General features: G+C 43.8%; 7 protein-coding genes and 2 long non-coding RNA genes across 21 annotated transcripts; 7 read left to right on the forward strand and 2 right to left on the reverse strand.

The window, feature by feature from the left end:
* Positions 1-24263: 24263 nt before the first annotated feature.
* CRB1 (crumbs cell polarity complex component 1) lies at positions 24264-163265 on the reverse strand. The gene is made up of 12 exons (XM_081914974.1): positions 162930-163265; positions 134252-134839; positions 112531-112726; positions 108186-108325; positions 104216-104398; positions 66669-67625; positions 54043-54596; positions 49628-49797; positions 47601-48503; positions 46425-46553; positions 45346-45472; positions 24264-25128 (listed from the first exon to the last, which is right to left on the reverse strand). Exons 1-12 carry the CDS (start codon positions 162997-162999, stop codon positions 24913-24915), a joined length of 4233 nt encoding a protein of 1410 aa, XP_081771100.1. The 5' UTR covers positions 163000-163265; the 3' UTR covers positions 24264-24912.
* LOC309371908 lies at positions 29751-41309 on the forward strand. Its single transcript, XR_014169341.1, has 3 exons — positions 29751-31430; positions 38642-38791; positions 41044-41309. It is a non-coding gene; the product is annotated as an uncharacterized lncRNA (long non-coding RNA).
* A 20397-nt stretch (positions 163266-183662) lies between the features above and the next one.
* On the forward strand, positions 183663-198959 carry ZBTB41 (zinc finger and BTB domain containing 41). 3 transcript variants are annotated; one of them, XM_081914832.1, is made up of 11 exons: positions 183663-183769; positions 186274-187502; positions 189508-189715; positions 191046-191112; positions 192113-192260; positions 192588-192717; positions 192981-193076; positions 194068-194174; positions 194458-194563; positions 195123-195211; positions 196068-198959. In XM_081914832.1, exons 2-11 carry the CDS (start codon positions 186365-186367, stop codon positions 196721-196723), a joined length of 2745 nt encoding a protein of 914 aa, XP_081770958.1. In that variant the 5' UTR covers positions 183663-183769; positions 186274-186364; the 3' UTR covers positions 196724-198959. The 3 variants fall into 3 exon arrangements, with proteins under 3 accessions (XP_081770958.1, XP_081770957.1, XP_081770959.1); XM_081914831.1 differs by lacking the exon at positions 183663-183769 and adding an exon at positions 183777-184010; XM_081914833.1 differs by lacking the exon at positions 183663-183769 and adding an exon at positions 183778-184010 and having other exon boundaries at positions 186274-187382.
* A 6467-nt stretch (positions 198960-205426) lies between these two features.
* Positions 205427-228629, forward strand: ASPM (assembly factor for spindle microtubules). 2 transcript variants are annotated; one of them, XM_081914791.1, is made up of 25 exons: positions 205427-205757; positions 207356-207499; positions 208749-210045; positions 211367-211462; positions 211814-211960; positions 213515-213757; positions 213969-214036; positions 214429-214570; positions 214656-214786; positions 215318-215493; positions 215588-215733; positions 215821-215906; positions 217210-217425; positions 218703-218907; positions 219011-219156; positions 219266-219388; positions 219505-219639; positions 219934-223284; positions 224407-224541; positions 224994-225164; positions 225903-226095; positions 226987-227141; positions 227435-227611; positions 228035-228207; positions 228299-228629. In XM_081914791.1, exons 1-25 carry the CDS (start codon positions 205443-205445, stop codon positions 228402-228404), a joined length of 8277 nt encoding a protein of 2758 aa, XP_081770917.1. In that variant the 5' UTR covers positions 205427-205442; the 3' UTR covers positions 228405-228629. The 2 variants fall into 2 exon arrangements, 1 of the variants encoding a protein (XP_081770917.1); XR_014169290.1 differs by lacking the exons at positions 226987-227141; positions 227435-227611; positions 228035-228207; positions 228299-228629 and having other exon boundaries at positions 219934-223292; positions 225903-226041.
* A 775-nt stretch (positions 228630-229404) lies between these two features.
* On the forward strand, positions 229405-243633 carry F13B (coagulation factor XIII B chain). Of its 3 annotated transcripts, none has more exons than XM_081914885.1 (11): positions 229405-229530; positions 231269-231469; positions 233289-233474; positions 235316-235492; positions 235646-235822; positions 236470-236649; positions 238117-238350; positions 240500-240706; positions 241715-241897; positions 242631-242841; positions 243357-243633. In XM_081914885.1, the coding sequence occupies exons 1-11, from the start codon at positions 229467-229469 to the stop codon at positions 243358-243360; spliced, it is 1824 nt and encodes a 607-aa protein (XP_081771011.1). In that variant the 5' UTR covers positions 229405-229466; the 3' UTR covers positions 243361-243633. The 3 variants fall into 3 exon arrangements, with proteins under 3 accessions (XP_081771011.1, XP_081771013.1, XP_081771012.1); XM_081914886.1 differs by having other exon boundaries at positions 229440-229530; positions 231273-231469; XM_081914887.1 differs by lacking the exon at positions 231269-231469 and having other exon boundaries at positions 229431-229530.
* Positions 243634-247002: 3369 nt separating this feature from the next.
* LOC309371867 (complement factor H-related protein 2-like) lies at positions 247003-256884 on the forward strand. Its single transcript, XM_081914964.1, has 5 exons — positions 247003-247183; positions 250904-250963; positions 253102-253284; positions 254737-254937; positions 256733-256884. The coding sequence occupies exons 1-4, from the start codon at positions 247006-247008 to the stop codon at positions 254931-254933; spliced, it is 618 nt and encodes a 205-aa protein (XP_081771090.1). The 5' UTR covers positions 247003-247005; the 3' UTR covers positions 254934-254937; positions 256733-256884.
* On the reverse strand, positions 255029-260744 carry LOC309371906. Its single transcript, XR_014169339.1, has 2 exons — positions 260114-260744; positions 255029-255352 (listed from the first exon to the last, which is right to left on the reverse strand). It is a non-coding gene; the product is annotated as an uncharacterized lncRNA (long non-coding RNA).
* A 296-nt stretch (positions 260745-261040) lies between these two features.
* LOC309372584 (complement factor H-like) lies at positions 261041-272148 on the forward strand. 8 transcript variants are annotated; one of them, XM_081916261.1, is made up of 9 exons: positions 261041-261076; positions 261619-261718; positions 263017-263181; positions 265232-265423; positions 267398-267493; positions 267954-268124; positions 269130-269330; positions 270164-270343; positions 271945-272148. In XM_081916261.1, exons 2-9 carry the CDS (start codon positions 261655-261657, stop codon positions 271974-271976), a joined length of 1101 nt encoding a protein of 366 aa, XP_081772387.1. In that variant the 5' UTR covers positions 261041-261076; positions 261619-261654; the 3' UTR covers positions 271977-272148. The 8 variants fall into 8 exon arrangements, with proteins under 8 accessions (XP_081772387.1, XP_081772392.1, XP_081772385.1 ...); XM_081916266.1 differs by lacking the exon at positions 261619-261718 and having other exon boundaries at positions 261054-261076; XM_081916259.1 differs by lacking the exon at positions 261041-261076 and having other exon boundaries at positions 261338-261718; positions 262973-263181.
* Positions 272149-276055: 3907 nt separating this feature from the next.
* On the forward strand, positions 276056-283227 carry LOC309371341 (coagulation factor XIII B chain-like). Its single transcript, XM_081913887.1, has 5 exons — positions 276056-276170; positions 277916-278092; positions 279217-279405; positions 280634-280810; positions 282933-283227. The coding sequence occupies exons 1-5, from the start codon at positions 276110-276112 to the stop codon at positions 283124-283126; spliced, it is 798 nt and encodes a 265-aa protein (XP_081770013.1). The 5' UTR covers positions 276056-276109; the 3' UTR covers positions 283127-283227.
* Positions 283228-287711: the final 4484 nt, after the last annotated feature.

Consider the following 287711-nt stretch of genomic DNA (forward strand, 5'->3'; position numbering starts at 1 on the left):
ATTTTTGCTCATAATAGGACAAGACTGGAGCTGAAGTTATTGCTAACAATACCATCTACTTCTTAATGTAATGCAAGGAGGATAGGTACAAGAGAAAGTCACCTCTCTCCCTAATCTGTGTGGCCAGAGGGGAAAGATTAAATTCCTGCATAGGATATCAGCTGCCTTTGACGCCTACATCTTTTAACTTCTTAAAAGAAAGATCACAGGTAGAGATGTAAGAAGGCATTATTTTATATTCCGCAGTATATTCACATGCAGAACTGTTTCCATTCTGCTGCAATTCATCTTCACCCAAAACCATGTTATTCATTTTGCTGTCTGCTGCAGTGAAATTACATAATTTACATAATTACATAAATTAAGTTGTTGTAGCATTATTCCATCCCATTCATTTCAATGCAAAAGAAACGTAATAGAAAAGGGAGGTGGGGGTGGAACATAATTATGTACTGTTTGTGGATTGAGAGCAACATCAACAGTGAATACTTAAATTCACTGGATTGATTTCTATTCTGGACATGGGAAAAATCAACAAAAATGGCCATTTCCATTGGTATTCTCCAACATGCCTAGTCACAGGATGACTGCAAGCTCTGCTGATTTTAGCTCTGAAGACCATTGACATCACTCATAAACCAAACTCCTTACTCACAGGAAGGCAGCAAACCATCCTAGATTTATTTATATATTTTCCCCCAGATCCGAGGCAGGAAGAGGGTGCTTAGGGACCCTGTTTACTTTTAGTTTAACTTGCCTAGGGGCTGCTTTAATAGCTTCCAGGCAGTTAGGACTGGTTCTTTTTCCACTTCAAGGACACCACGATACTCTGTGTGCCATTCCGGACGTTATGACTTATGAGATGCATTGGATCTTAGACGAGTGTAAGATGTTTGCCACCTGCGGTGGAAAATCCAAATGGTGTCTCTCACATTAAAATGGGTCATATAGAGTTGTGCAGTGTGCTGTTTCGTAGATCCCATGTGTTTCAGTTGTGTTTGTGTAGGGAGACTTGTGTCTTGGGCCCCCTTTAGTCAGATCTGCCTTTCTCCTCCTTGCCATTCTCGGTGGCACCCAAAGGCTGCCTTGATATGAGGGAGCCAAACAAGGAATCCTCCATTATGAAGTCCTCTGAGTTCTAAGCATTAAAAAAAGGAACTCATTGTTGCATTATGTCCCACCAGCTTTTCCACACACAGCAATCACCTCTCTCCTCAGATACACTGTACTGGGGGTTCTCCTGACCCCTTCGCCCCACGAATTTTGGGGGTGCCCTCTTGTGCAGATGGGCATCCTTTCACAGGTCTTCCTCTGATGGGGTCCGCCAGGTAAATCCCACTAAAAGAGTTTGTGGACAGCAGACCCATCTCTCACCCCCCCACCTGCAACTCTTCTTTGACAAAAAGGTGTTTATAGACTAGTTTGGATGGATTCAGTACACTTCTGAGTGCTTCCCTAACATCAGACATAAATAATATTGTATGTATATTAATAAGCTTTTTAATTTAGATTCTAGGATCAGTATTAATATGGGTGGGTTGAGGAGGAAAGGGACAAGAAAAAAACCAAGATTCTTGGTGAACCTTCTGAGAGCCGGTGTGGTGTAGTGGTTAAGAGCAGTGGACTCGTAATCTGGTGAACCGGGTTCGATTCCCCTCTCCTCCACATGCAGCTGCTGGGTGACCTTGGGCTAGTCACACTTCTTTGAAGTCTCTCAGCCCCACTCACCTCACAGAGTGTTTGTTGTGGGGGAGGAAGGGAAAGGACAATGTTAGCCGCTTTGAGACTCCTTAGGGTAGTGATAAAGCGGGATATCAAATCCAAACTCTTCTTCTTCTTCTTCTTCTTCTTCTCTCCCCTTCGCCAATCCCAGATATCATGATAACAGCTGCAATCCTATACACATCTACCTGGAAATAAGTCTCATTGAACTCAATGGTACTTAACTTCAGAGTAGATCTGTATTGAATTGCACTGCAAGGGAGATTCCGGGATGTGAGGGAAAGTACTAGATTACAACAAAAGATGGATTTTGTGCAATATCTTTGCTTGCTTTTATTGTGTGTATATGTGTTTTAAAAAGAATTTATTTTGACAACTAAAAACATCTGCTTCCCCAGTAGATCTTTGAGATTAATTTTTTCTGGGGTGTTCGTTTTGCTTTGCTTTGTTTCAGGATCGTGTAGAGTTACATGTAGCATTTAATTACAGTTGTCTTGTGGATGAAAGTACTGTACATTGTCAGTAGACAAATGGCATTTCTGTTGACTGAAGATGACTAGGGACGCCACATTGTTGTGCTATAATGATAAACAGAAGTGTTGCCAATTGCATAGTAGACAACAAACTCGCAGCTAATGATGTCTATATTCCACACAGTACTTTGTAAGTACACAGCAGGGTAGTTTTTGTGTTTAATTCACCTGGAAATTCTGCTGCTAACTTCCTCTGTCCTTTGAGCAAGCAAAATAATGTTTGTTCCATATGATGGATGGTAGGTGGCAACTTATGGTAGACATTTGCAGCTTCATAATCCAGCATGTGGCATCCTTAATTGATATAAATGATTGCTCAGATCAATAGATGTTGCAAGTATCTTTTAAATTGTTTGTTAATGATGTTAATCCATGTATTTGATGTACATTTTTCTTCTCATGGCCAAGCGTTTTATCAGGAGCTATTTTAAATTAACTTACTTGAATGAGTTAACTGAAGCACTGTGTAATTTATCTAGCTCTAGACGCAACTTACAAACAAGGTTTGTGGTAAATTTCTTTTTCTGTACATACCCATGCTACCCATGAAGCTATTTCATGGAGGTAGTGAAAATCTAGCATATTTCAATTTATGTCTCAGAGAAGAGAGGGGAAAATGTCTCTTTCTGTGAACAGAAGAACCTACCTTTGTAACGGGCCTTATCTCTAAACAGTTTCATAGCCGCCTTTTACCCAGTTTTGAAGAAATCATTTGATACAGGCATTGTGGGATAAATAATCGTTTGCATGGAAACGCATTTCTTGATCTCTTCTGACAATGCAAAGCTATGTAAATGAATCGAAACTGTGTTACAAATAAAGCCAACAAGGGTTGTTCCTTTTTAAAAAAAAAAACACACCAATTAGGGCTTTGATCTGTAGTGTTGCACAGCTTAGCTTAGATAACAGGAGATTTTCCTCTAGAGCACCAGTTTCAGCTGAAGGCACCAGGACCCACAGGTGGGACATACGCTTATGAAAGCAGTGTTATGCCAGCACCATTTACAACAGTAATTTGAGAGAGAGAAGGAGAAGAAGGAGAAGGAGACCATGTAATGGAGTTTGAAGCTCCTTGAACATTAATGAAGCTGTGAAGAGGAGAAATTCAGCATGTGCAGCTTCTCAGTTAGTTCTCGTTTCCCTAGCATCTGCCAACATCTCTTTTTGTACAGGAGTCGTATCCTCCTTGCACTTCAAGGAGACGAATGGGGAGAAGATGTGGAGGGAAGGACCCTGGCTCAAAGGTAGGACCATCTCCAGGGATGGTTGGGAAGGCTCCTTTCTTGGAACCCAGGAGAACACACTGCCAGTCAGTCTACTGAGCTAGCGGAATCAACAGCCTAATTCAGCTTGGGGAAGCTTCTTGCATTCCTATGAATGCAGGGGATTAAAAGCCAGTCCCTCGTTTTAGGTTGGGATTAGGGATGGGTCATGGGCCTGAAAGTGTTGGGACTACTGCCCTAGAGTTTAAAGACTGTGGAACTCAAACGTCTGTCATATGTCAAACTCCTCTATATGCACTTTAAATTGACCGTTTTTGCTAATGTTGGTACAAAGTATTTGGTAAACACGTTGCCATAAAGTGCCCCACGGTGTAATATAAAATAAAAATTACTGAACTCAGAAATATATATTGGGTCTTGTTTTTGGCTTGATTGTTCATTTGGATTACATTTGGCTAAAAGCTACATTTGAGAATCAAAGTGTTAGGCTATACCAAGGAGCTTTGGAAGTGGGACCGTTTCTCTGCAACATTTGGTTGTTTTGGACATATTTCACAGCTTTCCAGAAGTTAGGGAAGTGGGGAGCCTTTAAAGCTGGACATGGAACCATAGAATAATAGAATTGTAGAATCGGAAGGGACCCTAAGGGTCTTCTACTCCAATCTCCCGCAATGCAGGAATCTCAGCTAAAGCATCCATGACAGATGGCCATCCAACCTCTACTTATAGACCTCCAAGGAAGGAGAGTCCACAGTCACCCAAGGAAGACGGTTCCATGGTCAAACAGCTCTTACTGTCCTGATGTTTGGTCGGAATCTCCTTCCTTGTAACTTGAAGCCATTGGTTTGAGTCCCACCCTCCAGAGCCGGAGAAAACAAGCTTGTTCTCCCTTCAATATGTTGGCCCTTGAGATATTTGAAGATGGCTATCCTATCTCAGTTGCCTTTTTCCCAGGCTTAATGCACACTTTTCACAGGTAAACTGTCCTAATTTGTTGGTTTCTTTGAGCATTGCAGGGAATTGATCTCCTCTCTCTCTGATTTTCATTCAGCTCCAACTCTGACCTGAGGTTTTAGCAAGCATTGCCAACCATTTCCAAGCATGTCTTTGCAGTCATAAATGGTGCACCCAGGGTAACATTCTATGCTTTTTTCTGTGCTCCCGTGATATAATGACCTGGTTAACACAGCATGCTAAGCCAAATCATGGCTAGCAGATGCTTCATGCATCCTTGGATGTTTTGCAGCTGTGCTGCAGTGAGCCCAAGCCATAGTTTAGCATAGTTTGCTGTAGGAACCTGTGCTCTTCAAACTCATGACAAGCAGTAACCAAGATTTGCCCTATGATTTTATTACTGTTTTTCATTAATTTTTTAAAGAATGGTTTAACTGTACAAAATAAAATCAAAAAGGAGGGAGACAAAAAGAGAAACGGTATACTATATCATTATAAGAGTTAATTACAATTTAATATATGCTTATCTAATGTACAGGTATTATTTTTATCCAAATACATATATGTTTATTTTTAACCTACTATATTTTGAATAAATGTGTTCCAGATGTCATTATGCTTGGCCATGCAAAGTCTCCATCTATAAGCAATCCGTTCATCAGTTGCAAGTGTAGTTGTATCTTCAATTCATTGATTAAATGGAGCCGTACGCTTACCTTTCCAATGCATCGGTATCAGTCTTTTGGCCGTATCAAGGAATCCATTTACATTGTCCCGTTGTCAAATTCTATAAAGTAGGTATGTAGTTCTAAATAATATTTTCTTCTGAAAACTTTTAACTCCCCCTCCCACAGTTATATAATCCACTGCTTTCTCCCAAGACGTAATAAGTGTAAGGCATTGTAAAAACATGTGTTTTAAAGAAGCATTATCCCTACTACATCTCCAGCCTTTCCACATGGTGGTCCATCCTCAAGTCCTATTGTTACTATTGCCGCTTCCTCTTTTGGTTCCGGTTTGTGGCATGATTTGGTAGAGGGGGCTGCTACTCGCCAACTCCTGCGTTAGCACCAACTATGCACATGGAAGAATGCAAAGGAAGATAAATCCGCTAGCATAATCTTGGCCTCACTTAGGACGGAAGCATCTCATGGTTGGCATTTTTCACTTTGGGGCCCTGATGTATCACTTCTGGAGAAACATGCCTTGCGCTTTCTTGAAACATGTTCTTTTGTGCATTACATGAGAACATGAGATTCCGAGGAGCTGGAAAGCCAGCACTCGCAGGCATGTCAGTAAGACGGACACAGCATCTCGGTGGTTGAAGAAAAATGGCCGTCCAGCCTGAAAAATGACATCTACAAACTGACTTTGACATGAGGTGGGCACGGCACACAATCTGGCTGGCACGGAATTAAAGCCATTCCTTAAAAACAAATGGCAGGTGCGGTTAGCTGCCCTCTATGAACAACGGCATCTTGGCTGCCAGATCGATGTTGGCAGCTTTGATCCCCAGTCAATCTTTTAAGAAAAAAAGAGAGAGGATCCCATCTACTGAGTCATCTCTCAAGCCTGACAGCTACAATAGCAAGCAAGCTTGTCGCATGTCCAGCTAACAAAACAACGGGATGCTGCAAAGATGGAAACCCCTTTGAGTTATTCCTGACAGAATCACAGTAATATTGTCATCCCTGAGCAGACCATCCCTCCTTGGATGCGCTGTGAATTCTTCTCACGGTTCTACACAGTCCTCTAAACATACTTCATTTGTTTAACATTTAGCATCTGTCCCATCCTTCCAAGCTTGGAGTTGTGTGGAAATATTCACAAAGGGTTCAAATGCAATAAAAAAAGTCTAAAATTTCCTTCTTGCAACCACTTGATTCCTGGCCACTGAATGCTGGAGTGCCACAATTTTACTGAAAAAATAATAATGGTTCAGGGAGTACTTGTGGGCACAAATAAGGGGTGGAAATATTGTGCTGAATTTCTTCAGGATGTTGTGAAATTCTCCAAACAGTTTATCAGGGGCGCAACTTGCCACTAGCAGTAGGTCCATCACCTTGCCAAGATTTTGTCTTGCAGTTGCTGCAAATGGCAGCTTCTTGCTTGCCTGGATCCAAGGAGTGAGAGTATCTCTCTGTACTCTACTGTACAAAAGTCCAGTTTACATTTCCTGCCCCATCCACATTTGCCTCTGGCCCCATTCACCCTTGGCATATGGCCTCCTGGAGCTTGCCTAGAGGCAATGTGGCCCTGAAAAAGCTTCCCCATCCCTGATTTGGAGGGACCTGACATGATCATTCAGGACAACACTTCAACAAAGGCTAGTAGAATAGTGTCCAATCCTGACAAAGCTGCTTTGATTTCAGAGGGACAGATTTACAGACACCCTTAACTTTCCCATTGAAATCCCTTTGGCCTTTGCTTAGCCTGGGACATGCCCATGGCAGTGTATGCTTAACAGTAAGGTAAAGGGACCCCTGACCATTAGGCCCAGTCGTGACAGACTCTGGGGTTGCGGCGCTCCTCTCGCTTTATTGGCCGAGGGAGCTGGCGTACAGCTTCTGGGTCATGTGGTCAGCACGACTAAGCAGCTTCTGGTGAACCAGAGCAGCACACGGAAATGCCGTTTACTTTCCGGCTGGAGCGGTTCCTATTTATCTACTTGCACTTTGACGTGCTTTTGAACTGCTAGGCTGGCAGGAGCAGGGACCGAGGAACGGAAGCTCACCCCGTCGCGGGGATTTGAATCGCTGACCTTCTGATCATCAAGCCCTAGGCTCTGTGGTTTTACCCACAGCGCTACCCGCGCCCCTTGCTTAACAGTCAATTTCGTTCAATGATATTTCAAAAAGTAAGACTGGCGTGGGAAATGTGTTACAGCATAAGTCTATATATGTCTAATCAGAAGTAAGCCCCAGTGAGGCTTACATGCAGGTAAGCATGCACAGGATTGCAGCCTTTGTGATTTTTTGCGTGGCTGTTTCTCAGGCTGCCTGCAATTCTGCATTCTGCTCTTGCCAGGTATTTTTGTGTGGCTCCCCAAAGGAAGACGGAAGAATTCCAACTCCCTCTCGGGGATTCCCCCTGCTTTTATCGCCGCGATGATCATCACAGGGAAAGTAACGATATCAGATCCAGGGACTTGGATTTTTATCAAGTCTGACAAGGAACAACAACAAAAAAAAAACTTCAGCGATGCCTCCAGTTATGATGTGGGTTTGCTGGTATGCAGCTAAAGCAGAGACTTTGTGGTTTTCCATCAGCCATGGAGGGGGGGGGGAATGGCTGGCAGCAGCTTTAAATCCCTGGAGGTTGTCAGTCTGGTTGCAAATTCCGCATGAAATCCATCAAGGAGGATGAGGTTTGTGCCTTTAAAAATGCCTGCACGGAGCTCGAAGTTTGTGCTAATTTCTGCAGCCCTGTTTCTTTTCCAAGCCACCTTCTGTGCTTCTGAGCTGACGGATGGATTTGAGGATGGTTCACAAGTGCGTAAAGAACTCAGCTCTCAACAATCCCAAAGCCCAAGGTGTGGGTGGATAGGTATGGTGTGGCTTGTCAGGTGATGGGCCGTGGCAGGAAAGCTCTGCCTCAGGTTTGGATCTGGGATGGCTCATCCACACATGCAAGTTGAGTCAGCCTGGAGTGAACATGCACGTGTGAATCAGGCCACACATGCATGCAATTTATTTATGAGCAACTGACTTGGAATGTGATCAGTGGAAGTGTTTGCTTTTAAAGCAATAAAACAGTGAAGCAGAATCTATGGCCCTTTGGATGTTCTTGGACTATTGGCCCCTACCATGCCTGGCTATATTGGTCCTGCTTGCAGGGGCTGCCCATCCCTGTGGCAACAGTGAAGTTTAGGCTGCTGTGTGCATAGTCTCTTTAAACTTGCTCAGCGTTTATATACAGTCACACCTTGGAAGCCGAACACCTTGGCTCCCGAACAAATCGACTCCTGAATGATTGAAACCCAGAAGTGAGTGTTCCGGTTTTCAAATGATTTTTCAGAAGCCAAATGGTGTGGCTTCCCCTGCTTCTGCAGCCAATCAGAAGCTGCGCTTTGGTTTTCTAATGGTTCTGGGAGTCGAACGGCCTCCCAGAATGCATTCTGTTTTGAAACCAAGGTACCACTGCATTAGGGGTGCGGGTGGCACTGTGGGTTAAACCACAGAGCCTAGGACTTGATGATCCAAAGGTCAGTGGTTCAAATCCCCGTGATGGGGTGAGCTCCCGTTGCTCGGTCCCTGTTCCTGCCAACCTAGCAGTTTGAAAGCATGTCAAAGTGCAAGTAGATAAATAGGTACCACTCCAGTGGGAAGGTAAACGGCGTTTCCATGCGCTGCTCTGGTTCGTCAGAAGCGGCTTAGTCATGCTGGCCACATGACCCGGAAGCTGTACTCCGGCTCCCTCGGCCAATAAAGCAAGATGAGCACCGCAACCCCAGAGTCAGCGATGACTGGACCTAATGGTCAGGGGTCCCTTTACCTTTACCACTACATTGGGCACGTGATCTTACAGGAACACATTTTACATGTTTGCTGAGCTAAATTTGGCTTTAGCCTGCAAACATTTATGCCCCAATAAACTCTGTTAGCCTTTTGCGATGCTACAGAGCGCTCTGCTTATTTTGCCATGTGGCAAAAGGCCAACATGGTTAGCCCTCTGAAAAATGGGAACGTGGTAGCCACGGAAAGAGACTGTGAACTCGTCTCCTGCCTTCCAGCAGCTCATCTCCTTCTGAACCTATGTGGTGGCATGCCCAAAAGCTGGCTCCTTCCTGTGATGAATGAGGAGGATAGAGGGTGCACACACTTAGTTTGCTGCAGGGTAGGAGGGCTGCCACATGCAAGATTTTGTCATGGGTTGCATGAGTAAGCCACTATTCTGTGCATGAATCGCTCTGCATTCTTAAAGTTTTGCATGTGCAATTCCAACATGGTGCAGGGATCAACATTCCCATTCCATGCAATGTGTTGAAGGATGCCTATGATTGTAAGCAGGGGAAATATGGAGAGAATGTAGATTCCTGTATGCTTGGATCCTTTGGCTATCACTCGTAGCTGAGTAAGATTGTCTTCCATAAACACGGTTTTAAAAGTGAGTCCATAAGTGACTGTGGAGGCCAATTCTGGATCCACACGTCCTTCCACGTTGGGGACATAGGTTACCAGGTGGGAGTTGATCATGGTGAGGGTTTGCCAAGCATGCCTCCCTCTTAGCACGTTTCTCCCTTTTATCCTGAGTTCGAGTGTCTTCAAAGTCCATGATATCTTTGGTAAAGGCTGTTCTCCAGCTGGAGTGTTTGCAGGCCAGTGTTTCCCAGTTGTCGGAATTTATACTACATTTTTTTAGATTTGCCTTAAGAGAGTCTTTAAACCTCTTTGGTTGACCACCAGCATTGTGCTTTCTATTTTTAAGTTCGGAATAGAGTAGTTGCTTTGGAAGACGATAAACAACATGACCAGTCCAACAAAGTTGATGTTGAAGAATCATTGCTTCGACACTGGTGATCTTTGCTTCTTCCAGCACCCTGGTATTAGTTCACTTGTCTTCCCAGGTAATGTGTAATTTTTTTCAGAGACACCATTGGTGGAATCTTTCGAGGAGTTGGAGATGGTGTTTATAAGTGCTCCATGTTTCACAAGCACACAGTAAGGTTGGTAGTACAGTAGCTTTGTAAACAAGCATTTTGGTTTCCCAGCAAATGTCCCTGTCCTCAAATGCTCTGCACTTCAATTGGGAGAAGATATATGCTTGGATATATACCTTTCAAACCAGAGCCTGAAAATCCCATTTATTTCCAGTATCTGGTGCTCTCTTGCCTTATATAGAACTTCACTAGTACAGTCAGCCAGAGAACCACCTCTGTGAATCATTACTTTCCTTCCTGCTCTTCACATCTGGTGGGCATTGATGGTTGTGTGTGAAAAGGTGAGAGGAAGCCTTCCTGGTGTTTTGCTTTTTTAAAAGAAATGCAATACCAGATTAGTGTTCCTGCATCGGTCTGGCAAAAAAGAGAGAGAAAAGAATAGCGTATCAACTGCACATAATTTTCTTTGAAAACAAGCTTAGCAACTAACGACAATTCAAAATAAAAGATCACATGATCATGCCAGAGTTTGCTGAAGGAAGGACAACTTTTTCCTAGTGGCAAACTATTGCAGCCTTGATTGTCGGGGGCGAAATAAGCTTACCCCACTGCAGAAATAATGTGGTTAGAGAATGTGTTTGCATCTGAAACAAAAGGTAGGTGAAAAGAGTGCATTGACTGTGTAAAAAAGCAAGAAACACTACCACCCTGCTTGCATGGTGATCTCCCTTGAGAGAAAGGCCACAATCTAAATTACTTTTCTACATATGTAACCTTTTATTGTAGAAAAGTAATTTAGATTGTGGCCTTTCTCTCAAGGGAGATCACCATGCAAGCAGGGTGGTAGTGTTTCTTGCTTTTTTTCTACATATGTAACCTTTTATTTAGGGACGCAGGTGGCACTGTGGGTTAAAGCCTCAGCGCCTAGGACTTGCCGATCGAAAGGTCGGCGGTTCGAATCCCTGCGGCGGGGTGCGCTCCCGCTGCTGGGTCCCAGCGCCTGCCAACCTAGCAGTTCGAAAGCACCTCTGGGTGCAAGTAGATAAATAGGGACCGCTTACCAGCGGGAAGGTAAACGGCGTTTCCGTGTGCGGCTCTGGCTCGCCAGAGCAGCGATGTCACGCTGGCCACGTGACCCGGAAGTGTCTCCGGACAACGCTGGCCCCTGGCCTCTTAAGTGAGATGGGCGCACAACCCCAGAGTCTGTCAAGACTGGCCCGTACGGGCAGGGGTACCTTTACCTTTTAACCTTTTATTAAATCAGGTCATTGATGAATCTAGACCAATATGGTCCACTTTAACTTGCAGAACTCTCCAAAACCTCAGCAGAAGTTTCTGCTCTAATATCTTTCTCCACTCCAAATATTCAGTGGAATTTGCTTTTCTGTCAGGGTTCAACATAGGGCCAAACCATATGTGATTCCCCCTTCCCCTTTTAAACTTTAAAACATTTCACATGCTATTGGAGCCGGGAGAGGGGTGCCTAATCATTTGCCGCATGATGCTTCCCCTGTTGACTGCAGTCCTGCATGCAAGATGATATTTGTGTATGTTTCCCCCAGAGATCTGAGATGGGGTGTGACTTAAATTGGGGAGTGGCCAATTGTCCTCTAAGCCTTGCTCCTGTAAGGACTTTGGGGGGCTTGCCCCTGGCTAGCCTCTGTGAGCGAGATATGCTATCTTTTTTCTCTCCATTTGATATTCCAAGACTCCACCAGAACCTGTGCACCGACAAGGAAGGTAAAATGCTATGCATGTATCATTAAGTTACACACATAAAACATCTGACATTTTGATCTATTCCAAGGCTAGATGATATTTGAAATATATATTAAAGCAGCTTGCTGGGAATTAAAATGTCATTTACAAATATTTGTATTTGACTTCTTGAGTCAGTGCTTGCTCCAGATCCCCCTGGCATATTTAAACCTCAGGGTCAGGATTAGCACTGACAGTTAGGATACTTTGAACAGTGTTGGCATTTCAGCCTAATTAGTTAGGATTTATTTTATTTTATTTTTTTACTTTTGGACCTTTTGGTTACTGGCCAGAGGTTTCCCCGCCCCTCGCCTTTCCCGTCTTAGTGTGCTTGTCTCATTTGTTGCTTTTTAAAATGTCAAACAGCCTGTCTTTGTTTATTCCACCCCACTGTGTATCTCCTTCCCATAAAAAATATGACTTAGCGTTTTCCTGATGCAGATCGGCTAGGACTGTGCCGAATATTCTCCCATTTCATTATTCACTTCAAATTCATTTACCAATGCCCACCACAACCACCTGCTCCAACACTGCTCTGTGCTCATTGCTCTAGCTGCTCTTTCCCAACCTGCATCTATCCTTTGCCCAAACCACCACTGAACATTATTGGCAGAGCAACCCACCTGACCTCGTCAGTGAGCAAACATGGCATCATTGCATTGTTGGCATTTGTCTCGAGAGACAATGGAGTGTGCCTCTGGGGGTGAAGTCAAACTGCTGCATTAGCAGCACTGAAGTGACTTCCCTGGGTTGCAAGCCTGGACAGCGTGTACAGAGGTCCTGAGCTGCCCAGACACAAGACCCCACTCTTGTCATCGCTGATGTGGTCCAGAGTGTTTGTGTTTGGCACCAGCTGGGCTGCAGGAGGCATACAAGGTACCATCCAACCACCTTAGATACTCCATTCTTGATTTTTGTAGGATTTACTCCAAGTGTCAGCAAACATTTTCAGCAGGGGGCCGTTCCACTGTCCCTCAGACCTTGTGGGGGGCCGGACTATATTTGGGGGGTGGGGAAATGAACGAATTCCTATGGCCCACAAATAACCCAGAGATGCATTTTAAATAAAGGCACGCATTGTACTCAAGTAAAAACACCAGGCAGGCCCCACAAATAACCCAGAGATGAATTTTAAATAAAAGGACACATTCTACTCATGTAAAAACACACTGATTCCTAGACTGTCCGCAAGCCGGATTTAGAAGGTGATTGGGCCGGATCTGGCCCCTGGGCCATAGTTTGCCTACCCATGATTTACTCCTCAGCTTTTTCTTCTCCTGATGATATCCCACAAGGATCAGAGTTTTCCTTCTCCTAGATAGCTGCTTGGCTGGCCAGGTGGGGCTCGCTAGCTCTGGCAGGTGTGTGATTCTTCAGCTGGAACAGGTGAGGGTCCCTTGCCTCATCAAGCCCAGGTGCTGCAATCAGCAGGCATAGTGTAAAAGGGCAGCAGAGCTGAGAGGCTGTGGCTTGGATGCTCCAGAATCTCTGCTTTGGTTTGGGCTTCGGACATGAGGCTTGATCCTGTACTGGGGATTTGACATGCTGACTTGCTGCCAGGTAGGCCAGGGGTTTTGGACAACTGTTTTGGTACTTCCAGATTTCACAGATCCAAATTCAGAGCTCTTCTTCTGTTCTGTTTGTGCTTTAGATCTGCATCCAAAGTATTTCATGGGAGTTTTATTTATTTTTTGGAGGGGGGAGGGTTGTGGCCCTAGGGGCAGTCATCCCCCCGCCACCACCAAATGCCTATGGGCATCATGCTTTAGATTCCACAGCAGGTTCCAATCAAATAGAATATTTTTTTTTGCACCAAATTCAGTTTTGCACAGATCTTGGAAGTGCATGGAAAGAAATCTACAAATAACTCATTTGTAAAGTTTCTGCTCTTAAAGACTGCATTTTCTCTTTGTGTCTGACAGTGTAAGTTTTGCCTTTGTATAGCAAAGGAGAAACAAAATCAGCACAGGTGTGAAGGGAGCTGAAGGGGCTTTAGACAAGAACCCCAGACTTCTGCTAATCTGTATTTTATAGCTATACATGCCAATGTAAATTACACTTGTGAGGAACTACAGGTGACATCTGAAAGGTCGCCCACAATATTGAGGAAAGGAAAATGATGGACTTTGACTTCTACCACCAAGAGCATAAAAACCAGATGAAGGCTCAGGTAGATTTGGTATGATCAAAAGGATGATTTAAAGTCACAATTTTGGACCCGTCAGCCTTGCTGCCATTTGACAATATTGGATGAATTAGTGGCGTGTGGAATTGCTTTGCCAAACAAGTTGAAGATGGGGATGGAAATTACAGTCTTAATAAAACCATAAAGGAAGAAACAACAGTGGTGGCAGAAAGTCAAAGTGGTGCCCCAACCTTTCCAACGATGATTGCTTTACAGTATTTGGTTTGCAATCCTAAGCGTAGTAGTTTTGAAGTAAATCCCCCTGGAATAAAAAGAGCTTATGAGAAAACGTTGCCTGAGAGCAAGAAGGGTTTGGTCAGCTGACATTACTGAAAAGCAGTGAGATGATGTGGAAGTGCTGGTCATCCCTTGAAGTTGTAGCCAGGGGGTGAGCATCTGCATGTGTGAACCAGCCCTTAATTTTATCCCATTCATAAAAGGAGTGACGGGATGCATTGCAGTAGAAATGGTACTCTCTCCCATAGAAGCAAGACTTCTCAAAGCAGAAGTAAGGGATTCTAGAATATTTTCATGACAGCTTTCATTCTGAAATTTGCCTAGTGCTTTCTGCCCCCCCCCCCACCTTTCAGTGTCTACAAAGCATGAACAGTTTGCAATATGCACTGAGGGGGATGGTAAGGCATACTTTTATTTCAGGACAAGGGTTATTTCTGCCTAGGGGCTAGGGGCTTCCTGCAGCCAATCAGAAGCCGCACTTTGGAAGTTGAACGGACTTCCAGAACGGATACCATTCGACTTCCAAGGTACGACTGTACTGTGGACTGCAAGCCTATGTAGGGGAGGGGAGCCCCACATAGGGTGGGGTGCATTGCAGTAATCCTGTCTTGATGTCACCAATGCCTCAACTACTGTGGTTAACCTCCTCTGGTCCAAGAATGGTCAAAGCTGCTGTATCAAGTGCAGCTGGTAGAAAGTGCTTTTAGCCATTTGAGGCTACTTGGCCTCTGTTGACAAAGCTGGATCCAGAAGCATCTTCAGATTGAATGTCTGCTCCTTTGGGGGAATGCAGGCAATTGATCAGTTTTCTCAGCATACTTGGTGTACCAAGAGGAAAGTCAACAGAGTTTTATGTGACTTAAGGCCTAGCGAATGTGTTTAAGATCGCAGTTAGCATGCTTATATTAAAAAGGGAAATGCTCTTAACATCTGAAAGACGGTAGACTTTCATTCTATGTAATTAACAAAAGAAAACTGCCTTTCAGATTGCAAATCCCCTTCCTTCCAAGATGACCAACGGCTCCAAACACATTTTAATAGCCTTAAAGAGTTATCTACTAGCACTAAAGTTAATGGGACAGTGGCACCAGCCACCAGTCTGGGATAAGAGCCTAATGTTTGTCCTTCGTGGAATGGATGGGAGCTCAGTTTTATTGAAAGATGAATCGTCTTGCTCTGGGCCAATGTTTTTCATTAGTTCTTTAAGACTGCAATATATACACTTTCCCGGATACAAGTTCAACTGAACTGGACTTTCCCCCCCTCAGTGGACTTGCACTGTAAAGTGGTTGGGGACGGGCGGTGGCAGGGACTGCAAAATGGAAGTGCATTGCCTAAAAACACAGAGGCTAGGGCATTGTTTTAACATTTTACCATATATACTCGAGTATAAGCCGACCCGAATATAAGCCGAGGCACTTAATTTTAGCACAAAATAATTGGGAAAACTTATTGACTCGAGTATAAGCCGGTTCACCACACCACAAACCTGGTGATGGCGGCAGCGGCAGAGGAAGAACAAGCAGCCCAAAAGGGCTGCTTTTGGGCTGCTCGTCCCTCTAGCGCCGCCTGCGTCACTTGAGTATAAGCCGAGGGGGGCATTTCAGCATAAAAATGTGCTGAAAAAGTTGGCTTATACTCGAGTATATACGGTATAAGGTTAGTCTTTTCTGGCATCCTTGGATGGAAAGGGTTAGGCTAAAATAAACATGAGCAATCCTATACATACCAGCATGCCTAGCCTTTCCTGGCCTGAGTCCTTCATCCACAGTGGTCAACCCTCTGGAGAATCACATGCCACACAGTTGCACACACCAGAACACTGTCTCCATTTTTTTTCCTGTTTGCCATGGCTGCCAAAATCAGTGAGGTCTTGAGGGGGACAACAGAAAAATTGGTTGTGAAAGGGATTCAACCCCCCCCCCCCAAGGCTACAAGTCTATGCACACACACCTGGCCACACTTACCTGGGAGTAAATCAGATGTGACTCTTAACTAGCCATCTGCAGGATTGTTACACTGCTATTATATCCCCCCTTTTTTTCGGGAACGTTGAGCTGATTAGACAATCTATGGTCTTTAAATGTGTTTGTGGGGGCTATTGGTTTATTTTGTTTAATTACATATTTTGTAATATGGAACGAGGAGGAGGAACTAGGAGGAGGAGGAGGAGGAGGAACAGGAGGAGGAGGAGGAGGAACAGGAGGAGGAGGAGGGACTAGGAGGAGGAACTAGGAGGAGGAACTAGGAGGAGGAGGAGGGACTAGGAGGAGGGACTAGGAGGAACTAGGAGGAGGAAGTAGGAACTAGGTGGAACTTGGAGGAGGAACTAGGAGGAGGAGAAGGAGGAACTAGCAGGAGGGACTAGGAGGGACTAGTTACAGATAGGTAGCCGTGTTGGTCTGCCATAGTCAAAACAAAAAAAATTCCTTCCAGTAGCACCTTAAAGACCAACTAAGTTAGTTCTTGGTATGAGCTTTCGTGTGCATGCACACTTCTTCAGATACACTGAAACAGAAGTTTCCAGACCCTTCTATATAGTGAGAAGGTGGGGAGGGGTATTACTCAGAAGGGTGGTGGGAATGGGTGATTGGCAGATAGCTGTGATGAGCCTGTTGACGACTCTTAACGACTGCAATAGGTCTTACAAGAAAAAGCAAGGGGTGAGAAGGTGAAAAGTGGCTTTGTCATGTATAATGAGATAAGAATCCAATGTCTTTGTTCAGGCCAGGTTTCTCCATGGTTTTAAGTTTGGTGATAAGTTGCAATTCAGCAGCTTCTCTTTCCAGTCTATTTCTGAAATTCCTTTGTAGTAAAACAGCTACTTTGAGATCTTGTATAGAATGTCCTGGGAGATTGAAGTGTTCTCCTACTGGTTTCTCTGTTTTGTGATTCCTGATGTCTGATTTATGTCCGTTTATTCTTTGGCGTAAGGTCTGGCCTGTTCAATATAGAGAGCTGAAGGACACTGTTGGCATTTGATGGCATATACAATGTTAGACGATGAGCAATTAAATAGTCCTGAGATGGTATGTGTGATGTTGTTGGGGCCAGTAATGGTGTTGTCTGGGTGTATGTGGCAGCAAAGTTGGCATCTGGGTTTATTGCAGGCTCTGGTGCCAGTGTCCGTGTTAGGTCTGGTTGTAGTATTATTGTGGGTTAGGAGTTGTTTGAGATTGGGTGGCTGTCTGTAGGCAATGAAAGGTCTTCCTCCCAGAGCTTGAGAAAGAGAACTGTCATTGTCCAGGAGAGGTTGTAGATCTCTGATGATGCGTTGTACTGTTTTAACTTGTGAGCTGTATGTGATGACTAGAGGTGTTCTGTTATTTTCTTTTTTGGGTCTGTCTTGTAGCAAGTTCTTGTAGGAGGGACTAGGTGGAGGAGGAGAAGTAACTAGGAGGAGGAGGAACTAGGTGGAGGAACTAGGAGGAGGAGGACCTAGGAGGAACCAGGAGAGGAGGAACTAGGAGGGACTAGGTGGAGGAACTAGAAGGGATTAGGAGGAGGGACTAGAAGGAACGAGGAGGAACTAGGTGAAGGAACTGGGTGGAACTAGGTGGAGGAACCAGGGGGAACTAGGAGGAACTAGTGGATGAACTGAGAGGACTAAGAGGTCAAGGAGGAGGAACTAGGAGAGGAACTAGGAGGAACTAGGAGAACTTGGATGGGGGGACTAGGAGGGACTTGGGGAACTAGGTGGAGGAACCGGGGGAACTAGGAGAGGAGCTAGTAGGAACTAGGTGGAGGAACTAGTAGGAATGGGAGGAGGAACTAGGAGGAACTAGGTGGAGGAACTAGGAGGAACAAGGACGGACTAGGAGGGAATTGGAGGGACCAGGAAGAACTAGTCTTGTACATGATTGTTCTGCTTTGTTTTTTGCAGTGATGGTGAATGCTAGATGCAGATGCACAGGGAATGAAACAAAATATGTGGCTTCAGTTGCATCTGAAATGCAGGCACTTAACAAGTATCCTAGAGTCATTGCAGTCTTTATAGCCTACAGGCGATTCGACTAAGGCTAAAATTTCCAGTGCAATAAATAAGAATTTCCAGAAAGTGGGAAATGGCACCCATAAACTCCAATCATTAATGCTTTCTGGAGCTGAGATCTGTGCCCCCCATAGTATTTCCAGGTACGTGTGTCTGAGTGCTCAGTTCCCTTTCCGACTGCAGTCCCTCACATCTCATGAAGGCTTCCATGAATATCAGAAGAATCGGAGGCTACTGGTGAAAGGGGCAAGCGGAAAAGCCTCCAGGTACACCTGGGATAATGTGCATGGTGCTTTGGATAGTGACCAGGGAGTTGAGTTAAATGGCAGAGGTCATCATGGTCTAGAGGAGTCATTTCCCTGGTATCCAGAACAACCCATTGTAGCCGGAGGCCTCCATATACGTAAGAGGTACAGCAGGCGTTCAAGCTAGATCAACCTTTCCATTGGGGGAGGTTGTACCATGTTCCACATTTCGACTCGGGACCCCTCTTTCTCCTGGCGGCTGGGGCTGTAGGTTCCTTGGGTAGCCCGTTTGTTGGAAGTTATGACGGAAGCTATGGCCACAAGAAGGATGATCAGTAACAAGGCCAGTGTCACTGAGCCAATGGCGGTGAAAATATTGGAGGCCAGGTCAGTTGTTAGCTGGAAGGGTGGAAACAACACAGAATGTGGTTGGTGTAGAAAGAGAGAAGGAACGTGCATAGGAGTTACCATGAAGGGAAACCATGTGACATGAACAATTTCCATTCAAAGGTATACCTACCAAGTTAAGTCCATCTGGAGGAGGGACTAGGAGAGGAACTAAGTGGAGGAACTGGGTGCAGGAACTAGGAGGGACTAGAAGGAACTACGTGGAGGAATTGGTGCAGGAACTAGGTGGAGGAAGTAGGAGGAGGGACTAGGAGGGACTAGGAGGAGGAACTAGGAGGAGGAGCTAGGATGAACTAGTAGGAGGGACTAGAAGGAACTAGGAGGAGGAAGTAGGTGGGACTAGGTGGAGGGACTGGCAGGGAGGGAAGCACCATTTTGTGGTTCGCCTCAAGTGCCAAAGCGTCCTGTGCAGGACCTGGTTTCTGAGAACTGACACTCTGGCTTGCATTAGGTGGCCATTCAAGGAGCTCAGATAGAGAAGAATGATGATGCCCTTCACCCAAAGATGATATCTTTCACCCAGGCTCTTAAACCCTTTCCTTCCAGTTAACAAAAGGGGCACTTCATCAGACACCAACTAGATGCATTTCTTAGAAATGTGACATGGTGCCGGCATTTTTACGTGTGTCAGTAGGCAACAGAACATATCCATTCAGTGAACTGTGGTGTTTGCAATACAGAAGGGGGTGGTGAGTGCTGCCAAATATTATGTTTGTCATACACAATTGCCCTGTAGTCTTCTCTTCTGGATGCTAGCTTTGACTTGCGTACAAAGAGTTATTAGAGCAGTCCAGAGGAGCGTCACTTACCTGGACTTGTTACTCCTGGATTGTAATGTCTGTTAGGGAACGTTGAGCTCTTACAAGGCATGCCTCTGTTTCCACTGAGGGGTGTGTTGGGATCTCTAGGAAGGGGACAGGGGGCTTGCAGGTTACCTAAGATGCTTTCTTTGGGACGCAAGTGGCGCTGTGGGTTAAACCACAGAGCCTAGGACTTGCCGATCAGAAGGTCGGCGGTTCGAATCCCCGCGACGGGGTGAGCTCCCGTTGCTCGGTCCCTTCTTCTGCCAACCTAGCAGTTCGAAAGCACGTCAAAGTGCAAGTAGAAAAATAGGTACCGCTCCGGCGGGAAGGGAAACGGCGTTTCCGTGCGCTCCTCTGGTTCACCAGAAGTGGCTTAGTCTTGCTGGCCAAGAAAGCGAGATGAGTGCCGCAACCCCAGAGTCGGTCACGACTGGACCTAATGGTCAGGGGTCCCTTTACCTTTAAGATGCTTTCTGTTTCCTTTATATTCACATCAACTAAAACAGCAGAAGCAGAAGCCTCTGTGACCCCAGCTGCCGCTCAACGGTTCACAGCTCTGCCCATGCAAGGCTTTACATACAAAGCCTTGCATGGGCAGGGCTGTCTGTCACTTTGCCCCAAACCACAATGTGCTTTGTATAGCGACTGGCACACAGTTTTCTGTTTTGTTCTGGCGAGAAGGTCAAATTTGCCCATCAGTTTATTAACAAGCGCTTGAGGATGTCTTTCACCAGATCTTAAATTTGTCCAGTGGGAGGAACTGTCCATTTAGGTATGTGGTACATAGGCATTTGTTAGAATTGCTCTAAAGTTGTGTGGAGTTGAAACTAGGCTTAACCTCTGGGTTGTTTTCCATCTCTGATAAGCCTGTTAACTTGGGGGACATGAGGCTTGTTTTTGAAACTTAAGGATGGGGGGGGGGACCTGGTTACCCACCCCACCCCCAATATATTGCTGGACTGCAACTCCCATAATCTCCAGTCATTAGCCATGTTAGCTGGAGATGATGAGCAGTAGAGTCTTATGACATTTGAAGGCCACAGATTCTCTCATTGCTGCCCCACATTCGTCTCCGAATAAGGGAGGCTCTAATCAATGGATAGGCAAACTAAGGCCTGGGGGCCGGATCTGGCCTAATCGCCTTCTAAATCTGGCCCGTGGACAGTCCAGGAACCAGTGTGTTTTTACATAAGTAGAATGTGTTGTTTTATTTAAAATGCATCTCTGGGTTATTTGTGGGGCATAGGAATTCATTCACCCCCCCCCAAAAAAATATAGTCCGGATCCCACAAGGTCTGAGGGACAGAGGACCGGCCCCCTGCTGAAAAAGTTTGCTGACCCCTGTCTGCTGTATGAATTCTGCACGGGGACTAATCACATCTATTGGAATAAAGAGTGAGACACTGTGTATGTGTGCATTTAGAACCCTGATCCCGGTAACTCTCACCCAACTGTATTAGACTTCAGAAATAAAGTTATGACTTCTGGAAGCTTTCCACATTTTGTTTAACACAGGGATGATTTTCCTTTTCACTGAGCCAATGGCTGTTAAAATATTGGAGGCCAGGTCAGTTGTTAGCTGGAAGGGTGGAAACAACACACAATGTGGTTGGTGTAGAAAGAGAAAAGGAACATGCATAGGAGTTACCATGAAGGGAAACCATGTGACATGAACAATTTCCGTTCAAAGGTATACCTACCAAGTTAAGTCCATCTGGAGGAGGGACTAGGAGGAGGAGGAACAGGAGGAGGAGGGACTAGGAGGAGGGACTAGGAGGAGAGACTAGGAGGAGGAACTAGGAGGAGGGACTAGGAGGAGGGACTAGGAGGAGGAACTAGCGGGAACTAGGGGAAACGGGGGAACTAGGAGGAGGAACTAGGAGGATGAACTAGGATGAACTAGGAGGAGGGACTAGGAGGAAGTAGATGGAGGAACTAGGGTGGCACTAGGGGGGACTAGGAGGAGGGACTGGGAGGAACTAGGAGGAGGGACTAGGAGTGGGAACTAGGAGGAACTGGGTGGAGGAACTAGAAGGGATAGGAGGAACTGGGTAGAGGAACTAGGAGGAACCAGGTGAGGAACTAGGAAGAACTAGGTGGAACTAGGTGAGGAACTAGGTGGAGGTGGAGGAAGGTAAACGGCGTTTCCGTGCGCTCCTCTGGTTCACCAGAAGCGGCTTAGTCGTGCTGGCCACATGACCCGGAAGCTGTACGCCGGCTCCCTCGGCCAAGAATGCAAGATGAGCACCGCAACCCCAGAGTCGGTCACGACTGGACCTAATGGTCAGGGGTCCCTTTACCTTTAAGATGCTTTCTGTTTCCTTTATATTCACATCAACTAAAACAGCAGAAGCAGAAGCCTCTGTGACCCTTGCCTTGCTTGGGCAGGGCTGTCTGTCACTTTGCCCCAAACCACAATGTGCTTTGTATAGCGACTGGCGCACAGTTTTCTGTTTTGTCCTGGCGGGAAGGTCAAATTTGCCGATCAGGTTATTAACAAGCGCTTGAGGATGTCTCTCACCAGATCTTAAATTTGTCCAGTGGGGGGAACTGTCCATTTAGGTATGTGGTACATAGGCATTTGTTAGAATTGCTCTAAAGTTGTGTGGAGTTGAAACTAGGCTTAACCTCTGGGTTGTTTTCCATCTCTGATAAGCCTGTTAACTTGGGAGATATGAGGCTTGTTTTTGAAACTTAAGGATGGGGGGGGACCTGGTTACCCACCCCACCCCCAATATATTGCTGGACTGCAACCCCCATAATCTCCAGTCATTAGCCATGTTAGCTGGAGATGATGAGCAGTAGAGTCTTATGACATCTGAAAGGCCACAGATTATTGCTGCCCCACATTCCTCTCCGAATAAGGGAGGCTCTACTCCATGGGGAGGCAAACTAAGGCCCAGGAGCAGGATCGGGCCCAATCACCTTCTAAATCCAGCCCAGGGACAGTCCAAGCATCGTCCTGTTTTTACATGAGTAAAATGTGTCCTTTTATTTAAAATTAATCTCTGGGTTATTTGTAGGGCATAGGAATTTGCCCCCCCCCAAAAAAAATATAGTCCGGACCCCACAAGGTCTGAGGGACAGAGGACTGGCCCCCTGCTGAAAAAGTTTGCTGACCCTTGCTCTACTCTATGAATTCTGCACGGAGTCTAATCACATCTATTGGAATGAAGAGTGAGACACTGTTTTGTGTGTGTGTGTTTAGAACCCTGATCCCAGTAACTCTCACCCAACTGTATTAGACTTCAGAAATAAAGTTATGACACCCCCACCCACAATTCCGGAAGCTTTCCACATTTCATTTAACACAGGGATGATTTTCCCTTTAAACCTAAGACTTGTTCAATGCTGTATGAGGGTTGGCCCTGCCAGGAGACACACCCTGCTGGGCTGGATATAGTGGCTGCTTAGGCCTCTGGTTATGTTAAGGTAACTAAGCATCATGACCTTATAACGTTTCTCCAACTCTTGGATAAGAGAAGAAGGGTGAGTTGACTAGATGGCTGGAACTGCAACACCACTCCCTTCTCCCAAGAATCATTGGCTCTGCCCCCTTCTCTCACTGCAGACCACAGTATATCCCAGCTCTGAGTCATTTCCACAGCTGTCCTGACTTTCACGGCTGCTTCTTACAGACCAGAACCTGTCTCCCTCCAGATATTGTGGGATTGCACTTCCACCAGCCTCAGCCAGCATGGCCCATGGTTTGGGGTGTTGGGAGTTGGGGTGATGGGAGTCGTAGTCCAACAATATCTGGAAGGCTGGAAATTCTTTGTCCCTGAGATATATATATATATATATTAAAACCCCTGCACTGATGAGGGCCAGACCATCACTGGTTAACGAGCTGCAGGATATAGTATCTGGTAGGTCATTGCACAGTGTTGGTTTCTTATTTTACAATTCTGACAGCTTTGAATTTCATTAGAAAAGTAGGTCATTCAGGGGTGAGTAACCTGTGGCCCTCCAGATGTTGGGAGTTTAAGCTCAATATCATGATCAATAGTCCAAAATTATGGGGGGGTCCAGCAAGCTGTAGGTTCACCACTTGATGTAAATTAAGGAACTACATTTTTTTTAAAAAAAACACCAGTTTATTCTCCAGTGTGGTGTAGTGGTTACGAGCGACAGACTCGTAATCTGGGGAACCAGGTTCGCGTCTCCGCTCCTCCACATATAGCTGCTGGGTGACCTTGGGCCAGGCACACTTCTTTGAAGTCTCTCAGCCCAACTTGCCTCACAGAGTGTTTGTTGTGGGGGAGGAAGGGAAAGGAGAATGTTAGCCGCTTCGCGACTCCTTCGGGTAGTGATAAAGCGGGATATCAAATCCAAACTCCTCTTCTTCTTCCATGAAAGAAACTATAGCTTCCTCTAGATCTGTAGCAGGTGCAGAGAATATTTGTCCTCCAGATGTTGCTCCCATCATTCCTGGTTATTGGCCATGTTTACATGGGGCTGATGGGAGTTGTAGTTCAGCAACATCTGGAGGGCCAAAGGTTCCCCAAACGTGAACTAGAACAACCTGGTGGAAAAAAAGGTGAAATGAACACACCAAGCAGTGATGATTTGAAATGTTTATTTTGCTGCATGAAGAGCTTTCCCCGGAGTATTAATTTAGTCCCTGATTAAAGAGTTAAGATAGCTGTACTGCTGAGAAAGACCTCTACTCCTAAAACTTCTTGAGATGCACCGTGATGATTGAATGGCAGACAGATTATCTGGGGTTACATGATTGTTCTGCTTTTTTTTTTGCAGTGATGGTGAATGCTAGATGCAGATGCACAGGGAATGAAACAAAATATGTGGCTTCAGTTGTATCTGAAATGCAGGCACTTAACAAGTATCCTAGAGTCATTGCAGTCTTTATAGCCTACAGGCGATTCGACTAAAGCTAAAATTTCCAGTGCAATAAATAAGAATTTCCAGAAAGTGGGAAATGAGATCTGTGCCCCCATAGTATTTCCAGGTACGTGTGTCTGAGTGCTCAGTTCCCTTTCCAACTGCAGTCCCTCACATCTCATGAAGGCTTCCATGAATATCAGAAGAATCGGAGGCTACTGGTGAAAGGGGCAGGCGGAAAAGCCCCCAGGTACACCTGGGATAATGTGCATGGTGCTTTGGATAATGACCAAGGTGTTGAGTTAAATGGCAGAGGTCATCATGGTCTAGAGGAGTCATTTCCCTGGTATCCAGAACAACCCATTGTAGCTGGAGGCCTCCATATACGTAAGAGGTACAGCAGGCGTTCAAGCTAGATCAACCTTTCCATTGGGGGAGGTTGTACCATGTTCCACATTTCGACTCGGGACCCCTCTTTCTCCTGGCGGCTGGGGCTGTAGGTTCCTTGGGTAGCCCGTTTGTTGGAAGTTATGACGGAAGCTGTGGCCGCAAGAAGGAAGATCAGTAACAAGGCCAGTGTCACTGAGCCAATGGCGGTGAAAATATTGGAGGCCAGGTCAGTTGTTAGCTGGAAGGGTGGAAACAACACAGAATGTGGTTGGTGTAGAAAGAGAAAAGGAACGTGCATAGGAGTTACCATGAAGGGAAACCATGTGACGTGAACAATTTCCGTTTAAAGGAATACCTACCAAGGAAAGTCCATCTGGTTAGTCTGCAAGTGATGGGGGTATGCAGTTCTGTATTTGCTGAGGAATGAATTCATTTTTTGCTGTGCAAAAAAACTGTTTTGTATACTGAAAGTCATAGTTTGGCTGCTATATTTTCTGAATTGCTAAAATTGCATATTAAGAAAGATGGCAAGTTTCTGGGCTATAGCCAACATGGCAGCTCCACTGGTGCAAGGGACTTCCATGTGCACAACCGAACTTCCTCTCCTTTCCCACACCAGAGACGGATTTAGGGGAGCACAACCAGTCCGCACTGGGTGTGGAGCCTTGGGGATGAAGCAACTACAGTAGTACCTCGGTTTTCGAGCGTCTCTGAAGCCAAATGTTTTGGTTTTCAATTGCTGAAAACCCAGAAGTAATTGCTTCTGTTTTTGAACACTCCTTGGAAGTTGAACGGCTTTTGCTACGTGTTTTTCAGTTTTTCCAATTGAACTTGTAGCCAGCCCTCAGTTTTCAAACGTTTCGGAAGTCGAATGGTATTCCGGAAGAGATTATGTCCGAGAACCAAGGTGCCACTGTATTATGTGGAATGGAAGGTGAGAGGCAGTGGGAGACACAGAAATTTGAGACCACAAGGTCTGGCACTGCCCACTTCCCCATAATCATCTCTGGGCAGTTGGGGGGCACCCTCCAGTGAAGATTAGAGTGGGGCAGGGAGAGGAGAGTAAACAGAAGTCCACTTGTTCCAGTGAGATTACTCACATGGAACATTTGATACAAACCTGTTTCTTTAGATTATTTCTACCCCCCTTTTCAAACTATTTTCCCCCAAAGTAGCTTATTTTATCAAAACAGTTTACATGTGCCAAGGCAATCTGCATGTTGAAATTTGTTATATATGATTAATGATGCAAATGACTTCAAATATCTCTCCCAACCAGACTCCTACATTTCCCTGTAGTCTTCAGTCATGCCCCCTGTCTGCAGCTGCTTTAGTGGCAAAAAAAAAAGTCTCCCAGTTGCTTCCTCCACATAATCACAATCATTCTGATCTCCTCCCTGTTTTGTTTTTAAGGGAAAAAACGTGTAGGATGGATGGCTCTATTATGCTCTTTGATGCACAGGTTTTATAAATGCAAGGACCTTTTCATGAAATCATTGCCCATAAAGCCAGTATAATCAAACATTCTTCCAATCAGCTGTTGGAAGAAGCTAGAATTTTGAGAGAGGAGGAAACTGTTTTAATGTGATCTCTCTGTTTCTAGTCCAATTTGCACTGGAAACCTCTGAAACAGCAGGAAGTACTATAGGAAAAACATGGTCATTGTGGACAACATCAGCCTGGGAGGATTTTGATCGTCCAGGCAGATTTTGCTTTGGGTTTTGTTGATATGTATCCCTAGTGACAATTGAACTGTCAGAGATGGAACATGTGCTTGGGGCAGAACTTTCAAATCCAAAATGTTTTTTTTAAAACAAACGAAAGAACTTGAGAGGTCAAAAGTCTCAAAAGCACTTACTGGAGACGAGGGAACCCGATTTGGCTACCTGCATGGAGGAATCTTTCTGACGTTGATTCCTACCGATAATGCTTTGAGTAAAAGCTCATCACTGTTTGGGGTTACTCTCTATATAGAAATGGCCTGTAGAGTAGCATTTACTTTGCAATGTAAGGAGGTGACAGCATGCCAGGAGAAACATTAAGAGATCCTTGAAGTGGGTGAGGGGAGGTTAAGTAAATCCATGTAGCATTCAAGAAATGTAAACTTGGCTCAGGGCTCATGATCAGCAGATATTACAGCCTCCTTCTGCCCTCATGATTGCCCTCTGTCTGAGGAAATAAAATCAATTATGATTATATTTAGAAAACGTGTTAATTATTATCTACAACACTCATGCCTCTTTTAGGCAAATCTTACAGGACGCTGGTGGCACTGTGGGTTAAACCACAGAGCCTAGGACTTGCTGATCAGAAGGTCGGTGGTTCGGATCCCCACGACGGGGTGAGCTCCCGTTCAGTCCCAGCTCCTGCGCACCTAGCAGTTTGAAGGCACATCAAAGTACAAGTAGATAAATAGGTACTGCTCTGGCGGGAAGGTAAACGGCGTTTCCGTGTGCTGCTCTGGTTCACCAGATGCGGCTGAGTCATGCTGGCCACATGACCCAGAAGCTGCACGCCGGCTCCCTCGGCCAATAAAGCGAGATGAGTGCCGCAACCCCAGAGTCGGTCACGACTGAACCTAATGGTCAGAGGTCCCTTTACCGTTACCTTTACCTAGGATTAGAAACCACATTTCCTTAAAAGTTATTTTTAAAAAATAATAAAGTCACTCTTAATTCCACCCCAGAGAGATGTGGCATTGATTGGGAAACACTTTCCCATGACCACAACCATTGAGGGCAGGCCAGCACAACTTGAGTGCTCCCCATGCACTGCCCCGTAGTTTTTGCCTTAAGATCTCAGCCCAAACTAATATCCTTGCATTTTGTGATGTGGTGTTTGATACAAAAGCGGTATGTATTGATTGGTAGGCTCGTTGAGGGAACGTGGCATCTCTCCAAAATGTAAACCCATGAATATAGCTTGGGAAAATATGAAATAACAAATTGCTTTAGGGGACCTATTCTGTGCAAAATTTATATTGTATAGTGGTAAGGTAAAGGTAAAGGGACCCCTGACCATTAGGTCCAGTCGTGACCGACTCTGGGGTTGTTGCGCTCCTCTCGCTTTATTGGCTGAGGGAGCTGGCGTACAGCTTCCAGGTCATGTGGCCAGCATGACTAAGCTGCTTCTGGCAAACCAGAGCAGCGCACGGAAACGCCGTTTACCTTCCAGCAGGAGCAGTATCTATTTATCTACTTGCACTTTGACGTGCTTTCGAACTGCTAGGTTGGCAGGAGCAGGGACCAAGCAACGGGAGCTCACCCCATTGCGGGGATTTGAACTGCCGACCTTCTGATTGGCAAGTCCTAGGCTCTGTGGTTTAACCCACAGCGCCACCTGCGTCCCCTATTGTATAGTGGTACCTCAGGTTAAGTACTTGATTCGTTCCGGAGGTCCGTACTTAACCTGAAACTGTTCTTAATCTGAAGCACCACTTTAGCTAATGGGGCCTCCTACTGTTGCCACTCCGCCAGAGCACAATTTCTGTTCTCATCCTGAAGCAAAGTTCTTAACCTGAGGTAATATTTATGGGTTAGCAGAGTCTGTAACCTGAAGCGTATGTAACCCGAGGTACCACTATACTCTGAAGTAAACCCCCTCCTCCAAGAAGTGGAAATTCTTCGAAGGTATTGAACTCACTCTTGATAGCAATGAAATCCTAATTAAAAACTTACTTTTTAAAAGAGTTGAACCCTTGGCAGACCAGCATGCATGATTGTCGGGCTGATGAATCATAAACTGAACTTTTGTGTTCCTGATATAAGGGATTGTTTCTTCATTCCTAAAGTATAATGGATTCAGGCCCCACCCCCTACACCTTGTTACAGGTGCTAAACAGCTATGGTTTCCTTGCAGAGCCTGGTTTTAATGGTCATTCTGGTAAAATATTGGTTGGTTAGCCAATTCAGATACTAGCCCTGGCACGACACACAGCTTTCAGCAGGCTTACAATCTGCCACTTTCATTTTAAAGTAAATTACGCACAGCTTGATGGAGTAATCCTTTGCAACAGTTCAGTTCTCTCATCCAATTTCACAGCTATCCCCGCTGCCGCCTTCCCTTTCTCATTGCACTAGATAGCAGCATAAACTCCTGGTTATGCACTTCCATACCAATTGGCTGGTTCCCACGGCAAGGTCCTGGTCTTCTGGGCAGGTTGCCTTGCTAGCTGTGGACTGACTTTAAAATTGCCAGCAGGCTCGCCAGTCGAGTCCCATCAGGATCAAGTATATATTGCTTGGCCAGCTGATAGCTGGGTGATTAATTAACATAAAAGAGCTTGGCTTAGTGGAGAGAAATGCTTTATTATGTTTTGTGTTTGTTTTTGAAATGATGACGACAGAAGAGGTTTTGTCTGATCCTAAATATTAGGGTCTGCTAGCCACCATATTTCAATGCCTAGGAACACAGAGATGAGCATTGGCTGGTCTCTGAATTTTACAATGAGGCCCCGAACCATATCTTAGGACACAAAATAGACTGGCTAATCAGAAAGAGAAGTTGGTGTTGTAAAATGGAAGGGTGGACGAAAATGTGGATGAATACCTTCATCAAGGGCCAGGTTATTTTGGCCACCTTTAATTATGTGAGCCTGCCCAAGTTATATATCATCGCAGGAGGTCCTGCTTCCATTGGCAGAGAGTGGAGAGAGGGGTTTCTCAGTGGTGGCACTGTGACTACAGAAATCTCTAAGGAGATTGAGCAAAATCCCTCTCCTCTTTTTAGACTAGGGGTCTAAACCTGTGATCCTCCGGGTGTTGTTTGACTTGAAGCCCCATATGCTGGAAGCTGCCCAGAGTGGCAACCCAGTCATATGAGCGGGGTACAATTAAGTCCCATCAGCCCCAGCACCTGGGCAATAGTCAAGCATGATGGGAGTTGTAGTCCAACAAACTCTGGAGGGATATAGGTTCCCCATCCCTATTTATAAAGATTGTTTCCCCCCTACAAGTTTATAAGGCTCCTGTGCTTTTGAGATGATTTGGGCTCTTTTTATTTTTACAATTTAAGGTGCTTTGGGGAATGGATATTTTTTAAAAAAGTGGAAAGTAAGTAACTTAAAATAAATGAAATACATATCAAATGAGATTTTCTAGGCTCACAACACGATTATGTGAAACTACTTCAGACTTAGTCAGACTGTTTTGTCCAGTACTGTCTGATTTAATTGGGAAACATTTTCTAAGATTTGGGGGCAAAGCTCTTTAACTGGAGAGACTGAATCAGCCATTTATTTTTTGACCACAGAACTATATGCCAGCTGTGTTTTAGAATCATAGAATTGTAGAGGTGGAAGGGACCCTGAGGGTCATCTAGTCCAACCCCCTGCAATGCAGGGATCTCAACATACTGTCTCCCATCCAAGTTGAAACCATAGCGGGCCCTGCTTAGCTTTTCAAATGTGCTAGCAGTTTTATTGCTACACCACTTGTATTTTTAAAGCTTAAAAGGGCTTCAACCTGGTCATTATCTGGGTAGGGAAGATGGGAGGTTGTTCGGAAAACTTCTCAGATGGAAGAGATGGATGATTTAAGGGCAATAAATAAATAGTCCGCCTTGTAGCTCTACCTTTTGCATATCATGCCACAAGCAGCCAGATGGCAAATTCCTCACTTGGATTGACATCGGCCACAAACTCCAATTATGTGAGTAATTGTTCACCAACGGGAGCCTGGTGTTCACAACAGGGCATGTGATAACTGTTGGAATAGCCGGTCTTTAGACACTACGGCTATGCTGAGGCACCAGATGGTTAGCAATATGGGCCCAAGCCAAACACTCCTCAGATTACAAGAGGCCCTCGGAGGTCTTCGGATGTAGGCCTTTATGCCGATTACCACTTTATAGAATGGAAATATAGAACTCATAGCCTTGCTTGACAGCCTGGCATGGCACCTTTCCCACTTTTATTGAGACACTTCTGTCACTCACTTTATGAGTGTTAAATAGGGTTTCCACCAAATTTCACATGAAGTTAAATATAAAGTGAATTTGAAGGTTCTCCTGTAAGGAAAATATCTAGGCTTATGAGAGAAGGCAAAAGAACTTTGCCTTAAGTTCTGCATAAATTCATCCCCAACGATTTTGTGAACAGAAGAGATTTGTCTCTCAAAGATTTTGCCGAAAGAGAAATTTGGAGATTTCCTCCTCAGTGAAAATGTATTAAATATTTCAAAGGAAGCCAGTAGATCAGGGATGGGGAACATGTGACTTCTATTCTCTTTAATTTCCAGCCACCATAGACAGTGGTCAGAGATGATGGGGATTGGTAGTCCATCAACAGCTAAGGGGCTGCAGGATCACCATCACTGTGTTAGACAAACAGAATTCGTTGGCACTAAGGTTTTGATCAAGACAGCTACTCTGGTGGTGATATTGAAAGGAACTATTGTGGGAAAACAATTTAAAAGGCAAGGAAATGTTTTTGTTTCAAGGTACGTGGCATCCTGGTATTTCAGAAGACTAGCCGAATAATAACAACGTTGTGTGACAGCATGCCAGAAAGTTCTGAAACCACCTCCCTCAGCAACTAAGCTGGTAAGTGCAAAAATTTCTAAATTTGTAAAATATTGTGTGAGGTCTTGCTATAGCCCAGTTTGCATATACATGTCTCAGTTTGATACATCTAGAGTTATTATGTTTTCAACCTGTATGTTCCACCCATGCGTTGTCCCTTCCCTCTTTCCTTCTCAGTGTACTGACAATTCAACATTTTCTGGGTTATGGAATCAAAGAATTGAAAAGGACCTTCCTGCAATGCAGGAAGCTCAATGACAGATGGCCATCCAACCTTTGCTTTAAAACCTCAAATGAAGTCTGCCACCTCCCGAGGGAGCCCGTTCCACTGTAGAACAACTCTTACCATCAGAAGGTTCTCACTGATGTTTAGTCGGAATCTGCTTTAATTCATTGTTAATTAATCCATTGTTTCCCATTTCAGCCAAACTTTGAAACGATGGTTGCTTGGATTGGCATAAAACAGAATCTCCAACCACAGTTCATTTGGGTTTAAGATCCTGGCTTGGTCTGATCTTGGGAACCACAGTTTCCCTGTTCAGACATTGAAATAATAATTAACTTGGGAAGTGTTGAAGCATTGCAAAAGAGGAGAGAAGGAGCAGCGCAAGGATGTCCGAATTGGGCCTGTGTCAGGAGCGCAGAATGGCTGGATGATGAGATTAACCAGATGCAAGCCCTAGCATTCAGCGATTTTGCATATGCTTCCCACATTGCTTTCCTAACGCCTTACAATATGCATAGAAAAGTGTTGCGATGTCCCCCATCCCTGACCATCTCCCTGGACATCTAATGTATACCATACACATAACTTCCCAGCCGTTCCAAATTCCTTGGATCTTGCACAGTCAGATATATAAGAAATAACTCTGAGAACTGCCCTCTCCAGTCAGTGCTAGGATTCTGCAAAACAATCCTGGCAGGTTAGCGAATATTTAGCACGAATCACTGGTTAGCAAAATAGCTCTTTGGGTGGTTCATGCTGTCAGACAGCAAGATAGCAAGCCAACCACTCTTCTGTCTGGGTGCAACACTTAAATTGCAGCCATCTTCTGCTTCCAGCTCTAAATATTGACTGTCAGAAGCCAGGGCCCTATCGGCCTCACATATTACACAGAGCTGCTATGTTTTTGCTCACTGCTAAGTAGACGATTGTGACCTGTGTGAGCAAGTCTGTCTGTGTATTATCCCTGTGAATAGTTCCTTGAAAGAAAGTTAATCGAGGCTCAGGGATCGCAGAGCAAGCACAACGGATTTGGGTTTGAAAGAAACATGGAAATCATTTTTTAAAGAATTGAAATACAGTGGTACCTCAGGTTACAGACACTTCAGGTTACAGATGCTTCAGGTTACAGACTCCGCTAACTCAGAAATAGTACCTCGGGTTAAGAACTTTGCTTCAGGATGAGAACAGAAATTGCGCCATTAGCTAAAGTGGTACCTCAGGTTAAGAACAGTTTCATGTTAAGAACGGACCTCCAGAACGAATTAAGTTCTTAACCCGAGGTACCACTGTATTTGCTTTTCTTTTTGATGAGATGGTTATCCATGGCTGGATCATTTATCTTGCATCTCAGATCTAAGCCTCTGGATGGTGATTGTCCAGTTGTGGCAATAGTGTCTGATTAGCACCCTGTATATTTCTTTTTACAGACTTCTGTCAATTAAAGTGAACTTAGTAAATTGGTCAGTTTCCTGCTGAGACTGTTTTTCAGTAAGTTAGATATCTAACTAACTGTTTTTCAGGATTTAAATGTGTTTGAAGGGACTGTGTTCCAACTGCGGATGGGGGAGGGAATTCAATTCAGTTCACATGTAAAAATCCAAACCTATCTGGTTCACACTTTTCGAAACACAGCCATCCTTGGAAACGCACCCTTTTGTAAATTTTACAATTCAGTTCCCCACCAAGTAATGTGTACTAAATTGCATATACTAGGATAAAATGTAAAATGCCCTACACTGTGCATATGAAAAGGTACATATTAGGGGAAGTTATATATAGACAGGGATGCGGTTGGCGCTGTGGGTTAAACCACAGAGCCTAGGGCTTGCTGATTGGAAGGTCGGTGGTTCAAATCCCCGCAACGGGATGAGCTCCTGTTGCTCGGTCCCAGCTCCTGCCAACCTAGCAGTTCGAAAGCACGTCAAAGTGCAAGTAGATAAATAGGTACCGCTCCAGCGGGAAGGTAAACGGCGTTTCCGTGCACTGCTCTGGTTTCTCCAGAAGCGCCTTAGTCATGCTGGCCGCATGACCTGGAAAAACTGTGGACAAACGTCGGCTCCCTCGGCCAGTAAAGCGAGATGAGCGCCGCAACCCCAGAGTCATTCGCGACTGGACTTAATTGTCAGGCATCCTTTACCTTTACCTTTACCTTTTAGATATAGACATCTGTGCATTAAGAGAAATTTGCATTAAATGCTGATAAAAGTGCATGGGGACTTTTTTAAAAATAAAAATAATTACAAACTGATCTTCCCCCGTGCATGGCCTGCATCCCCTCCATATCTACTCTAAAGAGTTGGGAAAACGCCTAGAACAGATTTAAGGGGCACACGGGATTTCAGATTCTTTTACTGTCTCACTTTCCTAGTCTTAAGTTCAGTTTTCCTCATAAAAATTTATCAGTGTTTTAGTAAGCAATTTTACCTAAGACAATTTAATTTTCTATGTTATTTTCACTCACATGCATTTAATGTACACTGTCCAGTAATAAGCACATTTTTGTGTTCATTATTTGGTTTGGGAATTCCAATTACAAAATTCGGAGATGTGCACATTTCAAAAGATTGCTGTGGTTTTTGGAGGAAGTGTGAACCAAATGCCCTGCCCCTGCATGTTGTTGTTGTTTAGTCGTTTAGTCGTGTCCGACTCTTCGTGACCCAAGGACCAGAGCATGCCAGGCACTCTTGTCTTCCACTGCCTCCCGCAGTATGCCCCTGCATACTATATATATATATTGTTAAAGCATACTTGATTTCTGCCTTTAAAAAGCAAGATAGTCACTTTCCTATAAGAGAAAGGGACTGTCCCTGGAAAGTTGGAACAATTGGATTGTTATGTGCAAGAAGCGGAAACCTTTACTGAAAACAACAGCAGTTATTTGTATTTTTGCTAGTTGAAACCACTTCCATTTCGAGATGGAATTCACCACTTTAACCTGCGTGGACCTGATCAATCCTCGCACGTCAAGGGGTATAATGAAGATGGGTATTTGAATTGCCATTGGAATCTCTTCCTCAGTCATTGCCTCCCTCTAATAAAGGTAAAGGTAAAGGTACCCCTGCCCGTACGGGCCAGTCTTGACAGACTCTAGGGTTGTGAGCCCATCTCACTAAATAGGCTGGCTGGCCAGCGCTGTCCGGAGACACTTCCGGGTCACGTGGCCAGCGTGACGAAGCTGCATCTGGCGAGCCAGCGCAGCACACGGAAACGCCGTTTACCTTCCCGCCAGTAACTGGTCCCTATTTATCTACTTGCACCCAGGGGTGCTTTCAAACTGCTAGGTTGGCAGGCGCTGGGACCGAGCAATGGGAGCACACCCCGCCACGGGGATTCGAACCACCGACCTTTCAATCAGCAAGCCCTAGGCGCTGAGGCTTTTACCCACAGCGCCACCCGCGTCCTGCCTCCCTCTAATAGATGATGCTTATAAGTTTAAGTGCATTTCAAGTTGCGCTGGACATCAGGCTCTGACCAGGGTGTGAACATTTGGGGCAGATCTAGAGATCCTTAACCTGAAATCAGGTTCGCAGATTTTAAAAATGTGGCCTTATAGTAGCAGACTGTGCCATATACTCCCCCCCTTCCCTGTGTAGCTTGTACTCCCAAGTGAACCCTCCTTTCTAATGTAAATAAAGCTTAGAAGATCCCCAGTAGCTTCTCTTGGTGCCTGAGCTTCATATTCCTGTGGGAATGTTGCATGAAGACAGAAGGGGAGAAAACGAAACCGGAGAGACTTGATTTCAGCTAAAATATTCCAAGACATTGAAATGATCTATTCCCATCCATCTCATTATCTGTAATTGCCCCCAAACCAATGAAGCCCTGTTTCTTTTTTAACTAGCAGTATGTGCTCCCCCCCCCGCCTGCTCTATCAACAGAAACACGGGAGTTGCCACATCCATTTTGGCGCCTTTCTGAAATCCCCTTGTGGATTTTACTTCTTACAAGGTGGAAGTTTGACTAGGCACAAATCCCAAAGGGAGGGATGCCAGCCCTTCAGGTAACGTGGGAAACCAAACGAAGAGCCACACACTTAAGCCCACACTGTACCTGACGCTGGGTGTGTTCCCATGCAGTTTCTCTTCTGGTTTTGCAAGATTTAAAAGAGGGTAAGGTAGGACCTGCCTGTTTTCATCAGGGAAATATTGAAGAGTATGGAGTTATGTGTACCCTGAGCCAAGGAGATAAGTAACTATACAGTGGTACCTCAGGTTAAGTACTTAATTCGTTCTGGAGGTCCGTTCTTAACCTGAAACTGTTCTTAACCTGAAGCCCCACTTTGGCTAATGGGGCCTCTTGCCACGCCGCCAGAGCCCAATTTCTGTTCTCATCCTGAAGCAAAGTTCTTAACCTGAAGCACTATTTCTGGGTTAGCGGAGTCTATAACCTGAAGCGTATGTAACCTGAAGCGTATGTAATGAGATACCACTGTATATCCTTGAGAATACATCTGAAGACAGCCCTGTATAGTTTTATTATAATCTTAGATATATATTGGAAACTGCCCAGAGTGGCTGGGACAACCCAGTCAGATGGGTGGGTTATATAACATCATCATCATCATCATCATCATCATCATCATTATTATTAAACAAGACAATCCCTATTTTCACTGGAGAAATGTTGGAGGGTATGTAGTCCTCCTCACAGAACCATAGTTCCCAGGATTCCCTTGGATATGGGGAGGGATTAAGAGGTTTGTAGTGTAGATTAGTGTTGGTTCCAGTTTTTCTTTGGACAGGGGTCATAACAATGTCCTTGGATAGGTAAAAAAGGTAAAGGACCCCTGGATGGTTAAGTCCAGTCAAAGGCAACTATGGGGTTGTGGCGCTTTCAGGCCAAGGGAGCCAGTGTTTGTCTACAGACAGCTTTCCAGGTCATGTGGCCAGCATGACTAAACCACTTCTGGCGTAACGGGACACTGTGGTGGAAGCCAGAGCTCACAGAAACAGTTTACCTTCCCACCACTGTGGTGCCTATTTATCTACTTGCACTGGCGTGCTTTCAAACTGCTAGGTTGGCAGGAGCTGGGACAGAACGACGAGCTCACTCGGTCACGGGGATTCGAACCACCGACCTTCTGGTTGGCAAGCCCAAGAGGCTCAGGGATTTAGACCACAGTGCCACCCATGTAACTTGGATAAGATGCCCTGAGTGGGCCCTTCTTATGATTCTCACCAGGCCTGTTATTCAAGACAAATAGTGTTGCATGATCCTTTCTTTCCATGGCCAGGAAACCTAGCAATAAGCATCCACTGAATGAACAGTCAGCATTCATGCCAACAAATTATTCAACAAGTTCTTGAACAAATTTGTTTAACCCTCCCTAAAATGCCTCTGCGAGCAAAATAAATTGGAATGCCTAGATTAAGAACAAAGCCCAATGTATTCTAAATTAGGTGTACAGTTTAAATTAATTAAAAGGACTGGAAGAGTCTTGCAGTTCTTGTTTTAAAACGGGTCACCTTGGAGCTGAATAAATCATTGGCAAGGCATGGAAAGAAGCAACAGAATAGGTGCTTATATAGGTAGATGTTAGGACCATCCTTATTTTCGAGGGAAAGTCCCGACCAATTTTATTTATTTACTTTTTTATTGTTATTTAACAAAATTTATAAACTGCTTGATTATAAGAAAACCTCGATGTGGTTTATAAAACACGAAAACTGTGGGCCAGCCACCTTCTTTTCTGTATAATGTCCTTGTCTGTGGGAAAACACCAGCTCCCTCGGCCTGAAGCGAGATGAGCGTCACACCCCATTTTCAAGTTTCACTGGACTTAACCGTCCAGGGGTCCTTTACCTTATACGTAAGAGCAGGAGCCAAGAACTTGCTTTCTTGTCACTCCTAAAATTTAACTGTTATTCATGTAGAATGCAGATTCTCTTTAAAGTGAAAAACAAACTGATAGGCTATGGAGCTTCCTGTTATATATGGAAGGACAGAGGAAACCTATTCCATTATAAGTAGTTATCATTTTTAAATGATTAAGCTAGACATAGGCTTTGCATGGGTTGCGGGTGGCACTGTGGGTTAAACCACAGAGCCTAGGACTTGCTGACCAGAAGGTCGGTGGTTCGAATCCCCATGACGGGGTGAGCTCCCGTTGCTCAGTCCCTGCTCCTGCCAACTTAGCAGTTTGAAAGCACGTCAAAGTGCAAGTAGATAAATAGGTAAACCTTCTCCAGCGGGAAGGTAAACGGTGTTTCTGTGCACTGCTCTGGTTCGCCAGAAGCAGCTTAGTCATGCTGGCCACATGACGCAGAAACTGTATGCTGGACCTAATGGTCAGGGGTCCCTTTATCATTACCTTAGGCTTTGCATGTCTCTTTTGAATTGTTACAATATTATGATATGAAGTAACAAAACCCTGGGTCTGCATTGTAGTCCGCCAAATCTGGAGACTGCCGGGGTTTAAATGCACACAAAATACATTGAATAATAATAACTAATTAATAATAATTACATTAATCACAAAAAATGCTCTTATCATGCACTACTTTTTCACGCCACCTACAAGTTCTGGTGGACCTTGTTGAATCTTGCTCCCCCTTTTAACTATTGAAATTTGAAGTGGTGCCTCTGGACTAGAGGGCGTTTTGCTCTTTGCCTGTTTTTGAACAGAGATGGCATGGGGTAAGGGCAGAATTACAAAAGAAAGATGCACATGGCCAATGGAGGGAGAAGATGAGGAACGTAGTTATTCAGTCCTTGACACCTTTTTAAGTCAGTATGATAATTACTCAGGAATAACTGCATAAGGATGACTATGCAAATGGGGAATAAATTATTCATGAGGCAGCGGGCATTTATTATTGTAATTTAAGTGTCATTAGGACATGTTCACATAACTAACACTTGCGGTTAATGAATATATTAAGTAATCTCTGAAAGGCAAATTCGGCGAGAATCCCAAACTCCTTCACTTAGTGTTTTAGTTGCGCTGAATTTGATATTGCTGCTGTCTGCCACACTCATTCATGTTTTCTGTTGTTGTTGCTGGTAGGTGTGTAACGTTGTGAGGAACAGTTGAGAGAGTTGGGCATGTCTAGCCTGGGAAAGAGGCAACTGAGAGGAGATACAATAGCCATCTTCAAATATCTCAAGGGCTGTCACATAGAATATGGAGCAAGCTGGTTTTCTCCTGCTCTGAAGGGTAGGAGCCAAACCAATGGATTCAAGTTACAAGAAAAGAGATTCTGGCTAATACCAGGAATAACTTTCTGACGGTAAGAGCTGTTTGACAATGGAATAGATGCCCCTGTGAGGTGGTTGAACTTCCCTCCTCTGAAGGTTTTTAAAGCAGAGGTTGGATGGCCATCTGTCATGGATGCTTTAGTTGGTCCCTTCCAACTCTACGATTCTATAATTCTAACTTGCCCCCAAGACTAAAATAATATTATCCAACAGACCTTGCAAATGTAGTGTGTGGGCTAGCTACCAAGAGAGTAAGGAAGAAGAGGATCCATAACATTTTAAGTCTGTGCCATATAGACCATTCCTGTGTGCCACACTTTTCAAGCAGGCTTGTTGGAGCAGGTATAGGAGCACCTACTCAAAAGTGCAGTCCATAGTAGCTCTGCACAGTGACTAAACCAAGTGCATGATGGGAATGGGAACTTGTGGAACATCACCTCTTCCAGTAGCGTGGGGTGTGATACTCTTCCACGTGGTCTAGTGTGTGCTTGCAGAGTCACGCTTACCTCCAGTCTAAATTTATTGGGTGTGTTGTCACCTCTCCAGTTTGGAGAGATCCTGTTCTGTTGGATTCTACCACCCCTGACCATGTTGCTGTCACCTGAACCTCAAGGTATAAATAATAAGTTGTTGTGATGGTGATGACGACTGGGGGAGACAGCATGCACAAGAAATCCATGTGAACATCCAAGCACAAGTCCCTAAGTAAACCCCTAGGCCAGCCTAGTAGGGTATGTTGAATTTTTCAACTTCCAAATTCCCAAAATGAGGATTGCAAAAAAAAAAAAAAAAAGCTATAACATGACTTGTGAGTTCAAAATATACTTTGGTAAAATAAATATAATATAGTTTTGCTTGGTAAGTAGAATGTCTGTAAAATTGCACAGCAATCATTTAAACTGATTGCCAAGTACCTGCAGTTATAGTTTATATTAATATTTTTACTACTACCCAAATTGGTGGCCATCACTATATTTTGTGGGACCAGGTTAGTTGAGAGACCGCCTTATCCCTTACATGCGTAGTAAATCTCTGTGGTCTGTGGAAGAGTTTCTCATGCAAGTTCCAAAGATCTCAGACGTCTGCTCTGCAGTAACTTGGAGCAGGGTTTTTGTGTGTGGCTGCCCCTGTTCTGTGGAACAGCATTCCTCTCATGGTACGACAGGTGCCCATCACCTGCACTTTCTGTAAACAATTGAAGACGTTTTTGTTTCAAAAGCTTTCCCAGATAGATAAATGGGTCTTTACCATGGGTGTCTACTTCGGAAATTTTGTTTCAAATGCATTTGCTATTTCTTTTTCATTCTCTTGAGTTCACATTGCCTTGAGATGGTTGTTTTAAAGGTGATTAGTCAATCAATCATAATTATAATAACTATGTTCTGTGTGAAGAATTATTTCCTTCCCTTTATCTGCCTGCATCTCCCACAATTGAGCGTTGTTTGATTAAACAGGTTCTCATATCACGAGAGAGGGAGCAGCTTTTCTCCCTACATACCATGTATCACACGGGAAACGGTGAACCTGGCATGTGAACCCCTTCCTATAATTTTGAAGGAAAATGTCACCAGTCCACTTTAAATTCTTAAATGGCAATGCTTCAGCAGCCAGCCATTTTTTAGGAAATGCGTGGAGTGTTTATTCCTTTATTGTAAATGGAGCCTTAAACTGCAAGCCTTCAGAAGTAAGTCCCACTGTATTTAATGGAGCTTACTCCCAGGTAACTGGGTAAACGTTGTGCAGCCTTACACTACAACCCTAAGCATTTTTACTCAGAACCAAGTCCCACTGAGTTCAATAGGATTTACTCAGGTATGTTCCCGATCAGTCTCACAGTTGTTTCTTCTTCTTCTTCTTATTATTAGTAGTACAGTGGTACCTCGGGTTACTTATGCTTCAGGTTACACACTCCGCTAACCCAGAAATACTACCTTGGGTTAAGAACTTTGCTTCAGGATGAGAACAGAAATCGTGCTCCGGCGGCGCGGCAGCAGTGAGAGGCCCCATTAGCTAAAGTGGTGCTTCAGGTTAAGAATAGTTTCAGGTTAAAAACGGACCTCCAGAACAAATTAAGTACGTAACCAGAGGTACCACTGTATTTATTCTTGTTGTTGTTAGCCGCTCTGAGTCCAACTTTGGCTGGGGATGGCAGGATATAAATAACATATTATTATATTATTATTAATTATATCTCATCTTTTCCCCCGGCAGAGACTCAAGGCAGCCTACAGCTAAAATTCCATTCCATTCATCTGTTGAAGGCATCGTACACGATCCCTTTCCTCGCACATTTTTTCTTTCCAACAATCTTGTGAGGTAGGTTGGGCGGAAAGGTTGTAATTTGCTCAAGGTGAGCAATGTATATTTTTGTGCGGGCCATCAAATGCCAGAGAAACCTCTTGATGTAGAATAGAATGTTCCTATTTTCATTGGAGAAATGTTGGAGGGCATGTGTAACACATTGCAGTAATCTAACCTAGAGGCCACCAACCGAAATTTATGGAAGGCACTGTGGCCACCTGAGTCTCGAGCAACTGCAAAGGATTCAGAGGTATGGGAGAACTAAATTATTTACTCAATTGGGCAAAGTATACAACCTCAACCGTTATGATATTGTTGCTGACTCAGGATAGTAATTGGTGGGTGACTGGGGGGAGGGAACTGAGGAAGAAAGAGAAATTAAAATTTAAGCAGATAAAAATCCCAAGTGGTTTCTCTTTTTCTGATGACATTTGGTGAAATCAAAATAGCAGGCACCAAATGTATTCTGGAAATGAAGGCTTTCTGTCCCCAGGGAGGGTGGATGATAGTCTCCTTACTTGGAAGACACAGGTCTCGGGAGATGTTTAAGCAATCGCACACCTCAGGGGTTGGGCGGAAGGCGGCGTTGGGGGGAGTGAACTTCGGCTTTCTGGGTAGCAGATTCCCGACGCACATGAAGCAAATGAGAACACAGGCAACAGCACAAACAAAAAGGGAGATGTAACATGACAAAGGCAGAAGGTTTATTGTTATGTACAAAGACAGGAGAGCTAAGTGCATGCAGATGCCCACACAGACACAAAATGTAGCTGAAAAATACACATTCACAAAGAGAAGGACAAACAAACATGTGTGAAGACAGAAGATGCTCTTGATGACGAGGTGGTTAAAGAAAGCGACAGTCTGCAGGGTTGCATTGAGAACACCAGTATTAACAGCAAGTATACAGTTCAATAAGACTAGAATGCGGTTTTTCAGTATTGTGTTAGTGATCACATAAGACACATTATACGTATACAGTTTCCCTCCGATATCAGGCTCCTAGCTCTGCACAAATATTCAGAGGGTTATTTATATGCTCCGTGTCTATCTTATATGGTTTTTGTGCTTGATCTATTTTTCATCTCCTGAAATAGCAGCACAGTATGCAAGGGAAATGCCCCTGAGAGTTCAAAGTTTCCAAATTCCATGTTTCCTTATACCAACCTAAAATGCACCTTGCTTTTTGTAGATCCCTTTGTGGTGCTTAGCTCTCATTCAAGTTTCTATTCTTTTCCTTATGTGCCTATAAAGATATCTTATCTATTGCAATCAGCTCTGAGCTCTTTTGCAATGGATTTTAAAAATAGTGTGCTTCAGCTATGACAATCTCTAAGGCAACCTTCTCCAACCGTGTGGGATGCCCTTCCCGCACAAATCCCAATGGGTTTCCGGCACCAGTGAAAAATGTATGTGTTCACCATGGCCTTTGGTTACACCTGCCCCTGCTGGTCTTATTTAACGTAATGTGGCGTTATTTAATTTGTGACAGTCCTTTTTTTTTTTTTTTTTTTTTTTTTAGAAAAAGAGGCGCCAGAACTCGCCATGAATGCTTTGCAAATTTTCTCTTAAATGCCAATGGTGTCTACCTGAGAGGTGCCGGAACTGAGTTCCTGCTGCAAAAAAAAAGGCCCTGGTTTTACACGGATTGTTTATTTTATACAGATTTATTTAATAAATCTGTAACCCTACGCTTCCTCCCAAAGAAGTCCAGCACAGCAAGCAACAAGTGATAAAACTACAAAAAACAGCTTTTGAAACTATTCCAATAAAGATACAGGCCGGGAAAGATCTCAACTTAGAAGGCTTATGGGAAATATCTAATGACTAATATTCAAGAGGAGTGCATTCCAAAGGTCAGGTGCCACAGCACTAAAGATCCAATTTCTACATTACAGTGGTGCCTCGCAAGACGAAATTAATTCGTTCCGCAAGTTTTTTCGTCTTGCGAGTTTTTCGTCTTGCGAAGCACGGTTTCCCATAGGAATGCATTGAAAATCAATCAATGCGTTCCTATGGAAACCGCCTTCAGACCAGGTCCGGGGACAGTCTGTCCCCCGACCTCTTCTGAAGGCTGGGGGGGGGGGACAAGGGCTTTTCTTCCCAGCCCCAGCATTTTAAAAAACCCTGGGACAGCAGAGGACTTCTCCGCTGTCCCGGGGGTTTTTTAAAATGCTGGCGGGCGGCAGGGAAGGCTTCGCTGCCACCCGCCAGCATTTTAAAATCGCCCTGGAACAGCGGACTTCTCCGCTGTCCCGGGGCGATTTTAAAGCCCCCGGGAAGGCAGGCGGGGGGAGCAAAGACTTTCGCCCCCCACCCGCCTTCAGAAGAGGTCCAGGACCTCTTCTGAAGGCCGGCGGGGGGCGAAAGTCTTTGCTCCCCCCCGCCTGCCTTCAAAAGCCGTCCGGGATAGCGGGAAGCGCTTCCCTGCTATCCCAGACCGCTTTTAACATGCTGGCGGTGGGGAGCAAAGCCTTTCGGCCCCCGCCGGCCTTCCTGGACCTCTTCTGAAGGCCGGAGGGGGGGGGGAAGGCTTTGCTCCCCACCACCAGCATTTAAAAGAGGTCCCCGGAGATTTCCGTATGGGCTTTCTTCTTGCGAAGCAAGCCCATAGGGAAATTCGTCTTACGAAGCAACTCGCAAACGGAAAACCCTTTCGTCTTGCGAGGCACCACTGTATGTGGAAAGGACTTCTTGATAGGATGGGGGTCTTCAGGAGACTTGCATTGGCATAACACAGTGATTGATTGGCTGGAAATTTAAGGGGCGGAGTCTTTTAGGAACGAGGCAAAGAGGGCTGTGTAGTCTGAACAGTGGTATACAAATAAATAAAAACCAAATCCTGGACTGCAACTCCCATCAGCCTCTGCCAGCAAAGGGAGATGTATTCCAAAATATCTGGATTACACCTGTTTACCTCTTACAGCCCAGTAATTAGTTTATATTAACAGTGGTGGCTGAGAGAACGTGTTTTACTCAATTGCACGATACACGACTTTTTCCATTCATAAGAACTTCAGAGCATTGGTGGTACATTTGTTCTTTGGTACCAAAGCCAAATTGTGGTTTGGGGTGGGAAGAGGAAGGGGGGATTTATGATTTAATTAAAGGATTAATTCAATTAATAAACAAATTAGTTTACCTCCTGTTTTTGCTCCTGCACTAGCAGACATTATTATTATTGATTAAATTTATATACTTCCCTTCATCTGAAGATCGCAGGGTGGTTTTTAAAGTTTCATAGGATTATTAAATTGATTGCTTAAGTCCTTTTGGGTACAAAGCAATTTGCAACCAAAGTAAATAATAATAATAAAATCACAAACATCATTAAAACAGATTTAACAGTATAATGTATAAGAAAGCTATAATAATTGATTATTTATATGCCACCGATCTGACCTCTTCAATGTTTGGTCTTTGGATGTTACTGGACTACAACTTCCATTATTCCTTTACCATAGACTAAGCTGGCTGGGGATGATGGGAATTGTAGTCCAACAACGCCCAGCGAACCAAGGTGGAAGAACTCTGGCCTCCAAATTTCTTCTCAACTCTTAATGTTCTATGACTCTATTATGAGGCTAGCTTATTTACATTGTTTTCACACAATATTTTATGGATTGATTTTTAAACATTTTCTGTATTTACTGATACTATGATTGCAACCATACCTAACATGTTTCGAATAGTTATGTTGTGAGCCACTTCAGCCACAATTTTGTGGGAAAGCGCTATACAAACGGGAAGTATTTCAAATCCAAACTGCTAAGCAGTTCCAGAGCAAAAAGAAGATGCAGATATTCTTTTGAAATATCAAAAACTTGCTTTAGGGATGTTTTGCTTTCATCTCACATTCAAAGCTGAACTGCACCAAGAAGCGTGAATCTGCTTCACAGCCTCTCCATCGGAATCAGGGCACCAAATAATGCACATTTTAAATATGCTCAAAATGTTAGAGAAACGGAATCGGCGTGTGATTATGGTTACCCTCGCTGTTCTGATTCCCAGCCTAGCTGTACTTGTTTGGCCAACCTTCCATTGTGCTCTGACGGCTTTAAAAACAACGCCCCCCAATGTGACTGCTTAGTAGTCGTCCTGTTCCCCCCACTCCACTGCTGGGTCGTCATCCATGCGCAGAATGAGGTAGGAGAGAAGTTGAAAGAGGTTCTGCCACAACAAGAGAGAGACAAAGAAGGAGAGGTCGCTTACGTCTATCTCGCAGCGATCGCCAGCGTAGTTCAAGTCACAGATGCAGTTGAATTTGTTGAGCAGGTTCTGGCAGAGGCCCCCGTTCAGGCACGGGTCAGAGGTGCACTCGTTGATGTCCACTTCACATCTGCAATATATATATATTTTTAAAGGTAAATACATGGACCACCTACTCACTAATGTGAATGGAAAAGGTGAGACGGTGATATAAATTAACTTTATTATTTATACCCCGCCCATCTGGCTGGGTTGCCCCTCCAACACATATGAAAACATTAACAATGTCCCTATACAGGGCTGCCTTCAGATGTCTTCTAAAAGTTGTGTAGTTCTTTATCTCCTTGACATCTGATGGGAGGGCGGTCCAAAGGGAGAAGACCCTCTGCCTGTAACTTCACTTCTCTCAGTAAGGGAACCGCCAGAAGGCCCTCGCACATGGACCTCAGTGTCTGGGCTGAACGATGGGGGTGGAGACACTCCTTCAGGTATACAGGACTGAGGCCACTTTCAATGGCTCACTGAAATCCTTGGCTCTGCTAGATGGCTTAACTAGGGCAGGGGTTGCAGAGGCCTTGCCTGTGGGGTCCCCCCTTCCCCAAACCCCACCCACTGCCTAAATTAGATTTGATATAAACTGTCTAATGCAGCCATTAGACAGTAGCCATTAGGACGCGGGTGGCGCTGTGAGTTAAACCACAGAGCCTAGAACTTGCTGATCAGAATGTCGGCAGTTCGAATCCCCGCGACGGGGTGAGCTCCCACTGCTCGGTTACAAATGAAATAAGAGAAAGGTTATTTAGTGGTGAATAGAACCTACTGTTTCTTTTTAGAACCCAATGTTTTCCGGGATTGACTGGAGATACAGTGCTGGTTTTTTTAAGAAAAATAAATGCAGGGACTCGCCATGAACAACTCCCTTGTTTTCTTAAAATGGCAATGGTGCTATCCTGAGAAGTGCCGGAACTGTGTTCCGGTGAGTTCCAGCTGAAAAAAGCCCTGCTCCTGTTCCTACTGAGTCAAATTACCGCATGAAAAAAATTATGATATGAAAAAACTTATGATTATTATAATAATCTCACCGCCGTCCTGTAAAGCCTGGGAGGCACATGCATTCCAAGAGTCCTTGGAGCTCAGAACAGTTGCCATAGTTGTAACAGGTAATATTTTTGATCTCATTCCCGCACACTGTAGACGGTAGCCGTATATATCTAAAGCGAAACAACAGTGGTAAGCCTACAAAATCACTTTCCCCTATTATTTTGCCCTTCAATCTCGGTGACTTTTGTCTTCTGGGTTTCTGGGGGTTTTCCTGTTGTTATTCTGTCTGTTGTTATTCAGCTACAATAAACCTACCATGAAAATTATGGACTGGTCATTTCTTCGTCAGAGAGCAAACGTGCAAATTTAGCAGGGGATCAAATACTTTGCCCCCTCACTGTACATGTTTGCTTGTAGCAGGGATGGAGAAGAAATCAGGTTTGGTTAGGACAGTGTTTCTCAAACGTGGGCCCCTGGCTGTTGGACAAACAACTCTCATCGTCATCCCTAGCTGGCAGGACCAGTGGTCAGGGATGATGTAGTCAAACAGCAGGTTTGAGAAACACTGGGGTACGATTTTAACGTCAACTCACCTAATTCCCAATTTCGAAAGCAATATGTGAGCTGAAACACAGCTATCCTTTGAAATTCACACCTCCAAATTTTGCTATGCACTTCTCTCTAGGCATGAGTCTGCATGGCTTTGCCTTTGCCCTGCCACTTTCCCCTGGAAAACCCACAAATTTAGCACTAAATTTGAACAAACAACAATCCACAGAAAACCTGATCACCATTAGTTCTGATTCAGTGCTAAATCTCTGTTTAGACAAAGTTTCCCAAACTTAGGTCTCCAGCTGATTTTTTTGGGACTACAATTCCCACCATCCCTGACCACCGGTCCTGCTAGCTAGGGATGATGGGAGTTGTAGTCCAAAAACAACTGGAGACCTAAATTTGGGAAAGCCTGCTTTAAACGCTATTAGAAAAGAACCAGTCCTATGTACACTTATCTGGGAGCAAAGCACCATTCACAATGATGGACAGATATAAGACTGAGGGTGCCCACGACGTTACCTGATTTCCTCACCATGCAACGCTTAGTAGTGCAATTGCTAACCCAGGGGTTTGTTCAGCTTTTAATCCCTGCCTCATTTAAGAGATCGGAAGCAACTGATACTGTAGCGGGTGAATTTCTTCATCAGGCTTCAGGACAGTACCTGCAAAACCTTCCGGTGAAATTCCCGGCACATAGGCAGGAATAGCCGTTAATCTCATCAACACAGGTGGCTCCATTTGCACACAGATGTCCCCGGCAGTCATCAATGTCTTCTTCGCACCTCGACCCCGTGTACCCCAGATCACATATGCACTTGTACATTGCGACTCTGTCGCTGCAGTTTCCGTGCACACAGGGATTTGATGCACACTCATCGATGTTGGTTTCGCAGTGGGTTCCAGTCCAACCCTTGGCGCACGCGCAACTATAATAAGAGTAGAAGTCTTCGCATATCCCGTTGTGCATGCAAGGGTTTGAGCTGCAAGCGTCCAGTGGAAGGCAGCCAGTGACGACGGGCTTGGCAGATATCTTGAGGAACTGCTCTTCCTGTGGTTTCTTCATATAGCCATCAATGGTTTCAAAGTAGGAGAGGTGGATGCCACCAATTTCCACAGTGCTCATGCACCCTCTGAGCCCGTCCAGGTTATCAAAAGCTTTGTCAGCAAGGTAGATATCTGTCTCTTCTCTCAAGAAGTTGAGGTTTCCTGTGGCAACCGTGCTTGTTGTGATGTCTTCCTTGTCATTTATATCCATGAGCCATCTCGAGGACTGAGATAAGGGCTCCATCATTGAGAAGGTCACCTGGTGCAGGATCCCATCATTCACTGGCCGCGAGCTAGCCAGGCTCAGCGTATACAAGCTGTTGCCACTTTGCAACTGGAACACCAATTTGGCATTCTGAATGCGGATGGTGACAAACTCTGGCTCCTTTTCTGCATAAAGCAGGATTACGTCGGAGTCCCGAGTCCGAAAGCCAAAGGTTATGTTGGTGAGGTCCCTGCTGATGTTCCCATTGCTTCTGTAAAATATTGCACTGCTCCTGCCGCTAAAAATTGCATTGGCAATACCTGTGTAGAGATAGCAAAAGGCATTAAGCATCTAGTAGTGGTGTACTTAGTCATGCACATTACATTTTATTTAACTTTTTGTTTTTTGCCTTTATATACTGGCAAGATAGCTTAGTGTCCTGGATTGCTTTTCTAGCCATTAAAAATGCAAACAAACAAACACCTTCCCTTTTGGTATATGGATGGAAGATTGAGATCAAATGGTGATAGAGGGATATATATCAAGAGAGAGAGAGTTCTGCTCAATTCATTATGTCATAGTTTCAGCACCCGCAAAAAAGGTAAAGGACCCTTGGATGGTTAAGTCCAGTCAAAGGCGACTATGGGGTCATGGCGCTCATCTCACCTTCAGGCAGAGGAAGTCGGCTTTTGTCCACAGACAGCTTTCCAGGTCATGTGGCCAGCAGGACTTAAACTGCTTCTGGCGCAATGGGACACCGTGACGGAAACCAGAGCTCACGGAAACGCCGTTTACCTTCCCGCTGCAGCGGTACCTATTTATCTACTTGAACTGGTGTGCTTTCAAACTGCTAGGTTGGCAGAAACTGGGACAGAGCAATGGGAGCTGACTCCATTGCGAGGATTCAAACTGCCGACTTTCTGATCGGCAATCCCAAGAGACTCTGTGGTTTAGACCACAGCGTCACCCGCATCCTGCAGAACCCTGCAGTGCCCTCTAGCCTCAGTGCCCAGTGTGGTGGAATGAGTCATGCGGCCCTAAATCCACCTCTGGTCTAGCGGGTGCTGAAAAGGCGACCGAGATGCCTAGATAAATGACTGGATTTTTATCCAGTGTTCTTATAAGGGACCTTAACAGTGTTTTTCTAGTGTAGTGGCTGCACAGTGCCTCAGTTTCCCTATTGCCTAGCTGTTTTGCACCAGGTAACGCTACCACTTAGCAAATTCTCTCCTGCGGTATAAGGCGAATGAAGTTGCTAAGAAACACTCAACTTTAGAGTGGTGCTATGTACAGTAACAAATGCCCCAATAAATACATCACAAGGATTGGGAAAGCCTGAAACACTTGTGAAAAAATTAACACTGTGCTGCCTTATCCCTCAAAGTTAAGGAGATGGGGGCTGGACGCTATGGTTTTTCAGGGGTGGGGAGAGGGGAATACTTGCATTCAAATCCTTGGTGCACGAGCTGGCATTGGGCTTCATGGGGGCACGGACTGAGTTCGCACCATTTTACTCCCTCGCAGGCTTTCCCAGCTGTATTTGGTGGGCAGGTGCAAGTGAAGTCATCCCAGATGGAATAGCAAACGCCACCGTTTTGGCAGGGGTTCGGCTAAAGAGGAGAGAGGGGAGTCAAATGTAAGCAAGTATCCGAGACCAAGGTGAAGAGTTGGTGGAAGAAGATTGGAGAAAATTTAAAGTTTATCTACAGAAACATTGTAAAATTCAGGAATGTTAGAAGGGTGTTGGAATGAAGTAATGTGGTATTAGCAGAAGTGATACAAAAGATTAGGTAAAAATTGATTTTTTAACTGTTGAAAGACGAGAATAAACTATTAGGATAAAAACCAAGCTGGAAAGGATTTGCTAGAATATTTAATTGAATTAGAATACAAAAAGGGAGGTCTGAGGAGGTCAGGGAAATAAGTAAATGAAAGATAAGATATGATAAGACATGGAAAGAGGGAAATGTTTTTAATTGCTTTTATTTTTCTGTATTTTGTATTCTTTGTTTCTTTTTTTTTCTTTTCCCCCCTCATTTTTTCTTTCTTATTTTTGTAACTTTTCTGAAACTTTAATAAATATTATTATAAAAAAACAAACACAAATGTAAGCAAGTATCTCTAGCAAGGCAATCGAGGAAATCGGCTGTGGGAGAAAGAAAGAAGCTGAATTATTTCCTATGCCCACTGCTCTGTCATGTTTCCTCATTTTCCTCATTTAAAAAGTGACATGAAAACACGCTCTGCTCCTGTAAATGACTACAGTGGTACCTTGGGTTACATACGCTTCAGGTTACATACGCTTCAGGTTACACACTCCGCTAACCCAGAAATAGTGCTTCAGGTTAAGAACTTTGCTTCAGGATGAGAACAGAAATTGTGCTCCGGTGGCGCGGCAGCAGGGGGAGGCCCCATTAGCTAAAGTGGTGCTTCAGGTTAAGAACAGTTTCAGGTTAAGAACGGACCTTCGGAACGAATTAAGTACTTAACCTGAGGTACTACTGTACTGGAAAAGTGCCCAAATACAATTGTGGGCACTTTAGATAAGGAAAACAGGAGAGATGGGTGTGGGGTTAAATATCCCCTCCCCAGAGCTCCCCAGAGCTGCTCTAGTCAAAACTAGAGTCCCCAACTGGTAACGGTACAGATGTATCAATGGTCTTAGCATAAGGCAGCTGTCTGTATTCTACAGGATTAATGGTCTCCATTAATCATAGCTAGCGGTTGTATCCAATGCTAGCCCTACTCAGAGTAAATCCACTGAAAATCAATGGACATGGCTAACTCAGTTTCGTTAATTTCAATGGGTCTACTCCAGGGTTTCCCAAACTTGGGTCTCGTTGTTTTTGGACACTAGTCCTACTAGCTAGGGATGATGGGAGTTGTCGTCCAAAAACACACACAAAAAAACAGTTGGAGACCCTGCTCCAGAAACAGTTTGGGAAACCCTTGTCTACTCTCACTAGAACAATTGGGACACAACCCTAAAGCTATGAGACTAGTCAGTTATTCATGACTAGGTTTCCCCCATTGATTTTAATGGATTGGGGCCAATCATTTCAGGCTGTCTGGGATATTTCGTGAGGAACCAGGAAAATGGGATGGCATCATACAGCATACTGAATTCCTTTTGTGATAATTGTGGGTGTCATAGGCCTCCTTTACCATTTTAAGGTACTGTTACAATCCAATTGCTTTCTGTAGTGGTCTGTATTGAAAAAGCACATTTCCGACATACCAAAAGGAAAATTTTCCTGCCTGGCAGAATTGACTTTTAATTTTTTCCCAGATCTATGATTCTATAAGATTATCACAGGTGTATTACCTTATATCAGACAAGCTTAGATAAGATATATTTCTTTTGTCCCAAAAACCACTTAAACAGACCATTTGACTTAGTCCTGGGAGAAAGGATATCAAAAGAAGAAGAAGAGATGATTGAAGGCGAAAGTGGTCAAAGGGAGGAAAGGACTTTGCCAAATAAGAATGTAAAAGTAAAGCCTTTGCCAAATAAGAATGGGAAATGTTTTTGCAAACAACTCTTGGCGAAATCCGCTGGTGCCCTGAAACCTTCCTCTTTATAGAGCCTTTGTAGAGAATGCACAATACAAAGAAGGCCTTTCTGGCTAGAGAGCGTTGAGCATGCATAGGTTTGCTGCATATCAAGGCCTGACCTTTAGCAAAAGGCCATCACACATGATTTCAGTGCAAAAGATTCCAGGTTCAATCCCTTGTGACTCCAGACAAGCCTGGAACAGATTCCTGGTCTGAAACAATGGAGAATCGCCCCCAGCTAATATAGACAACTGATGCTCTTGCATATTCCTGCCTTCTTCCTTGCTGGACCACAGGCTGGTTGCGTCGGCTTTTTGGTGAGCCCACAAAAGAGCTCTCTAGGTTTGGTCTTAGGACAGCCGGCAGTAAAAGAAAAGTTAGAGGTATGTTTGGGAGTAGAGATTTCAGACCTTCCAAGTGTTCCTGTTTTCCAGGGGCACAGAAGCCACCCCAGTTTCTGATTTGATCCCGGAATGTCCCACTTTTTCTTAGGACATCCCTATTTTCATTGGATAAATGTTGGCGGGCATGGAGTCATGCAACTCCCAAGCCTAGGAGATAAGTAGCTATACAACCTTTAGAAGACATCTAAAGATACAGGGAAGGTTTTTATTTTATGTTTAATATTTTATTATGTGTTTATATATGTTAGAAGCTGCCCAGAGTTCCTGAGGCAACCCAGTCAGATGGGCTCGTAATAACAACAACAACAACAACAACAACAACAACAACAATAATAATAATAATATTGGATGGCCCCATTTTCATTGGAGAAATGTTGAAGGGTATGCACAAAATAGCTCTCTAGGTTTGGTCTTAGGATAGCCAGCAGGAAAAATGAATGTTTGGGAGTAGAGATTGAGTAGAAGGGGAAGGGAGACTTTCAGTGGGAAGCGGTAGTATTGTAACTTATGAACTGAAGCCAGGATAATGTGATATTGCCTACTTTATCACCAAGGTCTGGTTCAAGCTGATTGTGTGGTGACTGCAGTGTCAAATGGCAATTTACACGTGTGAATGAGTTATCACAGATCAATCCTCACAAAGAGGTCTGGGGATCCCTTGCCGCTCAACTGAGCCTATTCATAGATTCTGGGGCAAGTTGACATAATCAATTTGTGAGAAATCAAATGATATCTGTGCATGTGTGAACCAGTTTTCAGAGCAGCATTGGGCTATAAATGGAAGAGAACAGAGGAGAAGGGCCTAGGCAGTTGGTGCCTCTCTCTGTATGTCTCTTTGTATGTCTAGGAGATGTGAAAGTAAATTATGGAAAATGTGTGATTCTTGAAGTCTTTTCTGAAGGGATGATGGTACGTTCTATGGAATAGCATGCCTGCCAAGATATAACAGGACCCCATCATCTGCACTTTTCTGGGGGGGGAAATTAAAAACCTTTTTGTTTCAAGCTTTCCCAACTGGGTGAATGGCCTGTGCCATGGATGTCCAGTTTTTTGCTAAATTAGTTTGTCTTAAACCTATTTGCTTTTTTGTGTTTTTAACTGCTTTTAACTGTTTTTATTGTACATCACCTTGAGGCGCTTGCATGAAAGGCAAATAATATATTAATAATGATAATAAGTTGAAAGAAGGGTAAGCACAGGAAAAAGTGCTCAGCATGATTGTAAGCGATTTAAAAAATATAAATAAATCATGAAATGCTTGAGACATTAAGAAAAAAAAGTTGTTTCATATGAAACATACTGTACAGGAACACACAACTGACATTAGAACACATTCCGTCAGCCCCCTTGTATTTGCACATATGTAAGAGATGGCGTTTGTTTATAAATCCATTACTTTTTATGCAATGTTAAATGAGGACCGTGTGATTTCTGGTAGATCCAACCCACATAGGGGCTGCCTTTGTATTTGTGTGGTGATACAACATTCCTCTCTTCTTTAATATTTTTACAGGCTTCATTGCCAGGCCCAAATGCCCGTAACATACCATGTGATTAGCCTGCTTCGAAAGTCTGGTTTTACAGTAATTATGAGAATATTTTGGTTTGAAAAACTACAGTGAGTTCAAGTTGCCCTTAATGAATAGCAGGCTTGCTAACTGGTTATCATTACCTTGCCATTCAAGCGCCGGGCCTTCCAGCCTCCCAGATGTTTCTGCGGTCTCGGCGCCCGCAAAGTGTGGGGCTGTTTGACAAAAACCTGATCTTACCTGCCTGTTTCGGATATCGTGTTCAGATATTCTTACTGTCACATGCTGTTTTCGGAGCACTGATAGTTCAAAAGAGAATTCCTCGCTGCAAACATGGAAACGGCACTTTGAGAAACAGCATCCTTACCTGGCAGAGGTTGTCTCCGATGCAGCCTGGGGCAATGTTGATCAGCGTGCTCTTTCTGATGACAGAATCTGATGAAGTCGTGACAGGGAAGAATTCCAGTGGTTGGTTGCCCAGTCTTAAATCTTGGATGCAGCCTTTGAAATAGCCACCATTTACATGGGTTTCTTGGTCGTTGGGTAATCCTCCGATGTACATAATATCACCGCTCTGGATTTTTATTACAGGGATAGAAATGTAGCCCAGGTTCTGCGAAGACTGAAATAGCTCGGTCTTGTTTGGCTTGATTTTTAAGGATATCAAATAGAAATTTCCATCATTCACAGGCTGTGTTCCAAGGAGTTTGTCAGAGCTTAGGCCTGATGCCAGGAGTTTCCCACCTTCCAACCAGACCTTAAGAAATAGGATTGCGCCTTTTTTCAGAGACAGCAACAAGCCAGAAGGCTTGCGTGTTCGGACAAACATTGAGATTGTCACACTTTCGTCGTCGCTGCCTTCTAAAGGAAAAGCAGCAAACCCTTTGGATTCCTCATGTCCAAATCTTCCTGGAATGTATTCTTGAGTTCACATGGCAAAAAAGAGAGAGAAAAAGAATATTACAACTTTAAGACAGGAATACTGATGGAAAAATGGACATATTGCGAAACAGGCCGGGAATGCTATGCTCTGGCATTCTAAACTAAATTACCTGATGGCACTTTCAGTGGCAAACTACTATGGTTTGTACCACTCCTTTGAAAGATGCATTACGAATCCTGCAAAGCAAGTGCAGCCTTTTAAAGATTGAGATATATAATTCTACCTTCTGTCTGAGATGATATGATATAACTGGCCCCAATTCAAAGCTAGGAGACCAGCAATGGCTGGTTCTGATGCTTCAGTTTCAGTCCTTTTGGGAAGGTAAGGGTTGTGACCCACATGTCTTACATTCCTCATTTCCAATCTCACCAGGGATCGCCCAACATTCTGTTCAGTAGTTTTGTTTTTCTCCTGATGGCCCATCTCTAATGTGCGAGGCAAAGACAGATAACATATTGAGTGTCTTGAACACGGGGGCCCCAACGTTGTTTCCCTTTTTGTTGGATGACTCCGTGAATTTTGCTCATGCTCAGGGACTATTGGTTGTCAAACCTGAATTGGGAAGGATTTCCTCCTGAACTCAAAATTACTCCTGAATTTTAGAGGGCAAGGGAACTGTCGGCCTCCCCATTCAACATACATTTTGGATCTTATCTGCCAATCACAGGGGCCAACGTTGGACATTTCTGTCTCCCTAATGAGTCTGGTGAAAGTTCTGAGGAACAAGTATGAGAATAGCAAGCTTGAGTCCCATGGAAACACACACAAGAAAGAACACTTCCTTAGTCCCTGCAAGCTGATTCTAGAAATCTGTCACAATGTAGAAACCACAACTATTTGATTTAGGAAACAATCCAGGTTAATTCCCCCATTTCCATGTTGTTTTCAACTCAGCCTGACTCCTACCATGCAAAAAGAGAGGTCAGTGTTGACTGAACCGGGGATGATGCAGAGTGGGCCCTATGAAAGGAAACATTTTCTCTGATGCTTACAACAGAGCAGGGCCTCTGGTATGAGTGGATCCCAGCTCTGTAGCATATGCGGTCTGCTTGTTGATTAAGCCATACAGCAGACTTTTCGTCTTGGGACATCAGGCAGCAATGTTGCTTCCTCTTTCTCCTTCTGCTGTGTTCAGCTCTAGGTAAGCTTCTAATAAGGTGTAGGCTGGCAATTGGATATGTGCCTCTTTGTGTCTATTTTGGGTGTTTTGCCATCAGCTCTGAGGGATGTGAGACCCAATATGCTGTAACAATCTTTAAAAAAATAAATTGGGATTTGCTTTGGCAGTTCCTGTTGTACAGATTTCCTTCTGGTTATAGCCAATCTACTGATGTGCTATATTCTCCTCGTTAGACTAAACTGAAAATTTAGATGACCAGGTATGATGGCTGATCATCCTTTTTCTTGATCTGAAATCAAGTATGGCACAAATGCCAATCTCTCAGACAACAACAAACCCCAATAAGTAAAAATCTTAAAACATTCAAGTGAAAGAAAATGGTCAAACTTAAATCTTATTTTTCTTCTTGTACCTTCAAATCTTAGAATTGTAGAGTTGGAAGGGACCACAGGGGTCATCTAGTCCAACCCTCTGCAATGCAGGAATCTTTTGCCCAACATTAAGATTGGCCTAGTACAGAGTACACAGATTGAGAACCCAGGATATTGTCTGAAGGTAACATGAGGCTTGCTAAAGTTAGCAGATCTTGGTCTAGACCAGCCTTTCTCAACCTGTGGGTCCCCAGGTGTTGTTGAACAACTCCCATCACCCCTAGCTAGCAGGGCCAGAGCTCAGGGATGATGGGAGTTGTAGTCCAACAACATCTGGGGACCCACAGGTTGAGAACCGCTGGTCTAGACAGAGCCTAGATGGATGACCACCTAGAAACCACATTTATGCCACCTTGAATTCCATGATGGGTGATCAGCACATGTAAGAAAATAGATGAAGCAACTATACTGCTAACACAAGCACGTGCCCTAAAGGACCAACTGGCTTACTAAATCTCAGAGAAGATCACGCCTAGGATTGGACAAATGATGTTGGCTTCTTCTTAAGCTCCCTTCACTCTTCATTGAGGCATGGCAACAACGTGGCAAAGTTCAGGAAAGAAATCAAATAAAGAATAATAATAAAGTGGGATGGAGTCTCATCATTTACTCAAACAGTGTGGTGACCTAGGGAGGCTCTCTTAGTGCCTTCATTATATATATTTTAGGTGCCAGACAGAAATGTTCCTCTTCAATTGGGCCTTTGGCTGATTCATATTCTACAGTCTTTAAAATGTGTCTGTGGGAAGGGGGGGATTATTGTTTTGCTGTTTTGTTTTACTTATTTTCTTGTTTTTTTATCCTGTACTTTATTCTGTGTTCTGCCCCGAAATCTTATGGTGATAAATCTAAGAAATAAATACAGGTGCTAATTAGTGTGGATCACATGGAATGGGAAGCGACTCCCTGAACACCACAACAGTTCAGGGCAGCTGGTCCAAAATATTCTGGAAATTATTTGGAGATACACTATCATGTGGAAATGGCTTCCCCTGTAGGTCAACTTTACCATATGGCAGGGTGAAGTGGCTTGTTTCTGGGCACCATTCAAAGTACTGGTACTTTTACCTTTTAAATTCTAAATTGCATTGGGACTGGATTACTTAAAAGGGTCACTTTTCACCACACGAGCCTGCCTGAATATTCATGTTTGACGTCTGGGACTCTCTTCCAGGTGCCCCACAGCAAAGTTAGAAGAAGAAGAAGAAGAAGAAGAAGAAGAAGAAGAAGAAGAAGAAGAAGAAGAGTTTGGATTTGATATCCCGCTTTATCACTACCCGAAGGCGTCTCAAAGCGGCTAACATTCTCCTTTCCCTTCTTCCCCCACAACAAACACTCTGTGAGGTGAGTGAGGCTGAGAGACTTCAGAGAAGTGTGACTAGCCCAAGGTCACCCAGCAGCTGCATGTGGAGGAGCGGGAAAGCGAACCCGGTTCACCAGATTACGAGTCTACCGCTCTTAACCACTACGCCACACTGGCTCTCTAATGTTCAGGCACAGGAACATTAAAAAACTTATTGACGCCTAGTCAGATGATCATTTCCTCTAGTTCAGTATTGTCTATATAGACCAGCATCAGTTCTTCAGGGTTTTAGGTAGAGGTCTCACAGAGCCCTACCTGGAAATGCCAGGGATTGTACCTGTATGCAAATCAAATGCATTGAACTATGGTCCTTCCACCAATTTAGCAGGATTTAAGTGGGAAGCGGGGAGATGAAGGCAAGAGCTGATGTCTAAACAGCCCAGGGAAGCTTTCTGAAGTTAAAGTGTTGGCCCTTGCGTGGCAAAGGGAGGGCTGAGGAGGTGTATCTTTTGGTCCTCTGCTTCAGGCAGCAAAATATCTTAAGCCAGGATGGCTTCCAGAAGAAGAAGAAGGTGAGTTTGGATTTGATATCCCGCCTTTCACTCCCTTTAAGGAGTCTCAAAGCGGCTAACATTCTCCTTTCCCTTCCTCCCCCACAACAAACACTCTGTGAGGTGAGTGGGGCTGAGAGACTTCAAAGAAGTGTGACTAGCCCAAGATCACCCAGCAGCTGCATGTGGAGGAGCAGGGAAGCGAACCCAATTCCCCAGATTACGAGACTACCGCTCTTAACCACTACACCACACTGGCTCTCCACAGTGCTATATTAATAGATGAAACGGCCCCAAATCAATAATCACAATTGGCTAATCTGAACTAAAACCTTTAATGTGTGGTTTCACAGACCAAACAACACCAACAGCATTAACTGGAGTTAAACAAAACAAACCCTAGCTGATCAAAAACTTATAATCAGACTTTTTGTTCATAGGGCGGGAAAGCTGCTTTGGTGCTGACCTCTCTCTCTCTCTCTCTCTCTCTCTCTCTCTCTCTCTCTCTCTCACACACACACACACACACACACACACACACATATTGCCCGCAGTGTTTTATTTTAATGACATGATTATAAGACTCATGAAAACAGGGGTGATCATTGTGGAAACCTGCCTTCTAAGTGTTACAGGATTCATATCTGGCTCAGTTTATTTAGTTTGGGGAAATAAACCCCCGACTTATTTCTGAATAGACAATTTCATAAATAACATGTGATAAATGTTTTAATTTTGTGAATGAGATGATATTAAACTTCTTTCTTTATGTGCTTGTTAAAAACAAGGCATATGTCCATAAATCTTTCCCCTAGGTGTTGAAATGGTCATTTTTAAGCATGAAAGGTTAGTTTATTAAAACAAAAAAAAAAAAAAACAAAAAACACCACCTCTCTCTATTAAGGGAGAGTACTGGAAAGACATTTTTCTTGTTGGAGAGAGATTGCTTATGATGCAGCAAAGCCAGCGAGTGGCAGACGCGCAACGTTACAAAGAAGGCAAAGGAAGCAAGGTTAGTCTTTAAAAAGGTAGCACAGCGAGCTTGCAGTTTTCAATTACTCTGCTTCAAAAGAAATATTGGATCTGGTATGTGGTTTGATGGGCATTTAGCATAACCTTGGTCAATATTAACCTCTTGAGCCATTATGTCTGGATGCTGATGGAAATAAATCAACTTTGTTGCTTGCCTGCTACTGCTGAGAGAGTGCAGTCTGCAGTGGAAATCCTTCCCAGCACTTACTGTTTGTCAACTTCTCTTTAACAAAGATGCAAGTAATTTCTGTACCACAAAGCATACAGCAGCAGCAATTTGAAGAGCTCTTCCATTATCTATAAATTCCAAAGCGAGTGTGCCGTTGTATATTAGGAATTTAAACTTTAATGGATAGTTTAACCTAGTAAAGCTATAATCCTGTGCACAATTGCTGTCAATTAAATTTATGCCCTGCCCTTCCTTCCAAAGGAGCCTAGGGAGGGAAACGCACAAGCAATAAAATGTTTAAAAACATCCAAAAGCAATTCCTATACAGATGCTAACTGGGAAAGATCTCTACTTTTTGGAAGAAACCTCCATGCGGCTGACTTGGGAGTAAGCTCCATTCAATCCACTGGGACTCATTTCTGAATAACCATGAATAGGATTGGCTGAAAAGCTTTAATAGACTGATTGTATTCAATTGTATTCAGTGAGGTTGCAGTTTAAAGGGATACTTCCTGTTATGTTTGATTCTTTTTTTTATGTTGGTTGTGGTAAACAACAACTTGGCCTTTCGCTTCTGTCCAACTCTATGAGTGATTGCAAATCCTGTTGCATTCAGTGGTTCTCACTCCCGAGTAAATGTGTTTGGGGTTCTAGTCTTTGTTTCTTAAGTTGCAAGTTGCATTTGCTTCCTCCAACACACCCAAAAGTCACCTACTAGGGCTTTAGTGATATGCAAATGTGGTTATATTTAATTAATTATTCAGTTAAAAGACAATTTCTTAACCAACAGGCTATTCAATATAATTGGTGGGCAACCCTAATATGTGTGCATTTGGTGCACATAGTGTAGACTAAGCCAGTGCCTGAAAACCTGGACATGGTATGGGGTGGAAGGTTCGCAGGCTATAAAGGACTTGTTCACAAATTTATTGACACCTGCACAAATTATGATAGCTAGGAAGTGGAAGGGGCAAGCAGAGTATCAAATGGAAGAATGGTATATAGAGAGGTGTGGGATAGAGCTATGAATGATAAATTAACACGTGCCATTAAGGCAAGATGGAGAACATGCAGGGGAAATGTTTTCCAAGGGCTATGGAAGGTTTTTGTGGAATTTGTACTGTTAAAACGAAAAGAGGTCAAGCCATCGCAAGAGGTGTTGAAATTTTGGGAGGCTGGATAGTTACAATGGAATGGTCTTGGTGGTTGGGTCACATTTTTATTCATATATATATATATATATATATATATATATATATATATATATATATCGATAATGTTTTTTAAAAACAAAACCTGGACGTGGTAAGTCAGCAGAGCCGTTATGTCAAGGAGATGTGGCAAAATGCAGCACAAGCTCTAGCAGCCTATGCAAGGCCTCAAATCACCTCAGTTCTTGTTTGAAATAACACCTCCCATAGTTCATTCAGCAGGGGGCACTGGAAACTGTCCAGGGTTTTGACTTTAAGCAAGTGACCTAGTGACCTGCCTTGACTTTGCCTGGATTGGGCTTGGCCCACTTTGGAAGAGCTCCTGTTTATTTCTCCCACTTTCCCCCAAGCCACAATCCCAGTAAGCTGAACATTTATAGGAAATGGGGACGGGCGGGGCTCTTTTACACTCATTCAGACGTATGTCTGGAAAATTCTATAGTCCAGGACACCCCAATTACTAGAAATGTCTGAAAATGTGGCAGCTGTGTGTCTCTAGGGCATCCCTGTATGATAAATATATTTCTGGACCATGCAAACAGTTGTTTGCTTTCTCCCCCTAGAAATGGGGGGCACAAGGTAAATACTAGTATGCCACCCAGAAAGCTGAAATTTGCTACACTCATAGCCCAAGGTACACTGATTATGACAGAAGTTGGAAACATGAACTTGGAGCATGTAGTTGATCTCATAAAAGAGACCAGTGTTTCAGCACAGAGCAAATGATCCTGTGCATTAGGCTGAATTTTGGTGTGTTGGAATTCAGCATCCTTGTTTAATATGGATTTGTGGGAGGGTAATACTCCCTTCAGGAACATGTATCTACAGATATTATTTATGTGTATTTTTAGGATTATATGTGTATGGCAGTTCACTTATTTATGAACACACACACATACACACACAGAGAGAGAGAGAGAGGGAGAGGGAGAGGGAGAGGGAGAGAGAGAGAGAGAGAGAGAGAGAGAGAGAGAGAGAGAGAGAGACTCCTAAACGACAAATGCTGTATTCAGTGTATCTTATGAAGTGCTGGCCTGAGACACTTTCCTGCCTGAAGCGAAGCCCCAATGGCACTCTCCCCTTCTGCTACGACCCATGCTTTTAAAAGGCTTGTTGTGCCAGATCTTGTTCCTGCCTTCATTGACTCAGCTGTCCTCATTGTGCCCCTTGAAGCTAGCCCTGCAAAAGCAGAGGTCATCACAGAAATATGACCAATGTTCCTAATATTTTCCCCATCCTTCTCATTCTTACAGCTAGGTAAAAGGTAAAGAACCCCTGGTAGGTTAAGTCCAGTCAAAGGTGACTATGGGGTTGTGGTGCTCATCTCACTTTCAGGCCGAGGGAGCTGGCGTTTGTCCACAGACAGCTTTCCGGGTCATGTGGACAGCAGGACTAAACCGCTTCTAGTGCAATGGAACACCATGACGGAAACCAGAGAGGACCGTTATGAGTGCCAGAGCACACAGAAATGCTGTTTACCTTCCTGCCCCAGCGGTATCTATTTATCTACTTGCACTGGTGTGCTTTTGAACTGCTAGGTTGGCAGGAGCTGGGACAGAGGAAAGGGAGCTCACCCCGTCGTGGGGATTGGACCCCCAACCTTCTGACCAGCAAGCCCAAGAGGCTCAGTGGTTTAGACCACAGCGCCACCCGCATCTTAGAACTAGCACTGTGATGCCCAGTGTTGAACTCCAAAGGACATCTGCGATCAAATCTCCCATTTCTTTGATTTCTTTCTTTTGATAAAATCGAGCTGTGGATTATCTTGAGTCATCTCAGGACCCCAGTGCTGGAGCCCAGTTAACCCTTTCCCCTGTGCCAGTTCCCCCATCAAACATACCCCTGCACCAGTAGGTTTCCCCCAGGAAGGCAAATAGCAATGAGGGGTGGGTCATTTTCATTGAGAAAACTGTAGGGGGGAAGGGTTAATGGAGCCAGCGTGGTGTAGTGGTTAAGACTGGTGGACTCATAATCTGGTGAACTGGGTTCGATTCCCTGCTCCTCCACATGCAGCTGCTGAGTGACCTTGGGCTCTGAAGTCTCTCAGCCTCACTCACCTCACAGATTGTTTGTTGTGGGGGGCGAAGGGAAAGGAGATTGTTAGCCGCTTTGAGACTCCTCCAGTGGAGTAAAAAGCGGGATATCAAATCCAAACTCTTCCTCTGTTGTACCAGCCCCAGTCCAAATCCTCTCCCTGCAGCTACTTTTTGTGTGTGTGTGTGTTTTGGGGGGGAGGAGAATTAAAGAGCTGGAAGATATTATTACAGCTCTCCAACGTTTCATCTACTCTGACTATCAGTTTATTGAAAGAAGGTAAGCTGATCTTCATTTTGCCAGTTACTTAAATCAACACACATATGTGTGCACAGACATGTGTGTTATTTCTTTGCCGACAGGCAGATGTTCTTGGCGCGTATAGGAAATCGACTTGGGTTTCTTTATACCTCTGCCATGAGCCAAACCTATGCATGAGGTAAACATGTGTGAGAAACTGTTGCAAAGTTTCAACTAACTAGGCAATATGAGTATACCTTAACCATTTCAGAATACAGTGGTACCTTGGGTTACAAACGCTTCAGGTTGCAGACTCTGCTAACCCAGAAATAGTACCTCAGGTTAAGAACTTTGCTTCAGGATGAGAACAGAAATTGTGCTCTGGCAGCGTGGCAGCAGCAGGAGGCCCCATTACCTAAAGTGGTGCTTCAGGTTAAGAACGGTTTCAGGGTAAGAATGGAACTCCGGAACGAGGTACCACTGTATGCTTGATGTTCCCTGTTTTCAGAAGAGATGTACTGCATGTTTGGATTTTTCTAAAATTTTGAATGCCTTGGACCATCTTTTCAAAGGAATACTCTACAATTTGGATACACTAATGGGGGTCACTTCCCTTCCCCACCTCCCCCACCTCTCTCTCTCTCTCTCTCTAACACACACACACGAACACACACCTTTAATCAAAATGGTAGGATGCTGTGAATTGAGAAGAATATTGTGGCTAGGGAGAAGTGGGCAGGGGGAGTTTCAAATACTTTCTAATCATTCACAACAGTCCTAATGGAAGTATAAGCTTCTCTTGGAGCTGCATGGTTTTAATTTTGCTTCATATAAAGAGGCAAACATATTTACCAGATGGAGCCCCCTTATCCCAAAGTTGATTTTCAAACCTTTGGATAAATTACTGCTCAACTTCAAAGCCGTCTGCTACAATTACGGCTCCGGCAATGTCATTTTTTCAATAATAAAAAAAGAGGTAGGTGCACACACAGGGTAGCATGTGAAATGATATAGTACTTAAAAAATATCGGAATGCATTTTGAAGCTGAAGCTTTCTGAACAAATGGATCTAGTAAGCCCCCGCTCCACGAACAGACCAGATATCAGCTGGTGTAAATCCATATAACTCCACTAAATTCGGTGCAACTGTGCCATTTAACATCTGCAATAGATACGGCGCTTTGGATTGAACCAGAGATCTGCAACGTTGCCTTTCATGTTTCTCCCCTCCCCCACACTTTCTATCTGATTTTGCTGTGTTTTTTGGTGAGGGTTAATAAAAAAAAATCTACCTTTTCTCACAGATAAAAATAGCTGAATGCAAACAGTGGATGCAGTTTGGTCAAAGTTAAATACGTTCAAATATAAGACAAACTCTCAGAGCTAACTGCTTGGCTGTATATGTTCAAGTAGCTCACTGTCTACTGAGTTCAGTGGGCCTTAAGTAAATAGGAATAGAACTGCAGCCTTATATTTTTCTTCTCTCTGGCCTGCAGTGGCTAGTTTTACATGATTTTATACTTTGCAATTTCAGGATGAAAGCAGGGATGCCAGACCCATCTCTCATAATTGGATTGCTGCCCATTGTTCTGGCTACTGACCAAAATATATAACTTTTTATGGATTTAGAGGGCCCTCATAATTTCTGGCTTTACACGGCTGTTACCTTAGCATGTGCATAAGTCTGACACTACTAGGGACCCCTGACCATTAGGTCCAGTCGTGGCCGACTCTCGGGTTGCAGCGCTCATCTCGCTTTATTGGCCGAGGGAGCCGGCGTACAGCTTCCGGGTCATGTGGCCAGCATGACTAAGCCGCTTCTGGCGAACCAGAGCAGCACATGGAAACGCCGTTTGCCTTCCCACCAGAGTGGTACCTATTTATCTACCTGCACTTTGGTGTGCTTTCGAACTGCTAGGTTGGCAGGAGCAGGGACCGAGCAACGGGAGCTCACCCCATCGCGGGGATTCGAACCACTGACCTTCTGATTGGCAAGTCCTAGGCTCTGTGGTTTAAGCCACAGTGCTACCTGCGTCCTGTCTACTAAGGAGGAGGCAAATGACAGGCGGTGCCATTCCCTGGACTGGTGGTAAGTAAGAAGGCAGAGGCTGGAAAAGAGCAGGGTGAGGTTGGCAGGACAGTAAAGAAAATGCCCAGAATAAGGTTTAAAAGTCACCTGCTGAAATCTTTGGGGTTTAAGACTTTAACTAAATTGTACCCTGGGTTTGTATATTCTGGAGACAGTGAATTAACTAGTTGATTGCAGAGGAAAAGTGGGAAGGAATCCCATGTATCACTGTTGCTATTTCTCATAGCAAAGCAAATAATGAAGGACTGTGATATGCATGTGTGAATTGGCTCCCATACATTTTTTGAAAGGATATCTTTGGCCACTGTCAAGAAGTTGAGATGTTAGCTACATCGCCTCACCAGACAACTCATTATCACCCCGTGGCCACATGTCTCGGAAGAAATCAAAACAACAGCACGGAATGGAAATAATACAACATTAGAAAAGTCTATTTTGACTAGTTTGGTGGAAAAGTCAAGATGCCGTGACCCACCTCACATGTGTCGCATCATGAAAGACAATTGCACCAGTGCCTTTCTGCCCTGGGAGCTGTTTTTGCATTTCCCCCCTGATCTGGATCAATATTAACAACACCAGTAAAATCCCTAGAAACTATATAGGGGAATAATTAATTCCTTCTCTCTGCCTCTCTCCTCACTGCCTTAGGGAGCCATTGCAACAATCCCCATCCTCACTTCAGATCTATTTGAATAATTAACAGCCAACATGTTTCACATTAAAGAGAAGGGTAGAGACTGCCATGATTAAGAGGCCTGGGAACAAAAGACCAGAAATGAATGTGGCATATTGATGCCAGCCAGAACAAGTATCAAATATGCCTGCCTGCTATTGGAGAGGCATTTAGCTAGCTTGAAACTACCTGGACTTTTCTACCTGGCTTGAAATGAGTTGTCTAGAGAGAGACAAAACAAGAAAACACTGAACTGGTGTTGTGAGCAATTCCTCGTTCCTTAATGGCCATGGGATGTCAATTTGTATAGTGAGACAAGTTGCTTCCTTGTATATTTATAGTAAAGCCTCACTTATCTAGAAGCTATGTAGTCTAATTCATCTCTTGTTCCATAAATGCCTTTCTCTGGTCCATGCTTTGTGCACTGTATAAAAATTCATCGAATTTTGGAAGATAACTTTCAATGGAATTCAAGTCAGCGTTCCAAAATGGGAGCAAATTAAGTGATCTTCCAAATCGTGTACAAATCGAAATGGATTGATTTTTAGCTGTGTGGATATCTCCTTTGAGCGTGTCAGTGGTCTATCTGTGGCAATAAGCTTTGAGTTTCAGCCCAAAAATGAGCTGGGCGATCTGCATACCTGGGTCTGAATTTTCAAAATGTGGACTAAAATTCTGCAAACCTTCCAGTATCTGGGCATCTGTGATCACTTTACAGAGTTTGTAACCGGTACATATGTGTGTGTATTTATGCTCTACAACAGAGATGGGTAGGGGTTCACTCAAGTTCCCCAGTGGATCTTGGGCCAGTTTTGGTGGGCTGACATTGTTTACAATTGTAGCGGCATGGATGGCTCAACCGACCAGGTAGTAGTAAGCAGAAAACCCTTGAACAGAACACAATGCCCCCTCCATCTGCATTAATTCTCCCCTAGCATAGCCTGAGTTATGACTGTTGGCATATTCTTCAACATGGCAGCATTGACACCATCTTTGTATATGCATAGGTTATACTTATGCAAAGATGGCGGTGAAGCTGTAAATTTGTTGCCACCATTGTAGCTGAGGAATATTACAGCAGCAGATGACGGACAATAGCAAAGCTTGGAGTATAGGGCACTGCAGTCTGATAAGACCTGTTGTACAAAATGATTTCAGGTGGCAATTAAGGTTCTGGGGTTGAGGGCATTACCTTACCTGTAGCACAGTTTGGCTCAGCATAGGGCCTGTAGCAATCGCACTGATAGCTCAGCCACAAGTTGATGCAGCGCCCCTTGTTTTGACAAGGGTGGTGTTCGCACCAATCCTTTTTGGTGCAGCCTGCCTTGACATTTAAAGATGAATCAGATGACATGTTCTCTGGGATTATAATGTTCAAGTCTATTTCAATATCCTGAAGACAGCCTACAAACGAAGGTGCAGAATGCATATTATAGATGTTTAGTAGAGAGTCATCGCTCCTGTTCCCCACTGGCAAACCACCCAAAAAAGTGCTCTGAAAAGTAAACATTGGCTGATCGCTATCTATGGTGGCAGTAGCTTTACTGAGACATGGCTCTATACAAGAGCTGTCGAGTAACTTAAGAGTAACTGCTCTTGCTATGGTTACCTCCACTGAATGCCATTCGCCATCACTGACATTCTGTGCTATATGCAAAAAGGCCTTTGACTGGTTATTATTGACTTGCATGGATAAGTGTAAGTAGCCATTCAGTAACTCCAACTTCACAAATGTGCTTTTGTCCCCTCGGTGGAATAGAAAAGTTGTTGGCTGAATAGTCAGAAACCTAAGGTTTATGTTATAGAAACCATCCTGGACAGGCGTTGTGATACTGTTAACCCGAAGGAACCCATTTCCCTGAAAAGACAATGTGGTCATTGTTTCACAGTGTACTCCGGTATATCCATTTGAACATATGCAGCTAAATCTGTGTTGTCCGTCCGTAAAGTGAGGAACACACAGCCCCCCATTTTGGCATTTATGTTGAACACATCCGAGGAGGACTTCTGTGCAGTTCCAGCCGCCATAATATATGCCCTCCTCCTCTTCGGTTAGGCAATGACAAGTATAATTCCCAAGATAATTCTCACAGGTCCCTCCATTTTGGCAAGGGTTCATGTGACATTCATCAATGTCTTCTTCACAGTGGATGCCTGCGAGAAAGCAGAAAGGAAAAATGAAGGCCTTGATCCTATAGAGCAGGTTAGGCTTAAAGTTGGGGTACTTCCAGGTAGAGACTTAAGACTTTAAATTGGTCACTGAGATCTCTCAAATGAGTCATTGCCAAGTTTATTTTTTTTAACTTACTGGAGTAAAATACAGGCTGGCACTTTGACTATGGCATCTGGTGATTGCTGCAAAAAAACCCTGAATGCACAAGGAGCACTCATCCCACAATATACACCTGTCTGGAAGCATCCTTTTATCTCTCAAAAACAGAAACATAATGAACCATGTGGCACAAAATATACGTTTTTGTCCCCCAAGTATGGCTGAATTTGTTGATGGCTGGAGGGCAGGAAGAAGATACCTAAACTGTCCTTGCTGTATCTATCTGTCTACTCCCATTTGGACTTCTTAGATCCAATTTAAACAAGATGGTGTACATATAGAGAAAACACTGCCCACGTGTTCAGTCACATTTTATATCAGTGCTTATGTGCATATTAAATACCCTAGGGATCTGTGGCTGGCATACTCACACTGCAACTTTTGTAGCTGAGGGTCTGATTAAAATGTGAAGCCAACCACATGGAATACTGGCAAATCAGTTTCAGCAGTTGGACTGTAGTAAGTCAAGATCCCACTTTGGAAAACTCTCTCATAGTTGGTGTGAACTGGCTAAAGTCTCTGGCTATAGCTTTCGAGGCAGGTGCATTCTGGGGCTGATTTCCCACTTTCCTGCCTCTTGTCTAGTCCCTTGCCCTGGAGGACAGCAGTGCAAAACAGCTGCAAAGTATTTCTAAGTCATGAAGGAAACATTATTTCCCCCAATTTGTATTCATTTCCCACAGGTGCAAATGACTTGCTTGAGCTGCAAGGTAGCAATGAATGGTGCCGGCTAGGTTAAAAATATTAACATCATGTGTTTTATATATAGAGAGGGGGGGGGGAGAGAGAGATGGAAAATAGTTCCAGGAAAACATTTGTTTGTAAATCCAATACATTTCCACCTTTAAATTAAGCGACACACTTTATAATTAGTAGAAGCAACAAAATGTGCTATAGAGCGAAATGCAGTTGTTAATGCAAAGTGAATCTAAAGTAACAATGAGGTGAGATTTGTTTGCTATTTCTAAACAGCCTGAATGTAGGGAAATGCTTTAGAAACAAAAACAAAGTACGACCACCAAACAGTAGATTCAATATCAACAGTATTGTCCTATTGCAATACAGAACACATTATTAACTTTTTTAAAAAACAAAACCCAATTGAGGAAGAATTCAGAACTTTTCTCATGATTCTGAGTTGGCCTCTTTCCAAATCATCTCCCCTGATTATCTACCTTTCAGGTCTGCCAGGTTTCAAGGTGGCTTACAGAAGGTAGGCCACTCTATCCTACAGCAGATGAACTCTATGGTGCCATCCCTGTATGGAGTTATGTGTCAGGCCCTATAAGACCAAACTCAGGTGGTCGAGCGTCTTATCGGTTTGGAAGCAAAATGAAGAACACCTCAAATAAGGATCTAGTTTCTCAAGCGGCTCCTGAGGTAAAGACAAGCGTGTCAGTTAAAAGAAAAGTGAAAAAGGCAGCCAAGATGTCATGGCAAGGGATGGCATCAGTCCATGCCTTGCAGCTCACACGAATTACTTGCACCTGTGGGAAATCGGGACAAAGTGGGTAAAATAATGACTTACTTAACTGATTTCAATGGATCTTCTCGGAAAATGAATTGGTTAGATACCACACATGCATAAGACACAAGACCCTGTGAGCTTCCAGTATTTATTGAATATTGTGGGCATAGAAGTGAGAAGACAATAGTTGTTTTATCTAGGCGTTTCCATAGTTCAGGTATGGCCAAACTTAGCCCTCCAGCTGTTTGGGGACTACAGTCCCCATCATCCCTGACCACTGGTCCTGTCAGCTAGGGATGATGGGAGTTGTAGTCCCAAAACAGCTGGAGGGCCAAGTTTGGCCATGCCTGCCCTAGTTGTTTTGTTTAGGTGGGGAATTCCTCTCTTTGCTACTACCTTCTTGATGTTATTACTTACTTACTTACTTACTTACTTAATTAATTAACAATCAATAACTTAATTATTACTTAATTATTTGGCATGTAGAGGATTTGCAAATAGTGCCCCAAGAGATATCATCATCATCCCTGCTGTGACATAAGTGGCAGTGCCTCATCCCTAGCTTGGTCCTAGCTCCTCTACAATGTTTCTTGAAACATTCCTGCTCTTATACTACATATCACTGCCTGAACACTCTTGAAAGCTCATTACAGATTGCCAAAACAGGGGTTCCAACTTGATCCCTGAACAGTGCTCCCTGTATGTCTCCTGATGTCCCTTTAAATAGATATCAATACCGCTACATGATAAAAATGGGTTCAAGGTATAGAGGAAAACATTCCAGCAGACATCTGGGAGAAGTTACAGAACACAGCACACAAATTCTCTTTAAAGATGGCCATAATAGTTTTCCCAGTAGTGATGTATGGAAGTCAGAGCTGGACCATAAAGAAGGCTGATCGCCAAAGAATTGATGCTTTTGAATTCTGGTGCTGGAGGAGACTCTTGAGAGTCCCATGGACTGCAAGAAGATCAAACCTATCCATTCTTAAGGAAATCAGCCCTTAGTGTTCACTGGAAGGACAGATCCTGAAGCTGAGGCTCCAATACTTTGGCCACCTCATGAGAAGAGAAGACCCTGATGTTGGGAAAGATGGAGGGCACAAGGAGAAGGGGACGACAGAGGACGAGATGGTTGGACAGTGTTCTCGAAGCTACCAGCATGAGTTTGACCAAATTGTGGGAGGCAGTGGAAGACAGGAGTGCCTGACGTGCTCTGGTCCATGGGGTCACGAAGAGTTGGACATGACTAAACGACTAAACAACAACTATAATAATAGACAATGATATACCGTATTTTTCTGTGTATGACTAGTTCCCCCCCCAAAAAAAATGGTGTCAACAATTTGGGGGCGCCTTATTTACGGGGTCATCTCCCCCATTTTCTTAAATTTGAGTCCCCCCACGAAAATAGCTGTTTATTTGACCGTCTTCCTATGTCGTGAAGGCTGAAATTTCAATTCAGTGGAGCAGGGTCAATATATTAACTGATATGCATGAAATTTCAGATATAGCTATATAAGCCCTAGTTTAGGGAGATAAGACCTATGGAGCAGGCTTTTTTAAAAAAAGAAAAGTTTTTTATGAACCGCCCTACTGCCCTACCCTCCACTGAGCTTCCCAGGTCCTGGAAAGTCAGCCTATGTGAAGAAAATGAGACCAGGCTGAGTAGATTAGATAATACAGAGCATGGTGAAATCATAATAAATAAAACCTCCCCTTCAGTTTCAAGCACTACTACAGGTTCCACATAATATCTATACTGCATCGTTTACTGTGACAGCACCTGCACTTTGGAGCGCCCCGCCTATTGCGACAAAGCACGTGCCTTTGCTAGACTCTTTTCGGGCACCTGCTAAAAGCATTCTTCTTTCGGCAAGCATACCTAGATGCTGAGGAAGTTGAAGTAATTTTAATCTTAATATTTTAGGTTTTGTATGTTTCAAAGTAGGATTGTTATTTTTTCTTGATTTTACTGCTGTGGTTTTTTTTTTTTTTGGGTAAACCACTTTGCAGGTTTTTTAAAAATAAATTTTATTAAATAAATAAACAATAAATATAAATAAAAGAACACAAACCAAAAGACAATCCATCCTGTAGATTTAAGTATCTGTCCATACTTGTTATCAGAGGCCCAGAATCCACATTCCTTTGTAAGAAAATATGAAATACTGTGAAACCATTTTTGCAGTCAAAAAAACACACAAAACAATGTGTGTGTGGGGGGGGGTGACAAGAAATTTTCCGCACTGGGTACCACCTGACCTTCCTACGCATCTGGGGGCACCTGGAGGGTCTGCTATACTTATCTATTTACACCACTGTCCACTCAGATATTTAACTTCTAAAACCAGGCTGAGGAGTCTAAACCTCAATTGAAATAGATTTCTCTTCAGTGTCCAAATTCAAGCAAAAAATTAAATTAAATTAAATGGCACCCTTCAGCTATCCCTTCAGACTAAATATAGCAGCAAAACAGTTGCCGTGCTTAATCAAGGTCAGGAATCAGAAAGTGGGGAGTGTCCTTAATACATTTGAACCATTTTGCAGGGTATGTGCATTTTTAAACTTTAGATTTTTCTTCTGAAAGTAGCTTGTAGAGCTAATGAAGGGAATCTGTCTTACGTTCTCGAGCCAGTGCCACCCAACCCTTTCTGTAATTAGCAGCTAATATTGCTTATTGTTGGCCTTCTGGGAAGCAAGGCCACTGTCACCCACGTCAGCTGGGTTAGGGAACATTTATAGAACTTCAGAGCCAGCCACTCAGAGAGGCCCATATTTCAGTGGACTGAAAATTATTTGCATGCCAGCGAAGTGTGAGATGCGTCAAAAGTTAGGTGTGGAAAGGGAAGGGTTTCTCAGGCATTAATTGTTTTCAGCCAGAACAGGCATCTGCTAAACCAAATGTTCTGCATTTTGTTATTGTGGGGAGTGGGGGATCAAACCATCCCAGCTTTTATTGATGTTTATAGCAAGCACAAGTTTCTGATTAAGTAAGTCTATGTCAGATGTTCTACTCCCTGTCTACAGAATTCAGTAGCTCTCATTCCTGTCCACTGTCATGGATTGTACTTGAAAATGATGCCAGGTATATCTATAGCTGTCAACTTTCCCCTTTTCTTGTGAGGAATCCTATTCAGAATAAGGGAATTTCCCATTAAAAAAGGGAAACGTTGACGGCTATGGGAATATCAAATTCCTATTTTCAGACCCTTTCCCTTTGAAACTCCCTTCATATACTTAATTCTATGTTTTCGTATTGCCCAGCTGCAGCTAACTGGTGTTCATGAAAAATAACTGAGTATGCAATTCTGTGCCCACTTACCTGGGGGTAAACCTCATTGAACTCAGTGAGACTTGCTTCCAAGTAGGTAAGCATAAGATTGCACTGTAAGCCTCCTTAAATGTGGCTCTGAATAGATTCATGGGCTTACAAAAGCAGTTAATCAGGCTGAACGCTATTCTGTGAACACTACTTTTTATGACTTCGCCAAACATGAAGCAACTGCTTGATATCGTTACTGACAGCAAACTTGGTTTAGGAAAAAAAACACCAAAACATTTCTTCCTTCCAGTAGCACCTTAGAGACCAACTAAGTTTGTTATTGGTATGAGTTTTCAGGTATCTGAAGAATTGTGCATGCACACGAAAGCTCATACCAACAACAAACTTAGTTGGTCTCTTAAGGTGCTACTGGAAGGATTTTTTTATGATATTTAGGTGGCGAGAGATGTAACAGCTAGATTTGAGTTGAGACAGAAAGAAAATAATAACCTGTGACCGCTACCATAGATAAGCAACACAAGTCATTTGGTTTAGAAAAATATATACGTGAACAACATTTTCTTCCAACCCTGCTCAAAATATATTCTAATTATATTTTATTAGAAGCAACGCGATATTCAAATTGTAAGCTTCACATCTAGGTCTGAGGAAAGACATTAGCTTAGAGGCTGAAAACAACCAATGCCACGACCAAAATTACCTGCGACCATTGTGATTAAAAGAGCCCAAGCTTGTATTGTAGCTGCAACCATTTTGCCCAACGGCAGACGTGGTCCTTATAGCTGCATTGCATATTCCACGAGATAAGTTTGGGGTCTGAAGAGGAAGACCTGAGCAGGTGAATCTGCAAATGCAGTGCGCTTGTCAGTTTAGCTTGGTAGTGTTTTTCCTCAACAAGCCAGATCAGCAGGGCTTAACCCTAAGGCTCATTACGTGCTGACGCAATTGTTGCACACTATATATACTCTCTTAAGGAAATCAGCCCTGAGTGCTCACTGGAAGGACAGAGCCTGAAGCTGAGGCTCCAATACTTTGGCCACCTCATGAGAAGAGAAGACTCCCTGGAGAAGACCCTGATGTTGGGAAAGATGGAGGGCACAAGGAGAAGGGGACGACAGAGGACAAGATGGCTGGACAGTGTTCTCAAAGCTACCAGCATGAGTTTGACCAAACTGCGGGAGGCAGTGGAAGACAGGAGTGCCTGGCGTGCTCTGGTCCATGGGGTCACGAAGAGTCGGACACGACTAAACGCCTAAACAACAACAAATATATACTTAGGCTGCAATCCCAGACACACTAACCTGGAATTACATTCTGACAGAATTCAATAAATTCTAGGTTAATGTGTTTTTGATGGTGGTATTTCTGTGGTGCTTTCCCCTGCCCACCGAACTGCTCACAACATCCAATACAATTCAGCTACAACGAAGTTTGACCTATTTAATTGCATACCCTCCAATATTTCCCTGATGAAAACAAGGACCTCCTATTCAATAATAATAATAATCATTTTATTATGGGTTGCCCTAGAGTGGGTTGCCCTAGCCACTCTGGGCAGCTTCTAACATATTTAAAAACATAAGAAAGCATTAAACATTAAAAAACATCCCTATACAGGGCTCATCTAAAGGTGTCTTCTAAAGGTTGTACAGTGGTAGCTCTGAAGTCGAACGGAATCCATTATGGAAGTCTGTTTGACTTCCAAAATGTTCAGAAACCAAGGCACGGCTTCCGATTGGCTGCAGGTACCACTGTATATAAATTATACAACTAAAGAAACTGTTCTGTTTCAAAGGTGGCAACTATAGTTTGGAGAAAGGGATTGGTGAGTATGGCTTGAGCGTTTTGATTCTCAACCCCCCCGTTTTAACACTGACTGCCTCATGCTTAAAAGAAATAAATAAATGAGCTGCAGCAATTCTTTACCGCTCGGTATTTTCAAAAGGCTTCTTCATCCTGAGGCGCCACTCCATACCTTAATGAATAATCATGAAAATTCAAATTTTGCCACATCTGTGCTGCTAATTGTCAAGTGATAATTGCTCTTTGCTGAAAGGAGGAAATGCACCTTCATGAGAGAGGCTGAGAGGAAGCGGGTGAGCAAGGAAGTGGAGGCAGCCAGGCTAAAGTAATGGTAATTAACCCTCATGCTTCAGGGCATAAATCCATTGTCTGCTGAAAGGGTTGGAAAGGAATGTTCCGTCCACCCGAATGATCATCCCTTCCCCTTTTACTTCAGCTGGCGAATGGAAGGATCATCCAAGCTTTTTCCTTTCTTCTGTTCATTCCGAGGGCTGCTAGATTCTAAATTGAATAATCTAATCTGGTCCAGCAAACCTCATGATTGTATTAGTGCGGCTAAGGCATGACTCTGCCCTGCCTGCTAGAGGCAGCTACATTATTTTATTGTGCTCGCTGTAGCTGTTCCCTGCTTGTAGCCAACAGATCAACTTGCCTCATCACCACCACAAAGTAAACCTACAATTCAGAATTCCACAGCTCAGCTCGCACTGTTTTGTTCTGCTGCTAGTGCAATAGTCTCGTTTTATTCCCCGGTCCCCATGTATGATAATCTTTCTCCCTCTCTGTTTCCCCCTTCTTGTTCTCTGTCTTTCCCTCTCACACACTTTCTTGTCCTCCTCATAGTAATACTGCCTTACACAACTGACGTGGTGCTGGTCTCCCCGGTGGAAGAAGAAGAAGAGTTTGGATCTGATATCCCGCTTTATCACTACCCTAAGGAGTCTCAAAGCGGCTAACCTTCTCCTTTCCCTTCCTCCCCCACAACAAACACTCTGTGAGGTGAGTGGGGCTGAGAGACTTCAAAGAAGTGTGACTAGCCCGAGGTCACCCTGCAGCTGCATGTGGAGGAGCGGGGAAGCAAACCCGGTTCCCCAGATTACGAGACTACCACTCTTAACCACTACGCCACACTGGCTCTCAACCAGTGGTGGAGCATATGCCCACGCTGCCCTGGGTGGGTGCGCTCCCAAGGGGGGCGTGGCATGGAGGGTGGCCTACCAGGCACAGGATAGCTGCCCAGGGGCCCGGAGTAGGGTGTGCGCCCTGCAGCTGGGGGCAGAGCGAACCACCCATTGCAGACATTTGGCACGCTGCCTGCCCATGACTCCCAAGCCTCCCCCAAGCTGTGAAAATGAAGGGGGAAGGGGGGGACGCCACTGGCAAAGTAGTGCAACTCCCTCCCTTACCCCAACGGCTTGGGGTAGGCTTGAGAGTTGTGGGTGGGTGGTGCGCCGAATGTCACCCCTCTCAGTGAGGGCGCCTGGGGGTGAACCTGCCCTATTTAGAAAGTTTCGATTCCAACCTTCTTTTGTCACTAAGCTCAGGGTGGTTATGTCATATATAGGAAATCGAAACAATGCAATGAAATTAGAGCAGATAACAATACAGTTAAAACACCATTTTAAAAAATCATTAGAAAGTCCAGATGATACAGTGGTACCTAGGGTTACATACGCTTCAGGTTACAGACTCTGCTAACCCAGAAATAGTACCTCAGGTTAAGAACTTTGCTTCAGGATAAGAACAGAAATCGTGCTCTGGTGGCGTGGCAGCAGCAGAAGGCCCCATTAGCTAAAGTGGTGCTTCAGGTTAAGAACTGTTTCATGTTAAGAACGGACCTCCAGAATGAATTAAGTACTTAACCCGAGGTACCACTGTACTGCAAAAATAAAAATAAATCTCATAGGCTCATTGCATATAAATGCTTGAGAGAACAGGTACATTTTAAGCTGACACCAGAAATCAAATATTGTTGACACCAACTGTACCTCCAAAAGAAAGATATTCCCCAACTGAGCCCTATTCCGTGTTCCTGCTAACTACCATTCTTGGCAGAAGAACATTGAGAAGAACATTGTAGCACATGGGCTGTCTGGATCCCAAGTTGTTTAGGCTTTATATATCACCCATAACACACTGGTTGCTAGAGCAGAGACAATCCCTTCTACCCCAATTGCACAGTGCTGCTCCAACAACCACAGGTTCTGGTGCGCTGTAGGCACGTTCATCCTCTTAACCCCTTTCAGAAATCATCAAAAGAGCGGGCAGCTTGACAGGACGAAGTTCCACTTTCAGCCCAGAATACTGCTCACAGCCCCCGCCTATCATCTGATGAAACCCCTGTGGGGACGTTCAGAATATTCATCCCCTCCTTCCCACTGTTCCTGCACAAATCAATGAACCAGTGCTATTTTTCTAGAAAAAGAGGCGCCATAACTCACCACGAACACCTCTCTTGTTCTCTTACAATGGCACCCACCTGAAAGGTGCCGGAATTGAGTTATAGCAAGTTCCAGCTGAAAAAACAAAGCCCTGCTAGAAACATCTCTAGAACATTGCCTGGCACCCTGAGTTCCTTCAACCAGAGCCACATTTCTGATGTGGATGGACAACTGGTCACTGCAAAAGAAAGACCCTCTGGGAGACAAAGGCGGCGGCGGGGGGGGGGGGTTCCTTAGAAAGATGGAGAACATCTGGGATCCCAGACTTGCATGGCCAGGCAGGTGCCACGAGAACTTATGTGCGCTCTCATCAGTCAGATCCTTTGCAAGACCTTGGGTGGGAATGCATACAGCAGGCCTGGAGGCCAGATCTCCATTGGGCCGTCTACTCCAAAGTCCTTTACCTCCACTGACTAAGCTAGCAGGGAGGGTGGGAGAACAGAAAGAAAGGAAAGGGCCACAGAAAGCGCAGAAAGGAGAACACAGGTAAGGAGGAAAGAATTCACAATTGAAAGTGGAGACTCGACTATCCGCAGGGGAAGGGCCTGTCGTGGGGAGTGGGATCACTGATTTGGACCCTGCCATTGGGAGGGGCAGTTCTAGTCTCCTGTCCTCAAGGATCCCGGGGGAATAAACCTTGTTCTTCAAGCCTTTGTGGTGTTTCAAGCCTCACTATGGCTTAGGAGCCCCACCACCTGTGCGGCAGAAACACTTTCTTGCCATCTGCACGTTCGGACGTCTATCTGATTCTGTATTCCTGAGGATATAGTCTGTATTACAAGCTGTACAAAGGTGTGACGGTAAGTGCTATTACCTTTCATCTGTTTTGAAAAGACTGGCCAAGGTCAAAATGTGTTGCTTTCCAAATGGTTGAGAGCACTGGATTAAATAAAATAAAATAAAAATATTGCAGTGGACTTGGCAAGCAAATTTGCTTCCCCTCCTTGACAACACTTAAGGGGCTTAAAAGCATGTTTGCTTCTTAGATGAATTCCATTACATAGAGGGCTTGGGCAACGTCCAATCTGCTATGAAAGGGGATTGTGCATCTTGTCGCTTGTTGGCTGCTTCTTGTTCATCCTAATTGAGATGGGCATGTACAGCCATTGTGCTGTCTAGTGTGAAACTGCTCCTGCCTTTAACTCTTGCCCAGGGAGATAGCAGCTGCGGGAAACAGTTCAGTGGCTTGCGAGAATTCCCTGTATCGCTAAAACGCAAACGCGTCTGTATAATATGTAAAAGTGACTGAGTTTGCATAGCCTCGTTGTCAGACCATGTTAAAACAGAGTCTCGGAGCCAGCAAGGTAGAAAGTGATAGTTTTAATAGGATGGGGCTAGTTGGAAGAGGAACACAGTCCTAAGAGGAGCACAGAAGAAAAGAAAGCCTGTGCGGCGTCTATCTGTAAGGCACCAATATCCAATCTAGAATAGCGCTTATGTCTAGTAGCTGTGTGCATAACATTTGCCTTTGCCTTTGTGTTTGTTTGTTTTCAAATTGGGTTGGGGTAGAGAAGGCTGGGGGACTGTCACCGTGCCCCATTTCTGAGAGACCTCCCAAAAAAATCATTCATCAATACTGGAACCGGATGAATGGTGAGAAGTGAACTTGGTGAGGCAGTGAAGGGGTTCAATTTGTTGTTATTTAAACAAGAGGGTGGCGCTGTGGGTTAAACCGCAGAGCCTAGGACTTGCCGATCAGAAGGTCGGCGGTTCGAATCCCCGCGACGGGGTGAGCTCCTGTTGCTCGGTTCCTGCTCCTGCCAACCTAGCAGTTCGAAAGCACACCAGTGCAAGTAGATAAATAGGTACCGCTCCGGCGGGAAGGTAAACGGCGTTTCCTCGCACTGCTCTGGTACGCCAGCAGCAGCTTAGTCATGCTGGCCACATGACCCAGAAGCTGTACGCCGGCTCCCTCGGCCAATAAAGCAAGATGAGCGCCACAACCCCAGAGTTGGCCACAACTGGACTTCATGTTCAGGGGTCCCTTTACCTTTAAACAAGAGGGACACAGGTGGTGCTGTGGTCTAAGCCACTGAGCCTCTTGGGCTTGCCAACTGGAAGGTTGGCTGTTTGAATCCCCGCGACGGAGTGAGCTCCCGTTGCTCTGTTCCAGCTCCTGCCAACCTAGCAAGCTTGAAAGCATGCCAACGCAAGTAGATAAATAGGGACCACTGTGGTGGGAAGTTAAACGGCATTTCTGTGTGCTCTGTTTTCTGTCACAGTGTTCCATTGTGCCAGAAGTGGTGTAGTCATGCTGTCCACATGACCCAGAAAGCTGTCTGCAGACAAATGCCAGCTCCCTCAGAATGAAAGCGAGATGAGCGGCACAACACCATAATCACAAAAATACATAAAAACAAAAAAAATTTCTTTTCTCCCCACCGTTCTCCCTTCCAAAGGTACTGTGGACATTTAATGCAGTCGTACAGTTATTAGCATCTAACTGAATTCAATCTAGTGAGAGAGAAGCATAGAACTGCAGAGTTGGAAGGGGTCGTGGGGGTCCTCTAGTTCAACCCTCTTCAATGCAGGAATCTTCTGCCCAGTGTGGGGCTCAAACCCACAAAGTTCATGCTGTACCAACTGAGTTATTCGTAGGTTAGGCCACAGTAGGCTAGGCTGCTTCCCTCTCCTCTTCCTGCACACCCCCAAAATCTGAGGGTTCCCAGATGCCTTCATGACATGGCACAAGCCCTAAGTCACTTGATGGATTTTGAGGGACTTGTCTGGTTGGCTAGTGCTACTGATCAGGCAAAAGGACATAAAAGAAGGAATGGAAGAGCAAAGGAGTTCTGCAGCTCTACTTAAAACTTTTGCCACATGTATGTGGGAATTGCTGCTTTTCTTTTTTTTAATGCCACGTCCCTCAGCCCCTTCGCTGGGAATTGGAAATGCTCTCATAGTGATATTTTGTGACCGGCTGTGATGCACAGGTAGCCGACTGGCTGCAACAAGGGATGGACAGAAAAAACTCCAGAAAGCCTCTCAGAACAGACGTAATTGAAGAATAATAAAATGATAGCCATTAGGGGGCAGCAAGAATTCCTCTTCTGCAGAGTTCTTTTTGGCGATCACTCATAGCCACGTAAGATTGTCTTCCATAAACACGGTTTTAACAATTTGTCCATAAGTGACTATGGAGGCCAATTCTGGATCCACAGGTCCTTCCACAGTGGGGACATTGGTTTCTGGGCGGGAGCTGATCATGGTGAGGATTTGCCAAGCATGCCTTCCTCTTAGCACTTTTTTTTTAAAGCATTATTACAACTTCTAAAGTTATAATAATGGTGTTAACATATAGGGTGGCCATATGCCTGGAATTTCCTGGACACAGTCAGAAGCAGATTTGGCTGCAAATCGCTGAAATGTCCACGAAAATTTGGATGTATGGCAATCCATGTTGGAAGTCTAGATTTTGCTGAATTTCCTTTAAAATAGCTTCAAAACATTTTTTTGCTCAACAAAGAAAGCTCAACAACTTTCATGTCCGGAAAGGTTAGCTAGGGATGTGTGAGAGTTATCTTTAAAACTTAAAACGGGTAATGCGTCTTCATAATCAAGCTCAGCATCTGTTTCTGACAGTGCGGTAGGAGTCGGTATAAATATGCATTATCATTCACGTTCTTACTTACCTGTAAACACCCTGCAATTAGGAGCTGAGATGCTATGGGGGATCATTTAGGTAAAAAGATAATTTATGTGACACACCACCTAAAATGCACCTTCTCCAGTATTTGTTAGCACACTTTATTTTGGCGGTTTGCATCACAACAAGCTTTTGCATTGCTTGTTGTGAGCTTATTCATGAGGCTCACCTACAATAATTAGCCACGCTAATGCAAGGAACCCCTGTAGTTCCTAGTGTAGGGAGAACTCCCAAGCCTTTGCTGCTGAGTCTGCTGGAGGAAATGCATACAGGTATTATGAGTTGCATAATACCATATCATCAATACTTCAAAGACCAATGTGGTGTAGTGGTTACACAAATAGGTTAAGACTGTGGAGACGGGGGTTCAAAACTCCCTCTCAGGCTGTGGTGTTGTTGTTTAGTCGTTTAGTCATGTCCGACTCTTCGTGACCCCATGGACCAGAGCACGCCAGGCACTTCTGTCCTCCACTGCCTCCCGCAGTTTGGTCAGACTCATGTTACTGGCTTCGAGAACACTGTCCAACCATCTCGTCCTCTGTCGTCCCCTTCTCCTTGTGCCCTCCATCTTTCCCAACATCAGGGTCTTCTCTTCTCATGAGGTGGCCAAAGTATTGGAGCCTCAGCTTCACGATCTGTTCTTCCAGTGAGCACTCAGGGCTGATTTCCTTCAGAATGGAGAGGTTTGTTCTTCTTGCAGTCCATGGGACTCTCAAGAGTCTCCTCCAGCACCATAATTCAAAAGCATCAATTCTTCGGCGATCAACCTTCTTTATGGTCCAGCTTTCACTTCCATACATCACTACTGGGAAAACCATAGCTTTTACAATACGGACCTTTGTTGGCAAGGTGATCACCCTCTCAGGCAACAATTCTTTATCTACCTACCAGGAGTAAGTCCTACTGAATTCATCTGGGATTCCGTCACCAGGAAGAAACCACAGCCTCGTTCATTCTGCCCCTTCTGCTATAATTAAAAATAATTCTCTAGAACTTGGATTGGTTCCCATCCATGGTGGGCACCCACATTGTTAAATAACCCAGAATATAATGCCCTGGCCCACAGATCTATGAAATTTATTCATAGATCTATGGCCTGAGACATTACAACTTAAAATGGTGGGCGACCACCATGGATGGAAGCAGAGCTAACAATCATCCACCACTGAAATGTATATTTTTTGGGGGGGAGGCAATGGGCAGCACAGTGAATGGTGTGCAGCTGAGTCAGGAGGGTGAGGGGTCCTGGGATCCTCAGCCAGTGCACAAAATGGCTGACTGCATACAGCAAGCCTGGCGCTACCACCGAGTTAGTAAAACAGAAACAAATACTCCTCTCCAGATATGCCCTCAATATTGTGGCAGGTGAAGTAGCCTTTAGATTCATTACCATCTGCTAAACCCAGAAATGGAATGTTATTTTATTTCTTTTGTGGGGGTGGGGGTGGAAAGAGGGAGGGAGGGAGAGATTAATCGTTAAATTTAGAAAACAGATACTGTCTGTACTTGACTTCTTTAAAACTGCATTCATTTGTGGAAACTGAAGGACTTCGCATTAAATAACTACAAAACGGCTGTGAAGGAAAAAGGGGTGGAGATGGTGAGAATGGAAATATATTTACATCCCAGTGCTTTCGAGATGAAGCTGAACACCATTTTGCAGCTGAGAGCATTATGCACAGCGTTCAAGCTGCCCTTGGCGGTGCTGGTATAATTAAGTGTGTGTGTGTGTGTGTGTGTGTGAAACAGACTGGAGGGTGTTTAACCTCTTCTCAGCCTTTCCCTCATTTTCCACCAATCTGCGGAACGACCTGCAATGACCCATGAACACTAATCTGGTTTCTCTGTGGAGGATGACATTGTTTTCTCTTTCGCAGACTGGACAGTTTGGGACTTGTCAGTGTTCGCTGCTCTTCCCCCGCATCCGATCTCTGTATGGTGCTTCCACCGCGTTCCCCACCTGTTCTGACCCCTTAACTTGAGAGGTCGCATTCTGGAAGCCTCTTGTATGGCAGAGCTGAATTCTACCTCGGGCCAGCCTGCTCAGTCAAGCCACTTAATTTATACGCCAGGCCGCGGCCCGGCATGCAGTTCCTGGATTCCAGGTGCAATTATGTTTAAAGGAAAACACGAGCCATTTTGTGCACCCCAGAAACTCGGGAGAGTTCAAAGGGGCGAAGACGTGTTTCACACCATCCATAAAGAGTCTGAAATAGATTTGAGAGCCAAGTTTGTAATTGTTACGGACATTTCTGAGCCTCCTAACTGCGACGGCTACAACAGGGTTGTTTTTCTAAGGTGACATCATCCCTGCCACAGGCATTATGGAATCCTTATGTAAGTGGCTACAGACTGGCTTCTAATCTGCATTACTGCAGCTTTAGCAAACATAAAGGAGAACATATAGAATAGCTAAACTCGAGATCTGTTTTCCTGGGATTGTGCAACACACTGTGGGTACAGCTAATTAGGAAATGACTCCCCCCTCTCCCCCGCCCTACAGCCGTCTTTTTTACTCCTATAATTTTCCTGTTAAAGATACAACGGCAAAATGTGCTAGGTTTGTTTTTTATGGGACTTGGGGAAATGTATGTTACATTGCACAGCAAACCAATTTTGCACACGCGAAAGTATGTTTCTTGAAAAAAAGGGAAAGTTGTCATCGTTCTGAGAAGGGCAGCTGGCTTGAAATTGTTATAGACCTGGCCCTTTTGATAACGGACTCTTCTAATAATTTCCAGGGTTCCAAAACTACTATTTCGCCCTTTCAGCTTCCGCAAGTTGGAAGATGATAAAAAAGAGACGTGCTGGGCAGGGTGTGTGTGTGACCTAGTGAGATCATATCCACTGCCCTCTCTCACATGGCAACTTTCTTGTATGGCTAGAGTATGAAGGGGGCTTGGAGCAAGGGTTCCCAAAGTGGTTTTCCGGGGGGGGGGATTACCTAGAGGGCCCTAAGTGGCAGGTGAGGCAGCAGGGGGGCTTTCAGACTCTGACTTTCAGACTCTGACTTTCAGACTCTGAAAATCTGGTTTCACTGCATGAAGGGCACAAATTTTGTTGAATTAATAAAGCTAAATGGCTTTACTTGGACTTTGATTGTATGTGCAATTAATGGTTACTGTTTTGAATGTTATTGATTATCAGGTTCTTTAGTGGATTGTGCAAAGTGCTATTCTGAATCATGCTTCAGGGGCACCGGGGATGTGTTTATTGAATCAAGGAGGCAGTGGCCCAAAAGAGTTTGGGGACCACTGGCTTAGAGATGTTGTTCAAGATGTTGTTGGATCAGATGTTTTCAGTGGGCAGGGCTAGATTTGCAAGATTTGTATGCCGCATAATTGTAGAAGCCCCCAAGCCAGGCATAGGGAAACTCTGGCCCTCCAGATGTTTTGCGACTACAATTCCCATCATGCCTAGCTAACAGGACCAGTGGTTAGGGATGATGGGAATTGTAGTCCCAAACATCTGAAAGGCCAGAGTTTGTCTATGCTCTAAGCAATGTACACGAAAGATAAAACATACATTAAAGGTACCAATAAAAGTAAGTGAAAGTTAAAAACAAGTTGAATTTTAAAAAATTAAAGTAGAAATAAAACCAGCAGTTGAAATGTGTGTGTGTGTGCGTGCGCACATGCCATATCTACATAATAAGCAACTATCTTACTTTTAAAATACATCTGAAGGCAGCCCTATTTAGAGAAGTTTTAAATGTTTAATGCTGTATTGTGTTTTTAATATTCGGTTGGGAGCTGCCCAGAGTGGCTGGGGAAACCCAGTCAGATGGGTGGAATAAATTGTTGTTGTTGTTGCTGTTGTTGTTGTTGTTGTTGTTGTTGTTGTTGTTATTATTATTATTATTACTACTACAACATATCAGGGTAGGTTTGCCTATACAACATATTTTTTTAAGCAGCAAAGGTACCTGCCTAATGTCAGAGGGCAGATGTTCCAGAATATAGAAGTTGCCACACTGAAAGATCAATTCTTTGCTTACTTATTTAACTTACAAACATTGTCCTGTGCTTGCAGAAGTTCTAGTTCTGCAGATCAAAACGGGCACCTCTGGGGTAAGGCAAACTAGTCCTAAGCTTTTGAAGGCTTGCTCATGTGGGGAAAATGTGGGCATTGGCTCATATGTAAAGAAAAAGGGAAAAAAGGCACCCATTTAACATTACACACATAAGAGTGCAGAAGCAGAAGCATCCTTCATTTACCAGAACAAAAAACTGAGAGATGGGCTTTTTGAATTAGTCGATTTAGTAACAGATAATGCAGAACACTTGCTGCGCTTTATGCCTGACTCAACGAAAGCTGTTGAGGAACTGAGGCCTTTTTGAAGGAGACCATTAACATAACCACTGGAGCAGCTGTTCTGAAGCTCAGCAGATTAAAAGAAGAATAAACTGGCTTAAAAATGCCTTCATGGCAATCCAGCCAGGGAGGTGTTTGTATGTACCCAATGTGGGTATCTGTGTCTAGATGCAGGAACACAGCGCCCAAAATCCTCACCAATGAACTTCATAGTTGTAGATGAGGAAACCCATTTAATTGGATGGGCACATCTAATATGAAGATAGTATCAGCTACTAACCCAGCGATGTTAAAAAAGAGGGGAGGGAGAAAGCCACTGGATCTGGGCCACTGTCTATAATCCTCAGAACATTTATTTCTAAATTATATTAAATCCCTGCTGGAGTGACTACAAGCACCCTACAATGCAGTGTTGAAATCTGATTAATTTTTCACACCCAAAACTCTTATATTTAATTCAATTATTGGAAAAGAAAATGTTCTCGGATTCTTGGAAATTCTATTTTTGTGTGTGAAACTCTCTTCTGGAAGCGACTTCAAACCTTAGACCTCTCCCGCATTTCTGTGTCTGTGCATAATTACGTGCATGGAAGCTCGGATCAAGATGCAGCCCCAAACACATTTCTCAGGCTGCAAATCCTACTCAGTGGCACTTAAGAGATTTGCACTCTCAGTGATTTTTACGAGTTTTTAAAAGGCATCCCCTTGTCTGCCGCCAAAGCAAAATATGGAACGTGCTTTATCAGGGACTGCTAGATGAAGATAGGTTGTCCTTCTAGGGGTGACTGGCATGTAGGCACACCCCCTCACCTATAATTTCAGGAAAATCAGAGGCTTATGTTCCCAAAGGTTTCTGTGAATCAATGTCAAACACAGAGAGATGTGCCAGGTTCCAAAGATCTACTGCTTGAAGGCTTTGTCAATCACGTCCAGTTGTATTATGCAGCAGAGCTCTGCAACAAGACAGGATGGATTACAGGGGGGACGGGGGACAGGTCCTCAGTGCTATGCCAGGGCACAAAAGTGCCTCACCTCCGGAGAGTAAAATGCCAGTGTGTGGTTGGAACTGAGTACTTATAAACTTCTGTAGTACAGTGGTACCTCGGGTTAAGAACTTAATTTGTTCTGGAGGTCTGTTCTTAACCTGAAGCACCACTTTAGCTAATGGGGCCTCCCGCTGCTGCCATGCCGCTGCTATGCGATTTCTGTTCTCATCCTGAAGCAAAGTTCTTAACCTGAGGTACTATTTTGGGTTAGCGGAGTCTGTAACCCGAAGCATCTGTAACCTGAAGTGTATGTAACCCGAGGTACCATTATACTTTAAATAGCATTTGGATATTTCTGCATGGGGGATGCAGGTGGCGCTGTGGGTTAAACCACAGAGGCTAGAACTTGCCGATCAGAAAGTCAGTGGTTTGAATCCCCACGACGGGGTGAGCTCCTGTTGCTCAGTCCGTGCTCCTGCCAACTTAGCAGTTCGAAAGCACGTCAAAGTGCAAGTAGATAAATAGGGACCACCCTGGCGGGAAGGTAAACGGCGTTTCCGTGCACTGCTCTGGTTCGCCAGAAGCAGCTTAGTCATGCTGGCTACATGGCCCGGAAGCTCCCTCGGCCAATAAAGTGAGATGAGCGCCGCAACCCCAGAGTCGGTCACAACTGAACCTAATGGTCAGGGGCCCCTTTACCTTTGCCTTTATTTCAGCATGGCACGGCAGAGTTTCCATTTGGAAAGCACACATTACAGGAGCTTGTCCCAACTCAGCGTTTGGAGAAGCCACCTTCCTTGGCTGAAATAAGGGAAATCTTTAATCCTACAGTCCAAGTTGTATTTGTTTATGGGGGGGGGAGGGACTTCCGCTTTTCTGGTGCCTATATATCTTATTACTTAAGAGTATCTACCGTATTGGCCCGAATATAAGCCACACTTTCCTCCCAAATTCTCACCGTGAAAAGTGAAAGTGCGGCTTAAATTCGCGACCTTACAGAAATGGGCTTTTACGATATCGTTGCTTAAGCAGACATACAGTAAAACGGCATGGTTGTGAGTGCCTGTGGAATTTTAAGGGAGTGGCTTATATTCAGGTATTATCTTTTTCTCTCTCTCCCCCCCCCCTTGAATTTTGAAGGTGCGGCCTATATTTGGGCCAATACGGTATTACTTAAAACTAACCGTAAAATACAGAGATAAGAACCACATGGTCTTCATCTTTTTTCTGAGGCTGGTGCAACACTCACTGGAATTTCTGACCCTGTCAGTTCTCCCTCCAACACCTTTGGTGGCACAGAAATATTAGAACAGATGTTTTGCTTCCAAACAGCATGGGTACATCTTGTAAAGTATCTCATAGGTCTTACAATGTCTTAAAATCCACCTACATTACGCTTTTGATTATATTTTCAAAAATCATTCAAATTTAATTGGCTGAGTCAGTAAAAAGGCAAATCAGCTGAAAATGTCTTTACCCAGCTGTAGCTATGAATGGGGGAATCTGTCAATTCTTATTTCTCTCAGTTTCTAATTTTTACAGTCTGTTGTCATTTTGTGGCCTTATGAAAATTCATCGGTATTTTAGTAAGGATTTTTCTGAGTATGTACATTTTCCCCAATATAATGCATTTTTAAATGTTATTTTCACCCAGTGTGTGCATTCTTGTAACACATTACTTGGCTGAAGGACTGCATTGCAAAATACAGAGAAGCACCCATTTTGACTATTTGGTGCAACCTGTATCAAATTGTCTTGACCTAAATCTTTATAGCCAAAGCTGTGTGCAGTTTGTACTCACCCTTCCCCATTCTCCAGAAAGTTATGTGCTGCCAAAAGCTGTGCCACGTATTCTTTTAGCTGACATAATTCTGCCATTTTTGCTACTTTTGTGTGACTTGTTAGCCATTGGAATGGACAAGGAGCTGAAAAGATCCACTCATAGCAGTGAAAACCTTATTTAGCCAACCCTCTGATTTGTGAAACTTTACTAGGCGCTGTCCACGTTCAAGTAGATCTTCACATCCATATGGACTGGAGGCTCGTTCTGTTTTTTTAAAAAACCGAAAGCATAACCCCAAATTCTCAGGAAGCCAAATTCTCAAGCCAATAACACGTCCTGCACCCCCCCCCGTGTTCCTGTGAAATCACAGAAAGACACAGTCCTGGCATGCAGGGGCGCCGACTTATAAAAAATATTGGGGGGGCCCATACCGGGGTCCTGCCCCGGGAAGTTTTCTAAATTTTAGATGAAAATTAGTGAGTTTTAAAGTTTTTAAAAAGTATTTTAGAGTCATATGATCAACATTAGAACCCTGAAAACTCGACTCTCTATAACTCCACACTCCGGGAAACTCGACAAGCCTGAAACACTTTTTGGCTTTGAAAAAAGAAACAAAACATAAACACGCACGGTATTTTCGTAAAAAGCTAATTTAATTTACAGTAACAATTATACTTATAGACTATTACAGAGCAGTGAATTTATAGCTCTGAAAAGACTGAAATGATATTTAAATAAATCCTAAACTATCATTAAAAGAATAAAACATAAAATATTGCTGTCGCACAGTAATAGCGCTTTGATTAATAAGTGAAATAGCTAATTTAAGCTTACTTTGAATAAGGCTGAGGGTTCATTAAATAAAAATAATATCTCAAAGTTAATGCTTTAATACAGTTAATAAAGTTAATACAGTATGCCTAATACTGTATGTAAATACTGTAATACTGTATGTAAATAACAGGCTTTAATTGGGTCTTACACCCTAAAAATATTTAAGTATTTGAAAATAACTAATACAGTACTATAGTAATATAGAAATACAGTACTAAACTAGTACTAATATTTTGAAACTGAAAATTTAACATTCTGTATGTATTTAATTCTCTATTTTATAAAGATTTTTAATATCTGACAGTGAGTTTGGAGTAGCCCAATGCAAAAATCCTGAGGATCCATGTGGATCCATGCTTTGTAACCACGTTTTTGCACCACTGTGACCCTAGGCAACAGTGGGTGCGTGATTTTTTTGGTGCAGGCTGTAGCCATGGACATGCTATGTTATCTGATGGTGAATTTGGGGTGACCCAATGCAAAAATCCTGAGGATCCACGTGGATCCGTGCTTTGTAACCACGTGTTTGCACCATTGCAGCCCCAGGCAACAGTGGGTGCGTGGTTTTTTTGGTACAGACTGTAGCCATGGACATGTAATGTGATCTGATGGTGAATTTGGGGTGACCCAATGCAAAAATCCTGAGGATCCATGTGGATCCGTGCTTTGTCACCACGTTTTAAATGGGGAGGGAAGGAAAAACACAGAAGGGACAAGAAGCACAAGAGGGGTGTGCGGAGAAGCAGCTGGCTAAGAATGCAGGGGTGGAGTTTAACGGGGTGGGGGGGAGGAAGGGAAGGCAAAAGTCCCCCCCAGCCAGCCCTCTCTCTCTCCCACCTGCATGTTTGAGGTGGTGGTGGGCTGGAGCCTGCACGCAGTGTGACTAGGAAAGAATTAGGAGTCGATTCTTTCCTTAACCGTCTGCTTGCCAGGAGGACAGGGGATTCCCTGCTCTTTGTTGAGTTTGAGCAAACGCAGCAAGAGAAGCGGGTGGGCAGTAAGACCCTGAGGCAGAATGCTTCTGCCTTCCCTCGACCGACCGACCAACCGCCCGATCTTATTTTTCCCTGATTTTTGCCGCTGCGCTCCGGCTCCAGGGACCACACATTCGCTCAATAATTTTCTTAAATTATTGGGGGGGCGGAGCCCCCCCAAATGAATTTTTGAGGGGGCTCGGGCCCCCTCAGGCCCCATGGAGTCGGCACCTATGCTGGCATGTAAGAAGAGCTGAGGGGAACCAGAATTTAGCAGCATGAGCTGCTTATATGCAAAACTCCAGTCCCCTTCCTCTTACAAGCATTCCCCTCTCGTGACTGAGGTTAAGTGATGCTTATGTGTAATTCAAAGAGAACACTTTGTCAGGATTTCTCCTAAACTAAACAAGCCCCATGAAAGTCAACAGCAGAAGGGGTGTGGGATAGGCCGTTGTGTGTGCAGTTGTTGACAGGGCGAACAGCTTTTCACATTAGGGATGCGATGGATTAAAGAAAGGTTAAAAAAATGACGGCAAAAAGAAAAACTCTAAGATCTATTTTGAGCTTGTCCAAATGCTCTTTCAAGATCAGAAGGTTTCTGAAAAAGGGAAAAGTGCTTTAAAATGCTAATTGTCTCTCTCTTTTTCATTTTTTTTTTTAATTGCAGATGGCACGTACTCACTAGTCCTGAGGGAGTCCTGTGATGCTAGGCTGAGGGCATTATCTTACAGTGCAACTGTAGACATGCCTACTCAAAAGTAAGTCCCACTGAACTGAATAGGATTTACCCGCAGGGACGCGGGTGGCGCTGTGGGTTAAACCACAGAGCTTAGGACTTGCTGATCAGAAAGTCGGCGGTTCGAATCCCCGCGGTGGGGTGAGCTCCCGTTGCTCGGTCCCTGCTCCTGCCAACCCAGCAGTTCGAAAGCACATCAAAGTGCAAGTAGATAAATAGGGACTGCTCCAGCGGGAAGGTAAATGGCATTTCCGTGTGCTGCTTTGGTTTGCCAGAAGCGGCTTAGTCATGCTGGTCACATGACCTGGAAGCTGTACACCGGCTCCCTCGGCCAATTAAGTGAGATGAGTGCCGCAACCCCAGAGTCAGTCACGACTTGACCTAATGGTCAGGCGTCCCTTTACCTTTATGCAAATATAGGCCTGCAGAAACAGTTCATTCCATTCTCCTCTAAATGTGAAGCTGAAATAGGAGTGGAGAACCTGTTTTATTGGACTCCAGCCCCCATCAGTTCCATCCAGAATGATCAGGATTCATGGGAGTTGTAGTTCAACATCTGGAGGGGTGCAGGATCCCTACTGCTGCACTGAAGCATGGGTCATAGGAGCCAACTCCTAGGGGCCATGGGGGCTTTGGCCCCCAAAATAAAATATTTGTGGGGGCTGGGCCCCCACAAAGTCGGTGGACATTCCCATTCCAATGATGTGTGTGCACTGCATCATGTGACTGATTATGGGGTGGGTGGGGCTTATCTGGGCCCCCACAATATTTTATTCAAGTTGGCACCCCTGCATGGAGCAGAGGCTTTTTGGTGGTGGCACTTATCTTATGCGATTACCTTCTCTGTAGTCATGCTTTGGAACTGAATTACCTGGCTAAATGTATTATGGAAGACTGCTTCAGAAGAGGGTGGCGCAACTGGGCGAAGTTTGCCCCCCTCCCCAGTGATTTCAGTGTTGGACTGAAAACAGAGATGGGAAGCTATGAATAGAGAAACAATATATCTCAAGATTTGATAGGACAAGGAAACAAACTCTGGAGTCCAGTGGCATAGCGTGGGGGGTGCAGGGGGGGCCGGCCGCACCGGGCGCAACATCTGGGGGTTAGGGTTAGGGAGCGCAAATCCATGGGTTAGGGGGCGCAAATTCACGGGTTAGGGGGCACAAATTACTTGCCTTGCCCCGGGTGCTGACAACCCACGCTACGCCACTGCTGGAGTCTTCTTGTTCTGCTGGGGGACAATTTCAATTCAGTTCACATTTAAAAGGGAGCCTACCTAATTTACAATTACTACAGTCCTTCAAAATTCACACTTCTCTGAATTTTGCAATACAGTTCTCCAGCCAAGTAATTCGTGCAAAAATCCATATAACAGGGGGAACTGCACGTGCATATGCTAATGAAAATAACATACAAAAATGCACTATATTAGGGGAAATTACTTTGCGAAAATGTGTATATAAGGTAGAACTGCATACAAAAATGTGTATACGATGAAAAGATCGCATTAACATGCTGATGAATTTTTATAAAGACTACTAAAAAATTGAAAACCAGTTTGGAAATGTGGAGAACTGAATCTGAATGTAGAGACTGGAAAAAGGAGGAATGGAGAGGAAACCAGAATGGACAGATCTGTCCATTCCTGTAAGGGGTTTGGCTGCCTTTATTCCTCCCCTCCGAGCTAAACCAGGCAGCTGATGCAGAACTGATATCGAGAATGCCTACAGCTTTCAGAACAGCAGGCTTTGGAAAGCAACAATCACCACCAGCCATCAATATCAGTCCGCTGGATTCCCTCCAGCATGAACCTCCAGGGATCTTGGTAGCTTCGGTGGATGAAAGAAGATGGCAGTAGGAAGCAGTGAATCACTTTGCCCTTTCCCCCAGCGCTCATAGCCCCTAAGTTAGAATTGTGTCCTTATTAAATCCAAGAACTGTAGAGTTAGAAGGGATCCCAAGGGTCATCTAGCCCAACCCCAAGCAATGCGGGAACCTCAACTAAAGAATCCATTGCAGATGGCCACTCAACCTCTGCTTAAAAACCTCCAAGGAAGGCAAGTCTACTACCTCCCAAGGGAGTGTGTTCCACTGTTAATACCTCTGTTGTCCAAAATCATTGTTGCTTATTATTCAATGGTACTGAGAGGCACATGGGAATAAGAGATAAGGAGCTGCCCAGAGTTATCCAGTGGGCTTTGTGTATGAGAGAGTACTCAAAGGGCTTGGTAGCAGTTAGGGATGCAGGGCTATTTTAATGTAAACCTGCCTAATTTACAATTCCTCAAATGATTCATGGATTGTAGTACATCTGTCCTTTTCCAAATTTGTGCAATGCAATTCCCCAATCGAAAATGAAGAGCAAAAATGTGTTAGGGAATCATTCTGCAAAGAAACAAAAGTAGAAGGTTTCTAGAAGGTTCCAGAGTTTTTCCTTTATGTATGGGAGCGGCATTCTGAGCTTAATTGGCATCAGCTGGAAGGGCCAATAGGACGACGACCACTATTTGCAGAAGCCTTATAGCAAACGTCTGTCTGAAGAGTTGTTGTTGTTGTTTAGTCATTTAGTTGTGTCCGACTCTTCATGACCCTATGGACCAGAGCACCCCAGGCACTTCTGTCTTCCACTGCCTTCTGCAGTATGGTCAAACTCATGCTGGTAGCTTCAAGAACACTGTCCAACCATCTCATCCTCTGTCGTTCCCTTCTCCTTGTGCCCTCCATCTTTCCCAGCATCAGGGTCTTTTCCAGGGAGTCTTCTCTTCTCATGAGATGGCCAAAGTATTGGAGCCTCAGCTTCAGGACCTGTCCTTCCAGTGAGCACTCAGGGCTGGTTTCCTTAAGAACAGAAAGTTTGATCTTCTTGCAGTCCATGGGTCTCTCAAGAGTCTCCTCCAGCACCATAATTCAAAAGCATCAATTCTTCGGCGATCAGCCTTCTTTATGGTCCAGCTCTCACTTCCATACATCACTACTGGGAAAACCATAGCTTTAACTATACGGACCTTTGTTGTCAAGGTGATGTCTCTGCTTTTTAAGATGCTCTCTAGGTTTGTCATTGCTTTTCTCCCAAGAAGCAGGTGTCTTTTAATTTCATGACTGCTGTTGCCATCTGCAGTGATCATGGAGCCCAAGAAAGTAACATCTCTCACTGCCTCCATTTCTTCCCCTTCTATTTGCCAGGAGGTGATGGGACCAGTGGCCATGATCTTCGGCAAGCCACTCCAGTATCCCTGCCAAGAAAACTCCATGGACAAAGTCCGAACAGTATTGCCTGTGAATTTTGCTGAAGGACTGTTGCTGTAATTGATGACGTGTGGGAGATAAGAAAGACTTTTGTTTGAAAGTGTACTGTTAATTGCTGTTTATTTTAACAGTCGAAAATATCTTCGCTACTGTAATGCTTGTACCCGGACTGGGAATAAAATTTCTTGACCGAAACTTCACAGAGTTTGTGAGTCATCTTTATAATAACTTTGTCATTGTACACCACTTCCGCGAGAGAAAGAAGATCAACTCTGCTAAACAGTTTAAGAGGTATTACCTAACCACCAGTATCTGCGCAGTGAAAGTATGTGGACGATAACCTCTAATAAAATGTGTCTTTTCGAGAAAGGTGCATAAAAATGTATATTCCTGATTGTAAAATGTGGTGCATGGAAATAACATCCAAGATGCATTTTATCTGCATCTTGTGAATGCTAGGAGACACATGCACCAAAATACTTATGTATTTTCATGAGGACTTAAAAATCAAAACAAAACCTAATGCAAACTTAGGCTGTACTAACAGAGCATAGTGTCAAGCTCAGGTGAAGGCAGAGTTCCATTGTATATTATGCTGGTATGATGGGATAATGAGCTGCTTGCGCGTAAAAGCTGGATCCCGCTGGGGTTTGGCTGGTCATCCAAACCCAGGCACTAACGGAGCTCCCCCAAAGCATGACTCCGCTAGTCGCTGGTAGAATCTGACAGTGGGCGGCTACGGAACTTACGCCAACATAAAAGTTGTTTGACAGACATGCGCCTTCGTGACTCTCTGCGTGACAGTTTCCGGCGAAGGGATGGAGTTCCTAAGGGAGGTCTAGTAACCTCTTCACTGTTTCCACTGGAAGTGTCCCAGAGCCCTTCCTCCGCAGTGACTCTGGCACTCCCCCTGCTGGTTCCCTCCGCTGCTGCAGAGTCTCTCCTATTCTGCTGGAGCCTGTCCACCACTTTTTCCTCGGATGACAGTTCCCTGACATCCACCTCCCCCCCCCAGGGCCCCCTTCACACCCCCCCACCTCCTCTCCCACTGGCGGTGAGGGCGGAAAGCCCCTGAAGGAGCTCTCCTCGTCATCCGAGGATTCAAACACTTCTAACCAAGGCGTACCGTCTCTCTCCCCGTCTTCCTCTTCTTCGTCGGAGTCGGCTTCCTCACCCACCCCTGACTCTGGGAACCCTTCAAACTCTCCTTCCTCAGTTCTCCATCTGGTATGTACAGTGCCCCTTTGTAATATAACGCCCCGTTCTTTTCTTCAAACCCCCCTGTGTTCTCTTCTGTCCTCCTGAGTTCTCTGAGTTTCTCTTGGGCGTATGCATCGTTCTCCGTCCCCTCCATCAGTTCCCTTTGCCCCACCAATGCCGCCCCACACACCCAGCGGTCTTCAGATATTACATGCCTTGCCTCAGGCGCTCCCTCCCCCTCTAAGTACTCAGGTTTCCTGGAAAGGGCATCCGCTCTCACGTTCTCTGAGCCTGGCACGTAACGAATCTCAAAGTGGAACTTGGAGAACTCCTGAGCCCATCGCACTTGTCTCTGGTTCAGCACTCGAGCTGTTCTCCAATATTCCAGATTTTTGTGGTCAGTTCGGACTTGAACCTTGTGTTGCGCCCCAATCAGCAAGTGCCGCCATTTCCGGAATGCTTCATGAATGGCGAGCAGTTCTCTGTCGTACACCGTGTAGTTCCTCTCGGATTTGTTCAATTTTCGCGAAAAGAATGCACACGGTCTCCATTCAGACGTATCCTTTCCCGGCTGGAGAAGCACGGCCCCCACCGCTCGGTCTGACGCATCAGTCTCCACTCTCATTGGTTTTTGTAGATCCACGTGCAGAAGCTGCTCTTCCGACGCAAACGCCTGCTTTAGGCGTTCGAACGCCTGCTGCGCTTCTTCCGTCCAAACAAATTTTTTTTTGCTACTAAGACAATCCGTGATGGGCGCAGTCAAATGGGCAAAGTTTTTGATGAACTTCCTATAGAAGTTCCGAAGCCCAGGAACCTTTGCACGTCCTTCTTGGTCTTTGGTGTTTTCCATTCCAGTACCGCTTGAACCTTGCTGGGATCCATGGCCAATCCCTTGTCAGACAACCGGTACCCCAGGAATTCCACCTCCCTGGTATGAAACTGACACTTCTCCAGTTTCACCCACAGCCGGTTTTCTCGAAGTTTGCTCAGTACCTCTCTTACATCTCGCACATGCTGCTCCTCATTCTCTGAGTACACCAGGACGTCATCTAAGAACGCTACGCAGTTCTTGTAGAGCAATGGCCCCAGGACGTGATTCATGAATGATTGAAAACAGGCGGAGCCTCCTTGTAATCCGAAGGGCATAACGAGGTACTCAAAGGCCCCCAAGGGGGTGAACATAGTGGTCTTCCACTCATCCCCCTTCCTCACACGTATCAAGTTATATGCCCCCCTAAGGTCCAGCTTGGTAAAATTTTTCCCTTTTCTCACCTGTGTCAGAATGTCATCAATTCTAGGCATAGGGAAAGTCACTGGTTCTGACACTGCATTCAGGGACCTGAAATCACACACAAGTCTGGGCTTGCCCGTGTGTTTCTTGTCCACAAAGAACACTGGACTGCCCCCCACCGCTCGTGACTCTCTGATGAAACCTCGCTTAAGATTCTTGTCAATGAACTCCCTTAACTCCTGCATCTCACTGTCTGACATTGCATACAGCTTGCCCACTGGCAATTGTGCTCCTGGGAGTAAGGTGATTTGACAGTCAAAGGGTCTGTGCGGGGGCAGTTTATCTGCTTCTTTTTCGCTGAATACGTCAATTAAATCAGTGTATTGCGGTGGCACCTTCCCCTTGTCCATCACTTCCACCCCTGCTAGAGTGGCCCTGGCACCTGCCTGCGCCTCTCCCTCCTTGCAGTGTTCTAGGCAATGTGCTGATCCAAAGGAAACCACTCTCTGATGCCAGCCTACTAGCGGATCGTGTAGTGCCAGCCAGCTCATTCCCAAGATAATAGGGGCTCCTCCCAAGGTGGCTACGTTAAACGCAATCAGTTCTGTGTGCCGTGCCACCCTCATTATCATAGGTACAGTCTGTTGGCTCACTTCTCCTCCCAACAGCTCCCTCCCATCAATTGTGGTAACCTGCAAAGGCTTACTTAATGGGATAGTCTGTATCTGATGTTCCGCTGCAAACTCCTTACTCATGAAATTACATGAGCTACCTGAGTCTAATAGCGCTTTTATCTTTAGTGGGTGTCCGTTTGCCAGTTCCAGCAACACCTCTATCACAAGCGCTGGTCTTGGAGGTTCCGGCGTGGGCACGTTCACTACTCCCTGGCCTGGCTGCTGTGCCCTGATGTTGGCAACCAGGCGTTGGCTTTTACTTGTTCCTTCATTTCTCCCTCCTCCTTCCCCCCAACAGTTCCTGCCATCCCTTGCCATTCCTTCCTTTGCGGACAGACTCTGGCAAAGTGACCTGGCTGTTGGCAGAGATAGCATCTCTTGCCGCTCTTTCCCTCCTTCTTCCGCTCTTCCCTGGTGTTTGAAACTGCGCGCGCGCGCGCTGTTCCCAGTTCCATCGGCTCTGCTGGCGGGAAAGGCTGCTCCGGAATCTCTGGAATGCGGAAATCCTTCCAACGTTCCCCCTTTTCTTCCCGCTTTTCCATAGCTCTAGCTTCCTGGCGTGATCCTATGGACAGCGCTGCTTTAGTCAGCTGATCCATAGACTCCGCCCTAGGTGCCCGGGAAAGTTCATCCTTCACTGACGGAGACAGACCTTCTTCAAACATCATCTGAATAGGTTCACTAGCAAGGTCCCACCCCAGTCTGTGAATCAGCATGGTGAACTCAGTCCAGTACTCACGTACAGATCGGCTCCCTTGTTTACATGCCATTAACTTCCTGCGCACCACCCCCTGCTCAATCTCGCTGGAAAACATCAAGTCCATGGCGCGAAAAAACTTCATTGTGTCCTTTAAGATTTCGTTATTGGCTGCCATCAGGGGCCGAACCCAGTCCCTCGCCCCTCCCTCTAGATGGCCAATCACGTACGCCACTCTAGAGTTCTCATCGGGGAAGTCATCAAACAGTAGATTGAGAGCATATTGCATCTCTGTCCTAAAGGCTTGATAGTTCCTGGGATCCCCCCCAAATTTCTGCACCAATCCAGGCACCCTTCTGGCAAGTGGGGTGGTTTTCCCCTTATCTGCATCTTGAGCCCTCCTCTCCTCTAGCCTCGCCGTTTGCAGTGCGAGCTGGACCTCCAACGCCCTATACCTTTCTTCCAGGCTTGGACCTGCTCCCGCTCCTCCTCCTGCTCCGGCTGGTTCGCTCATGATGCCCTCTGCTTGCACAAGCTGCTTTCGGAGACTGTCAGATTGCTATGATGGGATAATGAGCTGCTTGCGCGTAAAAGCTGGATCCCGCTGGGGTTTGGCTGGTCATCCAAACCCAGGCACTAACGGAGCTCCCCCAAAGCATGACTCCGCTAGTCGCTGGTAGAATCTGACAGTGGGCGGCTACGGAACTTACGCCAACATAAAAGTTGTTTGACGGACATGCGCCTTCGTGACTCTCTGCGTGACAGTTTCCGGCGAAGGGATGGAGTTCCTAAGGGAGGTCTAGTAACCTCTTCACTGTTTCCACTGGAAGTGTCCCAGAGCCCTTCCTCCGCAGTGACTCTGGCACTCCCCCTGCTGGTTCCCTCCGCTGCTGCAGAGTCTCTCCTATTCTGCTGGAGCCTGTCCACCACTTTTTCCTCGGATGACAGTTCCCTGACAGCTGGTCAGCACACATCTGGAATATTGTGCCCAATTCTGGGTGCCACATTTTAAGAAGGACATCAATCTACTGGGGAGCAAGACCAGAGGAGGGTGACCAGGAAGGTGAGGGGTCAAGAAACCAAGTCCTATGAGGAACAGTTGAAAGAGGCAGGTACATTTAACCTGGAGGAGAGAAAAAATAAGAGGACATATGATTGCGGTCTTCAAATATCTGAAGGTCCATCCTGCAGAACATGGAGGAGACTTGTTCTGTTTTGCTCCAGAAGGCAGGACTAAGACGAATTGGTGGAAATGACAGGTCAGCAGATGTTAGCTAGTCATTAAGAGAGACCTCCTAACAGGAAGAGCTGTTTGGCAATGGTGCAGTGTGCCGAGAAAGAGAGAGAGAGAGAGAGAGAGAGAGAGAGAGAGAGAGAGAGAGAGAGAGAGAGAGAGAGAGAGAGATATATGGTGGCTGGAGGTATCTAAGCAGAGGATGGATAGCCATCCAACAGAGTTGCTGTCGTCACAGATCCTGCACTGAGCAGAAGGCTGGACTCCAAGGTCTTTTCCAAATCTGTGATTCTTGTGCCAAGAAATTAATGCACATACGTTTCCAGTACTGTGACATTCTTCTCTTTCGCGTTGGCTCGACGCAGCAGGAAAGGACTAAAGATGTTGAGAGAGTCCCCCTGGGGATTTAAGATGCCAAGATGAATAGTGGTGCTGGAAGAGAGGCAGCTAGCAGAGTCCTTTATGAAAAGCCCTCCCCAAATGGTACCTGCAGGCAAGGAGGGCCTAGACTGTGAACAGTATAATGAAGGCCGACATTTCCCCTCTCACAGTAGCTTGCAAAGCACGTCCAAGAGATTTCACAGCCAAAAAGACTCAGTTCTGGCCTACCATTTCCTTCCTTGTCTTTACTGAAGGCTGCCCAGCAGCTGATGTTAGATCTCTTTCCCAGCCCAAGACAGAGTTCACAGCAAAAACTCCCTCTGCATGCAAAGTCTGTTGGCAGAGAAGGGCTAAATCTCCCTAGTTAAGGAGTGGAGAGACGGTGTTGGTCTTGGTCCTGGTGAGAGAGGGGATGCAAATGATTGGAATTTGTTGCATCTGTACAATGAGTATTGGTTGATGAACGTTTTGAGTGTTTTACGGAAGTCAGAAATCAGGACAGTCGTACCTTGGAAGTCGAATGGAATCCGTTCCGGAAGTACGTTTGACTTCCAAAGTGTTCGACTTCCAAATCACGGTTTCTGATTGGCTGCAGGAAGCTCCTGCAGCCAATTGGAAGCCACAGAAGCTCTGTCGGACGTTTGGCTTCCAAAAGAAGGTTAGAAAACTGGAACAGTTACTTCCGGGTTTTGGGAGCCAAAATGTCTGAGTTCCAGGGCGTTCGACAGCTAAGGTACACTGTATACGGTATGGTGGGTGCATGGAGTGTGATTGTTGAGTGACTGGGCTTGACAGCAGGAAAAGGGTTTGAACTATTAAGTAAATGCAATACCGTATTGGCCTGAATATAAGAATCACTTTCCTCCAAAATTCTGACCATGAAAAGTTAAAGTGTGGCTTATATTCGCTACCTTACAGTATGCAGCCAGCAGCACGGGGCAAACAGCGCCAGGAGCATGGTGAAGCCCACGCACAGTCCCCCGTCCTCTCTCCCAAAGCTGAGAAGGGGGAGAGAGAGAGAGAGAGAGAGAGAGGGGAAGGGGAAAGGCCATCAGCAACGCAGCGTGCCCCCCCCCCCCAGTATGCAGCCAGGAGCAGTGAGGAACGGAGCGGCTTATATTCAGGTATTTCCCCCCCTCTCTAATTTTTAAGGTGCATCTTCTATTTGGGTGTGGCTTATATTTGGGGCAATACAGTAGATTTGAAGTGGTTGGATAACAAGGAGAAAGGAGCAGTTATTTTTAGTGACATATATGTGGTATATCACCCCATGTGTTAGTATGTCATGTGGGATAGTAATAACAGGAATGTAAATTTCAGACAACGTGGGATTACAGTGAGAGCAGTCTTAATCTGCGACATTTTGTTGGCAGTGGTGCGGGATAATAGAGAATCCTTGACAATGCATGTGTTTCTAAAAATGACCTTTGTAGCTCCAAGACCAACTGGATGTGTCCTGAGGTTCACGAGCAAGGGACTGGTCCAGATGCTCAAAGTTTTATACAGTAACCTTTTAGAGAGACCAATTCACAAGAATAAATTGGTATAGTTAGAATATGGGCTGAGCCCATCCGTGGTGAGTCACAGTCATGATAAGGTTATGAGATTGTTGGGGTGTGTGTGTGTGGAGATTATGACACACCCAGCTCCACCACAACTCAGCCAGCTCACAACCCAAAAACAACTCATTGGCTATGCTCTCTCTCGAACCCCTTTTCTAAGGTGTCAATCAGCCCCGAGACTGCTCTGTCTAGGAGGGCAACTCTCAGGGCTGGTTCAGCTGCAGGTCAGCACAGAGATTCAGAGATGAGCAGTAAAGTTGATTCTTTATTCAAGAAAGCAGAATCCAAACACAGAAGCCTATGAGCAAGACTGGCTCCAGTAAACCAATTTCCAGACCTGACAATCTGTGACTCCTTTAAGTCTCCTCCCTGTCCAGCTCCTTCCCCGTCAGTCTTAAACTCTGTCGGGGACGGACTCTCTGTGCTCTCTGAGCTCTTTGCTCTTCTACATGAAAAGCCCTCCATGCATTTAGAGACAAGGGAGGAAGGGAGCTGAATACAGTAGGACTGGCTGGCTCCTTTGAATCCGTTGCAGCCTCAGCCCTCACCTCCTCCTCAGCTGCCTGGCCTACATCTGCAGTGCTTTCTGCCTCTTCTTCCTCTCTCTCACCGAAGCCTGTTGCTTGTTCAGCATCCAACCATTCTGCCCACCCTTCTCAATCCTCTGACCTATCTTCAGGATCCCACCACCACTCCCTTGGCTTTTCTAGGGTGTTCTCCTACTGGAGCCTCCCACCACTCCTCCTCGTCCAGCCAGGCCCTGACAGCAACTGACCTTCAAAAAGATCATGTGTGCTGACCAATTTATTGAACAAACAGTGTGTTTGTGCGTCCCACTCACTGACCCTGGAAGAATCGTTAGGAAATATGCTCATGAATCCCATGTCATTGCTGGAGGTGACTGCTGGACATTCAGGAACCCATGGGCCCATGTTCTCAGTTAACTGTCAAACGAATTACAGCAATCTCTAATCAGCCAAGGGCTTCATTAATCTGATGATGGTGCAACATGAAATGGAGCCTGCACATTTCCCTGCAAATGGAAAGAATGACTGTTCCCATCACGGTGGTGTTCTGTCTGTCCTTTTTGATGATCAGCAACTGAGAAGGACTTTGCTCATATTCACTGCCAATAATATTGTTTTAAAACTGTATTTTTAAAGTTACAAAAGATGCAGGCACCCACTTATACTCTTGAGCAAATCCACATTGCAACTAAAAAACAATTGGAATCAAAGCTAAACAGAAGAATCTGGAAAGGAAAGGAATTGGGGAAGGGGTGGTGAAGAAGGTCAGTGGATGAAGGGGGACATACATTTTTGAGTTCTGAATACAGTAAGGTTTTAGTCTGTTTCGTGTTTGTTCTTAAACTCAATAAAATTATATATATATATTTTAAAGAGAGTAAAGGTAAAGGTAAAGGGGACCCCTGACCATTAGGTCCAGTTGCAGACGACTCTGGGGTTGCAGCGCTCATCTCGCTTTACTGGCCGAGGGAGCCGGCGTACAGCTTCCAGGTCATGTGGCCAGCATGACTAAGCCGCTTCTGGCGAACCAGAGCAGCACATGGAAACGCCGTTTGCCTTCCCACCAGAGAGGTACCCATTTATCTACTTGCATTTTTTAATGTGCTTTCAAACTGCTAGGTTGGCAGGAGCAGGGACCGAGCAACGGGAGATCACCCCGTCACGGGGATTCGAACTGCCAACCTTCTGATCAGCAAGCCCTGGGCTCTGTGGTTTAGGCCATAGCATATAGCAGCAGACATATTCAAAATACCCCACTTTGAAATTAGACTCAAAGGGCAGTGGTTTTCAAAACGTGTTCTAGGATCAGACCTAGCATCTGTACTCAAGAGTTGCTAGGGTCACTGGCATTGACACTTGCTCTGCCCCCAGCAACTGGTGGCGAATGCCAATTTTATTTTATCACAATGCAATGGAATGATGAGGCAGCAGGAAAATTGTTGGAAATTTAAATGGTGTCACATAATATTTTCTGAAATGAACGTATAGCCTGCACGAGCACCCAAAGTATATTATGGGGCTCAACCTTGCAAAACTCTGGCTGAAACTGAACACTCAATGCTAGTTTTAGCATTATTGTATGTTGAAATGTAAGAAAAGCTGAAAGTCAACTTATAAACGAGGCAGAGGGTATTCTGTATTTTTTGTAATAATTAGCCAGTGCCTGGAAAGGATACTAAATGAGAAGAACTATTTAATTAATAAGGTAAAAAGGCAATGGTAAAGGACCCCTGGAAGGTTAAGTCCAGACAAAGGCGACTATGGGGTTGCAGCGCTAATCTCGCTTTCAGGCCAAGGGACCCGGCTTTTGTCCACAGACAGGTTTCTGGCTCATGCAGCCAGCATGACTAAACAGTTTCTGGTTCAACGGGACACCGTGACGGAAGCCAGGGCACACAGTAACACCATTTACCTTCCCGCCGCAGCGGTACCTATTTATCTACCTGCAGTGGTGTGCTTTTGAACTGCTAGGTTGGCAGGAGCTGGAGTAGAGCAATGGGATCTCACTCCGTTGCGGGGATTCGAACCACCAACCTAGTGATCAGCAAGCCCAAGAAACTGAGTGGTTTAGACCACAGTGCCACCCGCATCCTTTATTTAATATCCCAAAATGCACACAACTTGATGGAAATAACATATAACATTTCCCAGAATGAAGCCAGATGAGTTGCAGGAACCTCGTTCCCGAAGCAAATCACTGATATATTTTATTATGTGTTTAGGACTGAGCAACAATCTGAGGTGGATTCACCCCACCGTACCCCAAGAAACTATCTATCTGTCTGTCTGTCTATCTATCTATCTATCTATCTATCTATCTATCTATCTATCTATTCCATTTCTAAAAGCGTATTTGTTTTATAAAAAGAGTTGTTACTAATGCAACCAATGGAAACGCCACCAGGCAAACAAGATACTCTCAAAATTGTAATTAACTTTTTATCCAGGCATGGAGAAGAGCCAGGATCATAGCTGTTGGCCTCTGTGCATAGGCTGGCTCTGCACTTCTCTGCTTTTCAAGGGAAGGTGAAAATGGACTACAGTTTGTACACCATTTATATGCTTAGCAAGAGAGAGAGAGGGAAGCAAATGCATCTTCATCACACAGGATACTGCACCTATAATCTACTCCTGGTTTCTTCCATACAGGAGCATAGCTATGTATGAAATCATTTGCTTACAAACAAGGATCACAGGATCATAAACGGTATAAATAAAAAGACCAAGCCTTCTAATGTCATTTGTATAGCATACTAAATTTGCAATGGTATCTACAACATTTGATTCATTATTAGCGGTCAGTGTACATGTACCTGGTTTAAATAAACCAAGTGGAGTGGATTAAATAAAAACAGCAAGTGGAAACAGGACAGAACTGCTTGGCTCTGTTTGTTTAAAGAGGTTGGAAAGAGGGGGGAATGGTAAGCAGGGTGGGGTAGGGTGGTTATGCTTCTATTCTTCTACTTAGTGTATGTGTGTGGTTTTGTGTCAGCGTTACTTGTATGGGTTCTCTTACTAATCTCTTGTTGTATTTCCTTGGTGGCGAGAGATGTTGAGAGGTGGCTTAGGGTGTGGTTGGTTGTCTTTGGCTGGCTGTAGAGAGATTTTGTGTGTGTGTGTTTTTGGGATCAGGTTAGCCAGATTGATTCATATGTTGTCACTGGGTTCTTGTTGTCTTGTTGGGCTATGTATGTGATAAAGGGGAACCACACCGGGGTGAAGGTGTCTTCTTCTATTTGTCCCCGTGTCTGTCTCAGTTTTCTAAGAAGGCAAATCGTTTGCTTACAAAACAGCCCTAAGCCTCTATTGCAGCGTAAGTCCACCAGAGGGACCCTTCAGACTGTGACACTTAAAAAAAACCAAGGCTACAAATCTGGAGGTTGCATTACCTGTGAATCCTGCACGGCAGCTGCACACATAACCCGATGCTCTCTGGTAGCTGAACTCCGAGGGTAGCTCTGGTATTCTTCCATACCAGCTCGACCATGATAGTTCCACACACTCACTTCCGTGGAGGCAGGGATTACTGCTACACTCGTTTATGTCCGTTTCACAGTGAGGCCCTGCATAGCCTGCAGAATTGAGAAGGGGTTGTAACTTGAGGTAGTTGAGGACAGCGATCTCATTGTTCATTATTTGGGCTTGTGCTATATTCGCTGTGGAAGCAGCAAAGATAATATTGCAGAACATCTGAGGGGCCTGAAAGGATGAAGCTGGGGAGAGTGAGGAAAGCCGTAGGAGAACTAAACCCACTTCTATATCCATCTTTTTATATTATTATTAATTGAATTTATACAGTCATACTTCATGTTGCTTAAGGTTTATGTTGCATCTTTTTGGCTTGCGAACACAGCAAACCTGGAAGTGTATCCTTCCGGGTTTTGTCATGTGTGCGCGCGCAGAAGCGTTCTGTGCACTTTGCACATCCGCAGAAGCGCTGTATTGCACCGCACGCATGCGCAGGAGCGACGCTCTAGTTTCAGACTTTTCAGGGTGCAAATAGCACCCTGGAATGGATAGAGTCCGTAACTACCACTGTACTGCCCTATACCTGGGGGTCTCAGGGCGGTTCACAGAATCAAATCAAGATATAAAACCACAAAATACACAATAGAAATAAATTAAAAAAAACAATAGTCACCCCCCCCAAAATACCCCACATTTTAAAAGGTCACGGATCAACCAAAGGCCTGGTTAAAAAGGAATGTTTTTGCCTGGCGCCTAAAGGTGTATAATGAAGGCGCCAGGCAAACTTCCCTGGGGAGACCATTCCAGAGATGGGGAGCCACTGCATGTATTTGGCACGAAAGCCATGGAAAGAGGAGTTGGGTTAGGGTTAGGGTTGACGTGATCGGTGTAATGGCGGATTCCCTCCGAGCTCCGGAGGGAATCGGCTCCACTGAGGACGGGTCTTGCCGCGCCGGCGACGCGGGGACCCTCAGAAACCACAGGTGCTGATACCTGTGGACTTGGTGACTCAGCGGGCACCTTAAGCGCCCCCCTCGACAGTCGAAGAGCCTTTTTAAAGGCTGCGGAGAAGGTACGGGGGGTGGCGTGGTGCTGAGAGTAGACCGCTACCTCAGTGGAGTGAAGCCGCAAGCCATTCACCGGAGAACGTCAACTTTCTACCTGAAAATTGGATTGGAAACAAACACCCCGTGAGTAGAAGAAAATTTGGACTCTAAAAAATTTTTTATTTTTAATTGGGCGAACGGGGGGGGATGTGCTAAAGGGAAGTCCGCACCCCCCCTTCATACAGGCAATTGGAAGCAAGGAGCAAAAACCTAAGATCGGAAAAAAAAGATCCTGTGTCTATCGAGACTGTTAAGAGATTCCATTAATTTTTGAGAACAAGCCTTTATCTTTTTAAGTTGTGCTGGAGGGAAGAGGTGAATTTTGGAAACTTTTGTGACCCCCCCCCCTTGGACCTGGGAGCGTCCTGCATCAACTTAGCCTGCAGGAATTGGAGTTTGACAGCTGTCAATTGAGCTGTCAGACAGTTGAATAAAGGACAAAATTGTATTACTATATATCTCTTTGGTTTAAAAGTGTTACATATAAGCAGATGTGATTTGAAACAAAGTAAATAAACAACAGGGTAAAGGACTGCTGGCGTAGAACTTTGAACAATGGCAACCCCCCTAGGGGAAACCAGTGACATTACAATGGCTGCAGAAGGAAAATTACTAGCAGAAATAGAGAGAGCTTTTTTTCTCGTGGGAATTCTGCAAGAGCAAGCCACGGAAATGGACAAACAACTTATGTCCTTGAGTTCTAAAACAAGTAACCCTGTTGACGGAACTAAAGACTTGTTTTTGAAAGTCTCCGCAGCTGAACCAGAAATGATATCCTCGGAGTTGGTGGAAAAGGAAGTCAGAGGAGGGAAAGTGTGGACAAAAATTTTTGAACAGAAATCTATGCTGCCAGGAAACAAAGAAACCCTTTGGATTACAAAACATGAACAGACGAGACTGAGGAGAAAAGTTAAGGAAGAAGTCCCCGGAAACCATGGAATTTTGAAATTTAAAGGAGTAAAGAAACACAACTGGGACTTCCTCCTCTTTTCTGGCCTTGACCATCTGGAATTTGGGGGACTTTTGGTAGAATCCTGGCAACAAGTTTCTTCAATTAGGTTTGAACTGGGAGAAGACGAAGTAATCGTGACAGATATCCTTCGAGACCTTCGAGACCTGAAGACCAGCAAAGAGGACTATCGGCAGAAAAGCCAGAGAGAGACTGAAATAGATTTGAGAGCGGTGGACGTGAGGAATCCTGGCTAGGAGTTTTATGGGAGGAGAGTTATTTGGGAAGGGACAGATACCCGGGCAGGGAGGGAGGGGAAAACAGATTCTTAAAAATTTTAGGACTTTTGGTTATTGTAAATTTGATTCATACTTTAATATAAAAAAGGGGAAATTTATGGTATTAAAATCTCGATTGATCTTAGAAAAAGGATCTACCGCATATAAGAGAATAGGATAATAATATTGGGCCTAATAGGGAGAATTAAGTTGGAAAATAATGAGAATAAATTTAGAGAGAGGAATAAGAACTTGCTGAATTAAATAGGGGAAGTGGGATGTATGTGGGGGGGTGGGGGGAAGTCATATGTGTTGTTTGTCTTTATAAAATGTGAAAACCCAATAAAAATTTATATAAAAAAAAAAAGGAAAGAGGAGTTGGATAGAGTTTCAGCCAGGCAAGACACATGGACTCAATCAGTGGCTTGTAGGGAAGTCACAGTCGCTCGGCCTATCATCACTAACTAAGAGCTGGAAGAGCCAGTGGCGTAGCATGGGTTGTCAGCACCCGGGGCAAGGCAAGTAATTTGACCCCCTAACCCGTGGATTTGCGCCCCCTAACCCTAACCCCCCCCAGATGTTGCGCCCGGTGCAGCCGGCCCCCCCTGCACCCCCCACACTACGCCACTGGGAAGAGCCACCCATTGAATAGGTGCACACTGCTGTTCCCTATTGCACCAGTTTAAAAAATAAAAAGCAAATCAGAAGAAGTGCAGGCAGAGTGATCTTCAGCAACTCCATGCAAGTACATAAAAGCTGCTGGATTTGGTAGCCAGTGCGGACCGTGCCATTCAGAGAATCTAAACATATTTGTGTTTTTAAAAGCCATGGCAATGTGTTCTGGCAACGCCTTGTGAAATTGCCATAGCAGGATTAAGAAGGGCTTCCAGACCTGGACCATTAGGGCCTTGGATATATCGCACTGCATCACTCTGCAGTTAAAAGGAATGGAAGAAATAATGCATACTAAATCCGTATATGATAAACTTGCTTCATTGCCTAATAATATTTTGCTGACATCCAGCATATTTTGGTACAGGCAGGCTCACCCAAACCCCCATTTATGCACATTCAACATGTGCACAACTGTGTTTACAAACATCATCATCATCATTAGAATTTATATACTGCCCTATACCTGGAGGTCTCAGGGTGGTTCACAGAACAAAATCAAAACACAAAACCACAAAATATACAATCCAAATTAAAACAACAACCCAATAACCCCCCCCCAAAAAAACCCACCCACGTTTTGAAAGGGCATAGGATGGCACATTGCACCGAACCCGGAAGTGACCCAGAGGATGTCATTGAAACCTCACCAAAAGGGCAGAACGGGATGTTTGCATGCTTTTTCAATGGGTTTCAATAATATACAATTTCACTGACACGTGTGGTGCCTCAGAATGTAACCCCCCAGTAAACCGTGGGGGGCTGCCTGCATAGAATTCAGGCTGCTATGGTGCATAATTTAATTTATTTTTATTGTTTGCTTACACAGAGAGCTCACAGCAGTTAAAGAGAGGGGAGCTTGTATGAGAGAGAAAACAGAGTTTACCTGGCCAGCAGTGGCATATGTAACTGTCCACTGCATCCTCACAGGTAGCATTGTTGAGGCACGGGTGGAACCAGCAGAAAGGAATTAACGTTTCGCAGTGAAGGCCCATATATCCGCTGCCTGTACAGTTGCAGCTATACCTGCATTGCAATAAAATTGATTAAATCAATGCCATCCTAGGTCTGTGGGCTCGTCTTTGAAAACTCACCACTCGTGCAAAGATTTTCAGACCCTCATTTGCTTCCACCCTTCTTTTTCAGCTGTTGCATCAAGGCCCCTCCCCGGCATGTTTCTTTAATTTTTTATATTGAATCAGATTCCGAAGGTGCCATTTCATACTTGACTGCCTCTTCTACACTCTTGCAGTGGTCCATAGCCCCTTGGATGTCCCATATCCATAAAGAATGAGCATGTGTACCAGAGGTGCCTAGAGAGGGAGAGTCCACTCTAACCATAGATGTGTTTATTACAGAGATGGGAGACCTGTAGCCCTTCAGTTGTTGTTGAGCTCCAGCTGAAGATGGGAATTTATTATTATTATTATTATTATTATTATTATTATTATTATTATTCGGTTTGCCTTTAAAGGCAAGCCTATCAAATTCACACTTTTCTAAACAACGTGCAAACCAAGACACAGCTATGCTTTGAAATTTGCACTTCTCCGCATTTCGCAATAAGGTTTTCCGGCCAAGTACTGCGTGCAAAAGATGCATATACTAGCGGAACATATTAGTGCAAACAGCACACAAAAATGCATTAGGGAAAATCGCTTGCAAAATGTACATATTCGTCAAAGCAGCATACAGAAACATGTTTCCTAGGAGAACTTTGCCCTAAAATGTGGGTGAATTTTCATGAGGATTTTCTTTTTTAAAATGCGAATTGTTGTAGGAATGTGGAGAGCGGACTGAATTTAAGATTGGAAAAAATGAGAAACTTACAGAACTGAAAGGAATAGATTTGTCCATCTTTAGCTCCAGCTTCCATCTGACCCAACTAGCTGAGTCAATGAATGATGGGAATCAGAGTCCAGTCTCCTCTAGAGAATGACAGTTTTCCCAGCCTTGATTCATCAGAGCATCTTATAGCTATACACCTAGTTACACTTTTTGATTTCCTGTCTAAGTTCCCTCTTCATTTTCTGCCTATCTCACTTACTTCTCCATTCCATTTCAGCAGCCTCCACTTCTCTTTTTCACAATTTACCTATCACCCACTGCTTCATATACCCAATGAGTCGTACTTCTTAAGAATCTATCTATAATACACATTTCTTTTTCTCAGTATTAAATCAGAAAACATAATACCAGTGTACGGTGGGTGTTCCTGAATACGAAAGTTTCTAGATAAGAGGTTCACATAAAAGGCAAACCATTCCCCCCGTAATCCCTAGATCTGACATGAAATTTTGCTTCTTGTTTGGTGAAAACCTTAAATTTGAAATGGGCAGATTTATACTTCCAATTGTCAAAAGGTGAACTTTCAATTTTCACAGTTCATGTTCATATGCATGCTCCTGAATTTGAACTCACCTGTCTTCAAATTTTATCATTCCCCAAAACCAAGTGGTCTAGTTAAAAACAACCATCGCAGTTCAATACAAAACTGTCTTGAGAGTCACCTTTGCAAAGTGTGCATGGATAGTGTCATTAAATAGTTTAGTGAGTGGGTGGCACTAGCCTTTGTAGTATCTGGCAAGAGCCTGGAGTCTCCTGTTATTGTTCTGTTCCTTTTTTAAGAGAGATAATAAACGTTTGTCTAGCTCCCTGGGCTGGTGTGTCCTCTAAGCCTTTCATGACATTCATAGCACTCATTTGCATTTCAGTTTATCTAATGAGAGCAGAAAACCTGTGTCTTTATTGGAAAGATTAGTTCAGTGGACAGCTTTATTGGCATACACCGACTGCATAGTGGCATAAATAATTGCTATTGTTCAATTCAAGCAGAACAGGGAATTCTCCCTCTGTGTGACATCTGTTCTGCCGCGACAGGAGAATGCAACGCTTTATGCGTTCAATGTTTAATTCCAAAGTCTGCTTTTGAGACTGCTCAGCTATTGATCAGAAACCATTTCAATCTGAACAGGTCTCTCTTTTTTAAAAACCCACCACCACCGCAATTCATTGGATGCAGATATTGCGGTTATCTTGAAATGGATTCGTATCCAGTCATTGGGAAACTATGGCTCAGCTGTCACTGAGGTGGCAAACCTCTCTTTATCTGGGACTTTGGGCTGTTTCACTTCAGCCTACTTGTTGGGTGTCTTCCATGAATAAATTCACCCCCATACAAAAATGTTTCCAGTGCAAAACAAAGTGGGTGTCAGTGAGGAAGGTTCCAGCCTAGCCTTCCTCTTGAGATGCTGGTTTTGTGTTTTAGTCAGGAAGAAGATTCAGTCAGCGGCTTGAAGTTGTGTAACCCAGCCATAGGTTTGTCAGCTCCGTGAGAACCAGGCAATATTTAACTGGTTTTAATTTGGTAGTCTGTATTTTGTTTCTCTCACACACAAATTCAAAGTTTTGATACTTTGGTGGGTTTTGTTTTTTCAGGGCTTGCCTGGCAGTTGTTGCTAAGTATTTTTAGCTCCATAGGACGCATTTTTCCCTCTTAAAAACTAAGGGGGAAAGTCTGTGCATCCTATGGAGCGAATGCAGGGGGGAGGCAGACAGGGAAAGCCCCCAAGAGCCGCACACAAGTTTCGTGCGGCTGTTGCGGGCTTTTCCCCAGGAGGGAGAAGGGACTGAAGCGGCCAGTCAGTCCCTTCTCCCTCCTTGTAGAAAAGCCCACAGGAGCCGCATGCTCCTTAAAGGGTGTGCGGCTCTTGTGGGCTTTTACGGGAGGTGGGGGAATTGTCATAGCCACACGCAGCCTCTCCAGCCGGGAGAGGCTGCACAAGGCTAAAGAGGAAGCCAAGGCATGGATGGCTAAATCTGTGCCGTCCAGATGTTGCTGAACTACAATTACCATCAGGCTTGGTCATCATAGCCAAAGGATTATGCGGTCAGCAACATCTGGAGGGGACAGGTGAGCCACCTTTGTTCTGAAATGTAAGTGGAGCTTAGTACCTGAACCCATGGGTGTTCATTGAAGCAGGTATTTTAAAAGAGGCTGGATGTCCATGTTGCAGCTGTCTACCAGCTCCATCTGGTACACAGGCTGAGACCCTACCTGCCCGCAGACTGTATCACCAGAGTGGTGCATGCTCTAGTTATCTCCCGCTTGGACTACTGCAACGCAGTCTACGTAAGGGGCTACCTTTGAAGCTGACCCGTAAACTACAACTAATCCAGAATGCTGCAGCCAGACTGGTGACTGGGAGTGGCCGCCGTGACCATATAACACTGGTCCAGAAAGACCTACATTGGCTCCCAGTACGTTTCTGAGCACAATTCAAAGTGTTGGTCTGACCTTTAAAGCCCTAAATGGCCTCAGCCCAGTATACCTCAAGCAGTGTCTCTACCCTCATCATTCAGCCTAGACACTGAGGTCCAGCTCCAAGGGCCTTCTGGCGGTTCCCTCCCTGCGAGAAGTGAGGTTACAGGGAACCAGGCAGAGGGCCTTCTTGGTTGTGGCGCCTACCCTATAGAATGCCTTTACATCAGATGTCAAGGAAATAAACAACTATCTGACTTTTAGAAGACATCCGAAGCCAGCCCTGTTTAGGGAAGTTTTTAATGTTTGATGTTTTATCGTGTTTTTAATATTCTGTTGGGAGCCGCCCCGAGTGGCTGGGGAAACCCAGCCAGATGGGCGGGGTATAAATAATAAATTATTATCATTATTATGACAATGTAAATTTCAGCACTAAGCAAGAGGGTGAACTAGATGACCTGTATAGTGGCATAAACAACAGCTACTGTTCAATTCCAAGTCCAAATCTAAAGCTCTATTATTTTATTATTCATTACCCCCAGTTTTGAATGCCTAAAATATATTCCTAAGGAAAGCCGTCTCCATTGCACACCATAAATGGAAGGATCATATTTTAGAGAAAAATAACAATTTTTCCATTTTGGCTGGGTTGAGGTCTCTGCTATATTTCTAAATATACCCAGGTTCTAGCTGGAATCAGTAAAAGCTCAAATTTTCATCATCATCATCATCATCATCAATTAGGTTATTGTATTTTAGTGTTTTGTTGGAAGCCGCCCAGAGTGGCTGGGGAAACCCAGCCAGATGGGCGGGGTATAAATGATAAATTATTATTATTATTATTATTATTATTATTATTATTCACATTCTCAGCCTACCTGGTCTAGAGGTGATTCCAGTCTATTAGGATAAAGGAAACAAGTGCTTGTCATCTGTTCTAAGCACATTTCCCAACACTGAGATTACGTACCCGTTGATATCATCAATACACTGCCCCCCATTGAGGCATGGCTGACTTGCACACTCATCAATGTTGACGGCACAGAGATCACCCAGGAAGCCAAGTGGACAGGAACAGTAATAGCCACCCAGTCTATCATGACAGGTTCCGCCATTCAGGCAAGGCTGTGACAAGCACTCGTCAATTTCCAGCTCACAGTTGATACCTGTGGAAAAAGATAGATAAAGGGGGAAGTTTGAAGGGTGCGCATCAAAAGCACCTGTTCTGGAAAGTGATTTTGATAAGAGATGGTCGCTTGGCGAGACGTCAGAACCTTTTGGTTCTCAGATCTTACAATGTTTATTTTTATTCCTGTTCTTCTTGTTCCTATAAATCTTAAGCGCCCAGTAGCCATTGGTGATTTGGAAAAAGGATCAGGTAACCACAATGACAGAAAGTAGATCTCTTCAGTCAGTAGAGCATGAGAATCTTAATCTGATGGGTTCGAGTCTCATGTTGGGCAAAAGATTCCTGCATGAAAGAGGGCTGGATGAGGTGATGCTTGTGGTCCCATTGTAATAAGAATTTTAAGGTCTTAGATATATAATAAAGGTTCATAAATGTACCAAGCAAACACGTGCATAAATATATAAACCACATGTCTGAAGCAGCACAGGAAGACAGTCCTGAAACCATTTTGACTCCCAAGCTGATCAATTGTTTCTCTGCAAGGAGGGAGGAGGTGAAAAAAACCTTCCTTGTTACAGGAATTTAGTAATCACCATTTCAAAGGGTGACAAGACTACCAGGAAAAGACTACCAGGAAAGGCAATCAGGTAAGGCATTATCAGATAACCTGGCAGAAAGGAAAAACAACAACATTCAAATTTCTGTTGTAGACCACCTTTTCTGTGATGTAGGTATGATGTTTGGGGGGGTGGTCTTGGGCTACACCCCTTCTGTGATGTATGTATGATATATGGAGGGGTGGTCTTGAGCTCCAGAGGAGGGAATTTAAAATGTCTATCTAAGGCCTTGCACGCTATTGTTCGAGGTCCTCCTCCTTTCCTGCATGTGAGGGGAGCACCTTGTTGCAACAGACCAATAAAGATCAGGCTTACTAGCTGCTTTGCTTCTCAATATTCTCTGGTTGGCTTCTGTTATTTTCTCCTACCAATAGGGAAGCCACGTAAGGACTCTATAAGGGCTCTTGGATACCCCATAAGGGGGAAAGGGCAGATTTTTATTGTTTACAACACCTTCTAGGATTCTCCTTCTCTACTATTCTATGACTGAAGCTCTGTAGGTAAGGCAGCCCTGGGGGATGCCTGGCTCGCTGTCATTTTGCTGTTACGGCACCAAACAATATTTAATGTTTAGTTGCCTCTGTTAAGCGGTATTAAAATGCTGTTAAGCTTTCATCTGTTTTTTTCATCATCGTGACCGTTGTGATAGCACAGGCTCCCTCTGGGGCCGCCTCACCCAAAATGCATTGCTCTGAAGGATTACATCAGAACATGGAAGTGAGAAGTGAAATGTCCCTGAAAATCTTGGGAGTCTTAGTGCTGCTACCACTGGGGCAACAGCAGGTAAATGTAAAAAAGGATAAAGGACACCTGGACCGTTAAGTCCAGTCGAAGGTGATTATGGGGTTGCGGCGCTCATCTCGTTTTCAGGCCGAGGGAGCTGGTGTTTATCCACAGACAGCTTTCTGGGTCATGTGGCCAGCAGGACTAAACCACTTCTAGTGCAACGGAACACCATGACGGAAACGAGAGCACACAGAAATGCCGTTTACCTTCCCACCACAGCGGTACCTATTTATCTATTTGCACTGGTGTGCTTTCGCATTGCTAGGTTTCGAATCTGCTGAGGAATTTAAGTCTATTGATTTCACTGAATATAAGTATAGCTAACTCTATGCTAATCTATGGTAATTTGCAGGCAGAGCAAGCCTAAGCATAAGAAACTGGCAGAATTATTATTTTCTCTGACAAATATTGTTTATTGATTTTCAAATTTTTCAAACTGATCGCTAATTGAAACAAATTAAATTAAATTAAAACAATGACCGCTCCCCGCTTAAAACGGGGGGCGCCCTTTGCGTGGACGCGTGTAGCCCCTAGATGTGGAGCGGCTCCAACAGCATAGGCTTGGCCTTGCCTTCCCTCAGGTGGGATACCTGGAGGTCTCCGCCTACCTCAGTCATTTGCCCAATCCCACCTGGGGGAAGCATTGCCAAGGAGACCAGGCCAGGTAGGGGAGGGATTACCTGCCCACACAATAGAGGGAGGATCTTACCTGGGAATCCTCACTTGGCTCCAGAGCTTCTCCCACCCTACCCACCCTCAGTTAATGTCTTATTTTGCAGGTTAACTTTTCTTCACAGGTTTCGCAGGTTAACTTTTCTTCACAGGTATGCGGGCGCTGCTACGTAAGGTCACTGTTAAAGGGCCGGAAAGGAATTTCCCTGCATTGGCAGGTTTCGCCTTTCCTGTAGCAAAATGTCACAACTTTGGCGGTATCAGGCCTTGGGCGGAATCCTTTAGTCCACCTTCCTCTTTGCGACGGCGATACCAGGGTTCCCCGTTAAAGGGGTTTCTGAAGGGAGGCTTTGGCCGTGCGCCGAAAGGTTGTCATTGCTCTCCCCTGCGGCGGCGGCGTAACGGGGGCGGCTATCTCTGCTTGAACATATGTTCTCCAGAGCCGGCCCATCCCCCCCCCACACACACTGGATAACCCTGATGCTCCCTAGGTCCCCAGCTGGGGACTGTGGAGGGAGAACGCCCAATGCCTGAGCCAAGGTCTACCCACATTTGAAATTTAATAAAGTTGTGGCCAATTTAATCCCATAGCACGTTGTCTCGAGTCGGTATTCCGCATGACGGGGGGACCGCAGGGGATCTGGGGACTCCGCCTGTCCACGCAAATTTGACATTTCCCCAAATCTGAACAAAGCTGGGAGAATTAATTTAAACTGGCATAAATTACTTCTAATCCAGACACTGTTTCAGAAGTGGGCTACTACCGGTTGAGGCAGCCTTAGAGTGGCTGAGGAAAAGCAAGCACTTTTCACCACCCATTTTGCCAGAGTAAGCTCTGCCAAATTGCCAGGTCATGGGACCAAAACAAACTGAATTAGGATCCAGTTTAAGCCTAGTCTCACCCCTGCTACGGAAGGCCCATTTTTCAGGGTTTATATTGCTGGTCTTGACTCAACTGGCTAAGACAAAATTAGGAATGATGCCAGTGTATCTCTGGCTGAGCCAGGATGTAAAAAGGTAAGGTAAAGGACCCCTGGATGGTTAAGTCCAGTCAAAGGCGACTATGGGGTTGCGGGGCTCATTTCGCTTTCAGGCCGAGGGAGCTGGTGTTCATCCACAGACAGCTTTCTGGGTCATGTGGCCAGCAGGACTAAACTGCTTCTAGTGGAATGGAACACCATGACGGAAACCAGAGCACACAGAAATGCCGTTTACCTTCCCACCGCGGCAGTACCTATTTATCTACTTGCACTGGTGTGCTTTCAAACTGCTAGGTTGGCAGGAGCTGGGACAGAGCAATGTGAGCTTACGCCGCTGTGGGGATTCAAACTGCCGACCTTCTGATTGTCCAAGTCCAAGAGGCTCAGTAGTTTAGTCCACAGTGCCACCTGCGCTCCTGCAACATAGGACATAGGAAATGGCCATGTAGCTACAGCTCTTTCCTCTCAAAAACTGTGCAGAGGGGGGAAGGTGATAACTGTCTGCCTTTTGTGCTTTAGTGCCTTGCATTGGTGTTTTCTACAAACTAACTAAACATTAGAACTACAGAGTTGGACCATTGATTTTTCTAGCTCCATAAAATCTACATTAGCAGCAGGTCTCCAGGGTTTCAGGTAGGAATTTTAATCCCAGCCATACCTGGTTAAATCTGGGACCTCTTCCTTACAAGGCGTGGGGTCTGTCACAGACCTACAGCCTTTCTGAAGTTTGGACCTTAAGCTGATATTTATTCTCTTCTATTTTGCATCGTGCAGATTTTTTTTAAATAATAAAATAATTATACAGTGGTACTTTGGGTTACATACGCTTCAGGTTACAGACTCTGCTAACACAGAAATAGTACCTCGGGTTAAGAACTTTGCTTCAGGATGAGAAGAGAAATCGTGCTCCAGCAGCGTGGTGGCAGCAGGAGGCCCCATTAGCTAAAGTGGTGCTTCAGGTTAAGAACAGTTTCAGGTTAAGAACAGACCTCCGGAACGAATTAAGTACTTAACCCGAGGTACCACTGTATTAAGGTTCATGGAAGAAACAACAAAGCTTAATATCTTTTCCCTTTTTTTAACCACACCAAGACTTTTATCTAAATACAATAAAAACACAAAAAGGGAGGGGGGAAGACACAGAGAAAGAAAAAGGGTAGAAAAGAGATTAAAAGTGAAAGACAGAAAAATAAGATTCAGAAAATAATTTTCAGTTTTTAAAACTGAACTCATGAAATGCGCATGATGAAATTCTTCTTTCATTTGGCACCTTTCGTCTTGATTTCTTCTTCTTCTGATAATGATAAAACAGTGCAAGTTGATGCCTTGATTTTGACTCTTATTCGCCCTCATAAATTGCTGCAGTTTGAGTTGCTGGCAGATTAATTCTGGGCTTGTTCTGTTCGCTGCCCTGATGTGCAGTGCCCTTGGCTGTGCTGAGTTTGTTGGGCATATCTCACATGCTTGTTCTAGTATTGGCGCGGCTCAGCTGGTGCAAACGTAGCAGGGGAAGAGGGTCCCGGTTGCCCACTGGTATTTGGCTGCCATGCCATCGAGATTTACTGTGAGCATGGCAATTACTACAGAACAGCTGTTGGTTACTGAAGGCTGTGTTGCTCTAGTCCTATCTACATGTTGTATCATGCCCAGCTCCATATGGATGGCTTTGTATTTACAAGTTCAAGAGAACGTCATTCCCCTCCCCAATGATTGTGCTGGTGTTCCTCGTGAAGCAGCTTTCTGCTATCCCTACACCATACCACTCAACAACACAGCAATTCTTGAGCAAAGGTGAAAACTATCCTCATTTTTTTAAAGGAGTCAGTGAACTGCCAGTGACTCTAAAAAAGGGGGTAAAGAGGTAAAGGACTACTGAATGGTTAAGTCCAGTCAAAGGCAACTATGGGGTTGCAGCAGTGGCGAAGCTGCATGCTCTGCTACTGGGGGGTGGAGAGCAGGTGGGGGTGTGGCTGGTGCCCCCTGGGGGCATGGCATGCATCCTGGGGGCATGACATGCATCCCAGGGGCGTGGTATGCTGCCCACAGGGTCATGCCAAGCGTTCTGGGGGTGTGACACCCGGTGTGTGTGGGGGGGTGCATAGTGCATGTCCAGGGGGACCGCTGCGATGGCACCTTACTGGAATAGTGGTGCCAGAGGTGGTCCGCTTCCTCCGCACCCCATTCCTCCGCCAGTGGGTTGTGGCGCTCATCTCGCTTTTCAGGCCGAGGGAGCCGGTGTTTGTCCGCAGACAGCTTTCCGTGTCTTGTGGCCAGCATGCCTAAGCCACTTCTGGCTCAACGGGACACTGTGACGGAAACCAGAGCACATGGAAATGCCATTTACCTTCCCGCTGCAGCGGTACCTGAATGATATGTATTGTTTGTGCATTTTAAATTCCTTGTTTGTGTTTTCTGGGCTTTACACTACAAGAGAATGTCTAGAATGCATCATGTGGAGTTCTGAAATGTTCTGAGTTTGCTTGTTTTTTGTTGTTAAAGCAGAGCAAAATAAGGATATTTTAAAAACTTAAATGAATCTTTAACAGAAAAAAGAGAATCCAGAGCTCTCACTTCTTGCAAAGCCTATGGCTGTAGAGAAACATAGACATATAGAAAAGTATATGTTTCAGAAAAAGAAAAACAAGAGAGCGGCATGACGCTTTGTGGGGGCCCTGATCCAACTCGAGAGTGGGGACTGACACCACCGTTGAAGCACGCCCCCTTATCATGTTATTTTGCCACACACAGGGAACCATCGCATACCCTTAATGTATGATTTTGCCTATTTGGTGCTTCTACAATAGATTTCACTGGCATAGATAGGCAGTGACTTGCACAGACTATGTTGGGGCAATATTACTGCATCATCATCATACGTTTACTTGGCTCCTTTCTAAGTCTTGGCCAGCAAGGACTGCACTAAACCACAGCAGGGAACAGTTAAGTGATGTGGGCATAGACAATGGGCACTCAACAACATGTTGCCTTACTCCGACTAGAAACAATCCAGAGTTGCACATCTCCAGTGCTCTATGAATGGTACAAGTGTTGTACTTTAAGAACTGGTTCACATACAAACCCTGGGAGTAAATATTGTACATGCTGTGAGACACAGGAGTGAAACTTTGGCTCATGAAATCCGTCCCCCCAGCACAGAGAATGTGTTGTGGGGCACCTGGATATCAGATCACACATCTATATGAATGTATACTCTTCCACCACCCCATACATTCAGTGTACATCTTTTTTATCCTGCCTGGATCACTGGGTGCACAGGAAACACCTTTCAACCCAAGAATTGTTGCTATGTCCCACAGTCTGTTAACTCTACCTGCGGAACCACTGTGTGAGCCAATTTTAAGACTAAAAAGGCACCATCATAGGGTTGCCGTATTTCAAAAAGTGAACTTCCGTACATAGAAGTTGTTGAGTTTTTCTTGGCAAAGTTGTTGAACTTCATTTGGTGAGGGGGGCCAAAGTTGTTGAGGTTTTGAGCTACTTTTAAGGGAATTCTATGCTTCCGACATTGGTTGCCTTATGTCCAGATTTTCCTGGACATTTAAGTCATTTCTGCCCAGATACTGTTTCCAAAGGCCAAATCCCGGCTACATCCGGGAAATTCTGGACGTATGCAATCGTTACACCATCGTTACATGAAGCAAGTCTCTGTTTTGTTATGTTTTATTTGCTCTATGAATTCATCATAAGTATTTTTTATTTTTTTTAGTGTGCATTTGCCAAACTATGTCTAGTGACCGTAAATCTGTCAGGGCTTGTTAACAGCAGCTCCCTGCGAACATTTGAAAACACAGTGACAAAAATAAACGCAGTGTGTATCGAGAGTCTCAGCATAGCCAGATTCAAAACTACGGGCCGAAAAACAGCCTGATTATTAACATGAAACCACGGGATTTGCTATGTTGGATCAGGCCATTGGTCTGTCAAATCAAGTAACCGGCCTTAGGCAACTGAGCGAAAAGTCCTTTCCATCTATAAAATGTCTAGCCAATGTGATGGATTGTATATGGGAGGGATTCCCCCCCGGTCTCTACTGCTACAGTCAACTTGTAAAAACACGGGATTTTAAGAGACATGGAAGAGGAGGAGGAGGAGGGAAAATGGATATAGAATTGTTTTGGCATTTGCATGCAATGCCCTGCCATAAAAGCTATTCTACGAAACAAATTAGGTATACTGTATTTACATTCCTCAAAATTAAAAAACAAAACCAGAAGACTCCAGTCCGGTGAATTTTAAACTTAAGTATTTTCAATTAAAGAAAAGGACACGTGTTAGAGCTTGGTGACAGACATATTTAGCAGACAAATGATTCAGATGGCTATCACCTGGAATTTGGAAGGTGATGATAGAGGGAAATGGCTCTCTTCCCCCAACTGGGCAGCATGTCACTTCCTAGCCTTGGGCAAATCATTCTCTCTCTGCCCCAATTCCCCATCTGTAAACAAAATAATAGCCTACCTAACAGTCAACCAATATGGGCCATGTAAGGAGGCAATAAAGGAAACATTGTGGCCCACACAAACTTTTGTGGCTATGGCAGCTTGTGTCTCTAGTGATTCAAATAAAAGTACAGTGGACCTGGAAGGGTATGATAACAATTTTGGCTGGCACGCATATTTATGGTATGACAAGGTTAAGGTCCATAGAGGCTTTAAAAACCATATTGTTAGGAAAGCATTGTATAACGTATGGAATCGGTACAAAGATTTGTTGGAAAGTAAAACCCCTAGGTGGTTGTCACCAATGGAAGCCAGGGCGGTAAAAAAACTCAATATGGATTCAGATTGGCCCAAATATTGTGAAATTATAGAATATGACGGTGAAAAGCTTAAATTACGGAGTTTTGAGAAACTAAAATCTAAAGTTCGAGACTGGTTACATTATCATCAGATTAATGAGACTTTTAAGCAGGACAGGAAATTAGGATTTCAGAAGGAGAGGTCAAAGTTAGAAACAGAATTGTTAGAGCCCAATACTAAGAACTTGTCTAGAATGTATAATCTGCTGCTGAAATGGAACACACAGGATGAAACGGTGAAATCAGCTATGATCAAGTGGGCACAAGACATCGGTCATGATATTATGTTTGCAGACTGGGAACAGTTATGGACCACAGGTATTAAATTTACGGCATGCAGTGCCTTAAAAGAGAACATAATGAAAATGATCTATAGGTGGTACATGACCCCAGTCAAGCTTGCAAAGATATATCATTTGCCCAATAATAATTGCTGGAAATGTAATGAATGTGAAGGAACCTTTTACATCTTTGGTGGACCTGCCCAAGGATCAAGGCCTACTGGGAAATGATCTATAATGAAATTAAGAAAATCCTTAAGTGGACATTCGCAAAGAAACCGGAGGCCTTTCTCCTGGGCATGGTCGGCCAAACGATTCCAAAGAAAGATAGAACATTCTTTATGTACGCAACCTCAGCAGCAAGAATTCTTCTGGCAAAGTATCGGAAGACTCAAGAACTACCTACTCTGGAAGAATGGCAGACCAAGGTGATTGAATTTATGGGACTAGCAGAGATGACCGGCAGAATCCGTGACCAGAGGAGAGAGACAGTGGAAGAGGACTGGAAAAAATTTAAAGTTTATCTTAAGAACTGTTGTAAAATTTCGGAATGCTAAAAGATGTCAAGGGGTATGAAATAGAGAATTACAGCTGTTAAAGTTTAAGCTTAATTTTTTTTTAAAGAAAGTTAAATATAAAAATGGATGAAGGATTGCTAAAAAGGAAAATTTTAAAACAAGGATGCAGGGAAGGGGAGGCTTGGGGAAGTCGTTTTGTGTTTGTTTGTATGTTGTTGTCTTTGTTTTTTATGTTGTAAAAACCAATAAAATTTTTTATAAAAAAAAAACAAATAAAAGTACAGTGGACGCTCGGGTTGTGAACATGATCCATGCGGGATGCAGGTTTGCAACCCGCATCTGTGGGTGCGCAGGTTGCGATTCAGCTCTTCTGCGCATGTACGACTGCCGAAACCTGGAAGTAACCCGTTCCGGTACTTCCGGGTTTCGGCGGTCCGCAACCCGAAAAAACGCAACCTGAAGCGTATGTAACCTGAGGTATGACTGTACTTGACAAGATGCAGCAAAGTGTGGGATATTTATCCCAGTGAAATCAACAATTCATATTGTTGATTTGACTGGGATAAGCACATAATAGGGGCTGAAGCTCATAGTGTTTTCCTGTGGTACTTCCTAGAGACGATTCGGCGAGATCCACTGGCGGAGGAAGTGGGGTGCAGTGGGTGTGGTCCACCCCGGGTGTCATCCCTGAGGGGGGGGTGCCATCGCCATGCCACCCCCTTGGGGTGCTAGCCCCACCCCCGCAGCATGTGCGCCACCCTGGGTGCCAGACCAGCTAGCTCTGCCTCTGGCAAGATCACGTCCCTTTTTTGCCCAAACAGGAAGGAGCGTAACTTAATATGCTCCTCCCTGCATCGGCACACACTTCTCCCCATCATGTCTGCAATGTGAGAGCATCTGTGTGTCTAGTTCAGACTCCATTTTTAAGCTAGACTTTAGTATCCGTTAGTGACTTAATCAGCATTTTTAGCCTGCCTACACTGTGCTGCTATATTTGCTATTCTTGAGTGAGTAAAACTTAATTTCACCTTTTCACTAAATTTTTTTTGTGTGTGGTTATTTTCAGGGGGAGAAAAGGGGGGGTTAATACCAGGAACATCCAGTCTGCCTTAAAGCATCCTGGATTATCAATACTAAAAGGCTAAAACTATCCAAGCTTCTTTTTAATCTGCAAAGGAATGGCACTCTGCTGAACTCACTAACATGAGGAAGGAAGGATAGATCCTCTCCTAGCAGCTAATCAAATCCCAGTGAAAGCTGACCAAACTGTGGGAGAGGTAAGCATTCTGACGATCAGAGCTGATGGCATGGAATAAAGTGGGAAGGGGATCGTGCAAGGTTAAGCAATCTGCTGACAGCTCACTCTGTCAAAGTGGCCGGAGAGCCAGACCAGAGCAAGCCACTTTATAGACTTACGATGGCCCCTGGCGTCAGCTGAACCCTGATGGGCTGGCAGAAGCAATGCTACCCCCAGGTCAACTAGAGAGCAACATAGCAGATGTTCTTCCTGCTCCAAGCAGATAGAGAGCAAGGTTTATAAGCCTTGCCTTTGGAGATTCCAGGTACTTAGGAATGGAGGAGAATTTTGTTCGTTCCACATTTTAAAGTGAACCTATTTAATTTCTAGTTTGTGGATTTGTATGCACTTCTTTGTGGAGGAAGCCGTGGAAGTGAAATGGATATAAAACTGTCGTAGAATCAGAGCGTTACAAGTTGGCTTTAATAGCTATGTCATGAAAAAGATAGGACCAATAAACTTTATCAGGAACCTCAGAAATAGCCGGAGCTGAGGCTCAGTGTTTTATAAGGCCAACATAGGCTGGAAAGTTTAATATCTCCTCCGGCGAACCAACACACACACACACAAAACCAAGTCTTTGTTTGATCTTTCTTATCAGAGTGCCCTTGGCTTTCAATATAAAACATAGGATGGACAGCATGCTAAACTTGGGGAGCTCTGGAATACTCGCTAGGATCAGGTAATGGATCTACCATGAGAGGTACATGGTAGACCCCCCACAATTCAGATGTGAGAGATGCTTTAGCTTTGTGTGGCTTGGCCTGGTCTCTGCATGGAGACCATCTACACTGTCAATCCCCTACGCTCAGCCGTGCCTTACAATGTGAAATCAGGAGCCTGAGAAGCCACTGTCTGGACTAGATTTCCAAATTCTGCGGTCTTTGGATTAAAGAGCATTAAAAGTAATGGCGAGATGCTACGTTTGATCGCCAGCCTATCCCGGCAGCAGTTGCGTTCCATTATTTAACAGCTGTGCAGCACATGCGCCGTCGACAGAGCGCACATGTGCGGTGCATTATCGTAATAAAAATGCAGATTCCTCTTGCAGCCCCCCACTCCCTCCTCCTCCTCTGGCTGCCTTAAATGTTCCGCCCTCCCGTTATCCCTGCACAATAACCTCTTCCATTTGTGTGAGAATTATGTGAGACATTTCTCAGCTCTTTGAGGGAAGAAGCCCAAGACATACCAGCCGCGTAAGAGCAGCCTGCAGAGCTGCGGAGCAAGTAGCAACCCGGACCCCAGTAACGAGAGCATTTGGTTAGCATTACCGCTGTCGATTTATTGCAAGTCCTCGGCATGCACATCAAAAGTTATAAGCTTTTTAACATCCTGGGGAAATGAGATGAGGCTGGATGATTCCCCACTGTGATTCATGGTGTCAGGCTGGGATAATAGCAATAGGCAAGCTCCCTCTGACAGACTAAATGAGGATTTTTATTACCAGCAGGGACACCTTGGGGGTTTCATCCAAGAATCCCTCCGGCTCGTGCATTTAACACATCTCACGGCGAGGTGCAGAAAAGCAAACAACAACCAGAACAACAACAACAGCCACCACACAAAAATAAATAAATAAAAGGCTTCTGATAAATCACTCCATTAAGCAGACTTTAAAATCCCATATTTTACTGCGGCAGAAACAGCAAACTACCCCTTTATGGAATTTTTACCCTTATTATTTTAGCCATTGCTGCTGGAAGCTGTTTTCAAGCCATATGTCAACGTATGTAGTCTCTTTGGGCTTGTGTTTTATGCCCCACTTTCTTTCCTCTGTTGCCTCTACTTTCAACCTCTCTCATGCTCCTGACAATTCAGCTGTTGCTAGTGACTCTTGGGTTTCCCTGACTGAAGTGACTGGAGCAGAGGGAGGGAGAGGACAAACACGTATTAAATGTGTTGCCTCCAAAATCTGGGAGAGGACTGTCAAGAGAGGAGTCCTGCAGGCTGCTTCTGCAGGCATATCTTCCATGTGCCTAAAGTTGGTTTTGTGGTTTCTAAGTGGGGAAGCCTTTTTCAGAGTCAGAATGGGCTGCTCTGCAAAGAAGAGATGGGGTGGGTGGAACAGGAACCAGACTCAACTCTGCAGATCACTGAAAAATTAAGGGGTCTGGAAGGAACCAAAGCATAGATGTCAACCTACAGATTTGAAAATAAGGGACCAGCAGCCTTGAAAATAAGGGACCAGCAGCCTCGAAAATAAGTGATCAGCAGCCAAAATAAAGGATTTTCAGGGCACAGGTATGTTCAACTTCTGAGCCCCTCCAAGCCAAAGACAGAAAGCCCAGCCAGCAGCCAAACAAAGCCTCAAGCGGTGGTTCCCACAGTGCAGCAACCCAGCAAAGGGAATGCAGCAAGGAAAACCACCATCACCTCTCCACTGGGAGCAAAGGCGAGTCCCCAGGCAATGCGGCTGATTTGTTTGGCACAAGGCATGCAAGCTCCACCCCCCCAGTCATTCTTAGACTCCTTATTGGGTGAGCAACGCAGCCAAGCAACACAGTTGGAGCCTCCCTCCTCCCTGGCCAGCAGGGAGGGAGGGAGAGGAGCTGCTTCCTTTGAAACCTGGGAAATTTAAAGGACATCATCAATCAGGGACAGCAGCGGGACACGGCACTGGGATAAGGGAGTTTTCCGCCAAAAAAGGGACGGTTGACAGCTATGAACCAAAGCAACGAAGGTCTTAGTAGGCATGAAACTTGGTCCAAGTTCCAGACTGGCTTAGGGTCATTTCACAGGCTACAGCTGCTGCCTCCAACCACGAGCTCCACAATTACTAGAACTCATGCTGCACAAGTAATGTAACAATATTTAATTAAAATAGGCAGGCTGGATAATAATAATAATTATTATTATTTATTATTTGTACCCCGCCTATCTGGTTGGGTTTCCCCAGCCACTCTGGGCGGCTTCCAACAAAGATAAAAGATACACTGAAATGTCACATATTAAAAACTTCCCTGAACAGGGCTGCCTTCAGATGTCTTCTGAATGTCAGGTAGATGTTTATCGCTTTGACATCTGATGGGAGGGCATTCCACAGGGCGGGCGCCACTACCGAGAAAGCCCTCTGCCTGGTTCCCTGTAACTTGGCCTCTCGCAGTGAGGGAACCGCCAGAAGGCCCTCGGAGCTGGACCTCAGTGTCCGGGCAGAACGATGGGGGAGGAGACGCTCCTTCAGATATACTGGACCAAGGCCGTTTAGGGCTTTGGATCCCAAATTAGCAACCCCTTTGTACTCACATAATATGACCTACACTTATGATATGACACTTTGATGACTACCAACAGGGAGGAAAAATGTTACGCTGGTAACTTTTATGAAGGGGCATCCACTCAGTGCCTAGGGAAGCTGTTTATGCAGAGGCCGTCCTGTACTGTAATTAGGGATGGATGGATCTGTCCATTTCCGTTTGCTCCGTTTCCCATTTTTCCAGCTCTCCACATTTTGCAGCAATTGGTTGCCTGCTCCTGATAGACCCTGGACAATGCTGCCTTTGGGGGTGATATTTGAAATTGCCTGTAAACATTTTGTTAGCTCGCTTCTTGCACTCTTCCTCTCCTCTCCCCGACCCAGACTTTCCCCTTGGTTTGCAGAGGTTAAAGCTCTTGACGCAGCAATCCTAAATCCACCTGCCTCTGAGTAAACTCAGTTGAAAGCTGCGGCATTTTCATCTGAGAAAGCACGCATATGACCATGCTATAAAAAGAAAACAATCTTGCTTGACTCCAGTGAATGTAAATGCATATGAACACAATATATGCCAGCACACTCCTTCCTTTCTTCCCAGGCATGCACATGCACATGCGCGCGCACACACACACACAAACACACACACACCACACAGATAGATAGATAGAGAGAGAGAGGTGGGGAGTCACCTATCCAGATAATAAATGGTGCTGAGTAAATTTGAGTCGCAGCTTTTTCACAATGTATCCAACCACTTCCTTGGCAAGATTAAATCGTCTGTTTTTAAATTTTCAAGAGGGGAAATGTTAAGCTCAATTTACAAACTAGTAAATGGGCAGGCAGTGTGTGTGTGTGTGTGTGTGTGTGTGTGTCCAGCAGTGTTCCTTAGTGTGAGGACAGAGGTTACAAGTACACAGGACTATCCCTTTTTCAGCTCTGACATGTTCGAAGGTAAGCAATCAGTGCCAAAGCATTGGGATGACCAGTGGAAATAAACTGGTAAAAGTTAAAATAAAACAGAGAGGAAGGGAGGCAGGGAACCAGTTACTGTTTGTGAATTGGCTGCCCAGTGTCTCTTCACCAGGCCTGCTGGGCAACCCCAGTCCTATCTAAGCTCTGGTTCTTCCCTAACTTGAACGTTGTCCTCTCTCTCATGGTCCCTGGAGGTGAGGGGATTATGTCCCCCTGTCCATCAAGGAGTCCGTCCCTGTGCTGCAACCTTAGGCTTGACTGAGAGTCGCAAGTTACAAATACAGCTTCCTCCGTACGACAGGAGGTCCGGGTCGAATGTGATCATTTCAGAGCAGCCATGCTGGCAGTTAATGGGCTTTTCCTTCCTTCCCCTCTCCAGCTTTTCCTGTGGTTCGGTAGTTTCTCTCATCACTTGGCCTGAACTGAGACACCTACTGGTAACAGCAGGGCGGCAGGAAGGCAACACACTTCTTGTTTGAAATAACACTCAGTGTGCGCACGATGGATCTTAACTGAAGGCAGGCTCCCAAATGAAACCGATGTCAGTCAACAGAGGAGATCTGTTTTTGCCTTTCTACATACCCCTGCACTCGTGGCGGGGGAGGGGGCAGTGGCTTAAGTCTATTTTTAATCCACATTCTCCAAAAATGCTTGCAGCCATCATAATGTCTTTGTATACTGTGCAGTGTCTGCTGTTTTCGTCTCGTTAGCTCACTAGAAATTGCCTAATAAACCTTGTTTGTTTAGGAGTGGGTTTTGTGTGTGTTTGCGTCCATTTGTTTTTAGATAGTGCTGCACAAAATATTCACCACATTTTACTTCCCGGTTGGAAACTATCAGTTTCTTCAGGAAAACGCTAACTTACTTTTCTTTTTTAAAACTGACACGGCATAGCCTCAAACATTTCTCCAATGAAAATAGGGACATCCTATTCCACCATCATCATTTTATTATTTATACCCTGCCCATCTGACTAGGTTGCCGCAGGTACTCTGTGTCAGGAGTGCATGCAGGAGCCAGGCCATCTGACCAGTAGGGCTTTGCAGGACTGGGGCCTTCCTAAGTTTGTTCTGGATAGGCAAGGCGCGGCCGCACAGGTGAGGCTGCTTGATAACTCATTGCACCTGGTGGCAAGAGCAGGGAGGGGATATAAGGTCAACATTTCCCTTTGGCTCTTTGTCACAGCAACTCGTTTCCTGCCTTGCTGTGTTTGGCTTCTTGCTTCCTGATCCTCAGACCTCGGCTTTGTGACTCCTTGCTTCTCAACCCTTGGACCCTTGACTTTGTGACTCCCTGCTTCCTGACCCTTGGACCCTTGGACTCTCATTCCTGCTCCCAACCCACTGTCTTGCCCCCGGTCCCGACGTCCTCAGCCAGGACTTCGGTCACCCGTAGACCAGACTGTGACACTCTGGGTAGCTTCCAACTAATAATAATAATAATAATAATAATAATAATAATAATAATAGAACATTTTAAAAACTTCCATATGCAGGGCTGTTTTCTAAAGGTTGTATAGGTACTTATCTCCATTGCTCAGGGGTTACATAACCCCATACCCTCCAACATTTCTCCAATGAAAATAGGGACATCCTAAGGAAAAGCGGGACATTCTGGGATCTAATCGGAAACCAGGATGGCTTCTGTAAATCTGGGACTGTCCCTGGAAAACAGGGGCACTTGGAGGGTGTGGTGTGGTATTCTTGTCCGTGTCGTTGCTTTTCCTGTGCTATTTTCCCCCTTGGAAGCTGGTCTTTCCTTCCCAGATCAATCACATGGGTGATTTTACTTAATCAGTGACATTGCAATCCAATTTTGCTGCAAGATACTATTGGTGAGGGTGAGTGAGAGATAGTGCAGGGAGGGCACAGTTTAAATGAATAAGCAAATATTTTCACAATGAGTGGTGAAAAAATACGCCCCCCTCAAAAAAGGCACTGCCAAATTGTTCAAAAGAAACTCCAAGTGGTTGCAGTCCTGTGTTTTTAGTCTGTATAATGCCATTTAAACATTGTTACCGTCAAAAGAATCTGACAAGTTTCTGTCATGTTATTGAACGAAACAAAAATGGAAATATCCTAGCAGTGCTCTACTTTGAGACATACTGGCCCACATCAAACTCTGCTGAGGAATTCAAGGCTATTGATTTCACTGAATATAAGTATAGCTAACTCTATGCTAAGGGACGTGGGTGGCGCTGTGGGTTAAACCACAGAGCCTAGGGCTTGCTGATCAGAAGGTCAGCGGTTCAAATCCCTGCGACAGGCTGAGCTCCCATCGCTCGGTCCCTGCTCCTGCCAACCTAGCAGTTCAAAAGCACACAGTACAAGTAGATAAATAGGTACCGCTCCGGCAGGAAGGTAAACAGCGTTTCCCTGCACTGCTCTGGAGGGTTAAGTCCAGTCAAAGGCGACTATGGGGTTGCGGCACTCATCTCGCTTTCAGGCTGAAGGATCCGGCATTTGTCCACAGACAGCTTTCCGTGTCATGTGGCCAGCAGGACTAAACCGCTTCTGGTGCAACTGTGATGGAAACCAAAGTGCACAGAAATGCTGTTTACCTTCCCGCCGCAGCAGTACCTATTTATCTACTTGCACTGGTGTGCTTTCGAACTGCTAGGTTAGCAGGAGCTGGGACAGAGCAACAGGAGCTCACTCTGTTGCGGGGATTCGTACTGCCAAACTTCTGATTAGCAAGCCCAAGATGCTCAGTGGTTTAGACCAGTGTTTCCCAACCTTGAGCCTCCAGATGTTTTTGAACTACAATTCCCATCATCCCTGACCACTGGTCTTGCTAGCTAGGGATGATGGGAGTTGTAGTCCAAAAACAGCTGGAGGCCCAAGGTTGCGAAACACTTTAGACCACAGCACCACCCACATCCTATTGAGCCAGGATGTGGGGCTTACATCAGTCAGATGGGCAGAGTATAAATAATAAAATTATGGTGATTGTTATTGTGAAACAAGAGCCTGGAATTTCAGTTTCATACAGTAGTCTCAGTCTCCCAATTAAATGGTTAGAGGTAATTTTACGTAATGAAATTGCGTGTCCAGAGGTTGCAACAGAATAATGAAGCTACTGGTTACATTATGTAGGAGTAGTAGGAAGCACAGCTGAGAATGACCCTGGTAGTCATGAATATGAGAGAGAAAGTTGTATACAATACTGTAGGTCAAGAAGATTGCTAGAACAACTTAGTGGGCACGGAGAGCCGGGAAGGCAAAGATGACTGACAGTTGTGGAAGATACAGAAGGGCTTTTGGAAAAAAAGAGACAGAATCTAGTACGTAGCATGGCTTGCTCAATAAACCCTCTCCATAGAAAAGAAAAGAATGGACTGTGGGTGAATGGAAACGAGACCTCAAAGGTGAACAGGAAATTGTCTGAACATGACTACTCCACAGACAGGCTTTTGGGGTCAGGAGGCATTGTCTGGGCAGGTGCCAATTGATCTGCAAAGGCACGGTTTAGCAGCATATAGGAAGCGCTCACTGGCATGAAGTCAGCAGAGCAAGGGTTCAAAACAGTGCCTTTGAAGGCAAACAGGAGCCAGGGCATGGGGTTCTGTGGGGAACTGGATGGAACACCTAAATTTGGAGCACTATCCAGTTCAGGGCTCTGTGCAGCTGCTTCTCCTTCAAAACAAAAACAGGCTGCTTAAGCATCTATTATTTTTTTAAGCATGTAGTTTGGCCCTCTAACAGACTGCATTTTGCGCTACATGCTATGCTCTCTTCCATTTCCTCTTTTTTGTTGTTGTTGTTGTTTAGTCGTTTAGTTGTGTCCGACTCTTCATGACCCCATGGACAAGAGCACACCAGGCACTTCTGTCCTCCACTGCCTCCCGCAGTTTGGTCAAACTCATGCTGGTAGCTTCGAGAACACTGTCCAACCATCTCGTCCTCTGTCGTCCCCTTCTCCTTGTGCCCTCCATCTTTCCCAACATCAGGGTCTTTTCCAGGGAGTCTTCTCTTCTCATGAGGTGGCCAAAGTATTGGAGCCTCAGCTTCAGGATCTGTCCTTCCAGTGAGCACTCAGGGCTGATTTCCTTCAGAATGGAGAGGTTTGATCTTCTTGCAGTCCATGGGACTCTCAAGAGTCTCCTCCAGCCCCATAATTCAAAAGCATCAATTATTTGGCGATCAGCCTTTTTTATGGTCCAGCTCTCACTTCCATACATCACTACTGGGAAAACCATAGCTTTAACTATACGGACCTTTGTTGGCAAGGTCCTCTTTTTGAGTTGCATCAGATCTGAGATAATGCAAAAGCTTGCATGCCAAATGAATTGTTTTCCTATTCTTTTACCTTTCCCTCTGCTGTTTTTCGAACATATAATCTTGCTGGTTTCATTTGTGTGTTAGCTGTAGGCTAGGGTTGGGAAACATGTGATTCCCCCCCCCCCCCAAGAAGCTGCTGAACTCATCTCCCAGCGGTTCCTGCTTGCATGGCTAATTGTCAGGGATGATGGGAGTCGTAGTCCAGGAACATCTAGACGGCTGCAGATTTCCTCCTGCTGCTGTAGGCATTCACCACTTAACCATTCTTTTCAACTTAAGAGTTGTATATAAAAAAAGAAAATGCTACTCTTTAATAGCTGCAGTATAGGAATGCTACTTTTTAATAAATATGATTCAGGAGTAAGGAGAGCAACTGACTTGTTTATACAGTTGGGAAACTGAATGTATCCTGCAGAGACACTTCCCTGCCTCTGCACAATTCCAGCATAGTGCTAAATGCAGCTAGTGATAGGAACTGGGGCAAAGACACCAAGAGGCAGAGATCAGGCAGGTTACTGTAGAAGCCAGGGGCACCCCACCTCCTTCTGTGACCGGCTTCCCTCTCCTCTGGTCTCTCAGCACCAGAAGAGGTATGAAGATAGTGGAGCGAAGGCAGACAAGGCATCAGAGTCTCAGATTACTTGGGAAGGACCAAGGGAGGAGGAGCCTTAGCGAGGACCTCCATTCAGTCTTCACAACTGCCTTGGGGCAAGATCTACTGGGAAGACTTGCTGCTCTTACTAGGTCTGGCCTCTAATAATAATAATAATAATAATAATAATAATAATAATAATAATAATAAATAATGTATTATTTATACCCCGCCCATCTGGCTGGGTCCCCCCAGCCACTCTGGGTGGCTTCCAGCAAAACACTAAAATACAATAACCTCTTAAACATTAAAAGCTTCCCTAAACAGGGCTGCCTTTAGATGTCTTCTAAAAGTTTGGTAGTTATTTTTCTCTTTGACATCTGGTGGAAGGGCGTTCCACAGGGCGGGCGCCACTACCGAGAAGGCCCTCTGCCTGGTTCCCTGTAACTTGGCTTCTCACAGTGAGGGAACCACCAGAAGGCCCTCGGCGCTTTACCTTAGTATCCGGGCAGAACGATGGAGGTGGAGACGCTCCTTCAGGTATACTGGACCGAGGCCATTTAGGGCTTTAAAGGTCAGCACCAACACTTTGAATTGTGCTCGGAAACGTACTGGGAACCAGTGTAGGTCTTTCAAGACTGCTTCTTTGAATAAAGAGTTAGCTTTGCTGGCACCGTGCGACTTATTGCTGACCTGCTCCCGATACCACGAACCTGGATCAGCCTTGGGTTTGGCAAGAAAAGGGAGTTCCACCTGGTCACAGGCAGGAAAATGCATCGATGCTTGCAAAGTACAAGCTGTTTATATGAGCAGGAATCAGAAGCTTGAGCTGGTGCAGAATTCACCACCCAGGTTGCTCATCTGAGCAAGACAGTTTGAGCATATTACACTAATGCTGGCCTGACTGCACTGGCTGCCAGTTAGTTTCCGGGCCTAATTCAAAAAGCTGTTTTTGACCTACAAAGCCTTTGAGGACTGCAATGCCTCAAAGACTGCCTTTCCATATAAACCGACCCGGACTCTGCGCTCATCATCTGAGGCCCTTCTTCATGTGCCTCCTCCATTTAAAGTCCGGAGGGTGGCAACACGTGACTGGGCCTTCTCTGCAGTGGCCCCTTGTTTGTAGAATATTCTCCCCAGGGAGGCTTGCCTGGTGCCTTCATCACATATTTTTAGGCGCCAGGTGAAAACATTCCTCTTCAGCCAGGCCTTTGACTGATTAATATTCTACAGCCTTTTAGATGTGTCTGTGGGAAGGGGGTTGATTGTTTTGCTGTTTTGATGAAGCACAAGAAAGTATGTGCTTACTCGCTGACTGACATGGGTTTAACACACAGGAGAGTAAGTGGTTCACCACCCCTGCTGACTGCCATCAGAAGTGGATTCCATGCTACAGAAGAATGGTGAGAAGAACCATGTACAAACTATACAGCAGAAAATCCAGAGAAGTATGAAATCTGAAGGATAATTATGTTTCAATCTGCACATTACTCTTGGAGCTGCAGATCAGAGTTTTAAGGAGTCTGATCAGCCAGTGTGGTGTAGTGGTTAAGAGCGGTAGTCTCGTAATCTGGGGAACCGGGTTCGCATCTCCGCTCCTCCACATGCAGCTGCTGGGTGACCTTGGGTTGGTCACACTTCTTTGAAGTCTCTCAGCCCCACTCACCTCACAGAGTGTTTGTTGTGAGGGAGGAAGGGAAAGGAGAATGTTAGCCGCTTTGAGACTCCTTAAAGGGAGTGAAAGGCAGGATATCAAATCCAAACTCCTCCTCCTCCTTCTTCAGAAGCAGCTTTCAGGCACTTCCGAAGAAAAGACTTTGAGGTGCCACGTTAATTAGGAAATTACGGTAGTAATCTTGTTGGTCATTCATTGGACATTGTACACTGTGTCACCCAACCACTGTGATGGGTGTGATGGTTCTACAAATGTATAGAGATATTCCAAAAGAAACAAAAACAGAGTGCTCTACCAACACCTCTCTGTGAGAAGGATTCCAATGGAGAGAGAGAGGGAGTGTCAAGCTCCTCAACACTCACCATCTCTGGGTGCTCTACAATCAACTGAGGGGGGCAATTGGGTTGTTGTTTTTTATTTTTATTATGTATTTTGTGATTTTATATCTTGATTTTTTTCTGTGAACCGCCCTGAGACCCCCGGATATTGGGTGGTATATAAATTCAATTTACAGTGGTACCTCGGGTTACATACGCTTCAGGTTACAGACTCCGCTAACCCAGAAATATTACCTCAGGTTAAGAACTTTGCTTCAGGATGAGAACAGAAATCGTGCTCCGGCGGCGCAACAGCAGCAAGAGGCCCCATTAGCTAAAGTGGTGCTTCAGGTTAAGAACAGTTTCAGGTTAAGTACAGACCTCCTGAACGAATTAAGTACTTAACCTGAGGTACCACTGTATTAATTGTTGTTGTTGTTTCCATGTTTTTATCCTGTATTTTATTCTATGAACTGCCCTGGGATCTTATGTTGAAGGGCGGTATATGAATCTAATATAATGAATGAATGAATGAATGAATGAATGAATGAATGAGCTCTTACCTGTGTACTCAAGAGGGCAAACACACTCATAATTCTCTATCAGGTTGAGGCATGTGGCACCATTCAGGCAAGGATCTGAAGCACATTCATCCACTTCCAGGTTACAGTGCCTCCCTTGGTACCCTGGCACACAGTAGCAGGCGTACCCACGGACCTGGTCCCTGCACACTGCTCCGTTGAGGCAAGGGCTGGAAAGGCATTCATCAATGTCAGCTTCGCAGGATGGACCTGTGTACCCTTCTGTACAGAGGCAAGAGGGGCCACCGGGCTCCTCCAAGCACGTGCCTCCGTGGCCACAGAAATGCGAGCCGCAGGTGCTGGCAGCGGTTTTGCAGGTAGGTCCGGCGTACCCCGCAGGGCAGGTGCAAGTAAAGCTGAGGTTCCCTGCAGTGCTTGAGCAGGTAGCGTTGTGAAGACACGGGCTGGAGGAGCAAGGGTCGTAGGGTTGCTTGGCACACCTTTTGGCCGGGGTGACACCTGGCAAGTCCGGACAGCCGCAGCCACCCTCTGCGGCAGCACCGCCACATTCCGGATCCTTTTGGCAAGAGCTCGACAGGCACCTGGGACCATCTTTGAGGCAAAGTGACTCTAAAAAAGGAAAGGCAAGCGGTTAATGGGCAACTCTGGGAATGATTAAAATGTATAGCAAGAAGTGGGGTGGCTGCAACAAAATGTTGTCGTCTGTCCTAAAGATTGGGGTTGGGGGAGAGAAAGTCTGTTCAGGTTGCAGTTTTTAAGGAGAACCTTACAAACTCACCTTTCCCAAAACAATACATGAGTCAAAACACAGCATTCCTTCAATTTATTTTCTTAATTTTGCAATGCACTTCTCCAGCCAAGCAATGTGCACCCCCCAAAAATGCATATATTGGGGTGAAGTGTGCACAGAAATGCATCTACCGGTGAACCATGACATTCAAAAGTGCAATTTATTATGGAAAATAAGTGTCAGGTAGTTTAAGAATTCCAATTTTCCCTCTGCCTTCTGTTTACATTCTCATTTTCTCTGCTGACACTGCATACAGGGTCAGGGACCTGCAAAGCCAGGGAAACAGTCCTAAATGCCTTTCAACCTGAAGTGAAGACCCCCTTCAAGTCCCGCCCCAGGCCACATTCCTCACATCTGTTATTTTATCTGCACATTACTGTATTCTCCTCCTTCCCTCTTGCCATTATAATCATTTAGACTGCAGGATTTGTGTGTAGAGACTGTAGAGGTTATATCTGTGTTCTGTGCAAAATTTATCATAGCTTTAGGTAAAGGTAAAGGGACCCCTGACCATTAGGTCCAGTTGCAGACGACTCTGGAGTTGCGGTGCTCATCTCGCTTTACTGGCCAAGGGAGCCAGTGTTTGTCCGCAGACAGCTTCCAGGTCATATGGCCAGCATGACTAAGCCGCTTCTGGTGAATCAGAGCAGTGCACGGAAACGCCGTTTACCTTCCCGCCGGAGTGGTACCTATTCATCTACTTGCACTTTGAGGTGCTTTCAAAATGCTAGGTTGGCAGGAGCAGGGACCGAAGAACGGGAGCTCACCCTGCCACGGGAATTCAAACCACCAACCTTCTGATCGGCAAGCCCAAGAGGCTCAGTGGTTTAGATTAGGCCAAATGTGAATAATGGGTTTTGCAGTTTTCCATAGCTTAGAATGGCCACTTAGACTTTGCCCAAACTAAAACGAAACCAAAACCAAAAACCAACTCTCTTAATAAAACCTCTTGCTTTCAAAATTTGTGTTCTAACTTTGGAACCATAATGCGTTTTATCTTTCTGCTGTATTTTTTATTCTTACAGTTTTATGCCCCATTTTGCCATTTGCAGAGGGGTTTTTTACTTATTAATCATAAGCTTCCTTAGAGATGTTATGAGGCTGCATGCAAATGTAATTAATAAAATAATGAAAATGCATCATCACAAAAAAGGTACTGTTTTGCATAAAATGTACACATGCTAATTCAAGTGTATAGGCACAACTTTAGAAAGGATTGCTGTGATATAAGAAAAAATGCAATACATCTTGCTATAATAAGGAAAAATGTGACCAGGTGACCTGTTGTCTGGGTTTCTTTTGCAGCTTATTATCTTCAAACCAGACTTGGACCAGACAGCCTTTCAAATAGAGGACTGCCGTCCGATAGCCCTGCGAACAGAGGACTGCTCTCTATAAAGCAGGGCACAGAGCCACCCTACCATAACATCCTTCTCCAGACGCAGGCTGAACTGGATTGCGTGCAGGAAAATGGGAAGTCAAAGACAGGAGAGCTTCTTGACTTCTGAACTTTCCGTGGAGGAAAGCAAGTATCTGCTTCCACGAGAGCCGCTTTTCCTGTGTGCTGCGACCTGCCGTTTGAGTAACCCCTGCTAGGGGGTATCAGCCTGCTGCGCCTAGGCACATGGGCTTCCTCATGCTCGAGGTGCAAACATCTGTTCTTCGATCAAGAATATTGTCCCAATTAACAGTGTCAGAAAGGAGTGTAAAAAGGGGTTGAGGGAGGAGGGTGGGATTGAAACCTTCCGTGAGGTTTGGGAGCAAGCTCTTTCTTTGAATGCAGAATAGGAATCACACAAGTCACCCCCCCCCCCAATTCTCAACCAATTAAGATCACTTAGCAGTGACCTGGTTTGACAGAGATTTCTTTAAAAATTAATATTTAACATCCAAAAAAATTAAAATAAACTGCCGATCACTTTGGATTTAGACTGACTGACACATGAAGTAATTCTCCAAGTCTCTTTAAAAGGCATCACGGCGTTAACCTAATTACTGGAGGAATTAGTGCCAAACATTTTACCCCATCGTTAAGGCCTTTTGATGTAACTGAGATGCTTGGCAAGAGGATCCCCCCCCTCCTCGGAAAATGGAATATATTAGAATCTGAAGTCAAGAAGAGTTTTCTCAAGATGTTTGCTTACAGTAAAGAGTGACATCTGCTGGTTGGCATCAGTACTAATAAAACATTACAGAAATCCAGTTTAAAAACCCCAAAACCTATGTGAACTAAACTGTTGGGAGTGGTCAGCATTTGCCTTTACAGCAAAATTGATATACAGTAAAGGGAGGTAAGTGAGCTGGGAAAAGCAAAGCAAATATCTGCAGCTGTCCTTACACTCACTTCTCCCAGTCTCTGCACTTAGGTACATGAGCAGAACCAAGTCCACAATAAATGTTTCTGTGCAAGGGCTTTTACCTATGGACAAAATCCAGCATCAGCAGACTTCAGCTCATGAGTTCCTGCTCACTAGTCTTGCCAGTGTCAGAGCATAACGCAATACCCAGGAACAGCTGGCATGGTGGAGACGGTGCTTCAGAGCTGTCATCCCGACACTGGTGCCACAGCTGCTTACATGGCCAGGGCAGTGCAGCATGCAAGGTCCATGGGCAAACTGGCAACATCAATGTGGTGCTCCAACCAGTGTGCCAGCACACCCTCAAACTCACTGTCTGGCACCCGCTCCATTCAGATATGTGGCAGCGAAACTAGTGTCAGGTAAGTAAAGGACTCCTGGATGGTTAAGTCCAGTCAAAGGCAGCTATGGGGTGGTGGTGCTCATCTTGCTTTCAGGCCGAGGGAGCCGATGTTTGTCCACAGACAGCTTTCCAGGTCATGTGGCCAGCAGGACTAAACCGCTTCTGGTGCAACGGAACACCATGACGGAAACCAGAGTGCATGGAAATGCTGTTTACCTTCCCGCCGCAGTGGTACCTATTTATCTACTTGCACTGGCGTGCTTTCGAACTGCTAGGTTGGCAGGAGCTGGGACAGAGCAACGGGAACTCACTCTGTCATGGGGAATCGAACAGTTGACCTTCTGATTGGCAAGTCCAAGAGGCTCAGTGGTTTAGACCACAGTGCCACCCGCTGTGGTGTAAAGTCACATGAGCTGGTGCTTATCCCGAGTGATGACAGGGGTGGCTGTAAGGGCTGCAATCCTGCTGCCTCTCCATGACTGCCACTGCTGGCCTCCTCTCTTAGGCAGCTCGTAGCAGCTCCTGGAGAGTGGGAGAACAGGAGGAGAGGCCGCCACACTGAGGCTGAGCCCCACAGGATGTGCTGGCTCTGAGGGGCAGGCAGAGAGCAGGGCTGCCCTGGGCAAGAAGAAAGGGAATTGAGGGCAAGGAGTCATAATTACACACACAGACAGACACACACACACACACACACACACACACAGTGGTACCTCGGGTTACATACGCTTCAGGTTACAGACTCCGCTCACCCAGAAATAGTGCTTCAGGTTAAGAACTTTGCTTCAGGATGAGAACAGAAATCGTGCTCCAGCGGCGCAGCGGCAGCGGGAGGCCCCATTAGCTAAAGTGGTGCTTCAGGTTAAGAACAGTTTCAGGTTAAGATCGGACCTCCAGAACGAATTAAGTACTTAACCCGAGGTACCACTGTATTGCTTTGTGTATCCTTGCCTAAATTTGCTCTTTTAAAAAAATTATTGGTGTCTGTTTTTCTTTTTTGTAAATCTGCCAAATAATAAAATAGAATAAAATCGGGTTTAAGGGGCTTTCTCAGGACAGTGGAGGGTGTATGTGCTGTGTCCCCACTGAAGGCACTCACCCTTCTCCTGGTAGGAAATGCTCGGTGGGGGAGGGGGGGGACAAAAAATGTGGGGGGGGGGTCGAGGTGGGTCAGTTGCAGGAGGAGTGAGAAATGTCCCTGTTTTCATCTGAGGAATGTTGGAGGGTATGTTACAGCTTCTTGATGCCTTGATTTACCTCCCTAGATTGGAAGGAATCCCACCAAAACGTGGAGTGTAGGGATAGCCCTTCAGATGTGGGCCACTCCCACCATCCCCGAGCATTGGATAGGATGGCTGGAGCTGATGGGAGTTGTATCCAAAACATCTGAGGACAGCGTATTGGTTAAACCTGATGCACTGCTAGAAAGTTTCAAGTAATAGCGACCATCAGTTTGTAGGTGCTGTGGTTGGTTAGGAGGCAAGCACAGGTGCCGTCTGGCTCCCTTCCAACTCTCTGGGTCCCTTCCAACTCTATGATTCTACAGTGGTACCTCGGGTTACATACGCTTCAGGTTACATACGCTTCAGGTTACAGACTCCGCTAACCCAGAAATAGTGCTTCAGGTTAAGAACTTTGCTTCAGGATGAGAACAGAAATTGTGCTTTGGCGGCACAGCAGCAGCAGGAGGCCCCATTAGCTAAAGTGGTGCTTCAGCTTAAGAACAGTTTCAGGTTAAGTACGGACCTCTGGAACGAATTAAGTGCTTAACCCGAGGTACCACTGTATGCCATTTTGTCAGAGTGTTGTTTGCCTGAGAAACGCACTACAATTACTGAAGAAAACTGGTGTCAAGAAACACCCTTACGTGGCATCACTTGACCTTCGGGATAGTCTCTAAAACTAGATTGGGCCATTGGCCATGTGCTACTACAACCTCTTCCTAAACATCAGCTATGTCTTTCCCCCCTGAGGTCATGACTCAGAACTGTGCATGGATATCCCTAGCGTTCACCAGTTACTTACAGAAGCCAAACCTGTCACTGAGATTTTAACACAGCAGTGTTCAACTTGCGCTGCCAATGAAATATCTTCAGGTCCTTTGGCCCTATGAAGGATTTTGAAATAACTGATTCCACTGGAAGTGTATTCATTGCCCAAGGTGCATGGTATCGGAGAGTTCTTTGCAGTGGTACACCTAGGCCTGTCACAGTATGTTTGGCATGGGCTCTGACGGATAGCAAAAAAGACAGCCCCATAAATCTGCCAACTCCCCAGCAAATAGAACCCCAGAAGGCTGTGCGTGTTATCTTGTGTTTCTGGATGATACATGACGGCACTTGAGGAAGTGCCAAAGAGAATGAGAACACAGGCACATAATCTTAAGAAGAGTCAAAGAGACGAGAATGGGTTTTTCTCAGACATCTCCAGCATGAAAGGAGAGAGAGAGAGATGCTATGTTTGGAGAGCAGATAGCTTGGCAGGTAAAAAAAAATAAAGTGTGTCTGAGGACAAAGAAACAGACTGGTAGAGGAGACAACAATCCCAACTACTATTTGCAGCTCTTAACCCAGGAGCTAGAGTAGGGTGCTCCAATGTGTGGACCGAAGACCGTGGGCCTTTTTGGCAGCCCTCAGAAAGATTTGAGGAATCCCCCACCAGTGATGGAGCAAGCCGATTGGGCGCCTGGGGCGGCGCGCGTTCCCTGTGCACAGGGGCGGGGCCAGCTGCCCGTGGGGTGGGGTGAGTTGGGGCAGGACGCTCTGTGGGGCCTCTGAGTCTGCCTGCCTCCTCCCACTCAGCTACCCTACAGCTGAGGGGGAGGCAACAGGCGGACTGTTTGGGGAATTGTGGAGCCTGTGGGCGCTCAAGCCACCGCGTCACTCCCAGGAGAGACGCATGGCTCGGGAATGCTGCCCCACGGTGAGTGCCACCCACCATTTTGTCACTCCACCTCGGTGGGGACACCCGGGGTGGTCCGCACCTACCGTGCCCCCCTTGCTACATCCCTGCCCCCCACAGCCTTCACACTGCCTTCCCAAAACTAGGTGAGTGAGGGGCTAGGCTTTGGGCGGGAGGTAGGAGTGCTCTAGGACCCTGCCAGAGCCTTGTTCCTCCTTCCCAAAGAAGAAGAGGAGGAGTCTGGATTTGATATCCCGCTTTATCACTACCTGAAGGAGTCTCAAAGCGGTTAACATTCTCCTTTCCCTTCCTCCCCAACAACAAACACTTTGTGTGGTGAGTGGGGCTGAGAGACTTCAAAGAAGTGTGACTGGCCCAAGGTCACCCAGCAGCTGCATGTGGAGGAGCGGGGAAGCAAACCTGGTTCACCAGATTACGAGTCTACCACTGTTAACCACTACACCACACTGGCTCCCAGAACCTCACTTACCTGGCTTGGGGAAGGCAGTGTGAGGACTGCAGTGTGTTTCTAATTTTGGCCTTGCTCCCCACCCCTGCACAACAAGGCACTGTGCAGCCTGTAGGTTCCATATCAAAGTACTCTTGAGGTCCACTTGGTATGAAAAGTTGGGCTGCCCTGAGGTTTGAGTTAAAATTCTGAACCAGGTGAAAGAGATTACTTATACCAATGGTATTGTTAGAGATCCCCCTAAACCCAAGATGTTAATAAATGGTGGGATTTTGATTATTTGCAGTATTGAGGGTGGGAGAGATTGCAGGCCAGTGGAAAAAATACAGGTTAGATTTCCCTTCCAAGCCAGGGCCTTACCTGGGATACGGGCATTACGAAGACAAAAGGTGTTGATGGCGCGTCTAAGAGGAATCTTGCGCCTGGGCAGACAGAAGGTTGCCAGGGTAACTGGGTGTGAAATAAAGAGTGTCTTTAGCAAGGTGTGCTGGGAAGAGGAAGGGAGGAGGTCCATCTTTGGCACTCTGGATGCAGGCCGACTAGGAGAGATGCCCTTGAGCGCTGCACAGCTTTGGGGAACAAGCCCTGCTTGAAATGAGCATGCTGTAAGATCTGGACTGAAAGTGTAAATATGTGAATCAATCATTTTTCTTAAAGCTGCCACAGTATTCAATTCTCCAACAGAGCACAAACCCCAGGGGAATGCCTGGAACCCCCTGGAATTTTGCAGAGAGTGGGGGAGGAACACAACTTCTGTAAAAGTATTATCAAGAGTGGCCAATGTGGTACCACAGAGCCATCTACATGGGTGGTGCTGTGGTCTAAACCACTGAGACTCTTGGGCTTGCTGATTGGAAGGCTGATGGTTCAAATCCCCACTGTGGGGTAATCTCCAGTTGCTCTGTCCCAGCTCCTGCCAACCTAGCAGTTCGAAAGCAAAGAAATGGGAGAATTGATCGCAGATTTCATTTGGAGTTCAACACTGGACATCACAGTGCTAGTTCTAAGATGTGGGTGGCGCTGTGGTCTAAACCACTCAGCCTCTTGGGCTTGCCAATCAGAAGATTGGCAGTTTGAATCCTGACGATGGGGTGAGGTCCCTTTCCTCTGTCCCAGCTCCTGGCAACCTAGCAGTTCGAAAGCACACCAATGCAATTAGATAAATAGGTACCGCTGGGGTAGGAAGGTAAACAGTGTTTCTGTGTGCTCTGGCACTTGTAACGGCCTCTCTGGTTTCCATCATGGTCTTCCATTGCACCAGAAGCGGTTTAGTCATGCTGGCCACATGACCCAGAAAGCTGTCTGTGGACAAACGCCGACTCCCTCGGCCTGAAAGCAAGATGAGCGCCACAACCCCATAGTCACCTTTGACTGGACTTAACCGTCCAAGGGTCCTTTACCTTTACCTACCCAACACTAGTTTCACTGCCACTTATCTGGATGGCGCGGGTGCCAGGCAGTGAGTTCGAGGGTGTGCCGGCACACTGGTTTGAGCACCAGATTGATGTTGCCAGTTTGCCTATGGACCTTGTTTGCTGCACTGCACTGGCCGTGTAAGCAGCTGTGGTACCAGTGTCGGGATGACAGCTCTGCAGCACAGTCTCCACCATGCCAGCTGTTCCTGGGTATTACGTTTTGCTCTGCCACAGGCAAGACTAGTGAGCAGGAACTCACAAGCAGCCTAGTCTGTACCTGAGCAAAGAGCAGCTCAGGCTGAAGAGACAGCAGCTTTATAGGATCAGGTGAAGAATCCTGCTATTGGCTTGCATCACTTGACGGCAGCTGATAATTTTAGATAATTTCTCCTGCATGGGTGTGAACACATCCTTGAGGCCTTTTCTCTCACCCTGTACACAATCATTCTTTATTCAGTATGGGATGTTGTTGGTTCTTGGTGTATGCAGACCCTCCAAGTGTCCCCGTTTTTCAGAGGAAGTCCAGGATTAACAGAAGCTGTCCCGGTGTCTGGTTAGATTCCAGAATGGCCCATTTTTCTTTAGGACATTCCTATTTTCATCAGAGAAATGTTGAAGGGTAAGGAGTTATGTGACCACCAAGCCAAGGAGATAAGTAGCTATGCAACTTTTAGAAGACATCCAAAGACAGCCTTGTACGGGGAAGTTTTAAAATGTTTTATTATGTTTTTATATATGTTGGAAGCCACCCAGAGTGGCTGGGGCAACCCAGTCAGATGGACGGGGTATCACTGATAAAATAATAATAATAATAATAATAATAATAATAATAATAATAATTATTATTATTATTATTATTATTATATAGGACGTCCCTATTTTCAGAGAAATGTTGAAGGGTATGCTATTGTGCTTTATACAAGCTGTTAGCTATTCTGAAGACTCTAGCCGAAAACAGATATAAAGCTACCAAATTAATAATCCCATTTCCCTTCCTTAATGCTGAAAATGCACATTTTCATCAAGTCACCGCAATCCAGCGCCTCCAACCTTACACAAGCACAGCCACTGAATCCCAGAGACTGAACTCCTTTCCCTTTGCACTCCATACAAGTTATTAGCGTATGCATGTTTGCGAGATGGCTGGTGGCTCAACTGTCTTTGCCTATACTGTAAAGGTAAAGGTAAAGGGACCCCTGACCATTAGGTCCAATCATGACCGACTGGGGTTGCGGCGCTCATCTTGCTTTATTGGCCGAGGAAGCCGGCGTACAGCTTCTGGGTCATGTGGCCAGCATGACTAAGCCGCTTCTGGTGAACCAGAGCAGCGTATGGAAACACCATTTACCTTCCCGCCAGAGCGGTACCTATTTATCTACTTGCACTTTGACGTGCTTTCGAACTGCTAGGTTGGCAGGAGCAGGGACCGAGCAGCTGGAGCTCACCCTGTTGCAGGGATTTGAACCACCGACCTTCCGATCGGCAAGTCCTAGGCTCTGTGGTTCAACCCACAGTGCCACCTGCATCACTGCCTATACTGAGCATCTGTTAAGTTTCTGACCCAAAGAAAAATCTAGGTAACTGAGAAGGACTGAAATTGAGGGGCGGGGGGAAATACAAACAAATCCATGTCAGAAAGGCAAAAAGTAGTAGTAGTAGTTATGCCTTCTGTTTCTCAAAAGGCTAATGACAAAGTGGACCACAAAATGAAAACAAACAAGCCTTTTGGTTATGCCCTGCGATGATCCACAAACGGCACAGCCATAAAAACGCCAAGACCCTGAACATGGAATGTATTTACTCCAGGCCTGTTTTCGAAGCATGCTAGCATGTTTCCAGGGAAACCATGTGTGTGGCTTATTGCCTTGAATGGAGACGGTTGCCGTGGAAACCAACAAAAACAACAGCAATCGCAACCAAAGGAAGAAGCCGCTCCAGTTTCCAAAAGAGAGAGCCAATTACTATTACTATTATTTTTCTAACGCACCCAACTCGGCAAAGACAAAGAAGCAACACATTTGTGCGGACGCAAACAAAAACAAAGCAAAACAAACACCCTATAGCTACTGTAGATATTAGGAGCAAGTGAAAAAGACATTTTGCCAATGTCTAGGAAGCTGTTTAACAGATGAAAGAGAGCTGGGACCCAATTTCAGAGCCGATTATCAAAGCGGTTTCCCTTTTGCTATTCTGCTCCTATATTAAACTGCTGCACTGCTTAAACAGGACGAGCATTAAGGCTTGTTTTCGGTCGCAGCTACTCTGTGGGCATCCACACACCTTACAGGTACGTCGGCACCAGTAACAGACAGGTGACAGCACACACAGCGACAGCATGACAGGTGTCACCACAACACAGCCACACATTTGATCCTCCTTGGTTTGCAACATCTCCATGTGCTTGTTCAGAAGCACCTGCATGGAAGGATGCTTCCCTAACTCTCAGCAGCGGAACTGAAGGCAAGCAGGGAGCAACAGCAGAACGTCTTGAAAGTTGGCGGTGATTATTGCCGGGGAGGTGGGGTGTCCAGTAGAAATTTGTAACATGGGCCCCCTGCCACTTCCATCCCACAATCCCATCCCGCCCAAAAAAACCCCCTGAAGTTACATTTTCTACATTTATGAATGGGGGTGGCACTGTGGGTTAAACCACAGAGCCTGGGACTTGCCGATCAGAAGGTCAGCGGTTCGAATCCCCACGACGGTGTGAGCTCCCGTTGCTCGGTCCCTGCTCCTGCCAACCTAGCAGTTCGAAAGCACGTCATAGTGCAAGTAGATAAATAGGTACCGCTCCTTTGGGAAGGTAAACGGCGTTTCCGTGCGCTGCTCTGGTTCGCCAGAAGCGGCTTAGTCCTGCTGGCCACATGACCTGGAAGCTGTACGCCGGCTCCCTCGGCCAATAAATCAAGATGAGTGCCGCAACCCCAGAGTCGGCCATGACTGGACCTAATGTTCAGGGGTCCCTTTACCTTTATACAAAGCAACTCTGTGTTTAAGCACCAAAAGGGGGGTTGATATTGACCCCCAAAATGGACAGTAAAATGCTTCAGATCAGGCACATGAAATCTGATGCTCTAAAGACCAGTGCTTGCCAAACTTCAGATAGTTGAGTCACTGTCAACACCCCCTATTTTAAAAAAAAGGAAAGAAAAAGAAAATTGATTTAAGAGTCTATCAGAATTTCTGCAAAGAGCCTTTTATGGCGATTGAGATAACTCAGTCAGGTAATATGAAATCACAGCTTATCAGTGTCTTCGTCTCTACAAGATCGTAAGGGCAAGACCTGGGAAAACTCCCAATCTCTAATGATGAAGATGTGATTATAATGACAAGTTTAGAGATGTGGCTGAAATGAACAGATTAACAAAGGACCAAAAAAAAAAAATCCATAGCAATGAGGGTTTGCAATGGTCAATGCAGCAGACAACCCCTTATTTGTTGTTTAGTTTTAAATTTTACAAAAGAATAAAAATCCCCTGAGATGAGTTTCTCCCTGTGTTGCTATCCTGGGGTATACATTTTGATCTGGAGGAAACAGTGAATTTTGCAGAGGTGCAGCAGGGAATTTACTCTACAAATGGGTACTTTGAGACTACGAGAACTTTTAAGTATTTAATTTATTTACTTATCACTGAATACCAACTCTCGTAGCACACAGTTTAGGGAGTTGCTGCTTTATGATTAAGAAGCCTTGAGCATCCAGTCCAAAAATCCACCACAGGTTTTCCTTTTGCTTGTTGCAGGTGGAATGGGTGAAGAAATGAAGTTAATGCTAGTATAATGTAATTAGATGCATCCTCTAATTAATCTCATTATCTCATTAAGAGCATTCAGTTAGCTACCTTGGATTTTCACTGCTGCAGGGCTAACCCTAGGTAAATCCCAGATTATGTATCCTAACAGGTGTTATCTTAGAAATGAGTATCACTGTCTTGTAGTAAGGTTAAGGCTTACTGGGAAATGACATACAATGAAATGAAAAGGATGTGTAAAATAACGTGTGTGGGTTTTCTTTTCTAAAAAAGGCCAGAAGCCTTTCTCTTGGGATCTATAGGGATAGAACTACCTAAATTGTATAGAAATTTTTTCATGTATGCAACTACAGCGGCAAGAATGTTACTTGCCCCAAAATGGAAAGAAGTAGCAGTCCCAGCAAAGGAAGAATAGATACAAAAACTTATGGAACATGCAGAAATGGCGAAACTTACTGGAAGAATAAGAAACCAAGACAACAAACTTTTAATAAAAGAATGGAAATGGTTTACTGAATATTTACAGACAAATTGTAAACAGATAAAAACACTGGCAGGGTTATTGTAATAACCTGCAGCAACGTAAGAGTATATAGTTAAAGAAGTTAAATAAATGAGTAAATTAAGTTAATCTGGATATGCTGAAGATATTAAAAATAAATTTAAGGAACTGCAGAAAGTGGGGGAAGGAAGTCAAGTTTTAAAATGTTATAATGACTGTAAAAATCAGTGAAATGTATATATCTGAAAAGTACAAATAAAATTTAAGAAAGAAATGAATATCACCATTATGTCTGTGCAAGTGCTTCTCATGCACCATTTGCCAAGGCATGTCACAACAAACTGCAAACTGGAAGCATAGTTCACCACCAGTAAGTGGCCCAATAGCCTAATTAAATACAGGGTGGTCCAACTTTTCATACCAAGTGGGTTGAAAGAGCACTGTCCCGAACCCCTGGCCTCCCTGGCAGCAAGTCAGTATGTCAAGTCCCCAGTCCAGGGTCAATCCATGTGTCCAAAGTCCATAAATCCTGGAGCATCCAAGGTCCATCAACATGGGCAGTTGAGCAGACCCAGCCCCTCAGCTCTGCTGCCCTTTTATACTTTGCATGCTGATGGCAGCATCTGGGCTGGATGAGGCAGGTGACCATCACCTGCTCCAAGTCTACTCCAGCTATCACATCCTTCCTCCCAGAGCTAGCAAGCTCCACCTGGCCAGCTAGGAAGCTGGGCTGTGGGCCCTTGACTGCCTCAGCCTCCTAATGTGCCACTCCCGCTGCTCCCTATGCCTGCCATGTTCGTGGGGATAGGGACATCTCTGGTGATGAGTCCTGTTGCTTTGGCTCCTGTGCACTGACCCCGTCCCCTCATCATCTTCCATCACCCCATGAGGAAGGTTTGCATGAAAATGCATATATTAGCATAATAAACAACATTAAAATTCATATTAGGGGAAATTGCTTGCAAAAATGTGTATACATTTATATCCGGACCCTGAGATCATCTTCTGAGGCCCTCCTTCGTGTGCCTTCTCCCCGAGAGGTCCAGAGGGTGGCAACACGACAATGGGCCTTCGCTGCAGTGGCTCCCCCTCTGTGGAATGCTCTCCCCAGGGAAGTTCGCCTGGCACCTTCGTTATACACCTTTAGGCGCCAGGCAAAAACGTTTATTTTTAACCAGGCCTTTGGTTGATCTTATTGACATCCTATACCCTTTTAAAATGTGGCTCTTTTCGGGGAGGGGCTGTTATTGGGTTGTTGTTTTTATTCTGATTATATATGTTGTGATCTTTTCTCTGATCTGCCCTGAGACCTCTGGGTATAGGACGGTATATAACCTCCATAAATAATAACAATATAATAATAGGCAAAATTGCATATAGAACTGTATGAGGAGAAATGTGACAAAAATGCTGGTGAATTTTCAAGGGGACTTCTTTTAGACGCGAGCTGATGCAGAAACATGGTGGCCAGAATTTAAGATGGGAAGAATGAATAACTTTGCAGCTGGCAGCCAGCCCCAAACCAATCCCTCCATCTCTTAGCACTATGTAGAAACTTCAGACAAAGCCCTGAGAGTACAGTGGTGCCTCGGGTTACAGACGCTTCAGGTTACAGACTCTGCTAACCCAGAAATAAGAAATTAATTATTATTATTAATATTACCTTGGGTTAAGAACTTTGCTTCAGGATGAGAACAGAAGTCGTGCAATGGCAGCAGGAAGCCCCATTAGCTAAAGTGGTACCTCAGGTTAAAAACAGTTTCAGGTTAAGAACGGACCTCTGGAAAGAATTAAGTTCTTAACCAGAGGTACCACTGTATGTGAATTAAGGATTGCCTAGCCATCAAATTAGCCTTCTGCCATACAGCACACTATGGCAGATGAATGACTTGACTTTCCCCGACTATGTACACTTGTCCTGAGGAGGAAGGAAAAATTATTGACTGGTCCCGCCAGAGAGCTGCAATCCCACACAATTAAGACTGAAATCTACTTAGTGAAATCAATACATTTAACTGCTCTTGTTGGTTTGCCGCTTAGGTCATAGTACATAGCACTGAACAAGCTTTGGTCTTCCATTTTCTTCTTTTTGACAAATAACGTGAATTTGAAGCCACCTCACCCACTCGCTGCACCTGAGGATTTCTTTCCACAGAAGCTGTGAAGCCAACTGGCTCCTGCAGTCCATTGCGAGCTCTCTAGAAATTGTTACCACTGACCAGCCATCACAAATATGGGCCCTCTATCAACAGCACAACCGGGAGCTGTGAAGCTGAACTGAGGTGATAATAAGATTGGGCAAAAGGTGGGGAGGTTGGGGTGGGCAGATCTAGACATTTTTGCTGCCTGGGGCACAGCAGCACATTGCACTTCCACCTCACCTCAAGTCATGGTTCTTGGTATTCAACACTGTTCAAGTTATTTTGGCACCTGAGGCAAAAAAATTCCACATGGGCCTCTTTGGTTTCCAATAAAACAATAATTAATAAATAACTTTTTTCTGCCATTTCATTACACTAGGGTAGTTGGCTGCATGAAGCAGCTGCCTAATTGTAGAGACTGCATGACGCTAGTGAGATTAAAGGTTTATGATATGAATTTGTGTGTAGTTGTGAGGGAGATGGAAACATGCCACAGTTGCAGCCAATCATCATAGCGATATGTGCAAGCATCAGTAGGTTTATTTTTTAAAAAGATTGTCCTACCCACTTGTGCATCTACTGCTACTGTGTGCCTTTCAAAAAAGCAGCTGGCATGAAAATTCACACAGCCGCTGCTCTGAATTATTGTACAAGGTGTGAGCAGAAAGTTCAGTGAGTGGTCACAGAAATTGGACAGCGAGAAATATTCAAACATACCACCTTACGGGCCTTCAAAGCAGGTCACCTCTGATACAATGCACTGTTGACAACGTTCGTAGAACTATTGGAAACTTCTGGAGAAGTCCTCTTTTTGTACTGCTTTCAGTTCCCTCGTCACAGCAGCTTGGATGTGTGAAATGTTGGGAATTCAGTGCCCTTTCAGTGCAGATTTCAGTTTTGGAAAAAGAAAGAAATCCGGTGGGGCCTGATGGGGCGAATATGGAGGGTGGGACAATGCAGAAACCTCAGTAACGATTTCACACAGAATATGCAATTCTTCCGCCATCATTCAGACGGACAAACGCCAATCAATAAGAAGAGGATTTGGATTTGATATCCCGCTTTATCACTACCCGAAGGAGTCTCAAAGCGGCTAACATTCTCCTTTCCCTTCCTCCCCCACAACAAACACTCTGTGTTGTGAGTGGGGCTGAGAGACTTCAGAGAAGTGTGACTAGCCCAAGGTCACCCAGCAGCTGCATGTGGAGGAGCGGAGACGCGAACCCGGTTCCCCAGATTACGAGTCTACCGCTCTTAACCACTACACCACACTGGCTCTCTATAACTCACAATCTCTGTTGACATTTGCCGCCATTCTGCTTGTCGGTGGTCTGCCAGACGGAGGGTCATCTTCAATGGTTTGCCGCACTTCACGGAAACGCTTAAACCACTCACACACTGTCTTTCGAGTTACAGCTTCATCTCCACACACAATTGTGAGCATTTCGTGGGTTTCCGACACCGATTTACCCAAATTGAAACAGAATTTCATATTGACTCTCTGCTCCATCTTCTATCACAACCCACGGCACTATTAACAGCTACTAAATGCTACTGCATGAACAAATCTATCAACAAATGCCTATTAACAAATGCTAAGACATGTGCACATATGCTAGCTGAGATACGGACAAACGCCTCCGGTGAATCCGGCAGTTCCCATTATCACATACAGGGATGATTCACCCTACTTTCCAGTCACACCTTGTATGTATCTGTATGAATGAGAACATAAAATAGCCCCCATGTCAATGCCTTTTGCACTGGGGTCCTCATCCCGTCACAAGAGACATTAAACTGTCTGCCCTGTGATCAGGAAAGGAAGAAGAACCAAACTGTCAGCATCACAACCCTTTTAAATAGTCTTCAAAAAAACCTGCTTCAATAATACTTTGCTGTTAACCATTTTAAGCCACTCTGGCAGCCTTGTCAGCTTAAGAGCAGGGTAAGAATGCTTAAAATAAATAACTCTGCTCTGTTCCAGCGGAATGGTATATTAAGCAGCAGGTATTAAGCTTCGAGAATGGATTTTTCATTAAAGTGCCCTATTAAAGTAAATTATTTTAAATTATTATTTTTTTCCAGCCAGTGCAGGAAAAATGAATATGGCCATAACAGAGCCTCTTCTCTGGTAACTGTTACTTTCCTTGAGCACAGACAAACCTCCACAGCTGGTTCACTTTTTAAAAACAGCAGCAACAGACTGCCGTGCTAGATGGCAGATGCCACTGGATTTCATTGGCACAAAAATATGCCCATATTTATTTATCTGATGGATGGATGAATTAAATAGCATTTATATACCGCTTAATAGTTTGGAATTCTCCAAGGAGTGTGAAGATGGAAGCTTCTGAGTTCCATATGCTCTTCTGCTCTCTATATTTTGAAGGTGACCCAGAAACTGTAACTAAACCAGAATGCAGCAGCTAGACTGGTGACTGGGAGTGGCCACCAAGACCATATAACACCGGCCCTGAAAGACCAACACTGGCTCCCAGTACAGTGGTATCTCAGGTTAAGTACTTAATTTGTACCGGAGGTCCGTACTTAACCTGAAACAGTTCTTAACCTGAAGCACCACTTTAGCTAATGGGGCCTCCTGCTGCTGTCACACCACCGGAGCCCGATTTCTGTTCTCATCCTGAAGCAAAGTTCTTAACCTGAAGCACTATTTCTGGGTTAGCGGAGTCTTTAACCTGAAGCGTATGTAACCTGAGGCACCACTATACGTTTCTTACAAAAATAGGAGCAGTGGAAAGATATTTAGAATGTTGCACAATATCAGGAGTGCCCAATGCAGCCTCACTCCAGGGCACTGTGGGAAATTTAAATGGCAGCTCACACTAGGACCCTTCCATTTGAGTTTCCCATAATGACCTGACTGTGACACCATATTGGGTGTTCTAGGAATGTTTAAAATTGCAACCTGTAGCCCACTGTGTGCGGGGCAGGCATTATCACTGGTTCACAGATTGAATAATGACCCTTGCTTTGGAAACATCTTGTTAGCTCCAGAAAACACCGGGCCTCAGCAGCTTACTTGGCCGAGCGGCTTCTTGGCATCTGTTGAACCCACCTCCTCTATAGTTTCCTTCTTTCTTTTCAAAAGAGCACTGTGTTCCGAATCATAGCAGAAGCAAGGTAGGCAACTGGAGCCTTTGCTAAAGCTGTGCTTGACTTTTTCACTGCCCTCTGTTTTAATTAAGTACGATTAGCAAAATGTCATGTGGAAGTCTAGCCGGGGAACTGGAAATAAAATTCATCACCGGGAGCGCCGAGTGAAAAATGGGTTCTGCGAGGCAGCATGGCAATCAGAGCCCTGAGCCTGCCAGCCCCAAACCTTAGCAAGGGGAAACGTTTGCTTTCTAAAAAGAGTTCACCTAAGAAGCAGAACTAATTAGAAAAGATTAGCAGAAATGAAGCATGTAATGGCTGGAATGCAGCGGGAGTGGAGAACCAAAAGGCTGATGAGTGACCCTGACATTTGGGGAAACTTCTTAGAAAACTTGTGTGCTGCTTTCTGTACAACGAATGACTGACCGAATGCTCCTGTGCAAATCTGACCGGATACATATAGAATCATAGAGTTGGAAGGGACCCAGAGAGTCATCGGGTCCAACCCGCCTGCAATGCAACACCCAGTGCTTAGCAATCCACCTGAATCTAAGAGGATAAGGGACATTTATTTGACCTGCACCAGAACCAGGGGTGACCCCCAAACAGCTAGGGAGATGGTTGCCGTGGTTTTTAGCACCTCCACGGGCAGCGAACATGGCTGCTGTCAATCCAGCCTCAGGTTCAGGGCTGCCTCAGGTCACCCAGTGAAGAGGAGGAGGAAGAAGAAGAGGAGTTTGGATCGGATATCCCGCTTTATCACTACCCGAAGGCATCTCAAAGCGGCTAACAATCTCATTTTCCCTTCCTCCCCCACAACAAACACTCTGTGAGGTGAGTGAGGCTGAGAGACTTCAGAGAAGTGTGACTAGCCCAGGGTCACCCAGCAGCTGCATGTGGAGGAGCAGGGAAGCGAACCCGGTTCCCCAGATTACGAGTCTATCGCTCTTAACCACTACACCACACTGGCTGTAACAACTACATGGTGAGTTCCAGCACCTATTTTTCTTGGGGGGGAAAGCACTGGGAAGAATCTATTCATTTACAGGTGGTTCCCCTCTATGCACTCTGCCCCCCACCTCAGCAGGGCTCACAGTGGCAGAGCTAAGGTTGTGTGGTCTTCTCACTTTGAAACAGACTTATCTGTGTCTGCATTTGTGTTCCTGATTCATTTGTCTCCGTCTCCTGCCATAGCCAGATGGCAAACTCCTTGGGATATGACTTGCCTTTTGTTTGTGCTACTCTGTACAATACCATTTCCACGGTTGTTAATGCAGTGCTAAAAGTAGTAACATTCAAGGCACCAGGCATCTTTCAGATGTGACTTGAGTAATAGCGTACAGTGGTACCTCGGCTTACAGACACTTCAGGTTACAGACTTCGCTAACCCAGAAATAGTACCTCAGTTTAAGAACTTTGCTTCAGGATGAGAACAGAAATTGTGTGGCGGTGGAGCGGCGGCAGCGGGAGGCCCCGTTAGCTAAAGTGGCACCTCAGGTTAAGAACAGTTTCAGGTTAAGAACAGACCTCCAGGACGAATTAAGTTCTTAACCCGAGGTAAGGTAAAGTAAAGGTAAAGGGACCCTTGACCATTAGGTCCAGTTGTGACTGACTCTGGGGTTGTGACGCTCATCTCACTTTACTGGCTGAGGGAGCCAGCATACAGCTTCCGGGTCATGTGGCCAGCATGAATAAGCCACTTCTGGCGAACCAGAGCAGCACACGGAAACGCCCTTTACCTTCCCACTGGAGCGGTACCTATTTATCTACTTGCACTTTGACGTGCTTTCGAAGTGCTAGGTTGGCAGGAGCAGGGACCGAGCAACGGGAGCTCACCCCGTCGTGGTGATTCGAACTGCCGACCTGCTGATCGGCAAGTCCTAGGCTCTGTGGTTTAGCCCACAGCGCCACCAGCGTCCCTAACCCAAGGTACCACTGTATAAAACTGTAGCTTAGGGAATCTCCATTCTTTCCACTTGGAGCCATGGGAGGAAATGCACTGTGGTATTTTCTTGGAATTCATAGCCAGGCATGAGAGGAGTCTGTGCTATGCTCCTTCCCATTTTACCCCAGCTTTTAAAAACTACGTTTTATTTTTAAAAACACACACACCATAAATAGTAAGGCTAATGGATGAAAACAGCAATCTCATTAAATATCTGCCTGCCAGAGTCTGATTCTTTATCATCATCCACATATTGGGAACGCTGAAATAAACTGTACTGGGAGAATATCATTATTATTTTTTGTAAGCACATGAAAGTTCAATAATTTCCTTGAGAATCTGTTCTCTAAATCCACCTTAGCTCTACTCCATTCTGCCCAATTATCAAGTTTTTCTTAATTACTCAAAGTTTTGTGTATATCTACACATTCTACACTAAGGAAAACTGGTCAAATAAAATGAACCACATCTTTTTTCATAGCTCCCAGGTTAGTAAGAGAAGCTCTTCTGTTAAACAGACCGAGACCCAGGATATAAGCTACTGTCACAGTAATGGGTTTGGTTTAAGCAAGAATAAATGTCGTTACCTTGTCTGTTTTGTGTCAATTCTCCTAACTGTTGTCTCAGATGATTGTGTGTGTGTGCGCGCGAGCTTGCGCTTTTCCTGATTGGTTTTCCAGAAGGCAGACCTATTGTAAGTGCATAATGTATGCCTGTAGCAACCTCTGAGAATACAATGGAAGAAGAGTAGATTACAGAAGGAAAACAGCCAACCCCCTGTGAAGGCACAGGATAAAATTTATCACTTCAAGCTAATTCACCCCCGGAGAAGAAAAGATGTCCAAGGCTGAAAACACAGCAGGCAAATCAGTCTCCTGGATGTCCAATAAGGATAAGTGTGTGTCTTTGTCTGTGTGTAATTGCATGGGTTTGAGGACCTGGCCGGATCCAGCTGGTCCCTTACACGAACACTTATCCTGGGAGTGCAATTCAATATGCATAACAAGGGTGCCAAGGAAGAGGAGAGATATTGGCAGAAAATATGCACAGGAGGGGATGGAGGACTGGGTCAGATTCATAATGTGTGTATGTGTGTGTACACACACACACACAATCTGTAGATACACGGCTTAGAGCTGTCCATTGATTAGAGATTTTTTTAGTTCATTCAACATTTCCCTTTTAATCAGTTAAATGGTTAATGTATTATATTTAAATAAGCATGCCTATGACCATCTGTGCCTCTTTGACACACTGAGGCGTGAGAGATCTTGCAATTTAACAAAAGAAACATTGCAAGAAATGACCATCCTTCATATTTCTCTCTCTCCCGACATCTAAGACAGTACCAAATCGGAATCAGAAGAGCTACAAAGCATGAAACATGTGGGACTGTAATAGCCTCAACATTTAAATTTTATTCCCAGCAATTAAAATTTGCCCCCACAGACTAATTAACCAAGATTTCACTTGTTTGATCTGCTGATTGAGCCTGTTAAAGTTTGCAGCTGCAACAGATCTCTAAATGATGGAACGTCGGTTGCAACTACCTGTTACCTGGCTGACATGGCGCCACGCCATGGACGAATATGAAGCAAGGCAGGAGGGCTGTGCCCATTGGCCATGCCCCAGCCATTGTTTTGCCACTGCCATCCCAATGGCCAAACATTGGAGAAATATCTTACCTGGGGTGCCTGTTCAATGCATGCAGAGTGTCCATGTGATTTAGAACCCAATGTGATCAGTGTTTCTCATCACAGGGAGAACCCACACTGTTATGTACTGAGTTGAATAGGATCCAAAATGCAGCAGTCTGATTGGTCCTAGAACAATAGGATCCAAAATGCAGCAGTCTGATTGGTCCTAGAACAATGCAGCAGTATGATTGGTCTGCAGGAGCCACCCAATCCGGCTCCAGATGGAAGTGAATCCCCAACCTGATTGGCCTACAGGAGAATTCCGTAATTAGCCAATCACGTGCAGCCCATTGTGTAAATAATGTATATAAAGCAGATACTTTGAGGGGACTTTCATTCCTCCTCACCACTATGCGCTGAATAAAGAGCATGAAATCCACTCTCGACTCTGAGTATATTTCACACACTCATACAGCAAGCTGGTTATTGGGGATGCAGCAGTGGGCCCAACCATTCTCTCTTGCAGTGTCCGATTTGTTGTGTGAGCTGAATAGGGCTCATGTTTCCTTTCAACCTCCTGTGTAGCTGCTTGAAACAAAACACACACATGTATGTGCGCACACACGTCTATCCATCTGTCTGCCTATCTGATGTGCAAAAAAGAAACCTATATTATCAACCCTCCAGCACACATCAAACTCCCCCAATACTATCCTGTCTCTGTAGTTGTACAAGGCACACTGTCCTACTTCAAATAATGGAGCAAAAGGAGAATGATAAAAGCATTAGAATTTCTCCAAGCGCTTGATGAAACTGAATGCATTTGGGAAAGCTGCTTTTAAAATGCAAACTGGGGGTTGGTGCTGGCTCCCTGCTGCTCCTGCACTCTGGAACAGCCCCGTCTTGCCTACATGTTCCATGAAATTGAAGCAGACACATGAAATGTTAGGAGACGCGCAGTCCTTGTTCTATCAAACAGAAGTAGTTTTAAGCACACACAAAGAGTTGAAAAACACACAGGATTGTTAACAGTGACAAGCACAGAATCTGAATTTCTTTTTTGGTGTGTGTGTGTGGGGGGGGGTGTTGACCAGCGAAAGCCAACCTCATAAACACAATGGGATAATGGAATTGTCTTTGGGGAAAGAACTGATCTGCGTTGGGTCTTCTTCACACAATTGCTGTCCTGGGATAGCAACATCTAGAATCTGCCCAGCCTCTTATTTCTTTGTGTGTTCAAGAGATGGCCAAGAGTCAAAAGCCAACAGCCAGAAGATCAGCCGCACTTAATTCTCTAATTTTTCCAAAATGCTAGGGTTAAAATGTTGCCATGTGGAATACTCCTGTTCAGAGTTACAGCCACCTACACCCTTTCCCAGGATACTCAGTTGCATGTCATGTGACCCATACCACCCCCAAAAGCTCTAGCCTGAGAGTGTGGCACCCAAAATGGCAGCAGAGATCTTGCGTGAAAAAAACAAGATGTCTCGTTTTCTGCCCAGGGCAAGTATGTTGATGTTGTGATAAACTAGGGCTGCCCTCTGTTTATCACCCTTAGCTTCTTGGAGCGACAGCGAGAGTCCATTGAGTCAGATGGAAATATTATTTTATTTGTTCATTTAAGCTGTTTATATAGCACTTGCTTACTGAACACATGGAGATATGGGCTGCATATGGATATTTTAGAGACCTGGGGAGGACACAGATTGTGAAAACAGGAGTTACTGAGGGACAACAGTAAGCCGAGTGCCAGTGTGCAAAGGAGAGGGGAGGGCTGTTGCATTGGTGGTTAGACTGGTCTCAACTAGGGCCCAGGGCCTTTTCAGTACTGGCCCCAACTTGGTGGAATGCTCTGTCACAAGAGACTAGGTTCCTGTGGGAATTGACATATTTCCGCAGGGCCTGCAAGACAGAGCTATTCCACCAGGCCTTTGGTTTGGACTCAGTCTAACCCTTATGTTTTCCCTCCCCTTATGGTTTTGATCCATGGGCTACTTTTAAAATGAGGCTGCATTTTGAATTGCATTTTAACCTGTATTTTAAATTGTCCCCCCCATTATGTTTTTATTGTAATTTTACTGGTGTTAACCACCCTGAGGGAAGGGGAGGGTATAAATAAAATTTATTATTATTATTATTATTATTATTATTAAGTTAACGCAGGAATAGCTAACATGGTTACCAACAGGTGTCACTGGACTATAGCTCCCCTAATCCTTGACCCATGCTGGCTGTGGCTTATGGGAGTTGCAGTCCAACAACTTCAGGAAGATACCACCATGTTGGCTAACTCTGGTTAATGGCTGAAGAAATAGCGAAAGCTGGTGGGCAGCATTTGAACTCCCATTTTAAGACAAGTAGTTCATTCCCCCCGCCGCCGCCCCTATAAGGCAGGCAAGATGCTTTAGAGCCAAGAAAAGAGGGATGGCAATGGTGATTTTTACCACCACCCACTTCTCCCTTTCAGTGACCCAGATACTGCCACAAGTGAATCGCATAAACCCAGCGGTTCAAAAGCTGCCCATTTATTTAGTCTGAGCTCCACTTCTGAGGGACCAAATCGTACGTTAGCAGGATGCTGAAATACCGTACCTTCCCGGCCCAAACAAAAGGATGGAGGTGGGGGAAAAATGTCATTTGAATGTGTGACCATGAGGGGAGCTATTTAATGGAAGTGGAAGCAAAGAGCTGAAAATGTCTCAGCTCATTATCTGGGCTTCTTTCCCTGCCGCCCTCGCCAATAAATGAAAGGATTGTGGGATCTTTTCCTCCCTGAATTTGAGAGGGTATTCCAGGACACAGTCTGTAACATCTTGCACTGAGGGGGAGGGGGAGAGAGAGAGAGAGAGAGAGAGAGAGAGAGAGAGAGAGAGAGAGAGAGAGAGAGAGAGAGGCGCTCAGCCAGTTTCCCTACAGGAACAGTCCAAGCCTGTTGAATACCCTCCTCTTATTCTGCATCCACCTAATGAGGGTCAGCTGAAGCACCAGATTTCTCAAGCACTCATCAGCCACACAATACTTGCTGCCTGCCAGCCTCCCTTTCCTGCAAAACTGCTGGTACTGTTCATCTTCCCTTGTAGGCGAGGGGGCTTGTTCAGAAACCACAAATCCCTTTGTAAGCCAAGCTTTTATCCGACTACAATAATTAGACATTAATTAGGAATGTGTAAAGCAGCAGAGACTGTCCCCACCAGAGAAAGTCTCTTTTTGTGAGGACGGCAGAGACTATGTTGTGTCCGTTGCTCAAAGAGAAAACCAGGTTCTCAAAAAATGTGTGACTTTTCCGTTGTGTTACATGTTATTTGAGCTGTTGTGCGCAGAAGAGGGAACCACTCAAAGGCATAGCTGTCAACTTTTCCCTTTTCTTGCGAGGAATCCTATTCAGAATAAGGGAATTTCAATTTTTTAAAAAAGGAAAACGTTGACAGCCATGCTCAAAAGATGATTCAATAACCCCTTGGGACATTTTAGATTTTTAAAATTCTTGTATTTGTGTCCGGGTGTAAGAATTTGGCTCGTACTACATTCGCAGTGCTTCTCTCCCCCCCCCCCTTAGAAAAATAGGTGCCGGCACTCACCACGAAGTTGTTAAATAAGTGCCACACTTTTAAACAACAACAACAACAAAAAGAGGTGCCGGTATTGCATACCCTGTTTGTGTGGATGCTTCACACTAGCTGCTGAAGGTTTCCTCAGCATGGATTATCTTTTAGTGCTCGATGGAAAGAAGATTAGGAAAAACCTTGTTGGTCACACAGAACTGTTTAGTAAAAAAAAAAAACCCCAGTAGATGAACTAATGTTTTGCTCTAAATTTTGAGAGGAAGATGGTTATTGCCTATGGCAGCCCTACATATGTTTTCGGCCCATAGCTTATTCTCCATTGAGCAATAGCCAATGGTCTGGGATGATGGAAACTGTAGCTCATCAACTTCTAGAGGGTCTCGCAATCATTTCTGTGAAACAATCATAGCTGGTCCTATCAATAGTTTCTCTTATTAGGAAAATAGGAGGCACTACAGCTGGCAATTGCTGGATATATCTGGTGAAGTGGGCTCTTGGCTGAGAAAGCTTTATCCCATGACAATGCATAAGGCACTACAAGGCTCTGTGTATTATTTGCTGCCATGAGCCTAGCATGGGTACACTTCTAGAGTGCATTATTATGGATTCATATTGGGTTTCAATATTTCTTTTGCAACGTGTGAGCTACCTTGAGGAACTTTTGTGTCAAAAAGAATGGTATCTTGGGAACAATACGTTAATGAAACCCATGCGTCTTCCTACTACTGTTTCTGAAGCTTGTGTTAAGTCTCCCCAGGCTCAGCTCCTGACTCAGTTTTCCCAATGGAAAGCCAGACAGCCACAAAGGGCACAATACCGCTGTCTGAAAAGGCTATAGTGCAACCAGAGTAGAACAAAAGTAAACCAGAATATTGCGGTATAAAAAGTTGCAGAAATTGAGCAGAAAGTTACAAGATACGCACTAACTGGAAATGAAACAGGGTGAACACTCCAGAACTTTTGCAGGCACAAACAGCATTGAAAACGGGATTGCAAGGGACTGCCCTGAGAGCAACATGAGCACAAATAATCATGAATATGCAAAAAGGGAGAAAGACATCTGGAGCGGCTCATACAATTCGGTCAAAAATAATGGGTTGGATTCTTATGGGAAGCGAGTTGAATTTATGTGCCGCAGGAAGCAATGAGGCTAGTGAAAGGCACTTAACCTGGACGCAACCCATTGTTCCCTATTCATATATAAAGGTAAAGGGTAAAGGGACCCCTGACCATTAGGTCCAGTCGTGGCCAACTCTGGGGTTGCGGCGCTCATCTCGCTTTATTGGCAGAGGGATCTGGCGTACAGCTTCCCAATTCCCGCATCCCAATTCATATATACAATTAACTCTATTTTTGCTCAAGTTGAGCAGGTCCCGTGACAGAACAAGAGTTGCATACATGAAAAGCATGCAACATCTTCTACTGTTCGAGACTCAAAAGCAGAAGTAGGACAGTAGGCTCTTCTTCCATTTCCAAGCAACTCCCTGCAGCCTTCCCATAAATTAGGGTGCATTTTATTATTTGGTCCTGTCATCGTTGGCTTTGTCAATGGGGTAGTGATTTGAGAGAACACGAACTGGATCTAGTTCATGGGTAGATCTCGGGGGAAGAGTGCAGTGGTAGCAACGTTCAAGTGCTTTCCCATGCAACATGGTCTGGAGAAATCTGCCAGTGGGGAAACCTCCTCCTTGATCCTTTTGTTGATGTGGTGGTAAAGTTAGTAGAGTGCCCCTTGCTATGTTAAGCGCATTTCTGCAGTGCACTAATTTAGCCTGTTTTACGTAAGCGCAAAAGTTTCTGAGTTGGAAAGCGACGTGTGAATCACTGCAGTGGCGTAGCGTGGGTTGTCAGCACCCGGGGCAAGGCAAGTAATTTGTGCCCCCTAACCCGTGGATTTGCGCCCCCTAACCCTAACCCCCAGATATTGCACCCGGTGCGGCCGCCCCCCCCTGCACCCCCCACGCTATGCCACTGAATCACTGAGCTTTAGAGGGGACATTTTGAGTGTGGCAAGAATCCAATGAAACAGAATCACACATATAGTGGAGCTTTGCTTTCTGTTTCACTACCGAAGTTTTATCCGTCAAGGACACAAGCCATCCAATTCGCTATGGCTTGTCTCTTCAGGCTGTGTATGCAGTTCTCTCATGCATTCACATGTTCCTTCTCTAGAACCCCATTTAAGATATTGTAACGGGCATGGTCCATTATTTGCCTGCTGAAGGGTATGGTGTGTCTGTGTGCCCACAAGTGTGAGAAGAGACAATGTGCGAGCATGAGAAAGGCGGTAAGTGAATAAGCACGCATCATAGGCACGTGTTGCATTGCTAAACTTGCCGTTGCTAAGAACTGGGGAAATTCTAAAATATCCAATGCAAAAGACGTGGATAAAGTTATCACAGTCAACAAAACTAAGCAATATTAGATTAAGACATAACAGAAATCTAAATTTATGGCTTAGTTGCAACCTTTTTCTAGGGTTTTGGAAGGTTGACATGAACTATTAATAATATTAACCGCTTTGCTATAATTTGTTTCTTTTAAATTAGTATATGCTTTAGTTAAGAGAAACGAGGCATTGTTTATGCTACTAAAATTGTGTAATGCATTATCAAATGTATGTTGTAATTTTCAATACGAGATAAGTACGAGATAAAAATTGGCCCCCAGGCCAATTTGAGGTTAGCACTGTTCAAAAAGTTACCCATAACCGCATGCCTTTTCTAAAGTTTTGTCTTCTGTTGATTGATTTGTCTGCCTCATGTTAATAGCTCCCAGTATCGGCACTATAAAACTATGTGGGTAACAACGGTTTTATGCAGGCAGCAACAGAAGGTGACCCAGATTACAAGGCATTGTGTACTAATTCCAAGTCTTCTTGCTTAATGGCAGCTGCTGTAAGCTTGCCTGATTAAGATTCACATTCGGCAGGCAACAAATCACACAGCCCCTTCAGACAAAAACACAGACACAGAAGAAGCGCGCACACACCGATTGTTGGTTTCAAAACCTGTTCAATAGAGCCATCCCTTCATAAACACAGATCATCCTCTGCCAGCTGAGCCCACTTTGAATTTCATGCTGTACGTACTGTCATCGTTCTGACAAAATGATGAAAGAAAACCCATTTCAAAAGCTTTTTTCACACCACCCTATAAAGTGGGAGTTTGTTGAAAAGGTAAAAAAAAGTCAATAATGGACACTGCCTTTCTCCTCCTAATGGAAGGGTTGTATTTACAAGAGAGAGAGAGAAATTAAATGCCCTGTGACATTTTGTGGAAGCTTTTCTCCGAGGTTTCCCTGTCCTCAGACTTCTGTGGCCTGGCTTTTAAGCAAACGACAGTGCAAGAGAGCGTCAAATGTCAAAAGCAGATGTGATGAACAGATTAATAAGTTGCAATAGAATGCAGAAAAAAAGAAATATATTAACCCACCCATTTAACATGTTAAACCTTGAGCCTTAGCACATGTCTAATAACAACAAAGTTCAACACTGCTGAAGAACGCAGGAGTATTTCAGGCGGGTCATCTTTTGAAATAACTATTTGTTCAAAAATGTTTGTCTTGCTGAGCATCTCAAAGTTCTATGGCCCCAAAGCCACCTGTTCTATAAGTTTTCTAAAACTTAGAAAACATACTTTTGACATTTAGGTCTCTCTCCCCCTTGCTCTGCCTGCCTGCCAACATTTATCATCTTTAGAGATTTCTGCTAGAAGCGTTTTATCTCTTTAACTAGACATAATGACAGAAGAAAGAAACAAAATAATGCTCACTTTTTAAGTGGACAAGCAGCAAGAAACTGAGGTAGAAGATGAGGAGAGAGTTAGTTTTTGAATGAGTCATATTCGTCTTGATGGAGCATCCTTCTTTAAAGTTGCCAGTTATTCCCGGGGCAGGGTTGAGATGTGTTGCTTCTTACTTCTGCCCTAACCGCAGGCTGACAGTCAAGGCACAGGGTCCATTGCATGCCATCTCTGACTCTGCCCTTCGCCAAACGCAGCACCGCAAACCTACCAACCGAGTTCCACTTAAAAGGCATTTGTGCTTGGGAAGATTTTACTCCAGCCGCACTGGGCGATGTCTCAAACCTGGTGCAGATTTCTCCACAAACTGGACTGGAGTCTCTTTTGATTCCCCTGGTTTTGTGAAGAATTCTGCCCCCTGGAGAGAAACGGTGCCCCCAAACTGCATGCTGGAACAGTATTTTGTAAGAGTTCTCTACCCACCGCCTCCTCAATGCAAAGCTCCATTCAATTACTGTCCCCCAGGGTTGTATTGAAGAGCCCCCAATAGTAACACTTTGCAAGTGTGAACGATAGATCTTTTAAAAATGGACTGGGCAAATAAAGCAATTGCTGTTTCAAGTGTTAAGAGATGGAAGAATTAACTCTCTACATAGGATTTTCATAGAGAGAGGAGTCCCTAATGGGTGTGCAAGAGCCAGCCACTTTGTGGGTCTCCTCCCCATAGCATAAATAAGAATAATCTTCAACTTTTACACACAAACATTTGAGCTGCACCATTCAGAGCTCCAAAAACAAGACAAAATAGTGAGGAGATGCTTCAGTTCACTGCTCCAGGCTTTCGGCTATGAGGTCCTTCAAAACTCTCCTGTCCATTCCCCATCCCACTCCCATACAATATTTAACCCTTCACCATTGGCCAAAATCTCATTCCCAGCGCACACTTTCAGTCTCAATAAGCTCTCTGGGGATCCTTCCCATCTTTTGTCCCCCTCTCCAATATATTTTGTACTTGTGCGAACCTTGGAGGTCCACTGAGCATACCAATACCTTCCTCCTATGTGTGGGTGATGCTGTTTTAATTACATAACCAATGGCACTCATGCCAAAAGATGAGAAATAGAAGAAACAAAATACTCCAGAGGCCCCTAAAGGTAAAGGTAAAGGGACCCCTGACCATTAGGTCCAGTCGTGGCTGACTCTGGGGTTGCAGCGCTCATCTCGCTTTATTGGCCGAGGGAGCTGGCGTACAGCTTCCGGGTCATGTGGCCAGCATGACTAAGCCGCTTCTGGAGAACCAGAGCAGCACACGGAAACACCATTTACCTTCCTGCTGGAGTGGTACCTATTTATCTACTTGCACTTTGGTGTGCTTTCGAACTGCTAGGTTGGCAGGAGCAGGGACTGAGCAACGGGAGCTCACCCCATCGCAGGGATTCGAACCGCCAACCTTCTGATCGGCAAGTCCTAGGCTCTGTGGTTTAACACACAGCGCCACCCGCATCCAGGGGCCCCTAGTTACTGGCAAAAGTCTGTTTTCTAATACCAGTTTCTGGTAAAACACTGTCCCCATTTTGCCCTTTCAGATTTTGGAAGGTGCATTTAAAAACTATGTTATTTGAAGCTGTTTCAATCGTTGTTTTGAGGTTTTACTTATGCAAGCTGCCTGGAAAAGAGTTCCTTTTTGAAAGGCAGGATATAAATGATTAAAGTATATTAATAAAAATATTATACACACCCCAGACACTACCCATGAAGAATGGGGGGCAGCTCAATGCGATATTGTTACACTTTCTATTTTACTAGACATTTGTGGGGGGAGAGAAGAAGACACAAACCTTCTGCTTTCTTTTCAGCACCAGCTGCTATGTGTGAACAACATCTAGTTACACCCAATATTTATTCACAAATTAAAATATTTTGGTCCCACCTTGCAAGGTCATCTAGGTTTCAAAGGAGACTCACAATACAAAATAATTAAAAAATCAGTGACTAAAAGCAATAAAAACGAGTTAATTAAATGAACCAAAATACTACAGAAACTTAAAAATACCAGGGAAGCTATTCCCTGATCCACCAAATATTCAGAATTAGCTGCCAATGGCTCAGGATAAGATACATGTTTTCAACTGGCACTTAAACTTTTAATATTTTAGATGCCTGTCAAACATAGCTGGGGCATTGATTCAAAACGTGGGAGCTACAACAGAGGAGGCCATTTCTCCGCCTCATCTTTGAAAGTGGAGAACACCCAGAAAAAGCCCCCATATATTATCTGTACAGATTTTCTGTAAACAAGTAGTCTGACCTCAATCTCACTGTCCAAACCAGCACTTTGAATTGTACTCTGAACCAAACAGGTACCTAGAGCAGATCCTTAAGCACTGGTTTAATATGATCAAAGCTAGGAAGAGGGCTTTCTCAGTAGTGGCACCCACCCTGTGGAACACCCTCCCATCAGATGTCAAGATGAGTAACTATGCTATAACCTTTAAAAGACATCTGAAGGCAGTCTTGTATAGGGAAGCTTTTAAACATGTAATGTTTTATTGTGTTTCTATATAGGTTGGAAGGCACCCACAGAGGCGGGGGCAACCTAGTCAGATGGGCGGGGTACAAATAAAGAAATTACTATTACTATTATTACTATAAAGGTAAAGGTAAGGGACCCCTCGAAGGTTAAGTCTAGTGAAAGACAACTATGGGGCTGCGGCGCTCATCTCGCTTTCAGGCTGAGGGAGCCGGCATTTGTCCAGACAACTTTCTGGGTTATATGGCCAGCATGACTAAATCGCTACTGGCACAATGGAGCACTGCGACAGAAGTCAGAGCACACAGAAATGCTGTTTACATTCCTGCCACACCGGTACCTATTTATCTACTTGCACTGGCATGTTTTCAAACTGCTAGGTTGGCAGGAGCTGGGACAGAGCAACAGGAGCTCACTCCGTCGCAGGGATTCGAACCGCCAACCTTCCAATTGGCAAGCCCAATGGGCACAGTGGTTTAATCAACCCACCCACAAACCACTGTATAGTGAAGCTGTCGTCTGTATATGTGCAATGGATTTCTCCTAGGTTTTCAAATCTCAGCTTAAACGTGGCTTGCATTTTCAAATCGGATGGAAACTGGTTTAAGGGGAAAACTTGTAAAACAGCAGTATTTCTCAAGAGGCTACAGGAAATTTATGGATTGTGCCTAACTCTGTGTGTAAAGGTAAAGGTAACGGGACCCCTGACCATTAGGTCCAGTTGCGGACGACTCTGGGGTTGCGGCGCTCATCTCGCTTTATTGGCTGAGGGAGCCGGCATACAGCTTCCGGGTCATGTGGCTAGCATGACTAAGCCGCTTCTGGCAAACCAGAGCAGTGCACGGAAACACCATTTACCTTCCCACTGGAGCGTTACCTATTTATCTACTCACACTTTGACGTGCTTTCGAACTGCTAAGTTGGCAGGAGCAGGGACCGACCAACGGGAGCTCAGCCCATCACGGGGATTCGAACCGCCGACCTTCTGATTTGCAAGCCCTGGGCTCTGTGGTTTAACCCACAGCACCACCCGCGTCCCAACTTCGTGTGTACCCGGCTTTAAATACCAGTTGCAGGCCCATCCTGAAACCAGAGTAAATGGTAACGTACACACAGCCTTAATCCAGCCATATAACCAAAGAGCTGGAAGGGACCTCAAAGGTTCCAGGAGACCTGAAACAATGGGGGTGAAGTCAAACTGCAGGAGAATTACAGTACCTGCTGGTGTTGTTGTCTCTTGCTGGGCAACCAGGACCAGAGCTCCATGGAGTGGGAGACTAGCCAACCAGAAGAATCTCTGAGGTGTACTTGCCTGGAGGCAGACTCAGCATCCATAGTCAGGTCCAGGCCTAGGGTCAGACAAACAGCAATTCCATGTGGTCATATGGTCCAGGGGTCTGGGAATCCAATGGTCAAGACGAGCAGGAAGCAGGAAGGTAGAACTAAGAACTACAAGTGTTGCTTCCAGTGTCTGACTGAGGCTGGAAGGTCTGCTGAAGAAAGCTGAAGACAGCTGGTTCTCATCAGAACCTTCTCCTCTGAGTCCCTGAATGCTGACAAGCTACAGGTGGAGTCACTCTGCCTTCTCTCCTTTCAGGCTGCTGTTCAGCAGGTGAAGCTGACTCTGTGGCCACAGAGACTGGTAACGCGTAACTGCTGCCTCCCACATCGTTTGTTTGTTTGTCTTTATTTATACTTTTCAAGTTTATACATTTCACTAATTTTACAATCAATTTGACATTTCAAAACCTGACTTCCTTCTCCCTCTTTCTGTGGTTCCTTAAATTGATTTTTAATTTCTGCATATCCAAATTAACTTAATTTGCTCATTTGTTCATCTTCTCTAAATATATACTCTTATGAAACTGCAGGTTATTACAATAATCCTGCCAATGTTTTTATCTATTTTTATTCAATAAACCATTTCCATTCATATATATATATTGATTTCTTTTTCTTCTGGTAAGTTTTGCCATTTCTGCATATTCAGTAGGTTCTTGTATCCATTCTTCCTTTGCTGGGCTGCCTCCCACATTGTTTTTGTTGCTTTAGCAAGTCTGAGTAGTATGTATGGAGGTCCTGGGCTGCCCAGATTACATGGCCCATCTATCGACCTCGCTGATGTGGCCCAAAGGAAAGCAGACCAATGCATTTGACACCGGTTTGGCTGCAAGAGTTGCCAAAACATGGCTCAAAAGCTCCCCTTTCTTGCTGGGAAAGGGGACCCACGTGCCAAAATATTCACAGGTCTTCTAATGAAGGAGAATTCACTCTCCACCTTCCAAAGCAGGACTGATCAGAGTTTGTACTTTTAAGAAGACCTTCCTAGAGTTGAGCTGAAAACCTCTTCCTTTTGAACCCATCATTTTTGGTCTTCTGCTATGGAGCAGGAGGGGAAACCTCACTCCATTATCAATGTGGCAGCCCTTTGAATATCTGAAGGTGTTGCTCTTGTTTCCTCTTCACCATCTGTTCTCCAGGCTAAACAAGCCCAGCTCTTTCAAACTTTCTTCACAGGGTTTGGTCTCATCATTTCTGTCTCACCAAGTGACTTTGGCAAAACCTCGCAGTACCTGGCACTGCAGTACCCTGTGGCACTATGTAATAAATAATAATAATAATAATAATAATAATAATAATAATAATAATTTATTTATACCCTGCCCATCTGGCTGAGTTTCCCCAGCCCCTCTGGGCGGCTCCCAATCAAGTATGAAAAGCAATACAGTGTTAAATATTAAAAACTTCCCTGAACAGAGCTGCCTTCGGATGTCTTTTAAAGATAGGGTAGCTGCTTATTTCCTTCACATCTGAAGGGAGGGTGTTCCACAGGGCAGGCGCCACTACCAAGAAGGCCCTCTGCCTGTTTCCCTGTAACCTTACTTCTCACAATGAGGGAACTGCCAGAATGCCCTCGGCGCTGGATCTCAGTGTCCGGGCTGAACGATGGGGATGGAGACGCTCCTTCAGGTATACAGGACCGAGGCCATTTAGGGCTTCAAAGGTCAGCACCAACACTTTGAATTGTGCTCGGAAATGTACTGGGAGCCAATGCAGATCTCTCAGGACCGGTGTTATGTGGTCCCGGCAGCCGCTCCCAGTCACCAGTCTAGCTGCCGCATTCTGGATTAATTGCAGTTTCCGGGTCACCTTCAAAGGTATCCCCATGTAGAGCGCATTGCAGTAGTTCAAGCGGGAGATAACTAGAGCATGCACCACTCTGGCAAGACAGTCCATGGGCAGGTAGGGTCTCAGCCTGCGTACCAGATGGAGCTGATAGACAGCCGCCCTGGACACAGAATTAACCTGCGCCTCCATGGACAGCTGTGAGTCCAAAATGACTTCCAGGCTGCACACCTGGTCCTTCAGGGGCACAGTTACCCCATTCAGGACCAGGAAGTCCCCCACGCCTGCCCGCCCCCTGTCCCTCTGAAACAGTACTTCTGTCTTGTCAGGATTCAACCTCAATCTGTTAGCCGCCATCCATCCTCCAACCGCATCCAGGCACTCATGTAGCAGCTGTTGGCAAACAGAAGTGGAAGGTCAGTGCTTGAGGTGAAGAACACTGGCATCAGTGGGCTCTGCCTCATGTGGCAAAATGCTCTGAGCTGGCCCTGATTATTGCAGTCATCTCTCTCCCCCAAGTATAGCTCTGCAGATGGAAGTCCTCCATTTGCTAAGGTGGGTACACTTCTCTGTCTGCCCACATTGGAAACAGGGAAGCGTCCCTGTATTTCCTGCACAATTCGATGGTTTTCTTCTCTGTCAGGCTATGTTTACATTAGCAACTTAAACAGAGAGGTCATTTTCCCCTGCTGCAATTCAAGCAATGGCTGGGAGGTGGTTTGCTCTTGATGGGGTTACAATGCTTTTGAAGGGGAGGGTACATAGCTTGGAGATACTCCTGGATCCTTTGCTATCCCTTGAGGCTCAGGAGACCTCGGTGGCACAGAGTGCCTTACATCAGCTTTGGCCCAGCTGTGCCTCGATCCAGACACGGATAGTCTAACTTCTGTCATCTGTGCTTTTGCAACCTCTAGGTTAGATTACTCCAACACGTTATACGTGGGCCTGCCTCTGAAGACAGTTTGGAAACTTCAACCGGTGCAGAATTTGGCAGCCAGGTTGCTTGCTGGGGTAAAAAGGTTTGAGCATATAATGCCAATCCCAGCTGCCACTGGCTGCCAATTAGTTTCCGGCCCAATTCAAAGTGTTGATTTTGACCTATAAAGCCTTAAATGGCTCGTGCAGTGCCCCACCCCCCATTTACATGGGGTTATGTTCTGAGGCACCACATGCATTGGTGAAATTCATAGCTGTCAACCGTCCCTTATTTGGTGGGAAACTCCCTTATCCCAGTGCCGTGTCCCACTGCTGTCCCTTATTGATGATGTCCCTTAAATTTCCTGGGTTTCAAAGGAAGCAGCTCCTCTCCCTCCCTCCCTGCTGGCCAGGGAGGAGGGAGGCTCCAACTGTGTTGCTTGGCTGCGTTGCTCACCCAATAAGGAGTCTAAGAACAACTGGGCTTGCATGCCTTGTGCCGATCAAAGGGGACTCGCCTTTGCTCAGCGCTTCCCAGTGGAGAGGTGATGGTGGTTTTCCTTGCTGCATCCCCTTTGCCGGGTTGCTGCGCTGTGGGAATGACCGTTCGAGGCTTCGTTTGGCTGCTAGCTAGGCTTTCTGCCTTTGGCTCGGAGGGGCTCAGCAGTTGAACATACCTGTGCCCTGAAAACCCCTTATTTTGGCTGCTGATCCCTTATTTTCGAGGCTGCTGGTCCCTTATTTCCAAATCTGTAAGTTGACAGCTATAGTGAAATTGTGTGTACCGTATTTTTCCGTGTATAAGACGCCCCCATGTATAAGACGACTCCTATTTTTTGAGTCCAAAATTAAGAAATAAATATTTTAAACACCAAACAGAACAACTTTTATATTTAATAGTGAGGCAAATAGTGAGGCAAGCTGTGTCATGGTGGCTGCTCCTGTCAGCTCAGTGTAACTCCACAGTAGCTGCAGCTCCAGCTCTCTCCCCTGTGTGTTGCACTTTTGTCTCGGTATTTACGGTATGTGCCATATTTACTCCACGAGCGCTGGCAAATCCGAATGCTGATCAAGAAGCTGCGACTGCCAGAGCTGCCGGACTGAGTGCGCTTGGGGAATGGGGGGGGTTCTGGGTAGCCAGGGGGCGACTGAGGGGACCAGGTGGAAGGGCAATGTCCGGAGTGGGGGCTGTTGGGGGGGAGTACCAGATCAGAGTTTGTTGTGAGGCCAATAGTGAGGGGAGCCTGGGGGGGGGGGAGAGAATATGGATGGTGGCTTGTATTTATTTATATATTTAATTGCAACATTCCATGTAGGACACTAGTACCTACAGGACTGCCTCTCCTGGTATGCCCCGCGGAGGATCTTAAGGTCCACAAATGACAACATTTTGGAGGTCTCAAGTCACAAGGTGGTTAGATAGGTCTCAACTAGGGCCAGGGCCTTTTCAGTACTGGCCCAGACTTGATGGAACCCTCTGTCACAAGAGACTAGGGCCCTGCGGGACTTGACATCTTTCCGCAGGGCCTGCAAGACAGAGCTGTTCCGCCTGGCCTTTGGTTTGGACTCATTCTGACCCTTATGTTTCCCTACCCTTGTGGTTTTGATCTATGGGGTACTTTTAAAATGAGGCTGCATTTTAAATTGCATTTTAACCTGTATTTTAAATTGGGTCCCCCCCGTTATGTTTTTACTGTAATTTTACTGGTGTTAGCCGCCCTGAGCCCGGCTCCGGGCGGGGAAGGCAGGGTAAAAATAAAATTTATTATTATTATTATTATTAGACAACCCCCAATTTTAAACTTAAAAAAATTGGGGGGAAATATCATCTTATACACGGAAAAATACGGTAATTGAAACCCACTGAAAAGCCTGCAAACATCCCATCCCACCCCCGTTCCAGTGCGACACATATATACACGCTTGTGCACATATTGAACGCACATAAACTGGGGTCTGCCTGTTCCTCAAGGACTGCCTCTCCCCATATGAGCTGAATGTGCGATCCCAATCCGAGGTCTGAAGGGCGGTAACATGAGAATGGGCATTTTCTGCAGTTGCTCCCTACTTGTGGAATGGTCTCCCCAAGGAGACTTACCTGGCACATTTATTACGTATTTTTAGGCACCAGGCAAAAATATTCCTCTTCTTCCAGACCTTTGGCTAATTAAACAATCTGTGGCCTTTTAAACTATGTGTGTCCGGGGCGGGTGGTATCATTACTGTTTGTTAATATGACATGTATTTTTGTGCTTTTATATTGTATACCACCATGTGATCTTCATGTGGCTAAACCACAGAGCCTAGGGCTTGCCGATCAGAAGGTCGGCGGTTCGAATCCCCGTGACGGGGTGAGCTCCCGTTGTTTGGTCCCAGCTCCTGCCAACCAAGTAGTTCGAAAGCATGTCAAAGTGCAAGTAGATAAATAGGTACCGCTCCGGTGGGAAGGTAAACGGCGTTTCCGTGCGCTGCTCTGGTTCGCCAGAAGCGGCTTAGTCATGCTGGCCATGCTGTACGCCGGCTCCCTCAGCCAATAAAGCGAGATGAGCGTTGGAACCCCAGAGTCATCCACGACTGGACCTAACGATCAGGGGTCCCTTCACCTTTATGGCCTTTTAAACTGTGTGTGTCCAGGGATGGGTATCATTATTGTTTGTTAATATGACATGTATTTTTGTGCTTTTATATTGTAAACCACCATGTGATCTTCAGATGAAGGGCATTATGGAAATTTAATAAACAATCAAACAAATAATAATATGCAAGCTGAGCCTATGATGTATTACAGTATTAACACCGCAGAAAGTCTTCCTTCTCCCACAGTCCAAGCCTGGGATTCAAGCAGAAATCACTCGCTCTGCCTTCTGCCTTCAGCCTACTTTTAGCCCAGATCTCTTTCGTACAACTCCTGCTATTATACTTCTCAGGTGAACCCCTGGAATCTCACATCGCTCAGAGATTGGGGCGGCAGCGGCAGCAATATTTTGCTCTCCTTCTAGTCCGCTTGGAATCTTGCATATTTTTATGCCAGCCTAAGCTACTCTAAAGGGTGGCGCTGTGGGTTAAACCACAGAGCCTAGGACTTGCCGATCAGAAGGTCAGCAGTTCGAATCCCCAGGACGGGGTGAGCTCCCGTTGCTCAGTCCCTGCTCCTGCCAACCTAGCAGTTTGAAAGCACGTCAAAGTGCAAGTAGATGAATAGGTACCGCTCTGGCGGGAAGGTAAACGGCGTTTCCGTGTGATGCTCTGGTTTCACCAGAAGCGGCTTAGTCATGCTGGCCACGTGACCCGGAAGCTGTACGCCGGCTCCCTCGGCAAATAAAGCGAGGTGAGCGCCGCAACCCCAGAGTCGGTCACGACTGGACCTAATGGTCAGGGGTCCCTTTACCTTTTAAGCTAGTCTAATAACATATATCATTGTGTGTTATTGTTTTATATCTATACAATACAGCAAAAAAGCATGGGTGGGCAAAAAAATCAACTTGGGATTTTTTTTGTAATTCCATTTGCATTGGCAGAAGACAGAATCTAAATGTAATTTGGCCCTGGTAGACTTTTGAAATCATGCAATTTGCTTGCTGTTCCACTTCTCGTGTGTTCCACTTACTCGGGTCAATGTCTTCACGTTGAAAGACGCAACCTTTCCTTGCCTTGTGGTCTTTTGTTCCTCTGATTGCTCCTCTTGTGGTGATTGCAGTTCCATATCTGTTTCCTGCTCTGAGGACCCATCTAATTGCTCCTGAATTATTGGGCTTCCCATCAAATATCTAATATATTCTCTTTGATGGAAGGGCTATTTCTTTTTCAACTTTGAAATGACTAACACTGGTGATCTCAACTTCTACTTTCTTCTGGAGGTGGGGTTGAAGGGCAGTATATAAATTTAATTTAAGAAATAAAATAATAATTTATTGATATGGCCGCTGCTAAGCGGTACCCTTTCCAAAGTGGAAGAAGATTGGTCCCAACCCTCTTCATTTTCAGTGGGTGCTAGACGTTTAGTCTCATCCAAGAGGGCCTCTTTGTGACTTATGAATGAGTAGTGTACTTCTACTTTAGACATAAGAATAAATTCATTGGTAGGCCTTCCTCCCAAACAGCTCTAACTAGCTACAGTGGTACCTTGGTTTTTGAACGTCTCAGTTGATGAACATTTCAGTTTTCGGATGCAGTAAACTCGGAAGTAAATGCTTCAGTTTTTGAACACTTTTTAGAAGTTGAACGTGCCATGCAGCTTCCGTTTTGAATTTTCTGTGTTGTATTGAGGCTTCCATATTGAGTTTTCGGTTTTTGAATGTTTCGGAACTTGAATGGTCTTCTGGAATGGATTACTTTCGAAAACCAAGATACCACTGTATAATTGCTCCCAATATTCCCCCCCCCTTCTTTGGAAAGCACTTGGCAACTGAATCTTTGAGCTTATCCATTCTGTTCACATAATGAAATATATCTTTCATTTTGGATATTGGCAAACATTGTTCGATTTTTTTCCTTCCGCTTGTGTGACCTCCATAGCCCCCAAATGTTGACACCAAAATTACAAATATTACATGGTTAGATCTGTTTTCCTTTTTATGAAGCAGGAGGCAAATCCCCAGTTTGCCCACAAATCCCCAGTTATGAAAAGTATGAAAAAAATACATTTCTCAACAAGAAAAGCTATACAGTGGTACCTCGCCGTTTACCTTCCCACTGCAGCGGTACCTATTTATCTACTTGAACTGGGCTGCTTTCAAACTGCTAGGTTGGCAGGCGCTGGGACAGAGCAATGGGAGCTCACCCCCATTGCATAGATTCGAACCGCCGACCTTCTGATCTGCAAGCCCAAGAGGTTCAGTGGTTTAGACCACCGCGCCACCCACGTCCCACTTTCTCATTTACCTGGAAGGAACTCCCACTGAGCTTGGCGGGGCTCATACTCGAGTAGGACCGAACTGTTACCCTGTGAAAACTTCCCCCTCCTGCCTTCATTGTTGCAGCCTCATCAAACAGCATGTCACGTAGCAACACCGACAAGCATCATTGTCGCCGCTTGTCAGGTTAATTTATGTACGCATTGCAGTATTCATCTTAGGTCTTGCACATGGTCAGTTAAAGCAGGTAAGGGAAGCGGCTGGATTTCAGATGGGAATTGTGCCTGTTTGTATTTTAACATGTAAAACACCTCCTGGATATCTTTTATGCATTGGAGGCAAAAACAAACAGACTACACTAAGGTACTGTACAGATCCCCCGGGAGCGACAGAACTCAATATACTGTGTGATTTGGTTATCCTTACCTTTGATGGGTTCTTGCACAAAGAACATGTGTGGTTTTTTTTTTACTTCGTAGCGTGTGGTTAATACCACCGGGAAGTGATTCTGCCGTCAGAGACAGATGCCAGGTCAGCTCTCATCGCTGTAGATGAAAATTTTGCTATTAGTATTCTCCACCTTCCTACTAATGAACTGTCTAATCACATCGCGGCTGTCTGTACTGATAATCCTCCCCTGTTGCCAAGGTTGCAAGAGGTTTTCAAAAAGAAAAGAAACAATATTTTTGCAACAAGAGCCTTCTACACGCGCCACATTAAACAGATTGCAGACTTTTTTTAACCTTTTAGACTCAGGTTCAGCAAGTGGCAGCTCTTGGGGAAAACCTGTCATTCTTGAAGGAGCCGCTTGCTAGTAACTTGCCAATTCAAAGGTAAGTGAGAGTGCGGAGTGAACAGTCATTGTGGTTCTTTGGCATGAGGACTGGACCTTTGGCCCATCACCCACCTTTTCTTTCCCAGAACAACCTCTTCACCACCTTAGTGAGATAGAATCAGCATGCATTTCCTGTAATAAATGTAGCTTTCTTATTTTTCCTAAACTCAAAGTGTCAGTGTGATTATATCCAGGGCAAAGTGTGCTCTTACAACAGGGATTCAGTATTGAGATCAATTTCTGCTGTGGGTATATATAGATTTAGATAGATTAGATTAGATAGATAGATATTTAAATTTTCTGTTTTACAATTTAGAATATTCATGTATACAACCTTAAAATATCAGTGATTTCCCTTCTTCTCTTTCCATGGTTCATTTTACATAGCATAAATCCCTGCATATTTTATATAAACTAAACCATTCAGTATTCCATTATTACTTCCATCAAAACTTATTTACACTGTTGAATTTATTTCAATGCTGCCAATATTTTCAAGTGTACTCATTCCCCCCCCCATATATTCAGTAAACATTTTCCAATCTTCTTTAAATGAATGTTCTTCTTGTTCTCTTATTCTATATGTTAGATCCACAAGCTGCGCATATTCCATCAGTTTAAGTTGCCGTTCTTCTTTGGTTGGGACTTTGCTGGTGTTCCATTTTGGGGCTAACAAAACACAGACCGCCATAGTGGCATACATACAATTTCTGCTGAGGGTTTTAATGCCAAACGTCAGCAGTCCACAGGTTGCCAACCCAGATCTACTCTGACTTGTAACAGCCCATCAGAGTCTCTGGCAAAAGTCTCTCTCACCCCTTTTCCAAAAGTGGCACATTCCTGGAAGTCTCTCTTTTTAAGTAATTCTCTTGGATCAAAGAAGCTTGTGTGGGAATTAGACTCTAGTGCCCATTTGCAGAGCATGCGGAAGACAGCCCTGATCCCTTTAATTACCGTATTTTTCACTCTATAAGACGCACCTAGTTTTTGGAGGAGGAAAACAAGAAAAAAAAATATTTTGAATCCCAGAAACCAGAACAGCAAGAGGGATTGCTGTGCAGTGAAAGCAGCAATCCCTCTTGCTGTTCTGGCTTCTGGGATAGCTGTGCAGCCTGCATTCACTCCATAAGATGCACACACATTTCCCCTTACTTTTTAGGAGGGAAAAAGGGAGTCTTACAGAGCAAAAAATACGGTAGTTCTATTTTCCCCTCCTATAAAAACTACGCAAGACACTCTCTGTATAAACTTCAAAGAGCAAATAACTTTTACTTAGTGTACTTGTACTTGCAGGTTAAATATACAACACTGGTACTTAAATTGCTAAAATGCTAAAATGTCCCTGCGGCATAAGCCTGGGCAGTGTGTATGGAGATCCTCAGCTGCCCAGATGACAAGACCCCTGGCCTTGCTAAGGCGGTCCAAAGGAAAGCAGAGCAATACATTTGGCACCAGCTTGGCTGAATGAATTGCTGGAAGGACCTGTACAAGGCGCCATTCAAACATCTCAAGGACTCCACTCCGAATTTGTGTAGGGTTTACTCCTCAGCTTTTTCTTCTCTGAAATATATCCCTCAAGGCAGTGGAGATTTAGGATCAGAGTCTTCCTAGATCAGGCATAGGCAAATTCGGCCCTCCAGCTGTTTTGGGACTACAACTCCCATCATCCCTGACCACTGGTCCTGTGAGCTAGGGATGATAGGAGTTGTAGAGTTTGCCTATGCCTGTCCTAGATGGGCTATGTTCCCAGGTTGACAGGCCTCGTCAGCTCATTTCCCTCTACAGCATGTGCAGAAAAAGCCTTCTTGAATTCCCTTATTCTAATTGTAAGATTTGGAATTTGGGGTTGTAGATTGTTGTTTGTGTTTGTTTGTGTGTGTGTGTTAAAAGATCACAGCTATCTAAAGTTGCTGGACAAAACACGCTAAACATTAGACAGCATGCTAGATCCTGGACCAATACAGAATATGCCTCTAAGGGACGTCATGTCATTGTCAAACATTTGTTCAGACAGCGTTCATCTTAATTTTGATGCATTTCTTACATGCTACAGCTTTGTACTAAACTTACTTCTGGAAGATTGTCATGCTAAATTTATGTTCAGAAAGTGTGGATGTGCTCAGAACCTTTAACCACTGATCTGAAATTCTCTATACATTGTTTTCTCCAAATCGTGCTCAATCCAAGCCAGAAAGGTATGCATTATTTAAATTCCCAATGCTGAGGACCTAAGTCAGTGAAAGTGTTTTCTGCTTTGAAGAGGAGAAATAATGAATTGATTCAAATGGCCACATTATGACTACAATGTAGCCTATGGCTGCAACTTGAAGCACAGTTTCCAAGGAGTGAAATCAGTTGGAGTTTACTTCTGAGTAAACAGGATTACAATTGCAACACATTCGTTTTAAATTCATAGTTGGCTCACCATGGGCATTAACAAATTGCACTTAGAATTTTACATTTGTCAGTTGAAAAATAAACCAGGGTTTTGTGTAGGAATTACTGTAATGAAACCAAACCTTAAAAGGCCTGCAAAATGTTGTTTGGCTCCCCCATAATTTTGAATGTGTTTTTCTGACAGGTGCAAGAGTGCTAATAAGGTCACTGTGCCATTTTCTGAGCGTGAACTAATCGGAAGGAATTTTACAGAATCTAACATCTGCATGCTGAAGTGTGGGACAAAAAGAACAAATCTGAACGCCAATCTCTTGCAGATGTAGATGCAAAAGTTATTATCATAAAAGGGGCTATTATAAAAAATAAACACTTTCTCCCCGTACAGCATAGTCTTTCAGAAAAATCAGAATTTAACATACTAAACCTGTGCACCAAATTACATAAATAATGCAAATCTATAATAATCAGGCAGTTGACTCAAGAGATGGTAGCTAGTTTTCTGAAATGCCCACATGAAAATGGAAGAGCTCCGTAGCACAGGGTACTTATCCAGGTAACTATGACAACATGAGGGGCCTGTAGCTTGTACTATCATCAAGCTGCAACTTGACTTTGGGATTTGTGCTCAACCATGATCATTGGTGGAATATCGTTGTAGACAAGATGGTCTGGAGACAAACAAGGAGAGAAGGTGTAGTCCCCTCTTTTTCACATTTCTATTTTGCATGGAGAGGCTGTCCTGTTGGAAAATGATGGCTGGACTAGAGTGCTGAGATGAGCGCCTTACTACCTGTGCACTTCCATCTTTCATTTTTCTAATACAAAAAATAATAATACCGGATTTGCACCAAAGAGCAGTTTTTTTAAAAAGTGTGTAGCTCCAAGCCACATGATGATTTGGAGTCACTCGAATGAAGGGTTGCTATACATCCTTCACTCCCATTTTTCCTTTCCCATCTGTACCTGCAAGGGTGAATTTTATTTTAATTTTTAACACAGGTGTTTCATGCCCGAAAACGTCTGCACAAAAGCGAAGGCTGCCTCCTTTCCTTGGAGGTGATGGAAAGAAAATGAAAGAAGGCAGTGACACTCCGCAAAATCAAACCGCACACGTAAGAAAGCCCATCAGATTGAGAAAATCTGAATTTAGTGGAGGGCAAAGTCTGGACCACCAGGTGGATGAGAACTTTGTTGTGAGGATGCGCACAAAAAACAACAACCCAGAGATGCAGTGTTGTATTCAGCTAACTTGTATTCAGATTAGACCCACTGGAATTAATGGGCCTGCATTGGTGAGGTCTATTAATGTCAATGTGTCTACTCTGAATACAACTCTTAGTGCTTCTTATTAGCTGCCTTGGAAGGTTTTATATGCTTAAAGACAGGATATAAATAATGGGAATAAATAGATATCGCAATGACATTCAAATGCCTTCTTGCTGAAGAAATATGCTGATAAAATAGTCTTGTGAATATTAGAGAGCTATGCTAGTTGCGTTGGCCATAAGGTCATCAGATGCAATTGCACAAAGATCAGCAAGATAAGCCTTACTGTATGCTATGATTTTCCAAGGGAGCCTTTTTAAAAGGAAAGACTCATAGCTGAAAGAGACCTTAGCACATTCAAGAGTTCAAGGATGTTTGGCTTCCAAAGGTGAATTATCACACCAATTTCAATCATGATAATGGATCACTTAGCACTCTAAACGGTTAGGTATTAGTAGTAACAACCGTAAGGGATGTTCAAAGCTCAAATAAATACAGCTTGGAGAAGAATGTAAATTACAGTCACACTATTAATCAGTCTGACTTTGAAACCAGAAAGCCTGCAGAATGTCTTTTGCAGGCAAAAGAAATTTGGTAAGTTTGTTAAGAGATGGTGTAACAAGCATTGAAGTGAAAAAAAGAAAAAAAGAAAAAAGAAACGTCAGAAATTTTGGGTTATCTCTAAATGGCAGGACTGTCCTCGACCATTTTCACATTTGAAGTCAAAATGACACACCTCGAAAAATAATTGTGTGCAACAAAAATAGAAATAGAAATAGAAAAATTAAGTGAGACTATAGAGGAGAGGGGGAAACTGGGAAACAACTTAAGAGTGCAATGCCACATTCTGTATGAAAAATGACAACGAATAAAGCAAATATTGATACCCCTTGCCAGTTTGTGTGTTTGTGTGTGTGTTTGTGTGTGTGTTTGTGTAATGAATGATACAGGAAGAGACTGGAGACAGAAATATGGCAGTCCACCCTTTACTTGCTCTTCAAAGTCCCTGCTTCACTCTGGGCAAAAGAGTTGTCACCTGTTTTACTTGCCCCTACTGCTGTGTCTAAGGGACGTGGGTGGCGCTGTGGGTTAAACCACAGAGCCTAGGACTTGCCGATCAGAAGGTCGGCAGTTCAAATCCCCATGACAGGGTGAGCTCCCGTTGCTCGGTCCCTGCTCCTGCCAACCTAGCAGTTCAAAAGCACGTCAAAGTGCAAGTAGATAAATAGGTACTGCTTCGGCGGGAAGGTAAACAGTGTTTCTGTGCGCTGCTCTGGTTCGCCAGAAGCGGCTTAGTCATGCTGGACACATGACCCGGAAGCTGTACGCCAGCTCCCTCAGCCAATAAAGCAAGATGAGCGCCGCAACCCCAGAGTCGGTCACGACTGGACCTGATGGGACCCTTTACCTTTTACTGCTGTGTCTGACTGCTACTTGATACTTTGTATAGGATTGCTAATTATAAAAACATGGCTTCAAGCACCACACAGTGGGAGAGCTCAGTTAAACCTGGGAGAGCTGCTATCTTTGTCCATGTGTTTTACAGAATTTTATTTATTAAATTTACATATTTCCCTTCATCTGAGGATCACAAGGTGGTTTACAATATGGAAACAAAAAACACACACCAGAATAATAAATGAAAACAATACCTCCCGCCCGAGTTTAAAATCCCATTGATGTTTAATTAGTCAATTAGTCAAAGGCCTAGGAAAGAAGAGGAATGTTTTCACCTGCTGCCTAAAGGTGCATAATGAAGACACCAGGCGAACCTTCCTGGGGAGAGCATGCCACAAATGGGGGGGGGGACACTGCAGGAAGGCACGTTCTTATGTTGACACCCTCTGGACTTCGCATGGAAGAGGCACATGAAGAAGGCATACCCTCCAACATTTCTCCAATGAAAATAGGGATATCCCATTCCATAATGATAATGTAACTATTTATACCTCACACATCTTACCAGGTTGCTCCAGCCACTCTGGGTGGCTTCCAACATACATATAAACATAATAAAACATTGAACATTAAAAAGAAAAATCCCTATACAGGATTGCCTTCAGATGGCTCGGGGGCCAGATAATTCCATACCTTCCAACTTTTCTCTAGCGAAAATAGGGATGTCCTAAGGAAAAGCAGGACATTCCAGGATCAAATCAGAAACTGCAGCTGTTGTACAAGGGATGACTATTATGACTGGAATGTAATTGAAAACAGTAAGATTTTGGAACGCAGAAACAAAGTAAATCACCAAACGACCAATTCTAGCACACGGGGGGCCACTAAAATTATTTAATTTGGTATTTGAATGATTAGTATTAGCAACTGTATTATAATTTAGCATTGATATAATGAGGCTATGTAATAATAAAATTTAATAAATGTTCATAAATGTACCAACCAAGCACATACATAGATATGTGGACTACATGTCTGGAGCAGCACAGGAAGACCGCCCTGAAACCATTTTGACTCCCGAACTGACCAAATGTTTTCTCTGCAAGGAGGGAGGGGGTGAGGGAATCTTCCCATTGTCTCTGGAATTGGGTAATCACCATTTCAAGGGAATGGGCAGACTACCAGGAAAGGCAATCAGATAAGGCATTATCAGATAACCTGGCAGACAGGAAAAACAACAACATTCAAAATTACTGTTATGAACTGCCTTTGCTGTGATGTAGGTATGATGTTTGTGGGGGTTGGTCTTGGGTTACACCCCTTCTGTGATGTATTTATGATGCATGAAGGGCTGGTCTTGAGCTCCATGGAATTTAAACTGTCTATATAAGGGCAGGCACACCTTTGTTCTGGGTCCTCCTCCGTCCTCCTGCGTGTGAGGGGAGCACCCTGTTGCAACAACTTTAATAAAGATCAGGCTTACTAGCTGCTTTGCTTCTCAATATTTTCTGGTTGGCCTGTTATTTTCTTCTACCGATAGGGAACCCACTTAAGGACTCTATATCAGCTCTTGGATACACAATAAGGGAAAAAGGGCAGATTTTTTTTTACAACAGCTATTATTGAATTATTGTAATTGAAAACTAATTATTATTACTACAGAAACTGGGATGGCTTCTCTAAATCAGGCACATCCCTGGAAAATAGGGACACTTGATCTCAGGGTCCTGGTAGGTTCATACAGAAAGAGGCAGTCCTTGGCGTATTGCGGTCCTGAGCCATTTGAAGCTAAGGTAAAGGGACCCCTGACCGTTAGGTCCTGTCGTGACCAACTCTGGGGTTGCAGCACTCATCTCGTTTTATTGACCAAGGGAGCCGGTGTACAGCTTCCGTGTCATGTGTCCAGCATGACTAAGCCGCTTCTGGCGAACCAGAGCAGCGCACAGAAACACTGTTTACTTTCCCACCAGAGCGCTACCTATTTATCTACTTGCACTTTGACGTGCTTTCAAGCTGCTAGGTTGGCAGGAGCAGGGACCAAGAAACGGGAGCTCACTCCGTCGCGGGGATTCGAACCGCCGACCTTCTGATCGGCAAATCCTAGGCTCTGTGGTTTGACCCACAGCGACACCCGCGTCCCTTTCATTTGAAGCTATCTAGGTCATGAAATTAAAAGATGCCTGCTTCTTGGGAGGAAAGCAATGACAATCCTAGACAGCATCTTAAAAAACAGAGACATCACCTTGCCAACAAAGGTATAGTTAAAGCCATGGTTTTCCCAGTAGTGATGTATGGAAGTGAGAGCTGGACCATAAAGAAGGCTGATCACCGAAGAATTGATGCTTTTGAATTATGGTGCTGGAGGAGACTCTTGAGAGTCCCATGGACTGCAAGAAGATCAAACCTATCCATTCTGAAGGAAATGAGCCCTGAGTGCTCACTGGAAGGACAGATCCTGAAGCTGAGGCTCCGATACTTTGGCCACATCATGAGAAGAGAAGACTCCCTGGAAAAGACCCTGATGCTGGGAAAGATTGAGGGCACAAGGAGAAGGGGACAATGGAGGATGAGATGGTTGGACAGCGTTCTCGAAGCTACCAACATGAGTTTGACCAAACTGCGGGAGGCAGTGGAAGACAGGAGTGCCTGGCGTGCTCTGGTCCATGGGGTCACAAAGAGCCGGACACAACTAAACAACAACAGGTCCAAACCAGCACTTTGAATTGGGCCCGGAAACTAAGTGGTAGCCAGTGCAGTCGGACCAGGATTGGTGTAAGATGCTCAGCGGTTTTGCCTTGGTGAGCAACCTGGCGCTGAATTCTGCCCCAAACCGTCTCCAAGGGCAGCCCCATGTACAATGTGTTGCAGTAATCTAACCTAGGGCTTCCCAGGGCGTGGAGGACAGACGTTAGACTATCCCTGACAGGACTGGGGCCACTAGGCCTTTCCCTCACTAAACAGAGCAGTAGGACTGGGGATACTGAGCTGCCTGGAGGTTGAGGACGCCTTAAAGCCTCTACTAACTCTGGAAGCAGGGGTGCCAACTTGAACAGCATATTGGGGTGGGGGCAGGTATGCCCCATCCCACATAAACGGGGCCCCCTCAACTATTTTATTGGGGGGCGAATAGTTGGCTTCCACGTCCCCCCCAAACGGATACTTTTGCCACTCATGGCGCCTCATGGAGACCGGAAGCGTCTGTTGAGCGGAGCGCCCGCTCTGGCGCGGTTCCTTTGGTGGGAAGCGAGCGCGCGAAAGACACAGACAGACAGAGCCGGCCGCCAATCTCCGCTCGCGCCGACACTTTGGCCCCGCAAGGCTCAACGTAGAACCCGACGTGTACACGCGCGGGCGCTCGGCCCGAGTCCCTAGGGCGTCGCATTTCATTCGCCCGCCCGCCCGCCTGCCATTGGCTCCTTTCCTTTGCACCCGCCCCTTCCCACACCACACGCACACGCACGTGCGCTGGGCCCCCGACTGTAAACATGCCGCGACTTCCTCCGTGCGTCTCGACGCACGCCGGAACCCGGAAGTGATGGCGGGGAAAGAGGTGTGTGGAGCGGGTGGGGGCGAGGTGGCTCGAGACTCGCTTGCGCGCGGCGGCGGCGGCGGTCGCCGGGAGGGTGGGGACTGAGAGGGGTGTGTCCGCGCGCGCTGTCAGCCGTCGCCTTGACCGTTATTCGCTCCCCCCCGCTCCTCCCCTTCCCTCAGCGGTGCTTCTTCAGGGGGGTTTCCGAGGGGCGCTGCCCTTGATCTTGGGAAAGGGTTGAAGGGGGGGAAACTAAGGCCAGGTATGTACGTGCTCGCCTCCGATCTGTTATTGGCCGAGGTTTTTTTTATTTCTCTGCTGCTGCTGGCGCCTCCTTCCGATCTCCGTGTCGCAGGGGTGGGAATCTCCTTTTTGGGGCTTCACGTGTGAACGTGGCGTCTTAGACACGTGTTGAGCCCGCTGAAGTCGGCGGGAATAGTTAGGGGCAGAGAAGGCTGAAGGGGGTGGGATAAGGAGGACCCAGCAGCTTTCAGACGGCAGGTGGAGATGCTGGTCGCAAATATAATCTTGTGCCAACCAAGCGAAATATGGAGCTGTAGAGTTGGAAGGGACCCCAAGGGTCTTCTAGTCTAACCCCCAACGGTACAGGAATATGCACGTATGGGGATCAAACCTGTGACCTTGGTGCAGTGGGTCAGGCTGTTAAGCAGAAGGTTGGTGGTGCAAGCTCCCCACAGGCAGGATTCCTGCATTGTAGGGAGACTGAACTAGATGACGGAGGAATCCCTTCAAACTCTACAATTACAGTGGTACCTCGGGTTAGGTACTTAATTCGTTCCGGAGGTCCATACTTAACCTGAAACTGTTCTTAACCTGAAGCACCACTTTAGCTAATGGGGCCTCCTGCTGCTGCCACACCGCCGGAGCACAATTTCTGTTCTCATCCTGAAGCAAAGTTCTTAAGCTGAAGCACTATTTCTGGGTTAGCGGAGTCTGTAACTTGAAGCGTATGTAACCTGAAGGGTATGTAACCCGAGGTACCACTGTATAGGATTCTATGAATCAGTGCTTGTGTGTGTGTTCACGTATGTAGATCCTACTCTCACTTTGTTGGCTGCCACCAAAAGTAAGCTTTGAATACAGGAGATGATAAAAGTTACGCGGTTTCAAGTGTCACAGCCTTCCCTGCTGTGTCCTTTTGTTGATATCTCCTTTTACCATATGTTTCGCTCAGGTCTTAAGCGTGATGCCGGGACAGCAGGGACAATTTACCTGTGTGACCTTTCCTGAGCTAAGGATTTAAATAATCCCAGGGTTTGACTAGCCATTACTATCATTATCATTATTATTACCACAGTTGCTATTGATATTCACCCTTCACCGTGGGTGCCATTCACCAGCAGGTGCCAGGGTGCCGTTACAGCAATTAAATTTTAAAACAGTTTAAAGAGATCACAATCGCAGGAATGGGGTGGGCCCTGAAAGCACACATCTCGGGTGTCAAGGACAAAGGAAAATAGATGTGAATGTGGAATGAGGCAACTGATATTGGACAGTCATGAAACAGCAGGAAACTGTTGCTTATTTAAATATATCATCATCATATTTTTAGTGCCAGGGTGAGGGAAAAGACAGTTGTGAGATGTTGTTCTGCCACAGTTGCCAAAATAGCCTTGACTTTGGGAGTGGGGAAACGAGGGCTGCCATTTGCTCCTTTTCAGGCAGCAAAATGCGCCGGAGTGGTCCTGAATGTGACAAGGTGTACATGCTACACTGAATAAGCAAATTTTCATGTTTTCCTGGTGCATTTTTAAATTCAGCCGTTAGGGAAGCATTTTTATAGGTCATTTAAGAACTTGGTATGCAGGACTTAAGCATGTTTAATTTAAAGTAAGGCTGCAATTTGAAGAGCACTCAGTTTGGAGGAAATCTTGTTAAAGTCTGAGTGGTAGGCTCATCTAAGCTTAGTTCCTAGTCAACATGTTTTGTGTTGCTACGTCAAGTGTTGTAAGTACACACAAACTGAGTTTTTTATATTAAATAACCAATATTAACAATGTTTATCAACATTTCTCCCCATCATTAACGTATACAGATAATTGGTTTCTGTTACTGTGCAATCAGAACTCTGTTTAATCAGAAGTAAGTTTTACTTGATTGAGTGGGACTTATATCAGGGTAAGTGGTGTTAGAATTGCAGCCTGCCTTATGTATAGAATATACTTTAGTTAATAAAATATCTCCATATGTGTGCAAACAACCTTCTCTTATTCTAACATAGTTGTGGAAATATGAAAAATCACCACTTAAAGACCACTTAACATAGCTCTTGTGTAAAGGTTTATGTAAGTGTACCTCTTGATATGTACTCTTGTAGAATCTTTCAGACTAAGTTACATTTTGGTCTCTAGAATATGTGTGGGTGTTGACTGGCTTTGAGGGGGCAATAAATATATTTGCAAACGTAAATATATACCTGCTCAAAAGTAACTTAATTCCTGTTGAGAAATTACATGTGCCTGGGTTTCAAACAAAAAATTGTTTAAATTGTTTGTTTTTTGCAGATTATAATTTCAGATATTACTGAAGCAACGATCTGTTTGAGAGACTTTGGGTTACATATGAAGTTCCTGATTTTAAAGTGGCACAACTGCAATGAAGAAAAGGAGAAAGCTCACTGCAAATTTAGATGACAAAAAACATCTTGATCATCGGAGGGAATCTTCAGATAAGATTCCTGTTGCAGATTCTGTGCAGAAAGTTACTGCTGGTTCTGCAGGAGTTGCTGCTGCAGACCAGCTTGAGTATTCTAAAGAACTCCCGCCATCAACAGCTCAAAGAAAGCTTTTGAGCTCCCTGCAGTACAACAGAAATCTACTCAAATATTTAAATGATGATCGACAGAAACAACCATCTTTTTGTGATCTGCTCATAATTGTTGAGGGAAAAGAATTTAGTGCCCACAAGGTAGTAGTTGCTGTTGGGAGTAGTTACTTTCATGCCTACTTGAGCAAAAATCCAAGTACAAATGTTGTTACCTTGGATCATGTAACTCATTCAGTTTTCCGCCATCTACTTGAATTTCTCTATACGTCAGAGTTTTTTGTGTATAAGAATGAAATCCCCTTAGTTTTAGAGGCAGCTAAGTTTTTAGATATTATCGATGCAGTCAAACTGCTGAACGCTGAAAATGTTTCCAGTTTGCAATTTGAAGAAGCGTCGGAGAATGCGTCCCAGGTAGAAACATCCAGTGATCAAACTCCCCAAGCAGCAAGCAATCACCAATGCACTCTGTGCAATCGCAACTTTTGTTACAAGAAATCCTTAGAAAATCACTTGTCCAGAGCACACAAAGCTTCTGCCCGGGAAAAAGAACATGGGCTAAAAATGGTTGAGAGCTCAGATACTGCTACCAGAAGATCACTGCGAAATCGCAAATGTCCGGCTAAGTTTGATCAAAATGAGAATGAAAGTGAAGATGCATCTGATGGCAATTTAAATCAAGCGAGTCCTGGCAAGAAGAATGATGAGTCTAATGACGAGTCTAACAATGAATCTGAAGATAGTGGAAGTGAATATCACACTGATGAAGACAGGCAAGAGGAGGACACAACTGACACCGAGTCTGAAGAGCAAAGTGAAAAAGAACGTGATGAAGAAAGACATGAGACAGGTGATCCAGCAGGAAATATTTCTGGAGGCAGTCTTTCCACATATATTCCAGTCATTTTTCAGAACGGTAGCAAAAAATACTTGCAGTGTCCTAAGTGTAATAAAATATTTGATCGAGCAGGTAAGTGGGAATCACATGCTCGATGTGCTTTGCCTCTTAGGTTCAAACAGATTTGTGCTCTTTGTGATCATTCCTCACACCTCTAAAAGGGCTTATGCCACACACTGTAAATGCAGGTCTTATATAGAGCATTACAGTTCATATTATTGAGCGAAGTGTGTAGCTGACATCCTTGGAGTAGTAAAAGAAAACTAGAACCTCATGTGTTCTGTATATTGCCATATCCTTTGCGCTAGTATAACAAATACAGAAAGTTATGGTCATGTCGTTTAACTACCTGAACAACCATATTTTGAAATGCATGTGAAAATAACATTAGAAAAAGAACTGTTAGATGTGTAATCCAGAGAATACTTCAGTTTTTCTGGACTTGCTGTTACAGTTCGTTTAAGCACAAGTCATCTTTGAAAAAGACATGCATGTTGTTGTTAGGCATTTGAACACACATGTGTTAATTATTGGAATTGAGAGTAGCTAACATGCTTTCTGTATGATGTTGGACTACAGCCAGCCCCAGTCAGCACAACCAGTGATCAGGAAGAATGGGGATTGTTGTCTAGCCATCACCTGGAAGGCAGATCATCACCATTATTGTTGTTGTTGTTGTTGTTGTTACCCTGCCTTTCACCCGACAGGATTCAAGGCAGTTTGAGATAAAAACAAGAATCACTAAAAACAATAATTTAAAACAATAATTTAAAACAATAAATTGATAGAATTAAAACTATATACATATATAAAATCTGTTTAAAACATACAGAAGATAATTACAATAAAAACAGCACAGCACCAGCCCTCTCATTAAAAGCACTCAGTTCCCTGTTAAAGCAATAAGATCTTCACCTGCTGGCAGAAGGATTGGAGAGAGCCAGTCTACTCCAGGGAGGGAGTTCCAGAGTCTGGGAGTAGCCACTGAGAAGGCCCTCTCTTGAGTCACCATCAAGCATGCCAGTGAGGGTCTAATAATAATAATAATAATAATAATAATATATTCCTTATACCCCCACCCACCTGACTGGGTTGCCCCAGCCAGTCTGGGTGGCTTCCCACAAGATAACAGCAAAATGTCAAACCTTAAAAACTTCGCAATACAGGGCTGCCTTCAGATGTCCCTGCTCTAAATCATTGGTCTTCATCTGGTGGGCCATGACTTTTACCAGTCGTCGTTGCAACCGAGAGAAAGAGAAGGTCAGATATAGGTCTGAAAACAAAGTTTGTTTCCTTGCAACTCTTTTGGGAACACATGATGGTGATGGCTTTATGAACTGAAGCTGCCGCATTCTGGCATGTCTGTTAGTTGCATGGATGCTGAAATTTATGTAATTGTGACAACTCACAAAAGGCCTGCTGAAGTCATCTAAACTCTGGAGGCTGCATGTTCACTCCCACATGGAGACCCCAGTTGATACTGTGATCCTTCCTGTGGCCTTACATGGTGTTAATGCTGATCAGCCATCTGAGCCAGGCCTTAGTTAGTAAAGGTAAAAACAATATACAACAACACATTTAAATGGGTGAGTTAATCCAGGTTCCAGTAAAGTTAAAGACCTCTGTGCTCAGTTTTTACAGCAGGGCATGGTCCAAGGCATGGGATGACTAGACTCTAGCAGAGGAACTGAAACTCATTGGTAGAGTCCCTATAAAGTCTGGGGAAGCACCTTAACAATTTCATTGCAGTGCCAGCTGAGATCGACTGAGATGAAATTGCATTGTGTTTTAGCTCTTGAGTGAGTTTACTCAGGTTGTGAACTAGTGGTGGTGACAACCACATCCCAAACACTTCTAGGTCAGCTAGCAGAAGACAGAACAATTTCCCAGTTTAGAGAACGTGTTCCTTCCCAAATGGAAATACTTCCTTGAAGAAGGGCTTCATTTATTTATATAAAGCACTGTAACCTTGGAAATGCATCAGAACCTATACTTGATGCATAGTAGTACTGAATGTTTGCAGGACTGGTTGCTGGTTGGGTATCTAATATTTTAACTGAAGTGGTTTGTTTTGTAGGGAAATTTGAGATCCATTCTCGTGTGCACACTGGCGAGAAGCCGTTTCAGTGCGATATCTGTCATCAGCGCTATTCGACCAAATCCAACTTAACTGTACACAGAAAGAAGCACAATGATGAAATTGTATGTCATAAAAAGGAACACAAATGTCCATACTGTAACAAACTGCACGCCACAAAAAAGACCCTAGTAAAGCACTTGAAGAGGTAAGTATGAATGAAATTTCTTATGCTATACTTACATGCTGTGATGATGTGATTTATTTTCAGTACAAGATTATAAAAAAGTATTGATGCAGGAGATTTTATATATAAGCTACCTGATGAAATATATGGCAACCATTTATTTTTAAAGTGCATGGCATTAAAAATGTGTGTGTTGAGGTGCTCTGCACATTTTATAAAGTGACTGCATTGTTCCATTGCATGGCAAGTGTTTGCATTTTGAGACAATTCAAATGCTTGCCTGTTGTTGATGCTCTGTACATTGAAGGGCTCTTTTCAACACACACACACACACAAAAACAACAACCCACGAGTGATAGGTGAGGAATCCATATGTATAGCAGTATAGGCTGGTTTCAAATAATGTTTGGGCTAAAGGGCTGGGCATGGAAAGGGCTGCACATGAGAACAATATGTTACAGCTTTGCTAATGCTGTATAGTTGGAATGTACAGGGAATATGTTGGGCTGTGCATTGGACATGGGCAAAGTCTGAGCTGAATTAGGGTGATTCAGGGGGAACGGGCTTCAACCCAGATTGTCCTGGGCCAGGTTGGGTCAGGCTGCTCAGAGCAATCCAGGGCTATTAAGGGTTGGGGACAGTGTTAGAAACAGATATGAAAGCTAGGAGCTAAATGGTACCTTAAACCTAGGTTATAGGTGCAACAACAGAATGTCTAGGCACTCTTTTTTATAACAAAAATTCAAAGCTGAAAATGAATGAACTGCAGCTAAAATATTATGTTCATTTTTCATATGGCCTAGTTCCTTCCCCTGCCCACTCACCCCCTAATATTCTTAAGAGGGTCTTTTCTCTAGTCTTCAGAGAGTAGCTGAAGTGGGGAGGCAGAAAAAGGTCCTCCTTTCCTTCCACTCTGCAGTTTTAATCTGAAATCTTAAGGGCAGTACTGCACCCAGAGCTTAGAAACTGCTTGCGCTAATTAAATTCCCTGTCACAAAATTTGCCTAGAACAATGGGAGTTTTGAACACTGGTTGGTGAAGAAGGTCGATGCTCTTCTGCGCAGCGTCTCCTTTCCCATCAGGTCTTTTAAATTATAGTGTGAACAAGCAGTCACAAGGTAGAGGGGTTCACAACATAAAATTACAATATAAAAACACAAAAATCAGAATAAAAAATAATATTCAACAACTGCAAATGAGAATATATAAAACATTTTTGCTTTTACGTAGCATGGGGAGTATGTCTGTTGTGGGTACTAATACAGCTTGCTTCTAATATTTCTTTCTGTGCTCAAACATACAATTTCCTTACTCTATAAATAATTTCTCAATGGATTTTCCCACCCTGCAGATTCCATCCTGAAAAAGTACAGGAATTTCTCTCCAAAAAGAAAAAGAGTGAAGGCTGGAAATGTGATGTAAGTATAACTTTGATTTTATTGGGAAGAAATGGACACTTTTCGTTACTGTTATTGTTGTTGTTGTTGTTATTATTATTATTAATTAGATTCATAAACTACCCATCAAAAGACCTTAGCGCAGTTCACAAGATAAAAATACAAAATAAAAGCACAGATAAATAGTTAAAGCAGAAACAACAAAACAATAATCCCCACTGTCTCAGATTCAGAGAACTGACTGTTCATGCAGTCAGGCTGTGTGGGTTTTCCCTTTCAGCTGCAGTTCTTCATATAAGGCACTGGTTTCCTTTACTTTCTGGTGCATGTAATAGTGGGGCACAGGGAGCTCCTATGAGGAGGCCCCCCACAAACTCTAATCTATGGGCGAAAATTCATTTTTCATGGCTTTTGATATCTCTTCCCCCACCTTATTTTTTTAATGCATAATGCTATTCAAAGTTATTATTATAATAATTTTTTGCATATGTTGGATTGAGACATTCTTAGAAAATGTGATTGGTACGTGGCAGTGATTGATGCCCAAGTTCTGAACACCAAATAAAAAAGACCAGTCCTACTTTCTGTTATGCACATTTGTTTGTAATACCGTCCATTGGTATATAGCTGGTTTCATGGCTGCAATGAAGATTTAAAAATAAATGACTTCATGTGGTAGTATTTTCATCTGGTAGCATGATCATATAAATTCATAGCGAATAGTAGTACCTGCAATTAATCAAGATGCACAGAAATTTTCTCTTCATGCTGAAGATGGGTTAAAACCTGAAAGAATCAGACATGAGTATAGTAGAGTAGCCACTAGTCCTTATAACATGAGTCACAATGCATTTTCAGAAATATAATATTCTGATGGATTCCTCACTGTCTAGGTATTAGCACTTCTGTTGATTAAAAACAGAGTAATAGGTTTCTTACATTGAAGAAGCTCATGTGTGTACATGGCACATTCTAGTGGATGTTGATAGTTAATGGTTGGTTGGCTGTTCTATCACTTTAGATTTGCAATAAATCTTTCACTCGAAGGCCTCATCTGGAAGAACACATGATTCTACACACACAGGATAAGCCCTTTAAGTGTACATATTGTGAAGAGCACTTTAAATCCCGCTTTGCAAGACTGAAGCATCAAGAAAAGTTCCATCTCGGTAGGAAAATCCCATTCTGCTAGTAAATATAAAATATAAATGCATTTTCTTCAGTGTGTATTTGTAGACATAAATCATCATTCACTAAGCAACTTGTGCAAATCTCTTCCAGGATTGTGTTTCAGTATGTATGTTCAACCTGTTTTTAGTTGCTCAAAATAATCAATACTGCTTCTGCTTTTGAAATACGCCTGAAGGGATTATTAGAAGTGTGTATTTTGCCTGCCAGTTTCATATTCTTGAAGTCTAAAATAATGTGCTTGGCTTTGATGTGATCCTTGTTGCTCAAGTGGTAACAATGTAAATTGCAGTTGTGTTTCTTCCCAGGACCTTTTCCATGTGATATTTGTGGTCGTCAGTTTAATGATACTGGCAATCTGAAGCGCCATATTGAATGTACTCATGGAGGAAAGAGAAAATGGACATGCTTTATTTGTGGGAAATCGGTTAGAGAAAGGTAGGTTGTAATATACATGTGTAAAGAAATGTTTTTGTACTAATTTGTTTCTACACACGAAACTCTTAACTTTTCAGAAATTTTTTGTATGATAAATAGAAAAAGGTTGACCTAGTACTTTCAGTCTTTTAAGATCTTACTAATGGGAACAGTAGTTCTCCATTCTTCAGAATGTATTGGACTTTATAAGAACTGCAACTATTGATGACTATTGATGAGGCTAGAGTATATATTCTTCAAATATTTTCATTTCTCTCCTCCAGAACAACTTTGAAAGAGCACTTGAGAATCCACAGCGGAGAAAAGCCTCATTTGTGTAGTATTTGTGGGCAGAGTTTTCGTCATGGAAGTTCATACAGGTAACCCATGTCTGTATCATTACTTAGGATTACTGATAGTAGCATAATGTCAGAAATGCTCTTGACATTTCGTTTACACTTGGGCAGAAGTTAGAAAAAGCAGCTGTGGTTGCTTTTTATTTTTTGCAAGGTTACTTGGAGTTAGGCTGGAAAAGGAGGCAGGGACAGGAGCGTGTTGCCAGCAAGAGACTCTTAGCCACTTGAAAAGTTTTTTTTATATATAATTTTTTTACTGTTTTCCCCCCACAATTTTATACATTTTAACAAAACAATTTCTAACATTAAAGTACAAGGTTCTTTTGAACCTCCTTCCCTCCCTCCATGGGTTCCATGTTTAAGATTAAACTTGCTGCATCTTTTACCATTATCCATCTGTTAAATATCCATAATTATCATAAAAAAATCCACGTTATAAGTGTCATTACATCCCTGCCAGTGATTTTAACTGTTTACAGTGGTCTTTTAAATAAATTACAAATTTGCTCCAGTCTTTAGAAAATACTTGCTCTTACTGGTTTCAGATCTTCCCTGTCAGTTTCGCCATCTCTACATACTCCATCAGTTTTATCTGCCATTCTTCCTTTCTTGGTACATCTCCTTCCTTCCATGAAGAGTCTTTTCTTCTAACTGCTGTAACCTCACTTTTGTGTAGCAAGGTGGGCATCTGAGGAAGAGCTCCAAAATAAACGAGGATTAAGCTAGGATAGCAGGTTCAGATGTAACAACAGACCACAGTCAACCTAAGCACAGATTCATAACCCAATTTCAAATCATGATTTCTGATCATGAATTGTTGGTGACAATGTAGGTTCAGAGATGTAAACAAACTATGATTTAGGGTTGTGTCTAAATGCTGCAAATACCTCATCCCATGCATGCTAAGCTATTGTTTCATCCCACTTCTAATTACGGGGATTGCTGGCAGGCTGAGCTTTAACAGTGAGCACAAGAGATCCCGTGCAAAGTTAACCTTGTGCATTTATTAATGCAGACTTCATCTGCGGGTCCACCATGACGACAAGCGGTATGAATGTGAAGAATGTGGAAAGACTTTCATTCGTCACGACCATCTGACAAAACACAAAAGGATACACTCAGGTAGACAAATGATGTTGGCTTTTTCATTCAAAGAAACCCTGGTTAGCTCAAAAACAAAAGCCTTTTATCTCCCGCTGGCCTGTAGAAGAGGGGAATGCATGAATTCAAGGCACACCACAGCCCATGCATGCAGGACTAAACCATGCATTTGACTTGACCTGAAAGCGTATGAAAGTGTACATGATTATTTGGCAGTGATCTGACAGACTGGGTTTTCCTTGTTTGGGTGCCTTCGGTCTTTTTTATTAACGCTCATTCAGATTGTGCTTTTGGTTCTCCGAAGGTGAAAAGGCCCATCAGTGCGAAGAATGTGGAAAATGTTTTGGGCGAAGAGACCACCTCAGTGTTCATTATAAAAGCGTTCATCTTGGAGAAAAGGTGTGGCAAAAGTAAGTTTTCATTTTAATTCTGAAACACATTTGTATGTCCCAGTTTCAGTGTAACAAGAAGGATCCTTGTGCCAGCACGCTCCCTTTCTCTGCACACTTGGCTTTAGGGAGACATTGCAGTTTGCCAAACCACAGTTTCCCATCCCATCCAAACTGGGGAACTCTTGTTTTAAATGCTGCTTGGAAACTAGGATCTTCACCCCTTTCTAGTTTGTGTTTTAGGCTGCTTTGTGGCTAAAAGGCTTCCAAAGTGGCATGTAACAATAATAATAATAATACTAAAACAAAAAATGACATTAAGCAGCAGTACAAATCAAGAGTACAAATTAGTTTGACCCCAAGATGCTGGTAGTTAAGTGCACAGGGTAAAGTTGCTTTGACATTTTCTGCTTGTTTTCTAATCTAACACATTTATATCTTTCTCCAGGACACAATTTAAAGCAGGGGCAGGGGCGGGAATTAGAATGTTAAGCCTATGATTTTGATGTAGTTCATGTATACACTGAAAATATCCATGGATATGGAGTTTTTTTCCTAATACTTTCCATTTTCCTTGAAGGTACAAGGCAACATTTCATCAGTGTGAAGTCTGTAAGAAAGTGTTCAAGGGGAAATCAAGTTTGGAAATGCATTTTAGGACACATTCAGGTAAGCAGTTGTGGACTTTATGCTTTGCTGGATCAGCAAGAATAAATGTGATGTTTCATATTATGGAATTCATAAGAGTAACATTTTGTGGCACATAGTATGCCTTGGCATTTGAATACTAGCTGACAGTTTAGTGTACAGTTTAGTGCATGTTTGTAGGCTCTCCTATCTCAGAATCTCATCTGAAAAGTTAGCTAGACTTTGATGCGACTTTCTACATGCCCAAAGTTCTTGATGTTGGAGAGCTGTCATAGAATTGTAGATTTGGAAGGGATCCAATCTAGTCCAATCCCCTTCAATGCAGGAATCTCAACTAAAGTGGTATATTCTAGGAAAAGCGGGACCATGTGATCAGAATTATCAGTTCAGAACTGTTAGCTCTGAGCAGTAGAATAATAAACAAACAAAACAAAATAAAACCTGCCCATCTGGCTGGGTTTCTATATAAATTGTTATGCAAGAAAACAAGATGTCACAGACTAGATTTCTCATAGTCTAATTAGTGGACTATCATGGTTAATTACACAGTCATTTGGGATCATTCTTTACCTTTCATTGGTAGGATATCTTAGCACTAGATATAGATCTACGAAAAGCTTTACAAATGCATTTCCCGAATATTAACCTGTTGGCTATTAAAGCAATGGTTTTGTGTGGTTTGTTTTTTTAAAAAAACAGACCACAAACAAGAATAAAACTTAAAATCACAACTTTGGTTCCTCCCCCCCCCCATGTGTGCCAAAATATTTAAATTAATAAAACGCCTCTCCATGCAACAAAGAAACTAATAATGCTATGTCCTATTGATATATTAGGAAATATTTACTCTATTTATTCTGACTTTTTTCAAACACAGGTGAAAAGCCGTACAAATGTCAAATTTGCAACCAGTCTTTCAGGATTAAGAAGACGTTAACAAAACATATGGTTATTCATTCGGATGCCCGGCCCTTCAACTGTCAGTATTGCAATGCGACATTTAAACGAAAGGACAAGCTGAAATATCATACCGACCATGTGCACGGAGGAAAGTCTACCGAAGAATCACTAAGCCCAGTGCCAGAGGAGAAAGTGGTCTCTTTGCCAACCCAGTTTGTACCCGATGACAAGGCTTTCCAAAGTGAGTCTAAACCGTTTGTGGAACCAGCCAAGGTTTATCAAGCAGAAACCAAAACAATGCTACAGAATGTATCGCCAGACGTGTGTGTACCGCTAACACTGATACCCGTGCAGATACGCGAAACTCAGTCTGATCTTGTAGAACATACCACCCCTGTTTCATCCTCGCCTCACAACCTTCTTTCTTCACAACCTCCTCCAACAGACTACCAGCAAGCGACGGATTTGGCATTTCTAGAAAAATACACACTCACTCCACAGCCTGCAAACATCGTTCATCCAGTCAGACCAGAGCAAATATTGGATCCTAGAGAACAGTCTTATCTTGGAACATTGCTGGGTCTTGATACAGCTCCCTCAGTGCAGAATATTTCAACTAATGAGCATTCGTGATTATGTGTGACAGGCTATTACGACAATAGTCACCCAAGTAATTCACTAGTGCCAGGATTTCTGCTTGCGCAATTGAACTTCTTCTTCTCCCCAAACCTGCTATGGGGGGTTGAGGGAACCCCCAGATTTAGGAGACACATGGGGAGGGGAGAGGGAGTGGTGTTGCATAGCCCAAAATCCTTGTGCTAGTGGAACTACTTCGTTGGAAATAGCCCTTATATTTCCCTAGTCTTGCTTCCATGTTTAGCAATTAGAAAGCTCTCAAAGCGGAAAGTTGCCAAGTACAAAGGAAAAGAAGTGTCTTTTTAAATGCAGTGGTTCAACATTCAAAATATAATCGTGTGGTTTTTAAGTATTGTACAGCTATTTTTAAAACAACTTTCATGAGGTAATCTTATTCGTCAAGAAACCTTAAATGAAATAATTGGGTCATTTATGAATAGCTCTTCACCTTTGCATTATTAATCTGCACCTTTCACATATGAAAAAGGTTTGGGGAAGTTCAAAGTTACAAATAACACAAGTTCCTTTTTATATTTCAGATCATAAAATTATTTTAATTATTGATCTCCCCAGCTTTGCTGTTCCTGCACGGGGAAAACACAACACATTTCCAGGTTTAGCATTGCATCCAGGGATTGTGGCTTGCTAGCAATTTGTCATAACGGAAATATAATTCAAATCTGCATGCACACACAGAAGACATAATCGTTCTAAGGGCTTTAAAGTTCAAACATGGCACTTTGAGTTGGGCAGCGGAGAGAATTGGCAGTCATTGCTGTCGCTTTAAGAATCGGTGAAATAAAAGACAGCTGGCCCGTGCTTTTCAAGGGAATAATTTGAATAAATACCTGTATAGAAAAGTATGCTTCTAGATACTGGTTGTTGAGAATTGCAGGCAGAGGGAGATAGAGCAGTTGTCCTCTGCTCCAGCTTCCTAAGAGCATCTGATTGGCCACTGTGAGAATAGGATACTGGGATGAGATGGACTTCCATTGTGATCCAGTAGGCTGCTCTTAAGTCCGTCCGTCCTTCCTTCTTTCCTTCCTTCCTGGTTTAACTTGAGGCAGTCCTAAGTAAACTTAATTGGAAGTAATGGTCTGTTAATCCGTGTGACTTAATTGGAGTAAACATCAGATTAGTCAGACGGTGGCCAGCGTTTTTAGCGTCCAATAACACACACAAAAAATGCTGATAAATCAGTTTCCACTTCTAGTGCTTTTGAGAACTGTTGCGAGACCTATTCTGAGATAGTTGTGGAAAAGACCCAAAATGTATATGAGCGTTGAATATAGAGGTCCTGTGATCCTCCTACAAATCTAGTACTTGTTACCTCATTACAGTATTTTCCTTTATAAATGAATGTTCTTACATTTAAACAATCGTGGAACCATAGGCTACTTGGGTGCCAGGTAGTTTGTGTTCTTGCCCATGTTTCAGCACTTAAAACAGATGGTTGCTACAAGCTTCTTTATGGTTAGGAAAACTAAGAAGCTTGCTTTGCGAGTTTTTCTATCTTAATTGTTGTCTTCAGAGTACACCAGATGTGTGTGTTAGCTGTTGAATAGTGCTAGAAATATGTAGAGTTGAAGATTTGAACTTTTGGCCCAAAGAGGTACAAGAAACTCCTGGTTTTATGGCTTTTGCCACATTTGCACATATCCTAAAGAAAGGTGGGTATGTGTAGCAAGATTAGGAGCAAATACTCAGAGGTACTGCAGTCATGTAAGTATGTTGGATAAATGAATTAGGTTTGGAGTACATATAATGCTAATTTTTAGGAATGGGGCAAATCACGTAATCTTTTTATGTATTTTGGCATCATTTTGATACTCTAGAACAGCGATGGCCCTCGAGATATTGCTAGACTACAACTCCCATCCTTGTCCATTGATCATGCTGGCTAGAGCTTATTGCAGTTAACATTTGCAGGAGCCAAAGGTTACCCATCTATGATTAAAAAAAGGAAGCTATACAGCCCTGTGTTTACTAACTGCATTAACTAGAGAGTCTCATGAGCTGGAAGTTGCTTGTTTTTAATTGCTTGTTGTTATTCATTTTTGTTGTTTTAACCGACATTTTTGATGCTAAATTACAACTAATTGGACTAGCGTTTGCTCTGTAGCATATTAATTTGGGAACGGTTTCAAATGTGAAGAACACGAGATGGCCCTTAAAAATGTGTTTATACGTATGCTGATGTTGTGAAATTAAAAATGATCATTTTGACTTTGAATCTATAGAATGTTTACCATCACCTCTTCACATCAACGTTCCATGCAATGAAAGTTTTTTCCCCTGAGTGCGCAGACCGTGTGTCACCCATGTGCGTCTCCTAGGCTCCTAAATCCTGCATTGCCCGTTAAGCAGAGGGGGTCTTTGCTGAATTGACATCTGGGAATGGAGATGTAGTGGCTATTTGAAATGCAAATGCACGGAGACTGTTCCATGTGATGGAACAGCTACCAAATGCCACCAGAAACTTCAGGAATAAATGAAGGTGGAATAACTGGTATCTACTTATGTAGTACAATAATTTATATCCTGCATTTCAGAATGTAAATGCTTCCTAGGCAGTTTACAGGTAACATTAATGCAACATTAAACTCATCAGGATCTTTGGCAAAGGACAGTTGATGGTAGATTGCCTGGGGGAATTGCCAGGATTATGTAATTCATTTAATATTCCCTGTTGAGGGAGATACCGCACAATGGGATGGGGGGGCGCTGTGGGTTTGCCGATCAGAGGGTCAGCAGTTCAAATCCCTGCGATGGGGTGAGCTCCCGTTGCTCTGTCCCAGCTCCTGCCAACCTAGTAGTTTGAAAGCATACCAGTGCAAGTAGATAAATAGGTACAGCTGCAGCGGGAAGGTAAATGGTGTTTCCGTGTGGCTTCCGTCATGGTGTCCTGTTGCGCCAGAAGCAGTTAAGTCATGCTGGCCACATGACCCGGAAAGCTTTCTGTGGACGAACACCGGCTCCCTCGGCCTGAAAGCGAGATGAATGCCACAACCCCATAGTCTCCTTTGACTGGACATAACTGTCCAGGGCTCCTTTACCTTTTACCTTTTTACTGCACTACAAATCTGCAACTTATTTATTTAAAGTATTTGTAGGCCGCCCATCAGTCAAAATATATATATAAAACAGTGTCACAACCAATAACCACACAGGAAGCAGAAAGTCTTGCCAGGCACTTCATCCCTCCCCAAAAGCCTGGGCAAAGATAAGACTTTATCTGTTGTGAGAATGAAAATAACTTGGCAGCTGAGCAGGAAGGTACAAAGTCACTGAAGATGACAAATGGAACTGATTCTTGACTTGATTGAGCAGTGTATACCGTAAATCAGATTGGGAAATGAGGTGGGAGAAGTTAAGTTTTTCTTACACTACACTAACAGTGCTTGCATTTCAAATGGCTACCTCCAGTTCATGTTGATCGAGCCTGAGACTTTCACATCTGTTAGTCCCTTTCCTCCGTTTATAGTTATTTGCACCCCTCTCCCAAATACCCATTTTCCCTCACCTCAGCTTTCTCTGTACCCCAAAGCGCTTGCTGTAGTTCGTCTGCACTGTCCTTTGCTCTGCCCTGTGTGTTGCTCCCTTCTTCTCTAGGATACTTTGTGTGTGACTGTTAGATCTATATATATATATAGAGAGAAAAGTTTTGCCTTAACTGTTTTTCCTGTAAAAGTGTTTGAACTGATTTGTATTGCAATGAAATCAGTCTAACTGCCTGCATATCTCTCAGTTTCCCAATCTATTGAAGCATTTGTACAATTCCTTGTTTCTTATATATTTCTAAGTATTTTATAAACAAATTTGAGACACCAGACTTGTAGCTGGTTATTTTGTATGTTGTTTACATCAGTGCAATGAACAATTAACTGGTTTTATTTTTGGGTTTATGTTATAGTTTTTCGTCTTGCATCCATCCACAAACACAGGCCCCAAGCATGCTTAATTTTTTCTCAGTAAAATAACTTTGCCTTTGGACAACTAGATGGCTGCTGCACAAGCTTATGTATATTACACTAGTTGATGCTTTTGCAAAAGTATAGCCTTTGTAGATCTGGGAGTTCAGATGAAGGATGGTACTCTTTCAAATTATGGAAATGCATCAGTTGCATGGACACTGTCATCCCTGTTCAGTCACACTTTGGTTTTCGGACAGCCTAGTTCTCGAACGTTTTGGCTCCTGAACGATCGAAACCCAGAAGTGACTGTTCTGGTTTTCAAATGTTCTTTTGAAGCTGAACGTCCGATGGGGCTTCAGGAGCTTCCTGTAGCCAATCGGAAACCACGATTTGGAAGTTGAACAGAATTCCAGAACAGATTCCATTCGACTTCCAAGGTACAACTGTACTATGTCAACACTTTGTGTCCAAGTTACTGAAGTGGACAGGAAGGAAGTAGGTTTCTTTTCATCCAACACATGCTCATGGTTTGTTTTTTACTCCTTTAGTCCTCATTCCATCCCTTCCCCAAAGTGCAGTACATGGAACTATACGACCCCTGACAACCAGCTCACAATGTTCGGTGGGTAGCTTCACCTACCTGGGAAGCCTGGCCTTGAAGGTGGGGAAGAGAAAGATTCAACCTGTTGGCTGAACCAGTTTGCCCTGTTGTAGACATGCAAAGTGGCCTTCACACTCAGTCTCAGGTGGAATAACAACAAAGGCAACATACGATGGTACCTCGGTTTTTGAATGTAATCCATTTTGAAAGACTGTTCGAGTTCTGAAACATTCAAAAAGCAAAAACTCAATAGCCAACAGCTATGCCTCAGGATCCTGCACTCAGTGGAAGCATTTACTTCAAGGTTTTTGGTGTTCGTAAACCAAAACGTCAGTGGAGACATTTGAAAACCAAGGTACCACTGTAGCTTTATCCTCTGCATGCTTCCTCCTTGTCTGTGGGTCTGCGATTCTTCTGTAAAATAGTTTTTATTTGGTTTTTACATCTTTAAGATTAGCACCACTCCATAACATATCCACAGTTAAAAGATTCCCCCGAATCTCTGGACTTTCCACCTTACCCTCCATGGGTTCTGTTGTTAAACATTGTCTACTGCATCTTTTTTCAATAATTCAAGATTTTTATAACTCCATTATGTCCATAGTTCTCGTTACATTACAAGTGTTATCACAGTCCTGCTAATGTTTTCAACTGCTTACAGTGGTCTTCAAGGTAAATTGTTTTTAAAAATTCCCATTCCTTATTAAAGTTTTGGTCTTCCATGTTCCTGAGCTTTCCGGCCAGTTTTGCCATTTCATCATAGCCCAACAACTTGATTTGCCATTCTTCTCTGATAGAGACTTTATCTTTCTTCCATCTTTGGGCTAACAACATCTGTGCAGCTGTTGTCACATACATAAAAAGACTTTTCTGCTCCCTTGGAATTTCAGCACCTACAATTCCTAATAAAAAACTCTATGTTTTTTTTTTTGTAAAGCTATTTAAAACATTTTTTTTAATTCATTATATTTCATTTCCCAGAATGCTTTTGTTACCTTACACGTCCACAGCATATGATTAAATGTGCCTTCTTAATTCAATTGAATGTCACTTTTGCCTTCAAAAAAGATCTGTGACCTCATTTTTCACTGGCCAGATGTGGAGTCAATAAGTTTTGTAAGGGTAATGACTATTCATTGGATCCTGGGCTCCCAATAGGTTGAGGGGGTTGCCCCTCCAGCAGATATAATGCACATGCACCCCACAACCAAAATCAGCACAATCACTTCATAGTTTCATCAACTTCATCACAGTTTCTTCCTATCTATTCAAAGGACCTCTACTGCACAATACCAAATGTAACAATTCACTGATAAATGTATCTATGTACTGGTTCACTGGGAAAACGTCAGAAATTCATATAGACGTGTGAGCTCAGCTACTCAGCAGCCTCTCTGCCTGAGTGATAATCTCTGGCATCCTGATACTGAGTGCCAGAAAAGTAGCCATTCTAGAAATAACAAACCCAGATGAAGACAAAAGGGTGTGATTAACTTGACAGGTGTTTGGTGGAGGGCAAGGCAAGGCATGGGGCAGGGTCCGGGATGCTCAGATTACTGCCACCAGATCTCCCCTTTCATGATGTAACCATGATATATTAGTGATGTCGTTTGGGGGGGTGTAACATGGGGATTAGTAGCTAATAAAAGATTGGGTTCCCTTTTATACGGGGCTCCCATCTTGTTTCACCTTGTGGCAGGTGGGAGTCCTGTTGCGACAGTCTTCAATAAAGACCAAGCCTACTGGCTGCTGTTTTGCTCTAGTATTCCTGGCTGGTGTCCTTGTTTTTTTGTCCAAGAGAGCCCTCAGATTTCTTTTCTCCCTTAAGACAAGGGAGCCCTCAGATTTCTCCATTAACAAGGTCAAGTGCAGAACATTAACATTAAAAATAGGTTCTCCTAGGGATTGATCGATAGGACAATTAGGATATCTGGAAGGACCTGGAGAACCTTTCAGGCAAACAGTACAATATTTCAAGACAATTGTAGGGCTGCCATGCAGGGGATGACCTCGGGTTTTCAGTGAAACCATGACCCCACGGGCTAGAATGTCGAAGGCTGGTTTTGTGGGGGGCTGGGAAACATTGGATTTTCACTGCCAAGCATTGCAGGGGGCCTTTTGATGGTGTTTGGCACTGTTTTGGAGTAAACAAGACGACATCATATTTTTGGCAAAATTGCTCAGGGGGTCAAAGGCTCATTTTTTGGGTTTCTGCCGCCAAACGTTGCAGGGGGCCTTTGGTTGGTGTTTGAAGCCTCTTTGGAGCGATTCATTTTTCAAATATATCTTTCAGTGGGTTAAGCGGTTTTATTCAATTTATTTAGAAAAGATCTAGAGCTGGCTTCATAAGAAAAGGCACAGAAGTAAAGAGAAATTGTTTTCTCTTTTCTTCAAAAGCGATGTCCCTGAAGTCTTCTTGAATCAAGCAGCTGCCTCTGCCCCTCCCCCCCGTGATCCAAATTCTCTCTGGCCTCACTGTTCCTCGTGAACAAAGATCAGCACTCACCACATTGGACAATGTTGGGTTCTTGCTGAAATCACAACCCACCGGATTTTCTGGGGCGCTGTGAAATGTGGGGTTTTCATAGAAATGGACAGAAATGGGATTCAGTGGTTGGAAACAGCCCGGGTAAAAATAACATGGATGCCCGGGGGAATCCAGACATATGGCAACCCATGTTGGATGTGTAGATTTTGAAATATGGCTACCCTAACTGATCAAAGTTAAAAGGTGGGGAGGCACTTCTCCCGACTGGTAGCAGACGACGTGATCTTAGGCAATGAGATTATGGAGGGTGTATCCTCTCTCACAATGCAAAGAGGCGCACATGACCAACAACCAATAAGAAACTCTGAGGACCATCTATCTGCAAGGTAGGATTATGCAGCTATTAAGAAGATCAAACCTGCAACCTTCATATTGTGACTTGTAGCTGAATTTGAATCACCCTCCTTATTTTGTAGCAGCTTGTTTGTAAGAGCGATTCAAAAAGGAGGTTGTTCTAACAATAAAAAAACTATATTGATATTATTATAATCTATTGTTATACTATAGTATGGTATTATGATTAATTGTATATAATTAACGATTGTCTATTATTACATTATAGTATAATATAACCAGTAGTATTTAATTATTAGTTATATATTATTATACTAAAGTGGTACCTCTGGTTACGTACTTAATTCGTTCCCGAGGTCCGTTCTTAACCTGAAACTGTTCTTAACCTGTTCTTAGCTAATGGGGCCTCCTGCTGCTGGAGTGCCGCCGCCGCACAATTTCTTTTCTCATCCTCAAGCAAAGCTCTTAACCTGAAGCACTATTTCTGGGTTAGTACAGTGGTGCCTCGCAAGACGAAATTAATTCGTTCCGCAAGTCTTTTCGTCTTGCGAGTTTTTCGTCTTGCGAAGCACGGTTTCCCATAGGAATGCATTAAAAATCAATTAATGCGTTCCTATGGAAACCGCCTTCAGACCAGGTCCGGGGACAGTCTGTCCCCCGACTTCTTCTGAAGGCCGGCGGGGGGCGAAAGTCTTTGCTTCCCCCCGCCTGCCTTCCCGAGAGCGGAGAAGCCGCGCTGCCTTCCCGCTCTCCCGGGAAGGCAGGCAGGGGGGAGCAAAGACTTTTGCCCCCCGCCAGCCTTCAGAAGAGGTCCAGGACCTCTTCCGAAGGCGGGCGGGGGGCAAAGATCTTTGTCCCCCCTGCCTGCCTAACCGGGGGCTTTTAAATCGCCCTGGGACTGTCCGGGGCGATTTAAAAGCCCCCGAACGGCTTTTGAAGGCAGGCCTATTATACGACGCTAGGGATCTCACGGCATCCTATTGTGAGCCCACTCTCCCGCCCCGCGCATGCGTCAGTTTTAAAGGAAAACTCCCGCTCGCCATTGGTTGAAGGGCGCCGCCCATTGGCTGGCGTTTTCCGAACGGCGCATGCGGCGATTGGGTGCGGGGCGTTCCGCGCGGCGATTGGTCCCGCGTTTCTCACGGACGCCACCCTGATTGGTGGAGGCGGCCGGGTTTGAAATTCGGGACTGGCAGTTGGGACTCCTAACTGCCGAATATCTTTGTTATTGTCGGGTTGCGAGGGGGGAGGGGAGGGGGAGACAGGAGGTTTGCTGTCGAGGCCCTTGACCGTATTCCTGAGGGGAAAATAGAACCGGCGGCGACGACGAGGCGGGGACCCACCTTGGTCGACGGAGCCATGGCCGTCTCGAGGCAGGACGTGGGAGCGACGGGGCTCCGGAGGGCGAGTCCAGGCGGCCCGCGGCGGCGGCGCTGGGCTACGGCCGGCGAAGGGGACGGCGGCGGCGAAGAGGAGGCCGACGCCGCTCTGACGCTGGTCCCCTTCTCGCCGGCGCCTTTGCTCAGCTTCGGCGCCGTTCGCGTGGGCACGTCGCGCCTCCGACGCCTGGCTCTCGAGAACCCGAACGCCGAGCCCGTCCGCGTGGTCGTCGGGAGACCCCCGCCCGCCGCCAAGGGCTTCGCCGTGCAGGAGCCGCGCCCCTGGCTGCTGCAGGTGAGGAGAGCGGCGGCGGGGGGAATGATCAAGGAAGGTGGGGAGGGGGCGTCCCTGCTGGGTCCTGTTACTGACCTGTCGGAAGCTCTGCCCCTGCTAAGGAAGGGTTAAAGTAGGGACGGAGCTCCGCGTGTGTAATATATATGTGTCTGTGTTTGTGTAACTTTGCATTTGTATGTGTGTGTGTGTGTGTGTGTGTGTGTGTGTATGTATATATATATATACACACACACACACACACAGAGGGTGTGTATATATATATATAAATACACCGTATATATACATATATATATATATATACACACACACACATACACTACACACACACATACATATATATATATATATATATATATATATATGTACACTTGTGGGTGTGTAACTTTGCATATGTTTGCATATATACACACACACTCTCTCTCTCTCTCACACACACATATATATATATAATACATATATATTTGTGTGTGTGTGTGTAACTTTGCATATGATTTTAAGTGAAGAGATCCTACACCTGTCAGCTGTGTGTATACTAACATGTATGAGTGCTGGCTGTGCACATGTGAGTCCAGGTACACACTCAGTGCCGGATTTACATATAAGCTAAACAAGCTATAGCTCAGGGCCCCACTCTCTTGGGGGCCCCCCCAAAAAAATAAAGGAAAAGAAAACTGGATGTACATTTCTAAAATGTAAGATAAAAAATAGAATAAAACCTACATCAACAGTGTTTTGTGTTGTGTAGGCTCCTATTTGTTATGTGCAAACGGCTTTAGATACCTATTAGGTCCATAAATTACCTTATAGCATATATTCAGCACAAAAAACAGCAACAATTTGTTGTGGACAAAGGACAGCTGGACATATAAAGGGCCCCATTACCTTCAGAGAAGATTTATCAGCAGTTCTTACCAAGGATGATGTACAATAGAATATCATTGCATGAAATAGGGTAATGCATATATCTTTACAGTGTGATTACATATTTGCAGAGTATCTTTAGCCGTAAGGAATGTGCCCAATAGATTTTAGGAGAGTTTGCTAAAGCATTTTATAGCATAATGAGATAAGCCACTTATTAGGAAAATGGAAAAAAGTCTGTCTACCTTACCTGATTTGGGATGGGTGGTTTAAGCTTTCAATTTCTAATGTTTGGGGTCCACATAGATAAGTGTTCTGGGGATATGAGATCTCTAGTGTGTATATGTACCATTTTTCTTGTGTGTTTCTGCATTGACTGAAGAGTTGTGCTGTGGTTTAACTGGTCTTTTTCTGATTCAAGGTGAGGTCCTAAACCTGGTATTGTGAACATGTTACTGGCTAATATTGTTGTATCAACTTCTTTTCTATGCTATTCTTTTTCTGCCCACTGTAGCTTTTGTATCTCTGCAGGTGCAGCATTTCACTGCTGCAAAATACTAACCACATTCGTATATGGCTCATACGTTATTTGATGGGGGGATGCAATCTAGCAAAAATATGTAGACATCATTTGTGGCATACACAGAAATGGAAAGAGATTGTGAATTGAGAAGTCCTGCAGTTGCCTGTCAAAGGAAATATACCATCTTTCTATGTTTCATGCTTTTCTTTTGCAGTCTGGAGAGAGAATATTAATTTCAGTAACGTGGACACCACTGGAAGGTGGCAAAGTGCGGGAGCTCATAACGTTCGTTGTAAATGATGTTGTTAAACATCAAGCAGTTTTGCTGGGTTCTGCTGAGCAGTCTACAAAGAAAAAGGTATGGAACGTATATATGCATAAAAAAACTTTCCCAGTCTGCTTTGGCTTCCAAAGTGACCGTCCAGTTATACAAGTGCTGTAGTATATTGAAAATGCCTCTTTGTAAATCACTGGTAGGACATCTTGTGCAGTGAATGTTGAAGTTGCAGAAGCTAAACTTTCTGATGTATTGTCAGGGGTTTCCATAGGTAATAGATCTGAGAGGTTTTGGAATCTTCAAGGTTTTGGAAAGTCTCCCTAGGTCTCTTTCACTGTCCCTTGCTTAATTCTTGATATACCTTCCTTGGTTTGATTTTAACCATCCCTAGCATTGCCAGATGTTCTGAAATCTACACCATTAAAAATGCCCAGTGTGAATAAATATGCAGCGATGGTACCTGTATGAATTCTGAGTATTTTTTTTAAAATGACAATACATGGGCTCTTCATGGCTTCTTATTTCCTTTTACTTTGCAAAGTTGTGTCACTACTGATACTTGCTGGAAAAAATAGTACAGGTGCCCCTCCACTTACATGTGATTGACATGCGTGTGACTACACATGCGTGGCGATGGGAATTAAATAAATACAGTACCTTGGATTACGTATCCCTCTGGATATGTAATCTTCGGGTTTCGCTGCGTGCGGAGAAGTGCTCAATGGCGCCACATGCGTGCGCAGAAGGGCACCTCCAGTTATGGACTTTTGGGGATACAGCTGGGCCTCCGGAATGGATCCTGTCTATAAACAGAGGTACCACTGTAGATTCAAACCAGGAAATGGTGGGAGAGAGCTGGAGAGTCCTTATGGCATGCAAGGAGCTGAAGAGGACTACAGTGAGGGAGGAAGAAGCCCCAAAGGGACTGGAGGCGCAGTGGCACTTTTCTTTGGCTGCTCAGCCTCCCCAACTAGCAGCTGACATGTGTGATAGTGCATCAGCAGCAGCCTCTTTTCCACACATCCATCAGCCAGCCCCAGAGCTTCAACTCTAGTTGAAGAGAGGGTTGTACGGACAGACAGCTGGAGAGCAGGAAAGAAATGAGCATTAAGAGGCTTTTAGAGGGTGCTGCTCACATAATGCAATTTTCCTTATGCGTGCAGGGCCATGGAACATTGCGTGAGTGGGGGGACGCCTGTATTTCTCAGCATTAAGTAGGCTATGAGCAGCATTATTTATACAGTGAGGAAGAGGAAGGGCTACGTAGCTGATAAGGGCTCTCAATATATGCATGGTAATAACTGGATATATGTGTTGTTGTCATTTTCAGAAAAGTCTTTGGGATACAGTTAAAAAGAGAGCTCCTTTGCGGCAATATCAGAAGAAACTTCCCATAATCAAAAATATAAATGAAACTTTTCAGATGTCCAAAAAACCTGGAAGAGTTAGAAGCCCTCTCCAAGCCTGTGAGAACTTGGAAGTGAATGGATGCAGCATTTCACCTACTGGGAACAGTGTAATCCTCTTAGAAAATAGCTTTTTACACTCTCCAACTGAACCGATACTGCAAAAAAAGCAGCATGTCACTAATCCCCCTCTTTCAATGGGGAGATCAATTCCATATTTTGTTATTGGTACAGCCGCATGTAATGAATTACAGCAGGATACAAAAGAGACCTGTACTGTTATGCCAAAGTGTGACGATCTTGTGGAAACCAAATTGGAAAGTGGGCATATTAGTTCAGTGAAAGTGGAAAGTTCTAGCACAGATTCAGTTTGCACACCAGAAAATCTGAAAAGCTTTCCTTTGAATCACAGGAAAATTTTAAGCCCTGATTCTTTTGTACATGATAGCTATGAACTTTGTGAAGAGCCTGCTATAGCTACAAGAGTGCCAGTTCTTTCACCTGATCAGTTTTTAAAAGAGAATCAAATAGTTATTCAGCCAATTTCACAAGTACATGAATCAGTGTCCCATTCTTCAAGTTTGGGATCTTACACAATTTGTTCACAACAGAAGGAAAGAAAGCAAATTTTTACTTTTCCTGTGGAGTCTCATTTTTCAAGCAAGCAACTTAATGATGCACGCAGTAAAAAAAATGCAGCATTTCAGTTTGAAAAGTTTGAACGAAATGAAAGTGGATGCAAGAAAAATGACCCAGATCAAATTTGCTGCTTCCAGAAAGAACATGGTAAAAAAAGGCCTCTGTTGTGCAACACAGTTACTAAAAGTAAGTCAGGTTGTCCTGAGGGACAAGGAAGGAACTTATTAAAACCAAAATCTAGAAAATGCCTTTCTAATGCAATTCAGCGATCTGTGGATAATGTTCCTGAAACAGCAAAAATGAAAATGTTACCAGAACTTCCAGTTATAGAACCTCTCTCAGGTGAAGTTACAGATCACAAAATTGAAACAGCTTCAGCTTGCTTAGGAAGAACGTCACATAGTCATAAAAGAAAAAGTGGAGAATATTTAGAAGATACTCATAGCGAAAGTGGTAAATATGTGGAGAACTTTGCAAGAAAAAAAATGATGTCCTTTGTGGAAAATGAAGATTGTAGTGCTTTGAAAGCACCGAATCCCAAATGTGTGGCCGGAGAGAAGCAAAGTCAGAAAAAGAAACCAGGTAATTTAACCTTTTCTTCTGTTTATTTGGATATGTTAAATAAAATATTTGCCATGGATTGGTGATAAAGACCAACTGTGACCATTTATAGCTGCTCTTCGAACAAATTACATTCATTTGATAGGCCTAAAGCGTATTTCTTGCATTTGACATTGAGTCAGCACATTTAGTCTTTTTGATTCCTAAATTTTGTCATTTCTGAGTAGTCCATCAGTTTAATCTGTCATTCTTTTCTGGTAGGGACCATGCCTTCTTTCCATCTCTGGGCTAATATTGTCTGGGCAGCAGAAGTCACATATATAAATAGTCTCTTCTAGTCCCTTGGAATTTTGGCACCTAGAATTCCTAAGAGAAAAGCTTCTGGTTTCTTAGGAAAGCTTATTTTAAACATTTTTTTTCAATTCATTATATATCATCTCCCAAAATTCTTTTACTACTTTACAAGTCTACCACGTATTAGGTGCCCTCTTTCTCTTTACATTTCCAGCATTCATTTGATCTTGCTTTATACATTTTAGCTAATTTACTAGAGGTTAAATACCAACGGTACATAATTTTCATATAATTTTCTTTCAAAGTATAGCATGCTGTGAACTTTAAATCCTGATTCCATAACCTCTCCCATTCTGCCAATTGTATGTTATATTCAAAATCTCTTGCCCACTGTATCATCATTGATTTGTATACCATTCTAAGAATAATTTTTACATTTTTGAAAGTAATTTAGTCTTCTTTTCTAACAGCTTCTTTTCAAATTTAGAGGTTTCATTAAAGAAACCTTTCTTTATATCCATCTTAAATAAATCATTAAGTTGATGGTATTGTAACCAATCAGTTAATAATCCTCTTCAAACCCTTTTAATTTCAACTCATGATCTGTTTCCATTAATAATTATTTATAAGATACCCAGTCATTTCTCATGTTAATTTTTTTTTACAGACATCGCCTCCAGTGGTGAAAGCCACTATGGTGTTTTTTGTTCTAATGATTTTTTTATATTTTTCCTATACGCATTGCTTACTACATGGTTCAAAAAAGCTTTATAAACTTTAACCTTCTCGTACCACAGATATGCATGCCAGCCAAATAGGTCTAATAAACCATCAGTATTTTTTAATAATATCCATTGTTTTAACCAGCATAAACAGGATGCCTCATAATACTAAATCCGGCAAGGAAAATCCACCATTTTTGTTTTTGGTTTCTCCCCCTTCCAGAGGAATCTAGTAATATATTTCTGCCATTCTCTCCCCCCCTCTTGTTGTCTCTTTCTGTTGTGTTCTTCACAATATTACAATTCGTTCTTGTTCTAATTTCCAGGTTCCTTATCTAAAAAATGGAGGACTGGTAGGAAAACAAAGAACATTATTCCAGTGGCACAGTCTCAGCTGACATTTGTGAAACCTTTAAAAACAGGTGAAAATAAATTATTTGTGCTCTGTATTCTCCATGAAAACAAAAGTGTCTTGGTGCAAGTGGCAGTTTCAACACATTTGCTATATTTTAGCTGAAATTAGATTGACCAGTACAACTTCAGAGTATAGGCATATTCCAAAAGTAAAAGCCTGCAAATTAATACATGTTTTCATTGCTGTTGTGCTGCCCTTGGAAAAGGTGTCTCAGCTCATGCGCCGCAGTCTACCCCACTGAGCAGGGTTCCTCACTGGGAAAGTCACCTCCTACCTACCTTTTTCCATGGGTGGATCTGTGGATCCAACCTGGTGTCCATAATTGAGATGTAATGTAACTTTTAATCTTTTTTCAAAGACATTCCTAGACATCCAATGCCTTTTGCGGCCAAGAACATGTTTTACGATGAGTGCTGGAAAGAGAAACAGCAACGAGGTTTTACTTGGTGGTTGAATTTTGTACTTACTCCTGATGACTTCACTGTGAAAACAGACACTTCACAAGGTAAAACAGATCTGCAGGGTCTTAATGTTTCACATATATAAGAATTATTCTAGACTTCAGCAATCCAGTTTGCTTACTTTTAAATCTTTTCATGAATTTTCTTGTCAGTATAAATATTAGTGTAACAATACTATTTCCACTGGGAATATAAAATATAATAAAATTACTTAAAACTGATAAATGACCATCACATCAGATAAATTTATGTAATCTGATGTGCTGTTTCATTTGAGCTGATGTTCTGTATTCATATGCACAGAGCTACTTTAACTTGAAAGCTCACATGTGAAGTGCTGCTTCTGTTATTCGGTGTTGCTTTTTTGAAAAGCTTTAAACCCATCAATTCCTAAGTCGGCTGGCAAACCTGCAGCCTCTTCTGCCCACCAGTCGTCTGACGTAGTTTACAAGCGGTAGCAAAATTGGTTGTAGCGCCGAAAAAGTGCCACTCCCTTTGCGTGCTTCCATTGTTAGCATATTGGAGCATTTCTTGCCTTATTTCTTATAAAATAATATTTATATACTGCTGTATCATGAATATATCACAGCGGTTTACAACAATATAAAAACATAAAACTAAACAATAGCATAAAAAGTTAAAAACAAATTAAAAGCAAAAAGAAATTTAAAACAAACATCAATAGATCATTGTGGGTGAGATACCTTTTAATTGCCTTCATAGACCTGGCGGAATAGAAGTTTTTAGCAAGTGTTTCAGAGTTGGCATGGAAGGTCGTTGCTCTCATCTGCTAGCAACAACTGAAGGAAGTTCATTCTTGGCTTTTCAATACTGGCTAGTTCTGCTTCAAGCCATAATCCCTAGTTTGTGTGAAACCCTTAGCCAAGAATCTTGGTATGTTGCTCCTGTCCTTATTAGTGGGGAGTAGTGAAGTGTGAGTGATCTGCATGTTCAGTGTAGACCTTGAGCTGTGGCGTAAAGGTAAAGGGACCCCTGACCATTAGGTCCAGTCGTGGCTGACTGGGGTTGCGGCACTCATCTCGCTTTATTGGCCAAGGGAGCCGGCGTACAGCTTCTGGGTCATGTGGTTTACCATGACTTATAAATGCACCCTTTCCTTTGAGCTTGTATAATCCTAGATGCACACTGGGTAAAGTTTGTGTGAACTCTCTTAAAAGATTGCAAATATTCTCCTAGCATCACAGGTGGCAGAGGGTCAAGAGGCCAGTAAGTCCAGTTTCCTACAGCAAGGAAGAACAATCCATTAATTCAGCTTTCCCACCCAATCAAACATTATGCTTCTATGGGTATTTTGATCCAGTTGATTCAAGCCAGTGAAATAAACTGCACTTTGTGGAAGGAGGCTATATTTTAATTATTTCATAAAATTTATACATCGCTCAATTGTAAAAACACCCCCCCCCCCAAAAAAAAACCAACCGCCCTCAAAATGGTTTACAAAAAGGGGGTGGTTATTATTATTATTGGCTCTGTTTCAGTTCTTTTCTCAATGAAATCAAGAAAAAAACTACAAACATATTGCAACAAAAGTTATAATACCAAGTAGATTTTAACACTTGCAACTGTTTTCTCTCCAGTCAATGCGGTGTCCGTTATCTTAGGAGCAGAGTCTCATAAATCAAGCGTTCCTAGAGCACCAACTAAAGAAGAAGTATCCCTAAGAGCTTATACAGCACGGTGCAAGCTGAACAAACTTCGTCGCTCAGCTTGCCGTTTGTTTACATCAAACGAGATGGTTAAAGCAATAAAAAAGTTGGAGATTGAAATTGAATCAAAACACTTGTTAATTCGGAAGGACAGACATCTCTGGAAGGATATTGGTAAGAATCTAGCTGTGTTCCAGATATTCCTACAAATATGTAGAAAAATTGAACTGTGGTGGGAAATTGTATACAAGAATTTCTCTTTATGCCCTTCGGTTCTTTAATCAACAATCCACAGCTTGATAATAGCAATTTCACAGTATATTCTTAGGTAGCATCCTTTCCAGATTTTTATTTTATCCTGCTTTTGCTCCTGTGTCCATTGCAGGTGAAAGACAGAAAATCCTCAACTGGCTTTTATGCTATAACCCACTATGGTTGCGCATAGGTCTGGAAGTAAGTTTGTACTTTCTTAATGTTTACAAAGTGTTATTTGAGCAAGATATTCTCTTGTAGAGAATTACTAAGATTTGTACTGGAATCTGTATTAGTCAGCCTTAGGGACATAAAGCTTGGTGATAGTGATTGCCGGTAATCAGTAGAACTGGTCTTAAGACTTTGATATTATCTTTATTTCATGACTCAAAGGCAAGGATGGGGAACCATGAGGCCACCCCCCCCCCGGCACCTGCCTGCCTGTCATCTGCCATCACTCATGGCCAAGAGAAATATAATTAATATTATATTGCTATAGTTCTTTTAATAAATCTGCTCTGAAGATCTGAATTTTATTGCTGCAAGTTTTTTGTTTTGTTTAAAGTGGATATTCTTTCTCTCATTAATGAAAGGTAGTCTATGGTGAGCTAATTGCCTTAGAGAGCAACAGCGATGTAATGGGCCTGGCAATGTTTATACTTAATCGCCTGTTGTGGAATCCAGATATTGCAGCTGAATATAGACACCCAAGTGTGCCTCACCTATATCGAGATGGTAGGTTTTTTCCCTTGCTGTTTTATAATCTGTTTTATACTTTTTAAGATGCAGCTCTATATACCATCTGATATTGTTCTTACAGGACATGAAGAAGCATTGTCAAAATTTACGCTGAAAAAACTTCTTCTGCTAGTTTGCTTTCTTGATCGCGCCAAGCTGTCTAGAATTATTGATCATGATCCTTGCCTCTTTTGTAAAAATGCAGAATTCAAGGTATTCCAATTTAAGCCTCTATTTTTGTTTTGTGCATAATTAGATTTTTTTTTTGGTAATTTTTAAAAATTGAATTTTTCATTAAAAGAAGTAGTACCACAATGTTACATAAGAAAAACAAAAGAGAGCAGAATGAATATAGGAAGAAGAAATGTTATTAGTAGATTTGAGTGTATATATGTGGAAGCCACAAGATACTAATTTTAAGACTTACATTTGTTTCCCGAGGTGGTAATTTTCTTCTATGGCTGAAACAGGAATTTTAAGTTGCCATTATCAAATGCTGCTTGATTTTGTGTGCTTATTAGCTGAGGAATAGGCATTTAGCAATTTCTTTTTATTGACTGTGGTAGGTAGTCTTATTAATGTTTGTGACTAAAGTCTATGACTGGGTTAAACGTACTGGAAGTTAAGAGAATTCCTGTTTGCCTTGCAGCACAATCTTATGGCTGTTTGCTTGAAAATGAGCCCCATGATGTGTGCACAGAACTGATAATCTTGCATGAATGTGATTTGTTGCCTTTTCTCCAGTCTAGTAAAGAGATACTGCTGGCATTTTCCCGAGATTTTCTAAGTGGAGAAGGTGATCTTTCTCGCCATCTATATTTCCTGGGCTTTCCAGTTCATCACGTGCAGACTCCACTTGATGAGTTTGACTTTGCTGTAACAAATCTAGCCACAGATTTGCAATGTGGCATTCGTCTAGTGTAAGTCTTCACTGCATTTTATTGCTGAAGTTATAGAAGGATTTCACTTGAGGAAATGGGCTATATTTTTAACATGGTATCTTTGTATTTTCAGAAGAGCGTTGGAACTACTGTCGTCAAACTGGAGTCTTTCAAAAAAATTAAGAGTTCCTGCAATAAGTAGACTTCAAAAGATGCATAATGTCAAGATTGCCTTTGAAGTACTAAAAGATCATGGAATACATTTGCAAGATGAACATGGTAAGTGCCAGCAAAGTAGAAAGTAGTCCCCTTATAAAATAAATGTGTGGATGCTGCAAATCAGTAACCTATTTGACTGATTTATAGGTACATCGATTGACGCTAAGGATATTGTGGACCGGCATAGAGAGAAAACACTTGCACTGCTGTGGAAAATAGTATTTGCTTTTCAGGTATTGCATAATGGTTTTTTGGCAGTTAATCTCTGAAACATATATAGAAGATGTGTAGTATGCATCGAGGACTTGCAATATTGTATCTTCAAAAAAATGGGGTGCTGTATAAAAAATGGCCTGTATATAGAAGCCAATACTACTGAAGGGCAGTTCTCAAAAGCAATTCCATGCCTATACCAAATGCACAGAGATGACCTCACCAACGGCATGTAAAGTAGAACATCAGTACAGTTGACTCCCAACTTCCATACATTTAACTTGTACAATCACAGATTTATGCTGGCAGCCAGCTTGTTGAAATCACAGAAAGTGTGGAAAGAGCTTTTAAGCTTCTCCACCTTGCTTCCTGGATTCTGGGAGGTTCTTGTGTGAGATCTTGCAGGATCTCCCAGAGCCCGGTAAGCAAGGTGGAGAGCCTTGCATGGGGGCCCAAGTCACACCAACTTTGGAAAGGTAGAGATGCTGCTGTTAGGGAGATTCTGGGGTTTTGACTACATGCAGCTTCAGCTTTGCACACAATCCCTGGAACGTAACCCCTACACAAGTTGCAAGATGGGGAACACTGAATATGTGGGAGAAAAGACCATATGTCTTACATAGTTAGATGAGCTATGCTTTTATAATTGGTAGTGATGTGAAATGTTACATGAAATGTACAGAACTGGTGCATCAAAAAAGGGAAGACATCAAGGTCTGATGCCTTTAAAAATACTATCAACAAATTTACGAGCATTGAAATTAATTATGGAAAAATTGTCTTGATTAATTTTATCACATAAGAAAATGTGCTGTGGAGTCGAAAGTTCTTGTTCATCTTAAATTGATTATACAGGAGCATAACCAGTTTACATTTTCTTTCATATTTTATTTAGCCATCTCCAAATTTTAAACCAGAGCAAGTTTGTGTTTTGTCAGGATTGACATTGTCCTGCCCACCAAATGTTCCACCTTAGTATGCAATTGCTATATTCACCTTAGAGCAGTGATGTGGGCCAGGACATTTTCAGTGCTTTATCTTTCCACTGAAAAATGTTACCGCTGTTTCATAAGTTCATTTTCTAAAACAAAGGTTTCTGGAAAACCCATCCTGCTGCTTGCAGAATAAGCTTCGTTAAGTTAAATGAGAGTTGCATTTGAATAAACATGATTGGACTTGTTCTGCTAGCATTGTCCTGATAACATAGTTGTTATTTGTCATTTGTTTAGCATGCTTTGAGAAATACAGTGATTTACGTACACATTTCTAAAGATCAGAAACCCTCATCTTTAGAAATAATATTTTAAATTTGTTCTTGTTAAGGTGGAGGTTTCCCTTGATAGGGATCAGTTGAAAGAAGAAATTGATTTTTTGAAGAACATGCACGTTAGAAAAGTGAAGTCTGCTGCTTTAGAATCTCGTATTGCCAACAAAGTGAGAAAAGACAGCAGTAACTTTTATTCATCCGAAAGCTGCAGTGAAAATGTAAAGATGCTGATGGATTGGGTCAATACCGTCTGTGGGTTTTACAATGTCAAGGTAAAAACTTTCCCAATAATCATCTCTGTTCTGTTTCCTCCCCAATAAGCAAACAAGGGACGAAAGTATTATTTGATAGACCACAACTAATTGATGGAAGCCAGTTTTAATCAGTGGGACTGAGATTTAAGGAGATGTTTATTTATTTGGCTGTTCAGCATGTTTTCATTATGTTGCATTATAAATGACTGAAAAATGGCATAATTGGGTCATGATCCTGCATGGACTGTACTTGCCGCAATCTTGCCTGCCTGTTTCTTATTAAACTTCATTGATGCTAGGATTTCATCCTTTTGTGGGAGAGGGTGCCTAATGACCTAACATTAGGCATTTACATATGTTCCTATGAAACAGTACTGACAAAATCAATAGGTTCCCCTTTCCTTTGCAACAAACTGGTTTAAAGGAAACATTTGGATGGACTGTTTAAATCTACAACGATGGCCATATCAAATGGTAACTTCTTGTTGATGCATCAAAGCTAATCTGACAAACGCTAAGGATAAATTTACTTGTTTCATGGTCCAAGTTGCTTCTTGGAAAGAATTGGAAAATGGTAGGAAACGACCTTGTACTGAGTCAGACCATTTAACTCAGTCCATTTAACTCACTATTGTTTGCACTGAATGGCTGCAGATCTCCAGGGTTTTAGATGGGACATTCCTGTTCCTACCTGGAGATGTTGGGGATTGAACCCGGGACCTTTGCATGCAAAACAGATGCACTGCCACTGAGCTGTGGCCCATCCCAATCACATCTCTTAGAACTTACTATTCTGAAAGCTGCCGAAGGTAAATCACCAAGTACTGTGTTTTTATAGAACATATTTTTTATGGTTTGTTGTACCAAACATGACAAGCAGATCCTAACCTGATTTTCTTTAGTACACTACAAATTTATACTTTAGCTTAGTACTGTTTTTGAAGATTTCATACCACTGTAATTTCAGTAAGTGTTCCAATATAATAACCCCCAGAGAACCCCAAGTAAAAGAAGATTATTACCACAATTATCTGGCTGTAAAGAGCAAGGGGTATTAAAGTTATTAATTTTCAGACTTTGAATACTGTGGTGTGGGAAGGGTATTTTCCCTCTAGATATGCTTTTCAAAAAGAAAAGCCATCGGAAGAAAGGAATGCATTGTTGAGTAGGCTAGATTTCAGAAATGGAGGCCTAGAACTCAGCTTTATTAGCACATGGTATGCTGATACAAACCTTCAAATAGAGAAGCCACTGGCAGAAAATATTTGCTTAACTGGTTTTGTGTTTTTAACTAGGTTGAAAACTTTACAGTATCCTTCTCAGATGGAAGAGTGTTGTGTTATTTGATTCATCATTATCATCCATGTTATGTGCCTTTGGAAGCTATCTGCCAGCGCACAACTCTAACAGTAGAATGCACCAAAAGTGGTACAGTTGCTCTAAATTCTTCCTCCGAGTCTGATTCTTCTCTGACTGTACTCAATGGAGCTTTTGATGAAAGTGAGTTCATTAAATGATTATTGAAGGCAGAGGGAAGATGCTTATTACCACTTTATTTGACTTAATAAATTCAATCTTTTTTCTCTGTTTTTTTTAAATAAAGCTATAACTTCTTCCGTGCTTTATAAAGAACTCCTTGACAATGAGAAGAGAAACTTCCAGCTGATTAATGCTGCAATTTCTGACCTTGGTGGTGTTCCTGCTATGATTCACCATTCAGACATGTCCAATACAATTCCTGATGAGAAGGTAATCAACCATGTCTTTACAATTCACCATTGCCTTCTTCAATCACAACTTACTTTTATCGCAACTTGCTAAGTTTCTGTATGTTCTCTGCTCTCTTGGTTTTCTTTAGGTAGTTATTGCCTATGTGTCATTTCTTTGTTCGCGACTTGTAAATCTTTCTAAAGAGATTCGAGCAGCTCGACTGATTCAGTCAGTGTGGAGGGAACACAGATTGAAAACAAGATTAGCACAGGTATTTCTTTGAGTTACTTTGCATGTTTCCTAAATTATCCGCAGAACGTGATTCTACAGTATCTATCGATGCTATATGGACATATTTAATCAGCAGTGGAATTTTTCTTTTGATAGATTTTTGAAGAAAAATCAAAAGGTGCAGTTGTAATTCAGAAGCATTGGAGAAGATACATGGCCCAGGTGAAACTTCAGAAATTAAAAAAAGCAAAGCAGGAAGAAGTTGAAAGAGTATCTTCTGTTGTCATTCAGGTATGATTGACTTTTCATATGAAATTACTATGTCAAAATTACTGCATTTCCTAGCCGATTGAGATTACCAGGTGCTATTTCATTTCTGCTCAGAATAAGATTTCAGAACCAAGTAAAATATGGTTCACTGTTAGAACACTTTATATGCCATACTTTTATATAAAGAATATTGAATTTTATTGTTCGAGTCCACCATATATGCATAGAAAGAATTGGCCATTTTTCTTGTATTAAAACTGTAAATGTGCAGTGAAATCTGATTCTTACAGCTGTGTGTCACTTTTTCCACCCCAGACTTACTGGAGAAGATACAACGCAAGAAGAAAATACTTGCAGCTTCGGCAATATACAACTATTCTGCAAGCAAGGATAAGAACGTTCCTTGCTGTTGCAGCTTATAAAAAAGTTTGCTGGGCTGCTCTCACTATTCAGAGGCACTTCAGGGCTTTTTTGATAGCAGAAGCCCATCGCCAAAAATATCAAAGGATGAAACAGTCAGCGCTTGTGATTCAGTCTGCATTTAGAAGATGGAAAGGCTGCAAAATGAATTCAAAAGTTGAAATAGAGAAGCGACTGCAAGCAACTGAACTAGCAAAGAAAGAGAGAGCTGCAGTTGTAATTCAGTCATGGTACAGGATGACCAGAGATCGAAACAATTACTTACATATCAGACACAGTGTTATCAAGATACAGGCCTTGTTCAGATGTCTTCAAGCTAAATTCATTTACAAACGGAAAAGACTGTGTGTGGTGGCTATTCAGAAGCGTTACAGAGCTTACAGGATGAAGAAAATTGACAGGGAAACATATTTGCAGAAACGTTTGGCAGCTATATTCCTGCAATCTGCTTATAGAGGAATGAAAGCTCGTTTATTGTGTAGACAAGTCAGAGCTGCCGGTGTCATTCAGGTACACTACCGTGCATACAGAAAGCAAATTTTTCTGAGGCTGCAGTTCTTGCAGCTAAAAAAGGCTGCTGTGTGTTTGCAAGCAGCTTACCGGGGCTATAAAGTACGGAAAATGTTTAAGTGTCAGAAAGTGGCTGCTGTTAAGATCCAGTCTGCTTTGAGGGCTTATGCTGCAAGAAGAAAATACCAAGCTTTGATTCAAGCTACCCTTGTGATTCAGAGATGGTACAGGGCTTCGAAAATCAGAACAAGGTTTTTGAAGACAAGAACAGCTGTAATTTCCTTGCAGGCAGCTCTGCGTTCCTGGCAAGTAAAGAACTGCATTAAGAGCTGGCATGCTGCCGCAATTAAAATACAATCTGCCTTTAGGAGATACATGGCTCTGAAAAAGTTCAGGATGGTGAGAAATGCTGCTCAAACACTTCAGCAGCATTACAGAGCCAAAGTTTTGGGCAGAAAACAACAGCAGGAATACGTTGCGCTTCGCAATAGCATCGTACAACTCCAGGCAGCTTGGAGAGGGAGGGTTGTGAGGAAGGCAATCCAAAAACAGCACCGTGCTGCAGTAGTCATACAGTCCTATTTCAGGTTGCACATCAGTCAAACAAAGTTTAAAAGTTTCAGAGGGGCTGCCGTTAAGGTTCAAAGGTGGTATTGCGCTGCTGTCCTAGCCAGGCGTGTAAGGCAGGAATACCTCACTTTAAAGGTTGCAGTTGTTAAAATGCAAGCAATTTACAGAAGCGTAAGAGCAAGGCGTGAAATTCAACGCATGCACCAAGCAGCAGTTATTATCCAAGCCATGTTTAAAATGCATCAGAGTAAGGTTAGATATCAGGCAATGAAACTGTCAGCAATTGTAATTCAGAGGCACTACAGAGTTCATTGCAGAGGGAGAATGGAACGGGAAAAGTATCTCAAGTTAAGGAAGGCTTCTCTTGTACTTCAGGCTGCCTACAGGGGGATGAAAGTTAGACAGGAGCTAAAAGCTTTGCACCAGTCTGCAACTTCTATTCAGTCATTTTATCGAATGTACAAGCAGCGAAAATCTTTCCTGAAGCTAACTGCAGCGGCAAAACTGATTGAGCAGTGGTATTGTGGTTCTAAATGTCGCAATGCTCAGATGCGCAAATACAGGCAGATGAAGACTTCTGCCATCCAAATACAGGCTGCCTTCCGAGGTATGAAAGCGAGGCTCCATTTGCAGAGGATGCATATGGCTGCCACCACCATCCAAAGGCGATTCAGAACTTTTCTTCAGAGGCAAAGGTTTGCTTCTCTTAAGGCAGCTGCTGTGACGATTCAGAGGAAGTACCGAGCAATGGTACTCTCTAAACAGCAGCGTGAAGAGTATGTCCAGCTCTATAAAGCTGCCATTGTAATACAGTCTGCCTTCAGAGGCCTGCTGGCCAGGAAACGTGTGAGCCAAATGCATAGGGCTGCTACAGTTATCCAAGCAGCCTTTAGAAGACATACAGCTTATACTCGATACCAAGCTGTGAAGCTTGCTTCTGTTTCCATACAGCAGCATTATAGAGCATACCGTGAGATGAAACACGCTAGAGGACTCTACTTAAAATATTGCCACTCTGCTTTAGTTCTTCAGGCTGCTTACAGAGGAACGAAAGTGCGATGCATCTTGAGGGAACAACATTATGCTGCAACAGTCATACAGAGTAACTATAGAAGGTACAGGCAGCAGTGTTCCTACAAAAAATTACAATGGGCAGCCAAAGTTATACAGGTTCAAGTCAGGGCCAATAAGCTGTGCAAAACTGCAGCCCAGCAGTATTCCTCTGCTAAAAGTGCCGCCGTTTGCATCCAGAAAGCTTTTCGCTGGATGAAGGCAAGACGATGTCAGCAAAGGCACCAAGCTGCCATTGTGCTTCAGCGGAATTTTAAAATGCAGCGAGAACGTAGAAAATACCTTGCTTTGAAAGCAGCTGCTGTAGTCCTTCAGAGACGGTACAGAGCATCAGTTCTGGCAAGGAGGCTGGCTCAGGAATACGTTTCTGTTTGTGCAGCCGTTATCTGTGTCCAGTCTTTCTACAGAGGATTTAAAACCAGGAAGGAAATTGAGCGCAAACACTTAGCAGCAAAGGTAATTCAAGCAACATTTAGAATGCACAGGGCTAGGGTCTCTTACCAAAAGCTGAGAGGTGCTGCTGTCACCATACAAAATTCCTACCGGTCTTACCTAAAGGGAAAACACCAGCAAAATGCACACCTGGTAATTAAGAACTCTTCTGTAATGATTCAGTCCACATACGGAGAGTTAAGTACACGGCAAGAAGTGAAAGCTATGCACGTCGCAGCAACTCTCATCCAGTCTCTCTATCGAATGCATGCCCAGCACAGACATTACAAGTTGATACGCAGGGCTGTGATAACTATTCAGTCTGCCTATCGTGGAAGGGTAGCACGCCGAAAGGCAAAGGAAATTCGTGCGGCCAGAAAGATTCAGTCCTTCATTCGCATGACTGTGGCTCGTAGAAAGTTTATTCGCCTCAGAACAGCAGCTACTGCAGTACAGACTCATCGCCGTACAAATAAAGCCATAGAACAATACCAGAAATACTGGGAAGCTGCACTTTTAATACAGCGGCGTTATCGGTCTTACCTGGCTATGAAACACCAAAGAGTAGCTTATTTGCAAACTTTGAAGAGCATCATCATTATGCAAGCTACAGTCAGGAGTTTCCTTGAACATCTAAGGCTCTGCAAATTGAAAAGTATCCAGGTATTTAGGTATACTTACTTCAACATTACTTGTTACTGATTCCTGTAATATATGTACACAAGAACCACTCCTCTGAGTCAAAAGCAGGGTGGGCAATATGGCTAGATTCTTATTATGATGGATATGCTCTTTTCCTCTTTGAATCCTAAACCTCATTCTGTGCTTTTTTCTGTTCTGCTGGTTTTCTATCTTATATTGGGAACAAAATAGTATACCAGCAAAAGGAGATACTGTATGTTTTTCTATACAAAATAGCTTGAAGCAACAGCCCCAAATCTGTCTTTTATCAAAATCTAAGGTATTTTTTAAAAGTGCTTAAATTTGTCTAGATCTTGTGAAAATTTTTCTACTGATTCAGAAGTGGAAGTGAAAGCCGTAACCAAAAGTGGTAGTGGTGCAGGGTGAACTTCTAGTTTTCGTTAGAGCAAGTTGGTTTGCAACTTTCTTGTTGGGTATTATTATTATTATTAATAATAATAATAATTACTTCTCCCCACTCTGCACTTCCCTAAACAGGGCTGGCTTCAGATGTCTTCTAAAAGTCAGATAGTTGTTTATTTCCTTGACATCTGATGGGAAGGCATTCCACAGGGTGGGCGCCATTACCGACAAGGCCCTCTGCCTGGTTCCCTGTAACCTCACTTTTTGCGGTGAGGGAACTGCCAGAAGGCCCTCAGAGTCTGGGCTGAATGATGAGGGTGGAGAGATATATTTGAGATACATGTCTACTGCTGGTAGTCAAATTGCCTGGCAATGACCTTACAGTTTTGGATTAAGGTCCTTACAGAACTATCTATGCCCATATGATCCAGGGATTCAAGACTGGTACAGGGGCCTTCCTTGCATGACTACCAGGCAGAGATGTGGTGGGCACAACCTTTTTGTGGTGTTCCCCATGGCTGTGGAATGCTCCCTCCCACCCTCTTCCATGGTAATGTTTTAGGCCAGCTGTACAGATTATTAATGAGTGTTCACCAAGAAGTAACTTTTACTTTTAGTATTATACCGACTGATACATTTATAAATATTTTTTACTGCTGTTACAATTGTGATGCCGTTTTATACATTTTAATTGTTTTTTATGTGTGTCGTTCCCTCCCCCCCCCTTATGGTTTTGCACAGAACCGGCAGAGTTTTCTCCTTCGTTTTGCAGCTGCTGCATATCATCATCTCGCTGCTGTTAGAATTCAGAGGGCTTACAGAGCTTTTCACTCGAAGCAAGCACACTTGCAGCTCTCTTCAGTTCTGTACATTCAGGTTAGCTTTTAGAACAAATGTATTACTCTAGGAGCTTCTTTCTACCAAGTGCCTCTTCTGTTCTTGAAAATGCTCAGTCTTTTTTATTAGTTCATGTTACAGTGGTACCTCGGGTTACAGATGCTTCAGGTTACAGACTCTGCTAACCCAGAAATAGTACCTCGGGTTAAGAACTTTGCTTCAGTATGAGAACAGAAATCGCGCTGCTGCAGTGCAGCGGCAGCGGGAGACCCCATTAGCTAAAGTGCCTCAGGTTAAGAACAGTTTCAGGTTAAGAACGGACCTCCAGAATGAATTAAGTTCTTAACCCGAGGTACCACTGTACTTACATATGTCTTGAAGTTCCAAGTTTCATCAAGACCATCTCTTTAATTCCTTTAAAAATGTGTAGGTAATCTTAGCAAGAAAATATTTTTCTCTTTGTCCTGTTTTCTCTTTGTGTGTTTAAGCAGAGGTGGTATCAAGCAAAACTGCAGAGGAGGAGATACCTTCAAGATCGTGAGAATATTATTAAAATACAAAGAAGGGTGAGGAGATGGAAGAGCTGCAGAAATGTAGCTGCAAATGCGGTTCAGGAAGGCATGAACCAAAAAGCCCTAATCAATGGAGTAACTAAATTTCAGGTAAACCAAGGTCCTAGAGAGACTGCTTCTGTTTTATTGAGTCATATGGTTATATTTAAGGCCTTGTTTTATTCTTATGTGTGAGAGGTTAGTGATAGAGCTTTGAATACAAAAAGCCCACAGTCAGCCCCTGACATCTTCAGGTGGGCTGTATATGACCCCTGTCTGAAACACAGGAGTCACTACCAGCCTTTGGTATTCTCTTCCGAGGAGCAAGATGTACTAATGGCCTGACTTGATAGAAGGCAGCTTCCTGCCTTTGCTAAGGATGATGGGAATATTGTCACAGCAGGAATGATATGCTTATCGATTCTAATGGGGTGCATGGCTCCATTCTTAACGTCTACATTTGGACTTTCCTTTCACTTATTCACTGTGGCGAATGGAATTGGAGTAGTTTTTTTACTCTCCACCTTTTATCTAAAAATCTGAATATTTTCTGTATTTTTTTGCTGCTTTAATTGTCAAAACCCTTCAGTAAACAGAAAGCAAACATTCTAGAAACCACTGGAAAAGATAAAGATAAGAATAAAATCAGCTGAGACATGAACACGTCTTTTCTATTCTGCTTCTGATCACTGAATGATGCCTGGAAGCCGCTGAATGCAAAATATTAATTGTGTTAGAATTGGTTGGAAAAGCATAAAATTATATTCCGTAATGTAACAGGCTTTCTCTTCTCCCTTTCCTTCAATATAAATCACTTTCCCCCTCGCCCCCACCCTCATCCATCATAAGTCACTGTGGAGAGGGTATTCATGTAGGAAGAAGACTGACACAGCAAAAACGAGAGCTCTGCGAGATAGCTTGTCGATTGCCAATAAAGAAAGCAACGAAGATAAGAAGCTATGCAACAGAACAGCACTTGCCATTGATCGGCTTCTCAAATATAAACACTTTTCTTACATTCTGGCAGCTTTAAAAGACTTGGGTTTGTATTGTTTACACCATATATACCAATACACCATATATACCATTCTTTCTACAAATTTACCAACATAAAAGGTGTAGCAGTAAAGATGGGGTGGTGGTGGAATTAAATCATTATTACCTGCCTAGTACAGTGGTACCTCGGTTCTCGAATTTCTCCATTGATGAATGTTTCAGAACCTGAACGTCGAAAACCCGGAAATAAATGCTTCTGTTATCAAACGCACCTCGGAATTCGGACAGCTTCCGCTGTGTGTTTTTCCATTTTCTCAATTGAATTTGCAGACAGTCCTTTGCACCTCAATTTTCGAACATTTTGGAACTCAAATGGTCTTCCAGAAACGATTATGGTTGAGAACTGAGGTACCACTGTACTTTCATATTGGAAGGACCAGTGTTCCTAGTGGGTGGTGGAAAATGGGATTGTTTGAACAGAGTAGAATGGCATTCAATCCAATCCAACCCCACTTCATGCACTGAGAAGCACAAAACTTGTCTACCCTGGTGGTTCCCCATTAGCTAAGTACCACAGACCCCTTGTTTTTCAAAAGCAATGCCATGGACCCCCTACTTTTGAAAATGTTGATATTTCTGTGGTGGTTTTTGTTATGTGAATGGTGCCACCATACCCTCCAACATGTCCCAGTGCAGAATTTGGGTGTGTGCTTGTGCAAGTCACATGACCTGCATGGTGCCTGGAAACATGTGCTTTTGGGTGCCATGCTGCCCCTGACAGTTGATGGGTGCCACAGACCCCCAATAGAGAACCATAGCTCCATCTCAATTACTGTGTGTCAATGAGAGCTGGCCACTATTTCCATGGTGCATTTCCTCCAACTGTTGCCACCCTGAAAATAGGCTGATCTATATTTCTTTCTCTCTCCCTCTCCAGAGGTTGTTACCCGACTATCACCCGTTTGCTGTGAAAGTATGGTCCAGAATGAAGCAGTACCCACTATTTTTACTTTGATACGCAGTTGCAATCGCAGTGTCCCTAGCATGGATGTCATACGTTATTCTGTCCAGGTCCTGCTTAATTTGTCAAAGGTACTTCTGCATTTTCAAGTTTTGTTAAATGGTCTCAGTCCCCTTTTTATTGCCAGAATTTGGAGCTTAGAGCTGCTCTTGATCGCTGCTCTTGGACTCCAATTCAGAATGGGGCAGGAGTGAGGACACTCCTTCCTGCAAATCCACTAACAGTCGTCACAGTGTTGTTTTGCTATTTTCTTTACACTGTACTATATATCCAGTGTAAGAAGTCTGTTAAGACTGTCTCAAATACAATTCTTTGCTCAAAGTTGGAGGGAAAGTACTTAACCAGAACTGTTTTTCTTTTCAAGTATGAAAAGACAACTGAAGCTGTTTACACAGTGGAGAATTGTGTTGATACTTTACTGGACCTACTTCAGATGTACAGAGAGAGAGCTGGCGACAAAGTTTCAGAGAAAGGTGGAAGCATTTTTACCAAGACGTGCTGCCTGCTTGCTCTTCTTTCAAAGGACTCAAGAAGAGCTTCTGTAAGTTTTGGTTGCTCTCCACTCCATCCCATCATTAACTATTGTGAAATTGTTTTCCCGTTTGTGAGGGATGAGCAGGAAAGATTTGCCACAGTGGCTCCTAATATACAAACACGGCTGGTAGTGTGTTAAAGCTGCTATTTTACACAGCCAGTTAGTGCCAAATGCATTTTACTTTTGTTGAGAATGACAGGGGACCTAAGCTGGAGACCTAATATTTGGGAACAGCAATGGTGCTGTTGGAGGATCTTTGACAGGCAAGCTTTGGAACTGTGTCACTCTAGGATTGGATGGTGAGGGGTCTTAATCACTTCCATTAAAACTGGTGCTTTTCTATGTGTTTCCTAAAAGTTTATTCCTTTCAGGTTTCATTGAGCTAAGCATTACACTGTATTTAACTGTAAAATGTGGTTTAATTTTTAGGAGATCCGAGGCAGTTCACGAGTAGTTACTCGCCTTCAGAGCCTGTTTAAACTCACAGCACGGAAACATCAAATGGATGCAAGAAGAATGCTTGCCAAACAGAAGTTGGCCGCATACAAAAATGGGCATTTCTCTGTCCCAGCAACTCCTCTAAGGACAACAATAGTTTCAAGGTAAGAAATCCTGATCTTTCAATTTCCGTGCTTAAAAGAGAAAAAAAATATCCTACTTTTTCAGTACAATTTCCTCCCCTTTAACCTACAGGCAGAGACCAGAATGGGTTTTAAGGAAAGATAATATAAAAGAGATTGTTGATCCTCTGCAAGCAATTCAGATGGTATTGGATACACTTGGAATTCCTTATTACTAAAGAATGACTTAAAATGATATTTAAAAAAGCATTGTCAGGATCAGCTTTCATATTATGTAGAGTTTCATATAAATTATCTCAGTTTTATTGCACATTTTTGTATGTCAGCTTGTGTTTGGTATTGTCTTTATTAATTACTTGGATATGATTTGTAAGTAACAAACTAAACTATGTATTTTTTTAAAGGCTGAGATTTTGTACAATAAAATGGAAACCATTCTGTTTGCATTGTTGGCTATGGTTTTTGTTTTGTTTTGATGTTCTTGGAGATTTGGGATCTATAACTATTAAACCTAGCAAAACAGATTCAGTATCTGCATATGCATGTATTCCACAATGTGAATCTGAGCAATCTGCTTTGGAAAACAAGCTGAACCATATTAGTTGTAAGTGCTACCTTTCTCATTACTTTCATCCAAAATAGACAAAATACATAGTTTAGGATCCAAGATCATTGTTACCTACAAGTGTAGTATACTTGTTTCCAAAATTTCTGAACTTCAGCACAGCACTACCGCATATGCCAATAAGACCCCTGCTCCCTCCCAGCACAAATGTGATCCTGATACTTTACCCATGATCCAGATGTACTGGGGTAAAATACCACCGATAAATGACTTCTAAAGAGTTCTCCCTTATACTGGTAGAAATCAATCTTTCATTGCCCATCAACAAATCATTTTGCTTCTTTTTTCATTCTCTGGTCCCCTCTCTGAAACAGCATAGCTAAAGCAGCGACAATGAACCTGAGGCACTCCAGATATTCTTGACTCCAACTCCCATTAACCCCAGCCAGACATGATGGGAGTTGTAGTCCACATTGGCCACCTATGGTTTCAGGTTTTAACTTCTGAGCCAGTTCTACCAGATGCATACCTGCCTATCAGGCAGGAATATTGTTGAGATGCCAAGGGAACAGATAGGTACACACAGTTCTATTAAAAGAATAAACTTTAACACTGTGGAAACAACCAGGGGGGCTTTCCTGATAAATGAGTAACTAAATGCCCTGAGTAAATCACAAGCAGTTGGGATAATACAAGCTTGCAGGAACTACTCGAGATGGGATATAAGAACTGGATTTTCCCATTTACATTGGCTATATTGGGAGACTGTCTTGCAGAAGGTAAAAACACTGAATCCTTTGTTGCTATGGATGCTAAAAAAAACCTGGCTTGTGTATTCTAAAAAGTGCTTTTCCACTTTGTAGAGGTAGTTGCAATTAGTATGTTTCAATAAATGCCCACAAATTATCAAAATGAACTGATTCAGTATACTTTAAAAAGTATAAAATCTGTATGTTCGCTTCCCTATTTTGTAATTTAAAATAACAAAAATCTATCAGTATAATAATGCGGGCCAATGTATATATGCATGCACCATTCCAGTATACCAGTCTTCCCCAAGTTGGTGCCTTCCAAATGCTTTATGCTACAACTCACTTCCAACTAGCCTAGCTGTTGCTATAGAAGTCAAAAGCACCAGACCTTGAAATGTATGTTCTGGAGGAAATGGTGGAGAGCATTATTGAATGAAAATTACCAAGCATATAGATTGCTTGCTGGAGATGTTTTGCATGGCTTCTGCAAAGGTAAGGTTTTTTATTTAAAAAACATTATTAGTTTTACAAAAGGTAACATTGAAGAGGCAGGCGCCAAGTGCAAAAATACAAACCCTGCTTACTGAAAGTCCAATTTACGATGGGGTGGAAGGTTCACAGGCTATGAAGGACTTGCTCATAAATTTATTGACAGCTACACAAATTATTATAGCTAGGAAGTAGAAGGGGCAAGCAGAATATTAAATGGAAGAATGGTATAAAGAGGTGTGGGATATAGTTATTAACAATACATTAACATGTGCCATTAAGGTAAGACAGGGAATATGCAGGAGAAGTGATTTTGAGGAGATATGGAGGGTTTTTGTAGAATTTGTACTATTAAAGCGGAAAGGGGTCAAACTCACAAGAGGTGTTGGAAATTTGGGAGGTTGGATAGTTACAATGGAGTGGTCTTGGTGGTGGGGTGCACACTTTTATTCTTATTTATTTATGGTTATTACTTTGTCAAAATAAAACAATTTTTTAAATAAATAAATGCAAACGCCAAATAAAAAGAAACACCCCGTTCCCTTCACACAAAGGTAAAGTTCTGAGTCAAACCTTTTTGCGATGAGAGTGTCAATAAGCATGCAGCTGAAGGGTGATCCAGTTGAGAGTACAGTGGTACCTCGGGTTACAGACGCTTCAGGTTACAAACGCTTCAGGTTACAGAATCCGCTAACCCAGAAATAGTACCTCGGGTTAAGAACTCTGCTTCAGGATGAGAACAGAAATCGTGCGGCGGCACGGCAGCAGCAGGAGGTCCCATTAGCTAAGGTTAAGAACGGACCTCCGGAACGAATTAAGTATGTAACCAGAGGTACCACTGTATGTGCTTGGATTTTCAAAAAATCCAACCACCATCTCTTAGAATGGCAGTGGTGCCGGAATTGAGTTCTGGTGAGTTCTGACTGGAAAAAAGCCCTTGTTCTGCATGACTGGAAGGTGTTGATACTTTTAACACCAGAAGCATTTTATTATTATTTTAAAAAGCTCATATCTATACAGGACGCGTAATCCAAAAAAAATGCGTCAGCCACTCTACTACTGAAATTGGCACATTTCAACCAAACAATTGGATAAAGCGGGCTTTCTTGGAGAGTGCCTTCCAAAAAAGGGCTCTTTTCTCAGTGGCTGCCTGCTGAATTTCAGATCGCTCCCCTCTAAAGTTAGGGGTACCTGAACTGAATTTGACTCCACGTTGTTTCCTAAAGTGTGTTTGTACGCTGAATAATTAACACCTCCCACTGAACATTTCTTCTAGGCAGGCTTTGTGACTTACCGAGCATAAAAAATGGAAATATTGCCCCATATTACTATAGTTTTAAAAACTATTACTTTCCAATGAAGCAAGATGAGAAGCTGTCCTATTTCTGTTTGCCTGGCTATACCACAGAAAGTGGAAGTCAAAATGGAAAGATCAACTGCACAATGAGAGGCTGGGCCCCAGTCCCTAAATGCTACCGTAAGTCAATGTGATTTGCCTTTCCAAATATAACACATTTTTTCTGCATGTCGCAGAGGTGGGGAACCGATGCCCCTTGGACCAATTTTGACCCATAAGGCTATATCCCCCTAGCCACTCGCACCTGTTAATCTGCTCAATGCCACTTGATGTCATATGCACACACCTGTGTGTTCTCTGTGGGGAATCTTCCAACAAAGCAGATCCCTGCAGAGAGCAGGATTGAACCCTCCGCTCATCAGCTGGTGAGAAGGGAGTTCACTCCTGCTGGGTGCTGCTTCACCATTACGTTCTTGGGGAGGTTGCTCCATGCGCACACACCATTTCGTGCATGCAAAGTAGCAGCTTCTGTGGAAATGCCCTTATGGAAAAGTGCAGTGTGCAAATCCTCAGCTCCACATCCACAAAGGATTTCTGAATATAATGTCAGGGACTGTGCTGAGGAGGAATGGTGGGAGCCACCCCTCCCCCTGCTTCCAATCTTGATCCTGAATCTTCCCAGGAACAGGAGGACAGTATAGATTTGGAACAGTGGTTTGCAGAGGGACATAGTTCAGAAGACCGACGTTGGGAAGAACCAGGTGGTGAAGAGCTAGGAGAAGAACTTGGGAGGGAGAACAGACTCCCTTTCCTGGAAAGTGATCAGCCGCTCAGCCCATGGTCAAGGAGAGCAGATATGGTGGCAGCACAGAAAGCAGATCAGGTTGCAAGACATGGAAGTAACTAGAATGACAAGGGGGGAAGTGGGTGGAATCCTTAATTGGGAGCACCTTCATTCCTAGAAATGGACTCTTTGTTCTCTCACTATGATCACTAACATTTCTAACTGGTAAGAGACTCCTTTTGCTTTGTTCTGCTTAGCTACTCCAAAGTGGGGGGGGGGGGAGAGAAATGAAGGCTAAGAAGAGAGGTGCTCAAAGGTGAAAAAAAAGTTACATTTTTAAGTAGAGCTACAGTACACTTCAGTGGGACGCGGGTGGCGCTGTGGGTTAAACCACTGAGCCTAGGGCTTGCCGATCAGAAGGTCGGCGGTTTGAATCCCCGCGACGGGGTGAGCTCCTGTTGTTGGTCCCTGCTCCTGCCAACCTAGCAGTTCGAAAGCACATCAAAGTGCAAGTAGAGAAATAGGTACTGCTCCGGCGGGAAGGTATAGGCTGGTTTCAAATAATGTTTGGGCTAAAGGGCTGGGCACAGAAAGTGCAGCACATGAGAACAATATGTTACAGCTTTGCTAATGCTGTATAGTTGTATAACGTTTCTGTGCGCTGCTCTGGTTTGCCAGAAGCAGCTTAGTCATGCTGGCCACATGACCCGGAAGCTGTATGCCGGCTCCCTTGGCCAATAAAGCGAGATGAGCGCTGCAACCCCAGAGTCGGTCATGACTGGACCTAATGGTCAGGGGTCCCTTTACCTTTACAGTACACTTCATCTTCTCGTTTCCTATACTGTATGATGCCCTGCTTGTGACACCTAATCATCCTGGATACTAGGGTTGGCTCACCCATGGGGTCAAGGGGAGGGGGGAAGTGCCTTAGATAGCAGGGTTCACTAAGGAAGCAGATCCCAATGTCAATCGTTCTCCCTCCCTCATCCCTGATGTAGATCTTCCCTCACCCCTTCTCTGAATGATGCCATTTGGGGGTCCACCTCAGGTGCCCAAATGTATTGGGCCAGTCCTGCTGGGTACTGTAGCTTATGGAGCTATAGGCATGTTAAGATGAGTACCTCCTGGTCATTTCTATGTGCCACCTAGATGTGTTAATGAAGGGATCGCCTAATGCTTTCTCCATCTTTTCATTCAACACACCTGATTGTTTAGAGAAATGTACCAAACCCGCCTTGGAGAATGGTGTTTTCTCGGATACGAAAATGTCCTACAAAATATGGGAGAGACTGCAATACAGCTGTAATTCAGGTTATCAGATTCCTGGAGGTCCCAGGGATAAAACTATACAGTGTCTTGAAGGTGGATGGTCAGCTCAGCCACAGTGTACAGAAACAACAGGTATGGCTTTAGATAATATTTCCCCTCCCACCCCACCTGAAGAGTTGTTCCTAAGTTGAAAGCTAAGTTCTCACCTGATGTATTTGGTGATCATCCACCAGAGATTTTTTTTTTTAACCTTGGATAAGGACTTTTGTTTTTGTATGGCTATTTCAAGTAAATTTGTAGATGGGCACCAAACCTCTAGTCTAGAACAAAACACTTTGGAAGCAGAATTCTCAATAAAAGCCTTTTAGCTCTTGAATTTTCTTGGAGGGGAGCAGAACAGCTTACAAAGATGAGTCATTTGATAGCCCAGGCTTGCAATAAAAAAATACATCACGCAAAAGGAAAAGAGATTGGAAGGGAGGAGGGAAGAAAAAATAAACCCAGGCACTAATTCTTAGTTACAGAGTTCTTATAAATGACTAGCTGGAATCAGTACTATTCAAGGAGAGAAGGGAAAATAGCTGCTGTTTGCACATCCGAGCTAAGTAACTGCAACCTGGTGCAGTGGCATTTTCTAGATGACAATTGCTGGAAGGAGGAATCTGAAAGGGTTAGCTTCCCCCTTGTTGGCACCTGTGCAATACAACTAAAATGGAAAGACATTTAAAATTAATATTTTGTAAAATGTGCTTTGTAAATTGTGGTGTTTGTAGGGGGCTGGGGCATCAAACTGGGTATTTATGGCAACCAGGAAGTTTTCCAGCATCATTGCGTCCAGCATTATTATTATTTTTCCATCACTGGGCTAGCTTGCCAGTAGAGGGAGCTGCCAGCCTGCTCTTTTCCCTGCATTGTCAGCAAAACCAAGCGAGTGTTTATAGCAATCTCCACTAGAAATACGACACAGAAAACAGGGGCATGTTCACTGCTGTATGTGATTGGTAAGGTCTTAAAAGCGAAAGTCCCTTTTAAATGAATTCGCTTTGCAAAAGGAGCTGTCCCGAAAGAGCAAGGGATCTTTTTCGTTTGTTTGTTTCATATGGTGATTGCAGCAAGAGTTAGGGGACACAAGAGACCACAAATTGACAGAAATGTCACAATTTAAGACTGTAGTTCGATGTACACTTTGCTGGATCTAGTCACATCAAAGAACCCTTTCAGTTTGAAACGCTGTAAACAGGGAAAACAGGTAGAGAAAAATGGGACTCCACGTCCACTGTCTAGTGGTACAATGTCATATCACACACATATAAATTGCTTTTTTAAAACCAGTCTAGCTGAGTCCTTTCTTACTTGACAGTAAGTCCCATTGAACTCAATACGACTTACTTTTGGCTAAACATGCCTAGGAGGAAGTTTAGATTTATATCTCTCTGGTCCTCCCAAAGGAGCCAAGGAGGGAGTGTGAACATAATGCATACAAGTGGTGGGTTTAAATGATGCAATCTGACAATTACGAATAAATTTACTTGATTTAGCCGCACAGTTTTGGGGAGCTAATGGGAATGTGTTTTTATACTGCATTTCCACCCAGTTGGGAGTCACTTACTTTGAGCTGATGTTAAATTTATGTTGTCCACCACTATGAACTAACACAAGTAGGATTGCACCTTGCCCTCTACAGCAACAAATGGAGGCCTTAAGAATCAATCTGAGATCAGCTGAGACCAAGCTGATCCTATTGTGTTGCACCTGTTTTGTTTGTCTGCACACTCGCCTGCCAGTTATACTTTGCTCCCAGATCATTCGGGGCTTCAAAAAAAGAACCCAAAATAAATCCACGAAATGTTTTGTTTTTGTACGCCTGCAATTATTTACTATTCCCCACCCCCACTTCCTTTCTTATTCCCAATGTCCATCTGGCTGCTCTGCCATTTCATGTTGAAGACATCAATCCACTTCTTGTTTTTAAGAGACGTGCTCAGCACCAGACCTGGTGCATGGCCGCTACCACACAGCCCAGAGAATGTTCAGCCGGAAGGAAAAGCTCAAATATGAATGTGATGACGGACATCGTACGGCGGGAGGCCACACAATGGAAGAAGCACATTGTGAACCTCAAGGCTGGTCCCTGACACCCAAATGCACCAGTATGTTGAATTTCTAATGCTTCTTCTGCGACTGTCTTGGCTTTGCCTTATACAACATTTGCTTGGGCTAAAGCTAAAGTTCAGGCAAAGGACCTGGCATTTTCAAAAATGGAAAATGGAAGCCTTGCTCTTTTTCATTCTTGCATTTCTTAGAATTGGGATGTTCGGCACTGAGTCCTGTTGAACACGGAGGTGTCGATCCCAACAAGGGAAGCTACGAAGAAGGAAATGTGGTTCAGTTCTTCTGCTTGGAAGGTTATTCATTAAAGGGGTCAGAATTAATTCAGTGCTATTACTTTGGCTGGTACCCAGAACCTCCAGTTTGTGAAGGTAATTCATCATGACATTGGAGCTAAGGGTTTTATGTATTCTGCAAAGCAGCTTCCCCCCTTTTAATCTCTGTCCCCCCATAATATCAGTACCACAGCCAATGATTTTCTTTTATATATGTTGAAAAATGGGAAGAATAAGCTTTACTGATGAAAAGACTTTGAATGTTTACATGTCTTTATGTAGCAGAGTTGTTTGGTTTTTGAACTGCTTGTACTTCTGAAAACTGATGAATTTAATTTTCTGCTATTTGAAAGCCAGTTTGGCATCCTTTCTCGATTTTTGCTGTTCGAGGAGAAGGAGTGAGAGCTGCCTTTTATTGATTTGCTGAATTTAACGGAAGAGGAAGGTGTACAAATAAACCCTGATTTTGTAAGCTGTTTTACCCTGATCTTTGTTTAGAGCATAGCTGTCAACTTTTCCCTTTTCTTGTGAGGAATCCTATTCGGAATAAGGGAATTCCCCTTAAAAAATTGACAGCTGTGGTTTAGAGACATGAGAAATCCCCTGTCCAGCTAATCATAAGTAGCTATTCTTACTCAGGAGGAGAGTTACTCTTCCAAACATACAATGCTGGCATTTCTAAAGGATTGTTTGATGTTATAGAACCTAGCCTGATTCTTTCCCCTCCGCTCATTTTTAACCAGAAAGAAGAAACAAGTGTCCTCCTCCGCCTCAGCCCCCTCACGCCAATGTGCTAACCAGTTTAAGAACGTTCCGCCATGGAGACACATTGCGTTTGGAGTGTGAGCATCCCTTTCAAATTGCAGGAGACGAAGAAATCCGATGTGAGAATGGCAGGTGGACTTCGCCTCCGAAATGCATCGGTCAGTTGTCTTGCAAAACCGGACACCGGGGATTTAAAAGATCCTTACGTTTCGGCAGGTTGTCAATTTAGAGCTTTTGAGAACGGACCTAGAATTGGAGCCTCTCCCTTAGCACACACTCTTGAGAGCCAGTGTGGTGTAGTGGTTAAGAGCGGTGGACTCGTAATCTGGTGAACCGGGTTCGCTTCCCCGCTCCTCCACATGCAGCTGCTGGGTGACCTTGGGCCAGTCACACTTCTCTGAAGTCTCTCAGCCCCACTCACCTCACAGAGTGTTTGTTGTGCGGGAGGAAGGGAAAGGAGAATGTTAGCCGCTTTGAGACTCCTTCAGGGGAGTGAAAGGCGGGATATCAAGTCCAAGCTCCTCCTCCTCCTCTTGGCCCACCCAATGACAGGTTGTGAGGCAGGCAGATGGGGGCAGGATGAGGGCAAACAGGACAATTCAGCTGTGCCTCATTTGCCTTGAAGGAGCATCCTTTACAGTCCTATTAGGAATTGGCAAACATGCCTGCTTGGGTCCCTATCACTCTCACAAGTTTTTACTCGTAGCTCTGTTCCATTTGTGCTGTAATCTTCCCAAAATTTTAATGCATATTTAAACGTGCATTTTCTCTCAAAATACACAGATTGATGCATTCTTAAGTAAAGGAGCTAATAACCACCAGTATCACCTCTCTTTTCAAACCAGCCTAAGGTCCAATTTGTGGATAAGAAAGTGTTTTGTTTTGTTTTCAGATGGCACAAAAAAGCCCTCAAGCCAGTTAAATAAGCATATCTTGGATACCCTTCACATTCATCAACAGCTGAGAGAATGCCTATTTTTATCAAAAGGCTAAATTAATTCATGAATATCAAATGCTAAGGGTCTTTCTGTATGAACTACGGAACTATTGATAAACCAGAATTTATTGTTGTTATTATGTATTTATTTATGCCCTGCCTTTTTTCCTAACAGGGAGTCAAGGAAGCTTACAGATAAAAATAAGAACAGCTAAAAACATAGGGAAAAACAATTAAACATTGATAGAATTTAAACTATATATACATTAAAAATATATTAACAACAACAACAAAAACTAAATTAGCTACATTCTAACATTCAAGAAAGTACAAAATCTGGTGGATAGCTAAATGCCAATCAGCACATTAGGCCAATAGGTGCAGATGAGACAGTGCCATGTAGGAATTCACAAATATCATAAATATCAGAATTGCCCTTTTCGGTGACAAGGAGTTTGACTTGTAGCACCAGCACCCAGGAAGTTCCTTGTGGGTGAATTCTGAAATTCTCCACTGTCTCTCAGAACCTCACACAACTTAATCTTAATGCTCGTTCAACATGACAAAGTGGAAACTGCAAAGATGCAGAAGGAAATTGTAATTGAGAGTGTCATTTGTATGATTATTTGATAAAACGCATGGATGCCAATGAAGAGACTTCTGTTTCCATTCCTTTTTTATTTTTCAGATGTTGGCAGGGCAGGAAGCACAGAAGGTCGTCACGGCTTACAAACTGAAGGGAGCTGCAGTTTCCTACCCATCGTTGAAAACAGTTTTATTTTTAATAACATCAATCCTTCACTGGCAAGCTACAAAACTGGTTCTGTAGTGGAATACAGATGTAAACCCTTCCATCTGATAGAAGGACCGAACACAATTCGCTGTGTCCAAGGAAACTGGACAACCCCCCCAGTTTGTTTAGGTAAGTATTGGAGGAGAATGTAGGAATTACTACAAGGTGCTCTCTGTGGGGCTACCTTTGAAGGTGACTCAGAAATAATAATAATAATAATAATAATTTATTATTTATAAATCTGGCTGGGCCTCCCCAGCCACTCTGGGTGGCTTCCATAAAAACCAAAAATACAGTAAAATATCACACGTTAAAAACTTCCCTGAACAGGGCTGCCTTAAGATGTCTTCTGAATGTCAGGTAGTTGTTTATCGCTTTGACATCTGCTGGAAGGGCGTTCCACAGGGTGGGCGCCACTACCGAGAAGGCCCTCTGCCTGGTTCCCTGTGGCTTTGCTTCTCGCAATGAGGGAACCGCCAGAAGGCCCTCGGCGCTGGACCTCAGCGTCCGGGCAGAATGATGGGGGTGGAGACGCTCCTTCAGGTATACTGGACCGAGGCCGTTTAGGGCTTTAAAGGTCAGCACCAACACTTTGAATTGTGCTCGGAAACTAATCCCGAAAGCGGCTGCCAGACCGTTGCTGGGACTATATAACCAGTGCTTTTTTCTAAAAAATATGTTTACAGTAGAGGTACTCTCATGTCCGACGGGGCTTCCACGGCTTCCGATTGGCTTTCTGCAGCCAATCAGAAGCCGTGCTTTGGTTTCCAAACATTTTGAAAGTTGAGCAGACTTCTGGAACAGATCCTGCTTGACTCCCAAGGTACGACTTTACTAGGGGCTGCAACCTCTGCTCATGAAGCCCACCCACCCCTTTTCTAATTGCCTTTCCCCCCAGACCCCTCAATCTGACTCTCAGAACTCTTCCCAAGCGACACTCCTCAATGATCCCTACTTTATACCTCAAAGATTACTGCCTAGTTGGGTTTGTGCTCAAATCCTATGATGGTCTTGATAATATGGAAGAGGGCAGCGGGGTGTTTGTGCATGCTCCCACAGACGTTCAAATTAGCTTTTTTTCTAAAAAAAATGTTTACAGTAGAGGTACTCTCATTTTGACACAAGAAAACCACCATTTTATAGTTCAAATCGGTGTACAATATATGGACAAACATACAAAGATTCACAAAATGTTTAGGGGTATGCGTACCCCTATGTCCCCCCCCCCGAAAAAGCACTGCATAAAACACCAGTCTTAAAGGATCTAAATTGGCTCCCAGTACGTTTCCAAGCAGAATCCAAAGTGTTGGTGCTGACCTTTTAAAGTCCTAAGCAGCTTTGGCCTTGTATACCTGAAGGAGCATCATTCAGCCCAGATACTGAGATCCAGCAATTCCCTCACTGTGAAAAGTGAGGTTACAGGGAACCCAGCAGAGGGTCTTTTCGGTTGTGGCGCCCACCTTGTGGAATCCCCTCCCTTCAGATGTCAAGGAAATAAAAACTACCGTATTTTTTGCTCCATAAGACGCACTTTCCCCCTCTTAAAATCTAAGGGAAAATGTCTGTGCTTCTTATGGAGCGAATGTGTGCTCCCTGGGCCTGGGGGGGGGGGGGAACCCGGGCTTCCCTTGCCAGCCCCGACCTGCTCTTTGGGAATGGCGGTGGGGGAAAGCTGGGCTTCCCCCACCAGCCTGACAAGCTCCTGAGCGGCTCTGGGGTAGCCCGCGAAGCCTCCTCAGGGAGCGGGGAGCCTTCATCCCGCTGCCCTGAGGAGGCTTTGCACGGCTATCCCTGGCTTTTGCGGGAGGTGGGGGAAGGGACAGAGCGAGGCTCTCTCACTTCCCCCACCTCCCGCAAAAGCCCCCAAGAGCCGCATATCTCTTTTTTCTTGAATTCCCCCCCCCCAAAAAAAGTAGTTGCGCCTTATGGTCAGATGCGCCTTATGGAGCGAAAAATACGGTATATGACTTTTAGAAGACATCTGAAGGCAACCCTATATAGGGAAGTTTTTAACGTTTGATGTCTTACTGCGCTTTTTATTTATTGTAAGCCGTGCAGAGTGCTGACCATCAGGCATGATTGTGTCAGTGTCTCTAGGGTGGAATAGTTTGAGAAAAGCAGATCATATTGACTAGCAGGTTAGGATATCTCCCCCCCCCCCCCCCAGTGTCAACATTCTGGGTCAGATAGGCTTTTATGTGAGGGAATAATTGGATGCCAGTTATTGTGTTCTTTGTTCCTGGTATAAGCCACTTGATTATTGACCTTTGCCCTGCAGAACCATGTTTGGTCAATGAAGAAAACATCAGAAATCATAACGTAGAAATGAAATGGAACCTGGAAGAAGAATTATATTTCCTACACGGAGACATTATTGAATTGGTGTGCAAGCCAGGATATGTTTTACCACCGTTGACTGGCGATGCTCAGTTGCTGGCGCAGTGCAATCGGGGAGAATTAAAATATCCCAAATGTGTTTCAAAAGGTAACACTACATTGAATTCCACCCATTATGTTTGATCTGCAGTTTTGTGCTCTATCAATTTGAATCCTGTTTGCACAACACTCTTCCTCAGAGAAGCTCAGAATGGCACAACTGGGTTTTACTTTCCTAACAAACCCCTGTGTGGTTAGATTGGTATGATACATAGTGATTTCTATAAGGTGCACCTGTAAACTTCACTGAAAAAGGCATTTCAATCCAGATTTCACTACTCCAAGTCTCAGTGCATTTCCCACTATACCAGGGATGCCAAATCTACAGCACTCCACAATACAGTCTGCTCCACAATACATTTTTTTTTGTGGCTCCCCCAAAGTATCTGTCTATATTTATCTATATGACTGTTCCTATCTGTTCTCTACTGTAATATTCTGATGCCTAAACATTTTTATATCCTCCAAGTCACTCCAAATTTGTCTATTTTAGTTAGGTGTTTTTTAATGAATCTGAAATTATTATTTTTAAAAGAGAGAGAGATACAGATTGCTCTCATACACACCACTTCCCATTTTTTATTTGCTTTAAAAATATTGGTTATTTTTAAAATTAAAAATGTATTTATTTATTTTACTGACCTCTCCTCTGAGATGCCAATATGTTTTTGTGCCTCCCCAGCCCCTAAATGTGTTTTTTAAAAGAAAAATTGGCCACTGCAACTTTGTCATGCAGAGCCCAGAGGGTTGACAATTGGTCAGTGCAACCCTTGACTACAAAAGTTTAGCAACATTTGTATGATACGATTCTGCTTCGTTTCTTATTAAACCTGACCAAGAGAGGAATTTTCTTTGTTGCTTTGCCCAGGAAAATCTGCTGTTTGGCACCGAATCGGAACAAACAGCAATCGGACACACACACTCCAAGATGTCTCCAAGAGTGTTCCTTCAGAACTGGCTTGTGAGGAGAAGGCTGGTGCCACAAATTGGTCCTGCAAACTATTTTCTTAGGGTCACTTTCTCTCTTCTGTTTAAACACATTTCTCTCATTTTGCAGACCCAGATGAAAGCTGTGGCTCTCCACCTTCCATAAAAAATGGAGTCGTTATGGGCTTGTTGACAGCGGACTATGCTCATGGTTCATCAGTAGAGTATAGTTGCCATGAATACCATTTTTTGCAAGGTTCGAGGAAAGTGTCCTGTTCCATGGGTCATTGGACTACCCCGCCAATTTGCATAGGTACTGTACAGTGTTGCTATTCCGCCCCCCCCCCCAGCATAGTGACAACTTGGAAAATGCCTTAATAACTTGATTCATTGCACACTGCTTCTGACTGGTGTTGCTCAACTAATAAAGGCTGGGAAAAGCCAACATTACTTGATGTAAGGCTTTATAGAAGGGGACGGCTCATAGCTCAGGGAGGAGAGCATGCAGAAAGTAACTTATTGATTGCCGTTGACTAAAAAGGTAAAAGGTAAAGGACGCCTGGGCGGTTAAGTCCAGTCAAAGGTGACTATGGGATTGTGGTGCTCATCTCGCTTTCAGGCTGAGAGAGCCGGCGTTTGTCCACAGACAGCTTTCTGGGTCATGTGGCCAGCAGGACTAAACCGCTTCTGGTGCAATGGAACACCGTGACGGAAACCAGAACGCACGGAAATGTTGTTTACCTTCCCGCTGCAGCAGTACCTATTTATCTGCTTGCACTGGCATGATTTCGAACCGCTAGGTTGGCAGGAGCTGGGACAGAGCAAAGGGAGCTCACTCCGTTGTGGGGATTCGAACCGCCGACCTTCTGACCGGCAAGCCCAAGAGGCTCAGTGGTTTAGACCACAGCACCACCCACATCCCTCTTGTTGACTAAAACTACAACTGACCACTTTAATGAATGTTGTAGTACATAGATCAGAAAAAAGCAAACATTTCTAATTAAAGTTGTGCCATGAGAATATTAACACTGCATTCATTTTCCAAGAGCCGTGCACCTTATCAGCAGAAGAGATGGCAAAGAATCACTTGGATCTAAGATGGAGTTTTGACAGTCGACCGTATTTCCTCCATGGAGAATTTGTTGAGTTTGTGTGCAAAGCGTACTACTTCAGCTCACCTTCAAGTTCAGCATCTGATTTTAGAGCACAGTGTCAGAATGGACAACTGTTGTATCCACAATGTGTACGGATTAGGGGGTAAGCAATTGATGCCGCAATTGTGTAACGCTGCCTTTTGAGTAAGCCCCCACTGAACTCTGTGAAACTTACTTTTGAGTACACATACTTAGGATTGTACGATAAACTACCTGTGAACCATGGAAGAAATTCATTCATGCATATTTCAAACTCATTATACCAGGAAGTATATTTGGAAAAGTATGTTTGGAAAGCGTATGTTACCTTAGAAACCTTGTACTTTGAAGTGCTATATCTTCATTTGTAGAAAGGATTCAACTTGGGGGTTCATTCAAGACATACAATCTTTCAAGCGCCTAACTTGAGTACTATCTGTGAGGATGGAATTGCTGCTTATAGATTTTCCCTAGCCTTTTTTTCTTAAGGGTTAGTGGAGCAAAATGGCTCTCCCTGTTGCATCTTTATGCCTCAAATGAAGTTTTGTTGGTAATAGCTGTTGTTATTTACCATGTCTCTCTTTAAAGTGACTTCAGGGTATTTTGATTTCGGTTTTTTTTTTTTTTTTTTTTTTTTAGGTAAAAGAGAGCTGAATAAATAATGTTTGGTTGGCTCGTGGACTCTTTTCCATGTTGCAAGCTAATTGCCAATATGAACTTTGTATATCTGCTGTATATTTGCAGAAGACTAATCGAGATAGCTGCTGATCTCAACTTAGAACATCATTTGGAGACGTTCATAAGACACCTATAATTTTATCAGGACAAGTTACTTCTTGTTTATTGTTGTAACAATTGTTTTCTCAAAATTTATCTTCTGTACCATGAGAATAAATAAAAACAGTATTAAAAAAAACTAAGTTGTTTACATTTCAACAAAAATCAATATAGATTGATGCAAAGATACAAATTCCACATTTGATGCAACCACTGCTAATCACAATTATCATACACATTTTAAGTAATATAATTTAGCAATAAATGACCCAGAAATGCTTGGCAATGCAGCATGGTGGCCTTCCTTGATGTTTTTGCCGTAGTGCAGAGCAAACATGGGATGAACTCTTTTGATTAAACATTGGGAAAGGTCAGGAGGAAAGCAAAATATTCATCTCCCTTCTTCCATGAAAAGTATGCCTCTAAAGTATTCTTGAATCAGAAGCCAGCCTAACTGAATTTGTGAGATTCTTACTGGCCTTGCAAACAAACAAACAAACAAACAAACACCTCAGCTAAGGATATTTCCTCACCTGAACTTTCAGATGTAGTGTTATTAATTCCCTCATCATCTGGCCTCTGAGAGATGCTGATTTTGGCTTTCTTTTTGGAGACCATTTTGGATGGATTTTGCAGTTCCTACAGCACCTTGCAATAAGGCTGCCCACATTTTCAGCCTAGGACAGAATAGGGGAAAGTTGAAAAACTGGGCTCTTGTGTCTTCATGTTCTATTACTGCAGTAAGTTTGGGGCAGCCCACACCTCCAGACCTAACTTTAATTTGTTGTCAGGAGCAGCAACACCATCTAGTCAAAACACCCTCCAAAACTTGGAGAGGGCCTTGTAATTATTCCCAGAAAGGAAAAGGAACATTGAATGCTCTCAGCATAGCCTTTTCAGAATAACCTAGCCATGACTGAGAAGGAGTGGCCCTTTAGAGTTCTAACTCTTGATTGATAGTAATAGAACCAGAATAGAGAAACCACTAAGAAACCCTACTTACATTTTAAAATATCTCTCCACCTCTCCCTCCATTTTCCTGTCTCATCCGTCTTATTCCCCACAAAGACTTGCGCCAGCCAGAGTTCCATGCAGGGAGTCCATTCAAAGTCATATGGAGAATGTGTCATCAACATTTAAGCAACCCTGCTCAAAAATGGTCATTATTCCGCTTAATACAGATTTTTTGAAATCTTCAGCAGACTAAGCTGAAGATTTCAAAAGCTTTTATTTATTAAAGCTTTTATTTATTTTTATTTATTAAAAAGCTTTCCAGACCCCCCCCTTCAGTCAAAGGATTCCAGTGAAATGTCCAGGCATTGAAAAATACAACATAGGAAAACAATGTATTATCCTTCAAATATAAAAAAGTTTGAGGTGCAACAGTTGGAGGAGAAGAAAGACAACCCCTGAGCAAATAAAAAATCATAACCTGGTGCTATAAAGATTGTAGAGTACTTGTAGACAGCAGAATGGTCACATCTTCCGTATCTGTTTCACTAAATGAATTAACGGCTAAATGAATTGATGAAGCTTCTACAAAATGGTCCACATAATAACTGGGCATATCAGATCCTGTGCGCTTATAGCAAATTGGCTATGGTTCCTTATGGACCAGCAGGCTCAGGGAAAAGCTCAAGATTTGCAGACGTTCAAAAAATATTTGATGGGTGTGGGGGACACCACTGTGGAAGGGGGGGGGGTACCCAAAAACTGCCCAATGAAGACTGAAAATGCTCGCTGGTTACAGAAGGCTAACTGACTGTTGAGATAAGAAAACTTATTCGAAATGGAATGGAGTATCCTGGAAAGAAAAGCGATTAAATAAGAAAGGGACTGTCTGGCAGTATCCAGAAGCACTTCACACTATATTTGCTGCAAGTCTCACTTGTCCTGTCTAATAATGATGGTGGTTGGTCAGATACTATCATGCGTTGCCCGAACTCTTGGTAAAAATGTCAATTTCTTCTTTTGCCTTCCTAACATTATTGCTGATACTTCAATACTGGAAAAGCAGAAAAGGCTGATAATAGCAGCAAGGGAGAAGAATGTCCCACTTTTCCTTAGGACATCCCTATATTCATCAGAGAAATGTTGGAGGGTATGAAAGGTCCCTTCACTTCAGGAAGCAAGAAGTCTGCCATTGTATTTATTTAGTACAGTCATACCTTGTTTTTCAAACAGCTTAGTTCTTGAACGTTTTGGTTCCCGAACGCCACAAACCAAGAAGTGACTGTTCCTGTTGGCAAACGTTATTTGGAAGCCGAATGTCCGACGGAGCTTCCACAGCTTCCGATCGGCTTTCTGCAGCCAGTCAGAAGCCGCGCTTGGGTTTCCGAACATTTTGGAAGTCGAATAGACTTCCGGAACGGATTCTGTTCTACTTCCAAGGTACAAATGTACTAGGGGCTGCAGCCCCTGCTCATGAAGCCCACCCACCCCTTTTCTAATTGCCTTTCCCCCCAGACCCCTCAATTTGGCTCTCAGAACTCTTCCCAGGCGACACGCCTCTATGATCCTCACTTTATTCCTCAAAGATTACTGCCTAGTTGGGATTTGTCCTCAAATCCTATGATGGTCTTGATAATCTGGAAGAGGGTAGAGGGGTGTTTGTGCATGCTCCCACAGACATGCAAATTAGCCTACTGTATAGATTAAAAAAGGGACGCAGGTGGTGCTGTGGGTTAAACCACAGAGCCTAGGACTTGCTGATCAGAAGGTCGGTGGTTCGAATCCCCACGACGGGGTGAGCTCCCGTTGCTCGGTCCCTGCTCCTGCCCACCTAGCAGTTCAAAAGCACGTCAAAGTGCAAGTACAGTGGTGCCTCGCAAGACGAAATTAATCTGTTCCGTGAGGCTCTTCGTATAGCGGTTTTTTCGTCTTGCGAAGCAAGCCCATTGACAGCTTAGCGGATTAGCGCTACAGCTGTCAAGCGGCTTCCAGCGATCAGCTGTTAAGCGGCTTATCAGCGGAACAGCTGATAAGCGGCTTAGCGGCTTAAGAAAAGGGCGAAAAAAGCGAAAAAAACCCCGCGGGGGGATGCAAGATTTTTTTCGTCTTGCGAAGCAACCCCATAGGGGAATTCGTTTTACGAAGCGCCTCCAAAACGGAAAACCCTTTCGTCTAGCGGGTTTTTCGTCTTGCGAGGCGTTCGTCTTGCGGGGCACCACTGTAGATAAATAGGTACCGCTCCAGCGGGAAGGTAAATAGTGTTTCCGTGCTCTGGTTCGCCAGAAGTGGCTTAGTCATGCTGGCCACATGACCCGGAAGCTGTATGCCAGCTCCCTCGGCCAGTAAAGCGAGATGAGCGCCGCAACCCCAGAGTCGGTCACGACTGGACCTAATGGTCAGGGGTCCCTTACTATAGATGTAAAAAATTAATTTTGTTGCTTCATCTGGTTTTGCCTTTGGGCCTGCCCACCTCCAGGTTATTTCCTCCAAATGCTACCTTTTACAATCCATTATTTTTGCAGCAGAAGCCTGATGAACTTTGCCGCGTGGCAACAAGTCAATGATTAATTCGATGGACCTAGAGAAGGTGAAAGACCTTCCCAAGGACAGCCACCAGACCTATTTGCTAAAAAGTCCAAACTGGTCAGAAGCTTTGACAACTGCCTGGAATACTAATATGAACGGTCTGAGTTACGTTGTTCTGCTCCTCCTGTGGAGATGCTGTATTTTCCAGCAGCGTAAGTTATTCAAGTCAAAATAAGAATTCTTATTTTGCAGAGGGATGAGATATTGGCTTTGAAGTAGGTCCCCCCCCCCAAAGAGGCAATGTAGAAATTTTGTACATAATTAATAAATCAATAGCCACCCTTCCAAGAGAAATATTATAAAACTAAAACATGTCTGGTGAAAATGTTGGGATTTGCTACATCCCTTGCCAGTTGAAAGTTTCTTTAAGATTTATGTTGCATCTCGTATCTACTGGCCAATGAATGCTTGTTGTTGCTTAATGATGCTTAATCAGCTTCTAATTTCAGTACAATAAAAGCTGGCGGTCTATAGGAAAGAAGTTGAGCAGTTGGGGGAGTGGTGCAGGAAAAACAACTTACTCCTTAACTTAAAGAAAACAAAAGAGATCATTGTGGACTTTAGGAAATGTAAATTGAATATTCAGCCACTTATTATTGAGGGGAAGTGCGTGGAACAGGTCTCGGTGTTTCGTTTTCTGGGAATGGAGTTGAGAAGGCTTCTGCCTTCTGGAAGAAGGTATAGGGTTATAAAGGCCAGGACTAGCCGCCTGAGAAACAGTTTCTACTCAAATGCAATTCTGGTTCTAAATGCAGCATAAGGGGTCTCTATAGTATAGTATATTTTAAAATGGGGTTTCAGAGTTTTTAGGGGTTTTTGAATGTTTTATGTAGTTCTTCAATTTCATTGTTCTGCATGGGACAATGACAATAAAGATATCGTATATTGTATATCGTATATATGTGTGTGTGTTTTTATTCTTCCTTCACTAGGCTTAGACATGTTCAGATTTACCCATTAATTCCTCTCACCCTTTCCTAACTCAAGACTTCTGCTCGGTTGATTACTGTGGTGTTATTTTGTTTGGTGTTTTGAACATGTTGGATGGCATCAGAACCTGGCATAGACAGGGATTTAGTGTGAGGTTGTTGGTTTTTTACCATTCTGTTCCAATCTAAAGTGACGGTGCAGTGGCAAGCACTGTGGAAGAGCCAGGATGACAGCAAACTCTTTGAGCTAAGGGGCGTAGGTCAGAAATTGTGCTGACTCAGAAGAAATCGCCTTGTGTAGACATGTACCAGCATCAGCTGAAGGAGCAGGTTCCATCAGTGGTTCTGCTTTGCAGCATTCCTCTATCCATTAAGTAAGGGGGTGGGGGAGAGAGAGTTCATTTTATCTATGATAAACCACATCCATTTTTAAGTCTTCCACTTGAAATCAGTTCTACCCCCCGGAACGACATGCAGGTTTTTATTTTTAAAAAAGAGTAACTAAAAACAATAGAATACAAACAGTATAACGGAAACTGCTTATAAAAATAGTGGCAAAAATATATATTTTAAAACATGTGAGCCACTCTCAGATATTGCTTTGATGAGTAAATGAGATGGACAGCTAACCTCCTTTCAGAAATGAACCCCAGCATCTGAGTGCTGCTACATAGAAGGCCTGTGTAGAATAAGGTTACCAGACGTCCCCGTTTCCTGGGGACAGTTCCCAGATTTACAAATCAGTCCCCTGACAAAACCCATCTATTTAGTAGGAAGTTGAAAAGTGTCCCCAGATTCATTGAAAAAAAATATCTGGTAACTTCAGCGTAGAAGTCTCAGTTCTTCTTGTCTCACTGGGTGGAGAGACATCCAGTGAGGTCTACCTTGTTGCTCCCGCCATAATCCTGAAATACATTTGAAGAAGGTCTTGTAGGCCAAAAGGCCAAAAGACCTTCCTATGGCAAAGCTAGTCTTCTGAAACCCCATGCAGAAGAGCCCAGATCCACTGCGCTTCTCTGCGCATGCCTACAGAGGATCACAGCATTCATTTGGGCAGTTGTTATCCAAGTCTGAATTTTGATGCGGTGTTCATTTCCCCCTCTGCCATACATTGTTTTGAAAGGAAACAAATACTGCTACAGTGGTACCTCAGGTTACAAACGCTTCAGTTTACAGACTCCACTAACCCAGAAATAGTACCTCAGGTTAAGAACAGACCTCCAGAACGAATTAAGTTCTTAACCTGAGGTACGACTGTACTACTAGTACTAATTTATTATTTAAACCCTGCCCATCTGGCTGGGCTCCCCCAGCCACTCTGGGTGGCTCACAACAGAATATTAAAAAACCGATAAAACATCAAACATTAAAAACTTCCCTAAACAGGGCTGCCTTCAGATGTCTTCTAAAAGTCAAATAGTTGTTTATTTCCTTGACATCTGATGGGAGGGCATTCGACAGGGCGGGTGCCACTACTGAGAAGGCCCTCTGTCTGGTTCCCTGTAACCTCACATCTCGCAGTGAGGGAACCACCAGAAGGTCCTCGAAGCTGGACCTCAGTGAATGATGGGGGTGGAGATGCTCCTTCAGGTATACAGGACCGAGGCCGTTTAGGGCTTGAAAAGTCAGTGCTAACACTTTGAATTGTGCTCAGAAACGTACTGGGAGCCAATGCAGGTCTTTCAGGACCAGTGTTGTATGGTCCCGGCGGCCGCTCCCAGTCACTAGTCTAGCTGCTGCATTCTGGATTAGTTGCAGTTTCCAAGTCACGTTCAAAGGTAGCCCCACGTAGAGCACATTGCAGTAGTCCAAGCAGGGGATAACTAGAGCATGCACCACTCTGTAGAGACAGTCTGGAAACAAAGAGCTCTTCCGCCCCTACTTCTGAGGATGGGTTGCCTGAGTGTCCTTTTTTTTGGTTTTTTGAATGATTACAAATTTTGTGAACTCAGCCACCTGATTTGCAACACATCTGAGGCAGATTTTTTTTTTGGGGGGGAGGAGCGAGACCATTTCGGTCACATTGGGCACAGAGCCTCAGGGGATGCCATAATTATTATTTAGAATGCCCCCCCCCGAATTTTAGCATCGCACAAGGCACAGCTGAAATTTGAGACCACAAGTTCTGCTGCTGAACTTACTGAGCAGCTATGCTTCTTGTGGAAGATATTCATTGACATGCTGTACTCATAATTTTTTTTAATAAATAAATAAATAAATGATGGGCTGGTTGTCCTCCATTTAAAACTTTAGTAATTGATAAGACCAGGTTGTTGAATGAAATGCTTGAACCAAATGGACAAGAAACCTCTGCACTATGAGCCAAGTTGGTGTTGGATCACTGTTTGTTCCCTTGTATATATAAAAGTATATATAGCTACAGGTGGTTTTGGAGTATAATATCCCTACTTCCCTTTTCCTTCCCACCAGAAATAGCAGATTTAGCTCTTAATGAAAAGCACATCTTTCTCAACACGACAGAATGTGAGTTGGATATTATATTGTTTTTTGGATGAATGAATACCATATTTTTTGCTCTATAAGACTCACTTTTTCCCTCCTAAAAAGTAAGGGGAAATGTGTGTGCGTCTTATGGAACGAATGCAGGCTGCGCAGCTATCACAGAAGCCAGAACAGCAAGAGGGATTGCTGCTTTCACTGCACAGTGATCCCTCTTGCTGTTCTGGCTTCTGAGATTCAGAATATTTTTTTTCTTGTTTTCCTCCTCCAAAAACTAGGTGCGTCTTATAGGGTGAAAAATACGGTAGATGAGAGGGATAAATGTTTCAGCCTCCTGATAAATGACAGACCTTACCAATTCAGAACTGAATACTTTACTACTGGCATTGCTGCAGAATTAATCTGAGTTCCTCCATCAAAAAAAGGTAGTCAAGTTCACAGCTTACTACCCTCTTTTCCACGTTCCATTTTTTTCTCTTTCAGTCGCAGTATTTCCGGGACAAGTTCCTTACGAACACCTGGTGGACCCCTTGTCTGATTATGGTAAGCTGGAGAATGGCACCAATGTGAACGTCTGTTAGGGCCCTAATCTTTTCAGTGTAGAATCTGCATTGTTGGTTGTCACCAGGGTTAAGGAAGTGAAGTGATATGTACCCAGAAAATGTCTCCTATGGCCCCAAGCTCAAGACATCACAAGGAGTGTTCTCACCAATTTTTTCATTTACAGTGGTACCTCGGGTTACATATGCTTCAGGTTACAGACGCTTCAGGTTACAGACTCCACTAACCCAGAAATAGTACCTTGGGTTAAGAACTTTGCTTCAGGATGAGAACAGAAATTGCCCGGCGGTGGCGCAGCAGCAGTGGGAGGCCCCATTAGCTAAAGTGGTGCTTCAGGTTAAGAACAGTTTCAGGTTAAGAACGGACCTCCGGAACGAATTAAGTACGTAACCAGAGGCACCACTGTACTGTATTTGGTGCTGCCACACTGACGTGCTGTCAGGAGTCAAGGAACCCAATCCCTCCACGGTAGGCTTCCAGGAATAGATAGACAAGGAAAGCTCTTGCCAATGTCTTTTATTCAGTATTCACAGAGAGAGGCTTAGAAATGCAGCCTCTTGGAGTAATGGTATAGCTGTCAACTTTCCCCTTTTCTTGCGAGGAATCCTATTTGGAATAAGAGAATTTCCCTTTAAAAAAGAGAAACGTTGACAGCTATGAGCAATGGTGTTGCTCCATGTGAAACCCCATCCCCTCCGTCTCTCCCATTATACGTCATCCCTATGGTGGCTGATCTGTGCCTTCTGCCTCTGAACTCTCTGCTCTCCTACTTTCAATGCCTGTCGGGTTCTGGGAGAGGGGGGTCTGGCATGCTTTCTAATGACACTGAGTCTGTCAGCTGTCTCTCCCCTGGTGCTGCTTCTTCCTGCTCCTCTCACATTATTTCCTAGCTTCCCCCTCTTCAGCCTCTGAGATGTGACCTCCTGCAAACCACTGCTGTAAATCTATACAATCTTCCTCTTCTCTGGAAGGTTCTGGAGGAGGAGGAAGAGGTCTTCACCATTCCTTCTCCAATGTCCAGTCCCTGACATGTGCACATCGAATGTTAATAATTTGCTTACTTAGAAAAGAGCAAGGCTAAATAAATATGAAGAGCCTGCCGGCTTCTAGCTTCTAGCTCATATAACTCAATCCTGCACTCTGGCATTTATCTTTCTGACTCCTTTCTTTGCTACCGTAATACCATAGTTAGAAGGCCATTACCTCACCAAGAATCTAGCCTGGCTGTCCCAGGAATTGAATCCATGCTGGATCCAGGCATTAGAAGGGGGCTCAGGCATACAGCCTACCCCCCCACCCAAACTATTCTTGTTATGTACTGAAGTTCTTACCCTGGGCCAGCAGGGGGATACTGTAGATAGTCTTCACTCAGGTCCACATATGCAAATAAGGGATTGAAAGTGACATTCAGTGATTGGATAGTTATGGAAAGTGGTTACTGTTGCGTTCTAGTGGAGCTCTATATAAGCAGGCTGGCTAAACCCTTCAGTTCAGTTCTGTTCTGGCGTGTGAATAAACAAGAGCTGTTTGAAGAATCACTGCGTCGTCTGATATGTTCACCCACAACTTAGCAATTCTTATCATCTTTCATAGCACCAATGAGTGTGAGAGAAAGGGAGTCAAAATTCATCAGGCAAATTGTAAAGAAAGTACAGATGATAGTACCAATCTGAATCCTCCACATAGCTCCAATTATTTTTTTCATTAAAAAGAAGCAGCAGGAGACCTATTCACAGATCTCCTCTAATGCCTTAGATGCTAAGACTGAACCTGGGATCTTTCAACGCATGTGCCCTACCACTGACCAATGGCCTTTCTCTAGAGACACGTGCCAACAAAAAAAGAGTACTGTGGCACCTTGTGGATTCATAACAAGATAGATGTTTGGGGGGAGATGCGTGATGGCAGGTAAGATGCTAACTGATCATATATCTACTCTAGAACCCAATCAAAGAGTTTATAGGAAGATGCCTTACATCATTTTGTTTCATTTTAAATTAAGATGAATTCCCCATTCTGTTTGCCTTGCCTTTCTAGGTGTACAGTGTATTAGTATCTGCAGTCTGGCATTTACCATAGTGTCATCTGCTATAATAACTTCTTCAATATTTTCATTGTAGAGTCCCCAATAAATTGTGGTCCTCCGCCTGATGTTGATAATGCAATGACCCTGGCCTCCTCAAGACGAGAATTTGTACATGGTTCAGCTGTTTTTTATCAGTGCTACAGAATGTACGAAATGGAAGGCACTCCACGTGCAAGATGTTTACATGGTCAATGGGTTGGCGTGCCCAGATGCCTTCGTAAGTATAAAATCGATCATCGTTCATTCTTGTTCTATTAACAAGCCTAGACTCATTATAATGGATTTGGCAGTGTGGCAGAGATACATGGCATCCTCTGGCTAGCCCTCCCAATATCAGAGGCAGAGGGAAAGAGTGGACCTCTCTTCTGCAATGTGTGGATGTAGCCTAAAAGTGGACCTCTCTTCTGCAATGTGTGGATGTAGCCTAAAAGCTACAGTAACTGGCAGATAGTACATTTTAACTTGATGCCATTGACCAGCTCGTTCAAGCGAGTTCTGCATTGCACTCAAAGCTATTCCTACCCAGCCCAGCCCAGTTTAAAAAGAATTCATCTATATACGTGATTATCATATTTTTTGTTCTATAACACGCACCTTTTCCCTCCTAAAAAGTAAGGGGAAATGTGTATGCGTCTTATGGAGCGAATGCATGCTGCACAGCTATCCCAGAAGCCAGAACAGCGAGAGGGATCGCTGCTCTCCCTCCCATTGTTCTAGCTTCTGGCTTAGCCCCTCAGTCCCTCCCCCCACTTCCCGGAAAAGCCCCCAAGAGCCGTGCTCCCTTTAAAGAGCCGTGCGGAGCATGTGTCCGGCTCTTTGGGACTTTTCCCGGAGGAGGGAGGAGGGCAGCCCATCAGTGGCAGGCTGCCTGTGATGACCTGGGAATCTGATTCAGAGGCTGAACCGGAGGAATCCCAGCCTGCACAGGAGTCCCCGCTTCCAGAGCTTGAATCTGAAGGGCCTGCACCTGTGCCGGATCCTCAGGAGCAGACACCAGATGAATCCACTCTGGTTCCGGAGGTAATTGAGGACACATTGTCTGCTGGTGCTCCTCTCCCAGCTCTGTCAGGGGAAGGTGAAGCTGCCTCTGGGTCCAGTAACCCTCCAGCCTCTCCTGAGCAGAGAGGTGGAGGAAACTAGGTTCTCTTAGGAGATGTGCTTGCCTTAAGGCCAGGAGAGGCGGGTCACCTGTGGGCCGGGACTGCCCCTGGCCTCAGAGGAGATAAAGGCCAGTCAGCCCGGGCCCAAGTTGCGGGAGCAACGATGTTGGAAACCTGTTGCTGCCAGTACCCAGACCTGTTTTTCCGGAGTTCCCGACCACGCCTGGCTTCTTGCTTTGGACCCCGCTTCCCCCTTGGTGGACAGTCTCCAGACCCTTGGCCCAGGACCAGACTTTGACCACGCCTCACGGTAACCCCCCCCCTGGGACCAGCATGCTGCCCTTCTCCCTCCTCGGGGAAAAGCCTGCAAGCGGCACACACACGCCCCACGCGGCTCTTGAAAGGGAGCACTGAGCAGAGCCTGGGATGCATACAGGCTCTGCTCAGCGCTCCCTTTAAAGAATTTTTTTTCTTGCATTCCCCCTCTAAAAACTAGGTGTGTCTTATGTTCAGGTGTGTCTTATGGAGCGAAAAATGCAGTATTTTTTTCTTTCTGTGCTTTTCTTCAGAAACTTGTCGAGCAGATTATGCTGACATGGAACGTAACAATATCAAACTGAGGTCGATAACTAAATCCACATCCATGAGAGCGTCGGACTACTGGATGCAGTTTGAGTGCAAATCAGGATTTCGAAAGGATCCATCATCACCACCTTTTATGAAACAATGTGTAGCTGGGCTATGGGTATATCCAAGATGTATCTAAATCAGTAAGTCTTTCCATGGCAGCAGAGAAATCATACCACACGTATTTTAATATCAGTACTGTACTATCACCACAGCAACTAGGAGCAACATTACTAAACGTTTCTTTTTTCTTTTAAATTAATTTGTATTAGTTTTAAAAATTTTAACAAATCAATCCAAATTATTTAAATTTAATACATTTTTTTTTAAAAAATAATTACGGTAGGTTTCCTGCTCCTGTTACAAACATATGGCCATTTGCTTCCTGATGATGGCACTTCATTCTTCTTCTTTAATCACCTTCTCATCTTTTTCATTGTTTTAATCCATTTTCATAACTGGCCTTCTTGTTTCCTTACAATCAGCAGCTTTGTCCTTTCCCAAACACATAAGAGTCCATTTCACATGTGTAATCCTTCCAGCACTCTGTTCCCAGACCTGGTGTGTAAGAGACAGTTTATTGCCATCGTCCTTTGTCCATTCACATTCCACTCCTTTGAAAACATTCCTTCCGTTGTTCAAGGATTTGCTGGGCTATAAATAACTCCCCCAACATGATGCCTGCTCCGCCATTAAAAATCTGGGGATTATTTTCCTCAGCCCGCAGTTAAAAAGCAAAGTCACATAAATAAACTCCTGCCAGTTATAATTAGCAGTCCTTCATCTCACCAAATTACTCTCTCTTCCACTCATGGTCCAGCCCAAATATACCGTATTTTTTGCTCTATAAGACTCACTTTTTCCCTCCTAAAAAGTAAGCGGAAATGTGTATGCATCTTATGGAGCGAATGCAGGCTGCACAGCTATCCCAGAAGCCAGAACAGGAAGAGGGATTGCTGCTTTCACTGCACAGCGATCCCTCTTGCTGTTCTGGCTTCTGAGATTCAGAATATTTTTCTTCTTTTTTTCCTCCCCCCAAAACTAGGTGCGTCTTATGGTCTGGTGCGTCTTATAGCGCGAAAAATACGGTAATTTGAATTTAGTCCATTCAGCCTTGGTTGAAAGGGGAGGGTATAGAAAAACATTGTAAAATCCTTTGTTGATCATAAATCAGTAACTCCCCTTTCTTCCTCAGTGTCAAACAAAACGATTGTGCATGATTCATTCATTTTGCAGGGGAAGTCAAGAAAGAAAAAGACCATTTGGGAACCCTATATGGTTTCCATTACTAACCGTTTCATTGCCACTGCTATTACTAATAGTATTTCTAGTGCTTGATTAGATGGCCATCTGCGATCCCAAGCTATCCTACATTTATTTACATTTCTTTTGTTTGCTGCTTATGCTGAGTGCTTTAAATTATTGTGGCAATTCCTGAATGCACATGATGAGGGGTAGCATAGAAATAATATAAATAAATAAAATAAAAATATTGACCGGGCCAGATGCAGGGGTCACCAACCTGTTTGGACCGGTGGACACATTTTGAACATCGAGGGAGTGCTGTGGGTGCCAGTCACAAAATGGCTGCTATTGGGGGGGGCATGATGTAACACAAAATAAGAGAGTAGTCTGGGCAAGGCTAGAAAAAGGTTAACCCACTTGTCATACTGCTGTTGATGGAACAAAATTCCCATTTCCCCAATACCGATCCTAAATGAAAGCCTAGGCTGCCATCCCATATGCGCTTACCCTGCAATAAAACCCATAAAACAAGAAGAATATTACTTTTGACTGGAAATGTATAACATTGTACTGAACCTGCTTAGGCTTAAAGAACCATCAGCTTAAGCGAACAGTAGAGCAACCATGATGGACTAAATGGATGACATTAAACTCCATGTCACTTTGTAACTTTTTGATGACTCTCATTGACAGTCTGATGAGACCTCAGCGTCCTGGAAAGCATCAACATAATGAAGATGATGAAGAAACACTGGTGTCTTGGCAAATGTGGAATCATAACATTATTGAAAATGGAATGCGCTGGAATGTTTTCCTAGTCACCTGAGTAACGAAGTGCTGGAAAAGCAGGAGTCCTAGTTGTGCTTTTCTCCCAGATAAATATAACACATAGTTTAGGTCTTAATGTGGGTTAAGCAATGTAAGTAATGAAACAAAAATATATATGGGGAATTCCACTCTGCTACTCCTAGTTCCTTTCAATTAGCTGAAGAGTGCCTGATCTTGGCCCACAGTGATGACTGGGTAACTATGATTTTTATTCAAAAGTGCTAAGTGTGCTAGGAAATTCAGAAATTAGGATATGCCATGGAGCTTAGAAATTCTGCCTCATGATTTGATGAGCATCAGAAATGACAACCTGTGATTGCTTTGTCAATGCAAGTATAATGCTATAGTTATGCAATCTTAATTTTTTTTTATATTACATTGCTTTGTTGCTTTATTTTCTTCAAATTTTATGAAGACAATAATGCTCCTTAAATGAAGCATTGCACACCAATAAATTGATAGATTTGCTTCAATTGCAGTTGTGAGTCTGTGGTCTTTTATCACTGATTATTTATTTTTACTTTGCAAAATTTCTATGCTGCTTGACTGTAACGACAAACAAATCTCAAAGCAGCTTACGAAAAGAATAAAACAGTAAGCTTATCAGTAAAAATAGTTAAAACAGCTGTTTAATACATTAAAAAACCAATTAAAACCAATGATAAGTTAAATACAGATTACAACAATGTCAACATTCTACACATCTGGGCAGCCTTTTTGAAACAAGGATGTTGTTTATTATTATTATTATTATTATTATTATTATTATTATTATTATTAAATTTATTTATTTGATTTTTAAAATTAGAATTTTACAGAGATATATCAAACATAAATAATAAAAACAAAATTCCAAGGAATCTCCTGGACTTCCATCCTCCCCTTTTTGGGTTCTATTATTAATCAGTTCCTCCCGCATCTTTTATGATAATCCAAATCCTTTACTTCTTCCATTATGTCCAGAACCAACTTTAAACTACAAGTGCTATTCCAATCCTACTAAAGATTTTAACTGTTTACAGTGGTCTTTACGGTAAGTTATAAATGTTCCCCATTCCTTATTAAAATTTTGGTCTTCCTGATTTCTGACTCTTCCAGTTATTTTTAGCCATTTCAGCATTAACTTCTTCTGCCATTCTTCTCTGGTAGGAACTTTATCTTCTTTCCATATCTGGGCCAGTAAGATCCACACAACCGAAACAAGGATGTTCTTGTTGGCAAATGCTCCTGGGGGGGATGGCAGACCCCCAGTACCTCCGAGCATCTCCCAGTAGGCACGTCTCTGAAATGGCATGTTCCTTCACTCCAGAGTCCCCCTCTGCGACACTTCTCATATGAAAAGTGCATGCAAGTCTTCCCGCATCACACATCAAGAAGATACAAACGTCCATAGATCTAAACTATGTTTATTCACAATATATACAGAGAATCCATAATCATATCTATGCCCTCCAAACTCTGGCAGAAAACAGAAAGCATACAGCAAAAGCGAAAGTACAGTACCTCTGGTTAAGTACTTAATTCGTTCCGGAGGTCCGTTCTTAACCTGAAACGGTTCTTAACCTGAAGCACCACTTTAGCTAATGGGGCCTCCTGCTGCCACCGTGCCGCCAGAGCCCGATTTCTGTTCTCATCCTGAAGCAAAGTTCTTAACCCGAGGTAATATTTCTGGGTTAGCAAAGTCTGTAAACTGAAGCGTATGTAACCTGAAGCGTATGTAACCCGAGATACCACTGTATAGTGGTACCTTTGGTTGTGAATGGGATTCGTTCCGAAGCCCCGTTCACAACCTGAGAGGAACTCAACCTGTGCCTGCAGGTCTGCGCACGTGCGGGTCACGATTCACCACTTCTGCGCATGCGCGTGATGTCATTTTGCACGTCTGTGCATGCATGAGAGGTGAAAGCTGGAAGTAACCCTTTCCGGTACTTCCGAGTTGCTGCGGGACGCAACCTGAAAAGACGTAACCTGAATTGAATGTAACAAGAGGTATGATTGTAACACTCTCAGACGGAAGAGATAAGACAGTCTTCCATTCCCACGCACTTCTCAGACATCTCATGTGATTTATACTAATCACACTAACCAGCATCAGCTACCTAAAATCCTAACAGTTCTTAAGGTAAAGGTAAAGGGACCCCTGACCATTAGGTCCAGTCGTGACCGACTCTGGGGTTGCGGCGCTCATCTCACTTTATTGGCCGAGGGAGCCGGCGTACAGCTTCCGGGTCATGTGGCCAGCATGACTAAGCCACTTCTGGTGAACCAGAGCAGCACATGGAAACGGCATTTACCTTCCCGCCGGAGCGGTACCTATTTATCTACTTGCACTTTGAAGTGCTTTCGAACTGCTAGGTTGGCAGGATCAGGGACCGAGCAACGGGAGCTCACCCCGTTGCAGGGATTCGAACCGCTGACCTTCTGATTGGCAAGTCCTAGGCTCTGTGGTTTAACCCACAGGGCACCAAAAAAAGAACAGTGAAGGTGCCCGTCTGAGGTCCATAGGAAGAGAGTTCCAAAGTATGACTGATGCCACACTCTAAGACTGTGCATTATTTCTTGTCCCACTGGATTCCTCATGAGCAAGTGTGAATCCCAATTAGGTCCCCGGTTGCAGCAGAAAGCATTTCCCCACCAAGAACTGGCTGTTCCTCCACAGCTGCCTGTTTCTGCCTTGTGGTAGCTGGACTTGCAATGGGGCCTCTCCTACCAGGTGCGGCCAGACAGGCACCTCAGGCGGTAGAACTAGCCTCTTCTGCCGCCACTCGCTTCCACAGCTGCTGCCTCCTTGCCCGCTGTAACCTGCTCTATGGGGTGCTGGCTGCTACCATATTCACCTCCTCTGTTGCAACTAAAAGTAAAAAAGGTAAAGGACCCCTGGATGGTTAAGTCCCGTCAAAGGTGACTATGGGGTTGCGGGGCGCTCATCTCGCTTTCAGGCCGAGGGAGCCGCTGTTTGTCCACAGTCAGCTTTCTGGGTCATGTGGCCAGCAGGACTAAACCGCTACTGGTGCAACGGGACACCATGACAGAAGCCAGAGCGCACAGAAATGCTGTTTACCTTTCCACCACAGTGGTACCTATTCATCTACTTGCACTGGCGTGCTTTCGAACTGCTAGGTTGGCAGGAGCTGGGACAGAGCAACGGGAGCTTACGCCGTCACGGGGATTCAAACCGCCAACTTCCCAATCGGCAAGCCCAAGAGGCTCGGTAGTTTAGACCACAGCGCCACCCACGTCTCATACCTGCCTCCTGTGCCACCACCTGCCATAGCTGCTGTGGAAATTCCTCTGCATCTCTGGTGGTGGGCAGGCAGGGAGGATGACGTAGAGACGGTGGCCTTTTCTGTTTTGCTTGAATGTCAGGGACTGGCATTCTGGCTCCTGCCTTGCGGTTGGTGTCACATCCCATAAATCACCACTCCCCACTCCTGGTCCCCTGCTTCTGCCACACACTTTTCAGAGCCCTGCCACAAAGGTGGAAAAATCTCTCCCGCTGCCCTTGTCTCCTGCTCAAGACTCTCTTGGCACAGTCAAGGGCTGTTTTGTCGACTTCATCTAAGCCTTTCATCTGGAAATCCTGGTTTGCATCTCCATCTCACTCTGGTACCCAGTGAAATGTCCTCGCTCAGAATCTCCATCAGGGTCCATCCATTGACAGTTAGTCCCTGAAATGGTTGCTTAGCAACGGGATGGAAGGGAGGACAGATTCTTCAGAAGAGAGTGAGGAGCAGCCTGCTTCACTGCCTGCTTCTTTAAAGGAACAAAATCTTTATTGTTGTTGTTGTTGTTGTTGTTTTTGCATCTTAGTTTTGTTTTCCTTAGAAACTAGCAAAATTAGGCATTTGATTAAATAAAGAAGACAGACTATATCAGATCTCATATTTTAAAACTTATACACTGGTAACTACAAGATGCCTCATAACAACCAGTGTACGATGATTTAAAAAGTTTGGAAACAGAGTCAGAAAATGGCTCATCCAGTCAGTTTTGTCTCCAAGCAATTCTCTGTGATGACACAAAGGACCCAGAGAATGGGACAGTGTGTATGTCATCCAAATGTTCTGACCTCCTGACATCATAATGAGGTGACCAGAGAGTGCTCGGTCTTCTTTCAGAATCCCATTACTCTTTGCCACCACTTTCTTACACATTTCGCTGAAGGTTTCAACCTCATTCACATTTGAGCATCAGGGAAATTCTTCATTGGTGGGTTGGTTTTGAGTTACTCTGGTTCTGAAGTCAGCTTTACTTTGCTTTCTTTTTTCATACGCTTTTTCCAGAGGAGCTGCTTTTACTGTGGAGAAAATAAGGAGATTGCGCACCTGAGCATAAGCATTATCCTGGCGCTGAAAACAATTTACTGATGCTGACAGGGCATCCTTTTCTCTTCCAACCCGTAGTTTGTGTAATGTTATATTAAGATCTGCTCTGCTCATCCTGCACCAATTCTCTTTATCTCAGGCTTTGCTGTGATGTATGTGAACAGGGCCACAGAGGTTCTATTTGAAGGCTGGACTTTGTTTTAGTCCTTAATACTAGGATGGCAGTACATAACATCTCTGCGGGTTTGCAAACAGTTTCAGTGCTGAATGCTGGTGATGCTTTCTTTCCCTTGATGCTATGCCAAACAAGGGTACTTCAAAAGACACAGTAAAAAAAGAAACCTAGGCATAGGGTAGAAAGAAAGAACTGAACTGGTGCAAGAAAAGGAGAAGTATATTCACAATGTCATTCCTTGCAAAATGTAGTCACAGAAGGGGAATCCTCTATTCTGCTAAAGCATAATGAAGACCCGGCTGTTCTGTATTATTTCATTTCTTCTATGGACATGCTGCACATTCCAACATGGTAAGATATTAAGTTGAAAGACAAACATTTCATGCAGTGAAAGAGCAGGCGCGCTTTTTAAAAAGAAATTATTTATTTCAGAAGACCTCTAGGAACTAAATTCAGGTCTGCGTTTTTGTCCATTACAGCTGTGGCATTCTGCGAATAATTCCATCCATAGTTCCAAGAATAATATGGTGGTGGTGCTAAGCTGTTTTGCATGAATTTGTGTTTGCAGGGCCAATTGATAGGCAAGGACAGGGTATACAAGGTGTTGCCCTCCCTATGTTGTGGGACTCCCATACCTATCAACCCCAACCAGGTTGGTCAACATACAGAAAGCACAGGATTCCAGCAACATCTGGAGGGCATCCATCCTAGTCTTATTTTTTTTTAAAAAAGGATTTTAATGTATTTTAAATTGCTGCAACCAGTCCTGGGATCCGGTCATAAAGGCAGGTAAGAAATATAATTATGATTATGATTGCCCTGGGTTAGAAATTTAGGTGTAGTGATTATATTACATTTATTGGACAGATATATTATTATTATTATTACTATTGAATGATTCTGCTCTTATTTGCGAAAGCTTGTGTTTATATCATCAAAATGCTTTGATATATAGGGCATTTTGTATGCCACTGCTGATAGTAATATTAATAATATTTATATGCCACCCATCTGACTAGGCAGCTCCCAACAAAAATTTAAAAACACAATAAAGTATCAAACATTAAAAGTTTCCCGATACAGGGTTGCCTTCAGATGTCTTCTAAAAGTCAGATAGTTGTTTATTTCCTTGACATCTGAAGGGAGGGTGTTACACAGGGTGGGTGCCATGACTGAGAAGGCCCTCTGCCTGGTTCCCTGTAACTTCACTTCTAGTCGTGAGGGAACCGCCAGAAGGCCCTCGGAGCTGGACCTCAGTGTCTGGGCTCAACGATGGGGATGGAGACGCTCCTTTAGTAAACTTTAAATTTTAGTGGTGTTGTATTGGCTATACATCAATGTGTTGCTGTTGCTGTAATTCTGATTTTTGTTGTTGTGATGGTTGGCGTTGTGACGTATTGTTCCCATTGCTGTTAAAAACAAGAGAGGGCATTATTTGAAAACACTGGAATCCAATGGGATGACAATGATGTCATCTGGATGCTCCTTAAAAAGTGAGTGAGCCAAGGATGCTAATGCCTAGAGAAAAGAGCTGGTGTGGAAGTGACCTTTGTTTTGTATTCAGGAACTTACAGCTTTGATCAATTATCATTCTACTTTGAAAAGGATTTTTTCTTTAGTGACTATGATGATGCTAAATGCAATTTCAGTGTGCACACCTGACATTGATTTTGGAGTAATCATAGAGAATAAAAGAGCTCAATATCTGGAACGTGACCGGTTACAGTACAAGTGCTTCCCTGGGTATGACTTGGAAGGATCTGGCTGGATAACATGTAAGGAAGATGGATGGACCCCTCGTCCAAAGTGTTTTGGTGAGTGGACTATTTCTGTCAACTTTTAAGTAACGTGGATAGGGCACACTGTGAAACTGGATAACTCCAGCATTTGTGGATCATATGCACTTATCTCAAAATAAAATTGTATTGTTGGAATTGGATTGGATATAGCACAACCCACCCACCCCATAACAATGTACTTTTATTGGGGAGCCACAATTACAGGAAATGGCTTTAACTGGCTAGCTAAACCAGGTGAGGGTAGCCAATGGGTCTCAAACCCACAGTGAGCTACATGTGAAGGCTCTGGTGGATTAAGCATACAAGACCAATACTGGGTCCAACAGTCAAGAAGGTGGTTTCTGCATGTGCTGTAGATGGGGCTTGTCAACCTGGGAAGGTAGCTTATCTAGGAGAAGGAAATCTCTGATCCTAAACCTCCTCTGCCTTGTGGGATATCTTCAAGAGAAGAAAAGGCTACACAGATCCAGAGTGGAGTCCTTTAGAGGGTTGGCAGTCTCCTTCCAGGAACTCTTGCAGCCAAGCTGGTGCCACATATATTGCTCTGCTTTCCTTTGGACCACATCAGTGAGGCCAAGAGGCCGGTTTTGTCATCTGGGTAGCCCAGGACCTCCATACACACTGCCCAGGCTTGCAATCCAGGGTTCACCAGAAGTGGCTTCGTCATGCTGGCTACATGACCCGGAAGCTGTACGCTGGCTCCCTCGGCCAATAAAGCGAGATGAGCGCCGCCGCCTCAGAGTTGGCCATGACTGGACCTAATGGTCAGGGGTTCCTTTACCTTTAATGTAACAGTTTGACTTAGCTTCCATCTGAACATATGTAGGCACACTACATCAGGGACGGGGAACCTGTAGCCCTCCAGATGCTGTTGGACAATGCCTAAATTCCCTGACATTTGGCCCTGCCAGCTGTGTCTGATGTTCAGCAACATCTGGAAGGCCACAGGTTAGCCACACCTGCTCTAGGTGATCAGGACTCCTGGTTTTATAGAAGTACCAATTGCATGGAGTGCTAATGCTAAATGTGCACAGGGATTGATTTGAAAAGGTTGCCCTGAATGCCTAGATCAGGCTTCCTCAACCTCAGCCCTCCAGATGTTTTTGGCCTACAACTCCCATGATCCTTAGCTAGCAGGACCAGTTGTCAGGGATGATGGGAATTGTAGTCTCAAAACATCTGGAGGGCCGAGGTTGAGGAAGCCTGGCCTAGATGTTGAGGGCTAGGACCAATGGACCAATGAGGCTGGAGGGAGCTGGAATCCAAAAACACTGAGAAGGATATACAGTGGTACCTCAGGTTACATATGCTTCAGGTTACATACACTTCAGGTTACAGACTCCACTAACCCAGAAGTAGTAGCTCGGGTTAAGAACTTTACCTCAGGATGAGAACAGAAATCGCACAACGGCAGCAGCAGGAGGCCCCATTAGCTAAAGTGGTGCTTCAGGTTAAGAACAGTTAAGAACGGACCTCTGGAATGAATTAAGTACTTAACCTGAGGGCTATAATATAAAAAAATCATTTGAACCCAATTTAATATGTGGGTTGATTTTCATTCAGGATTGAGCAAAAGCTGGATGTCATTTGTAGGCCATAGAGTTATAAGCTACTCCTAAAGGTAAAGGTACGGGCCAGTTGTGTCCGACTCTAGGGTTGTGCGCTCATCTCGCTCAAGAGGCCGGGGGCCAGCGCTGTCCGGAGACACTTCTGGGTCACGTGGCCAGTGTGACGAAGCTGCTCTGGCGAGCCAGCACTAGCGCAGCACACGGAAACGGCGTTTACCTTCCCGCTATAAAGCGGTACCTATTTATCCACTTGCACTTAAGGGAGCTTTCGAACTGCTAGGTGGGCAGGAGCTGGGACCGAACGACGGGAGCTCACCCCGCCGCAGGGATTCAAACCGCCGACCATGCGATCGGCAAGCCCTAAGCGCTGAGGTTTTACCCACAGCGCCACCCGCGTCCCTCCTAGGGATGCAATTATTCTAAAGTCAGACCTGGAAGGCTGAATAGGAGAAGCCATTTCCAAAGATGACCCCGTCTCTTTCTTCCTTTTCTTTCAGCGCCCTGCACTATCACAAAACAACAGCTGGAAGCCAGAAACCTGCTTTTGTACGGTGGGCAAAAACATTCAGGATTGATTAAAAATGCACATACAATGGAATTCATATGCATGAAAGGATACATAATAATCTCTCCTTCTGTGAGAACGTGCATTGATGGGAACATGGATCTGCCATCCTGTAACCCTGTTGGTAACTGCATTGATAATGCTATTTCACATCAGTTGGGTGGTTTATCTGAAGGGCATGGGGTGTGTGTTTCTGCTGTGTTTGAGCTGGTCTGCTGACACCATCAAATTTTGGCTCTGCTTTTGCCCAGGCAAAATGGGTCTTTGCTTTATGCAGAAAACCCATGAGCACATCACCTTCCAGTTTAAAAGCAGCTCCCAGCACCTTCTCCCATTTGCTTGGATAACCTCTAAACCCCTTAATCTCCTACCAATGAGCTGAAATCATCATCATCATAATGATCATTGGATCCAGCTGTTGTTGTTGTGTAAAATGACCTTAATAAAATCCTATTGGATTGCTTACACAAACCACTGCTGGGTGCCTATGGAAGTAAAAACAAACCTTTCTAAGTGAGGTTAAATTCATCTGCCTAGTTCTGTTGTCACCAAAGCCAGGAAATACAAGCTATAGTGGTACCTCAGGTTAAGAACTTAATTCGTTCTGGAGGTCTGTTCTTAACCTGAAACTGTTCTTTACCTGAGGTACCACTTTAGCTAATGGGGCCTGCCGCTGCTGCCGCGCCACCGGAGCATAATTTCTGTTCTCATTCTGAAGCAAGTTCTTAACCTGAGGTACTATTTCTGGGTTAGTGGAGTCTGTAACCTGAAGTGTCTGTAACCTGAAGCATCTGTAACCCGAGGTACCACTGTAGTTTGTTGCAGTGTCTAGGTTTTTTATCCTTTTACCTCTGGGAAGGAGGAACAGGGTAAGAAGAGGATGGGAGTCTGGTGAGGTATTTGGAAAGGCTTTGTGGGTCAGATTTATAATAATAAAATAATAATACCGTAATTTGTTATTTATACCCCGCCCATCTGGTTGAGTTTCCCTAGCCACTCTGGGCGGCTTCCAATCAAGTGTTAAAAACAATACAGCATTAAATATTGAAAACTTCCCTATGATTTAGCCTATGAGCTGCTAGCTCCCCACTCCTGCATAATAGTGGACATGACTATGAGCTTGATATGTAAACAAACAAACTCATGCCTTCCAACATCCCAGTGAAAATAGGGATGCTCAATTCAACAATATAAGAGTAAGAGTAGTAGTAGTAGTAGTAGTAGTAGTAGTGGAGTAGTAGTAATAGTAGTAGTAGTGGTAACAACAACAACAACAACAACAATACCCCAGCCACTCTGGGCAGCTTTCAACTTACATAAAAGCATAATAAAATGATACAGGGCTGCCTTCAGATGTCTTCTAAAGGTTGTACTGTAAAGTTACTTATCTTCTTGGCCCGGGGGGTCATGTAACTCCATACTGTCCAACATTTATCCAATGAAAATAGGGATGTCCTAAGGAAAACCAGGACATTCCGGGATTAAAACAGAAACCAGGACAGCTTCTGTAAATCCAGGACTGTCCTTAGAAAACAGGGACACTAGGAGGGTTTAAAAGCTACCGGAGACATATGTGCAGATGTTTTATATTAACCTTGTCAGGTGGAAGCAACCAAAGGACTAATGCTACTCCGGTAGCATTTAAACCAGACTTTTGCCATGATCAAAATTCACCTCCCTTTCCCTCACAGAGCCCTGTGCTATCTTACTCAATGAAACAGGAAGCTAGTAAACAGAAGAATGTATGAGAATATTTTTTTATAATGCACTTACATTGATGATTCGATTGCAAACCAGAACATGCCATTTCAAAAACCTTTCCACATCTGTTTTTACACGCCACTGCAAACCAAAGTGTAATGTGCATTTAGTTTGAACTGGCTGGTAGAGACTATGCCTCTTTTCAAGAAGGAACTTTTGGCAATGATCATATATGCCTTCAGATCGGAGACCACAGGTGTTAGAGATTTATGGGCAACAGAGGTGTGGCACATGCCTCCAGCATCACACAGAGATGTTAGATGCTAGAAAGGGCATTAATAAGATAACTTACCTATTCTACCGTTATAACGTATGTTATTCCATTGGGTCATTCCAGTGTCTGACCAAGAGACTTCCGCCACTGGTGACATCCCTGCCAGTGCCACCACTTCCAAGAATCTGCTGCTGCTAGCATCAGATCTCTCTACACCAGGTACCAGAATGATTCAATGCCCCCTGTTACCCATTAGGCTGAAATAGGGATGGACCGATCTGCCAGTCTCTCAGTTTCTCATTTTTCTCAGTCTTAAATTCATGGGGCAAAACTCAGCTGAGAGGGGTGTCCTAAAACAGGGAAGAAGGGATTAAACAACCCTCCCATACTGCTGCTGTTCCAGTCTAATTTACAGTCCCCTTCTCGTGCAATTGATTTTCATTTAAAAAAACAATGGAAGATCATATCACTGATCCCCATTGCAATGCATTTTGAGCTGAGGCTAAGTGCTTGCAGGATGGCAGCCACTGTTGATTGCTGGGGTGGCTAGTTTGCATTCTAGAATGATCATTTAATTTTAAAAGCCATGTGGTGGTGGTTATATGTTGCAGCTACTGAGCGGTGTTGAGGAAGACATTAACCGTACTTCCTAAAATTCCTTTTTCTGTTTCACCACAAGTGATGTGCACTGCCCCAGAAATAGGTGGCGGCAACTTCTTTCCTGTAAAGAGTCAGTACAAATTTGAGGAAGTGATCTCTGCTAAATGTAATCAGGGATATCAGCTGGAAAGCCGCAAGAGCTCTTTTAAATGTACAAAGTATGGCTGGTTACCATCTCCAAAGTGTGTACGTAAGTAATTTTCATGTTGTAGTATTTTTTTTCCCCATGCAGTGTTAATCTCAATGACTGATAATGGAATCTGTTTTGTATTTTTGATGGTTTTTCATCTACTTTCGCCCAAGCTGTGTGTTACGTTCTGAAGTTCTCACCCTGGGCCAGCAGGGGGATACTGTAGATAGTTCAGGTCCACATATGCAAATAAGGGATCGAAAGTGACGTTCAGTGATTGGATAGTTACAGAAAATGGTTACAGTTGCGTTCTAGTGGAGCTCTATATAAGCAGGCTGCCTGAACCCTTTAGTTCAGTTCTGTTCTGACCTGTGAATAAACAAGAGCTGTTTGAAGAATTGCTGTGTCGTCTGATATGTTCACCCACAATTTAACAGTGTGTTTATATCATATGCCAGGGCCATCATTCTGAATTTGCCGCTTGTATGGTTTTAAGTACCAGCTCCTCTCTGAACCATAAACCCCACCTCCAGTTCTTAAATCCACTGGCACACGAAACAAGTTGTCTATACTGAATTGTTCAAACAAAGAATCATGAAGAGAGAGCAATGGTATTGGCCTGGCTCAAGGCCTTACATTCCCAATCCAACAAATTGTGGATACAAGGCCTTACATTCCCAATCCAACAAATTGTGGATACATGCAGTGGAAGCCATTTGACTTCTGAGGTGCATTCGAAAATGGAAGCCATTCAAAAACCCAAACGTTCAGCAACGGAGACATTCAAAAACCGAGGTACTACAGTATCACTACACAATTATGTTGATCCTCGTGGAAAACCGTTCCAGTATCACATTACAGGGATCAATACCAGAGCCACATTACAGGTTCCATAAGAATAATAGGAGATATTCACAATTCACAGAGTTTAGGGCTGTCGAATCAATGGGGCTATTAGGCTAACATTGGAAAAACCTGCATAAACAAACAGAATCGAGTACCGTCAAGCAAAATAACTGAAGGTGTTTATCTGTTTTAACAGTCTCTGTTTTATCTCTTTCAAAGCAAAGCAATGTGATTATCCCCATATAGAGAATGGAGCACTATCTTGGTCCAACACATACTACAGTGACGTCTATTTTCCAAAAAAGGAGGGACAGACAATTAGTTTCAGATGCAAGCTCGGCTTTCTGCCAAAAAATAAAAAGTACTGGTATAGAATTAGATGCACCAAGTTGGGCTGGGATCCAGAACCGAAATGCTTCAGTAAGTGTATGTTTCTCTTAGTCTACCTAAGATGGAAGTAGCGTATAAGTCAAAAGCAGGGCTGACCCATTCTATTTCATCACCTGAGTCAAAACAGAAAGGTTCCACTCCCGCTCTGCTGTCACTCTGTCAAAGCCTCACTTAGTGGGGTTGCATGGCTGTAGCTTCCAGGATGTGGCAATATCTTATGAGAGATTGGAGAGATATTGCCGGAACCCAGAAGCTGGATGCAACTGAAGGCTGCCATAGCTCCCTGGTGCTGGCACCTTCCTTCTATGTTTTTCCCACCTGACATTTCAAACTTGCTTGTAAATATGAGCCCTTTCTTGGCATTTCAAATCCCTTGCGCAGCAAGGGAGATTTGGGGTGCACGTGCAAGTCCCCACCCACTCCTTATCACATGGGTTTTTTTGAATGCCTGAATAGGGCTAGAATTTGCAAACATTCATTCCAAACCTGCTTTATGACAATCCCTGTGTGGGCGCGCCATGATTCTGCAGGCATGCCTAAAAAGAGCTGAATATCATATTGGGTGTAGCAGAATGTAGCATTCAGAGAATCTTGGTTCTTTCATTTTTTTAAAACGTAAGTTTCTTAGGAACTTATACCAGGAAGCTGCCTTAAACTAAGCAAGAGACTCTTGGTCAGTATTGCACAGTGTGATGCCCTTCAATATTTGGCAGTGGATTTCCATGATTTCATACAGGGGCCTGTTCCATAGCTGCTTTCTGGACCAGGATGTCCAAAAGTATTTTGCGTACTGTTCTCTAATAAAGGTTTTGTACACATTTCCTCTCTTTCCATTCATGCATATGTATTTGTTTTGCCTTTAGGACAATGCACCCCTCCTAAACCCTTGCCACATGGTGAAGTAATTTACGACTCTAAGAATAACTTCATCGAGGGTGATAACGTTTCGTTTCGTTGTGATGCAGGCTATCAACCTGAAAATCAAGCAACGGCCACGTGTACAAAAAATGACTGGTCGCCTACTCCAAGTTGTTCCTCCATGTGTAAGCTTGACTTGTTAACTGATCAATACACCTCGGATTGTGGATACAGCCTATCTGATTCTGCCTTAAACAAGCCACATTAACTCCATACCCTTACTGCCATGATAGTTCTGTACCGACAAATTCCTTTAATAAGGTTTTGAGGGGACATGGAATAGAACTGCATGCCTCTGGGCTGACTTAAGGCCCAGCCACGCTCCTGTTTGTCCCATGATTTCTAAGCAGGGGTTGGAGACGATTTTCTTTTGTCCCACTGCTTTCCCTGGGAAAACCCATTGTTTACTGCTGAATTACAAACACCAATCTGCAGAAAATTCGACAGATGTTTGTTCTGATTCAGCAGTAAACAGCAGGTCTTTCTGGGCAAAGTGGTGGGGTGAAAGAAAAACCTATTGGACCTAGATATCATGGGAGAAACAGATATGTGGAGGAGCCCTTAGCTTTCAGTGTGATCCTATAAATCCTTTATTTACAGTAGCACTTTTCTGTATTTGCACTGCAGCCCAAGCAGGAAATTAGATTAGGTTTCATAAATGGTTCCATAGCAATCTGCTAAGCGAACAGGGTTCAGTTCAGATTTATGAGACCAGAGGCTCAATCCTGTGGTCTAGGCAAGATTGTTGCCACAGACTTGGCTGGATATGAGCAAGTAGTATTCAGCAAAAGAGGAACTTCAGAAATGCTATTTGCTACTTGGCAGGATTCTGGCCCACCCCAGTGGCTAATCATTTGCGACCTCCAACCTGTATAGGCAATGGATTTGTTTCTTCTCTCTCCCCCATCTGGATGGGAATTGGCGGATGGTTTATTTATTACCTCAAAAAAGGATTAAAATTCCAATAACAGTTAAATAACAACAGGTGGCTGCTACTGCTGTGCTCCCTTAGTAGAAATATTATAGTTCGCTCAACCAGTTGCCTTTCTGAATCTCAACTGAGGGACAAGGAGGGATATTCACAGCTTGGACACTAGGCTAATGGCTTTGGGTTGACTCGCTACCATAAGAGATAATGAGCAGTCAAAACCAAGACTCAGAAATACTGAAGATGATGCCCTGCTGATGTTGAATTCAATTTCTCATGAGCCCTGAGCAGATCAGGGATATTGGGAGGAGCCCCAGGAACACACAAAGAGCATCATTTTAGCTATCCTTGCTCTGCTGAAAGGGTGCCAATTTGTATAAAATATAGGTGGGGGGGCAGCGAAGGGACCTTGGCCCCTAGGAGTTGGCTCTTGTGCTCTGCTAACTGTACAGTGAGTGTTCTCAATTCGTTCCCATCAGCAAGCCTCATTTCGCAATACTTTTTAGTGCTGCACGCTAGAACAGTGGTGCCTTGGGTTAAAAACTTAATTCATCTGGAGGTCCATTCTTAACCTGAAACTGTTCTTAACCTGAGGTACCCCTTTTAGCTAATGGGGCCTCCCGCTGCCGCCGCCGCACGATTTCTGTTCTCACCCTGAAGCAAAGTTCTTAACCCAAGTTACTATTTCTGGGTTAGAGGAGTCTGTAACCTGAAGCGTCTGTAACCTGAGGTACCACTGTATAAAGAATCTAACATATGTTGTATTTCCTCAAACCCCCTCCCCCAATAACATTACAGCTGCATCCAGATTTGAGAGAAGACTTCAGTAGGTCAACCTCACCAGCGCCTGGAGATTAATGTATATATGCTATTTATTTTTATATGATTTGAATTCTTTCTTAATTTTATCATTATGGATGTTGTTTGTTTGTATTCATGCTGTTAGCTGCCTTGTGTAGAAAGTCACAGTACAAATAAATTATTATTTTTTAATATAAAAAATAGCAAGACTTTATATCTGTGATAACTCCACCCTTTATTATACATATGTCACAATGTTGTGAACTGAAGCATTTATTTAACAGGGACTAGGGCTATACAGTGGTGCCTCGCAAGACGAAATTAATTCGTTCCGTGAATTTTTTCATCTAGCGAATTTTTCGTCTTGCGAAGCACGAAATCCCATAGGAATGCATTGAAAATCAATTAATGCGTTCCTATGGTCAAAAAAAGTCCATCTAGCTTAACTAGATGGTTGTATTTTTTATTTGTAAAGGCTAAGATAATAAAGGCATAAACTGGTAAAGTTGAAATGAATTGAAGTCCAAATTTTACAGCAAGTTCTAACAGAAATAATGAAAAGTAATATGAATATATGGGTTGCACACTTAAGCTCTAAAAGCAGAAAATGGCTCAAACCAGGTTTCCCCATGCAGAACAAAATAAGCGTTCTACCACAGCCAGTTAAAGGGCATCCTATGTAGTATCTTGTTTGTACACTGGGGCCTAGGGGGAGGTGCCTGACACCTGAAAACCCAGCCTAGATGAAGGCAGTATTGTTTCGGGGGGTGGGTGGATAGGTATATATATAGAAAGGAGCATTACTGGATGCCAAGATCCAAGTGTCTTTGGTGAGGGAACCCCAGCAGAGATTTAAAATCACAAAGCATGCAGCAAAGCAAAGTGTGGAAATGTGAGCTATTAGACCTTTAAAATATGCCCTTCTAAGTTCCTTTCAAAGTTTCTCACTTCCCCTTGCATAGAAAAAGACTGCAGGTTTAATAAGTTAAAAATGGTTTACTTACAAACCCACCAAAGGTCAGAATCATGTGCTATTCCATACAGCGTTCAGAAGTAGTTGCGCAGGAAGTAAAACTTTGCTTAGCAACTATGACTTGGCTCCAGCCATCAGCCGGTACAGCATCAATCAGCAACACGAGCCTCAGATATGTTTAGAAGCTGTGCATGCTCTTATCAGCAGAGTGAATAAATCCTCGCCACGGAAGTGTGTAAGCATTATTTACAGCATTTTATTCAGCGTAGTTCAGGAACAAAGGAGAAACATGTCTGCTTCCCTTTGTGTCCAAGCAAACAGCAAAAACAAAAGCAATATACAAACGGAAGTTCCCAGCGAGTGCTGGAATGTAAACAGGCATGTGACACACAATAGTCATCCCTGTTCCCTTTTAAGGTGGAACGGAACTGTAATGTATTGAGTTGAACAGGATCCAAAAAGGCAGCAGCCTGATTGGTCCTAGAACAATGCAGCAGTATGATTGGTTTGCAGGAACCACCCAATCCAGCTCCAGATGGAAGTGAATCCGCAACCTGATTGGCCTACAGGAAAATTCTGGAATTAGCCAATCATGTGTAGCCCGTAGTGTAAATAATGTATATAAAGCAGATACTGTGGGGAAACTTTCATTCCCTCCTCACCACTATGAGCTGAATAAAGAGCATGAAATCCACTCTCGACTCATGAGTATATTTCAGGAACTATATCCTAACAGAATCCCCCAATGTCTGTGGAGAGGAGCACTTGGCCAGGGCGCCACTTGCCTGTCTCCCTCTGTCTGCACCTGCTCATCGTTGGCTGAGTGAGGAGCAAGTGAGCGCTGGCCAGCTGGCCATTTAGTGAGGGGACTGAAGGGCGATTCACCATAGCCTGGAGACTGAAGGGCAACTCGGCCTCAGGAATGCGGCAGAGCACAAGGAAGGTGGACAGAACCCTCCGTCCAGTCTGCACTGAGCCTCCACGGTTGCCAGCCTCTGCCAGGGACACAGTGCCAAGCCCAGGCTGGCCTCCGGGGCCCAGAGACCACCGACAGCAGGCAGGGAAGGATGTGGAGTAGGGGATGGGGCGGTAGAGGAACCCACAAAGGGATATTCTGTTGCCTTCGCTAGGGCAGGACTGGGTTCCCCTCAGAAGCCGGCGTCTGTGTGGAAGCGCTTGGTAGTGCCCCCTCAGAATTTTGTGCCTGGGACCACACTTCCCTGCCCCCACACTATGCCACTGGACATACCACCTCCGCTGGTGAAGAATATAGAGATGTATAAAAGCCTTGAAGGTCTCCTTGTTCAGGGAAGTAACTCTGGGTCTTAATTTAGAGGTGCTGACCTGCTGCAGCAGAGATAAAGGGTGCCAAATTCTGGGCTGCCTTACTTCGAATACTCCCTGGTTGTGTCTTTATTTAACTCTCTTACCTGGCAACTCCCTTGGCGAAGGTGAGCATAAGCATTTAGTTAATCATTTAGAATTTGTGGGGGGAAGAGTGTTATCTTCAAATTAGAAAAGGAAGCATGGGAATTCTTGTCAGATGTATGAGATGACATAAGAGGAGGCATATTTCAAAAGTCTCTCTCTCCCTCCCTCCCTCCCTCCCTCCCTCCCTCCCTCCCTTGATCTCTATCTCTATCATCTCTATCTCTATCTCTATCTCTATCTCTATCTCTATCTCTATCTCTATCTCTATCTCTATCTCTATCTCTATCTCTATCATCATCTGTATCTATATCTATCTATCTATCTATCTATCTATCTATCTATCTATCTATCTATCTATCTATCTATGGGGATGCCTAGTTTGCTACATTTGATGAGTAAACTTGTCAAAGGTCACAATCTCCCAGTTTTATCAACCTACTGATATCGAGAACGTTGCTTGGTAGACTTCCAATTGGCAGCTATAAACACCTTTGCTGTTGCTGCTTCTTCTTCTTTGGCAATCACTCATAGCCAAGTAAGATTGTCTTCCATGAACACGGTTTTAACAATGAGTCTGTAAGTGACTGTGGAGGCCAATTCTGGATCCACACATCCTTCCACAGTGGCGGCATAGGTTTCTGGGCGGGAGTTGATCATGGTGAGGGTTTGCCAAGCGTGCCTTCCTCTTAGCACGTTTCTCTCTTTCGTCCTGAGTTTGAGCGTCTTCAAAGGCGGTGACACCTTTGGTAAAGGCTGTTCTCCAGTTGGAGCGCTCGCAGGCCAGTGTTGCCCCATTATCAGTGTTTATACTACATTTTTAAAGATTTGCCTTGAGAGAGTCTTTAAATCTCTTTTGTTACCAGCATTACACTTTCCATTTTAAAGTTCGGAATAGAGTAGTTTCTTTGGAAGACGATAATCAGGCATCTGTACAACATGACCAGTCCACACAGTTGCTAAAGAAAGTTTTTTATCCAGAGATCTAGGATCCTTTGACTCAAAACAATGAAGTTGGAGGCTGCCCTATTATTTACATGTCATGTTACTGCATCCTCTCTTTTTTATCACTGGGTGCTGGTGGTGAGAATCATGTAGACCACCTTGTGCATATTGGTGGGAAAGTATGATCTAAATAGGATAGTAAATAAATGAATGTTTAATAGCTGAAGTAAAGGTGAGCATTTTGACACTAGCTCATCTCAAAATAAGACATTCCTCCCCCCAACAAAAGCTGCAGCCAGCTAAGGAAAGTACACCCCAATGCATTGATCGGATTTTTCCTTGCCAGAGGGGAAAGGGTGTGTGTGGGTGTGGGTGTGTGTATCTCTAGATTGAAGGAGGGACTGTAGTTCATGCTCTGCCCCCCCTAAGGCCCCAAATTCAATCCCTGGCAGTTTCAATTAAACAGATCAGGTAACGAATGATCTCCCTGCCCGAGAGCTGAAGCCAGTCAGACAATACTGAGCAAAAAAATCTGATCTGGTACAACAAGACAGCTTCTCATGTTCCCAGTTTAGCTTTGCTTCTTTTGCTGCCCAGATTGCAACACGAAACCCACAGAACCTTTCAACAGCAAATGCTTATTTTAGCGATTTCCTCCACCTCCCATTATTTCCCCCAGTCACCAAAGAAGGCATATCTCAGTGTTGTGGCAAACCATTAACTACAACAGGGGGAGTTGATCTCAGGCCTTGGACGCTTGTTTAGCCTCTTCTGAGCATTTCGGCAGATCAAATGAAAATTGCCTGACATCCTGAGATGAACCGGCTGAGGTGCATAGTTCTGTTGCTTCTGTGGACAGGCTGTACTTCCCCAAATGGTAAGTTGTTCAGATAAAAAGGCAGTTTTAACCAGGGGGGAAGGAGGTGGCCATTCTGCTTGGTATCAAAAGGATTAACTGGTGAAGAATGCAAGAGGGTGGGCTGGTGATCATCAGGGCTGGTCCAAGTCATTTTGTTGCCTGAAGCAATGGGCAGTATGGTGATCCCTTTCCATTCCATGTACAAAAGCTGACTGGTCACCTGATCAGATAGAGGGAGGGTGCCCAAGCAAGGCCATGTTGTCGCTGGAGGGGAATGGGGATGGAGGAACAAGCAGGGGCTGCCGTCGCCTCTGGCACCAACTGCATGAGACAGTTGTCTTAATACCTTACGGCAGAGCTGACCAAAAGTGGTAAATATGAAGGGGAGCAGGTGGTGCTCTGGTCTAAGCTACTGAGCCTCTTGGGCTTGCCGATCAGAAGGTTGGCAGTTCAAATCCTGGGTGAGCTCCCGTTGCTCTGTCCCAGCTTCTTTTTTTTTATAATAATTTTTATTAAGGATTTTACATTACAATAAATAAAAAATAAAAAAACAGAAAAAATAAAAAATATCCAACAAAAATTGTTAAAAACAATCAATCTTTTCATCTCCTTATTTTCCATTTACTTGTTTCTCGGACCTCCTCATACCTCCCTTTTTTGTATTCCAAATCAAATTATTAATTCAACAATTTCTTTCCCTCTTTTTGCTACCCAGATCTTATTCTTAAATTATTACAATCTTAGATTTTTACTTATATAAACCCATTTTTTCATATATTCCTTTAACCCATCATAGCTAGAAACAACTTAGTTCCAATCCAACATTATTCTAAAATTCCTTAATTTTACAATATCTCTGTAAATAGTCTTTAAATTTCTTCCAATCTTCCTCCACTGACTCTTCTCCCTGGTCTCAAATCCTGCCGGTCATTTCCACCAATTCCATATAGTCCACCACCATCATCTGCCATTCTTCCAAAGTGGGTAGATCTTGTGTCTTCCAATATTTGCTCTGTCCCAGCTTCTGCCAACAAAGTAGATAAACAGGTACCGCTGCGGTGGGAAGGTAAACGGCATTTCCATGTGTTTTGGTTTCCGTCACAGTGTTCTGTAGTGCCGGAAGCGGTTTAGTCATGCTGGCCATGACCAAATATGGATGATAAATATGGCCATGATAAATATGGGTTTTCCCTTTGTATTGACCTGAATTAAATGGTGGTGTCAGTATAGGAACATCATCCTCAAAAAATCCATAACCTCCATCTTCAGCCTTCTATGCTATGTTGCTCAGAAGCAGTAGCCTAGGGCTGAAACAAGAAGACACCAGTGCATTGTGCTCTCCTTCATTTATTTAAACAACTATCTGAGTTTTAGAAGACATCTGAAGGCAGCCCTGTTTATGGAAGTTTTTAATGTTTGATGTTTTATTGTATTTTTAATATTTTGTTGGAAGCTGCCCAGAGTGACTAGGGAAACCCATCCCGATAAGTGGGGTATAAATACACAACCACCATCATCAGTCTTCAGTGAAGGAGACTCACAGCCTCTTTTACACAACTGGCAAGGAAAAAGAACAGCTTTACAAGGAGAGCAATACAAAGGATACTGGATAACCAGGAATGCCAATAAAATCTGTTGACAAAACCTCTGTAAAAACTGCCATGCTTATCAAATGGCAATAATCCTGGAAACAGAATTAAATATGATATATAATTTATTGTCAAATCTCTTCTTCAGATTGTTAATGCTAAATATCATTCCAGTGTGTGAAAAACCACCTGAAGTTGACTTTGGGGAGACGGTAAGAGGTGAGAGAACTAAATTTCGGGAATTTGAGAATGCAAGAGTACAGTACACGTGTAGCCCGGGATACATATTGGAGGGGCCCAAGTGGACAACATGCGATGGACAAAAGTGGACAACACCACCAAAATGTTTGGGTAAGAGATTATATTCTGTTAGCTTGTTTATTATAAAGGTTAAGATAACAAAGGCATAAACTGGTAAAGTTGAAATGAAGTCAATGAAATTTTACAGCAAGTTCTAACAGAAATAATGAAAATAATAAACAATAATAAAATAAAATTTAAAAACTTATCTAAAATGCTTGCTGAAATTAAAAAGGACTTGGCTTGGTGCCAGCAGTACAACAGCAAAGACATGGCTGATGTCAGCTGGGAGAAAGTAATGAGAATTGGGCCCCCAAAAAAGAATTCTGGGAATTATAGGGATAGAACTACCTAAATTGCATAGAAATTTATTCATGTACATGACTACAGCGGCAGGAATATTACTTGCCCAAAAATGGAAAGAAGAAGAAGTCCCAGCAAAGGAACAATGGATACAAAAACTTATGGAATATGCAGAGATGGCGAAACTTACCAGAAGAATAAGAAATCAAGATAACAAACTTTTTATAAAAGAATGGAAATGGTCTATTGAATATTTACAGATCTATTGTAAACAGATAAAAACACTGGCAGGATTATTGTAATAACCTGCAGCTATATAAGAGTATAAATATACAGAAGATAAATCAAAGAATAAGTTAAGTGAATTTGGATATGCAGACACAATGAAGCCTTTAACGTTCTATTCGTTTTCTCCCATTGACATGATGAAAGCTGGACCATCTGTAAATTCCAAGGTTGAGTTTAGGCTACCCTAACTACAGTAAAAAGGGACGCGGGTGGCGCAGAGCCTAGGACTTGCCGATCAGAAGGTCGGCGGTTCGAATCCCCGCGATGGGGTTTGCTCCCGTTGCTCAGTCCCTGCTCCTGCCAACCTAGCAGTTTGAAAGCATGTCAAAATGCAAGTAGATAAATAGGTACCGCTCTGGCGGGAAGGTAAACGGCGTTTCCGTGCGCTGCTTTGGTTCACCAGAAGCGGCTTAGTCATGCTGGCCACATGACCCGGAAGCTGTACACTGGCTCCCTCGGCCAATAAAGCGAGAGGAGCGCTGCAACCCCAGAGTCGGTCACAACTGGACCTAATGGTCAGGGGTCCCTTTACCTTACCTTTAACTACAGTAAAAACACCTGCCCTTTTTTCCTTCTTCTTTTAGCACCCTGTAGTATCACAAAAGAGCAGCTGGATGCCAAACACCTGCTTCTGTTTGGTGGCCGAAGGCGTTCCCATGTGATTCAACACAATGGGACATTGGAATTCCTGTGCAGGGAACGATATATCCTCCGGCCTCCTTCAGTCATGAAGTGTAACGATGGACACATGGATCTCCCATCATGCATCTCAGGTTAATGAGCTTTCAACACTTGATAATTCTTGGATTATTGAAATACTCAAGGTTATCCCAATTTTATATTTGAAAGCCAGTTTGTCCAATTGCTCCTACAGATTCTGTCTCCTCTTCTTCTTCTTCTTCTTCTTCTTCTTCTTCTTCTTCTTCTTCTTCTTCTTCTTCTTCTTCTTCTTCTTCTTCTTCAAATAATCATAAATAAATAAGAATAAACATGTGCACCCAACCACCGAGACCATTCCATTGTAACTATCCAACCTCCCAGAATTTCAACACCTCTTGCGGTGGTTTGACCCTTTTTTTGTTTTAACAGTACAAATTCTACAATCACCCTCCATACCTCCCCCAAATCATTTCTCCTGCATATTCCCCGTCTTACCTTAATGGCACATGTTAATTTATCATTAATCGCTATATTCCATACCTTTTAATGCAATTCTTCCATTTTATACTCTGCTCGTCCCTTCCGCTTTCTAGCTATGATAATTTGTGCAGCTGTCATTAAATTTGTGAGCAAGTCCATCACAGCCTGTGAACCTTCCACCTCATCGTTAATTGATAATAATGCTACCTCTGGACTTTCAGTCAGCTTTAACCCAGTGATTTCTGTTATCTCCTTAAACTCCCTTTGCAAAAAAAAATATATATTGTACATATTTACACCCCCACCACATGTGAACATAATTCCCTGTTTCCTGGCATCCCCTCCAACATAACACTGAATATTCCTTGTTTATTTGATTTAATCCAACTGGTGTTAAATATCATCTCCAAAATAATTTATAATAATTTTCTTTTATTCTTACAATAGCAGCATTTTCAACGTATGTTTCTCCCATAATTTCCCCCAGCTGTGACTATCTATCTGCCCTGTTGTCTCCTTTTCCCACACCTCTTTTCTGTCCTTTCTTAAAAGTGGTTCCGAAGCCCACAGTACACCTCGTACGTCTGCAAGGTCTTCTGCTGTGGGGTGGATTAGGATGATGGGTGGGTAAATAATAGCAATACACAAGGGGAGCAAAACAAAGTAACCAGGAACGTGAACAAAACCTATTGATGAGGCCTTTGTAAAAAACAAAACCATAAGCTGTCATGCTTATTGAATTGTAATAAAGATGGACTCCTGGAAATGTAATGCAATTTGTTGTTGTTGTTGTTGTTGATGATGATAATAATAATAATAAAAATAATAATAATGGAATCTTGGCACTAAATATCATTCCAGTTTGTGGAGAACCACCTGAAGTGGACTTTGCAGAGACTATAAGAAGTGTGAGGACCCAGTTTCAGGAATTTGAGAGCATAAGGGCATTTTACAAGTGCAACCCCGGTTATGTGATGGAAGGATCTGGATGGATGATATGCAATGGACAAAACTGGACAGAACCACTGAAGTGTCTGGGTAAGGGGCATGTTCTGTATGCTGACAGGAAGCTTTAAGTCAGAAAGAATGAAAACTAGGATAAATTCTGAGGGCTGTTTCACAAATCCGAGGAGACTCCGAGCAGAAAACCTCACAGTGCAATCTTCAAGGGACCTTGCCTTGGAAAGGTTGCTACAAGGCTCTGTGCAAACACTTTATCAAAATTTTATGTTTACAATTCAAGCTGCAAAGCCATTTTTGCCCTGTGAAAAAAGAGAACATTTCTTTTGATCCCAAACTGATACTCATTGGTTCTTGCTAACCTCCCCCAAATAATTAAGAGTTCAGTGCCACGATGGTGGATAAAATATCTTAAACTATCATACCTCTGTATGTACAGCTGTATGTACAACTGATAGTGTGTGATGTGCAATAAGAGAGACATGCAGGTTTGGCTATGCAACCCAGAGACACTGTCTGCCCAGAATTACTTAGAATTCCAACAGGAGGAAGATAATAAAATCTAATTTTGTGAGAATTAAGACTTTCGACACTCTCAAAATATATTTTATGTACTTATTTAGTTTTGCACTTTAGCTTTATTCTGTATTGATTTTTTCAGGATGTTTGTTCATTTTTATTTTTGTAATCTTTCATTTTTAACAACCCAGAGAACATTGGTAAGTGGGCAGTGTAAAAACATTACAAAATAACTAAATACATAAAGAAAGGGGGATTCCCGGTTAGTGGAAGAGCACATGGGATGGTTAAGGAGCATATGGATTTTCTCTGCTCTTCTGTCACCCTAACCAAGGATTCGGAATAAGTTGTGTCATTACCCCAAATACTATCAACATCTATTGTTGTTTAGTCGTCTTAGTCATGTTCGACTCTCCGTGACCCCATGACCCAGAGCATGCCTTGGAAACTCTCACTTTCTTCTCAAAGCTTCTCCTTTTTTATGTCCATGGAGTTTTCTTGGCAAAATACTGGAGTGGTTTGCCAGTTCCTTCTCCGGCTGGATCACATTAGTCTAAACTCTCGGCTATGAGCTGTCCGTCTTGGGTGGCCCTGCACAGCATAGCTCATAGCTTCTCTGAGTTATTTAAGCCCCTTCACCATGACAAGGCAGTGATCCATGAGAGGGATCAACATCTATAGCAACAGCTAAAAAGTATGGAGTCAAGTTTGTCTAGATAAATTGCAGCCTGTTTTCCTCTGGCCATCCTTCTTGTGAAGAGGAATAAATAAATGAAGAAGGAATCACAGATGCTACCATATTGGTCTGAATAGAGGCCACACTCCCCACTCTCCAAACCTGACTTGTATAAAACCTGAAGCTGTGATATAACAGGTACAGGCTATCAGTGGGGTCTTGCATTTGGATGAGTGTGGTACTTAAAAAAGGTAAAGGACCCCTGACAGTTAAGTCCAGTCGTGAATGACTCTGGGGTTGCAGCACTCATCTCGCTTTACTGGCCGAGGGAGCTGGCGTACAGCTTCCGGATCATGTGGCCAACATGACTAAGTTGCTTCTGGTGGAACCAGAGCAGCTCACGGAAACACCATTTACCTTTCCACCAGAGCGGTACCTATTTATCTGCTTGCACTTTGACGTGCTTTTGAATTGCTAGGTTGGCAGGAGCAGGGACCGAGCAACGGGAGCTCACCCCGTTGCGGGATTTGAACCGCTGACCTTCCGATCGGCAAGCCCTCGGCTCTGTGGTTTAGACCACAATGCCACCCACAACTCTCACTAAACAAACTACTACGAAGCTCTGCTAATGAAATAAAACTAACAGATTCCTTTTCTTTGTGATAATTTTTCTTTGGCTTTACATATTTAAGTTTACAATCATATCAGCACACATCCAAAATTACAAGATTCTCCTGAATTTCTGGACTTCCAACCTTCCCCTCAATGGGTTCTATTATTAAACCTTTCCTACTGCCCTTTTTTAAAAAACAAACCATTTTTTTAATAACTCCATGGTATCCATAGTTCTTGCTACAATACAAGTGTTATTGCAATCGTGCTAATGTTTTCAGCTGCTTATAGTGGTTTTTAAGGTACATTGTAAAATTTCCCCACTCCTTATTGGAGTTTTGGTCTTCCAGGAAGACCAGGAAGACTAACTGCTTTTTTTTTAACCCTGTGCAGCACCCTGCAGGATCACCAAAAAACAGCTGGATTCCAAACAACTGCTTCTGTCTGGAGGTCGGAGACATTCACATCTGGTTCAACACAATCGTACATTGGAATTTCTGTGCAGGAAAGGGTATATCATCTCAGCTCCTTCAATCAGGAAGTGTCTCAATGGGCACATGGATCTTCCATCATGTATCTCAGGATAATGATGATCTCTTGGTGATCCTTCCTGAATTATCTAAAATACTTTAGGGGTTTGCTTGCTGTCTCACTCTGATGTATGAAGACGACTTCTTCCAAATCCTCATCAAGGCTCTACCCTTCTTAAAAGCGATTCCCCGATTCACAGACTAGCTCAGATAGCCGGGTGGGGGCACTGGCCAAGGGCACATGACCTCACAGGTGCCAGAGTCAGACTGATGTTGCCTTCTGCCTGTGCAATGCATGGTGTTCCTTCCAGGTCTCTTAACTGCTCTACGATGCCCCTCACTCCCCATGGGAGGTGGATCAGTCCCACTAAATTGGCACTTTGTGTCAGAAACTGCTCATTTTCCTTGGGGATAATTCAGACTGAAATTTCCAGGTGTCAGAAAAGGTCATTTGTGTATGCCAGTACTGTGGCCTGTGTTTTGTTAGCCCAAAAATGGAAAACGAGCGTGGTCACAACCAAAGAAGAATGGCCACTTAAGTTGACAGAATGTGTGCAGCTTGCAGACTTAACATATAGAATAAGAGAACAAGAAGAACATACGTTTAGAGAATATTGGAAAATGTTTTTTGAATAAATGGGAAATAACTGTGTACAGCTAAATACGCTGGCAGCATCAAGATAAATTCAACAGTGTAAATAAGTTCTGGTGAATGGAATACTGAATGGTATAGGGTTTTTTTTTTGTAAAATATGCAAGGATTTATGATATGTAAAATGAACCATGGAAAGAGAAAAAGAGAAGTCATCCAGCTCTGTTTGGAAGGAAGCACTTTGATCCTCAGCTGGGAGTGGGAGACTTTGCACTTTGTTGGAAATTGTATAAGTATTAAGTGTCAAGCAAGTAAACACATGACACCACAAAGCCCCTTTACACAATAAACCGAGAGCTTATAGAAGAGGTTAATTTGAAGGGGGGGGGAGAAAGCAAAGCATGATGACTAATTATTCTCCCCCCCTTAAGCTATTGTGCTTGCCTGTTACTGTTGATTTTTGCACTTTCCTTTTTTAAAAACAACAACGCACAATTTTTATTGGTTTTTAAATAAATACAATAACCACTAAACACTTATCCAGCAGTGCAACTGATGGTGTTGGTTTCATCCATTGTCTCTTAGACATACACTTATACATTCAAACATATGACTTAACATAACCTCTCCACTGAGAATATTGAGCAGTCGGTATTAAGAAGGTCTTGATTTTGGTCATTAGCATAGTTAAAGAAAGGGGTCCACGTTCCTTGGAAGTTGTCTCTATTTGTAATGCCTTTAATTGCCCTCCTGCATCTGTTGAGATGCTCAGACAGTGCTGTATCCCATATATTATTTTCTCACTGGAAGGACAGATCCTGAAGCTGAGGCTCCAATACTTTGGCTGCCTCATGAGAAGAGAAGACTCTCTGGAAAAGACCCTGATGTTGGGAAAGATGGAGGGCACAAGGAGAAGGGGACAACAGAGGACGAGATGGTTGGACAGTGTTCTCAAAGCTACCAACATGAGTCTGACCAAACTGCGGGAGGCAGTGGAAGACAGGACTGCCTGGCGTGCTCTGGTCCATGGGGTCACGAAGAGTCAGACACGACTAAACGACTAAACAACAACAAATATGGAGGAAGAGAGCTGGGAGGGGGAAACCCCAAAAGAAAAAGAAAAAATACCCTTGTCTAGGAGGAGTTGGAGCTGAGAAGGAAGTGAAAAAAGGAAGCAGGAGGTGGAAGAGAAGGGAGATCACACAATACTTTTTCTGCTAATCTCAGAAAGAGGATGTGTAATTTGCTGACTAAAAGCAGCACCATTCAAAGCATAATATTTATTCTACCACTCGAGTCCTTGCACTGTGAAGGCACACCCTCTTTCCTTTCTGATAGAGTATTTCCAAAGAAAGTCCACATCAGGAATTTGAATGAAATGAGAATGGCACTTCTATGATGACATAATATTGTTGTAAGGAGGTGTCTGGGTTAAAATAGCAAAAAGCACCAGGCAGCAGGGAGTGCTGTACTGTGGTGAAAGTAAAAAAATCATCGGGGGCAGTTGGGGGGGGCTCAGGAATACGGAAAATGCACCAAACTGTGACCCACAGGCTTGCTTGGCACCAGACTTCCTCTCAGTTGGCACCACAGAAGGGGCAGGTTCCTCACTGACAGGAGGAGGTGGAGCGATAGGCAGCCCTGTGGCAGGGGGCATTCGGTGAGTTGGGCCCGCTGCTGTAGAGACTCCTTTAGCAACCTGCTCAGCCCCTCCCTGGTATCCTGCTCTTTATCCCCCAGGCTCCTGAATCGCTCAGTGGGATTGGACACTTCTTGGAGTTATGGCAGTGATCCCACCAAAATGCTTGGACCCTCCCCAGGACCCTCCAGCTCCAACTCTCTAAACATTTCTCCTCAGGATCCTCCATGACACTCCTGTGGGACCCATGACAGATAGAGGAAAATGGGGGAAACTGTGGATAATGTGGTTCTTATGCCTTTAACAGCTACATCTCCACAATCGGGAGCAGCAGAACATAGATGATTTCCCATGGTAAGCATGGATTTGTCAGGGCAGGGGTGCCACATGCCCTTGAAGGTAATTTAAGGAGTACTCAGAGCACCATCCTGGGTGGCGGCACCCAAACTTTGAAATACATTCCCCTTAGAAATTAGGATGGTGCCAATAATTTGTACTTTCCAGCTTAATGTGCAGAAAGAGGTGGGCAGTTGCACACATGGGCTTTGGGGATGGGACATACCATACACCCCTCCTGATAATGATAATAATAATAATATATACCTCTCCCATCCAGCTGGGTTCCCCCAGCCACTCTGGGTGGCTCCCAACAGAATATTAAAAACTTGATAAACCATCAAACATTAAAAACTTCCCTAAACAGGGCTGCCTTCAGATGTCTTCTAAAAGTCAGATAGTTGTTTGTTTCTTTGATATCTGTTAGGAGGGCGTTCCACGGGGTGGGTGCCACTACCGAGAAGGCTCTGTCTGGTAACCTCACATCTCACAGTGAGGGAACAGCCAGAAGGCCCTTGGAGCTGGACCTCAGTGTCCGGGCTGAACAATGGGGGTGGAGATGCTCCTTCAGGTATACTGGGCTGAGGCCATTAGGGCTTTAAAAGTCAGCAGCAACACTTTGAATTGTGCTTGGCGGCCATTCCCAGTCACCAGTCTGGCTGCAGCATTCTGGATTAGTTGTAGTTTCCGGGTCACCTTCAATGGTAGCCCCATGTAGAGCTCATTGCAGTAGTCCAAGCTTATCATCATCATCATCATCATCATCATCATCATCATCATCGTATTATATTTATGCCCCACCATTTTCCCTGAAGGGACTTAAGACAGCTTATAGCTTGATCACAACTTTTAACTTGGTGGAGGGACGGGACGGGAACCATTAAAAAACTCAAACATGATCGAATTAAAACCATATATCTGTTAGCATTTGTCTGTCTTGGGAGACAATGGAGGAGTGCACTTTTGGGAGTGAAGTCAAACAGTTGGAGAGCTACAGCGCCTGCTATGGCTGTAGAGACCGATAGGGGAGAGACATGTTTTGTTGCTTCTGGGGCTGATAAAGGCATCCAGTTGTGCTGTGGCAGATATAGTATTGCATTTCTTATTTCTGTGTTCCTCCCAGCAGTTACTCCTCCTCTGGTCCCTGCTATGGATGCCCAATCTGACTGTCTGTCTCTTCAGCACTGTGGTTGACTACAAGGGATTCCCACACAGTGGGGTTGATATTGCTACCCATCATGCCATCTTTATAATGCAGAGTCAGTCTGCCAACGGGCCTGGTGCCTTAAGCCAGTTCCTTAAAGATGCGCTCTGTGGGGAGCTGGTTTCAAAACGACGTATATATAGTTTATATAGAAACTATATAAAACAACACAGCACCAGCCCCTTCATTAAAAGCAGCCAGCTCCCCAAAGCCTATTGAAACAAGGAAGTCTTCAACATCTCGCTGTCTTCACTTATAGTATTTGAAATGATTGGAGGAGGGCTGTTGTGAACTAGCCCCCCTTGAAATAGGGAAGTGAATAGGTAAATCAACAGTGCAAAATCATAGCTGTCAACTTACAGATTTGAAAATAAGGGACCAGCAGCCTCGAAAATAAGGGATCAGCAGCCAAAATAAGGGATCAACAATTACTTTGATAAAATACATATTTTGTTGCATGGAAATGGCTTTAGGTACCTATTAGGTCCATAAATTACCATATAGCATATATTCAACACAAAAAAGCAACAATTTGTTGTTGACAAATCACAGCTGGACATAGAAAGGGCCCCATTACCTTCAGTAGCTTATTTAAGGGACATCATCAATAAGGGACAGCAGGGAGACATGGCGCTGGGATAAGGGACTGTCCCACCAAATAAGGGACGCTTGACAGCTATGTGCAAAATCCATGAAACTGGGATCTTGAAATAATGTAATATTTCCTATTTTGATAAGCACCCAGAATGTGGCATTTCTTAATATTTCACAACCAGTTTTTTGTTTTTTTAAGCAAACAGATGGCAAGTTATTACATCCGCATTGTTCCTGGGAATTTACTTGGCAGGAACTTGTTTTTTCTATGTGACCG

This window comes from Podarcis melisellensis (genome assembly GCF_964234715.1).
Source record: "Podarcis melisellensis genome assembly, chromosome: 6".
Lineage (NCBI taxonomy): Eukaryota > Metazoa > Chordata > Lepidosauria > Squamata > Lacertidae > Podarcis > Podarcis melisellensis.

Bases quoted from the DNA above. Each gene is read 5' to 3' on its own strand.
- CRB1 (XM_081914974.1), bottom strand. From the start codon at position 162,999: ATGACTCATTCAAAAACTAACTCTCTCCTCATCTTCTACCTCAGTTTC. The intron at 112,727-134,251 runs GTAAGAGCTCAT...CTTTTTCCACAG, and splicing joins TTGCCCTCTTGAGTACACAG to GTATCAACTGTGAGCTGGAA. The intron at 46,554-47,600 runs GTACTGTCCTGA...GTTTCGCTTTAG, and splicing joins TTCACCGGAAGGTTTTGCAG to ATATATACGGCTACCGTCTA.
- ZBTB41 (XM_081914832.1), top strand. From the start codon at position 186,365: ATGAAGAAAAGGAGAAAGCTCACTGCAAATTTAGATGACAAAAAACAT. The intron at 193,077-194,067 runs GTAACCCATGTC...TTATTAATGCAG, and splicing joins CGTCATGGAAGTTCATACAG to ACTTCATCTGCGGGTCCACC. The intron at 195,212-196,067 runs GTAAGCAGTTGT...TTTCAAACACAG, and splicing joins GCATTTTAGGACACATTCAG to GTGAAAAGCCGTACAAATGT.
- ASPM (XM_081914791.1), top strand. From the start codon at position 205,443: ATGGCCGTCTCGAGGCAGGACGTGGGAGCGACGGGGCTCCGGAGGGCG. The intron at 214,787-215,317 runs GTATTCCAATTT...CCTTTTCTCCAG, and splicing joins GTAAAAATGCAGAATTCAAG to TCTAGTAAAGAGATACTGCT. The intron at 219,640-219,933 runs GTATGATTGACT...TTTCCACCCCAG, and splicing joins TATCTTCTGTTGTCATTCAG to ACTTACTGGAGAAGATACAA.
- F13B (XM_081914885.1), top strand. From the start codon at position 229,467: ATGGGATATAAGAACTGGATTTTCCCATTTACATTGGCTATATTGGGA. The intron at 236,650-238,116 runs GTCAGTTGTCTT...TTTATTTTTCAG, and splicing joins TTCGCCTCCGAAATGCATCG to ATGTTGGCAGGGCAGGAAGC. The intron at 238,351-240,499 runs GTAAGTATTGGA...TTTGCCCTGCAG, and splicing joins AACCCCCCCAGTTTGTTTAG to AACCATGTTTGGTCAATGAA.
- LOC309371867 (XM_081914964.1), top strand. From the start codon at position 247,006: ATGATTAATTCGATGGACCTAGAGAAGGTGAAAGACCTTCCCAAGGAC. The intron at 250,964-253,101 runs GTAAGCTGGAGA...TTTTCATTGTAG, and splicing joins GGACCCCTTGTCTGATTATG to AGTCCCCAATAAATTGTGGT. The intron at 253,285-254,736 runs GTAAGTATAAAA...GCTTTTCTTCAG, and splicing joins TGGCGTGCCCAGATGCCTTC to AAACTTGTCGAGCAGATTAT.
- LOC309372584 (XM_081916259.1), top strand. From the start codon at position 261,693: ATGGACATGCTGCACATTCCAACATG. The intron at 265,424-267,397 runs GTAACTGCATTG...GGGTCATTCCAG, and splicing joins GCCATCCTGTAACCCTGTTG to TGTCTGACCAAGAGACTTCC. The intron at 270,344-271,944 runs GTAAGCTTGACT...ATAACATTACAG, and splicing joins TCCAAGTTGTTCCTCCATGT to CTGCATCCAGATTTGAGAGA.
- LOC309371341 (XM_081913887.1), top strand. From the start codon at position 276,110: ATGAACCGGCTGAGGTGCATAGTTCTGTTGCTTCTGTGGACAGGCTGT. The intron at 276,171-277,915 runs GTAAGTTGTTCA...ATATCATTCCAG, and splicing joins AGGCTGTACTTCCCCAAATG to TGTGTGAAAAACCACCTGAA. The intron at 280,811-282,932 runs GTAAGGGGCATG...AACCCTGTGCAG, and splicing joins AGAACCACTGAAGTGTCTGG to CACCCTGCAGGATCACCAAA.